Raw genomic sequence first — 255,023 nt, 5'->3', positions numbered from 1 at the left:
TGCTGCCTCAGTACTACCCCTCCAACACTGGAGTGCTGCCTCAGACCTACCCCTCCAACACTGGAGTGCTCCCTCAGTACTACACCAACACTGGAGTGCTGCCTCAGTACTACCCCTCCAACACTGGAGTGCTGCCTCAGTAATATCCCTCCAACACTGGAGTGCTGCCTCAGTAATATCCCTCCACACTGGAGTGCTGCCTCAGTACTACCTCTCCAACACTGGAGTGCTGCCTCAGTACTACACCTCCAACACTGGAGTGCTGCCTCAGACCTACCCTCCAACACTGGAGTGTTGCCTCAGTACTACACATCCAACACTGGAGTGCTGCCTCAGACCTACCCCTCCAACACTGGAGTGCTGCCTCAGACCTACCCCTCCAACACTGGAGTGCTGCCTCAGTACTACACATCCAACACTGGAGTCCTGCCTCAGACCTACCCCTCCAACACTGGAGTGCTGCCTCAGTACTACTCCAACATTGGAGTGCTGCCTCAGTCCTACCCACAACAACACTGCAGCACTCCCTCAGTCCTATCCCTCCAACAATGTAGTACTCCCTGAGTCCCACCCCCCTACACTGGAGTGCTGCCTCAGTCCTACCCCTCCCAACACTGAAGTGCTCCCTCAGTCCTACCCCCCAACACTGGAGTACTCCCCACAACACTGGAGTACTCCCTCAGTCCTAACCCCAACAACACTGCAGGACTCCCTCAGTCCTCCCCCCACAACACTGGAGTACTCCCTCAGTCCTAACCCCAACAACACTGCAGGACTCCCTCAGTCCTCCCCCCACAACACTGGAGTACTCCCTCAGCCCCCTCCCCACAACACTGGAGTACTCCCTCAGTCCTACCCCTCCAACACTGCAGTACTCCCTCAGTCCTACCCCCCCAACACTGGAGTACTCCCTCAGTCCTAACCCCAACAACACTGCAGGACTTCCTCAGTCCTTCCCCCACAACACTGGAGTACTCCCTCAGTCCTCCCCCCCCTACAACACTGGAGTACTCCCTCAGTCCTCCCCCCCACAACACTGGAGTACTCCCTCAGTCCTACCCCCCACAACACTGCAGTACTCCCTCAGTACTACCCCCCACAACACTGGAGTACTCCCTCAGTCCTACCCCTCCAACACTGGAGTGCTGCCTCAGTCCTACCCCTTAAACACTGGAGTACTCCCCACAACACTGGAGTACTCCATCAGTCCTACCCCTCAAACACTGGAGTACTCCCTCAGTCCTATCCCCCCAACACTGCAGTACTCCCTCAGTCCTACCCCCCCCCCCAACACTGGAGTGCTGCCTCAGTCCTACCCCTCCCAACACTGGAGTGCTCCCTCAGTCCTACGCCCCCAACACTGGAGTACTCCCCACAACACTGGAGTACTCCCTCAGTCCTAACCCCAACAACACTGCAGGACTCCCTCAGTCCTCCCCCCACAACACTGGAGTACTCCCTCAGTCCTAACCCCAACAACACTGCAGGACTCCCTCAGTCCTCCCCCCACAACACTGGAGTACTCCCTCAGCCCCCTCCCCACAACACTGGAGTACTCCCTCAGTCCTACCCCTCCAACACTGCAGTACTCCCTCAGTCCTACCTCCCCCAACACTGGAGTACTCCCTCAGTCCTAACCCCAACAACACTGCAGGACTTCCTCAGTCCTCCCCCAACAACACTGGAGTACTCCCTCAGTCCTCCCCCCCTACAACACTGGAGTGCTCCCTCAGTCCTATCCCTCCAACACTGGAGTGCTGCCTCAGTCCTACCCCTTAAACACTGGAGTACTCCCTCAGTCCTACCCCTCAAACACTGGAGTACTCCCTCAGTCCTATCCCCCCAACACTGCAGTACTCCCTCAGTCCTACCCCCCCAACACTGGAGCGCTGCCTCAGTCCTACCCCTCCAACACTGCAATACTGCTTTAGTACTTAGTAGAATGTGATTCTTCTTCAGTGCCAATCCTCCCACAGTGTGAATCTCCCTCGGTACTGCCCTTCCCACAGTGTGAGTCTCTCTCAGTACCGCCCCTCCCACAGTGTGAACCTCTCTCAGTACTGCCCCTCCCACAGTGTGAACCTCTCTCAGTACTGTCCCTCCCACAGTGTGAACCTTTCTCAGTACTGCTCTTCCCACAGTGTGACTCTTCCTCAGTACTGCCCCTCCCACAGTGTGAACCTCTCTCAGTACTGCACTTCTCACAGTGTGACTCTTCCTCAATACTGCCCCTCCCACAGTGTGAACCTCTCTCAGTACTGCACTTCCCACAGTGTGAACCTCTCTCAGTACTGTCCGTCCCACAGTGTGACCCTCCCTCAGTACTGCCCCTCCCACAGTGTGACCCTCCCTCAGTACTGTCACCCACAGTATAAGCCTCCCTCAGTACCACCCCCCCAGTGTGAACCTCTCTCAGTACTGCGCTTCCCACAGTGTGACTCTTCCTCAGTACTGCCCCTCCCACAGTGTGTACCTCTCTCAGTACTGCCCCTCCCACAGTATAAGCCTCCCTCAGTACTACCCCACCTCTTCGGCAGGTCATCCCGCAGCTTCCTTCACTCTGAGCTATTTTCAGATAGATAGACAGATAGGTAGATAAATACTTTATTGTTCACAATGAAAATTACAGTGTCACAGTAGCATTACAAGTGCACAGTTATACAAATATATAAATATTAGAAGAGATGTAAGAAAGTATAAAAAATAGTTACCTCAAACAGTCTAATAGGAGGGGTTCATCACTTTCCCCAGCTATAGATTGACTCATTATAGAGCCTTGTGGCCAAGACTAAGAATGACGTCATATAGCACTCTTTGGAGCAGCACATTCATCTTAGTCTATTACTAAAAGTGCTCCTCTGTTCAGCCAAGGTGGCATGCAGAGGGTGAGAAACATTGTCCAGAATTGCCAGGATTTTCTGTAGGGTCCTTTGTTCTACCACAGCCTCCAGTGTGTCCAGTTTGACTCCTATAACAGAGCCAGCCTTTCTAATCAGTTTATTGAGCCTGTTGGTGCCATTGCCCCAGTGCACCACGGCATAGAAGATTGTACTGGAGACAACAGACTGATAGAACATGTGAAGGAGAGCCCTGCATACTCCAAATGACCTCAGTCTCCTTAGGAAGTAGAGGAAACTATGACCATTCTTGTACAGGGTCTCTGAGTTAGTGCTCCACTCAAGTCTGTCATCCGGGTGCAACCCCCAGCACTTGTAGGTCCTCATCACATCCACATCCTCACCATCAATAGTAACAGAGAGCAGTGCAGGCTTAGTCTTCCTAAAGTCCATCACCATCTCCTTTGTCTGACTGATGTTGAGCTGCAGATGATTCACCTTGCACCATTCGACAACGTCCTCCACCAAGGCCCTGTATTCATCCTCCCATCCTCTCCTTATACACCCAACTATTGCTGAGTCACCAGAGAATTTCTGCAGATGACGTGACTCAGGACCTTGGGGTTCACACCATACACACCCAATGTTTTGCTGTGTCTGAGTTTCCCCAGCCCTTCTCAGCTACTCAGTAGTGAAGGTGAATCCATGATGACTGGTGAGTTGATGAAAGGCGGGGGGGTGGGGGAGGTGAAGATCGGGACGATAGCAGTACGTATGTGAAGGTGTGGATGGTAGGTGCAGGGCAAGGAGGGGATCTCGACAGTGATACCATGTGTTGAACTAGAGGAGGGGAGGTGTTGGTGCTGAGGGAGCATTGGATGCCTCTGCACCTGCACTGGTGTGCTGAGGGGGGTGTGAACAGGAGGGCGATTGTCAAACCTATTGAAGAATTGGTTTAACTCATTAGCCCATTCACAGCTGCATTCTGAGGCTCTACAACTAGGCTGATTGGAGCCAGTAATGTTCTTCGTGCCTCTCCTCACCTCCACTCCTCCCGTGTCCTAGTCTGTCCAAGCTTGTTCTCCAGCTCTCTTCCGTATTCCTCTTCAGCCACTTCGATGTTCTGCTTTAGCTTCCTCTGCACATGTTTCAATTCCTCCCTGTCTTCTGATCTAAAAGCTCTCTTTTTGTGGTTGAGAAGAGCCTTCAGATCTCTGGTGACCCATGGTTTGTTGTTAAGGAAGCAGCGAACCGTCATTGATTACCATCAATGTCCACACAGTGTCCACGCAGAAGTTGATGCAGCCAGTGATGCAATCAGCAAGTCTGTTATGTCCTCCCATATGATTCACAAAGCACGTTCCAGTCTGTAACCTCAAAGTTGCCCTTCAAGGCCTCAATGGCCTCTGGACACCATTTCTTTACTGTCTTGGTGGTAACTAGCTGTTGCTGTACTTTGGGCTTAAACAAGGGCATGAGGTGAACCAGGCTATGATCTGATCTTCCAAATGGAGGGAGAACTGTGGAGCTGTATGCATCTTTAACATTTGCATACAAGAGATCCAGTGTTTCATTTTCTCTTATATGACACATCAAACTGACCGAAGGTGTGTAGAGTTGTCGAGAGAGAAACATGGTTGAAGTCTCCTGATACTGCAGTGAACGCATTGGGGGGTTGAGTCTGGAGTCTCACAATTGTGGTTGTATGACATCACACCGCAACATTGGGACTGCATCGAGAAGACAACAAGCAATATGGTGTGGCTGAACTCACGCGGTAGATAATACGGCTGCAAACCCACAACCAGCAGTTCGATGTCCAGACTGCAGGTTCATTCTTTCACAGAAATGTGATAGGGTTGTGCACAATCAGCCGGTAAGTTATATAAATTATAAAAGCCGAGGCCCAGTTTTATGTAGCATTAATGGAACCATATCTGTAATCCTATATATGATAATAGTTTCCTTATTTTAAAATGTTCGTGCATATAAAGCAGTAATTAGAATAATACTTGCAGTGGATGGTATTGTCTTTGGAGGAAAGGTTGGACAGGCTAGATTTGTATCTGCTGGGGTTTGGAAGAATGATAGGGAATTCAATAGATCCTCAGGGATCTTGACTGGCTGGATGTTGAGAGGGTGGTGTTTATTCATAGGAGATTTAAATTCAAGTTCAAGCTTATTGTCATCTGACTGTACATGGATCCAACCAAACGATACAGCATTCCTCTGGATCACTGTGCACCCACAAAACATATATCACACACAGCACATAAACCAAGCTATAAAATGTTATACTATTAATAAAATATAATTCAAAATTCATGTAGTAAAGTGCAGCACGGGTAAACAGTAAACAGTACAATAAACAGCTCGTTGTCCAAGTGTCGAGACCTCCGTGATGACAGAGTATTCATTAGTCTAACAGCCTGAGGGAAGAAGCTGTTAACCAGTCTGTCAGTCCCAGTCCTGAGGCTTCTGTAACTCCTTCCTGTCAGTGGTGGGTCAAAGAGATTGTGGGATTGGAGGTAAGGATCCTCAACAATGTGTCAGGCCCTTCGTCTGCAACACTCCCAGTACTTGTCACAAATAGTGGTGGGGGGAGACCCTGAGGTTTCTCTCATTCTCTCAGCAGTCTTTACTCTCCTCTGTCCAGAACCTTGCAGCTTCCATACCACACAATGATGCAGCCAGAGAGGACACTCTCAATGACACTCCTGTAGAAAGTTGATAGAATGGTGGCAGGCAGCCCCTGCATGTCTCAATCTCCTCAGAAAGTGTAGTGAAGAGATGTTGTGAGTCCAGGTTAGATTTCCATTCTGTGCACATCAAGGAATTTTGTACTCCTCGCACTCTCTGTGGCAATGGAGGATGGTTGACCTGTGCCTTCCTGAAGTCCACAATTATCTCTTTGGTCTTGTCAATATTGAGACCCAGGTTGTTGTTCTTACATTATTTGACAAGCCTCTCTGTCTCCTCCTTGTATGCTGATTCATCATTGTTGCTGATGAGACCAACCACTGTAATATCATCAGCGAACTTGATGATATGGTTTGAGCTGGATCTGGCAGTGCGGTTGAACAGCAATGGACTAGGTATAGAGTACTGGTGGAGGCATCAATGCTCAGCAGGATGGTGCTGTCAACTGAGACCAACTGGGGTCTTTTTGTCAAGGAGTCCAAAATCCAGTTACAGAGAGGTGTGTTAAGTTCCAGAGAGGACAGTTTACCCACCAGCCTCTGAGGGATGCTGAGCTGAAGTCAATTAACAACTTACTGGTGAATGAGGCGTTGTTTTCCAGGAGGGACAGGATGGAGTGGAGGGCTGAGGCTACGGCATCATCATGGACTGCTTTGAGTGGTAGGTGAACTGGAACGGGTCCAATGTAACTGGAAGGTGGCATTTTATATGATCCATTACCAACCACTCAAAGTGTTGTTGAAGCCAGTGGGGCCGCAGACACAAAATACTGGAGGAACTCAGCAGGTCAGCCTGTTATTGTTGCTCTCTTGTGCGATGGAATGATGGTGGCTGCCTTGCAGCCTGTAGGGACTGAACTGTCTCAGAGACATATTAAAGGTGCCTGTTAAGACCTCTGTTAGCTGGGCTGCATGGTTCCTCAGCACCTGAACAGGTATGTTGTCCAGCCTTGCAGCTTTTCGTGGGTACCCTGGCTAGGGTCCAGAATCTGAAGAAAGATAAATGTAAAAAGCTTTAGAACTAAGAATCTCTGTTTCAGGATAAGGGCTCACTCGTTGGTGAGAGATATTTGTTGCTTTTTATTTCTCTCAGAGGGTTGCGGATCTTTAGAACTCTTTTCCTCAAAGGCCAAGGGAAACAAAGTCCTTGAACTTTGTTAACACAGAAGTAGGTTGCTGACTGATGAACAAAGGCCTGAACAAATACCAGAGGAGGCAGCAAACCTGATCTCAGTTTAGAGGCACATCATCCACAAAGAGAGATGGAGGTTTAGCATTACCTAACTTTAGATTTTATTATTGGGCTATTAATATTCGACATATGAAATTTTGGTTACTTGACCGGGACATACTATCTATTCCTAAATGGGTAGCATTGGAATTACAATCTGTTCAGGGTTATACACTTGGTTCTATTTTAGGTTCCTCTCTTCCTTTCGATTCGAAACGCCTTAAGCAGGTCTCTAACCCGATAGTTAAATATGCTTTGCGCATTTGGTTTCAATTCAGAAAATTTTTTGATCTTAATCAATTCGGGTTAGCGATTCCTATTTTAGGTAACATATTTTTTCCTCCCTCCTTTACGGATCGCGCTTTTCAAACTTGGAAGACTAAGGGTATTTTACGGTTTTTGGATTTATTTTTAGATGGTTCCCTTATGTCTTTTGAACAATTATCTAATAAATATAACTTATCAAGAATACATTTTTTTAGATATTTACAAGTTAGAAATTTCCTAAGTACTATACTTTCTTCTTTTCCAATGCTTCCTCCTATATATATTTTAGATTCGATAATTAACCTTAATCCATGTCAGAAAGGTGCATCGGTTATGATTTATAATATTATTATGAAACTTAGGAAAGCTCCATTTGATAAGATTAGGGTAGATTGGGGAACAGGAATTGGGGCTTACCATTTCTGTGGATGATTGGGGGCAAATTTTACAATTAGTTAATACTTCCTCTATTTGTGCTAAACATTCCCTAATTCAATTTAAAGTGGTTCATAGAGCACATATGTCCAAAGATAAGTTAGCGCGTTTTTACTCGCATATTAATCCTTTCTGTGATAGATGTTCGGGGCAGATAGCCTCTTTAACTCATATGTTTTGGTCTTGCCCTACTTTGGAAACTTTTTGGAGAGATATTTTCAATATTATTTCTAAGGTATTAAATATAGATATCTCTCCTCACCCTATTACTGCTATCTTTGGACTACCTAAAATTTCTAGTAATCTTTCCCCTTCAGCCCGTAGAATGATTGCATTTCTTACTTTAATGGCGAAAAGATGTATTTTACAACATTGGAAAGAGCTTAATGCTCCAACTACCTTTTTTTGGTTTTCTCAGACGATTTTATGTTTGAATTTGGAGAAAATTAGAAGTAACCTTTATGATTCTTCATTTAAATTTGAACAGATTTGGGGACCCTTTATTCGATATTTTCATTTAATGTAATATTTACCCTTCTTGTTTTTTTTTCACTGTTTTAATGGAGGTCGGGATGGAGGACGTGATTTTAAGTTTAACTCTGTTTGGTTTCAAGTTAGCCCATTGCTTTGCCTTGCTTTTAGTTAGCTGCACGGTGGGTTTTTTTTTGGGTTTTTTTTTTCTTTTTTTTCCATTGATATATATAAAATTTAGTATACTATTATGTTATCTTGGTTTCCTATGTTTAAATTACATTGTTTGTAGTATTTTCTTTTTGGTATTGTTATCTTTTGGAATTTTATTATACTTTAACATTGTATTAATGTTTATATGGCTTATCTTTTTTGTATACTTACTCAATAAAAAGATTTAAAAAGATATGGTTTGAGCTGGATCTGGCAGTGCGGTTGAACAGCAATGGACTAGGTATAGAGTACTGGTGGAGGCATCAATGCTCAGCAGGATGGTGCTGTCAACTGAGACCAACTGGGGTCTTTTTGTCAAGGAGTCCAAAATCCAGTTACAGAGAGGGGTGTTAAGTTCCAGAGAGGACAGTTTACCCACCAGCCTCTGAGGGATGCTGAGCTGAAGTCAATTAACAACTTACTGGTGAATGAGGCGTTGTTTTCCAGGAGGGACAGGATGGAGTGGAGGGCTGAGGCTACGGCATCATCATGGACTGCTTTGAGTGGTAGGTGAACTGGAACGGGTCCAATGTAACTGGAAGGTGGCATTTTATATGATCCATTACCAACCACTCAAAGTGTTGTTGAAGCCAGTGGGGCCGCAGACACAAAATACTGGAGGAACTCAGCAGGTCAGCCTGTTATTGTTGCTCTCTTGTGCGATGGAATGATGGTGGCTGCCTTGCAGCCTGTAGGGACTGAACTGTCTCAGAGACATATTAAAGGTGCCTGTTAAGACCTCTGTTAGCTGGGCTGCATGGTTCCTCAGCACCTGAACAGGTATGTTGTCCAGCCTTGCAGCTTTTCGTGGGTACCCTGGCTAGGGTCCAGAATCTGAAGAAAGATAAATGTAAAAAGCTTTAGAACTAAGAATCTCTGTTTCAGGATAAGGGCTCACTCGTTGGTGAGAGATATTTGTTGCTTTTTATTTCTCTCAGAGGGTTGCGGATCTTTAGAACTCTTTTCCTCAAAGGCCAAGGGAAACAAAGTCCTTGAACTTTGTTAACACAGAAGTAGGTTGCTGACTGATGAACAAAGGCCTGAACAAATACCAGAGGAGGCAGCAAACCTGATCTCAGTTTAGAGGCACATCATCCACAATTTTATTTTAAGCATAAAATAAGATGCTGGAATCTGAAATAAAAGCCAAATGAACTCAGTTAGTCACAGACACGTGAAAATCTGCAGGTGATGGTAGCATCCATGGTAAAAAGTAAACAATCAACATTTCGGGCCGAGACCCTTCATCAGGACTGGAAAAAAAGATGAGAAGTCAGAACAAGAAGGTGTGGGGAGGCAAGGAAGAAGTACAGGGTGATAGGTAAAACCGCAAGAGAGGGAATTGATGAAGTAAAGAGCTGGGAAGTTAATCGGTGAAAGAGATGCACAGCTGGAGAAGGGGGAATCTGATAGGAGAGGACAGAAGGACATGGAGGGAAAAAAAAGGAGGAAGAGCACCAGAGGGAGGTTGCTGGGCAGTTAAAGAGATAAGGTAGGAGAGAGGCAAAAGGGAATGGTGAAGGAGGGGCATTACCAGAAGTCTGAGAAATCAATGTTCATGCCATCAGTTTGGAGGCTATCCAGACGGAATACAAGGTGTTGCTCCTCCAAACTGAGTGTGGCATTGCAGTAGTAGAGGAGGCATGTCAGAATGGGAATAGGGAGTAGAATTAAATGGGTGGCCACTGGGAGATCCCACTTTTTGTGGCACTTGGAGCATAGGAGCTCCTTCTCCCAGTTTACGTCGGGTCTCACCGATGTATAGGAGGCCACGCCGAGAGCACTGACACAGCAGGTGACCCCAATGGACTCACAGGTGAAGTGTCGCCTCACCTGGAAGGACTGTTCGGGACCCCTGAATGGTAATGAGGGAGGAGTGTAGGGGCAGGTATGGCAGTTGTTCCACTCGCAAGGAAGAACTCAGTTAGTTATGAACAGCCACTTCACCTCAACTATTGGTACTACTAACTACTAACTAGCGAGATCCTAATCTTGCAACACTGTGATCTTTATGATTACTTTACATCAAAATGGACTTCTTGGTTCTAATTGTGCTCTTCCTTGTTTTATGTTTATGTTTTTCTTGTGAGTGTTGCTGCTACAAGTAAGTTTTTCATTGCACCTGTGCATACATTTACTTGTGCATATGACAACAAACTTGACTTGTCTTTCAGTGGAGTCTTAGACCCTTCGCTGGGACATATTAGGTTTCAGGGCAGGTTTGAGAGACGAGGTGAACTCTTCTTGCTCCTGTTTGTTTATGCTTGACATTAGTGACATTTTCTCTGAATCTTTATCGCACTCTTATGCAATCTTTTGACATCTCTGTGAAAAAAGGAGTGAAATACCCAACCACTCTTAAATTCAAATTTCACATCAGCCACACACCCAGGTTTCGTCAAAAGATGGAGAACGTTTTTTTTAAACAGACCGGTTGGTTTTCTGTGGTTTCAATGCGTTGCATTGCACATGAATTGTTGTAACTTAACAACATTGCTATTGTTCAGAAGATGGCAAGGTGAACTGAGATGTTGTGACTCTGGATGGGAAAAGGGATTAGAGAGCAATTTGCATCATTTGCAGTTCATTATGAAAGAGAACTGCTGCAAAATAGCAAAAGCTACCAACAACAACACCATCAGCAAAGTAAACAGACTCTTTTTAACCAGTCTTTTGGCCACGTGCTGTAATATTTCTATGTATGGCTAAGTTTACATATTGTCCAATAATAATTCTGTAAAACATCTTGGAGTGTTTTGTTTTGTTAAATTTGCAACATCAGTGGAAGTCGTTGCTGCAGGGCAGAGCATACATGTATGTTTCTACAGATTTACTGTGGAGAGCATTCTAACTGGTTGCATCACCATCTGGTGTGAGGGGCCACTGCACAGGAGCGGGAAAAGCTGCAGAACGTTGTAAGCTCAGCCAGCTCCATCACGAGCACTAGCTTCCCCAACATCGAAGACATCTTCAAATGGTAGTGCCTCAAAAAGGCAGCATTCATCATTGAGGACCCCCATCACCCAGGATGTGCTCTCTTCTCATTACTACCATCAGAGAGGAGGTACAGGAGCCCAAAGACACACACTCAACATTTTAGGAACAGCTTCTTCCCCAACACCATCAGATTTCTGAACGGAAAATGAACCAGCTCGTGAACACTACCTCGCTACTTTTACTCTCTTCTTACACTACTTAACTTAGTATTTTATATTTATTTTTATTGTAATTTATAGTATTTTTCGCAAAACAACAAATTTCATGACATATGTCAGTGATATTAAACCTGATTCACTTACATTTCATGCAATGCTGAAGCCTGCTTACATTGTATCTGAAAGTCCTGCTTATTCATTGACATTGGTCTGAAGTTTGATGGATGCCAGTCCACATACATCAGAGGACCAAGTTTGATTAGATGTTTTATTCAGGCAAATGTGTTGCCCAACCTTCCTCATTTCTCATTACACATTGAGTCCTATGACAAATGATTCCATTCTTAAGTTTAATAAGAGTTTATTTTATTTAGAGATACAGTGTGAAACAGGTCCATCCAGTCCTACGAGCCAGCCCACATATTTAAAATGTGCATAATCACAGGACAATTTACAATGACCAATTAACCTACTAATCAGTACGTCTTTGGACTGTGTGAGGAAACCGGAGCACCCGGACGAAACCCACATAGTCACAGGAAAAACGTACTAACTCCTCATAGACAGCACCAGAAATGAACTCCGAATTATGACGCCCCAAGCTGGCACCCCATTATATTGTATAGTAATTATATAATGACAGAACTGCAGCATATGGCATGAGGGGCCATTCTTTGTGCTGGCCTTTTGAAAGAGCCTCTCATTAGCTTTGCACATCTGCAACTTTTAAATTTTGAAATCTCTCTTGACACAGCACGCCTTCAGCACTGAGTTGAGTAAGGATGTTGCTTTTTTTTAATCACAGTGGTGGAGGAGGCAGGATCTGCCATTGTCTAGGCCAGTAGGCCAAAGGGACCTCTCTCCTCGTTCTGACTGGGAAGAGAGAAGATGACAGCAGAGTTGTGGGGAACAGGGGTAAGTCCAGTGGCTGATGGGAAATCACAATTCAGGATAAAAGAGATCTGAAGAAAAGAATCACCTTGAACAGGATTCCGACACCAGGCACATCATCCCCCGCCCTTTCATAGCTTGAGGGGAATTTTCCCTCGGCAAATCTCTGCTCCACTCTTCCATCCCCATCAAGCATTCCCCTTTACACACACTGTGGGAGGCACAGCAAATTCTCTTTTGTCTCTTCCTTTGACGTCATGCAGGAACTGAAGGAACCTTGCCAGGTGAAGCTATGGTTCACTGCCCCTTTCTCAGTGCTCCTGTTCTGGTCTCCTCTACTTTGGAGAAACCAAAGACAGATTGGGTGAACACCTTGCAAAGCATCTGTATTCAGACCACAAGGACAAACCCCACCCCCCCCCGACCTTCCATCCTCATTCCATTCCCTCACTGACCTCTCTGTCACCTCATCTCAGAATGGGAATGTTTCTCCCGCTTCTAAACTACACAGAGTAAGGACCAATTCTGGGTATGATTTGTAGAGAGCTATTTCAGGGGCGAAAAGATAATCTCGAACGAGGTTGGAGGACATCGGATACACGGCAACTCTGGCAAGGTTTGCAAGATATTACTTCCTACAAAGCGAAACCTAATAGCATGAATGGCAGCAATGCTTCATACCAGATAAACTCAATGCCTCCTATGCACGCTTTGAAAGGGAGAACACAACTACCCCTGCTGCACCTGATGACCCTGTGATCTCCATCTCAGAGGCTGATGTTAGGCTGTCTTTAAAGAGAGTGAACCCTCGCAAGGTGGAAGGTCCTAATGGAGTACCTGGTATGGCTCTGAAAACCTGTGCCAACCAACTAGCAGGACAATTCAAGGACACTTTCAACCTCTCACTGCTATGAGTGGAGGTTCCCACTTGCTTCAAAAAGGCAACAACTATATTAGTGCCTAAGAAGAATATTGTGAGCTGCCTTAATGACTATCGCCCAGTAGCACTCACAATGACAGTGGTGAAATGCTTTGAGAGGTTGGTCATGACTAGACTGAACTCCTGCCTCAGCAAGGACCTGGATCCATTTCAACTTGCCTATCGCCACAATAGGTTAATGGCAGACACAATCTCAATGGCTCTCCACATGGCTTTAGACCATCTGGATAACACAAACACCTACGTCAGGATGCTGTTCATCGACTATAGCTCAGCATTTAATACCATCATTCCCACAACCTGATTGAGAAGTTGCAGAACCTGGGCCTCTGTACCTCCCTCTGCAATTGGATCCTCAACTTCCTAACCAGAAGACCACAGTCTGTGTGGATTGGTGATAACATATTCTCCTCGCTGACAATCAACACTGGTGCACCTCAGGAGTGTGTGCTTAGCCCACTGCTCTACTCTTAATATACACATCACTGTGTGGCTAGGCATAGCTCAAATACCATCTATAAATTTGTTGACGATGCAACCATTGTTGGTAGAATCTCAGGTGGTGACGAGTGTGCATGCAGGAGTGAGATATGCCAACTAGTGGAATGGTGCCACAACAACAACCTGGCACTCAACGTCAGTAAGACAAAAGAGCTGATTGTGGACTCAGGAAGGGTAAGACGAAGGAGCACGTACCAATCTTCATAGAGGGATCAGAGGTGGAGAGAGAGTGAGCAGCTTCAAGTTCCTGGGTGTCAAGATCTCTGAGGATCCAACCTGGGCCCAACATATGGATGTAGTCATAAAGAAGGCAAGACAGCGGCTATACTTTATTAGGAGTTTGAAGAGATTTGGCATGTCAACAAATACACTCAAAAACTTATATAGTTGTACTGTGGAGAGCATTCTGACAGGCTGCATCACTGTCTGGTATGGAGGGACTACTGCACAGGGCCGAAAAAGAAACTGCAGAAGGTTGTAAATCTAGTCAGCTCCATCTTGGGCACTAGCCTACAAAGTACCCAGGACGTCTTTAGGGAGCGGTGTCTCAGAAAGTCAGTGTCCATTATTAAGGACCTCCAGCACCCAGGGTATGCCCTTTTCTCACTTTTACCATCAGGTAGGAGGTACAGAAGCCTGAAGGCACACACTTAGTGATTCAGGAACAGCTTCTTCCCCTCTGCCATCCGATTCCTAAACGGACATTGAGTCTTTGGGCACTACCTCACTTTTTTAAAAATATGCAGTATTTCTGTTTCTGCACATTAAAAAAAAATCTATTCAATATAAGTAATTGATTTATTTGTTTATTTTTTTCTCTCTCTCTGCTAGATTATGCATTGCATTGAACTGCTGTTGCTAAGTTAACAAATTTCACATCACATGCCGGTGATAATAAACCTGATTCTGATTCTGACCTGCCTCATCAGAGAAATGCACCATTCCTCCCTCTATCACATGTGTGATGGCAAGGTAACACAGCAGTTAGTACAATACTTCACAGAGCCAGCAATCACCGGTTGGGATTCGATTCCTGCCACTGCCTGTGAGGAATTTGTATGTTCTCCCTGTGACTGTGTGTGTTTCCTCCGGGTGCTCCAGCTTCCTCCCACATTCCAAAGTTGTGGTTAGTGAGTTGTGGGCATGCTATATTGCTGCCAGAAGCATTGGCGACACTCACGGGCTGCCAAACACAATCCTCACTGATTTGATTTAACGCAAAGCATTTCACTGTATATTTTCGCAAACACGAATTCTGCAGATGCTGGAAATTCAAGCAACACGCATCAAAGTTGATGGTGAATGCAGCAGGCCAGGCAGCATCTCTAGGAAGAGGTACAGTCGACGTTTCAGGCCGAGACCCTTCTTCAGGAGTCCTGACGAAGGGTCTCGGCCTGAAACGTCGACTGTACCTCTTCCTAGAGATGCTGCCTGGCCTGCTGTGTTCACCAGCAACTTTGATGTGTGTCACTGTATATTTTGATGTATATGTGGCAAACAAAGCTAGTTTTTAATGTATATCTTTCCTTAAGTAACAAGATCAGACTGCACATAATATTCCATCTTTAGTCGTACCAGGATCCTGTATAGTGCCTTTAAAGTGTACTCACCCACTTTGGAAGTTTTCATGTTTTATTGTTTTACAATATTGAATCAACAATGGATTTAATTTGGCTTTTTTTGACACTAATCAACAGAAAAAGACTTCCGTGTCAAAGTGAAAACAGATGTCTACAAAGTGATTGAATTAATTACAAATATAAAACACAAAATAATTGATTGCACAAGTATTCGTCTCCTTCAAATCAGTATTTAGTAGATGCACCTTTGATACCTCTAGCAGCTTTGCACATCTGGACACTGCAATTTTCCAGACCCAATCAGTCCCCTCTACCACCACTCTGCTCCGTCTAGCGGAATTAGTCCTTACTCTTAATAATTTCTCCTTTGGCTCCTCCCACTTCCTCCAAACTAAAGGTGTAGCTATGGGCACCCGTATGGGTCCTAGCTATGCCTGCCTTTTTGTTGGCTTTGTGGAACAATCTATGTTCCGTGCCTATTCTGGTATCTGTCCCCCACTTTTCCTTCGCTACATCGACGAATGCATTGGCGCTGCTTCCTGCACGCATGCTGAGCTCGTTGACTTTATTAACTTTGCCTCCAACTTTCACCCTGCCCTCAAGTTTACCTGGTCCATTTCCAACACGGCCCTCCCCTTTCTAGATCTTTCTGTCTCTGTCTCTGGAGACAGCTTATCCACTGATGTCTACTATAAGCCTCCTGACTCTCACAGCTATCTGGACTATTCCTCTTCTCACCCTGTCTCTTGCAAAAATGCCATCCCCTTCTCGCAATTCCTCCGTCTCCGCTGCATCTGCTCTCAGGATGAGGCTTTTCATTCTAGGACGAGGGAGATGTCCTCCTTTTTCAAAGAAAGGGGCTTCCCTTCCTCCACTATCAACTCTGCTCTCAAATGCATCTCCCCTGTTTCACGCACATCTGCTCTCACTCCATCCTCCCGCCACCCCACTAGGAATAGGGTTCCCCAGTCCTCACCTACCACCCCACCAGCCTCCGGGTCCAACATATTATTCTCCGTAACTTCCGCCACCTCCAACAGGATCCCACCACTAAGCACATCTTTCCCTCCCCCCCCCCCGCTTTCCGCAGGGATCGCTCCCTACGCGACTCTCTTGTCCATTCGTCCCCTCCATCCCTCCCCACTGATCTCCCTCCTGGCACTTATCCGTGTAAGCGGAACAAGTGCTACACATGCCCTTACACTTTCTCCCTCACCACCATTCAGGGCCCCAGACAGTCCTTCCAGGTGAGGTGACACTTCACCTGTGAGTCGGCTGGGGTGATATACTGCGTCCGGTGCTCCCGATGTGGCCTTCTATATATTGGCGCGATCCGACGCAGACTGGGAGACCGCTTTGCTGAACACCTACGCTCTGTCCGCCAGAGAAAGCAGGATCTCCCAGTGGCCACACATTTCAATTCCACATCCCATTCCCATTCTGACATGTCTATCCACGGCCTCCTCTACTGTAAAGATGAAGCCACACTCAGGTTGGAGGAACAACACCTTATATTCCGTCTGGGTAGCCTCCAACCAGATGGCATGAACATTGACTTCTCTAACTTCTGCTAATGCCCCACCTCCCCCTCGTACCCCAACCATTATTTATTTTTATACACACATTCTTTCTCTCACTCTCCTTTTTCTCCCTCTGACTATACCCCTTGCCCATCCTCTGGTTCCCCCCCCCCATCTTTCTCCCCGGACCTCCTGTCCCATGATCCTCTCATATCCCCTTTGCCAATCACCTGTACAGCTCTTGGCTCCATCCCTCCCCCTCCTGTCTTCTCCTATCATTTTGGATCTCCCCCTCCCCCTCCCACTCCCACATCTCTTACTAGATCTTCCTTCAGTTAGTCCTGACGAAGGGTCTCGGCCTGAAACGTCGACTGTACCTCTTCCTAGAGATGCTGCCTGGCCTGCTGCATTCACCAGCAACTTTGATGTGTGTTACTGCAATTTTTCCCCATTCTTCTTTACAAAACTGCTCAAACTCTGTCAGATTGTGTGGGGATCGTGAGTGAACAACCCTTTTCAGGTCTAGCCACAAATTCTCAATTGTATTGAGGTCTGGGCTCTGACTTGGCCACTCCAGGACATTAACTTTGTTGTTTTAAAGCCATTTCTGTGTAGTTTTGGCTTTATGCTTGAGGTTATTGTCTTGCTGGAAAACAAATCTCCCAAGTTGCAGTTCTTGTGCAGACTGCATCAGGAGGTCCCTGTATTTTGCTGCATTTATTTTACCCTCTACCTTCTCAAGACTTCCAGGGCCTGCTGCAGTGAAGAACCCCACAGCATGATGCAGCCACCATCATGCCTTATGGTAGGGATGGAGTGATTTTGGTGATGTGCATAGTGTTTAGTCTGATGGCCAAAAAGTTCAATTTTGGTTGCATCAGATCATAGAACCTTCTTCCAGCTGACATCAAAGTCTGCTATATGCCTTCTAGCAAACTCTAGCTGAGATTCCATGTGTGTTTTTTTTAAACAGTGGCTTTCTCTTTACCATTCTCCCATCAAACTGCAACTGGTGAAGCACCTGGGCAACAGTTGTTGTATGCACAGTCTCTCCCATCTCAGCCACTGCAGCTTGTAACTGCTCCAGAGTTGTCATCGGTCTCTCTCACTAGTCTCCTTCTTGCACGATCACTCAGTTTTTGAGGACGGCCTGCTCTAGACAGATTTACAGTTCTGCCATATTCTTTCCATTTCTTGATCATTGACTTAACTGTACTCCAAGGGATATTCAATGACTTGGAAACTTTCTTGTATCCATCTCCTGACTTGTGCTTTTCACTCAACTTTTTGCAAACTTGCCTGGAGTGTTCTTTTGTCTTTATGGTGTAGTTTGTGTCAGGATACTGACTCATCAGCAATTGGACCTTCCAGATACAGGTGTATTTTTACTACAGTCAATTGAAACCTTGACTGCATACAGGTGATCTCCATTTAACTAATTATGTGACTTCTAAAACCAATTGGCTGCACCAGTGATTATTTGGTGTGTTATATTAAAGGAAGGTGACTACTTATGCAATCAATTATTTTGTGTTTTATATTTGTAATTAATTTAAATCACTTTGTAGACATCTGTTTTCACTTTGCCATGAAAGAGCCTTGTCAAAAAAAGCCAAATTAAATCCACTGTGATCCTGTGTGTTAAAACAATAACACATGAAAACTTCCAAGGATGGGGTGAATACTTCTTTTAAAAACTTAATTTTTGTTGTTTTGACACTAACAGAACAAACAGGGTAAAAACCAACAGACAGGGTCATCATAGGTGAAGTAAAATCCATATCTTATAATAGAAAAAATTAATAGCGAAGTGGGTTACATTGCTGTATCAAGGTTAACCAAATTCTTATGTCCATAATTGCCCTTCAAAGCCTCAGGGGACCTTAAGACCCATAACTCTAAAGTCCATTCTGCAGGTTCCCTCATAAGAAGAAATAAAACGAAGTTCTTCAAACCAAATAAATGTACAGTGAAGTCATTTCAGGCTCAAATAAAATGTCCAATTTTCCCAGTATCTTTCAAATTTTTTAGTGGCATGTCTCAGCGAGAAAGTCAATCGTTCCATGACAAAAATTTCTTGAACTATTTCTATCCAATCCAGGATTGTAGGAGACTCTTTGCTTAGCCATTTCCTGGTAATCACTTTCTTACTGGCTGCTAGTAGTATTTGTAACAAATATCTTTCATGATTTTTGAGCCAAATAAATAATGTTAAAGTCAAAATTAATCTCTGGGCTGATTATTGACCTTATCTCTGTTACCACATCTAACCAATAAGACAAAATCTTTGGACACTCCCAGAAAATATGAAAATGATCAGCCAACATATTATCACACATTCTCCAACACTGACCTTGTTCAGGTCTGTTACTTTGTATCTTTATTTTTGGCGTTATGAAAAATCTTAAAGTATTCTTCCAAGTGAATTCCCTCCACAGACCTGAGCTTGAAGTAGTCGAATGTGCTCTGCTATGTTTAACCAATCATCTGTCAATTTTATGTTGGAGGGGTGAATACTTTTTATAGGCATTACATACCTGGAGCGAGATGTCTCTACTCTTACACTCAAATGCCAATGGAATAAAGTGCCAGTATACCGTTTACTTCTCTAATTGTTTCTGAAGCTACAAATTAATTGAACACCAGCGTCTTTGAAAGGAAAGAAACTGCAGGTGTTGAAAATCTGAATTGAAATCAGGCTGCATCTGGGAGAAATGGAACAACATTTCAGGTCAATGACCTTTCACCTGAATATTGTTCTAAGAATATAATCTCTGGTACAAATTAATTCTTAGATGCAACTGAATCTTGTACTGATCCTCTTCTCACTGTGTCCACTGAATTTATGCTCCTGGAAACTTATCTTTATTCGCTTTACCAAATCCCCTTTTGATTTTGAATGTTTCCATTAAATCTCCTCCGACTCTTCTCCCGTTTCCCCACACAACTGAAGCAGCTCATCCCTGGGTCAGCTTTCTGCACTCGTTTGATCAACTTAGAACATACAATATTGAATGGTACAGCACAGTACAGGCCCTTCAGCCCGCGATGTTTTTAATCGACTTGAAGATCAGTCAAATCCTCCCTCCAACATAATCCTCTTTCATCCACGTGTTAAGAGACTCTTGAAACTCCCCAATATATCTGCCTCTACCACAACCGCTGGCAGCACATTCCCAGCACCTACCACTCTGTGTTGAAAACCTACCTCTGACATCCCCCTATACTTTCCTTCCAACAGCTTGAAGTTATGCCCAGGGGTAAAAAATGCTGACTGTCCACTCGATCTGTGCCTCTTTATCATCTTGCACATTTCATCCTCCGCCTCTCTAAAGAGAAAAGAGCTAGCTCACTCAACCGAACCTCATAAAACATGTTTTCTAATCCAGACATCATCTTGGTAAATCTCCTCAGCTTGAGCTGTCTCATGTAACCGAACGTCAGCAAAAACCAAAGAGCTGATTATGGACTCCGGAGGAGACGCCGGAGGTCCTCGGGCCAGTCCTGATTAGGAGATCCGACGTAGTGAGGGTTGGTGAGTTTAAATTCCTTGCTGTAGCGGTTTCTTGAAACAAACCAAACCCGCGCAGAGACTAAACACGGCATTGACACTGTGACGCTTCTAACAACGAAGTTCCAAAGTCAAAAAAGGTACATTCCATCCTTTAAGAAACCAGCAAAGACGAACAATTCTGTAGCGATAAAAAAATACCAAGACTAAAATTAGCAATATAGCAAAATTAACAAAGTTATCAGTACTAAGGGGGAGCATATTTAAGTGATCCTAGCATAATAATAGCGATAAGCGGTAGCAGGCAACCAAAAAATCACCCCGGCTCTCCCTAAACTAAACTGATCTGAGATAAAATGTGAATACCTGTACATAACTCATTCGCATCAAACACACCCCAACCCACGTGACAAATTACCCATACTAATACAGATACAGAAATAGATACACGCTCCTACACTCGGTGTTATCATATCAGAGGATCTGTCCTGGTACTCTACCAGCATGGAAGTGCTATCTGAAAGAAGGCATGACAGCACCTCTACTTTCTTCGAAGTTTGCGTGGATTCGGCACGTCATCTAAAGCTTTAACAAACTTCTAAAGATATCCTAACTGCTCTCATTATGGCCTGCTATTCCTCTCAATAAATACTGCCCGACCTGTTGAGTTCTGCCCACGTTTTATTTCACTTATTTTGACGTTAATTTATTTAGGAATATAACACGGACAGGCCCTTCTGGTCCAACGAGCTGTACCGCCTAGCAATCCACCTAAAACACTTGCTGAATCACAGGGGAATTTACAATGATCAATTAACCCGTTCGTCTTTGGACGGTGGGAAGAAACCAACCCGGTTGAGGGTAAGAACATATTAACTACTTACAGATGGTGCTGAAATTAAACTCGGAAGTCCGGGAAGCCCTGAGCTTTAATAGCATCATGCTAACCGCTACGCTATAGTTCTAGCATTGGAGAATGTGCTTGAGTAGACTGGTTCTCTTTCCTCAAGATCAGAGGACTAAGAGGAGCTCCGCTGATTCAGACTTACACAGGGGTGGACAAGTCGGTGGGGGTGCTCCTTCGCTGAGCGATCTTGGATCACAGATCACTGTCTCACAACTTGGGGCAGGCATTAAGAGAGATCTTTGGAGATGTTTATCCAAGAGGGCTGCGGGCTCGATCATTCAGTAGATTCTTGGGCATTACAGGAATCTAAATTAATTAAGGCATCCGTTAGTCTTGCGAGACCATGGATCTGCTTAGTGTCTTCACTCGCAGAGCACTGTGTGATTAAGTGCCTTGCAACACGCTGCCTCGGCTGGGGCTCGAACTCACGACCTTCAGATCGCTTGTCGAATGCCTTAACCATTTGGCCACGGGCCCACACACACACACACACACACACACACACACACACACACACACACACACACAGGAATCAAGGTTGCGGGAAAGTGACAGGGCAGGCTGGGCAGGTTCAGCAGGCTCCCACACCACCGAGTTCAGGAACAGTTATTACCCTTCAACCATCAGGCTCGTTAACTTAGAAACAATAACTTCACACACCTCAACCCTGAACAGATTCCACAAACTATGGACAAATTTTCAAGGACTCCGCAACTCATGTTCACAGTTTTGTTTTTATTTATTTTTGTTTGTTTATTTATTTGTATCTTGTTTGCACAGTTTGTGTTTTACATATTGGTTGTTTGAGTATAGTTTTCATTGATTCTCTATTGTATCTCTTTGTTCTGCTGTAAGTGTCTGTGAGGCACTGAATCTCAAGGCGACATATACAGTATGTACTTTGGCAATAAATTTACTTTGAATTTTGGAGGAAGAGACAGAATCAGAGCTGCGGAGGGCGGAAAAGGTAGCGGTAAGGGTAGGGTAAGAGAGCAGGAGATAATTGCGCAGAGGGACGAGGAGGTCCAAAGGGCACAGGCTCTGGATACCCAGACTCAGCTCCTGAGCGTCAATGCCAGACCTGCTGTCTGGGCACTGGGTCTGGACACCACCAGGTCTGGGGCACCCTCCCGCTATCTCCCACCGGCAGCATCATATACACTGAGAGCAGTGTTTCAGATAAACTTCCTGGTGGATGTGATCAGGCCTTGTGCTATTCTCGTAGCTCAGCAGATTATGTACTATGTACTGTGTACAGTTCTGGTCACCCCATTATAGACAAGATGACACTAAGCTGGAAAAAGTGCATAGAAGAATTTTGCCTGGATACAATGGGACGAAGTTAGGCAGGCTAAGATTTTATACCTTGGAGTGCAGGAGTGTGAGGGATGTCTTTCTACATGAGGGACGTAGACAGGGAAAGGGACTCAGAAACTAGCAGGCATAGGTTTAAGGTGAGAGGGGAAAGATTGAAAAAAGGGAAGTGAGGGACAATTTATTCATGTCGGGGGTGGCACATTTCTGGATCAAGTAACTGAGGTAGGTACAATAACGACATTTAAGAGACATTTTGACAAGTAAATGGGTAGGAAAGATTTAGCGGGACACATGCCCAATGCAGCCAAATGGGACCAGCTTAGTTGGGCACCTTGTGTGGCCTGGATGGGTTCCTGAAGGGCCCGTTTCGCTGCTGTATGACTCTGACTCTGTAAACGGCCCCTAGTCGGTGAGTCGCATTCTGGGGAGCGCAGATGGGAATGTGGGGGTAAAAACTGGGATGAGGGTAAATCGGGACGTGGTCATCAGCAGAGACGCTCTGGGCTGAAGTGCCTGTCTCTGTACTGTGCAACTATCACATAACACAGATCTATCTGACCACTGACCCCTGCTAGCTCTCAGAGACATCCCACCCATTTAATTTGCCCGCTATTTCCTTCTCGCACGTTCATAACATTACATCGAATCAGAATCAGGTTTATTACCACTGACTTACAGTAAATGACATGAGATTTGTTGCTTTGCGGTAGTAGTAATGTACATAGATATAAAATTATTATAAATTATAAAATAAATAGTGCAAAATATTATCATGAGGTGGTGTTCATGGATTCATTGTCTGTTCGGAAATCTGATGGCGGAGGGGAAGAAGATGTTCCTGAACCGTTGAACGTGGATCTTCAGTCTTTTGTACCTCTTCCTTGATGGTGGGAACGAAAGGAAGGCATGTCCCGGATGGTGAGGATCCTTCGAGATGGATTCTCCCTTACCACCGCTCAGCTGCGCTACCGTTAGTTTCCATTGGCCTCGAACCTAACACGTTCCTCAAGGTTGTTGTAGCCGGGGGGGGGGGGTGATAATGGGGACAAGCCCGCACTACCTGTTAAATGCTCCCAATGGCATGCGACTCAAATAGCCTCTGACAACCAGGTCTAAGTCCTGGCCTTTACGTGTGGCTTAGCTGCTGCCGACTGGAGAACGGGCAAAGTCGGGTTGCTGGCGCCTTAAAAGCAGTCGCTTCGGGCAGGTGGGGCTCGTTAGCCGTGGTTGGCAGCTCATCTGGAAGAGGGAAAACTCTGACCTCAATCTCCGCTTTGGGAGTAAACCTAGAAGGTAAAATCCGGAGTTGGAGCCACTAAAGCAGACCTACGTTGAGTTCAACGCTGACCGGCAACTCCTACGACACAGCTGGTGCCAAACTCTGCCGTTCCTCTGGGTTCATTAGCTGTGTGGGGAGAGGGAGCTTGCTACATGGGCAACAGCTTGCCTCTCCATATTGTACTGCCCTGGCTTGTGTATCTAGACAGCTAGGACATAACATCCGTGGTCGACCCTGACCAACCAAGCCCTCAAGAACCCAATGACCAGCATGCCCGAGAGATGTGGGAGAAGCTCACGCCATCACAGGGTGGGGTGGGGGGGGGGGAGGCGTGCAAACTCCACGCAGACGGCACCCGCAACCGGTTGGAATCCTGAGGCAGTGATGGGTAAAGGGTGAAATCCGTGGGAAGAGAAGATGTGCGAGCCGTATGACTGCAGGAGGTTCCAGGGATACGGGACAAGCACTACAGGGCCTGAACGCAATGACAACATTCTGTCGATAAAAATACGAAGATTATTCACTGTCCCATTCAGAGATATCGGCGTCCCTTTATTTAAACAGCCCGATCTAAGGTAGGAAGAGCCCTTGGTCTGCTGAACACTGCAGGAACTGATTCCGTACAGACGGGGGAGTTTTCCACCTGACACAAGGCTGTAGATGTACATCCCAGGAAGGAGAAATACAGTCTGTGCAACTCGGGTGTGTGCGATTGTCTGATGCTGCCGGCGAGAGCAGAGTGCTGCGGGTTTTCTGCCGGGGAATCCTGTCTCGACCGCAGACAGCCCCCCAGCTTTCACACAGTCAGAAACACACAGCAGCTCCTCCGTTTCGGAACCTCCTGGCCCTTCCTTTACTCCTCACTATCTTCCTTCCTCTTCCTCTGCTTTCTCCTTTCCTTCATTCACCCTTTTCCTCTACTCCCTCGCCCTCATCATCCTTACACACTCTTTCCCTTCCTCCACATTTCTACCCTCCTCTTTATTCTATTTTTCTAGACATCCGCCTAATCCCTTCCTTCACATATTCTCCCCACATCCTTCTCACATCCCTCACTCCATCTTTTTTTCACTTTCCATCCTCACCTTCTCGTCTTTCCTCTCCCTTGATTACCCCTCTTCATTGGCCACGTTCTCCCTTCGCATTTCCTTTTCATTCCTGTTTCCCTCTTTATTTATTTTTGCACTGGCTCTTCCATCTCTCCACCTTCTCCTGTCTACATCCCATCCCTCCCCACTCCCCTCCTCTCCCTGTTCTGCCCTCCTCCCTCTGCCATCCCCACCCCCAGCCTCTGTCTCCGTTGCTGCCCTGCCCTGCCCCGCCCCGCCCCCTTTCCCCATTCACCGCTCTGCTCTCTTTCTCAAGCAGTCCGCTAAACACAGTGACATGTGCAGCTCCTGCAGAGCTTGTCCAATCATTTCCAAGAGGGGGCCGGCCTCCATGCATTATCCAATCACATCGCAATTCTGTTGCAGCGTTTAGCCATTGAGAAAGCGCTGAGCAGTAGCCCACCGATCGTTGGAGCGGGTGTCCAGCGGTGACCAATGGGAGATGGCGAGTCCGACGCTCAGCCAATGGGCGCATGGAGTGCTTATGCGGGGCGGGTCTAGCTGTTGAGCGGCCGGCGGGCGGGCGGGCAGCGGGATGTTATGAGGCGGATGGTCGCGGGGAGTTCGCTCGCTGCGGCTCGGGGGCAGCATGGCGGTGGAGGACGAGGGACTGCGGGTGCTGCAGAGCGTCAAAGTCAAGATCGGTGAGTGGGCCAGAGGGGAACTGTGAAGTGGGGCCGAGTCTGAAGACGGGGGTAGGGGGAGAAGTCTGACCCCCACCCTCACCCATCAGTCACCCTACCCATGTCTGACCCCCACCCTCACCCATCAGTCACCCTACCCATGTCTGACCCCCACCCTCACCCATCAGTACCCTACCCATGAATCTGAACCCCACCCTCACCCATCATTCACCCTACCCATGTCTGACCCCCACCCTCACCCATCATTCACCCTACCCATGTCTGACCCCCACCCTCACCCATCAGTCACCCTACCCATAAATCTGACCCCACCCTCACCCATCAGTCACCCTACCCATGAATCTGACCCCACCCTCACCCATCATTCACCCTACCCATGTCTGATCCCCACCCTCACCCATCATTCACCCTACCCATGTCTGACCCCCACCCTCACCCATCAGTCACCCTACCCATGTCTGACCCCCACCCTCACCCATCAGTACCCTACCCATGAATCTGAACCCCACCCTCACCCATCATTCACCCTACCCATGTCTGACCCCCACCCTCACCCATCATTCACCCTACCCATGTCTGACCCCCACCCTCACCCATCAGTCACCCTACCCAAGAATCTGATCCCCACCCTCACCCATCAGTCACCCTACCCATGTCTGACCCCCACCCTCACCCATCAGTCACCCTACCCATAAATCTGACCCCACCCTCACCCATCAGTCACCCTACCCATGAATCTGACCCCACCCTCACCCATCATTCACCCTACCCATGTCTGATCCCCACCCTCACCCATCATTCACCCTACCCATGTCTGACCCCCACCCTCACCCATCAGTGCCCTACCCATGAATCTGAACCCCACCCTCACCTATCATTCACCCTACCCATGTCTGACCCCCACCCTCACCCATCATTCACCCTACCCATGTCTGACCCCCACCCTCACCCATCAGTCACCCTACCCAAGAACCTGAACCCCACCCTCACCCATCAGTCACCCTACCCATGTTTGAACCCCACCCTCACCCATCATTCACCCTACCCATGAATCTGAACCCCACCCTCACCCATTATTCACCCTACTCATAACACTGACCCCCACCCTCACCCAGCAGTCACTCAACCCATAACACTGACCCCCACCCTCACCCATCAGTCACCCTACCCATGAATCTGACTCCACCCTCACCCATCAGTCACCCTACCCATAACACTGACCCCCACCCTCACCCATCAGACACCCTACCCATGAATCTGATCCCCACCCTCACCCATCAGTCACCCTACCCATGAATCTGAACCCCACCCTCACCCATCAGTCACCCTACCCATGAATCTGATCCCCACCCTCACCCATCAGTCACCCTACCCATGTCTGACCCCCACCCTCACCCATCATTCACCCTACCCATGAATCTGATTCCCACCCTCAGCCATCATTCACCCTACCCATAACACTGATCTCCACCCTCACCCATCCTTCACCCTACCCATGAATCTGATCCCCAACCTCACCTATCAGTCACCCTACCCATGTCTGACCCCCACCCTCACCCATCATTCACCCTACCCATGAATCTGATCCCCACCCTCAGCCATCATTCACCCTACCCATGAATCTGATCCCCACCCTCACCCATCCTTCACCCTACCCATGAATCTGATCCCCAGCCTCACCCATCATTCACCCTACCCATAACACTGACCCCCACCCTCACCCATCAGTCACCCTACCCATAACCCTCACTCATCCATCATTTAGCGTCACTCATGCATTAACCATCTCCACCCATTACCTTGATCCCCACTCCACCCTCACCCATCACCCATTATCCTGACCCCACCTCACTCCACCCCCACTTACCTGAGACCTTCCTCACCCATGATGCCAACACATCATCTTATCTATCACCCCAGTCCACAATTCACCTCCATTCCCACCCATAACATTGACCCATCATTCTACCTCACCACCCCCATTCATCACCATTATCATTCTCATCCATTATCCATCACTCCCCATCCATCAACCCTACCCAGCACTCATCAATGCCGCTCATCTCCCTCCTACCCTACCCATTGACCTCGCCCTTTGCTTACCCCATCATCTTCACCTCCACTTTCACCCTACCCCCACCCTATTACCCCTCCCTGTCACTCATCTCTAATCACTCACACCCTATCAGTCTGCACATCACTTCCATCTTTCACACCTGACCCTACACTCCTCCCATGATGCCCCACCCACATCGCTCTCAGCTATCACTGCTCATCTTCACTTACACTTCCATCCATCGCTCCACGCCCAACTCCCTCCAACCACATCTGCACCTATCACCCCACCAATCACACCCCCTCCATCTGTGGGATGGATGCAGAGGTTTTGGGGGATGTGAAGCAAGGTGAAGTGAGTGGACAAGACTTCAGAATCTAATGTAGGAAAGTATGAGGTCATTCACTCTGGTTAGAAATACAGGGTGTATTTTAAACGTAGATTGAGTTAAAGGTGTAGAGGTTAAGCTGTCTGAGCTGGAATCTCTTGGAGATGACCTTAACTAAACATACAGCTTTTTGTAGGGTTCAGCAGGGTAGATGTAATCTTTGATGCTTCCCCTTGCTGGAGTCCCTAGAACCAAGGATCACAACCTTGTGGCAAGGGCTTGGCCGTTCAGGACAGAGAAGAAAAGTCGGTCTCTGTGTGGTAAATCTTTGGAACTGTCCAGCCAGATGGACTATGGAGATTTGATTGTGAAGTATATTCAAATTGGAGATCAATAGTTTTTTTTTTATGTTTAAGGAGATGAAGTGATATGGGATTAGTGCAAGAAAGTGATTCAATTCTGACATTTATCTCATATCTGGTATTACCCAAATCTGCGTAATCCCCCCACCATTACCCCAACTCTCCAACACACACCCATACTCCCAACACTCACCTCCACCACCAAGTTGCCAATCCCCGCATCCATCTTTCATCCAGTCTCACCTCGACATGACAACTCCCATTTACCCTCGTCTTCTCACCGAACCAACCCACTAATACCAGTCCTCAGCCCACCATCCTGACCTGTTGACTACAGACAATCATGCGGCCTGATCCACCTCACTCACACCACAATATTCTCTTCCCAGCTCATTACCTGTCAGTCCCTCCCACCCATCATCCAAATATAAATTCACTGCCAACCACACATCCTAATGCTACACCATACCCTGCTTGAGACATCAGCTCACCCGAATACCATGAGTCCCACCGTCGTTCTCTTGCCCCAAAGATCTCTTCTCTTCCATTCTTATCCTGTGCCCTTTTTCCTTTCTACATGCGCTTTGCTCATACATCCCTTAGCTAACTTCTATAATCATATACTCCATTCTGTTTCTTCACAGTATCCATCATCTTCTGTCTCTCTCATTTCTTTATCTTTGGCCCCTCACTCCCTCCATCCCCCCCATCTGCACCGTTAGCTGACTTAAACTCTAGAACTACCTTCCTAAGCCCCTCTACCTCCCCTCCTTTAAAATGCTTCTGAAAACTCATCCCTTTGATTGAACTTGAGATCACAGCACTGGTCTTTTCCAACGTGGCTTGACTCCGTTAGCGTAGCTGTGAGTGCCTCTGGAGGTTTTGTTATTTATTTTTTTATAAATACAGTTACGTGGTCGGAGAGTCAGAGAGATCTGTCTGTACTCTTGCAGCTTTGGTGGGGCTGTCTGTATGATGAACAATGCAAGCTGCTGTTCAAAGGAGCTGACTAGTTTTTTTTAAAAAAACATAGCCGCAAGGAAGTATTTAGGAAGTGTACATTTTAGAGAGGGTTGGGAATCCATTCTCCAGGCTTGAATTGCTGTGCCTTGCTCAGCTGTGCCTCCAGTGCTGTTGTTGTGTCTGTCACTCTGCCATGTGTTTCCGAGATGTGAATGGGTACAGCTGCAGTTAACCTTGGCTTTTGCTGAATCTGACCCACGATGCCTGCACCTCCAGAGAGGAGAATTGTTCGTAACATCGGTTCCCGGAGCTTGTGGTGTAGGGGTGGGGAGTCTCAAAGGGCTGCACTGAGAGGGTGGTCTGCAATGCTGAGAGAATTTTTGAGAGCGGTACTATTGCATCAGTATTTATTTTGCAGTAAAATGGTTATGAAGGCTACTACTGGCAGGGAATATGAAATGAGAATTCCATCGTGATTCCTGTGGGGAATTGTGATCTCGCTGTGGTGGTAGCCCACACAGGCCAGTGTCACCACATTTGTTGGAATTGCTAATCATAGTTGGCCCTTGGTGAAATGCACCATTGTCTCCAGGGGGATGCACCAGGTTTCTCCTCTGCTCCACTCTCTGACTATTTAAGGGTTCTGAAGGCAAGCTTTCCAGTAACAACAAGCTTGTGAATCCATTGTATTCTTTTATTGAGTAAAATATCGGAATGCTTTGTATTTATACATGAAATATTTGCTTTTTTTTGAAAAAAAATGTCATCTTAACTGTTAAAACAATTTCCAGGTAATAATGTACTCTTTATCTTGCACTCTACACTGGAAAAACAGCCTTGTTGTTTCTTGATATTTTCATGTTGTTTTGAGTGTGAGGAAGTCGACAAATAAACATGAATACCTGCTTGAACATGGCATTTAAAACCACAACAAGAATGTGGTGAGCAATGAATAACGACTTTGTTGATTCCGAATTTCTCTCTCCTGACTTGCCGTTGCAAGTGTGCTTTGATGTTAGCCTGTTGAGTTACAAGTGTTGCCCTCTCTCCCCTGTCTTTCCTCTTGAATTTGGCTCAGGGTGTGAAGCACATTACCTGTTTCCCTGCTTCAGCTGACTCTTCTGGACAGCTGGGCAACTCTGCCACGTTCTGATGCTATTGACAAAATATAGAGCTCAACCATAACTATTGTATGCTTGATGAAATGTGTGAATGGCCAGATTCTTGGCAAATACCACACTGTTGTTGTGACCTAGCTGCTCTAAAAAGTTAATTGTTTCTTTCAGTCGTTCTGAAGGAAGATCAGCAGGTTTAGAATGAGGGGCAGATCATATTTGTTTGAGTGAGCCTATCACTTTTGTCTTTTTATTACTTTTTATTCCACTCCATAGATGCTGTCTGACCTGCTGAGTTCCCCCAGTATTTTGTATGTGTTGCTCTGGATTTCCAACACCTGCAAAATCTCTCGTGTTTACTTTAGGCTCATTCCTGGCTTCCACTGTTCCAAAAGCAACAACTTGTATTTGCATACTTGGATTGAACTGAGTTGGAGGGCTTTAGTTATGGGGAGAGATTGGATAAACTCGGTTAGCTGTCTCCGGAGGATAAGGGGTGACCTGACAGGTATGCAGAATTATTAGAAGCATAGATAGGATAGATCTAGAATCTTTTTCCTGGGCAAAAGTATCAAAAATGAGAGGGCACAAGTTTAAGATGAGAAGAAAGAGTTTTAAATGGAATCTGAGGGCTATGTTCTTCACACTGGCCAACATTTAAAAGGTGTTTGGACAAATGTTTAAAAGAGGCAAAGTATAGAACTATAAATGTCCCAATACAGGCAAGTGAGAGCACTGTAGACGGGCAAAAAGTACAGCTGGAATTGTCCTGAGATGCTTCCCAGGATTTTTATTGAGAGCAGTATATAGCAATGGGTTACCTCAGAGTTGGTCAGTGTAGTCTCTTGAAGACTGAGAGAGACAGAGCAATTCAAGGAGGGAATCCCTGAATTTAGGGGCTTGGCATCTGAAAGCAAAGCTACTATTGATATTGTGAGTAAGTTTTCCATGTTTGGGTTGTTGAGGTTCAGAGAATGCAGAGACCTCCAAGTATTCTGGGGCTGGAGAAGAACACAGTTGCAGCAGTAGGAATTTTAACATCGAAGGCACTGCTCTACTTGAGGTCAGTGAAGTTCAGATATGGTGGGGGGGGGGGTCAGATGGAGAATTGAATAGGGAGGTGTGTTGGAAAAGTAGAGTCAAGAGGAACAAAGAATTTGAGCAGTTAATGGGCTAGGAAAGGGTGGGAATGAGTGGCTGAGATTCATCCCCAATCATATGACACCCAAGGCAAACCACTTGGTTCAGCCTTCAAGTCTCTGACTTCCATTCCCCAGACGTGAAGTACTCTCCTTCCCAGTCAGTCTTCCTCCATTGCCCGAATGCCCCTGGAGAAATGAAGTCTGATATTGTGAGTTTACTGCTGGAGTTTGAATTGTCACTGAACACCTTTAATTAAAATAACCACTAGCGTCCAAGGGAGGGAGCTCAGATTGATGTTGCTGATGTGATTAGAATTTCAGGATTTGATTTGATCATTGAATACAGTAATCCTAAGTTAAAATTTATCTTTTATAAAATTTGGGGTTTCCCTACAGACCTTGTAGAACTATTAGACCAACAGTAATAGGTACACAGTAAGTATTGTAGGGTGCAGGCACTTGACCCCAGGGTGCATGCAAGTGTATGTTACAGAAGGCTCCTGCCACCTCTCTGCATTTCACCTAACCACAGGCCCTTTCTCTCTGTGTTTAGTCAACTTCCTCTTAAATATTTCTCTGCCATTCACCACAGTCCACTCCCAGAGTGACTTCCTCATTCTTACTGTTCTTTTGGTATTGAAATTTCCTGTGAAATCAATTTTGCATTCCTTGGTGACCATCTAATATGGCTTGTAGTTTTTAAATTCTTCCATGCAGGTGGAAGTATCTCTTCCACACTTAACCAGTGAAAACAAATCATGTCGGAGCCTGTACTCAATGGATTTTAGGAGAATGGTGGGGGTGGATGCTGTGGAGGAAATCTCATGAAACCTATTGAATATTGAAAGGCTTAAATTGAGTGGATGTGGAGAGGATGTTTCCAGTAGTGGGAGGGTCTAGGACCAGACGACACAGCCTCAGAATACATGTCCTCTGGTCCTAGACCCTCCCACTAATAGAAACATCCTCTCCACATCCACTCAATTTAAGCCTTTACAATAGATGTCCATCCCTTTGGCTACAGAAGTTTCTCCTCAACTCTGTTCCAGAGGGTGGGTAATCTGTGGAACTCATCACACAGACATCTGTGGAGGTCAAGTCACAGGGTATATTTAAAGTGGAGGCTGGTAGCTTTTTGATTAGTAAGGGCATCAATGGTTATGGAGAGAAGGCAAGAGAATAGGGTTGAGAGGGATAATAAATCAGCCATTATCGGATGGTGGAGCAGATTCGATGGGCTGAATGGGCTAATTAAACATCTATGTCTCATGATCTTCTAATTTTCAAGGCCTTTATTAGATATCCCCCCACACCACCACCACCTTCTTGAGTATGGAATATATCCGTTCAGTCCTTGCTGACTGTCATTGTAAGGGATTCTGCACTACTGGACATGTTTTCTTATAAACACAAAACAAGCCTCTGCCTACTCTCTCAGGATGTACAGATCAAATGGGAATATATTGATGAGCTGGAGAGTTCTGTGAACAGCTTTCAACCTCATCCTAAAGGGGGCTGGCTGTCTTATCATCACTTTGCTGTCGGGAACTCTCTCTGAGAAAATTGGCCATCATGTTTCCTACATAGAACAGTGTTGATACTTCAAGAATGTCTCCAGCAGTAAAGTGGTTTGGGAACTTCTGAGGTTGTGGAGGATACTTCAACAATTCAAGAATTTGTATGTGCATGGCATGCAAATAACTAAAGGATATTTGTTCATTGTAATCCCAAGTGTAGTAAGACACTCTGTTGTGGAATTGAACTGTAACCTCTCTTTGCACTTTCGATCTGTTGCTTACATCTCCTGATATTGACATGTACTTGAAAGGAAACCCATTGTGGTTAAAGAGATCTTTATGAAACACCCAATACATCCGGTTATAACATCTTCTTTTTAATTACACACACAGAGACACGCACACACACTCGCATACTGTGGTCTAATTGGTGAGGGGGCAGAAAAGAGAGAAGGAAACATTGTGCTGTGAGAGCTTTGGTATTTACCTAAGAGGGCAAAAATGGATCTGTGTTTAATATCTGATTCCAAATGTGGCCTCTTCCACTGCCTCCATTGCATCTTGCAGGTAATTTTCCTTGGCAGAATGTGGCCTCTGTTATTTAGAGGTACACGCAGCAGTCAGTTAAGGCCTCATCCATGGAAATGATGCAATGACCAATTAGGAGTAACACAATGTTGGAGGAACTCAGCAGGTCAGGCAGCATCTATGGGGAGGAATAAACAGCCAACGTTTGGGCTGAGACCATTTAAAAGGGAAGAGGTAGAAGCCAGAATAAGAAGATGCAGAGAGGGGAAGGGGAGGTGATGGGTGAGAAAAGGTAAAGGACTGAAGAAGGAATCTGATAGGAGAGGAGAGTGGACCATGGGAGAAAGGGAGGTAGAGGGGCACCAGGGGAGGTGATGGGCAGGTGAGGGGAAGAGGTAAGAGGCAAGCCAAGGTAGTAAATTGAAGAAGAGGGAAGGGGGGAAAAAATCACTGGAAGTTAGAAAAATTGATGTTCATGCCATCAGATTGGAGGCTTACCAGATGAAAATGAGATGTTGCTCCTCCAACCTGAGAGTGGCCTCATCGTGATAGTAGAGAAAGCCATGGACTGGCATGTCAGAATGGGAATGTGGAATAACCAATTAATCTGTTTTAGTGATGCTTGAAGGATATGACTTGGGACACCAGGGAGAATTTCCTGCTTGTCTTTGAGTAGTACAATGCAATGTTGTATCTTTAACTTGGGAAGCACGGGAGTCTTCAGTTTAATGTTTCATCCAATTTGGGCATCATCCCTGACTGTGCAACACCCACCTCATTACCACACCTGGAAGTGTCAGTCTGAATATCAGGCTAAAGGCTTCCAAGACTGTACTATGTCCCAAATGGACAACATCAATTTTAGATGGACATCAATGCACACAATGGGGGCATTCTGATGAAACCTTTAGATAGGGCTTTGTGGGAGGGAAGGGTTAGATTGACCTTAGAGTGGGTTAAGAGGATTGGCACAACATCATGGGCCAAGTGGCCTGTACTGTGTTGTTCTGTGCGACGCTCAATGTCAGAGCTGTGAAGTTGATGTCAGGGCATTTGCAGAGAACTGAAATCAATAGGAAAATGTTGGAAGTGTCCAGCAGAACAGGCACAGAGATAAACAGTATTACAGATAAATAGGCTGACAGCAGAGCTGTCATGAAGTTGTAAACTCTGGCTTTATTTTCATAAATGTACTTTTATACAACAGATGGTTGCCATTTGACCCATCTGTCTCACATCTGAGTGATACCATCAGTCCCATTTCCCAATTACTTCCCACGAACTCCTTTTTCGCTTGTTTACCACCTCCTCCCCAATTTAACCACCACTCAGGAGTAATTTATGGTTATCAACAAACTTACCAGTACGTCTTTGGGATGGGAGAAGAGACTGGAGCAGTGCCTCAAAAAGGCAGCATCCATCATTAAACACCCCCGTCACCCGTCACCCATCACCCAGGACAAGCCCTCCTCTCATCGTTACCATTAGGAAGAAGGAGATCCAGAAGCCTGATGGCACACACTCAGTGATTCAGGAACCACTTCTTCCCCTCTGCCATCCGATTTCTGAATGGACATTGAACCCATGAACATTACCTCATACTTTTTATTTATTTTTTCACTTCTTATTTAATTTAACTATTTTATATAGTAATTCAAAGTTTCTTTTTCATTTTATCATTTATTACATTGTACTGCTGCTGCGAAGTTAACAAATTTCATGACATATGCTGGTGATATTAAACCTGGTTCTGGTTCTGGAGCACCCAGGGGAACCCAGATGGTCACACAGAGGATCCAACCTGGGTCACTGAGTCTGAGTCAGCTGCATTACCACTGCCCTGGCAGGTACTGTTCCTCCGGCGCACATTGGACAACCTTGAGGAACAGGCCACAATGGGGTAGGGAATTAAAGTGACAGGCTGCGGGAGACTTGGATCACCCCTCTCTACTCACTGAACAAAGCTTCTCTGTAAAGCAGCCTCCCAGTTTTGTATTTGTTTTTTTTTATAGAGGAGGCCACATCCCGAGCATCAAATCACATACACTCGGGGCACCTTTACCACGTGGAATGCAGAAGTAGGCCCTCCCTATCGGGTGGGGGGGATGGGACAGTAGTGTAACAGTTTGCAGCACCAGTAAACCACATTCAGTTCCTGCTGCGGTCTGTAAGGAGTTTGCATCTTCTCCCCATGACCATGTGGGTTTCCTCTGGATGCACTGCTTTCCTCCCACATTCCAAAATCGTACGGGGCAGTGGGTTAATCGGTCACTTGGGTGTAACTGGGATGCACAGGCTCGTTGGCCCAGGAGGACTTGTTATTGTGCTGTATCTCTAAATTTAAAAGAAAATGAAAAGGATCTCTTTGCATTGAAGGCAGTTCAGGAAGGTTCACTGGAGTGGTTCTTGGGGCAAAGAATTTTGTTAAGTATAGAGCTGGTCTTATTAACATTTAGCAGAATTATATAAAATGTAACAAAAGTGTGCAAAATTCCACAGAGGATTGACAAGGAGGATGCTGAGGCAATGGTTTCCAAGTTGGGAAAATCTAGATTTGGAAGACTTTGTTTAGGAATGAGACAACATCGGAGTTTTTCCTCAGAGAGTCAAGAATCTTTGCCCAGAGATGTGTATAGGCTTAGACACTAAACATGAAACCCAGGATTGTGGATACAACCAGGGTTCTAGGACAAGCTAGAAAACCTGCATTCCAGAACTAGATAGGTCTCTAGACAGGGTTCTGTTGTGTCCAGTGCTGCTGATGCAGCCTCCTCTACGGTGAGACCCGCCATAAATTGGGGGGACACATCGTTGAGCATCTCCGTTCTGTCTGCCACAAATGGGAATTCCCAGTGGCCAGTTACTTCAATTCTGATTCCCATTCCTGTTCTGACATGTTGGTCCATGGCCTTCTCTTGTGCCAATATGAGGCCACTCTCAGGGTGAAGGAGCAACACCTTGTATTCTGTCTGGGTAGCCTCCAGCCTGATGGCATGAATATCGATTTTTCCTTCCAGTAAACAAATTCCACCCCCCCTTCTCTATTCCCCACTCGAATCTTTTACCTCTTCTCACCGACCTATTACTTCCCCCGGGTGCTGTCCTTCTTCCCTCTCTCCTATGGTCCACTCTCCCCTCCTATCAGATTCCTTCCTCTCCTACTCCTTCTCCTCCCCCCACCTTTTTATTCTGGCACCTTCCCCCTTCCTTCTCAATCCTGAAGAAGAGTCTTGGTCTGAAACATCTGAAAAATAGTTATCCCCTCAACTGCAATCACTTAGTTTGTGTCCATAGAGGAACTTCTTTACAATTTAAATTATTTTCTTTTAAACCTTCTTAGGATGTGCACATTGCTTAAGAGGTCAGTCAGTTGCCTATCATTAGCTTGAGTGGTCCTGGTAAGAATATAACAGAGTGTATCATTTACAAACTGCCCTGCCAATACTCACCCAGGTGACTCCGACAATACTTCCGCTGCCAAGGAGGAGAGCAGGAGGTTCACCGCCTGTATGTTCCCTTCCAATTCACAAATCATCCTGACTCGTAAAGGTACACAATCCTGGAACTTCCTCCCCAATAGCTCCTTCACCAGACATGGTTCAAGGTGCTGCACACTATCTCTTTCTCAGGGATAACTATTAATGGGCAGTAGCTACTGGCCTTGCCACTGAAACCCAAGTCCTGCAAGTCCAATACATGGCAGGAAAGTGGAGCTGAGGCCAAGATCAGATGAACTATGACCTTACTAAGTGTAGGGGCAGGTTCAAAGGATTGTGTCGCTGACTCAGACGCTTGTTATATTCTTACCAGGACCACTCAGGCTAATGATAGACAACTGGCCGATCTTTTAATCTGTGTGCACCTCCTAAGAAGGTTTAGAAGAAAATAATTTAAATTGTAAAGAAATTCTTCCGTAGACACAAACTTCCGGGAATATTAGGGATTTTGAGTTGGCAGCTTGCAGACCAGGGTCTTGAGAAATGTACAAGCAGGGTGAAATACTGCTTCCACTTCACTGCCACAGAGGTCATTTGCAACAGTTTTGACTGGGAGGGAGTGTTTCGTGTTAAATTATTTTTGGCATGGTAATAAGTGGCAGAGGTTTAGTTCAGTGAGTGAGAGGATCATTAGCCTAACCTCCTCACCAGCAGTTAGAAGTAACTTTCACATTTGTTTTGTATCGTACTGTGTAGGATTTTCAGATCTTTAGTTTGCCAGTCTTGTTACAGGCTGGGTGATATGGTACATCTGGAATCTTAGTAAAATTCTTTTCCTTAATCATCATTTCCTGTGGAGCTGCAATGTTGCTTTTGATAAAAGACCTTTCCAGTGTGTTTGCGCTCTCCTCCTTTCTCCTTCTTTGCTCCTTGCGCCCACTCCCTTCTCTCCTTTCGCCCACTGCTTCTCTTCCCCACCCCACTTCCCCTCCCCTTGTCTCCTCCACACCTCCACTCACTTCTCCGGACTACCTCCCCTCCTCTCCCCCACTCTACCCATTTTTCTTCCACTTCCTTGATTTCCTGCACTCAGTTCCCTTTGGCTACTTCTACCTCTATTTCTGCCCTCCTGCCCCACCCATTCCACTTTGCTGTTACTTTCCTTCATGACCTGGGATTGTGTCTTTTTTTTGGGTGGGGGAGGTGGGAGGGGGAGTTACTGCCCTGCACATAAGAGCTGCTTTTAATTTGGAACTGGTACCCTGCCAGGGGGAGGTTGGTGATAATAGACTGCAGTGGGAGGGAGGCGAGTGAACACTGGCCTATTGATGCATTCTGTGCTGAGCACTCTACAAGGTTTCTTGTTTACTTGCAGGGCACTTGGTGACCCACAAAAAGTGTCAGTAGAACAGAATGGTGGGGAAGTACAGCCTCTTGCTGTGATGTATTTAGCAGAGACTGTGGAACATTGAAATGCAACCCTGGGAGTCTGTGACTGCACCAGTTGACCGTGGAATTCCTTTGGGGTTTGGATAAAGGATACTGGGTTGACACAGATTCCCCGCACAGTATTAGAGGGTGTAAGCAAATCAACTAGTTCCTGAAATGTCCTTCCAAAGATTTTGGCTGTAACCTCACAAAATGATCTCATTCGGTTTGACCAAGCAGCAGATAGTGTCAGCTCTGGTTCCACAAGCTTGTGGTGCCATTCAATGAGGTCACGGCACCGCTTCATCCTCGATGTTTAAAGGAAAAGCTGCGGTGCTTATTCTGGGAGCTTGCTTTGTGCAAATTGACCGCTGTGTTTCCTACAATAACTTCAACCGTAATTCACTTGGTTAAAAGGTGCTCTTGGCTGGCCCAAGGCCATAAAAGACACCATATAAGTACGTCTTTGTTTTAATGCAGAATAAATATGCAAATTGAAACTGCTTCCTTGAATTAAATCCATGACTGTGGATTAGTTAGTCAGAATTTGAGGTTTGAGAAGATTTGTTGACTCCTTCCTGCTGCTATTTCTTCTGTTTGTCTTGGTTTAAGTGTACAGACTTCCATATCCAGCCTGACAATACTTCATGATGTCCTGCTTGCTGTAAGCTTCACATCCAGTGTTCCAAGTTCTGTGTACTCTGTGTACATCAACACTGTCCACACCAGTGCTTCTACTGTGTCATGCTTTTATTTCCTTTTGCCACTGTCATTTTCCGCTGTTGCCGAGCCTGCTTTGTCTTTTCCCACATTTTCACCTCTCCTCCCAGCAAGAGTCACAGAACTTTACAACACAGAAACAGGTCCTTTGGTCCCCTACCACCCAGGACATGCTTTCTTCTCGCTGCTGCCATCATAAAGAAGGTACAGCAACCTCAGAACCCACACTACCAGGTTCAGGGAGAGTTATTACCCCTCAACCATCAGGCTCTTGAACCAAAGGGGAATAACTTCACTCAAATAAAGCCAATAAACTTCACCAACACAGAACTTTTCCCACAACCTGTGGGCTCACATTCAAGGACTGTTCATTCTCATGTTCTGATATTTACTGGTTATTTATTATTATTATTATTATTATTTTTATTATTAGTTTCTTTTTGTATTTGCAGTTTGTTGTCTTACCATTGATATATTTGTCAGCTCTGTGGGTGCGGTCCTTCACTGATTCTATTGTGTTTCTTGTATTTACTGTGAATGCCTGTTTTTTAAAAAAAATCTCAGAGTTGTATATGATATATACTATATGTACTGGGATAATAAATTTACTTTGAAGTTTATTGGCTTTATTTGTCACACATACATCGAAGCATGCAGTGAAATGCGCTGTTCTGCGTTGGCAATCAACATTGTCCAAGGATGTGTTCGGGACGGTCAACAAGTGTTGCCGAGCTTTCGCGTCGGATTAGTAGGCCACAACTCACTAATCCTAACCGTATGTCTTTGAAATGTGAGAGGAAACCGGAGTACCTGGAGGAAACCCACGCGGTCACAGGGAGAATGTAAACTCTTTACAGACTGTTGTGGGAATTGAACCTCGGTCAATGATCACTGGTGCTATAAGGTGATTGCACTAACTATTACACCAGCCTGTCACCCTGTTTAGTATATTGCAGTCAGTTTCACAATCTGCATGTCTGTAAATCGGGAAGACTGTATTCAGATTGTTGACCACTCAGCAGAACTCCTGCATTCACTCTAAAAGGGAAAGCCTTCATCTCCAGTTGCCCAAGGCTTAATGCTTCATCCCAATTCCACTTGACCTATAACATTCCAAAGAAATCTCAGTACTAGCTTGTTAAACAGCACTTTATCTTCTGACTTGAAACATTACATCCTTCCACATTCAACATTGAATTCAATAATTATGATTATGATCTGTTATGTCGCATCTCACATATCCAACGTCCAGCTCATTTTCTGATATTTGAGATTTCATTTGTCAATTACACGTCTTCCAGATTCACTTTTGTCACTGCCCTCTCTGAGCTGACACCATCATCAGTTGTGTCATCCAGTCTCCACCTGATCACAGACTTCCCTTTCCTTTCACTTCCTCATGTACAACATTTCAGAATAAAAGATGGGAAGCATGGCTGTTCCCTGTAACCCACTCGTCATGCTCAGCATTTTTAAAACTCACTGCGTAGATGTTGTCCTGTGCCATGCTCTTCACCCCATCCACAGATGTACCTCTCCCTATATATGTTATCACAGCCAATCGCATGATCTTGGTAAACTCCCTGGCTTGATTCTGGCTTAATAGCAAAGCTCTTTATTCATCTATTTCCCAGCTCCTCGGGCCAAACCTGACTTGTAGGTTGATTAGGGTTTCAGCGCAAGAGGAAATAAAGGGTGTAGAAATTGGGAAGTCGGTGGAATGATTGGAAATTAGGGTATGTAAGACAGTGTGGATCACAATCTACTTCCTCATGAAGCGAAAGAAATTTGGCATGTTGTCTTTGACCCTCATCAGCTTTTATAGAGGCACCATAGAAAGCATCCTATCGGAATGCACCATGGCTTGGTGTGCAGTTGCTCTGTTCAGGACTGCAAGGAACTGCAGAGAGTTGTGGACACAACTCAGCACATCGTGGAAACCAGCCTTCCCTCCGTGGACTCTGTCTACACTTCTCGCAGCCTCAGTAAAGCAGTCAGCATAATGAAAGACCTCACCCGCTCCAGATATTCTCTCCTCTTCCCTCCCTTTTGTATCAGGCAAAAGATACAAAAGCCTTAAAAGTTGTGCCAGTAGCATTATACTGTCAATCTTGAATGTATTTTATTGATTTATTTGTGGCAATATTACTTTATGTGTTGTGTGTGCGTTATACGTACTGTGTTATGCACCTTGATCCAGAAGAACATTGTTTCATTTGGCAGTAGACATGTATATGGTTGAGGGACAATAAACTTGAAGCTGAAGAATAGCTTCTATCCTGCTGTTAACCAAGTTTTGAGCAGTTCACCAGTACAATAAGATGAACTCTTGACTTGACACTGTTTTGTCTACCTGCACTGCACTTTCTCTGTTACTGTGGCACTTTCTTCTGCATTCTGTTATTGTTTTACCGTGTACTTCTCAATGCACTTTGTGATGAAATGATCTGTAGGAATGGCGTGTAAAACAAAGTTTTTCACTGTACTTCAGTACAAGTGACAGTAGTAAACACATTTCTCAATCAGGGTGCCCAGTTACAAAATTTGTGTGTTAAAAGGTGAACCTTGTCTCCTTTATCCAGCAGATCTTATCACTCCTCAGTTGTTAGATTTCTTGAGGTCTTGGAAATATGCCCAGCCAGACGCATGCAAAGATGAGATAGAACTGAAGGCTGAGCAGTGCTTCAAATTATAATTTTTACTGACCAGTAGGCAAGTTTGGGGGAGAGGACTGAATTTAGCCTTTGAGGTTTTTGAGATTTTAACATTCTACTAATTTGCTGGAGTTGGCCTCCTTTGACCTCTGCCTCTGTGCACCCACACACTTTCCTGTTGTCTGTGCATTGAGCCCCCAGGCCCATGCTCTGCATTTTATTACCTAAACCTCCACTAGCTTTCAGTCCTCTTTAAAGGTCCCTTTAAAGCTTTCCTCTTTGATCAAGGTTTTAGTCACTTCTGTACCTTGGCATCCACTGTGGTCCTGAGCATTGCCTTGAAGTATTTTTCAACACTGAATGCTGGCCTCTGTTTCTGCATTTCGATAACCCGATGCTCTCTCGCTTGAGCTGTGGCCTTCCATTGTGCACTCTCACATCTGTGAGCTGGGGGGAGCAGGCATTAAATGTTGGCCTTGCTGGCCATGTTCAGGGAGTGAACTGCGCATTTCTCTGGTGGCCAGCATTGGTAAATTAGTTTATTTGCGTCACATGTACCGAGATACAGTAAAATGTTTGTTTTGCATAAACCATCCATACAGATCAATTCAATACAACAAAGATATATGGAGGGTAGATGGTGTTGAGGAAGCAGGGAGTCTGCAGAAGGACTTGGACAGATTAGGAGAATGGGCAAAGTGGCAGATGGAATATAACGTAGGGAATTGCATGGTCATGCACTTTAGTAGAAGGAATAAAGGGATAAACTATTTTCTAAGTGGCGAGCAAATTCAGAAATCAGATGTGTAAAGCAACTCAGGAGGCCTCGTGCAGGATTCTCGAAAGGTTAACTTGCAGGCTGAGTCAGTGGTAAGGAAGGCAAATGTAATGTTAGCATTCATTTCGAGGGACTAGAATGTAAAAGCAAGAATGTAATGCTGAGGCTTCATCAGGCATTATCAGATCACACTTTGAGTATTGCGGGCAGTTTTGGGTCCCTAGCCTTAGAAAGGATGTGCTGGCATTGGAGAGGGTCCATAGGAGGTTCATGAAAATTATTCTGGGAATGAAAGGGTTAATGTATAAAGATGTTTGATAGCTCTAGACCTGTGCTTGCTGGAGTTTAGAAGCGTTGGTGGTGGGGGGTGGAGATCTCATTGAAACCAGACACCTCACCTCTCCCGGAAGTTCCGGGAGTCTCCTGCATATTAATAGTGGCTCCCTGATGCCCGCAAATTATATACAATGTTCTGGAAATCAATTTTTTTGAGAGCGACTGAGCGAGAGAGAGAGAGAGAGAGAAAGAGCGAGTGCGCACCATGGCAGAGTGTTCCAAAAAAAGAAAATATAAAACGTACGTCACCCCAGACTACACTAAAGTGTACCCCTGCCTAATAGGGGTCAAAAATAATGACAGTGTTGCTCGCTGCACTGTTTGCAACAGTGACTTTTCTATTGCCCATGGTGGGTCAAGACTGTAAATGACGTGTTGAGGTGAGTTTAACGGGTGTCATTCGTTCATTAGCATAGCTAACGTTACTTAAACTAGCTGGCTAGCTGCTAAAGAGCTACTCTATTGCAGACATCCCACCTCTCCTGGAAGTTCCGGGAGTCTCCCGCAAATTGATGGTGCTACCTCCCTGAAATGAGTTTTTGCAGGGTGGGATGTCTGTGAAACCTATCGAATATTGATAGGACTAGATAGAGTGGATATGGAGAGGATGTTTCCTATAGTGGGGGAGTTCAGGACCAAAGGGCACAGCTTCAGATTACAATGATGTCCCTTTGGAGATGAGAAGGATGGTGAATTTGTGGAATTCACTGCCTTAGATGGCTATGGAGGCCAAGACATTGGGTATAATTAAAGTAGAGGTTGATAGGTTCTTGATTTGTCAGGGCGTCAAAGGTTACAGGGAGAAGGCAGGAAAATAGGGTTGAGAAGGATAATAAATCAGCCATGATGGAATGGTGAAGCAGACTTATTAGTCTAATTCTGCTCCTACATCTTATGGTCTATCACTACATTGAGGTGGTACCAGCTCAAACAATAATAGAGTCATGACTAAGTAGATTTTGAGGTAAGGAGTCCATCTTATTGTACTAGGCAACAGAAGCTGTCTTTCAGTCTGGTTAAGCAGCACACACAAAATGCTGGAGGAACTCAGCAGGCCAGGCAGCATCTACGGAAAAGAGTACAGTCGATGTTTCGGGCCGAGACCCTTCAGCAGGACCATTTCAAAGTTCAGTACATTTATTATCAAAGAGTGTATAGATTATACAGCCTTGAGATTTGTCTCCTTTCAGGCTTTGAATCTTCTTCCCTATTGTGGGGTGGGGGGTGGAAGAAGAGAGTATGTCTGGGATGCATGGGGTCTTTGATTATTTTTGGCTGTTTTGCCAAGGTATGGACAGAGTCCATGGAGGGGAGGCTGTGCAATTTACTGCTGGGAAAGGATAGTGAACTAAGGGGAGACTGCTGGATTCAACGTGAAGAAATCTGGGCCAGAAATTGGGAGACTGAAGAAAGCCTGAGATTGAGATTAGTGATATTAATGGGAAGAAATAGAGAAGAGGGGTTGTGTCTGGAGCCAAATCGCTCCAGCTGTTGGAGAAAAAGATCAAATGCAATTGTTAAGGGCAACTTAACATAAATACAACTGTTGTACAATACCTGTAAAATAGTAATATGTGATAAGGATCTTTATGGGTGATTTATCTGAGTAAAGATTATCACCAGCCCACATAATGGTTATTGTTCAGAGTGGGAGGAACTATAGAGTGCCTTAAAGGGTTAGAATGATGTGAAGAATTTCAGGAGGGAATTCCAGACTGTGTGCACATATTATTGTAAAGCCTATGGAATTTGTGCATGTTTGAAATAGTTAAGCTGTTCATGCAGGGAGGGTGATACTGGAGCTGGTATTTTTAGCCAGGCTTGAGGAAGTATTTTTTCCACAGAGGATGAACAACAGCTGGAAGAGATTGTTGGGTCAGATTGTTGAGACAGGAACACTGGACTCTTTGAGCTAAACATGGCAAAGGGAGGGATGCTGGGATTGTTTTTTTTCCCAATAGCTGAAATTGAACAGGACTGAGGCCCTCTACAAGTCCAGTCTTTTGCTTTTGGGAATAGTTACATCAAACTGTACACTATAGAGGCAGGACAAAGTTTCTTTGCTTCATACCAGAACTACAGTAAATGTACCCCTATGCATGGAATTGGGGTTGATTTGATGCTGTAATAAAATAGTGACCTTTTTTTAAAGGAGGCCTATTCAGACAGGCCCCAAGCTCCACACTGGCACAGTAAAACATATGTTGAGTCAAATAGCAACATGTTTAATTAACTTGTTTCCAGATTCACTGAGTTGTCTGGACTCGTATTGGATAGCAGAGTCTAACCTAAATGAAATAAGTTGTCAGAGCTAATACGAGGGGACATAATTTTAAGGTGATTAAAGAAAGTTATAGTGGCAATGTCAGAGGTAAGTTTTTTTACACGGAGTGGTGGGTGGGTGGAATGCCCTGCCGGGGGGGTGGCAGAGGCAGATGCATAATAGACTCATTTCAAGAACTCTATAGCTGATGTTCTCAGTTTTATCTAACTATCGTTTGTCTCCTTTTCACAATACTGGTTGCTTGTCAGTCTTTATGTGTAGCTTTTCATTGATTCCTTGTAGTACTTTGTTTTCCCATGAATGCTATGAAAATGAATCTCAAGTTAGTATATGGTGACATATACGAGAAAATCTGCAGATGCTGGAAATCCAAAGCAACACACGCAACATGCTGGAGGAACTCAGCAGGCCAGGCAGCATCTATGGAAAGGAGTAAACAGTCAACATTTTGCACAGAGATCCTTCATCAGGACTCAGTTTCTCAGTCCTGATGAAGGGTCTCAGCCTAAAACGTTAATGGTTTACTGTTTTCCATTGATGTTGCCCGGCCTGCTGAGTTCCTCTAGCATTTTGTATATGGTGACATATACATACTTCAATGATAAATTTACTTTGAACTTTTGAGCTACATTAGGGGCATTTAAGATACTGGAACATGGGTGATAGAAAAATGGAGGGCTATGTAGGAGGGAAGGGTTAGAGTGGGTTGAAGGGTTAGCACAACATTGTGGGCCAAAGGGCCAGTACTGCGCTGTAATTTTCTATGTTCTCATGTGTTCGCTGTTAAAGTTTTTTTCACCCTATCATAACTTGTGTAGCATTTGCTTAAAAAAAATCTAGGCTGTTATTGCAGTGTAACTGGAGGGAACTCCGCACTGTTGTACATTAACGATGTGTTAGACTGAGGCCATGCACTCTTTACAAGAGTGAAGCCTCCGTCGGTCAGCGTCGACCATGGATGTTGCGTCCTAGCTGTCTAGACATGCAAGCTTGAGCAGTACGATATAGAGAGCAAGCTATTGTGCATGTAGCAAGCTCCCTTCTCCATGCATCTGATGAACCCAAAGGAACGGCGGAGACCGATACAGTTTGGTACCAGCAGCGTTGCAGGAGTTGACAGTCAATGTTGAACTCAACATAAGACTGCCTTAGGGTCTCCATCTCTGGATTCTTTCCTCGGGGTTTACCACTGATGCCTCCCCCATGAGTGAGTATAGCCGCAAGGCAGGAGACATTTGAGATCAGAGTTTCCCCCTCTCCTAGATGAGCCCCATCTGCCCAAAGTGACTGGTTTTAAGACACCAGTAACTCGCCTTTGCCCATTCTCCTGTCAGTAAAAACGGTCTCGCCAGGCTTACTAACTAAGCTACATATGAATGCCAGGAGCTGGATTCGATTGTCAGAGGCAATTTGAGGTGCTCATCATTGAGAACATTTAATAGGTAATGGGAGCTTGTCCACATTACCAGCCCTGCCTATAACAACCTTAAGGACACTCTCTATAAGAAAGCATATGAAAACATCATGTCACTTTTTAAAGAGCAAGGGTGGTCCAAGCTAATATTAATCTCTCAATCATTTGCACAAAAAACTGAATATCTATACATCATATCAATATCACAAAAACTGTTAATCTGTGTATCACCAGAAAACTGCTATTGAGTGACCCTCTTAAATGCTTCTCATGTATTTGCCTGTATCTCTACCCCTGGCAGGGTGTTCCATGCACCCAAAGTGGACTGCAAATCACTTTGGGCTCTCCTCAGATTGTGGAAGGTCTACATTATTTTCAAAGTTTATGCATGACCTATGTTATCAGTAATATTTGTGCTTTGAACTGAAGTTAATTGCTCTGTGGAGCCCAGAAGTTTGCTTCCTCTGCATTAGTCTTCCTTACCCACTGGCAGTGAAGGTGAGGGGTGAAAGAGTCAGACTGAGGCCATTTACATCAGTCAGCCTCTGCTCTGCCTGAGATTGAAATAAATTGTGGTGAAAACTGAAATGTCTTTGGTTTGATTAGTTCTGTAGGTCTGTGCAGTCATACTAGGCTGCTCAGGGAATTATAGTACGGTTTCTAGATTCTTCATCAAAATTCTAATGTAGCCAATTAGTAATAAGGTTATGAATTCATATCAAACCTTTCTGAAGTTGTAGAAAGTTTTAATCAAAGTGGGCTGCAGAGACTGAGGTTTAAGGAGGGAATTTGTGCTCTAGAATCAGAATCAGGTTTAATATCACTTCACAGAATCAGCTTTAACGTGTTGTGAAATTTGTCGTTTAATGGCAGTTGAACAGCACATAAAAACAAACTATAAATTACAATAAATATATATATTACAAGAAAAATATATAATTAAATAAAATAAGTGGTAGAAAAACGGGAGCAAAAATAACGAGGTAGTATTTAAGTGGTCAAAGGTTCATTTTATTATCAGAGTATACAACTCCAAGATTTGTCTTCACCAGAGAGCTGTAAAATACAGAAAAGCCAAGGAAGTTGTTGAGGAATCCCTGCTGCACGAAAAAGAAAAAGAACAAAATTCACAAACTCCAAACCGTATCCCCCACCCCCATCACTCCCTTGCACAAAAGTTAATAGATTGCCCACCCAGACACTGCAGCTAAAATATTAAACCCCTCACCCACAAGCTCTTCCCATACAAAAAAACAGCGACAATAACATCAAGCACCCAACTCCTCCCTCACCCAAAAAAATAACCTATCACCTACCTGTCAATCAACAGCAAGAAAGAAAACACAGAAAAGCTGAAGGAGACCAATATAAACTACATCGATAATTACATATGTCTCAGAATTTTGAAAACATCCTTCGTCAGCATCGAGGAAAGCAACAGCTAGAACTCCATCTTTCCATGGTCTCTATCAGGGTCCTTGTCATCCGCCGAAAAGTGGTTTCCTGAACTCTGGCCTGGCACGACCTCCCATGGGGAGCGACCTCCGGCCTGAGGCGGCCTCCCGTGAGGAGCAACCTTCAACCCGACGTGGCCTCTTGACCCCCAGCCTGACCTGTTAAGAACGACCGCCGCCCCTGCCTCCTCCGCATTCACCTCGATGTTTCCATCCTCGACAAGAAATGCACCCCTACTCTGGTCTCCTGTTTGGGACAGCTTGTGCCCGTGGTCCTCTCCTGGAATTTTCTTCCAGGAGCGCTAGGTCTTGAATGCCAAACAGGGTCCAACAGTTTCCGAAACACGATTAAGATGGAAAGAATAAGTAAGAGGCGGACAAAAGGTGATATAATTGACTACTGGAAGGTGTCACTGAAGGAATCGTTGCTGGCACTCTCTTGACTGGTAGATGGCAGGTTGCTTCATTATCGATTTAGAATCAGATTTATTACCACTGACTTGCAGCAAACGACATGAAATTTGTTTTGCAGTAGTAGTACAGTGCATTGATATAAAATTACTACTAATTACAAAAATAACGAAAACCAATTTCCCCCGGGATCAATAAAGTATGACTATGACTATGACTATGATAAATAGAGCAAAAAAGAATAAGATAAGATATAGGAACAGAAGTAGGCCATTCGGCCCATCGAGCCGGCTCCACCATTCAATCATGGGCTGATCCAATTATTCCAGTCATCCCCACTCCCCTACCTTCTCCTCATACCCTTTGATGCCCTGGCTAATCAAGAACCTATGTTCTTTAAAGCACCCAATGACTTGGCCTCTAGAGCCACACATGGCAACAAATTCCACAGATTTACCACCCTCTGACTAAAGTAATTTCTTCACATCTCTGTTCTAAATGGACATCCTTCAATCCTGAAGTCATGCCTCCCTGTCTTAGATTCACCCCCCCCCCCCCCGCCATGGGAAATTGAATTGAATTGACTGTATTTCTTATATCCTTCACATACATACACACATGAGGCGTAAAAATCTATACGTTATGTCTCCATCTGAATGTGCAATCATAGTAATAAATGGAACAGCTAATGTAATATAGAGTACACTCAAATTAGCATGAGTGCATCAGTCTGATGGCCTGGTGGAAGAAGCTGTCCTGGAGCCTGTTGTTCCTGGCTTTTACGCTGCAGTACTGCTTCCCAGATGGTAGCAGCTGGAATAGATTGTGGTTGGGATGGCTTGGGTCCCCAATGGTCCTACAGGCCCTTTTTACACACCTGCCCTTGTAAATGTCCTGAATTGTGGGAAGTTCACATCTACAGATGTGCTAGGCTGTCCACACCACTCTTTACAGAGTCCTGTGATTGAGGGAGGTACAGTTCCCATACCAGGCAGTGATGCAGCCAGTCAGGATGCTCTCAGTTGTGCCCCTGTAGAAAGTTATTAGGATTTGGGGGCCCATATCAAACTTCCTCAACCATCTAAGGTGAAAGAGGAGCTGTTGTGCCTTTTTCACCACACACCTGGTGTGCACAGATCACGTGAAGTCCTCAGTGATGTGGATGCCGAGGAACTTGAAACTGTTTACCCTCTCAACCCCAGATCCGTTGATGTCAATAGGGGTTAGCCCATCTCCATTCGTCCTGTGATCCACAACCAGCTCCTTTGTTTTTGTGACATTGAGGGAGAGGTTGTTTTCTTGACACCACTGTGTCAGAGTGATGGCTTCTTCCCTGTAAGTCACCTCATTTTTGGGTGTTCAGGCCTCTTAACGTTCGGATAATGAGGTGGTGTTCATGGATTCATTGTCCTTTCAGAAATCTGATGGCAGAGGGGAAGAAGCTGTTCCTAAAATGTTGAGTGTGTGTCTTCAGGCTCTTGTACCGCCTCTCTGTTAATAGTAATGAGAAGAGAGCGTGGCCTGGATAATGGGGGTCTTTAATTCATGGATACTGCCTTTTTGAGGCTGAAGGTGCGGTGATTAAACATGATCAAGGCACCATTGATGGCGGAGTTCAAAGCTATCCAGGGATCAGAGAAGCGTAGAAAATCTTTGACTCAAGAAGGAGGCAGTTTTGCGTGCTGTGTCTCTCCACCCTGTGTTCTCTGCTCCCATATCTTTCCATCCCTTCTGAGTGAATAAAACCAGTGAATATTTGAAATGCACAGCACATTAGACCCATGTGTAGAGAGAGAGAGAGAGAGAGAGAGAGAGAGAAACTGTTAATGCTTCATGATTAAATTCTTATTAAAGGTATTAACCTGAAGCATTATTTCTCTCCGCACAAATGCCACCTGAGTGTTTCCTGTGTGTTCTGCTTTTATTTTTTCTCCCTGCCTTCTTCTAGTATAGGCCCTTGTCTGGTGAAATGCTAAACTTCTCCAATCTATTCTCAAATGTGGATGCATTTTCTGCGTCAACCACTCTAATTCTGGAAGTGAATCCTGCAACCTCGCGACTTTCTGTGTTGAGAAGTTTCCCCTGCATTCTGTGATAATTTTGCCTATGCAGGGAATTCCGAGGGTCACTGCTCTTCCCACTGGCCCCCAAGCTGAAGCAGCTTGCCTTCATTTTGTGCGTCTGATGTACTAGCCTCCGTGGCCCTGTCTGCGGAGCCCTGAAGTCTTTTACTGTGCATTCCTTGGTTTGGGATCACAGATCAGTGTGTCCTCTGAGACCAGTGTGTGCAGTGACAAATAGGCTGTCTTCCTATGAGTATTCTACCCCCTCACCTCTCAAGAGCAGCAAGTTGGAATTCCTTTCAAAGGAGGGAGGGAGGTAGGGTCAGATGGGAGTGAATTGGATCAGCTGCTCTGGCTTAAAGTCACCTCACCACTTTTGGTTTCTGCCAGGATGACAGGCTCTAGTTTCTCAATATACAGTAATCTGAGATATACCAGAAAACACCCTCAAATTAAAACTATTTTAAAACTCTGGGATTGTGATCCTGAACCAGAAAATGCTGCAACCATGAATTTATTCAAATTAATAGTGATGTTGTCGTCTACATGTTCTGCCCAGGACTCTGGGAGCATCTCTAGGCACCACACCCCTGGATGGATGGATCACCCAAAGAAAGAATTCATTATGGATTCATAATGAATGATAGCCGAACTCCAAGGGAGACTAGGAATGTATTCCTCGTTTATAGGGTGTTTTGACTGACGGTTTCAGGGTGAAGCTGATGATTGCTGTCTTCTATCCCTATGTCCATAGGTGCAGAATCTGACTTCAGGTTGTCTACAGGTTAGAGCCTGGGTTGGGTTTCAGGAGTGGACACAGAACACTACAGCACAGTGCCACCCGTCAGCCCACAATGTTGTGCCAACCTTTTAACCTACTCTAAGATCACTCTAACCCTTCCCTCCCACATAGCTCATCCATTTGCCTACCTGAGTCTTCTAAATGTTCTGATTTATCTGCCTCCACCGTCACCTGGAGAGTGAGTTCCATGCACTTACCACTCTCTGCATTTATATAAAAAAAATTCACCTTTCTCTGACATTCCCCCCCAATACTTTCATCCAATCACCTAAGAATTATCCTCCCTGATATTAGCCATTGCTGCTGTGGGAGAAAGGTGCGGGCTGTCTATCATAAATATCCCTCTTATCATCTTAGACGCCCCAATCAAGGCACCTCTCATTCTCCTTCACTCTAAAGAGTAAAACACTGACTTGCTCACCCTTCTTCGTAAGACATGCAGGATCCTGGTAAATCTTCTTTCTGCCCTCTCTAAAGCTTCTACGTCCTTCCTATAATAAGAGGACCAGAACTGAGCACAAATTTCCAGGTGTGGTCTGACCAGAGTGAAGTTGCAAAAATCTGCGAGATTCAGAAGATTGGGGAGCTTTGGTGCTTTCTTTCACAAATAGCAGTTGTTACTTTTATTAATAGATTTCTTTTGCAACTAAAGGTATTAAGGGTTGTAAGGAAAAGCGGGTATATGGAATTAGATCACAAAGTAGTCAGTACTTGATGGGAATACAGACTTAAAGGACTGAATGACCTCCTGTGTGTGTATGTATGTATATGTTTTGAAGGTGTCCTTGATGGTGGGGAGGCTGGAGCCCATGATACATCTTTGTTATAGATATTGAAATACCAAATATCCCCTGTACCAGGATATGGGGATCAATATTCTTCAATCTATTATAACAGAGTGACTTCAGAAACATGAATATGAATATGATTACCTGGGACCATAAAAGTTAACCTCCTCCATCCAACGTTGTGACAACCTTCCAGAATTGAACAAGTACCTCATCTGGGTTCTAGCAGTGTGGGTGATACAGATAATATTGGGGTTTTAATTGGGTATGAAAGTGTTAATATATGAGGAGCATTTGATGGCACTGGGCCTGTGCACACTGCTGTGTAAAAGAACTAGTGAAGCGGGGGGGGGGAATCTCATTGAAACCTATGGAATATTGAAAGCCTTAGATAAAGTGCACATGTAGAGGATATTTTCTATAATGGGGAGTCTGGGACCGGAGTGTACAGCCTCGGAATAGAGGGATGCCCCTTTAGAACAGAGATGAGAAGGAATTTCTTTAGCCAGTGGGTGATGAATCTGTGGAAGTAATTGCCACAAACTGCTGTAGAGATCAGTCATTGGATATAGTTTAAATCGAGGTTGATAGGTTCTTGATTAGTAAGGGCATCAGAGGTTAGGGGGAGAAGGCAGAAGAACAGGGGTTGTGAGTGAAAGTAAATCAGCCATGTTGGAATGATAGAATAGACTCAATGGGCCGAATGGCATGTTTCTGCTCCTATGCCATATGCTCTTATCAAGGATTCAATTCTGCCTCCTCTGCACAAATCACAAAAGGGTTAATAATAATGCCAGGAAGTTGGTCTGGTAAATGTTTGTCTTGTTAATGTGGTTTTGTGTGACAAGCAAAACTATATCTGTCACTCTCGACTGGTGTTTTTCCAGCTGTGGTAATTCTTATCAGAATCTGTCATTACTCAGTCAGTTTTGCCATCTTTGTCATTCAAATCTACTCTTGTTATGACATTAAGTTTATCTTAAAGTACTACTGTAATCGGGCCCAAGCTACTTGTTTTTAGTTGATTGTATGTTCAAGCGGAAAACTGCTTTCCTTCCCAGAAATTAAAGCTGGCCTTTAGGTTTCCTTGAGGTTTGCCAATTTCAGGTGAGTGGAGCATAAAATGATCATGTTCCAGTCCTGACATTCCTGCCTCACTCAAGAGTATTATGTGTATTGTAGCTAGCAATCTCTCAGTTGTGCCGAGGATGGTTGGGTTGGAGTCAGGTCAGAGGTTAAAATATTAAAAACTTATGAAGCTGCTTCTAACACACCTCTCCGACGCCCACTCCCTTCCTGAATTTGGCACAATGGTACTGAATGAAGAGTAAAGCAAATAATTTCCAGAAAAATGGCAATTTAATTAGAGTACTGTGTAACCTGATGGAATCCATTGTAGGTCAGAGGGAGCAGGGGAGTCTTTTATCTGGCCTGCCATTAGTTTATTTACCTCTTGCTCAATTACCTTTGAACTTACTGTGACTTAAACTCCTAAACACAAAAGCTTAGTTCAGTCTGGTCAAATAATTTAACACCCAAGCTCTGAATCTGTTCTCTATTTTTAGCTGTGTATTTTTATAATGAATGTGAATCCTTGGCTCAACCCAGTGCGACATTCCCTCAGTTTTGCCCTTCTCACAGTGTGACCCTATCAATACAGTCCCCTTTACAGTGTGACTCTCCCTCATTGTTGCCTCTCCCATTGTAGAACTCTTCCTCGGTGCTGCCCCTTCCATATTGTGACTCCTTTTCCCCCCCATAGTGTGACCCTCCCTCAGTGCTCCCCCCATCGTATGACCCTCCCTCAGTGCTCCCCCCATCGTGTGTCCCTCCCCCAGTGCTCCCCCCATCGTGTGTCCCTCCCCCAGTGCTCCCCCTATCGTTTGTGTCCCTCCCCCAGTGCTCCCCTATCGTGTGTCCCTCCCCCAGTGCTCCCCCTATAGTGTGTCTCTCCCCCAGTGCTCCCCCATCGTGTGTCTCTCCCCCAGTGCTCCCCCATCGTGTGTCCCTCCCTCAGTGCTCCCCCATTGTGTAACCCTCCCTGTGCTCCCCCCATCGTGTGTCCCTCCCCCAGTGCTCCCCCTATCGTGTGTCCCTCCCTCAGTGCTCCCCCCCATCGTGTGTCCCTCCCTCAGTGCTCCCCCCATCATGTGACCCTCCCTCAGTGCTCCCCCTATCGTGTGTCCCTCCCTCAGTGCTCCCCCCCATCGTGTGTCCCTCCCTCAGTGCTCCCCCCCATCGTGTGTCCCTCCCTCAGTGCTCCCCCCGTCGTGTGACCCTCCCTCAGTGCTCCCCCCGTCGTGTGACCCTCCCTCAGTGCTCCCTCCTATCGTGTGTGCCTCCCTCAGTGCTCCCCCCGTTGTGTGACCCTCGCTCAGTGCTCCCCCTGTCGTGTGACCCTGCCTCAGTGCTCCCTCCTATCGTGTGTCCCTCCCTCAGTGCTCTCCCCCATCGTGTGTCCCTCCCTCAGTGCTCCCCCGTCGTGTGACCCTCCCTCAGTGCTCCCTCCTATCGTGTGTCCCTCCCTCAGTGCTCCCCCTGTCGTGTGACCCTCCCTCAGTGCTCCCTCCTGTCGTGTGTCCCTCCCTCAGTGCTCCCCCCATCGTGTGTCCCTCCCTCAGTGCTCCCCCCGTCGTGTGACCCTCCCTCAGTGCTCCCCCCCGTCGTGTGACCCTCCCTCAGTGCTCCCCCGTCGTGTGACCCTCCCCCAGTGCTCCCCCTATCGTTTGTGTCCCTCCCCCAGTGCTCCCCCTATCGTGTGTCCCTCCCTCAGTGCTCCCCCATCGTGTGACCCTCCCTCAGTGCTCCCCCCTATCGTGTGTCCCTCCCCCAGTGCTCCCCCTATCCTGTGTCCCTCCCTCAGTGCTCCCCCCATCGTGTGTCCCTCCCTCAGTGCTCCCCCCATCGTGTGACCCTCCCTCAGTGCTCCCCCCCATCGTGTGTCCCTCCCTCAGTGCTCCCCCCATCGTGTGTCCCTCCCTCAGTGCTCCCCCCGTCGTGTGACCCTCCCTCAGTGCTCCCCCTATCCTGTGTCCCTCCCTCAGTGCTCCCCCCCATCGTGTGTCCCTCCCTCAGTGCTCCCCCCATCTTGTGACCCTCCCTCAGTGCTCCCCCTATCGTGTGTCCCTCCCTCAGTGCTCCCCCCGTCGTGTGTCCCTCCCTCAGTGCTCCCCCCATCGTGTGACCCTCCCTCAGTGCTCCCCCCTATCGTGTGTCCCTCCCTCAGTGCTCTCCCCCATCGTGTGTCCCTCCCTCAGTGCTCTCCCCCATCGTGTGTCCCTCCCTCAGTGCTCCCCCGTCGTGTGACCCTCCCTCAGTGCTCCCCCGTCATGTAACCCTCCCTCAGTGCTCCCCCCGTCGTGTGACCCTCCCTCAGTGCTCCCCCCGTCGTGTGACCCTCCCTCAGTGCTCCCTCCTGTCGTGTGTCCCTCCCTCAGTGCTCCCCCCCATCATGTGTCCCTCCCTCAGTGCTCCCCCCGTCGTGTGACCCTCCCTCAGTGCTCCCCCTGTCGTGTGTAGTGCTCCCTCCTGTCGTGTGACCCTCCCTCAGTGCTCCCTCCTGTCGTGTGTCCCTCTCCCCCCGTCGTGTGTCTCCCCCCATCGTGTGACCCTCCCTCAGTGCTCCCCCCATCGTGTGTCCCTCCCTCAGTGCTCCCCCCATCGTGTGTCCCTCCCTCAGTGCTCCCCCCGTCGTGTGACCCTCCCTCAGTGCTCCCCCTATCCTGTGTCCCTCCCTCAGTGCTCCCCCCCATCGTGTGTCCCTCCCTCAGTGCTCCCCCCATCGTGTGACCCTCCCTCAGTGCTCCCCCCGTCGTGTGTCCCTCCCTCAGTGCTCCCCCCGTCGTGTGTCCCTCCCTCAGTGCTCCCCCCATCGTGTGACCCTCCCTCAGTGCTCCCCCCTATCGTGTGTCCCTCCCTCAGTGCTCTCCCCCATCGTGTGTCCCTCCCTCAGTGCTCTCCCCCATCGTGTGTCCCTCCCTCAGTGCTCCCCCGTCGTGTGACCCTCCCTCAGTGCTCCCCCGTCATGTAACCCTCCCTCAGTGCTCCCCCCGTCGTGTGACCCTCCCTCAGTGCTCCCTCCTGTCGTGTGTCCCTCCCTCAGTGCTCCCCCCCATCATGTGTCCCTCCCTCAGTGCTCCCCCCGTCGTGTGACCCTCCCTCAGTGCTCCCCCTGTCGTGTGTCCCTCCCTCAGTGCTCCCCCCCATCGTGTGTCCCTCCCTCAGTGCTCCCCCCGTCGTGTGACCCTCCCTCAGTGCTCCCCCCATCGTGTGACCCTCCCTCAGTGCTCCCTCCTGTCGTGTGTCCCTCCCTCAGTGCTCCCCCCATCATGTGTCCCTCCCTCAGTGCTCCCCCCGTCGTGTGACCCTCCCTCAGTGCTCCCCCTGTCGTGTGTCCCTCCCTCAGTGCTCCCCCCCATCGTGTGTCCCTCCCTCAGTGCTCCCCCCATCGTGTGTCCCTCCCTCAGTGCTCCCCCTGTCGTGTGACCCTCCCTCAGTGCTCCCCCCGTCGTGTGACCCTCCCTCAGTGCTCCCCCCGTCGTGTGACCCTCCCTCAGTGCTCCCTCCTGTCGTGTGTCCCTCCCTCAGTGCTCCCCCCATCATGTGTCCCTCCCTCAGTGCTCCCCCCGTCGTGTGACCCTCCCTCAGTGCTCCCCCTGTCGTGTGACCCTCCCTCAGTGCTCCCCCTGTCGTGTGACCCTCCCTCAGTGCTCCCCCCGTTGTGTGACCCTCCCTCAGTGCTCCCCCGTTGTGTGACCCTCCCTCAGTGCTCCCTCCTATCGTGTGACCCTCCCTCAGTGCTCCCCCCGTTGTGTGACCCTCCCTCAGTGCTCCCCCTGTCGTGTGACCCTCCCTCAGTGCTCCCCCCTTCGTGTGACCCTCCCTCAGTGCTCCCTCCTATCGTGTGTCCCTCCCTCAGTGCTCCCCCTGTCGTGTGACCCTCCCTCAGTGCTCCCCCTGTCGTGTGACCCTGCCTCAGTGCTGCTCCTCCCACAGTACTGCCCCTTGCAGAGTATGATGCTCCCTCAGTAACATCCCTCCCACAATGAGATGCCATCCCACAGTATCACACTCCCTCAGTGCTGGCCCTTCCTCCTACAGCAGTGCTTCTCCGCTAGTGACGGGCTGCTCAGCACTGCCCCTGTGGCGTTTGGCTCCCCCAGTGCTGGCCCTCTTTCTTGGTGCTCCACTGGGATCCTTGGTTTTGGTCTTGTGGTCTAGTCTGCAGCCAGACATGAACTGCAGTACTCCGAATTGGAGATTCACGTTGGCTACCACAGGGGCATGCTGACACAGGCTGACTGGAAGCATTGCCTGTCACGTTATGGTGACTGTGCCTTACAATGCAGTTCAGTACAGAGAGTTTGTTGTCTCTGCAGTGCAGTGAGGTAATGCAGTCATCTCTTCAGCCAAGTAACTAGTTCTCAGCTCTAGTTTCAGACAATGGTGTTCGGCTGGTTTGCAACTATGACGAACAATTTCAGGGCCTTTTCAGTCAAACTGTCAATCCTTACACAGTTGGTCCAAAGATTGGTAACCTTTACTCATCCTGTATTACTTGCCACAGGCTGGGCATTGAAGGGCCCAACACTCTGTAACCCTTTTAAGTGTGTGTTTTATCTTTCTTGTCTTTAAGTAAAAGTTCTGCCAGGAAAGATGGAAAAGGCTGGGGCTCCTCTCTCCAGGGTTGGGAAGCTGAGGTGTGACCCAGTGCGGATTGAGGAAGAGTTCCATGACTGGGAAGCATAAACATGAGCCTGCATTTTGCCAATATTTCTGCAGACATTTCCGGTGCAACTAATGGACTTGCCTCCCATTAGTACTGACAGATTTGGGACTGCTGCATGAATGCCTGTGTCCATCCTGATCTTGCAGATAGAGTGGGGAGTGAGTTCCTGGCTGTGTTTCATCCTGGGCTCCTCATGGAGTTGAAAGGAGAGCAGGAGCTTAATGAGGTGTCTCAGCATTTACTCTCAGGGCTCTGTTTTGTTGGTCAACGTACAGGGTCTGCAAGACCATGGGTTTTGGCCACCTTTTGTACTGGCTCTAAAGAAAGGGAGGGATGCTGTGTGCTATGTTTCAAATTATTCGCTTTAATGTTTTGTGATTACTTAAGTATTTTACTTCACCTTTGAAAGTAATTAATACTTTTAAAAGATTTTTTAAATTGTTTCATGTTAAATTTAAAAAATTGTGTTGGAATGTCAGCAACATAGAAAACCTAACAGTTTTGACAGGTGGAAGGTGGGGTTTTGCTATCTGTCAAAGATTCTCAGGTTCATGGGCAGGGCTTGTCCTAACCTGACCCCGGTCCCTGACCCACTGGGGGGCCTGGCTGTTCACTCTAGGATTGTCTTGGCTAATCTGATCTATTCTGTAGGGTCAGAGCAGACATTTGGGACAATGGGAAACGAGGCAGTGAGTTCAAGTGCCGGGCTTCACAGCCAAATCTTGACCAGGTGCTGATCACTAAAAATCCAACTGGGACTTGAGAGAAATATCTTCCCTGGAGAGTGGGGAGAATGGAGCTTGCTTCCCCAGGGAGGGAGTTGGTAAAGCAGCAGAATTTTAAGAGGCAGCTGGATATGTGGGAGGAAGGAATGGAGAGAGATTACAAGGCCAATATTTAACAGAAACAGTAGCATACAGCATTTGGGCCTTCTTCCACGCTTTAAGTTCTGTTTCACTGTACCCTTAACCGTATGAAGCAGCATAAAACTTTAGTTCTCTTCTTAATTCAACTCTCTCTAGTTTCCCCATAAATGCATCCATGCTGTTTGCTTCCACTGCTTGGGTGTAACATGAATATTCCCTCCACTCCTTGGTAAAGAGATTTGTATGTGACTGTGCTTAGACCACGTTTGGAGTTCTGGTCACAACATCGTAGGGAGGATCTGCAGGCTTTGGAGAGGGTGCAGAGGAGGTTCACCAGGATGTTGCCTGGATGAGGGACTATTAACCATAAGCAGAGGTCAGGCAAACTTGCATTGCTCTCTCTGGAGTATTGGGGGGCGGGTGGGGTGGGGTGGGGTGGGGCAACCTGATCAAAGTTTATAAGCTTATGAGAGGCATTGATAGAGTACTCTACTCGGGATGGAAATATCAGCTTCTGGAAGGCGTAGTTTTAAAGTGAGAGGAGAGGATTTAAAGAAGGTATGAGGCAGGATTATATTTTACACAGCTAGTGGTAAGTATCTGGAACGTGTTGCCAGGTGTGGTGGTGGAGTAAATATAATAACAAAGCTTAAGAGGAACTAGGACAGGTACATGAACAGGTGGGGAAAGTAGGGATATGGATCTGGATCACACGTAAGCAAATGGGATTAGCATCTTAGTTGGCACAGATGTGATGGGCTGAAGAGCCTGTTCTTGTGCTGTACCATTCTGCGTTCTATGAAGGGTAGAGCCACATTCATGGAGAGGGGAGGAAAGTTCAGTATTAGACTGTAAGAGATAGGAGCAGAATTAGGCCATTCGGCCCATCGAGTCTGCTCCACCATCTCATCATGACGGATCTACGTTCCCCATCAGCCCCACTCAACTGCTTTCTCCCCGTAACCTTTCATGCCCTGGTAAATCAAGAACCTATCAGACTCTGCCTTAAATACCCCCAGTGACCTAGCCTCCACAGTCAGCTGTGACAATGAATTCCACAGATTCACCACTCTGGCTAGAGAAATTTCTCCTCATCCCCATTCTAAGTGGATATCCCTCTATTCTCAGGCAGTGCCCACTGGTTCAAGACTCCCCCACTATAGGAAATACCCTCTCCACATTCACACTACTTAGGCTTTTCAAAATTCAATAGATTTCAATGAGATTCCCCCCCCACCTCCATTCTTCTAAATTCCAGTGAGTACAGGCCCAGAGTCATCAGACAATAACCCTTTCATTCTTGGAATCATTCTTGTGAACCTTCTTTGAACCTTCTCTAATACCAACACATCATCTCTTAGTTAGGGGCTGAAAACTACTCTCAGTACTCCAAGTGAGGCCTCACCAGTGTCTAAAGCCTCAGCATTACATCCTTATTTTTATATTCTAGTCCTCTCAAAATGAATTCTAACATTGCTTTTCCCTTCCTCATCACTGACTCCACCTGAAAGTTAATCTTTCGGGAGTCCTGCACGAGGACGCCCAAGCCCCTTTGCACAGCCAATTTTGGAATTTTCTGCCCATTTAGAAAATAGTCTAACCTTTTATTCCTTCTACCAAAGTGCATGACTATACACTTCCCAACACTGTTTTCCATTTGCCACTTCTTTTCTCATTTTCCTAATCTGTATAAACTGTTCTGCAGCCTCCCTGCTTTCCAATCACCACCTATCCTCCATCATAATTCGTATTGTCTGCAAACCTAGCCACGAAGCCATCCCATTCCATCATCCAGGTCATTGATATGTAAGGTAAAAAGAAGTGGTCCCAACACTGACCCCATTGGAATGCCATTAACCACCAGCCAAAGGCTCCCTTTATACCCATTTTTTGCCTCTTGCTGATCAGCCAATCCTCTATCCATGCTAGTAACTTTCCTGTAATACTGTGGGATCTGATGTTGTTAAGCAGCCTCATATGCAGCAACATGTGAAAGGCTTTTTGAAAGTACACAACGTCCATCAATTCTCCTTTGTCTATCCTACTTGTTCTTTCCTCAAATGAATTCCAACAGATTTGTCAGGCCCGATTTTCCGTTGAGGAAACCATACTGACTTTGGCCACTTTTATCACGTGCCTTCAAGTACCCAGAAACCTCATCTTTAATAATAGACTCCAACATCTTTTCAACCACCAAGGTCAGGCTAGCTGACCTATAATTTCCTTTCTACTGCCTCTCTCCCTTCTTGAAGAGTGGAGTGACATTTATAATTATTTTATTTATCTAGAACCGTACCAGAAACTGGTGATTCTTGAAAGATGATTACCAATGCTTCTACAATCTTCCTAGTCACCTCTTTCAAAACCCTGGAGTGTAGTTCATCTGGTTCAGGTGACTTATCCACCATCAGACTTTTCAGCTTTTCTCTAGTAATAGCAATTGTGCTTACTTCTAACCCCTGACACTCTTGTACTTCTGGCAGACTGCTAGTGTCTTCCATAGTGAAGATGGATATAAAATACTTATTTAGTTCATCTGCTATTTTCTTGTCCCTGATTACTGCTTTTCCATTGATCCAATATTTACTCTCTCCTCTCTTTTACACTTTATATATCTGGAAAAAATCTTTTAGTATCCTCTTTGATAATATTGGTTAACATACCTTCGCATTTCATCTTTTCCCTGCTTATGGCATTTTTAGTTGCCTTTTGTTGGTTTTTAAAAGTTTCCCAATCTTCTAACTTTCCAGTAAATTTTTGCTCTGTTATATGGCCCTCTCTTTTGTTTGTATGTGTTTTTGACTTTCCTTGTCACCCACGGTTGTATTCCTGCCTTCAGAATACTACTGCTTCTTCAGGATGTATCTATCCTGCACCATCCAAATTGCTCCCAGAAACTCAAGCCGTTGCTGTTTTACCATCATCCCTGTGAGTATCTTCTTTTGATTAACTTTGGCTAACTCCTCCCTCATGCCTCTATAATTCATTTTACTCCACTGTGTTACTGAAGTTGTAGGCAGGTCTATCGTATTTTGATCACTTTTTCCTAAGGGTTCCCTTACCTTAAGCTTCCTAATCAAATCTAGTGCATTGCACAATACCCAATCCAGAATAGCCTTTCCCCTAGTGGACTCAACCAAAAGCTGCTCTGAAAAGCCATCTGGTAGGCATTCTATAAATTTCTTCTCTTGTGATCCAGCACTAACCTGATTTTCTTAATCTACCTGCAAATTGAAATCCTCCATGATTATCATAACATCACCCTTTTTGCATGCTCTTTCTATCTCCCGTTGTAATTTATATTCCACATCCTGGCTACTGTTTGCTGGCTGCTGTGTATAACTCCCGTCAGGGTCTTTTATCCCTGCAGTTTCTTAACTCTTCACAAGGATTCTACACCTACTGCTCAATCCTATGTTCCCTCTTTGTGAGGATTTGATTTCATTTTTTACCAACAGAGCCACCCCACCCCCTCTACCGATTTGCATGTCCGTTGATACACTGTGTATCCTTGGATGTTCAGCTCCCATGACTCAGTGATGCCCACAATGTTGAATGTTTCAATTGATAGAACTTTTTTGGGGAGGGGGGTGGGAGGCAAGAATTGCAGATTCAGACTGACATGAGCAGGAAGGAATTTCTTGACATCAGCCCTAAGTAGCCCATCTTGAATTTTAAGCCACCTTCTCTTCTCCAGTTGTTTTGGCCCTCAGCTCTTTAATTCCCTTTCTACATCTCTCTACCTCATCACCTCCCCTTGGCAAGGACATATTGTTCAGTGTCTAGCATGAGTGCTGAGAGGGAATTTAGGGTGATTTTCTCTATTAGTGACAATGGCATCGCCAGATGTTAATGACAAGGATAACAGAAAATAGTTACTGTTACTTGCCTCTTTCACTTGCATAAAAGGCAATGATCCAAGTACTGAAAGATGGGATTAATATGGATTAATACTGGTTCGCGTGGATGTGATCAGCCAAATGGCCCGTTTCCATGCTGTTATGTCTCTATGAGCATGATTCAAACACTTTAGAGATGAGCAGACTTAGTAACAGGACTGAATGGTGCTTTCTGCTAAGCTAATGTGCAGTAAACATGCTGTCATAGCTGCAGCATATGGTTAGTTGACAGTTTGTGGTGACAAATACAACTCTGCAGAATGCCCATGAGCAATTATTTCACAGCTATTGCTTATCCTGCCAGTTTGTAGAAATGTCAGTTAGAACCATGGGGCATCTGGGCAGGTTATCCTGGGATACAGAATTTAGTGGTGGTGCATAATTGTGGACTAGAAATGAGAAGGGGCAAAACAGAAATGCTGAGAGTGAGAGAGAGAAAAGGGTACAGGTATATTTACTGCACTTGAGTTGGATTAGAGGTCACCAGCACAATGAACGTCCTCTGCACAAAGCAATAACAATGTACAATTTAGACTGGATTATGAAAGATAAATGTTCAAAGTAAATTTATTAAAAGTACAAATTTATTTACAATTTTATTACCATGTAGTACCCTGAGATCCATTTTCTTACAGCCATTCACAGTAGAACAAAGAAATAAAACAGAATCAATGAAAAACTACACACAAAGGCTAATAAATAACCAATGTGCAAAGGAAGATAAACTGCAAATATTAGATTATTATTAGATTATGAGGACACGCAGTCCTCTTTTATTGTCATTTAGTAATGCATATATTAAGAAATGATACAATATTCCTCCGAAACAAAAAGAAACAAGTGATGATAATAATAAGTAAATAATATTGGGTGTGTGAATTGTAGAGTCCTTGAAAGTGAGTTCATAGGTTGTGGAATCAGTTCAGTGTTGAGATGAGTGAAGTTATCCACGCTGGTTCAGGAACCTGATGGTTGAAGGATAATAATTGTTCCTGAGTTTGGTAGTGTGGGGTATAGTTCTTGTACCTCCTTCCCTATGGCAGCAGCAAGAAGAGAACATAGCCTGGATGGCAGGGGTCCTTGATGATGGATGCTGCTTTCTTGTAGCAGCACTGTTGTAGATGTGTTCAGTGGTGGAGAAAGCTGTGGTGGACTGGTCTGTGTCCACTAGGCTTTACCAGTCTTGGACATTGATGTTTCCATACCAGACGATGATACAATCAGTCAGGATACTCTTCAATGTTGTCATTGCTAAGCTTGTTGCCTCAGTTTGGTTTTAGTCTCATTTATGAATTCTACGTTATGCTTTGTGCTAGTTCCTCTGCAGTGTGGAACATTCCCAGTCTCATCATTAAATGCTGCACCCTGAATTCAGCATTAATGAGAAATTGAGCAGATAAGCTAATGATAACTTATACAACAGGAATTCTGCAGATGCTGGAAATTCAAGCAACACACATCAAAGTTGCTGGTGAACGCAGCAGGCCAGGCAGCATCTCTAGGAGGAGGTACAGTCGACGTTTCAGGCCGAGACCCTTCGTCAGGACTAACTGAAGGAAGAGTGAGTAAGAGATTTTGCTCACTCAAAATCTCTTACTCACTCTTCCTTCAGTTAGTCCTGACGAAGGGTCTCGGCCTGAAACGTCGACTGCACCTCTTCCTAATGATAACTTATCCTGGGCTGATATTTATCTCACAGTGGAAATCACTAGAACGGATGATCTGGTCATTGTCATATACTTTGGGAACTTGCTGTGTACAAGTGGTGATTATGTTGACTCTACTACATTTTGACATCTTGAAAACATGCAAAGTGCTGGAGAAGATTAAATCTTTGAAAATGCGGACCAAATCTTCCATTTCAGATTAAAAGAACAGAAAGTATATTCATTTCCACAGATGCTGCATGACCTGCTGAGTTCCTGGAGCATTTTGTATGTGTGTGACTGCACGTTGCCGTATTGTCTTGAGGCAAGATGCTCACCATCTGTCCATCTGGATGTCCTTAGTAAATTTCTGATCATCCCGACTGCCAACAGAAGAGACCAAGAACTCAAATCACTTTTTAAAAATCATTTCTTGTGATGTGACCATCATAAAGACAAAGATTAACTTTATTTGTCAAAGTTCAAAGTAAATTTATTGTCAAAGTACATATATCTCACCATATACTACCCTGAGATTAATTTTCTTGTGGGCATTCACAGTAAATAGACAGAAACCCGTAGAATCAATGGAAAAATGCACACAACAGAGATGGACAAACAACCAATGTGTCAAAGACAATAAACTGTGCAAATACAAAATAAAGAAAAACTATAATAAACAAATAAGCAATAAATATCAAGAACACAAGTTGTAGAGGCCTTAAAGTTGAGTCCATAGGTTGTGGAATCCATTTAGTGTTGGGATGATTGAATTATTCCCTCTGGTCCCAAGAGTCTGATGGTTGTGGGGCAATAACTGTTCCTGAACCAGGTGGTGTGGGACTTGAGACTCCTATATCTCCTTCTTGATGGTGGCAATAAGAAGAGAGCATGGTCTGGATGGTGGGGGTTCTTTGATGGATGCTGCTTTCCCTCAGCAGTGCTCCTGTAAATGTGCTCAATGGTGTGGAAGGCTCTACCCATGATGGACTGGAATTTATCCACTGTTTTATTTATTTATTTTTCCCAGTTCAAGGTCATTGATGATTCCATACCAGTCAGTATACTCTCCACTGTACATCTATAGAAGTTAGTCAGAGTTTTAGATGACATGTGGAATCTGTGCAAACTTCTAGAGAAGTACAGGCACTGCTGTGCCTTCTTTGTAATGGCTGTTACATGCTGGGCCCAGGACAGATCCTGTGAAATGATAACACCGAAGAATTTAAAGTTGCTGACTCTCCACCTCTGATCCCCTGATGAGGACTGGCTCATGGACCTCTAGTTTCCTCCACTTGTTGTTAGTAATCAGCTCTTTGGTTTTGTTGACATTGAGCAAGAGGTTGTTGTGGCACCATTCAGCCAGATTCTCAATCTCCCTCTTGTATCTGATTTGTTACCATCTTTAATTTGGCCTCCAACAGTGGTATCGTCAGCAAATTTAAATATGGCGTTGGAGCTGTACTTGGCCTCACAGTTATAAATATGAAGTGAGTAGAGCAGCGGGCTAAGCACACAGCCTTGTGGTGCACCTGCGCTGATGGTGATTGTGAAGATCTTGTTGCCAATCTGAACTGACCGGAATCTACAAATGAGGGAATTGAAGATCCATTTGCACAAGGAGGTATTGGAGCTTCTTGATTAGTTTTGAGAGGATGATAGTGTTGAATGCAGAGCTGTAGTCAATGATAAACATCCTGATGTATGCATTTTCACAGTCCAGATGTTCCAGAGCTGAGCGGAGAACTAATGAAATGGCATCTGATGTTGACCTGTTGTGACAATAGGCGAATAGGAGAGGTTTCAAGTTGCTCCTCAGGCAAGAACTGATATACTTCATCACCAATATTTCAAAGTACTTCATCACAGTGGTTTGACAAGACCAGTATTTATTTCCCTTCTTACAGCAGCTTTGCTTGGTTCAGCCGAATGACATGCCAATTGTTCCAAAGGGTAATTTGGTGTCAGTGAAGGAGTCAATAGTTCTGCAATCCAGATTTTGGTCATTAGCTATGGCATTAATCAATTAGTTGGGATAATAACAGCTTCCTGGTCCATTGCTAATTTGAATTCTGGACTTTCATCTCAGCAATAACAATCAGCATATTTGAAAATGAAAATAACTGCAGATGACAAAAATCTTAAAGTTAAAACAGAAAATGCTGGAAATACTCGGTGCGTCAGGTAGCATTCATGGGAAGAGAAACAAGGTTTGCATTTCAGGCTGCTTGTTTCTTTTTTAGAGAATTTAACATAACCAAATGAACCTCAGGTATTTTGAGCAGTATCATTAGGTAATATGTCATAAGGAGCTAGTGGGGCAGGTCACCAGAAGTATGAGAGAGACAAAGATTTGGGGAAGTAATTCTTAAGATAGTAATATTTCTGAAAGTCTTTTCATGTTCTCCAGATTTCATAAAGGAGGCACATTGAATAGATTCCTTTCAATAGAGGGATATTATGCAGGAGAGCTCAAATCGCAGGAGATAATTATTACTTTCTTTATTTTGCTGTGTGGTGGATAATTCAGAATCCAGTGAGGAGTTCTCCACCTGAGCCTTCGACAGTTGTTCTCTTGTCTGCATTCGTTTGGTTTGGTGTGGAAAGGAGAGAGGTTCTCTGTGTGTTTCCTGTGTACTTGAGTTGTGGGAAGCACAGTTATTCTCATAAACACTTGCAATTATATAATGTCTGTCAATTGAGTCTACTTTCGCTGAAGCACTTCTCATGCTGGATTCTTTTTGGAGTGCTGTCACTGTACTGTTCTAATAGCTAGGAATCTGAGCCAAGTTCTGCCTATACTTGTTAGCAACATTAAAGCCAGTGGGATTAAGGAGACAGTGGCTGCATGGTTCCAGAATTGGCAGGAGAACAGAAATCAGAAAGCAACAGTGAACATTAATTTTTCAGAATGGAAGGAAGATTTAGTATAGGTGGACAGGGCAGTAGATGAGATGAAACCCCTCACTGAGTCGGTAGGTTTAGAATGGGGAAGATTACATTCGGGTGAGTGAGCCCATTACTTTTATCTCTGTGCTAGTTCCCTCCATCTCAAAATCAGTGACTTGTATTTGCATAATTGGATTGTACTTGATTGGTGGATTTTTGGTATGAAGAGAGACTGGATAGGCTGGGTTGCTTTCCCAGGAGGCTGAGGAGTTACCTGATAGAAATTTATTAAATTATAAGAGGCATAGATAGGGTAGATAGTCAGAATGTTTTCCCATAGTAGTGGTATCAAAAACAAAAGGAATTAGGTTATGGTGACAGAAGGAGTTTTAAAGGGGATCTGAGGACTAAGTTTTTCCAAACAAAGCATGGTTAATATTTGGAAAGTACTACCAGAGGACACGGTTGCTACATTTAAGATGCATGTTAACAGACACTAAATAGGCAGGATGTAGAACGATATGGTTCTAATGCAGGTAGAAGTGAAGGGCCTGGAGCAGTTGTGCCAAAGGGCCCATTTCTTGCTGTACAACCTGACAACTCTATGAAGTAAACATTACAGCTTGGAGAAATGGGCAGACAGAGCATATAGGAACTTGTTGCAGAGAATGGGAAGTATACCTTTTGTTCGCAAGTGTGAGGGGAAGCAGGATGAAACTAAATGGAGAGCTGCTGGGGGACTGGGGGTCTAAATGTAACTCCGTCATGAAAGAAGAACCAGAATGTATTCCTGTAGCAACTTTCTCAACCCTGGGTCTTTTAAAAACAGTTTAAAACCAGTGAAGTATATTTGCTGTGCTGCTGAATTGCAGGAAACGTGGCAGGCAATTTGCATGCAACAAACAAGCCCGATAATTTATTTTGGTGTTGTGAGCAGAAATGTAAATATTGACTAAGACTTTCGGGGCTGGGTCCTTGGCTTTATGTTCCAAACTGAAATTTGGCATTCTGATAGCGTGGCATTTGCTCGATATTGCACTGAGAGTGTCAGTCTCAGTATTTGAGCAAGTCTCTGAATTGAGTCTTGAGCCTACAGCTTTCTGACTGAGATGATTGTGTTACCAGTTGAGATTGACATTTGTAAGTATGTCTGAAGATTGATCTGCAATATGTGTCCATGCTTTGTGTTGGGCCAACAGAATTCAGCATCAGGGCACTGGTGAACTCAACATACCCAAAAATCAACAGTACCTGGAGATCCCACGTGGCTATCCCCACCGTGCACTGATGATGTGGTCCTTCGAGGTAAATCATCTGGAAACATAGAACATAGTTGCTGCTCTTGAACTCACTCCCTGACTAATGAAGGCTAAAGGCTGATTTATACTTCTGCGTCAAATGGACGCCGTAACCTACGCAAGTGGCCTACGCGCGTTGTGAGCATTTATACTTGCGCGTTTGTGTGTCGGCGTCACTCTGTAATTTGGGCACGTCGCGCATGTGCACACACCTGCCCGTGCAAAGCTTCATGGTCACGGTAGTCTTTCTCAGGGTAAATAAGTTTAAAGCGAGTGTCCTTTTTCCGTAAAAGCGAAATGTGTCCTCCATAATTTCAGAGGTCTGTAAAGCTTTATGCAAAGCATTGCAGCCAGAGTTCCTTCCCTGCCCTTCAGTCGCCCAATGGCGAGCTATTGCAGCGTACGAGGAAATGCGATGCTACCAAGCGGATCAATCACAGTTGTTGCGGTCTGCGTTGCCACGATATGTAGTTACATTTTGGGAGAGGTGCGCGTCAGGCTACGGTGTGGGGATCCGTGAGGGATCTGCGTAGGGTTCGCGGCTACGCCGTACCTATGGCATCGATTTGATGCAGAAGTATAAATCAGCCTTAACACACCATACACCTTATCAACCTGGGCGACAGCTTTGAGGGATCTATGATCATGGGCTCCAAGATCCCATTCTTTCTTCACACTGCTAAGAATCCTGCCATTAACCTTGTACTCCGTCTTCCAAGTTGGATCTTTCAAAGTGAATCACTTGACACCATCACATTCACTGCTCTACCTTCATCAGTTTGTTTTGTCTTCTCCTTGAAAAATTTAATCAGGCTTGTGAAGCACAATCTGCGCCTCACAAAGCCATGATGACTATCTCTAATAAGACTTATGTTTCTCCAAATGCTCATTAATCCTGTCCCTAAGATTCTTCTCCATTAGTTTGCCTAATGCTGATGTAAGACTCATTGGTCTATAATTCCCAGGATTATCTGTTACCTTTCTTGAACAATGAACAACACTTGCCATCCTCCAATCCTCTGGTACTGTTTCTTTGGTAAAGATCATTGTCATCACCCCAGCAGTCTCTTCCCTCACTCCCTGTAGTAACCTGGAGTTGGAACACTGCCTCTTTCTCAAGTTCAGCAGACTCAGGTACATTAACCTGTTGTAATCTGACCTCGCATTTGTCAATGTCCGTTTCCCTGGTGGACACTGAAGCAACGTATTCATTAAGGACCTTTTTTACTTCCTCTGCCTCTAGGATATGTATCCCTCTTTATCCCTGAGTGGTCCTTCCCCCACTCTAGTCATCATCCTGTTATTCACGTACATGTAGAACATGTTGGTGTTTTCCTTAATTCTACTTGCCAAGGCCTTTTCATGGCTTCTTCTAGCTCAGGAGACATTCCTCAGTTGTATCCAGTGGTCTCAGAACCGTTTTTCCCTTTCTAAGTAACAGCACAGCTGAGAAACCTCAAAAGCTTTGAATATCAACCTCTAAATAGAAAGGGTATACTTACTTGCAGAAGGAAAATAAGAAGGTCATTAGGAAGGAAAAGATGAATTATGAAAGGAAGCTGGTGGCTAATATCAAAGAAGATACTGAAAGCTTTTTTTTAAGTATATAAAGGGTAAAAGAGAGTTGAGGGTAGATATAGGACCAATACAAAATGACGCTGGAGATATTGTAATGAGAGATTCAGAGATGGCAGAGGAACTGAATGCGTATTTTGCATCAGTCTTCACAGTGGAAGACATCTGCAGTGTACCGGACATTCAAGAGTATCAGGGAAGTGAAGTTTGTGCAGTGAAAATTATGACTGAGAATTTGCTCAGGAAGCTTAATGGTCTGAGGGTGGATAAATCTCCTGGACCTGATGGAATGCACCCTCGGATTCTGAAGGAAGTAGCTGAAGAGATTGCGGAGGCATTAACAATGATCTTTCAAGAATCAATAGATTCCGTCATTGTACCGGATGACTGGAAAACTGCAAATGTTACTCTGCTATTTAAGAAGGGTGGGAGGCAGCAGAAAGGAAACTGTAGACCTGTTAGCTGACATCAGTGGTTGGGAAGTTGTTGGAATCGATTATTAGGCATGAGATTACGGAGTACCTGGAGGCACATGACAAAATAGACCAAACCAGCATAGTTTCCTGAAAGGATAATCCTGTTTGACAAACCTACTGCAATTGTTTGAGGAAATTACAAGCAGGTTAGACAAAGGAGATGCAGTGGGTGTGGTGTACCTGGATTTTCAGAAGGCCTTTGACAAGGTGCCGCACATGAGAGGCTGTTTAGCAAGATAAGAGCCCATGGAATTACACGGAAGTTATTAGCATGGGTGGAGCATTGGCTGGTTGGCAGAAAACAGGGAGCTGGAATAAAGGGATCCTATTCTGGCTCGCTGCCGGTTACCAGTGGAGTTCCACAGGGGTCAGTGATGGGACCGCTGTTTTTTACGATGTATGTCAATGATTTGGACTACGGCATTAATGGATTTGTGGCTAAATTTGCTGATGATACAAAGATAGGTGGAAGAGCAGGTAGTGTTGAGGAAGCAGAGAGCCTGCAGAGAGACTTGGATAGTTTAAGGAATGGGCAAAGGAGTGACAAATGAAATACAATGTTAGAAAGTGTATGGTCATGCACTTTGGTGGAAGAAATAAACAGGCAGACTATTATTTAGATGGGGAGAGAATTCAAAATGCAGAGATGCAAAGGGTCTTGGGTGTCCTTGTGCAAGATACCCTAAAGGTTAACCTCCAGGTTGAGCTGGTTGTGAAGAAGGCAAATGCAATGTTGGCATTCATTTCTAGAGGTATAGAGTATAAGAGCAGGGATGTGATGTTGAGGCTCTATAAGGCACTCGTGAGACCACACTTGGACTATTGTGTGCAGTTTTGGGCTCCTTATTTTAGAACGGATATACTGACATTGGAGAGGGTTCAGAGAAGATTCACAAGAATGATTCCAGGAATGAAAGGGTTACCGTATGAAGAACGTCTGGCAGCTCTTGGGCTGTATTCCCTAGAGTTCAGGAGAATGAGGGGGGATCTGATAGCAACATTCTGAATGTTGAAAGGCCTGAACAGATTAGAAATAGCAAAGTTATTTCCCACGGTAGGAGATTATAGGACAAGAGGGCACAACTTCAGGATTGAAGGATGTCCATTAAGAACTGGGATGTGGAGAAATTACCCTAGTCAGAGGGTGGTAAATCTGTGGAATTTGTTGCCACGAGTGGCTGTGAAGGCCAAGTCATTGGGTGCATTTAAAGCAGAGATAGATAGGTTCTTGATTAGCCAGGGCATCAAAGGATATGGGGTGAAGGCAGGGAAGTGGGAATGACTGGAAGAATTGGATCAGCCCATGATTGAATGGCAAAGCAGACTCGATGGGCTGAATGGCCTACTTCTGCTCCTATATCTTATGGTCTTATGGCCTTTTTTTTAAAAAAAAACCTGCCTTTTTCAAAAAGTGTCAACACATCTCCCACCATGAGGTAAAGCTGTAGTTATCAATTTATATCTACAGGGCAGTGAGCTTTACGTCAGTGGCAGGGGAGTAATTGAAAAGAATTCTAAGAGTTGGGAATTATCTATGTTTGGAAAAGTAGAGGCTGATTAAGGGTAGTCAGCATGGTTTCGTGGAGAGGAAGTTCTATCTCGCGTATTTGATTGAGTTTTTTTGAGAAGGTACCTAAAATATTGATTAAAGAAGAGGGGTCGACATGGTCCAAATGGACTTTGGTAAGGCATTTGACGTGGTTGGCCCAGAAAGTGAAGATATAAGACATAGGAGCAGAATGAGGCCACTCAGCCTATCAAGTCTGTTCTGACATTGATCACGGCTGATTTATTTTCCCTCTCCTATTATCCCGCCTTCTCTTTGCAGCCTTTGACGTCCTTCCCAATCAAGAACCTATCAACCTCCACTTTAAATGTACTTAATGACTTGGCCTCCATAGCCACTATCCTCTGGCTAAAGGACTTCCTCCCCATCTCTGTTCTAAAGGGTCGTCCTTCTATTCTTAGGCTGTGGCCTCTGGTCCTAGACTCTCCCACTAATAAAAAAAAATCGCTCCACATAGACTGTATCTAGGACTTTCAATATTCAATAGGTTTCAGTGAGATCCCCCTCATTCTTTTAAGCACCAGTGAGTATAGGCCCAAAGCCATTAAATAGTCCTCATATATTAACCCTTTTATTCTTGTAAATGTCCTCTGGATCTCTCCAATGCTAGTACATCCGTTCTTAGAAATGGGACCAAAAACTACTCTCAATACTGGCCTGACCAATGCCTGATAAAACCTTAGCATTACTGTACCTCCTTGCTTTTATATTCTAGTCCTCCCGAATTGAATTCCAACATTACATTTATCTTCCATACTACCGATTTGACCTGCAACTTTTAGGGAATCTTGCACGAGGACTCTTAAGTCCCTTTGTGCCATTAATTTCTGAATTTGCTCCCTGTTTAGAAAATACTCTACGCCTTTATTCCTTCTACCAAAGCGCATGACCATACCCTTTCCAATGCTGTGTTCCATTTGTCACTTCTTTGCCCATTCTCCTAATCTGTCAAGTCCCACTGCAGACACCCTGCTGCCTGAACACTACCTGCCCTTCCACTTATCTTTGTGTCATCTGCAAACTTGGCCACAAAGCCATCAATTCCATTACTGAAGTCTTTAACAAATATGGTGACGTATATGTGCTTTGATAATAAATTTACTTTGAACTTTGAAAATAATGTAATAGTAGCAGACCCAATACCGACCCCTGCGGGACACCGCAGGACACTGACAGCCAGCCAGAGAAGATCGTCCTTATCCCCATTCTTTGCCTTCTGCAAGTCAGCTAATCTTCCAACCATACTATTAATTTTCCTGTAATATCATGGGTTCCTATCTTGTTTGGAAGCCTCATGTTTGGTGCCTTGTCAGAGGCCTTCTGAAAATACAAGTAAACACCATCCGCCAACTCTCCTTTATCTATCCTGCCTGTTATTTCCAGTCTGAGGCCTCCGTCGGTCAGAGTTGACCATGGATGTGGCATCCTAGCTGTCTAGATATGCAAGCCTGGACAGTACAATATGGAGAGCAAGCTTTTGCCCATGTAGCAAGCTCCCCTTCTTCACGCAGCTGATGAATTCCAAAGGAACGGCAGAGCTTGCTACAGTGTGGTACCAGGAGCATTGCAGCAGTTGCCATTCAGCATTGAACTTGATATAGGACTGCCTTCAGGTCTCCAGCTCCGGACTTTTCCCTCAGGGTTTACTCCTGAAGCCTTCCCCACGAGTGGGTATAGCTGCAAGGCAGCAAAGGTTTGAGATCAGAGTTTTCCTTCTCCTAGATGAGTTGCCAACCATGGCTGATGAGCCCTATTTGCCCTAAGCAACTGGTTTTGAGGCGCCAGTAATCCGTTGTTGCCTGTTTTCCTGTCAGTGGAAACTGCTCCGCCGAGTTTAGTAGCTAATCCACACATGAAGGTCAGGGCCTGGACTTGGTTGTCAGAGACTGTTTGAGTCGCATGCTATTGGGAGCATTTAATAGGTAGTGGGAGCTTGTCGCCATTACCACCCCCGGCGATAACAACCTTAAGGAACCATCCCTTTTTGCAGTAAGGATAGTGTTATCTGGCTGATGTGCAGTATTAGATTTATGCCACATGTACCACTAAAAAATGCATATCCTTGCTCGAAAAGACTTTGCAAATTGTCATTTAGGAGGTTCTGTAATTGTGGAAGAAGGTTTTACGGTTGGATGAGACTGAAGTGGAACTTTTTGGCCTCAACACCAAGCGGTACGTGTGGTGTAAATCTAATACTGCACATCAGCCGGGTAACACCATCAGTACTGTAAAGTATGGTGGAGGTACAGGTAGCATCATGCTATGGGGATGCTTCTCAGCAGCACGGACTGGAAATCTGGTCAAGATTAATGGGAAGATGAGTGCTGCTAAATACAGGGAGATCCTGGATAAAAACTGCTAGCCTCTCCCAGAAAGCTTAAACTGGGCACGAAGTTCGTCTTTCAGCAGAACAGCGACTCAAAGCACACTGCCAGAGCAACCATGGAGTGGCTTCAAATGAAGAAAATTGATGTTCTTGAGTGGCTCAGTCAGAATCCTGACCTTAGCCTGATCGAACATCTCTGGCAAGGTCTCAAGGTTGCTATCCTCTGCTGCTCCCCAACTAAACTAGCACAGCTTGAGCAATATAGCAAGAAGGAATGGGCAAATCTTGCTTCATCACATTGTGCAAAGCTAATAGAGACTTATCCAAAAACACTACTGGCTGTGGTAGCTGCGAGAGGTGATTCAGCTAAGCACTGAGCCAAGGGGGATGAATACTTTTGAACTGGTGACATTTCAGTGTTTGAACTTCTTAGTTTTTCGTGCTTTACAATTTTCCTTTTTCTTTGGGCTCTACTGTGAAAAAAGGAGCATGTGATTCACAAATAAAAATTCTCAGTTAAATTGATCAGAACTCTGGTTGTAATACTCACTGATGTGAACAAAGGGTTGGGGGCTGAATACTTTTTCAAGACACTGTACAGGGCATGTATGGATAGTGGGAGCGATCTCAGGAATGGTGATGAATCGAGCAGCCTGATGATGACTAGAGAATTGTGATGAACAGGGGTGACACGTTACACTGGGGGTTCGAGTAACCAGCAAATGGAAGACTGAGGTTCAATTCCCACCACTGTCTGTAAGGAGTTTGTACATTCTTCGCATGACCACGAGGGATTCCTTCGGGTGCTCCGATTTCCTCCCACATTCCAAAAATGTACAGGTTAGTAAAGATCAGTAATTGTGGATGGGCTATGTTGGCACCGGAAGTATGGTGCCACTTGCGGGCTGCCCCAGCACATCCTCAGAGTGTGTTAATCACTGGAGGCAAAATGACACATTTCACTGTATGTTTCAATGTGCATGCAACAAATAAAACTAATCTATTTATTTTTAAAACCCTGGGGTTCTTCCCTAGTTCCCTGAAAGTGGCAACACAGCTAGATAAGGTGCTGAAGAAGGCAAATGGCACGCTGGCCTTCACAGGTCAGGCAAAGAATATAAAAGTTAAGATCTTATGTTGCAACCTTACAAAACACTGGTTAGGCTGCACTAAGAGTCCCGTGTGCAGATCTGATCACCACACTTTAGGAAGGATGTGGTTGTTCCAGAGAGAGAGAGTGTAGAGATGATCTACCAAGATGTTGCATGACTGGAGGACTTTAGTTAGAGGGAGATATTAGAAAGGCTTGGTTTGTTTTCCCTGGAGCAAAGGTTGCCATGGAGTGATCTGAAAGAGGTGTATAAAATTATAACAAATGCAGACTGGGTGGATGGAATCTTTTTCCTTTGAAGGAGTATCCAAACCAAGAGGTTTAATGTAAGAAGGAGGCGTTTTAAATTCAAATTTGTTTATTATTGTGGGCGTAAATACCTGGGGCATATATGGTAATGGGGACAAGCTCCCACTGCCAATCAAATGCGCCCAGTGCTGTGTGTCTCAAATAGCCTCTGACAATCAGTTCCAGCTGCTGTCTTTCAGGTGGCTTAACTACTAAGCCTGGTGGAACCATTTCTACTGATGGGACAGGGGGCAAAGGTGGGTTACTGGCACCTTAAAACCAGTCACTCTGGGCAGATGGGGCTCATGACTTTTGGTTGGCAACTTATCTAGGAGTAGGAAAACATCTCAAACCTCCACGACCTTGCAGCTATACTCACTTACGGCAAAGGCTTTGGGAGTAAACCCCGAGGAAAAATCCAGAGCTGGAGTCCTTAAGACATACTACGTTGAGTTCAACGCTGACTGGCAACTCCTGCAATGCCGCAGGTACCAAACTGTAGAGGTCTGTGCCGTTCCTCTGCATTCATCAGCTGCAGGGAGAGGAGGAGCCTGCTACATGGACGACAGCTTGCTCTCTATATCATACTGCCCCGGCTTGTGTATCACGTAGATGGCTGGTACACAACATCTGTGGTCGACCACAGCCTATGGAGGGCCTCAACATAAATGCCATGAAAAAATATATTTTTAGTGTCATAGAGTCACCGAGCAATTCAGCATGGACACAGTCCCTTTAGCCCAATGAATCAATGCCGGGTGTCCACCCAGCAGGTCTCAATTTCCTCCATTTGTTCCATATCCTTCGAAGCCCCACACCTACATGTGCCTATCCAAGTTCTTAAATTTTACTATTGTACCTGCCTCAAACACTTCCTTTGACAGCTCATTCCATAGGTTCATCACCCTCCAGTTGAAGAAGTTGCCCCTTAACTCCCCTTTACACTTTCCCCTCTCATCCTAATGCTATCTCCCCCACTCAGGGTAAAAGACCGTTACTGTCCACCTTTACAGCAGCAGCACAGTGCAGTATAAACATGACAAACATAAATCTAAGTTGACATTAATCAGTACTTAAATGACAAATTAAACAAAAGTGAACATGACTCTTGTGCAAGTTGAAGAAAATATTGTTTGAGGTAGAATTGGGGTTTTTGAGTCAGGAAATTTGTGGGCAGGGGAGGAGTTTTAAGCAGAGTGTTTGTCACCTGAAACTCGCTGCCAGAGGAGATGGTAGAGTCAGATACATGCATTTTAGAGACATTGACCAGCTGCTTGAAGAGTCAAGGCATAAAGGATACTGCTCTTTGTCACGCAAATGTAGATAGGCCACGCGGGTGGTAAAGATGTAGTGGGCTGAAGTTCCTGTTTCTGTGCGGTTATGATTCTATGACGATCACCTCACTGGGCCCTCCCCTCTTCTCTCCCATTTCAGAGCTTGAGTCCTGCAGAGTTGGACACCCCTTTCCTTCCTGGGCTCTCTCTCTCAGTGAGCTCCCATCACTCTATGATCCAGGTGCAGCAGAAACCTTGAGGGATTATGTATCAAGTTTCCTAAAGCAGATTTCAGTGCTATAAGGGAATGTTTTAAATTTCTTTGATCACTTTTGTTTGTTGATTTAAAAAAAACTAATTTGGTAAAAGGATTTAAATGTTTTCCAATTGCAAATAAGGTGGTTGGAGAGGGATCTGCTGAGGAACGTCTGCCAAAGCTGCAAGTGAATCCAAACAGATATTCTGACTTTTTCTCAGTGTTTAATATTGTACTAAAGGGCCAGAGACAGTTGATAATTTTTCTCCTATTAACTGCACTGGCAGGTGCTTACACGTTGCTCTTGACTGATTGATGTTGTGAAGAGGTTGTTGCTGTGGTGTTCTGAGAAGTCTCTCAGAACAGGAGCAGTTATGGTGACCATGCACACACTGATTGTAATCTGAGTTAAACTATTGTAAGCAAGGGATTTGCTTCCATTGTATATGGGAGAGACAAGTCTGACCAGGTGGCATTCCAATGTTGAAAATGATCAAGGGGAGAGAAAAACATCACTGTACAAATGGGCTCAGTAGTTCTACTGTCAATCAAGGCCCAGTCAGTTTTATAAACTGTTACTTCTCAAACCATTCAGCAGCTCTACTCTTAACAGACCCACACATTAATGTTTCAAGGAAAATCCATACACCCACGAGAAAGCAGCATCCATCATCAACGACCCCGATCATCAAGAAGGAGGTACGATGTCTACCAGACGTCAGGGCGTATAAATTATCCTCTGAAATGACCAAGTTAGCTAAACATTGGGACAGGGCTGATGTTGATTTAGATTGGGTAATTGTAGAATGGAGCCTGGCTGCACCACATTCTCCCCTTAACATCCTCTCACAACATGTGGAAAACAAGACTAGTCTAAATCCTATACTATCTCACTCAAGGAGTGTGTGGAGTACAATTCATAAAGCTTGTAGAATGTCACATTTAAAGCAGTTATACTCCTCGCTCTGGAATAACCCTGAGATACGCATTGGGAAAAGACTGGTGTACTGGAAAGAATGGAAGATTAAAGGTGTAAGTACAGTAGGTGATCGCTATGAGAATGGGATTTTTATGTCGTATGTGGATTTGCAGAGGAAATATAACTTTGTAGATAAAGGGAATTTTTGGAAGTATTTGCAAATAAGACTGCGTTAGTAGCATATTCAAGAATGATGACCCACAAAGTAACCCTTTAACTGAATACTTTACATTACCACAGGAAGTTCATAAAGCATCAGTGTTTTATAAAATGTTCAAGCATTCTTTGAGTGAATCGTGTAACAATCTCAAAGCAGTATGGCAGAAGGATCTTGGAAGCGATGTTGAAGATAATGAGTGGTCAAATATTTTATCAAATGTGGGTAGACATATTAGGGAAGTGAGAGGGAAGTGTTTTCAATATAAGATAGTACACAGATATTATTGGACACCAACTAGACTCCACAAAATGGGGATTGTTGATAATTTATGCTGGAAATGTAAACATGAGGTAGGCACATCTTTTCACATGATTTGGGAGTGTTCCACGGTTCGTCCATTTTGGTGTAAAGTTCTTGATCTGTTGGGGAATTGGTCGGGTTCCACACTGCCCTTGTGCCCACGGCTTTGTCTCCTGGGTGATAGGACAATGATACCTAATGTAAACAATGACAAGTTCACTGTTTTAAAGGTGGGTCTCATCACAGCTGCAAGAATTATATTGCAGAACTGGAAAAAACCCAGATGTCGCACTGTGAAGGAATGGAATGGACTGAGGAAATGATTAAGAATTCATCATATGAACGAACACATGTTGGGAAGAATTAACAGTGAGGGAAAAGTGCAAGATGCGTGGGATAAATTTTGGTTGTATGTTAATTTAAATTTAAATTAGAACTTCTTTCTGTTTCTAAGTGTTACTTGTTTTCCTGTCATGGGATGGCTGTATAAATATGCTATACTCTATCTGCTCTATGACATGTTGTGCTACTTTGTAAAATAAGAATAAATAATAATAAAAATTTGAATTACAAAAGAAGGAGGTACGGGAGTTTTAGGTCTCCCACAGCAAGGTTCAGGAATAGTTATTACCCTTTAGTCATCAGGCTCCTGAACCAGAGGGGGGATGACTTCACTCAAAGTATGATTATTAAAGTAGATATATGTTACCATATACTGTGCTATCCTGAGATTCATTTTCTTGTGGGCATACACAGTAAATGCAGGAAACACAACGGAATCGATGAAAGACCATGTGCAACAGGGCGAACAAACAACCAATGTATGAAAGACAACGAACTGTGCAAATACAAAAAGAATAAATAATTCAGCAATAAATGTCAAGAACGTGAGATGAAGAGTTCTTGAAAATGACTCCATAGGTTATGGGAACAGTCCAGTGATGGAGCGAGTAAAGTTGAATGAAATTATTGGCTTTGGTTCAAGAGCCTGATGTTTGAGGGGTAATAGCTGTTCCTGAACCTGGTGGTGTGGGTTCTGATGCTCCCTTACCTTCTGCCTGGTGGCAGCAACAAGAAGAGAGCATGGCCTGGATAGTGGGGCCCTTGATGCTGGATGCTGCTTTCCTGTGACAGCGCGCCCGCTTAAATCACTCGCCATATCTCTGAACTGAGTCCACAATCCGTGGACTCGCTCTCAAGGACTGTACAACTTGTGTTCTCAGTATTATTTATTTGCTTTTATATTTGCACAGTTTGTCTTCTTTTGCACTTTGGTTGCTTATCAGTCTTTGTAACATTTCATTGCTTCTATTGTATTTCTTTGTTCTACTGTAAATGCCTGCGAGGAAATGAATGCCAGGTAGTATATGGTGACATATACTTTGGTAGTAAATTAACTTTGAACTTTGAATCCATGAATTGCCTGAGGACAGGAGAGATAGCCACCTAGACCATTCCCACTCTTCACATGAAGCTGTGAATGGACTGGTAACATTAGGAACATACACTCCCCATTAACCCTCAGTGATAAGTTGCTGTTACCCCACTGATTGTTAGAAGAGCCTTTATGCAATGAAGAAGCCTCTGCTGATTATGTGAATTTTTTTTGTGTAGACTGGTTCAAAGTGTTGCTTTGCTAAACATTTTTGTGGATATATGCCATTCACTGAGTCAGCAGTAGGTTTTACCATGGTCTTTGGCTGTGTTATTCAAAGCCCCATCTTGTTCTATTTTCTAATGTAATTCTTATGATTGTTGCCTGCTGCTAGCAGCCCAAAACAATGCTTGTGGTGGTGGGCACTAACCTAATTCTAACATTTCCTCTTGCATTCTATTGAATCATCCACAGGCCACACCCTTCCAACCCACACACAAAGATTCAGAAACAGCTTCTTCCCCTCCGCCGTCAGATTTCTGAACACTCCCTGAGCTCGTAAACACTACCTCATCAGTTATCTTTTGCACTATGTTTTAATTCATAGTAATTTTTAAAAATGTCTCGAATGTTCTGCTGCCGCAAAGCACCAAATTTCATGACACTTGTCAGCGATTCTGACCTTCCTTATTAATGTAACATCTTCAACCCTTGAGAAGCCTGCACCCTCCACTTCCATCCCCTCATAATCCCATTGGTGGTGATGGTGCTTCCTGTGTGGAACTTACTCCCTATACCTCTCCACCGATCTGTTTAACCGCTTCTGATCACTCGAAGGCCTTTGACTTTCTTCCATAAACTGATGTCAGGTTTTGCCTGAGGGTTCTCCCGAGGAGAATGTTTTAAATATATTTCAGAGTTGAGGAATGTTGTCGTTAAGCAGCAAAGATCTGCTGTTTAGGAAATGGTAGTGATATTTGTATCGACATTGTCCAGCCTCAACACTCCAAACCCTATAGCATATGTGTATTTTATGCCCGGTTCCTCTGCTTCTTTCTCAGCCAACTGAAGCAGCGCCTTCCCCCAACAGCCTCATTTCCAGTGTCATCAGGTGCTGTAAAGCTACCAGAACCACTGCAAATCCCTAGCTACTAGCAATCTCCAATCCCTTTGGAGCAAATTAAGTAACAGCTTTGCAATAAAAAAAAAATCACCCAAATAAAACAGCCTTCTCTTTCTGTTTCAGCTTTATTCAATGCTTCAATTCTATTGTTAGTGTAAAAATCTTTAAGGATAATATATACAAATTGCAAACAAAAACAATTAAACAGAAGTGGAAACTTGATACATAAAACTGATATCCGGTACAGTATCCGGTAATGTTTGCAGTGTTCCCTGCTGACTTGCCAGAGCCTTGGATGCCACACACCCTTCTGAATTTCTGGGAACCTGGTTACTGTGGCTCTTTTAAGCTTACGGAATCCTCTGTGGAAGTTTAGTAGAATACTCTGCAGCGTCTGAACGGAGTGAATTAAAAACTGTGTTGGGTTCTTAAAGCCCCAAAATTCTGCTAGTCCAGCACCACCAGAATCCTGATTTTCAGACCTTTACCAAACTAAGAAGAGGCTGAATTTATCCAGTGTTGATTTAAGAGAATGTGTGTGGATATTTTTTAAAATTGGGGAAATGTTGCTCTGGTGGGATTCTGTTGTAGGGCATACCATTTAATGAATGGATTGTGATGAATTCCATCCCCATTCAACTAGCACATATTTCCAGATACTGCTCATTCCTGTTTAACCACAGTTGTGGTGCTACAGAGGAGGCCAGCATCTATTGCCCATTAATGATTACTTTTGAGAAGGTGCAGGTAAACCACAGGAGAAAGGCAGAAGCTGGGAATCCTGTGGTAAGTAACTCACATTCTGATTCTCCAAAGCCTTTCCTGCAATGTCAGGATTGACTGGAATACTCACATACGCTTAGACAAGTGCACAGCCACTGCAGTCCTCCTGGTAAAGGTGCTCCCTCAGTGCTGTTGGGGAGGGAGTTCCCGAATTTAGACACAGTGACAATGAAGGACTAGAGAGTAGGATTATACCGTACCCTATGACTGCTGCCCTTTCCCTTCAGAGAGGGGCAGGTCATGGGTTTTACAGGTGCTTGGAGTAGCCTTGGTGAGTCACTATATACACAGAGTCACTGTGCACACACTAACATGAATGTTTAGGATGACCAAATTTGTGGTTTATCCTGGATAGCTGCATGCCTCATTATTGTTTTTAAGGTAGCACTTGTCTGAGTGTATGAGAATTTCCCAGTCAAATCATGACATTGCAGAAAAGGCTTTGAAGAGTCAGAAGGTGAATCACTTGCCACAGGGTTCCTGGCTTCTGCCTTTCTCTTATGGCTTCGGTATTTATGTGGCAGCTCTAAATGTCAAGAATACCATGAGTAATAAAGTTTTATCTTGCTAGTTGTGATCATTGCCATGTCTTCTAAATGTTACTTGTCTGCTCAATCCTAAATGTTACCCAGGTCTTTCTGTGTGCAGCTTAATTTTCTGGACTATGAACAAGGGTGCATACTCTGCACTAATCAGTAATTATCCTGACTTCAGGTCTTACAATCGTAAGGCCATTATAAATGAAAATCCCCAAAGTGTCTGTCCTGAGAAACTTTTATAGTGATGTTCTGAGGTTGGGATGACTAACCTCCATAATCTCAGCCATCTTTCTTTGCGTGAGATATGACTCCAACCATTGAATGTTTTACCAGGATTCCTTGATCGAACACTTGACCAAACGCTGCCTTGGTGACAGCTTTCGTCATGCTCACCTCACTTCTAGAATTTAGGTTTTGGGGTCTTAGACCAAGCCTGGCATGGGGTCTGATGAGTAAACATTCCTGGTGAGGAATGGATGTTCTTCGGGATGGGCTTTTTATCTCACTTCATGGCAGGGATAGCAACGTAATTAGTTCATGTAGTAGGCGCAGGCTTCAAAACTTCTGAGTTCTAAAATTACATAGATTGTATAACACTTCCCACAGACTGAAAATGTAATACCACTATTTAAGAAGAGCGAGACAGAAAATGGGGAACAACAGATCAATTAACTGGATGTTAGCAGGAAGGAAATTTCTGGAATCCATTATTAAGGAAGTGATAACAGGACAGTTGGAAAACAGTAATTGGGCTTGGTCTTGATGGATTTTGAAAGGGAAATATGTGTCTGACTAACCACAATTTGACTAATTAATTTTGCATCTAGGGAAGTAAAAAAACATATGGTATACTTCCTGACATAGGCCAATACATTGAGTATTAGAATTGAGATGTCATATTGCAATTGTACAATATATTGGTTGGAATATTGTGTACAGTTCTGGTCACCACACTGCAGAGGTGGGGGTGTGGTTTGTGTGTGTGTGTGTATATATATATATATATATATATGTGTGTTAAAAATATGTGTGTGTGTGTGTATGTATAATGATATACTGCAATGAAGGAGGCTGTAGGGTTATGTTATAGAGATTTATAAAATTATGTAGCTTTAATTAGCACAGATGGTCAAAATCATTTCTCCATGTCAGAGGCGTCTAGAACTAGAAGGCGCAGTTTTAATGTGATGGGAGAAAGTTAAAGGATCCAAAGGGAAAGAGTTTCACACAGGCTGATAGGTTTCTGAAATGAGCTTCCAGAGGAAGTGGTGGAAGCAGATACAGTGGTTAAAGCCTTGTGGACAGGTACCTGGATAGGACAAGAAAGCAGCATACGTCATCGAGGACCCCCATCATCCAGGCCATGTCCTCTTCTCACTACTGCTATCAGGCAGTAGGTATAGGAGGCTTGGGTCCCATGCCTCCAGGTTCAGGAACAGTTATTACCCTTTCAACCATCTGGCTTCTGAATCAGTGTGGATTACCATTACTCTAAACTGATCCCACAATCTACAAGCAACACACATAAAAATTGCTGGTGAACGCAGCAGGCCAGGCAGTATCTATAGGAAGAGGTCCAATTGACGTTTCGGGCCGAGACCCTTCGTCAGGACTAACTGAAAGAAGAGCTAGTAAGAGATTTGAAAATGGGAGGGGGAGGGGGAGATCCAAAATGATAGGAGAAGACAGGAGGGGGAGGGATGGAGCCAAGAGCTGGACACGTGATTGGCAAAAGGGATATGAGAGGATCATGGGACAGGAGGTCCGGGAAGAAAGACGGAGGGGGGGGGACCCAGAGGATGGTCAAGGGGGACGGAGGGAGAAAAAGGAGAGAGAGAAAAAGAATGTGTGTATAGAAATAAATATCTGATGGGGTACGAAGGGGAGGTGGGGCATTAGTGGATGTTTGAGAAGTCAATGTTCATGCCGTCAAGTTGGAGGCTACCCAGACGGAATATAAGGTGTTGTTCCTCCAACCTGAGTGTGACTTCATCTTTACAGTAGAGGAGGCCATGGATAGACATATCAGAATGGGAATGGGACGTGGAATTAAAACGTGTGGCCACTGGGAGATCCTGCTTTCTCTGGCGGACAATCCACCGCCGCCAATCCACAATCTACAAATCATGTTCTCAGTATTGTTTATTTATTTGCATAATCTGTCTACTTTTACACATTGGAGATAACTACACTCAAATGCCCATCCATTGAGACGTTCCCACAACCAGTGACCTCACTGTAAGACCTCTTTTATGTTGTTATCTCATGTTCTTGTTATTTACTTCTATTTGCATGTGCACAATTTGTGCATTCTTCTTTCATTGTTGTTCTTTCATTGATCCTGTTGTAGTTGCTATTCTGAGTATGCCTGTAGGAAAATGAATCTCAGGGAAATGGTGACATATATGTACTTTGATAATAAATTTACTTAGAACTTTAAACAAATCCACCTGGCAGGATAAATGATCCAACATTTTCCTAGGCTAATATCCCAACTTTGAGGCACTAATTACACTTGGACAGCATTGCTGAGCAAGACATGATGTCCACGTTTTCAACAACAGACTCTCAAAACAAATGTTGAGCTCCATTATTGTAAGCTATTACTAGGCAAGCAGAGGAAAACATGAGAAACAATCCATAGACTAAAGGAGGTTCTCAAACCCTTTGTGAAAAGATGTTACATCTGAAGACCCTGACACAACCTTTCCAAGTGGAGAAGGAGTTTCCAAGGTGGGCCCTCTGATCTCTGCTTTGGGAGCACACAGAAGCCCATTGTAAGTGGCAGAAGAAATGCACCACTTCCAAAGCTACCTATGTATATGTCCTATGAAACATTTTCTGCCCCACGAATGGCAGAGTTTGTGGGTTTCACAGCCACTTCAGAACCTATGTACTAGAGTCAATGCAAGCCACCTTTACTCCCGAGGGGCTGCTTTAGAAGGAAATCTCAGGTTCACAATGCTGGTCATTCCCTGTAACTATTGATTCCTTCCCCCCCCTCCCCCTGCCCCGTCTAAACATCCTCTTCATAAATAGAGGCAAAGTGTGTGAATTTATTAAAGTTTGCTGAACATTTGTAAACCTAGGGTACTGTCTCAGCTGCAGTACTGTGGTTACTACAGGATCAACACCAGAAAGGGTGTCAAAGCCTTGGAGAGGATGTAAACATTTACTTGAGAGGGCTCATGGTGGAGTCCATTCATGGGAGATTCTGATCATTTGAGACTTGCTTTTAATTCTCCCCAACAACAGACACAAAAATGCTGGAGGAACTCAGCAGGTTGGCAACATCTACGGAGGGAAATAAACTGATGCAGTTTTAGTCCAAGACCTTTTATCAGGACTGGAAAGAAGTGGGGAGGAGTGCAATCTAGCAGGTGAGGAGGAAGTTGGGTAGGTGGGGTGGGGGGGTGGAATAGAAGTTGTTGCACCTCCAACCTGAGTTTGGCCTTATCGTGACAGTAGAGGAGGCCATTAACACATTAACAGACGTGATTATGGGAATGGGAAGTTGAATTGAAGTGGATAGACACTGGAAGATCCTGCCTTTTGTTGTGGATAGAGTTAAAGTGCACATGAAGCAGCAAGTCTCTCTGTTGTCCTGCGCTTCTTATCTTTACACTCTCTTTTGGCCAGGAACACCCAGGAACACTTTACACTTCTAAGTCTGGCTCCTTGCCTTTCCCCAGTTTCTATTGCACCACCATCATCAGCTGTGCCTTCAGCTGCTGGAGACCTGTGTCCTATGACGCCCCCCCCCACCCCACAAATATCTTTCACACTATCCTCATTTAAAGTGCTCCTTCAGTGAAGGCGGGGGGAGAATTTGGAGCAGGGATAGTTGATCCTGCTGTAACTGAAGTAATTTCTGTAACGTACCTGTTTGCACAGTTTAATGTGGTTGCTGTCGCTGAAGTGATTTTTTCCCCCCCTGCCTTCCAGTAGAGTACTGCACTGTAGGACTCCCTGGGTCAGAGAGAGTACCATGGCCCTGAGCCTCCACATCCTAACCTAGCTCGCGCTGCCTGAGGCCCCAATACATCGCCGTCAGCTGCATTTTCACACATTTGACAGGGAATTTGTGTGTGACCACCATTTTGTGGCTAATAAATCTGTCATTTGACAAGCAGACAGTGTGTACATTAAACTGTGGCAGAAAGTAGTGACTGGGAGCAGGGGTGACTGCCTAGCTGCCCTAAAGCAAGGGGAATGGGGCAGTCTTTCTACTGCGCCCGGTGAAGAGTTAAGGATGTAACACAGACTGCAGCGTAACTGGGAACGGGCACTAAGCCATCATGGTCAGGAAGATGAACTCATATCAATGTGACCACTTTGGATGCTTTGCAGACTTTGCCATTTCCTGCTTTCAAAATGTTTGCACAGCAGGCCACGCTGCTCCTGTAGCGATGTGGAATCTATCTTGGCCTCTTTGTAAGCTAAACTGCTGTCAGAAGCACAGAGCCATCGGCCAGGGAAGGTGGGGGCGGAGGGTGCGGGGTGGTGCAGTGTGAGAGAGAGGAGAGAGAGGGAGGAAGGGGAAGGGAATTTTTAGATGCAGCTCTGTGTTTCAGGTCTCCATTCCTCTTGTGTGATCCTGGTGAAGCACAAGCTCTTAAAGATTAGCTTTATTTGTCACGTGTGCATCGAACTATACAGTGAAACGCTTTGTTTTTGCGTCAAATCAAATCAGCGAGGATTGTGCTAAGGACAGCCCGCAAGTGTTGCCACAGTGTTGACGTAGCACGATCACAATTTACTAACCCTGACCCATACGCTTTTGGAGTGCAGGAGGAAAAGGGAGCACCCGGAGGTAATACATGCAGTCATGGGGAAAGCATACAAACTCCTTACAGGGTGGTGGGAACCAAACCCTTCCTGGTGTCGCTGGCGCTAGCTGCTATGCTATCGTGCTGTCTTGACTTTGATACAGCCTGCAACAGTGGGCAATAGTTCATCCTCACACTCCACATAATTTGAACTAGTTTACAATCTGTAGTAACAACAACAACAACAACTTTCATTTGTGTAGTATCTTTAACATGGTAAAGCATTCCAAGGCTCTTCACAGGAACACTGAGTCACCGATCAGGGTGCATGATTAAACGTCTGGTTACAGGGAGAGGTTTTAAGCAAGTCTTAAGAAAGGAAAAGTGTGTGAAAGGTTTAACGGGGAATTCTGGAACTGAGGCCCACAGCAGCTGAAAGCACAGTTGCCAGTGGTGGAGATCTTAAAACTTCCCTGCGATTGGCCACGATTCCCTGCAATGTACATTTCCACATTGTCGTCATCCAACAGAACTGAAGGAAAGTGACAATTCAAGATTCAAGATTGTTTATGGTCATTGGCAAGTGTAAAGGAGAACAAAATGAATGTTACTCTGGATCTAATGCAGCGTTAAATAAATGCAATAAGCATAAAAACACTGTAAATATAAAAACAATCCTATGTACAAGTAACTGTTGAGTGTGGTTGTATATACATAAGATTTGCTTATGTACATATGATAGACTGATTGGACCATGAGACGTAGGAGCAGAATTAGGCCATTCAGCCCATCAAGTTTGCATCATGGTCAATCCATTTCCCTCTCAACCCCATTCTCCTGCCTTCTCCCCGTAACCTTTCACACCTTGACTAATCAAGAACCTATCGACCTCCGGCTTAAATATACCCAATGACCTGGCCTCCACACCCACCTGTATGTACACAGAGTGACGCTAGGTGCAGGAGTACCTGTGTATAAGGTGACATTTGGCAAGAGGAATGCTTCTAGGTAGCAGCAGGGCATATGAAAACACAGTGGACAGCGACTGTGTCAGTGTAAGTATGAGGTGTGGAGTGTAAGCGTAAAGTGGCAGTGCATCAGGGGGAATGAAGGGCTCTGAGGGGATGTGGAGAGGAGTGGTAGTGGGGTGGCTTAATGGTCTGATCAGTCTGATGGCTTGGGGGAAGTAACTGACTCTGTCAAGAGTGACTCAAATACGAGGCAGAGTGAGAGTAGGGACTAAATCCAGGTGTGGATAGATTTATGGGAACACGGCTCTGACTGCAGTTCAGGGAAGTGGCTGCAGAAAATGCTGTGTTTTGTAGATTTAATTTCAGTGATAGTAAGTAAGGAATCTCTTAAATCAAACATGCCACATCTGACATAGGGACAAGAAATCTCTTAAATCAAGCAAGCCATACTGACATACCAAACAGATCTTTAAAGGTTTACCTGCCTATATCTGCTGACCACTGCATTAAACTTGGAAAAAATCAGCTGAGAACTCCTTTTGGTTTCTATGGATTTTTAAAAGTTGAATTTCAGAAACACAAAAAGCACATGAAACACAAGAGTTAACTCCTCATTTTCAAAAGTTTGGAATGGATATTTAGCTTGACACTAAATAGCAGGCTATTAAACCTATCTCAACATCAAGGCTCTTAAAGTGCTTTGACATGTTTCCAAATCTCTATTGGACTTGCTGTTCTATCTTGGCATCTGGTGCTTGCTGAGACACATGGTGTGTATGGTGCAGTAGAAGACTATATGAACCAGTAGCTCTGTGTTCGAATCTTTGCTGGACAAGGGACTCCTCTATGTAATTGCTTGTCCTTCTACTCTTTTCTCCTCAAAGTAGATGGGTTCCTTTGGCTTATGGAAGAAGACCTGATGGGGAAAACTGACTTTAGGCAAATTCTCCTATAAATTTAATATATTTTTAAAATTACAGTATTAGGCATAGATTTGCTTAGGGAACCTGGGTAAACGAATCCTTGGGAAGCAGTGATTCAGTTGTTGTGGTCCATGTGGGTACCAACAAAAGAGGAAGAACAAGGAAAGAGGTTCTTCTGAGGGATTTGAGTAGCTAGGGTCTAAATTAAATTGCAGAACCTAAAAGATAATGATCTCTGGATCGTTACCTGAGCCATGTGCAGAATTTCACAGGTTAATAAAATTAGAGAGCCAAATATGTAGCTCAGAATTGGTGTGAGTGAAGTGGGTTTGAATTTGTGAGAAATTGGAAACCGTATTGGGGAAGGAGAGAGCTGTTAAGATAGGATGGGCTCCAGGGTCCTGGCAAATCACGTAACTAGGTACTGTGGATAGTGCTTTAAACTAAATATTAGAAGGGTGGGTTCAACAGCTTGGAAAAGTATAGATAAAGTACAAGGGAAGGAGAGTGCAGGAGACACTCCTGGACTTTCCTTCCCTTCTACTTTATCCAGAAAGTCTCCAGAATGAAGAATAAGACAAAAAGTTTACAAAGGGAAAGGAATTTAATTTCAGACAACTTGGAGACAAAATCAAAAAGGGTGGTAAATATAGGATTGAAGATGTTATATTTGAATACATGCAGATACATAATAAGATAGTTACTCTTGTAGGGCAGTTAGAAGTTGGAAGGCACAACGTGGACATCACTAAGTGATGGTTGAAAGAAGATCACAGTTAGGAGTTTAACATCCAAGAATACGCATCATACTGAACAGACGGGCAGGTACACAGATGGGGTGGGTTGGCTAAGAATTCACCCTGCAGTTTGAAAGGGAGAAGCTAAATTTGGATGTATTAGTATTAGAGTGGAGTAAAGGGAACTGCAGAGGCAAGAGAGAGGAGCTGGCCAAAGTTGACTGGAAGGGGACACTAGCAGAGATGATGGCAGAGCATCAATGGCTGGAGTTTGTGGGAGTAATTTGGAAGACATAGGATCAGTTCATGCTGAAGAAGAAGCATTCTAAAGGGAGGAAGAGGCAACCATGGGTAACAAGGGAAGTCAAAGACTTCCCATAAAAGCAAAAGGTATACAATACTATATAGTAGAAGTTAGTGGGAAGCTTCTAAAAACCATCAGAAGGTGATTTTTTAAAAAAAGCAATAAGAAAGAAAAGATGAAATACAAAGATAAGCTAGCCAATGTTTAAAAGAGTATACCAAAAGTTTTTTCCTGATATATAAAGAGTAAAAGAGAGACACGAGTGAGCATTACATTGCTCTGAAATGAACCTGGAGAGGTAGTAATGGGGGCAAAGAAATGGCAGACTTTGTGTCAGTGTTCACTTTGGTGAAAAATGTAGTAACAGCAGTGTGCCAGAAATTCGAGAGTGTCAGGGCCAGAAGTGAGTGCAGTTGCCTATTACTAAGGAGAAGGTGCTTAGAATGCTGAAAGGTCTAAAGGTAGATAAGTCTCAAGGACCAGATGGACTACACCCTAGGGTTCTAAAAGAGGTAGCTGAAGAGATTAGTAGTGATCTTTCAAGAATCACTAGATTCTAGAATGGGGTTCTGGAGGTCTGGACATTGCAAATGTCACTCCACTCTCTCCACTCTTTAAGAAGAAGGGAGGCAAAAAACAGGAAATTATTGCCTGGTTTCAGTAGTTAGCAAGATGTTAGCATCCATTATTAAGGATGAGGTTTCGGGGTACTTGGAGGCACATGATAAAATAAGCCAAAGTCAGCATGGTTTCACTAAGAGGAATCCCTGCCTGATAAATCTATTGGAATTCTTTGAGGAAATAACAGATAGGATAGACAAAGGAGAGTCAGTGGAAATTGTTTACTTGACTTTCAGAAGACCTTTGACAAGGTGCCGCACACAAGGCTGCTAAACAAGACAAGAGCTCATGTTTATACAAGAAAGTTACTAGCATGGGTAGAAGATTTGCTGACTGGCAGGAGGCAAAGTATTGGGGTGGGGGAGAAGGTGGTCTTTTCTGGTTGGCTGCTGGTGACTAGAGGTGTTTCACAGGGGTCTGTGTTGAGCCTGCTTCTTTTCACATTATATGTCAATAATATAGATGGTGGAATTGATGACTTCTGTGGGCTTGGTGGTGGGATCCCGTTGGAGGTGGCGGAAGTTACGGAGAATTATATGTTGGACCTGGAGGCTGGTGGGGTGGTAGGTAAGGACAAGGGGAACCCTATTCCTAGTGGGGTGGTGGGAGGATGGGGTGAGAGCAGATGTGCATGAAATGGGAGAGATGTGTTTGAGAGCAAAGTTGATGGTGGAGGAAGGGAAGCCTCTTTCTTTTAAAAAGGAAGATACCTCCTTCATCCTGGAATGAAAAGCCTCATCCTGAGAGCAGATGTGGCAGAGACAGGAATTGCGAGAAGGGGGTGGCATTTTTGCAAGACACAGGCCCTTTTGCCAATCAACTTTTGCCAATCTCCCTCTCCCCCTCCCCCTCCTACTTTCAAATCTCTTACTATCTCTACTTTCAGTTAGTCCTGACGAAGGGTCCCGGCCCGAAAAGTCGACTGTATCTCTTCCTATAGATGCTGCCTGGCCTTCTGCGTTCCACCAGCAGATTTTGTGTGTGTCCATTGATGCTGTGTTAGTTTTGATTTATGTTATTCAGAAAGGCACTGGCATTAGAGTTTCTGAGGAGTTGTCACTGTGCCTCTTTAGACTTGGTTTGTGAGTAGTTGGGGGGAAAAAGAAAATTAACTATGTTTGTAGATGCTACACCATTTGCTATTTTTCATTTAATCATGTTGCGGTTATCTGCTTTTGATCCGCCACCAAAATAGGAGGAAAATGTGATGCTGGGTAGGGGTGTACCAATTGCCTTCTAGACAGACATGTGCTTGGTACCCGTTGGATAACTTTACGGGCCACCTGTTAGTCTGCCTCCTTCCTTCATTGGTTCACAATGCTTAACTACAAGAGACCTGATGCAAAGTTTATGGACAGATATTGATTTCCAGTAAGGGTGATTAATTGATGTGGATACTGTGACTGGTTTCTCCTTCTCAGCAATCCAAGGGGCTGATGAAAGCTATGTTCCAGCAGCTGTTTTATTTTGCTTTCATCAAAGTTATTGGTTGCAGGTGAGGTTTGTGACATACCTGAACCCTTGGATATACTTGGCAATGTTTGCTTTGAAACGGCTTCCTTCCAACCAATCTTCCTGATGCAATAGTTCCTGTGTTCTGTTAGTTCTGCAAACTGTGATCATATATTTCCCTAACTGTGTGCCAGAGTTTAGTCTATTTTATCGAAGTATACTGTAGATATCCCTTGAGTTCAGGGCACAGGACCAGAGGACATTTGGTCCATCAAGTCTTCTCTGTCATTCCATCATGGCTGATTTATTATCCCTCTCAACTCCATTCTCCTGCCTTCTCCCGAGGACAAACCATATCTTCTCCCCATATGGTTCAGTCAACCCTGTTTACATGAAGACTTGGTGCTATGGGATACAAACATTCCAATTATTAACTGTTAACTCCCCAGGATATCCAGGCTATATATTTTGTGTTTGTCTGCGTGCACATCTTGAGTGAGCATTGGCTGTTCTACAGATGTGTGAGTTGGCAGCTGGATGCTTCATGCCAAGTTGCAACAGGGAATCTCATCTGTAGTTGATTGTTCACAGACTACTCAGTGTTTCTTTCTTGTTTTGGTTTTCAGGGCTGTGGCCTTTGGGATACTTGTGGAACTTTTAAACAGACTGACAGGAAAGTTGCATATAGAAGGAGTTCATTGGGCCTGTCAGCTCTTTATGTAAAAGCAATCCAGCCAGTCCCACCCCACCCTCTCCCTGCAGATTCTTTCCTTTCAAGGACTCGTTGAGCTTTGTCTTTTAATGCAACAACTGACTCTGCCCCCGCTCCTACCTCTGGCAGTGCATTCCACATCCTAACCGTTTGCTGTGTAATAATATTTCCTTGTCAGAAAAATGTTTAAAAATTAAGAGCAACAAATAAATTGCTAGGGGAACTCAGCAGGTCAGGCAGCATCTATGGGGGTGGACAGGGGGAATGTTTCCAGCTTCTCTAGTCTCTTCTGCCTCCCTTTTGTTCAAAAACTACACTACATCGTGTATTTCTTTCAGAAAAAGGAGCATTCTCACCCTGACTTCCCTTGCTTTCTCTCCTTATGTTGGTCCCATGGATCATGCTGAGCACAAAATGGCTTTGAAGGTGATCCAACTATTGAAGATTAAATTTTGTTTTGAAATTGCCTGAACTTGTGAATCTCCAAGTTCCAGTCGTTCTCTGTGTTTAATTGGGATTAATGTTCCCATTGACCCACATCTGTTTTCTTGTTTATAAAGTTCAATCTCTTAGTTGTAGAAATAAGAAACAGTTCTTTAGGTTTAAACGCTTGAGCTTATGATTTTCCTGTACAGATATTTCTGCATGATCCAGAAAGATTCTTTTTCTGATTATGTTTGTGTTAGGAAGAGTGAGATGTTGAATTAGACCACAAGACATACAGTATGAGCAGAAGTTAGACTTTTGTCATGGTATTTCCTGCAAAATGAAACCGGCACTTCTTGACACTTTCCTTGTTGTCTTCAACGTAGACAGACCACAAGTGCCTAATCCAAAGGCAGTGCTCCAGATTCCGTGGGGAATCTAAGGAATTTGGAATCTTGCTCTGTCGTTTCACTGATGCCAAGTACCCTTCTGCCATTGCTGAGCTGTACACATTCACTCATGCTTCACTGTTTTCAATTTATCCCACTTCTTCCAGGCCCTTTGTTAAACAATATCCAACACAAAGCTGGGATGTTGTTGACTTCTTCCCTGAGCACTATCCAAATCTGTCCCTGTTCCCAATTTCCTTTATTTTCCTGTTATCAACCACCTATTTAACTTGCTATTAATGACTGCTTTAATTTTTCACCACAACACTGCGATGCACACTTACAGCTAAGTGTAAATAAAAGCTTCTACTCACTGTCCTGCATCTGGTATAGTATCTGTAACGTTCCCAGACCCATCAAAAATGTTGGCTTCTGTCAATTATGTCACATCCTTCCGTGACTTTTGACACTGCTGTCTGATTTCCTCTTCATCTCTGATAGAAACAGCTCTTCATAGGAAGGTGCAGCTTGGGAGTTTTCTGCTGTGTCACTTTCCACCTTTATAATCAGGTTTTAATTTGGTGATTGAGTTTAACACATTATTAATATTTTCTGTTAGATATTATTTTAAGGATTTTCTTAGGTCAAGGACCATCCAAGTAAAACTATGTTCATCAAGCCATGTTTCCTGTAGCAGGGGAAATCTATGATCAGAGGGCACAGCCTCAGAATAGAAGAATGTCCCTTTAGAACAGAGATGAGAAGGAATTTGTTTAGCCGGAGATAGTGAATCTGTGGAATTCATTGCCACAGACTACCGTGAAGGCTAAGTCATTGGGTATATTTAAAACAAAGGTTGATAGGTCCTTGAGAAGATAGGTTCAGAGGTCACAGGTTACAGGGAGAAGGCAGGAGAATGGGATTGAGTGGGGTAATAAATTGGCCATAATGGAATGGCGGAGCAGACTCGATGGGCCAACTTTACGCTGATGGAAACGGAGTTAATATTTCAGGTCTGTGGTCTATTGCCTTTGTACTATTGCTTTATACTTTCATGATTTATCCATGGTGGACTAGTGTCTTTCATACTTGACTGAATGGTTTATCTGTGATCCTTACTGGTTTAGTTCAAAGCTTCATTGGTTATCAAAGCATGTATCCATATACAACTCTGAAACTTGTCTTCTCCAGATAGCCATGAAACAAAGAACATGAAAGTCATTCAGAGAGAAACATCAACCCCACCCCACCCCACAATGCACCATAAAAGAATGGCATCCCGATCATCAACCCCCTGCACAAAACGGAGCAAGAATATCAGCCCCCAAAAATCAACCCCCCCACACAAAAAAAACTAATGGAAACCAACAGAACATCAACCCCCAAACACCCTCCCCTCGCACAGCAAAATGGAAAAGGAACGAGTGATAAAAAACACAGAATATAAAAACCATAATTCCATAAATGCAATAGTCCAATCCACAAACACAAAACTACAATACCATCCTCCGATATCACTAACATTCATCGAAAGAGAGGGATGCCACACGAGGCAGAGAGACCTACCCGCTTGCCACAGTGAACCACACAGCGATAGGCCGCTCACAGGCTCCTCCTCTGCAGTGATCAAAAGGAGAGCAGGCTGCACTGAACTCTCGCCCACCTTCCACATTCACCTAAATGTCTCAATCTTCATCGATGCGTTAATTGGCGAAATAGAGTTGAACATTAGCTTGCACCTGTCTCAGTGCTTCTTCGCATCAAGGCCATCTGAGTACGTGTGTGCTTCCAGGAATTTTCTCAGAGTGCTATGTCACTCAGACAATCTTCAAACTGTCAATCGTGGGCTCTAACAGTCCCAGAAACACATTTAAGGTGAAAAACAGATGAAAAAGAAGTAAACAAGAAATTTTTGTGAGCTATCTGGAAATGTTGACCAAGGGAGCATTGTATGCTATCTTGACTGGAAGTCAAATGTTCTGTGCACCCCTATCCATCATCTTTACATTGTGGAGCCTGTATCTGACATTCACTGTTTCAATGTGCTGTTGGATTCTTCCAAATAATGGTTAGTGTCAACTTTTTGGACAGGAAACCCATCCTCAGCTAAAATATTCTCTGGAATCAGTCTTCCTGCATTATATATGAGATCCAGCCATGCATTTCATTGGTATAAATCTTAATAGCAAGACATAATACCCAGTGGCCACTTTATTAGATGTCTCCTGTACTTGATAGAGTGGCCACTGAGTGTTCATGATCTTCTGTTATTGTGGTTTACCCATTTCAAGGTTCAATGTTTTGTGCATTCAGAAATGCTCTTCTGCACACCACTGTTATAACACGAGGCTATTTGAGTTACTCTCACCTTCCTGTCAGCTTGAACCAGTCTGGCCACTTTCCTCTGACATCTGTCACTTACATTGGATGTGTTTTGTTTCTTACACCAACTTCTGTAGACTCTAGTGACTGTTGTGTGTAAAAATCTCAGGACATCAGCAGTTTCTAAGACACTTAAACTACTCTCTCTGGCATCAACAATCGTTCCGTGGTCAAAATCACTTAGATCACATTTCTTCCCCTTTCTGATGTTTGATCTGAACAACAACTGAACATCTTAACCATGTCTGCATGCTTTTATGCATTATGTTGCTGCTGTATGATTTGCTGATGAGGTATACATGTATCTAATAAAGTGGCCACTGAATGTATGTATTTTGAGTCGGAGAGGGAATAGCTGAGCAAGGGGTGCCTATTGAAGATAGTGCAGAGACCATGTACGTTGTGGCTGCACCTTTGCACGATAACATTGGACTATGATACGCTGTCAAACCGCTCTTTGTTCCATGCTGCTGAGGATTCTGTCTCTCGTTCTTGTTTACTTCCAAGCCATGGGGTTGAATTGTGGCTTGTTTTCTATAAAATTAATTTTGTTGTCTGTATGTTTTGTAACTCCAAAACATAAAGCTAATTGAAAGGAAAAACATGGAGCATGTCTTGTTTTTACTTCAAGCAAGACGCATGCCTTTGATGTACTTTTACATATAATCTTTATTGGAATTATTTAAACAACAAAGCATGCTTAATCAGACAATCTAAGTACCATATTACTCAAATATTACTGAAATATTAAATATACAATACTCCCCCCGTTTAGTTGTAAACTCCAACTCAATATAGAATGACAGGTTTGGACACCTTTCTTCTGGATGTGTTGCTATCCCGAGCAGTGGATCGCAAGCTTCACTGGACGATGTGGATCATAACGTGCAAGAACAGTGTCTGATGCCACAATTTCCGTTAGCTTTTTGGAAAGTCACCTCACACTGCTTTGTCTATTGCCATTTCTTCCAGATCTGTAGTAATGACTTCAAGGGATGGAGCACAGTGGTCAAGTTTGGCAATAACCTGTTACAGTAGTTAACAAATCCTAAAAAGGACTACAACTGTAACACATTCTTTGGCCTTGGGGCATCCACCACTGCGTTATTTTTCTGAGCACACTTGTATAATGCTTGTGTGTCAGTTCTTTAAACCAAGCATTATTTACTGACCACAGTAAGTAATGCTTGGCGTAAAGTATTCATACTCGTTGCATCATGCTCTGAGCCCATAATCTTCTAATCTTTTTAACATTGTCCTGAGATTTTAGAGCTGGTCCTTGTTATCCTTACCATTAACATGATGTCATCCAGATAACAGTGAGTCCTGGGCAGCCTTGCCCCTTGTGAGTGCTTATGGTGAGAAACACTTTGGATTCTTCCTCTCTGTCTATCTGTAGGTAGGCCTCAGCTAAGTCCACTTTGCTGAAGTCTTTACCTGCAGAAAGATTTGCAACAATACCCTCTACCCTGGGCAGAGGGTATTGATCTACTTTTAGTGCTTTGTTGATGGTGACCTTAAAATCACCACAGATCGAGACAGACCCATTCTTCTTGATTACTGACACCACTGGTGTTGCCCATGGGCTCCACTCAACCTTGGAAAGAATTCCTTAGGTCTCCATGTGATCTAGCTCACTAGCTACTTTATCATGGCTTTGTAAAACTTGGGTAAGGTATTTTCATTAAACACTTTTTTATCCTTGATATGTTTGAGTTTTCCAGTGCCATCCTTGAACACTGCTGTGGCATCATTCACTTTGTTCGTTCACCGTTTATTACGTGCCATGTCATATGACATAGGTGATCATGGTCTTTCTATGACCATGATTGTTTGTGGCAAATTTTTCTGCAGTTATGGTTTACCATTGCCTTCTGGGTAGTGTCTTTACGAGATGGGTGACCCCAGCCATTATCAATACTCTTCAGGGATGGTCTCACTGGCATCAGTGGTTGCATAACCAAGACCTGTGATGTACACCATTTGTTCATTGACTATCCACCACCTGCTCCCATGGCTTCACGTGACCCTGATCAGGGGAATAAGCAGGTACCACAGCTTGCCAAGGGTGACCTCTAGGCCAGTGGAGAGAAGGTGCGCCTTACACTTCCTTTGGTAGAGTTGTATCTCCACCCTGTCACTCAGAATCTTTCTTAATTCGCTTTCAGTTGACTATTGTAGGGGATATGGCATGCAAATTGTGGGTGAATCTCCAGTCAAGTTGTAGTTGTCTCAGCCACTTGCATCCCCACAATGCTGACAGTCCTGTTTTTACCACATACAAGCCCAATGTGGCTTGTTGGTAGTTGTATTTCCCACAGGAGTTATCTTTTCTGCAGTGTAAGTTCCTAGTTGGATATCAGCAGGCTTCAGTTCAGTATCTATGAAATGCTGTTCAAGCTCGTGTTGTGGAGTGACTGAAACAGCCAAGCCAGTGTCCAATTCCATTTTAGTTAATTTGCCATTCACTTTTGAAGAAGCAGTCAAGATTGCGCCAGCAAGCAACATGACCAACGACAACATCCTACAGTCACAAAACTACTTCTTTTACTACTTCTTTCAAATGTGATTCTACTGCTAAGCTGCATGAGATTGGATCCTGTGGTTTACAGTTTTAGGGTATATTTTTGGGCCGATTGAGTGGATCTGGTGCTTTGCTGTCTCTGAGGAAGTTCGATGAGGTTTGGAGTGGAGTGTGCAACCTGGAGACCTGATGACCTGCAGAGGGGGCAAAAGTCCATAAACAACTCCATTGCTTCTCCCTGATTGAGGCGTCAAGCAAGGTTGAAGTCAGTGAGGATAAGAGCAGTGGACGGGCAGGTGTTCAGTGGCGTCTGCCTCTCCTTCTCAGTAGCTGTAGTCAGTGGAAAGTGCAGGAGTCTTGGGATCTACGGTGCAAGGATTGATCGGTGAGGTTTTGGGGGACTTTGAGGTTCATGCTGCTTGTGTTCCTGGAATCTGGTCACGCGTTTTTTTGCTGTTTCTGAGTGGTTTGATGTGGACTGGGGCGCTTTGGCCTGTGTTGGCTAATGGCACAGCCAGGTTTGTTTCTGTTTAGAAATTACAATTTTGTCCATGTTCACTTTCATTCCTCACTGCAACTCTGTTGTGTCCCTTTCTGATGTGTCCATTGATACAGTAATTTCAACTGCTCTTTTAAGTGTAAGTTGTGATTCAGTTAGGAGCTGTTTTTGAATGCTTCCTTGTAAGAAAAACTAAACAGTCTCTCCTTGCATCATTGTGCTCATTACCAAATTGAGAATGCTTAGACAAGCTCTTCAATTTAGCTATGTACGCTGAAATGGACTCCTCTTCCTTTTGATTCTGCTTACAAAACCTGAAGCATTCAGTCAACAATGGTTTCAGTTCTAAATGTTCATGCATTACTTTCACAATATCAGCAAAGCAAACAGTATGCCTTTAAACCCAATGCACTCAGAAAAACCAGCACACGCTTCTCATTGGGTATTTCATTTGCTTTAAGATACTGTTCATTACACTCAGTATACAATATCTGTTTATCTCTTATGCAATCGAATATGTCTATATTTCTGATGTAGCCAGCCATTTCTGCTTTTTTTTAATTTATAACTATTATCACTTGGTATTCACTGTTTATGAACCCATGAATTTAGTCCATTTTCTGCCTCTTTTTTTAACTCGACTGTCTCTGTCTTTTCTGAAGAAGCACGTGCTGTGCTACTTTTGTTTTTACTCGAACGTTTCTTGCTGTGCTTGAACAGGTAGGTAGTCATCTCAGGTTTGTTTAAAACTTCCTCATCGCCACCGGTATGTTTTGTATCTCCAAAACATAAAATTAAATGAAAGCAAAAGCCTGGAGCCAGGAATGTGTGTCTTAGTTTCATTTTTACTTCAGATGAGACACATACATATGATGTGGTGGTGTAATGATGTATGTCATTCACGTACTTTTACATATAACCAGTAATGAATTATTTGAACAACAAAGAATGCTTAATCAAACAATATATTTTCAATATTACTGCTATATTAAATACACAACATCCTCAGCTGATCCAAACCTCTACTTTTGAATCTGCTTTGCCTGATGTTGATTTCTGATGTTGTAAATTGGTTTGCATGAAGCAAGGGGAATGACAAATGCTTAGTCTTCATTGTGCAACACAGCTCATTTACTGGAAATGAGAATTCTTCAGAGAGTTGGATAGAATTTTCTAACAAGTAGTGCTGCTGTCTCTTAAAGTGAAACCATAATGACTCAAGGTTTGCCTATGTCTGTCGAAAATCGGTCTTCAGCCCGGCATATCCATAGACTCTTTTATCCTAATAGCTGCTCAGATAGTAACTTTGCTAGGCTGGTAAAATAAACTAGAATTTGTTTCAATTCATTTTGTGCTGAATTTTGGAACTTTTGCTGAAGTATTATCCTAGCTTTGAAGCTTTAATCTCTTTTCTTCTTATCCCTCTTGTCTGTTGCTCTCCCTCTGTCTCGGTCTCTCTTCTTTCCTCATTTTTTTTTCTGTGTCCATTTCTCTTTGTTTATCCTTTTGTGTCCGTTGTACTTTCTATCGCAGGGAGTTTTCCCAAGTGGTCCTGAATCTAGAGACCCGAGTCTGGGAGGCAAAGGTCCACGACACTGTGGAATCTCTGTAAAGTTTGCTAGTTCCTGCATGTGACATACTGTACGTATTTCCCGTGTGCAGTGTAGATTTCCGTTCACGGTCAAAAACTGGGTATCTGAAAGCAGGTGTTGAAAATTGAGCAGCCTTAGGCTTTTCTCCTGGGGGGCATTGAGAAATAGATGGCAGTGTCTGTACTGAATATCAGGTTGGTTCCCTGGCAACATCTTATTTTTGAGGGAGTGACACTCATTTACACAAACATCAAAATTCTATGAACAGCCAACTCACTTGACTCAGTTTGTGAGGTCAGTGGAATGGGAGCGATGATCAGAGATGCTCTTAACAGAACTGGAAAAATATTTAAGTAGTTAAACTAATTTTAAAGTACTTCTGAAACATTTAATATACAGTTGAAGTCGGAAGTTTTTCACCTTTCCTGCCTATCACCTCCCTGCTTCCCCTCCCCCACCCCTTTATCTTTCCCCTTACTGGTTTTTCACCTGGAACCTACCAGCCTTCTCCCTCCCACCCCCCACCTTCTTTATAGGGCCTCTGCCCCTTCCCCCTACAGTCCTGACGAAGGGTTCTGGCCGGAAACGTTGACTGATTGTTTCCATGGATACTGCCGTCTCCGCTGCCCGACCTGCTGGGTTCCTCCAGCGTGTTGTCAGAAGTTTACATACACCTTAGCCAAATACATTTAAACTCTGTTTTTCACAATTCCTGACATTTAATCATAGAAAACATTCCCTGTCAGTTAGAATCACTACTTTATTTTAAGAATGTGAAATGTCAGAATAATAGTAGAGAGAATGATTTACTTCAACTTTTATTTCTTTCATCACTTTCCCAGTGGGTCAGAAGGTGTATGTGGGTCAGAGTTTGGCTAAGGTGTATGTAAGCTTCTGACTTCAACTGTATGCAAAATAATGTCAGAGAATAACTGAAATAAAGTTTAAGAAAAAGAGATTACTCTATAAATGAAATTGCACTTAAATGCTAGATGCCCATTATGACTGCGGGAAAGGTGAGGGGTCAGATATGAACTGTGTCTGGTCTTTCAGTTCCATGTCCAGCGGAGTAGGTAATGGGGTCTAGTTTAATGTCCTGTTTGTAAGAAGGAAACCCAGAGAATGCAGCACTCTCCCAATATTGCTCCTTCAAAAGTGCAATCTTGCCTCAGTATTGCCCCTCCCACAGCGTGACCCTCCCTCAGTACCACCACTCCTACAGCGTGACACTCCCTCAGTACTGTCCCTCCCACAGCGTGACACTCCCTCAGTACCACCACTCCTACAGCGTGACACTCCCTCAGTACCACCACTCTTACAGCGTGACACTCCCTCAGTACTGTCCCTCCCACAGTGTGACCCTCCCTCAGTACCACCACTCCTACAGCGTGACACTCCCTCAGTACTGTCCCTCCCACAGCGTGACACTCCCTCAGTACCACCACTCTTACAGCGTGACACTCCCTCAGTACTGTCCCTCCCACAGTGTGACCCTCCCTCAGTACCACCACTGCTACAGCGTGACACTCCCTCAGTACCACCACTCCTACAGCGTGACACTCCCTCAGTACCACCACTCCTACAGCGTGACACTCCCTCAGTACCACCACTCTTACAGCGTGACACTCCCTCAGTACTGTCCCTCCCACAGTGTGACCCTCCCTCAGTACCACCACTGCTACAGCGTGACACTCCCTCAGTACCACCACTCCTACAGCGTGACACTCCCTCAGTACTGTCCCTCCCACACTGTGACCCTCCCTCAGTACCACCACTCCTACAGCGTGACACTCCCTCAGTACCACCACTCCTACAGCGTGACACTCCCTCAGTACTGTCCCTCCCGCAGCGTGACACTCCCTCAGTACCACCACTCCTACAGCGTGACACTCCCTCAGTACCACCACTCCTACAGCGTGACACTCCCTCAGTACTGTCCCTCCCACACTGTGACCCTCCCTCAGTACCACCACTCCTACAGCGTGACACTCCCTCAGTACTACCATCTGTCCATGTGACCCTCTCTCACTGCTGCCCCTCCCACATTGTGACACTTCCTCAGTACTGCCTCTCCAACAGTGTGACACTCCCTCAGTACTACCCATCTCACAGTGCAATGCTCCGTCACTACTTCCCCTCACACAATGTCATTATCTCAGCATTCAAAATTGACCATCCCTCAGTACCACCCCTCTCATAGTGTGACTCTTCTTCAGTACTACTCCTCCCTCAGCACTGCCCGTTATGGCCTCCTCAATGTTGTATAGAGGTCCATCTTGGTTCCTTGCTCTAAGAGTCTATATGCTTTTAACTTCCTTCTCAACTTACTCTGCCACTTTCAACAAACTGTTCACATACACCCTAGAGCTCTGTTATCACACTTTTAGAATGTAACAGTTCGTATTTCTCTGCCACCTGTCTGCCCATTTCACCAGACTGTCTATATCTCTGAATTTAACTATCAAACAGTTCATTATGTTTCTTAAGTTTTACCATGCAGCTTTGAAAATTGTGACTTTACACTCAAGTCCAAGTCATTAATTTAATGTTAAGGTGAGCAGTCTCTGTTCTAGAGGAACTCAACTGTAAAATTCCTTCCAGTCAGAAAAAAAGAAGCCTTCATTATTGTTCACTTTCCCATTACTTAGCCAGTTTTCTACCCATGCTGCTACGCCCATAATATGCCATGGTCTATAATTTTAATGACACTTTTAATTTGTTTCACTTCAACAAATGCATTTTTAGAAGTCCAATATACCTCATCAGCTGTATTTCTCTCATTGTCCCTCTAGTAACTTCACCAAAAACTCGTACCAAGTAAGTTAGTTAGACATGGGTTATCTTTAATAACTCCATGTTATTTCTAATACTCCATCTCTAATCAATCCACATTGATCCAACAATAATGGTATATGTGCCAATTACCTTACTATTATTTCCAAAAGTTTTCCCACTACTAATGTTGAACTGAGTGTCTGTGATTACTGGGTTTATCCGTACAGCTGCTTTGCAGTTTTGCGGTCTTCAGAATCCACCTCTGGATCTTCTATGTGTTTGGAAGTTTATGGTCAGCACCTCCCCTACTTGTCTCAGTGACCCTAGGATGCACTTCATCCGGACCATTCACCTACATTGTTGGCAATTGTATGCAGTTCTGGCACCCCATTATAGCAAAGTTGTGGAGACTGGAGAGGATGAAGGAGATGTCTGCTAGGATTCTGCTCGGATTAGTGATTATCAACTGTTAACCCAACCCTGTTAACCTTAGTTCGATTTTCCTTTCCTGAAGCGCACTACGGCTTTTATTCTGGTGACAACAGATTCAGTTGGCATTGCAGTCATGCCCTGTGCCTCACTGAGTGAAATGAAGTTGTTGCTTGATGTTTCCACTCAAGCTCATTTGGCGGAATTGCAAGGCTGAACTCTTTCACGGACAGCAGAAGCAAGGAGTGCCATGCTTCATCATTGTTTCTTTCCCATGCTGTCAAAGATTTTTTGAACTGTATTTAAGAGCTCAAGCTTCTTGCATTTTGAGGACCAGTTTGGGAATCAGGTAGAATTAATCGTTATTAGGGTATGTTGTAGTCGTACGAGACTTCAGTGAGACCACACTTGGAGTACTCTGTACAGTTTTAGTTTCACTGCTGCCATTAAGAAGGTGACTCATGTGAGCAGCTCAGATGGAAATCTTTAAATATTCCTGTTTTAGACTACTGCAGCTGAAATCCATAGCTACAGCTATGCCCAATACAGTAAGCAACATCATTTTATGGCACTTAAAAATCTATTGCTACTCAAGATCGACAAATCTCGGATGGTATTCTTTGGTCGCTAGTGTGGAAGAGAGTAATCACTTCCATCACATCAGATGGTAAACACACTGGATTAATAGAGAAGAGTGTTCTGACTTCCCCTACCGACTATTCCGCGGGCAAACGTATAGTCTCTAGTAAATAACATCAAAGACTTCAGAGCATGATTACTGTACTAGAGAGACATCAGGGACTGTTGTGAGTTTTGTTTCACAGAGACTTGGATGTCCCCTTTCATTCCGAACACAGCGATAGAGCTCATTGGCTTCACGATTCATTGCCAAGATAAGACTTAATTCTTTGTGATGCACAAACATGGCAGTTCTATCCCAGTCCTGCTCACCAGACTTGGAACATCTCACAATTAAGTATTAATTTATCTGCTGAGAGTTTTCAGCCATTATCTTGATTGTGGTGTATATCCACCTCAAGCCCATATCAAGCAGACTCTAGACAAACTGAGTGATAGAATCAACAGGTATGATGCCTTCCCCCTGATTTTGGAGGTTTCTAAATAATTAACACCAACATGTCACTTTTGAAACCAGAGGAGCCAACACTGCTACACCACCATGAAGAATGCTGACTGTGCCATTCCCACGTCTACACTTTGGAAAGTCTGATCATCTGGCTGTACATCTACTCCCTGAGTACAGGCAGAGACTGAAGAAAGCAGGACCAGAAGAGAGGAACACACACTAGATGCTGGTGGAATGCAGCAGGCCAGACAGCATCTGTAGGAACAGGTACAGTCGACATTTTGGGCCGAGACCCTTCGTCAGGACCAGTAGAGAGGACCAAGAAAGTATGAACAAGGGAGATGGAGGAAGCCTTGCAGGACTATTTTGAGATGGTGGATTGGACACTATTCAGGCATTCCTCTTCGAGTTTGAATATGCTACAGTTGTCAATGACTTCATTAACACCTGTGTGGATGTGTGTGTGCCTACGAAAATACGCTGTACATACCTGATCCAAAATCCATGGATGAATCAAAAGATTTGTAGTCTGCTCAGGGCTAGATCTGTGGCATTCAAGCCCAGTGACCCAGGCCATGCAGGAAGACCAGCTGCAACTTACAGAGGGCTATCTCAGGAGCAAAAGAACAATTCCGAATGAGGCTGGAGGTGGAATCGATGGACATCAACTTTGGCAAGGCTTGCAGGCCATTACTGCCTACAAAGCAAAACCTAACAGTGATGTTTTACTCCCAGATGAGCTCAATGCCTTTTTATGCACGCTTTGAATGGGAGGGGAGAAAAGAAACTACAGCTGTGAGGATCCTGCAGCACCTGGTGACTCAGATCTCTGTCTCGGAGGCCAATGTCAGAACGTCTTTCAGGAATGGTGAACCCTTGCAAGGCGACAGGCCCAGATGGGGTACCTTGTACCTGGCAGGGCTTTGAAAACCTGTGCCAACTAGCTGGCGTGTGCATTCAAAGACATTTTCAATCTCTTATTGCTACAGTTGGAATTTCTCACCTGCTTCAAAAGGGCAATAATCATACCAGTGCCCATGAGGGACAGGGTGAGCTGCCTTGATAACTACCGTCCAGTAGCGCTCACATCTATGGTGATGAAGTGCTTTGAGAGGTTGGTTATGGCTAGAATCAACTCCTGTCAAAGCAAGGACCTGGACCCATTGCCTATTGCCACAATAGGTCTACAGCGGATGTAATCTCATTGGTTCTTCACAGGGCCTTGGATCACCTATATAATACTCATACTTATGTCAGACTGCTGTTTATTGACTACAGCTCAGCGTTTAACACAATCATTCCTACAGTTCTGATCAGAAAGCTCCAAAACTTGGGTCACTGTACCTCCCTCTGCAACTGGATCCTCGACTTCCTTACTGGAAGACCACAGTGGTTGCAGCACAGTCTAGTATGGAAACACCTAATGCCCAGGAGCGGTGCGCTAGAAATGAGCATAATTAGTGAGGACTGTTAATAATGATTCATCTGATCTGGGCCAGCAAAGCCAGTTTTGTGGATGCAGCCTGCTGCTGGCATGATATTTTATCAGACAACCACAAAGGACTGCAGATGCTTGATTTATATTGGAAGTCATCTACTCTCAAGGCTCTGTGATCACGTTGGCTTGTTTGACCCATTTAAGCCTCATTGCAAGAGGATACTGTCAGCCGCTTCTGCATTCTAGGGAGTGGGGTTGGGAAGGTATCTGTCCACCTACCATCCATTGTGCCACTGGCTGTGTTGCTATTTTGTGACAGGTTTAAAAATACATGGAAGTTCCATTTCCATGAGTAAATGGATTCAATTTCTTCCCCTACCCAATGTGTCCTACTGGCATACACCCCTGGAAAACTGGTGTTTCCTCTCTTGAAGACAATCTAGGCTGTCGCTTCAGTGCAGTAATGAGGGATCTCTTCACCCAGAGCATGGTGAATCTCAGAACTTCTCCACAGAAGACAATGAGGTGCTGGATCTATTCAGCCTCGAGCAGTGCCTTGCCTAAGGTGACATAATGAAACGCAGCCCCGTCTGCCCTCATAGATCAATGTGGAAGATCCCTTGTACCATTTACAGAAAGCGGGGGGGGGGGAATTCTCATCTGTTAATTACCCATATCTAGCTGTGCGTGGGAGCTTGGTGTGTGTAAACTGTCTCAGTTATCTCCTGCTTTACAGCAGTGCTTGCACATATAAACTACTGCACCAGCTGTGAAACGTATTCAGATATTCAGGGATTTTATGCCTTCTTGACCTTGCCCCTCCATTTGTCTGCAGTCTGTGCTATCCTACATAATCCCGCACACCTCCAGTTCCAGCCTGGGGGTGGGGGTTCTCTGATTTTTACCTGCATTGCCATTGACAGCTGAGGCCCCAGTTCCAATTCCCCCCCCATCTCAATTCTTTCTCCTTTTGAGACCTGAGGGAATGACCCCCTTGATCAAGCTTTCATCCAATTGTAGTGCTTAAACTTCTTTGTCAGCCTAGAGATGTTTGACATACTAACTATACAGTAATGGTAGAAGTTGTTAAATGTAATCCTGAAGAGCTGAGAAAGGCCATCTCCAGAGTAACTGAAGGCAGCTTGTGTTACGAGACAGACAGAGAACAATAACGGTGACTTGTGTATCTGAGCTGGGAGGTGGGGGAGGATTTCCTTGCAGATTTCTTCAGAGAATGAGCTGCTTTAGTTATTAAGCTTTCACTGTCAGTCACCTATCCTTTATTCTTGCCTTGCAGGAGAAGCGAAAAACATGCCTCCCTATCCAGGGCCAAATAAGATGAGGGACTGCTACTGTACAGTCAATCTGGATCAAGAGGAGGTATTTCGGACCAAAATAGTGGAGAAATCGTTATGGTACGTGTTTTTATGTATCTGAGCTGTAATTTTATCTCAATAGTTTGGCTATTCTGGAGAAATGAAAATATTTTAATATTTATGTGATCCCTGACCCACTACAATGGAGCTGACAATTAAGAACACAGAAAGTAAGAGCTGGTCCCACAAGCCTGCCCCATGTCTCAATTTATGCAGGTCTCATCTCCTTTTGTGTATAGTTTTTCATTGATTCTATTGTGTTTCTTTGTATCTACTGTAAATGCCCACAAGAAAATGAATCTCAGGGTAGTGTATGGAGACAAGTATAGGTATGGATGTTGATAATAAATTTACTTTGAGCTTTGAACGTCTCTATGCCAGTTCCCTGTTAGCGGGTGAAGCTGTTTGTGAAGTGCAGGTCTTTGGTCACACAGCTGCAATATCATCTGTTTCTGTAGTGTGGACAGAGCACACACTGTCAGAGGAGTACACAAGGACACCAAGCCCTTCGAGCTTTCCCCATCATTTAATATAATCAAGGCTGGTCTGTGCTGGGTTCAGAACCTTTTCTGTGCCATTTTTCCGTACCCCTCTGTTTTTCGATTTATCCACCTCCACGTTAAATATTTGTAATGATACACTTCCACTACCCTCCAAGACAGAGAATTCCAGAGGCTCAAAAGAAATTCCTGCATACCTCAGATTTAAATTATCAGCCCCTTACCTTGAAATTACATTGCCTTGTTTAACACTCCCCCATGGAAACACAAATATCTACCAGGTAGATTCTACCTTCTTCACACATTACAAAAGATTACTCCTCTTCCTTCTAAATTCAAAATTCACATGCCCAGATAGTCCAGGCCCTCTTGATAGGTTCACCCAGTCATCCCAGGAATTAGCCCAGTGAATCTCCTTTGCTACCCCCAATGCTACTATACCCTTTTTATGGTAAGGGGACCTAGTGTGTGTGTGGCTTCATCAACCCTCTGTACAAGTATAACAAAACCTCAGAATTCTTAAACTCCACATCCTGTGCAATTTAAAGATCAAACAGTTCTTTGCATTATTGGACCTGCCTACTAACTTTTAGTGATTCTTATAACAGAACACCTAAATCTATCTGAACGACACTCATTTGCAGTTTCTGTTTATTTAGATAGTCTGTCTTTTGATTCTTCCTTACCGAAGTGCCTGACCTCACACTTCCTCCTCTTTAAATCCCATTTATAGATTTTCACCCAATCATGCAATCTGTTTCTATCCCACTGGAGGATCATTGTTTCCTCATCACATGCCCTTTCACCTATTTTCTATCATCAACAAACTTGGCAATCTTGATGTAAATAGTAAGCAATTGAGGGCCAAGAACTGATCACTAAGGTTCTCCACCAGTTACATTCTACTAGCCTGAAAAGCTCCCATTTATTCCATCTCTGTTTTCTGTGATGCTATCGCCCATCCACCGAGCTCAAGAGCAATTGGAGATGGACAACTAATGCAGATCTTGGCAAGGTGAAACAAATGGGTAAATGAATTTTCAGCACATTGTGGAATAGAACATAGAACATGAAACAGTACAGCACAGAACAGGCCTTTCGGCCCACAATGTTGTGCCGACCCTCAAACCCAGCCTCCCATATAACCCCCCACCTTAAATTCCTCCATATACCTGTCTAGTAGTCTCTTAAATTTCACTAATGTATCTGCCTCCACCACTGACTCAGGCAGTGCATTCCACGCACCAACCACTCTCTGAGTAAAAAACCTTCCTCTAATATCCCCCTTGAACTTCCCACCCCTTACCTTAAAGCCATGTTCTCTTGTATTGAGCAGTGGTGCCCTGGGGAAGAGGCGCTGGCTATCCACTCTATCTATTCCTCTTAATATCTTGTACACCTCTATCATGTCTCCTCTCATCCTCCTTCTCTCCAGAGAGTAAAGCCCTAGCTCCCTTAATCTCTGATCATAATCCGTACTCTCTAAACCAGGCAGCATCCTCATACATCTCCTCTGTACCCTTTCTAATGTTTCCACATCCTTCCTATGGTGAGGTGACCAGAACTGGACACAGTACTCCAAGTGTGGCCTAACCAGAGTTTTATAGAGCTGCATCACTACCTCACGACTCTTAAACTCTATCCCTCAATTTATGAAAGCTAACACCCCTTAATATAGCAAACAACAGGAATTCTGCAGATGCTGGAAATTCAAGCAACATACATCAAAGTTGCTGGTGAACGCAGCAGGCCAAGCAGCATCTATAGGAAGAGGTGCAGTCGACGTTTCAGGCCGAGACCCTTCGTCAGGACTAACTGAAGGAAGAGTGAGTAAGGGATTTGAAAGCTGGAGGGGGAGGGGGAGATGCAAAATGATAGGAGAAGACAGGAGGGGAAGGGATAGAGCCGAGAGCTGGACAGGTGATAGGCAAAAGGGGATACGAGAGGATCATGGGACAGGAGGTCCGGGAAGAAAGACAAGGGGGGGGGGTGACCCAGAGGATGGGCAAGAGGTATATTCAGAGGGACAGAGGGAGAAAAAGGAGAGTGAGAGAAAGAATGTGTGCATAAAAATGAGTAACAGATGGGGTACGAGGGGGAGGTGGGGCATTAGCGGAAGTTAGAGAAGTCGATGTTCATGCCATCAGGTTGGAGGCTACCCAGACGGAATATAAGGTGTTGTTCCTCCAACCTGAGTGTGGCTTCATCTTGACAGTAGAGGAGGCCGTGGATAGACATGTCAGAATGGGAATGGGATGTGGAATTAAAATGTGTGGCCCTCCCACTAAGCACATCTTTCCCTCCCCCCCTCTCTCTGCATTCCGCAGGGATCGCTCCCTACACAACTCCCTTGTCCATTCGTCCCCCCCATCCCTCCCCACTGATCTCCCTCCTGGCACTTATCCGTGTAAGCGGAACAAATGCTACACATGCCCTTACACTTCCTCCCTTACCACCATTCAGGGCCCCAAACAGTCCTTCCAGGTGAGGCATCACTTCACCTGTGAGTCGATTGGGGTGATATACTGCGTCCGGTGCTCCCGATGTGGCCTTTTATATATTGGTGAGACCTGACGCAGACTGGGAGACCGCTTTGCTGAACATCTACACTCTGTCCGCCAGAGAAAGCAGGATCTCCCAGTGGCCACACATTTTAATTCCACATCCCATTCCCATTCTGACATGTCTATCCACGGCCTCCTCTACTGTAAAGATGAAGTCACACTCAGGTTGGAGGAACAACACCTTATATTCCGTCTGGGTAGCCTCCAACCTGATGGCATGAACATCGACTTCTCTAACTTCCGCTAAGGCCCCACCTCCCCCTCGTACCCCATCTGTTACTCATTTTTATGCACACATTCTTTCTCTCACTCTCCTTTTTCTCCCTCTGTCCCTCTGAATATACCTCTTGCCCATCCTCTGGGTCACCCCCCCCTTGTCTTTCTTCCCGGACCTCCTGTCCCATGATCCTCTTGTATCCCCTTTTGCCTATCACCTGTCCAGCTCTCGGCTCTATCCCTCCCCCTCCTGTCTTCTCCTATCATTTTGCATCTCCCCCTCCCCCTCCAGCTTTCAAATCCCTTACTCACTCTTCCTTCAGTTAGTCCTGACGAAGGGTCTCGGCCTGAAACGTCGACTGCACCTCTTCCTATAGATGCTGCTTGGCCTGCTGCGTTCACCAGCAACTTTGATGTATGTTACCCCTTAATATAGTATAGGTATCCGTTAGTCTTGCGAGACCATGGATCTGCGCCTGGAAGGTCTTCACTCTCCAGGGTGCAGGCCTGGGCAAGGTTGTATGGAAGACCAGCAGTTGCCCATTTGCAAGTCTCCCCTCTCCATGACACCAACGTTGTCCAAGGGAAGGGCATTAGGACCCATACGGCTTGGCACCAGTGTCATCGCAGAGCAATGTGTGATTAAGTGCCTTGCTCAAGGACACAACATGTTGCCTCGGCTGGGGCTTGAACTCACAGCCTTCAGGTCGCTAGTCTAATGCCTTAACCACTTGGCCATGTGCCCACACAACACCCCTCAAGCTTTCTTAACTACCCTATCTATCTGTGAGGCAACTTTCAGGAATCTGTGGACATGTACCCCCAGATCCCTCTGCTCCTCCACCCTACCAAGTATCCAGCCATTTACTTTGTACTCTGCCTTGGGGTTTGTCCTTCCAAAGTGTACCACCTCACACTTCTCCGGGTTGAAATCCATCTGCCACTTCTCAGCCCATTTCTGCATCCTATCAATGTCTCTCTGCAATCTTCGACAATCCTCTACACTATCTACAATACCACCAACTTTTGTGTCGTCTGCAAACTTGCCAACCCATCCTTCTACCCCCACATCCAGGTCGTTAATAAAAATCATGAAAAGTAGACGTCCCAGAACCGATCCTTGTGGGACACCACTAGTCACAACCCTCCAATCCGAATGTACTCCCTCCACCACGACCCTCTGCCTTCTGCAGGCAAGCCAATTCTGAATCCACCTGGCCAAACTTCCCTGGATCCCATGCCTTCTGACTTTCTGAATAAGCCCACCGTGTGGAACCTAGTCAAATGCCTTACTAAAATCCATATAGATCACATCCACTGCACTACCCTCATCTATATGCCTGGTCACCTCCTCAAAGAACTCTATCAGGCTTGTTAGACGCGACCTGCCCTTCACAAAGCCATGCTGACTGTCCCTGATCAGACCATGATTCTCTAAATGCCCATAGATCCTATCTCTAAGAATCTTTTCCAACAGCTTTCCCACCACAGACGTAAGGCTCACTGGTCTATAATTACCCGGGTTATCCCTACTACCTTTTTTGAACAAGGGGACAATATTTACCTCCCTCCAATCCTCCAGTACCATTCTCGTAGACGACGAGGACTTAAAGATCCTAGCCAGAGGCTCGGCAATCTCTTCCCTCACCTCGTGAAGCAGCCTGGGGAATATTCCGTCAGGTCCCGGGGACTTACCCTTCCTAATGTATTTTAACAACTCCAACACCTCCTCTCCCTTAATATCAACATGCTCCAGAACATCAACCTCACTCATATTGTCCTCACCGTCATCAAGTTCCCTCTCATTGGTGAATACCGAAAAAAACTATTCATTGAGGGCCTTGCTTACTTCCACAGCCTCCAGGCACATATTCCCACCTTCATCTTTAATCGGTCCTACCTTCACTCCTGTCATCTTTTTGTTCTTCACATAATTGAAGAATGCCTTGGGGTTTTCCTTTACCTTACTCGCCAAGGCCTTCTCATGCCCCCTTCTTGCTCTTCTCAGCCCCTTCTTAAGCTCCTTTCTTGCTACCCTATATTCCTCAATAGACCCATCTGATCCTTACTTCCTAAACCTCATGTATGCTGCCTTCTTCCACCTGACTAGATTTTCCACCTCACTTGTCACCCATGGTTCCTTCACCCTACCATTCTTTATCTTCCTCACCGGGACAAATTTATCCCTAACATCCTGCAAGAGATCCCTAAACATCGACCACATGTCCATAGTACATTTCCCTGCAAAAACATCATCCCAATTTACACCCGCAAGTTCTAGCCTTATAGCCTCATAATTTGCCCTTCCCCAATTAAAAATTTTCCTGTCCTCTCTGATTCTACGATAATGCTAGAGTCCAGGGAGCGGTGGTCACTGTCCCCCAGATGCTCACCCACTGAGAGATCTGTGACCTGACCCGGTTCATTACTTAGTACTAGATCTAGTATGGCATTCCCCCAGTCGGCCTGTCTACATACTGTGACAGGAATCCGTCCTGGACACACTTAACAAACTCTGCCCCATCTAAACCCTTGGAACTAATCAGGTGCCAATCAATATTAGGGAAGTTAGAGTCACCCATGATAACAACCCTGTTGTTTTTGCACCTTTCCAAAATCTGCCTCCCAATCTGCTCCTCGGTATCTCTGCTGCTACCTGGGGGCCTGTAGAATACTCCCAATAGAGTAACTGCTCCCTTCCTGTTCCTGACTTCCACCCATACTGACTTAAAAGAGGATCCTGCTACATTTCCCACCCTTTCTGTAGCTGTAATAGTATCCCTGACCAGTAATGCCACCTCTCCTCCCCTCCCCCCCCCATCCCTTTTAAAGCACTGAAATCCAGGAATATTGAGAATCCATTCCTGCACTGGTGCCAGCCAAGTCTCTGTAATGACCACTACATCATAATTCCATGTATGTATCCAAGCTCTCAGTTCATCACCTTTGTTCCTGATGCTTCTTGCATTGAAGTACATGCACTTTAGCCCTTTTACCTTCCTACCTTTACACCGTTTATTCTGCTTCTCTTTCCTCAAAGCCTCTCTATATGTTAGATCTGGCTTTACTCCATGCACTTCTTTCACTGCTGTATCGCTCCGGGTCTATCCCCCTTGCAAATTAGTTTAAACCCTCCCGAACCATGCTAGCAAACCTACCTGCAAACCTACCAGTACTGCACCACCTTGATTGAAGGGATTAAACTCATGACTATTGTGTCTGATCCTCCTGAATGTGAACGTGAACTCCTATATGTAGTCGAAGTGATACTTGGAATTCGATTCGTGGCTAAGCCCCTGTGCACCACTCAATTGGAATGAGTCAGAAATGATATTTCTTTGAGTATTTACATTGGTTCATAAAGGAACAAGCGAAGTATTGCATTTCTGTAGCACCTAAACAATCTCCCAGCACATCTTCTAGACCATGAGATGTAGTGGAAACCAATTTTCACACAGCAAGATTCCACAGAGAAATGCAACAATGAATAAATAATTGCTTTATGACAGAGGAAGAGATAATCATTTGCATAATATGGTTTCTCATAGTAATGCATCTTTTCACATCCAGCTGAGAGGAAAGATGAGGCCTCTGCTTAATGTCTTAAATGGAAAGTTATATCCATAACAGTGGAGCATTATCTCGATATTGCATTGGATATGAACTTAGATTTTCTTTCTTCAGATCTCTTGAGCTCGATGCAAAGCCACAACCTTTTGATTCAGAGGTGCTGGTGCAGCCCTCTGAGTCATGACTTGTCCTGTTCACCACATTCCTGTCAGTTAACTAATGTCTATTCAAATAACTTGATTGAATGGAATTATCTTTTAATTAAGCAACTCTGCTTTCTAAAGAATGAGCCAATTTTATCTAAATTTGATCTTTCTGTAAATTACTTTGGCGATTCTATCGTCATGCTTACTGGTTTGGAATGCTGGCCGTGTTTGACCTGTGATTAATATCCTTCACGGATTATACAGATAGGTTGCTGATAGAATATTTGATGTTAGCACAGTGTCACAGGGCTGCCGAGACTCATATTTGGAAGGACTGATGAAGGAAAAGATGGACTTTCTACATGGTGAGGTGGCACAGGAGAACGGTTGGTGGTTTGTGAGGTTTTGTAGGCAATTTATAGGCACTCAGACAGAGGTGCAGTTGTGGAAGTTGTGGATGCGAGTTTTAATTTCAACACTTCAGAGAAGTTTGGGTAAGCTTATGAACAGGACAGGTATGGAGGACTGTGGACCTAGTGTGGGTTGATGGGATTAAGCAGGGCAAACAGTTTGGCATGGGATGGCCTCTTTCTGTGCTGTTGTGCTCTATGACTGTATGACTCTAATTGCATGTCTTTTTATGCACCCAGGAAGCATATAAGAAATGTGAATGTGACTTGCATTTCTAAAGCACCTTTTACAGTCTCAGGATATCCAGAGCTCTTCATAGAAAACAAAATAATTTGAAAGTGTGGTCATTCTTGAATTGTAGGAAAGATGGCTGCCACAAAAAGCCATGATAAGGCAATTAATTTTACTGGTGTTGAGTGAGGGACAAATATTAGTGAAAACACCAGGAAGAAATCCCTTACAGTTGTGCCATGGGATCTTTGGTGATCACCTGAATGGGCTTCAGTAATGCATAGATTATAGCAGGGATTACTAACCTTTTTTGTGTCATCGACCCTACCATTAGCTGAGGTGTCTGTGGACCCCAGGTTGGGAACCCCTGGATTATAGGCTTTTATTTGGATTTGGGCCCCCAGCTTACTGACGTAGAGGTGCCAATGGGCCATTGTGCATGGGTGACCATGTGCTTGTTAGGGAGCATATTTACTAGCCATGAAACACACTGCCGCAGAAAAGGGACATTCCCATCCAAAGCTTCAAAAACACAGGAAATAAATTGGGAGTGGGTCCTTTTTCCATCTCCCATTTCCAAACCTAACACAGAGCCTCAGGCAATGGTGACCCCAGCATCTGCAGACTATTTTGTGTTTGGGAGTGTATATAGGTGCTTGGTTTGTACTCTACAGACTGTCCATCATGAAAGACGAGTACCTGTAAAATCAACCTTGGTGTGAATCTGACAGACACACTGGCTATGTGTTGGAGTTCCCAACTGCTTTCAATTCCCAATCTTAGCTGCAAGAGATTTAGTTTTAAGTATTAGCATCCCAAAGTATTCAACTGCTGTTCCATCAAACTTGCACCCATAGTAAAAACTAGAGGCTTCCCACCCATTCTCCAGACAGGCACAAAAAAAGAGAAAAGAATCAACAATTTGTCTCTGCACAATATCAGCTTAAAAGATCTCACAGACCAACTGTGTCATCAAAGAGACAGATACTGGATCATTGCCTTTAGATATCTGATGTCCATGACTGGAATTATCTTCCCAAACTCTCTACTTCCTACTCAAAAATTAACTTCTGACTAAGAACTTGATTATATGCTCCAACGGCATTTTATATCAATTCAGGTCGAATTTATTGTCGTGTCAGGTGATGTGCAGGTACAATGGAAACCTCACTTGCAGCAGCATCACAGCACGTAGGTTTAGATAATGCTAAACATAAAATATACATAAATTGTACAAGACAGTGGGGGGGGGGTGGAATCTGCACAAAGCAAAACTTCAGTGCAAAAGAACCACCATCCGAGGAGTGGTCCGTAGTATTTTATTGCTGAGGTAAGGTTAGGACTATGTAGGTCTGCTCCAGAGCCTAATGTTTGTAGGGAAGTAGCTGTTTCTGAACCTGGTGGTGTAGATTTCAAGCTTCTGTAACTTCTGCCTGATGGTAGCAGTCAGAAGAGGGCATGACTTGGATGGTAGGGTTCATTGATGATTAGTTGCTACCGTCTTGAGGCAGTGCCTCCTGTAGATGCTGTCTGCCATGGGGAGGTGACTTAGTATCAGATTTTGTTGCCATGATGTGAAGCACTTTGGGGAAGTTTGCCACGTTAAGGATCTAGACAGCTATAGCAGGTGACTTTCACTTTCATATCATGCAATTTCAGCTCCAGAAAGGAAGAAGATCTCTTGAAAGCAAAGAGATGGCCTCCACCTTACCTGTTGGGAACTCATGCTAGAGCAGGGGTTCCCAACTTTTTTATGCCATGGACCCCTACCATTAACCAAGGGGTCTGTGGATCCCCGGTTGGGAAGTCTTTGTTCGAGAGCCTCTCTTCTTTTTGGAATCAAAGAGCTTCTTAAAATCTAGGCTGTTGGTCCACTCCTGAATCTGATTGTTAATTTGGCTGTTAGATGAATAGTCTGCTGCTTCAACAGGTAGGCAGGCAGAGTGAGACATTAGAGTTGAAAGACACAAACAAGTTTGTTAATCTTCTGACAAAGGCGGGATCTATCCTATCACCTGTCATCCTCGGAGCATTAGGGGGAGATTTGGAAAGTGTCCCACCATTCAGCTTTAAATGGTCACATTGAGCCAACTTCATGCATTAAGCAGCTCAGCCCAAGCCCCTGCATTTTTAATTTCCTTGATCACCCATTTGTTGTTCAGCTTCAGATCTTTGTACAGTAGTTGAGCATTAGAGGCTTTAGTGAATGAAACTAGGGATTTTGCCTGTCACTCTTCCTTCCGAGAAGATATTTCAGAGCCAACATTTAAACAAGAGTTTCCCTTGACGAACACATAAAGAGGCATTACATCTTCAGCTCTGCCAGTTAAATATTCGAGGTTCTCTTTTGTTTGTTTTCTATTGGGAAACCAAAGTAAGTTTGTCTCACATTTTTTATCATGCACATAGAACTGGAATCTGTGTGAAGAGCTGCTGAGAGCAGTTTTTGTGTGTTTTTCGGGAGGACTGCTGTGAGCTGAACAGTGGTGGAGCAGCAGCTGGCTGTGAGCCACAACTCCCAGTCACCAGAATATTCCTTCCAAGCAGGTCTCAGAACTTCGATCTACTTTATTTCCCTCCGGCCCCAGGTTTACAGGGTTATTCGCAGGCTCTAACTGTACAGATTGGGCCCGTATTCCCTTCAAAGTAGAAGATTAAGGGTGATCGAACCCAGGAGATTAAGGTGACTGAAAGATTTGTTTGGGTTGAGAGAGGGAACAGTTTACTCTGCAGATATTAGGGCCCAAAACACAGGGCAGAAGCTTGAAACTAGAACCAAACGCTCAGGGGGGATATCAGGAATCTCTTCTTTGGGGCAATGGGAATCTTGAATTTCTTCTGTAAAAATAATGATACAGTATTCATATAAAATGTCAAGACAGACTAATGGATTTACACTGGATAATAAATTAAAAGTTACAAATCCAAGATGAGGAAATAGGATACAGTAATGTGGAGCGTACTCAAGGTGCTGAATGGTCTTTTTCCATCTTGGTGTTGAGTTTGGTCAGTATCTGAGGGACAAGGGGTGAATGTGCGATATGGGGGTGTTGCTCAGGCAAACATGTTACATTTGTGTAGCTCCTTCACTACAAGATAGTGTTGAGTGGAAGGGAGATTTAGTCGACCTATCTTTTAGTTGAGGAAAGACTTGCTGTGTTAGTGTTCCTGTAGTACTGGCGGTGTGGGGAGGGGGCAGAAGCAGTGTACGCACACAGCACATTGTCATAATAGATTATCATATCATGCACAAAATGCTGGGGGAACTCAGCAGGCCAGGCAACATCTATGGAAAAGAGTCCTGATAAAGGGCCTCGGCTTGAAACGTCAACTATACTCTTTTCCATAGATGCTGCCTGGCCTGCTAAGTTTCTCCAGCATTTTGTATGTGTTGCTTGGATTTCCAGCATCCAGATTTTCTCTTGTATATCATTTCATAGTATGGTTTGAAGCGAGGTCCCAAGCAACAGCCAAGGAGGTGCATGTCCGTCTGGTCTGCTTTGATGGGTCAAATTAGGGAATGCATTGGGAGAACTCTACATTCTTCGAAGGGCTGAAAGGACTAATTCTACTCCTATGTCTTGGGATCTATTCTCGCTGTGGCTGAGAAGATCTCAGTGATAACCAGACTGATCAAAAGGGATGAATGGAAAATGGGAGGATCAAGGATAAAGGACACTCTGAGAGGAGAGGCACAGAGAAGATTGCAATGCAGGGGTCAAAGTCGAGTTCACTGTCATATGTACTAGAACACGTGTGCTCAAATATAATGAAAAACTAACTTGCAGCAGAATCACTGGCACATAACATCATATAAGGAGCTTTCATAGAGGGTTAGGATATGTTGGGAGGTGGTGGGAAGAGGAGGTACTGGAGAGGAGAAGGAAATGTGGGTTGAGAGATGATAGTGGGGTGTAGAGTGGCAGGAGAGGATACAGAGTTGCTGCAGTTGTATGAAGATTTTTCACAATTCTGAAGCAACGTAGGACCTGGGATTTGTTGAATCACTCACTCAGCCTGGACTTCGTGATGAATGCTAATTAATTGGTGTCATATGACATCAAATCAATGCCAGATGGTGAACTGCACAAAAGCCTCATTCTAATGATCAACCATGGAACAAAAACGTTCATCTCCTGTACCCACTCCCTCCTGAGGTATTCTACGTACATGCAGAACATGGGGCTGGTCGAAATGGCAGAGAGAGAAAAATTATGGTTTTGGATTTTTCATGGATTCTTCTGAAATATCTGTGGGCCTGAGTCTTGAGCAAAGTCAAGGAGCCTGACTCCTTTTATTTGAAGGTTGACCCTTTGTTCAATTAAAGTTACGCTGAAGCTGAGGTAGAGTGGTGCTGGGTCCAATAAATTTAGTCAGAACTATTATTTCATGTAATTTTATATACAGTGGATTCTGGTTAATTGGTCCATCGATTAATCAGGGCAGATGCTTATTTAGGACAACTCTTAAAAAACAAAAATTAATCAAAAATAGCTGGGATTTCCTTCATTTATTTGGGACACTATGAAGCTTAATTGGAGCAGGAGACTGTTGCTGAACAATTTCTAAATAGCATCTGTTGTGTGCACTTGTGTGTCTGTTAGCATTCTCAGAGCACACAGTTTATTCAGAGTGTCATTTGTGTGCTCTGTGTTATCCACTTGGGCCGATGGATACCAATTCAAAAAGCAGTGATTTTTGATAATTAGGAAGATGAGGAAAGTGATGAAGATGACACATCTGAACTTGAGGAAGTGACGAAACAGGATACCAGGAAATTTATTGTTGGATTATGACATTACTTCATGCAGGAAGGCAATGGAGGCAGCTCATTAACTGCACTAGGTGTCTGCACTGATTTTGTTCAATTACTGTCATTTAAAAGAATATGGCAGGGTACACTGGAGGAATTCCTACATCAATAACTATTAGGAACTAATCAACAGTTTTGTAGTACTGTGGTAGTATTGGTAGTGTTTTAATTTGTTTTGTATTTCATTAAAGCACATAATTTGTTACTCAGTTAAATGGTAGTTTGTCTTTTTTATGCCTTTTTATCTATTATAAATATTAACAGTTTAAACTTAGGTTAATTGGGGCAGCTGCTTAATTAGTCAATTTAATTTATACACCCGTGTGCGCACACACACGCTCACTCATTCAATTAGTAACTCCTCCTCACTAACCCTCCTCTCTACACCTCCCTTCCCCCTCTCCCCTCCCTCTCCCCTCCCTCCCCCCTCCCCTCCCCCTCCCCTCCCCCTCCCCTCCCCCTCCCCTCCCCCTCCCCTCCCCCTCCCCTCCCCCCCCTCTCCCCCCTCTCCCCCCTCCCCCTCTCTCCCCTCTCTCCCCTCTCTCCCCTCTCTCCCCCTCTCCCCTCTCTCCCCTCTCCCCCCTCTCCCTCTCTCCCCCTCTCCCCCCTTTCCCTCTCTCCCCCTCTCCCCCTCTTCCCCTCTCTCCCCCTCTCCCCCCTACCCTCTCCCCTCTCCCCTCTCTCCCCCTCTCCCCTCTCTCCCCCTCTCCCCCTCTCCCTCTCCCTCTCTCCCCTTCTTCCCCTCTCTCTCCCCCTCTTCCCCCTCTCTCCCCCTCTCCCCCCCTCTCCCCTCTCCCCTCTCTCTCCCTCTCCCCTCTCCTCCTCTCTCTCCTCTCTCCCCTCTTTCCCCCCTCCCCCTCTCTCCCCTCTCTCCCCTCTCTCCCCCTCTCTCCCCCTCTCCCCCTCTCCCCCTCTCTCTCCCCCTCTCCCCTCTCTCCCCCTCTCTCTCCCCCTCTCCCCTCTCTCCCCCTCTCCCCTCTCTCCCCCTCTCCCCTCTCTCTCCCTCTCCCCTCCCCTCTCCCCCTCTCCTCTCCCCTCTCTCCCCCTCTCCTCTCCCCCTCTCCTCTCTCCCCTCTCTTCTCTCCCCTCTTTCCCCCCTCCCCCTCTCTCCCCTCTCTCCCCCTCTCCTCTCCCCCTCTCCTCTCTCCCCTCTCTCCCCCTCTCCTCTCTCCCCTCTTTCCCCCCTCCCCCTCTCTCCCCTCTCTCCCCTCTCTCCCCCTCTCCTCTCTCCCCTCCTTTCCCCCCTCCCCCTCTCTCCCCCTCTCTCCCCCTCTCTCTCCCCTCTCTCCCCTCTCTCCCCCCTCCTCTCCCCCTCTCCCCCTCCCCCCTCTCCCCCTCTCCCCCTCTCCCCCTCTCCCCCTCTCTCCCCCTCTCCCCCTCTCTCCCCCTCTCCCCCCTCTCCCCCTCTCTCCCCCTCTCTCCCGATCTCTCCCGATCTCTCCCAATCTCTCCCCATCTCTCCCCATCTCTCCCCCTCTCTCCCCCTCTCTCCCCCTCTCTCCCCCTCTCCCCCTCTCTCTCCCTCTCCCCTCTCTCCCCATCTCTCTCTCCCCCCCCCCACGCTGTATTGTTCCATGACTATGACAGTAGAAAGATATTTTTCATGACATTTATTTTGAGGCCCACCGTGGATGTTGTCTACGTGATACACAAGCCAGAGCAGTACAGTATGAAGAGCAAGCTGTTGCCTATGTAGCAGGCTCCCTTTCTTCATGTTGTTGACGAATCCAAAGGAACAGCAAAGGGCGATACAGTTTGAAAGCAGCAGTATCGCAACAGTGGCCGGTCAATGTTGAACTCAATGTAAGACTGCCTTAGGGATTCCAGCTCCATATTTTCCTCAGGGTCTACTCCCAAAACCTCTTCCATGAGTGGGTATAATGCAAGGCAGCAGAGGCTTGAGATCAGAGTTTTCCTTCTAGATGAGCTGTGATCTCCATCTGCTTGAAGCGACTGGTTTTAATGCCCTTTCTGTCAGTCAAAACTGATCCTCTGGGCTTAGTAGTAAGCCACATGAGGGCTAGGAGCTGGACTTCATTGTCAGAGGCTGTTTGATTCGCATGCCATTTGGTTCCAATAACATCTTGGTAGATCATCTCTACACTCTCTCTCTCTCTAGAACAACCACATCCTTCCTAAAGTGTGGTGATCAGATCTGCACATGGGACTCTTAGTGTAGCCTAACCCAGTGTTTTGTAAGGTTGCAACATAAGATTTTAACTTTTATATTCTTTGCCTGACCTGTGAAGGCCAGCGTGCCATTTGCCTTCTTCAGCACCTTATCTGGCTGTGTTGCCACTTTCAGGGAACTACAGAGGAACCCTGGGGTTTTAAAGATAAAGATTAAAGATTAACTTTATTTATCGCATATACATTGAAACATACAGTGAAATGCCTCTACAACTGGGGCAGCCCGCAAGTGGCACCATACTTCCGGTGCCAACATAGCCCATCCACAATTACTGATCTTTACTAACCTGTACATTTTTGGAATGTGGGAGGAAATCGGAGCACCCGAAGGAATCCCTCGTGGTCATGTGAAGAATGTACAAACTCCTTACAGACAGTGGTGGGAATTGAACCTCAGTCTTCCATTTGCTGGTGTAGCAAGGAGTTACTCGAACCCCCAGTGTAACTGTGTCACCCCTGTTCATCACAATTCTCTATTCATCATCAGGCTGCTCGATTCATCTACATTCCTGAGTTCCCTTCCACCATCCATATATGCCCTGTACAGTGTCTTGAAAAAGTATTCAGCCCCCAACCCTTTGTTCACGTCAGTGTGTATTACAACCAGGGTTTTGATCAATTTAACTGAGAATTTTTATTTGTGAATCACATCCACCTTTTTTCACAGTAGAGCCCAAAGAACAGAGAAAATTTCTCTGGTATACACAGTATATATTTTTGTTACCAAATTTCTGCCACTCACCCCTCTGAGAACATGCTAATTAAAACCGAGCCCTTTGGTCTTCTAATCTAATGTTATGTGGTGACCATTACATTAAGAGGGGAAGTCAGCAGTCTGTATCTGGCCTGGCTACAGGCACATGAGAATTTGGTTAAATATTCCAGCCTGGGCACAGAAGCCCCTCAGTTTAGAAGCAATAGAGGGTGGGAATAAATGGTGGCATTGTCAGTGAGGCAGTTTCACAGAACTGAATAATCACGCTATTGTTGTGCAAAGGAGGAAATCATTCTGCTCATCAGGTCTACTCAGCTCTTTAAAAGAGCAATCAAGGTCAAAGTAAATTTATGATCCCACTATGTATATATTACCATATACAGCCTTGAAATTCATTTTATTACAGACATTTACAGGAAAAAATGAAAGAAATACAATAGAATTTTATGAAAAACTGTACATAAACGAAGACTGACAATGTACAGAAGAAGACAAATTGTGCAAATAAAAGAAATAAATAATACTAAGAACAGGAGTTGTAGAGTTCTTGAAAATGGGTCTGGAGGCTGTGGAATCAAGTCAGAGTTGTGGTGAGTGAAGTTACCCATGCTGAGTCAGGAACACACAAAATGCTAGAGGAACTCAGCAGGTCAGGCAGCATCTATGGAGGGGAATAAACAGTCTATGTTTTTGGCTGAGACTTTTCATCAGGTTGTAGGGTAATTACTGTTCCTGAACCTGGTGGTGGGTGTCCTTGATAAAGGATGCTGCTTTCTTGTGGCAGTGCTCCGAGTAAAGGTGGGGAGGGTTTTGCCTGTGATGAACTGGGCTGTATCCACCAATTTCTGTGGACTTTAACATGGGCAGATTATTTCATTAGAATCTGGTGACCTGTGCTATTGATCTGCAGGTGTAAGTTTCAGTTCAATCTGGATATTTAGGGAAAGTAATGAATGGCTGGTATTTCAGGACATATGCTGGTGATATTAAACTTGATTCTGATGGTAAACCTAGTATCAGTACTGAAGGTGCCAGATTATAATAAAAACCAACCCAGAGTAGCTTTTCCCTTTAGGTTGGGAAGTCTGCTCTCCTTATCTGATCATGCCTTTAATTCTGATTTTCATCTACAGTAGAAGTCTTTTGCTGCTGAACTTTGTTTCTGATCCTCCTGCTTCTGGAAAGAGTATATTTTTCCACATTAGGTAAATCCTTCATAATTTTAAACACCACTGTGAAAGTATCTCATGTCAAGTAACACCATCAGCTTTGTTGAGGTATTCCCTCAGCCTTGGACCTTACCAGTCATTTTCTTTGGCAGTACAGTACTGTTCTGTTGTTTGAGAAAAGCTCTAAAGATAAGCCAAGAAATTATAGGCCAGTGATCCTGACATCATTCGTGGGTAAGTTACTGGAAGATGTTCTAAGGGACTGGATATATACGGTAAATACTTGGATGGACAGGGACTGATCAGGGATAGTTGAAATGGCTTTGGTAAGTCATGTCTAACCAGTCTTAGAGAGCTTTTTGAGGATATTGCCAGGAAAGTTGATGAAGGTAAGGCAATAGCTATAGTCAGCATGGACTTTAGCAAGGCCTTTGACAAGGTCCTGCATGGGAAGTTGGTCAAGAAGATTTTAACACTTAGCATTCAAGATGAGGTAGTAAACCAGATTAGACATTGGCTTCATGAGAAAAGCTTGAGAATGGGAGTAGATGGTTGCTTGTCTAACTGGAGGCCTGTGACTGTTGGTGTGCTGCAGGGATCGGTGCTGTGTCTGTTGTTGTTTGACATCTCTATCAACGATCTGCATGATAATGTGGTAAACTGGATCAGCAAATTTGTGGATGACACCAAGATTAGGAATGTGGAATGGCGAAGAAGACTATCAAAGCTTGCAGCATGATATTGACCAGCTGGAAAAAAATGACTGAAAAATGGAAGATGGGATTTAATGCAGACAAGTGTGAGGTCTCGCACTTGGGTAGGACCAACTAGGGTAGGTCTTACAGAGTGAATGGTACGGCACTGAAGAGTGTGGTAGAACAAAGGAATTTAGGAATGTAGGTCCATAATTCAATGAAAATAGCCACATAGGTAGATAGGATCATAAAGAAATTTTTTGCCCTTCATAAATCAGTGTACTGTATTGAATACAGAAGATAGGATCACACATAAGGTGCTTGAGTAACTCAGCAAGCCTGGCAGCATCTATGGAAAAGAGTACAGTCAACGTTTAAGCCAAGATGCTTCAGTAGGGCTGGAGAAAAACAGCTGAGGAGTCAGGGTTAGAAGGTGGGGGGAGGGCAGGAAGAAACACAAGGTGATACGTGAAACGGGGAGGGGGGAAGTAAAGAGCTGGGAAGTTGATTGGTGAAAGAGATACAGGGCTGGAAAAGAGGGACTCTAATTTAGAGGACAGAAGGCCATGGAAGAAAGAAAAAGGGGAAGGAGCAATGGGCAGGCAAGGAGATAAGTTGAGAAAGGGAAAGGGGGATGGGGAATAAAGAAGGGGTGGGGGAAGTTCGAGAGATTGACGTTTATGGATGGACATCCATGGTTTGTTGGGGTTATCTATTATATCTGGTACTCCCGGTGTAGGCTCTTGTATATCGATGAGATCCAACTTAGATTGGGAGACCATTTCGCCAAGCACCTATGCCCTGTCCACCAGAGAAAGCAGGATCCCCCAGTGGCCACCCATTTTAATTCCACTTTTCCAATTCCAACGCGTCCATCCATGGCCTCCTGTACTGTCGCAATGAGGCCACACTCAAGCTGGAGGAGCAACAGCTTATTTTCTGTCTGGGTAGCCTCCAACCTAATGGCATGAATATTGATTTCTCAAGCTTCTGGTAATGCCCCCCTTCTCTATTCCCCATCCCTTTTTCCCTCTCTCACAAAGAAGGTTGGAGGAGCAACACCTCATATTTTGTCAGGGTAGCTTTCAACCTGATAGCGTGAACATCGATTTTTCGAACATCTGGTAATTGTACCCCTCCCCACTGCCTTCTCACTTTTTCAATTCCATTTTGGTTACCCTCTCACCTCATTACCTGCACCTAGCACCCCTCCTTTACTCCTTTCTTCAATGGTCCACTGTCCTCCCCTATTAGATTTCTTCTTCTCCAGCCCTTTACCTCTTCCACCTATAACCTCCTAGTTTCTTACTTCATATCCCTCACCTACCACCTGCCATCTTGTACTCCTTTTCCCCCACATTCTTATTTTGGCCTCTGCAAACTTCCTTTCCATAATGAAGTGTCTCAGCACAAAACAGTGACTGTTTATTCCTCTTCATAAATACCACTTGATTTGCTGAGTTCCTGCAGCATTTGTGTGCTGGTCATTGCAGTATTTGGGAGCTTACTTGAGCAAGTTGGCTGCTGTACATTGCATAAAGCTGCACTGCAATGTACGGTACTGACTGGGGTTGGCTGAGGAGATGATAGAGTTGGTAGAAATGTATGACTAATTCCTCTTGAGTGCATTAGAGGGAGGTAATGTAGGGCTGAATGGCCTTTTCTGTTCTCTCACCACCCATATGTTGCCAATTCCACTGTACGTCCTGAAATGTACAGCATGTTAGTTCAGGGAGAAAGGCACCGAGCAAGCAGTGGACATCTGGGAGTAATTCTGGAAATTTGAAGCATCAAACGCACTGCATTTCCTGCAGACCCTTGAAACTAAGATTAATTGCCTTGCAGCTGTTTCCAGCTGTTATCCATTCAAACCAAAAATGTTCCAGCAAGTGGCCATTTCAAACTTGATTCCATATCATTTGCAGCCTTATCATTCTGTTCTGGTTACCATTTGCAGAACTGACCATTCCATACAGATTATCCTTTCTAATCCCATCACTTTGGGTAGATGCAATCGATTCTGCTGATGCTTAAAACCCAGAGCAACACACACAAGATGCTGGAGGAACTCAGCAGATCAGGCAGCATCTGTAGAGAGAAATAAACAGTCAACAGTTTGCATGAAGGGTCTCAACCCAAAATGTTGGCTATTTATTCCCCTCCAGAGATGCTACCTGACCTGCTGAGTTCCTCCAGCATTTTTTTGTATGATACTCTAGTTAGATTATCCTTGTAATCCTATCACTCTAGATAGATTATGCTTTGTAATCCTATCACTCTGGGCAGATCATCTTTTATTATTCCATCACTCCAGACAGATTATCATAATCTTTTCACTCTAGACTGGGTATCCTTTGTAATTCGATCACTCCGGACAGATTACTTTTTACATTCCCATTGTTCCACACAGAGTTATCTTCCTGCTCTTTATCTTTCCATGTATTCTCAATCAGTGGAATGAATGCCACTTTTTGTCCAAAGGCTGCCCTAATTTTGATGCAGCTGGCACTTTTGGTGGGTGGTTAATAGTTAATGGCATTGTTGTGTGATTCATGTCACAGATTGGCCCAGACTCGATAAGGCTGGCAGGGTTTCTGCCCAGTAGGATTTAGTGGATCAGCCGGATTTCTACAGCCATCCACAGCCTGGTCACTTTCACCAACCCCTGTTTTAATTTTTAAACTGAATTCTAATCCTGCAATTTGCTGTGGAATTTGAGCATGTGCTCTTTGAGATATCAGTGAGGATCTTCACAGCACCACCTTACTAAACCGTTGGCAGTATATAATCTGAAGGTTTGCTAATGCTGTCTATTTATAACTGAGAACTAAGTGTTTTTTAAATTCCCTAGTTGAAAGTAAATAAACTAACAAAGGCCAATATTTCATTTCAGCCCTTTTTATGGTGAAGATTTCTATTGTGAAATTCCAAGAACCTTCCGTCACCTGTCGTTTTATATTTTTGATAGAGATGTCTTTCGGAGGGATTCAATTATTGGTAAGTGGAAACTTTGCTGAATAAATATTTTGCTTTTGGTCTTCTGTTTGTGATAAATGCCTGGCATTTCCTCAAATTAACTTTGCATTTCTTATACTCATTTAAGGTTGAAGGCAGCATGCTCTTTTGATTGACAAAACCATAGGACAGGGTGATGGTCATAGGAACAGCACTAATGAATCATTATGCCTAGAATGATTCCATGCCAATTATCAAAAGCATAGTAAGAGTTCATCTTGGGTGTGATTTACAGGTTGGATGATATATTCCAGACTAGTAGAGTTAAATCTGCGTAGCCACGGGAATGAGAGGAGTTTCAACCATCTACAACAGAGAAGAAAGGGGTATGAAGCCCTCTCACTGGGCTGGTATGGAAACTTGGCTCGTTGCTGGTCCCACTAACAGCCACGGGACTCAGCAGTGAGAAGGCCCTCTTCCATAAACCATCAGCTTCATTGGAATATCATGATGATCCAATGAAAGGAACCTCGATTTGAGCGAATGCTGCGTAAATACTGCCCATGCACAGTTGTTGGTTGACACGAAATACCAAATCGTACACTGCATAAAATTACAAAGACAGTATATTTACATATTTCAGCTTTATCGAACAGTTAGTAGGAAAAAGAAAAGGGCCCATTACAGTTGAATCAGTCTAAATGTGCACATCGTTGGAGCTCATCGTGAAATTGTCTCTTTACTCACGTTCTGGAGCCACGGTCTGCGTAAAAGCACACACAACACATTCCAAACTTCACTGGAGATCCATCTCGAACAAATAGGCTCTCTCTCGGGAGTATGTGCCCTTCCTCCTTGGAGCTGCTCATCTGCACAAAGCACTTCATACAACAGGGATGCTCCTTCCCAAGGTATCCTCAGCCATCTTCCCTCCTGTACTCTCTGCAGCTCCCGCCAAAAAAAACATGAACCATACTGTCACAAATCTCTCTCTGCCCCACTCTCTCAAACTTTCCCCCAATTCTGCCATTCTGATTGGCTGACAAAACATTCCGAAGCTGAGCATCATAGTCCCTTACCTTTTAGCTGAAACCAAAATATTTTAAAAGCAGAATGCACTGTTCTTACAGAACTGCTAAAATGAAATACCTACAGCATAGCAGTAAAAGTCTTAACCAGGGCATTACAGGTAGAAAAGTGGACAGTTTGCACTTCTCTGAATGCAGGAGAGAGTATAGAAGTGAGTGGTGTTGGTCCAGTCAGAAACCAGGCAGGATGCTCATTTAACTGGCAGCCTCACTCTCAAATGTTCGTTTTATTATCAAAGTATGTATGCAGAATACAACTCTGAGATCCGTCTTCTCCAGATAGCCATGAAATACATTAAAATCATGGAAGTCATTGGAAAAAAAAGACATCAACCACTCCCCCTGCACAAGAAAGAAGAAGAAAAAAACTGACAAACCCCAAACCCCTCAATCCCACCCTCATACAAAAACTAACAGATTGCCTACCTGGAAAATGGCAGATAGAACATTAAACCCTAAACCCCCAACCCACTCCCTTGCAAAAAATAAAGTCAGCGACTCTGCAACGTACAGCACCTTTGAACATAATAAAGGTGACTCAGGCTTCAATGCTATGACGTGTAGTTTTTGATCTCCTTCTGTAACATGCATTGGTTGGAAGCTTGTGTTATACAATCATAAGCAGAAGCAGACTTGAATTTTGGTAACTGCTGACCCTCCTCAGAGGTGTGGGCTTCATTTCTTCTGTTAGAAAGTGGCAAGTTTAAACCCTTCCTAGAAACTTCAGTGCTAGAGACTCTACTTTTGTGGCACAGCACTGCGGGAGGGGCAATACTGAAGTGATAAGTTACACTGTGGGAGAGGTGGTACTGAGGGAGGGGCACACTATGGGAATGGTAGTACTGAGGAATTGTCACACTAGGAGGGCTGGTACTGAGAGTGTGTCACACTGTGGAAGGGTGGTATTTGAGGGAGCAACACACCTTGAGCAGGTCACACTGTGACAGGGATGGTACTGAGGATGTTCTGTGCTATCAAAAGGGCAGCTCAGAGGGCGTGCTACACTGTGGGAGGACGACACCAAGGGAACTACTTTTGTTATTTTGGGGAGATACGGGCTTTATTTGCATTTATTGCCCACCCCTAACTGCCCTTGAGTTTCCGTCTTGAGCAACCGTAGCCCTTTGCTTATGCTTCTCCATTATTCCTCTTGGAGAGACATTTGCAGGCTTTGGACCCAGCGTTATTAAAGGTAATTTATTTCCAGATCAGGATAGTGTGGGGACACTGGAGTGGCGATGTTACCATGCTCCTGCTTGTCCTCCCCAATGGCAGAGGGTGAGGGTTTGGGAGGTGCCTTTCGATGAGTAACTGCAGTGCACTCTGCAGCCATTGCACTGGTGGTGGGGAAGAAATGCATGTCAGCGTGGTGTCGGGGTGGCGGTTGAGTGTGTGTTTTCTTCTGGATGGTGCTGAGCTTCTTGAGAGTTGTTGGAACTGCACTCATCTAGGCAATGGGAGATTATCCATCACATTATCCTGTTCTGTGTCTTGTGGATGAAGGAAAGGCTCTGGGGTGTTAGCAGGTGAGTAACTGATCACAGGAGATCCTGTTCTTGTATACAAGTATTTACATGACCAGGCCAGCCGAGTTTCTGGTCGTAGTGAATCTCAGAATGTTGATAGGAACTCAGCCATTAAATGCCAGGGTAACTGGTTAGACCTTCTCTTGTTAGAAATGGGCAGTTTCCAGCAATCCTGAAGAGGATGTTATCAGTCCATACCTGATGATCATGGCTGAACAATGCTGGCCTTAGCTCCTCTTTTCTGCCATTTCTCCATACCCCTCTATTCCTCAATGTATAAAATATTTATCCACCTCCATGTTAAATACTTAGAATGACTCAGTTTCTACTATCCTTGGGCAGAGAATTCCAGAGATTTATCACTCTCCTGCCAGAAGACATTTCTACACACTTCAGTTTTAAATGATTGACCCCTTAATTTTAGTTGTATTCCCTTGTTCAAGACATTCCCCATTAGCGGAAACATTCCCTGTCTACCCTGTCAAACTGCTTTAGGATCTTACATTTGAATCAAATCACTCCTCATTCCTCTAAACTCCAAAATACACAGACCCAAGCTATTAGTCTGCTTGGTAGGACAACCCTCTCATCCAAAGGGTGAATGTCCTTTGGGGACTGCGGCCAATGATACGTTTATTTTTTATGTAAGGAGATCAAAGCAGTGCAGAATATTGTAGATGAGGCCTCACCAGCATCCTGTTCAATTTCAACAAAACCTCCTAATTGTTAAACTCCAAATCCTTTGCAACAAAGGCCAAAATATCACTTGCCATGTTGGACTTGCCAGCTAACTGTGTCTGAATTGTGCTCTAGAGCATGTTGATCCCTCTGAATGTCACTCATCTGCAGACTCTTTCCATTTACAAACGTAGATAGTAATCTGCCTTTTGATTCCTCTTTCGAAAGTACATGACCTCATACTTCCCCACATTAAACTCTACTTGCTGGTCTTTTGCCCACTCACTCAGTCTATCTATATGCTGTTGTAGAATCACAGAATCCTTATAACAATATGCCCTTCCACCTACGGTATTTCATCATTGAAAATTTCAAAACCCTACACGCTGTTCCTTTCTCTGGATCATTAAATAAAATTAATGAACAACTGTGGGGTAAAAACTGCGGTTCAGAGGGTACTCCACTAGTTACTTCCTTCATCTGAAAAGAGCACATTTATTCCAACATTTGTTTACTCTGAGACAGTCAGTATTCCATCCACTTCCCTCAATACCATGTGCACTAAATTTATTCACCAGCTTCTTGTGTTGCACCTTATCCAATGCATTTTGGAAATCTAAACACTGTACAATGTCCTTACTATCACCTCCAGCAGTTATATCCACAAAGGATTTGAGCAAATTTATCAAACATTTCCTTTTATAAACTGGGTTTAATAATACTCAGTTTTCTGAAATGACTTGCTATTTCCTCTTTGATTATTGACTCCAGCATTTTGCCAAAAATAGCTGTTAAACTAACTGGGCTGTAATTCCCGCCTTTCTGCCTCTCTCCTGTTTTGAACATGGGAATCACATTGGCTGTTTTCCAATCTTCTGCTGCCCTCCTGGAGTTTTAGTGTGTTATGAAAAGTTTCAGCCAATGTGTTTGCTATCTCTGCAGTTCTGAGATACACTGTGAGAGAGGAGGTACTGAAAGAGCCTCACGCAGTGGGAGGGGTGGTACTGAGGGAGCCTCACGCAGTGGGAGGGGCGGTACTGAGGGAGCCTCAGGGGCGGTACTGAAAGAGCCTCACACAGTGGGAGGGGAGGTACTCAAAGAGCCTCACACGGTGGGAGGGGCAGTACTGAAAGAGCCTCACACAGTGGGAGGGGCGGTACTGAAAGAGCCTCACACAGTGGGAGGGGCGGTACTGAGGGAGCCTCACACTGTGGGATGGGCGGTACTGAGGGAGCCTCACACTGTGGGAGGGGCGGTACCGAAGGAGCCTCACACGGTGGGAGGGGCGGTACTGAGGGAGCCTCACACAGTGGGAGGGGCGGTACCGAAGGAGCCTCACACTGTGGGAGGGGCGGTACTGAGGGAGCCTCACACTGTGGGAGGGGCGGTACCGAAGGAGCCTCACACTGTGGGAGGGGCGGTACTGAAGGAGCCTCACACTGTGGGAGGGGCGGTACCGAAGGAGCCTCACACTGTGGGAGGGGCGGTACTGAGGGAGCCTCACACTGTGGGAGGGGCGGTACCGAGGGAGCCTCACACGGTGGGAGGGGCGGTACCGAGGGAGCCTCACACTGTGGGAGGGGCGGTACCGAAGGAGCCTCACACTGTGGGAGGGGCAGTACTGAGGGCACCTCACACTACAGGGTGGGCAGTACTGAAAGCTGGGAGGCAGATACTGGAAAGGAAACTACTTTGCAGCATGTGTCTTGTGAAAGACTGAAGATCACCTCTTTGCAGCCCTGTCTTTCTAGTTGCCTTATTCAGTGTTTCTCATTTGCCAGTTTAGTAATTCATAATGGTATAATCTGTCAATGGTCTGAATTACAGATCAAACAGCAATCTGGAATGCAGAAAACCACAATATATTTACAGCATTGAAAGGTAATGGAGCTGACTGTACTTGGAACCCACACCTGACAAATGGTGTGTATTCAATCTCCTATGACATCAGAGAGCACAAATGATGTCCTAAACCTACACCTACACATTTTAGAACACCTTCACAGACGGTAATTTTCACCATTTTCTAAAACAATTTATAGAATGTTTAAAGTTGGCTTTATTGCTGACTTGAAAAGCTGGAGTAGGATTTAAAGCACAAAAATACACAGGTCTGAACAGACCCAACACACACGAGGACTGATTGCATGGTTACCCCATGAAGTCAGCTCCCTGCACTTCTACCATTAAACAACACCTACTGCTTTCACAGTTGCCCTGTGAGTCACGGGCAGGCCACTCAGCTTCCCTCAGACAGTATTTTTTAAAAAGTTAGCTTTATTTGTCCCATGTACAGTACATCCAATCATTCCGTGAAATGTGTTGTTGCATTAATAAATAACACAGTGCGCGATGTGCTGGGGGCAGCCCACAAGTGTCTATGTCTACATACCATGCCCGCAACTTACTAACCTCTTCCTTTTGGAATGTGGGAGGAAATTGGAGCTCCTGGAGGAAACATGCGTATCCACGAGGAGAACGTATCAATTCCTTAAAGACAGTGGTGGGAGTTGAACCCCCCCCCCCCACCCTTCTGATCTTGTAGCTGGGACTGTAAATTGTTATGCTAACCGCTACACCATTGTGCCACCCACAACTGTCAATTATAAATGTCCATTTAGTTCAATTGATCACAAGAAGTGTGAGTAGAAATTCATCTGTACAGGCTTACTCATTTCAGCAACTCTTCTTGGAGAGATTATCCATTGGTTCCAGGTGACTACAGGTCAATTCTAGAGATTTGTTTAGCTTGTAACACCCACACTGTTGCAGTGTTAAAACCCAGCATGTGAATCTGGTACTGGATCACAAAACTGAGTCAAGGCAACTTTGAGCAGGTTGCATTTGACTTCTTTCATTGGTTCTCCAGTTTCCGCCTACATTCCAAAGACATTCCGGCTGTTAATTACATTGGTGATCGGAGAATCAGGGAGCAGTTAACTAGCACGTGAGTATGTGAAAGTAGGTTGCAGGAAATAAGTGGAAGAATGGTACCAATGTGGGAGTCAGCATTGACTCAATGGGCCAAAGGGCCTGGTATGCAAGTTTGCTAAAGGTGGTAAACAGCAACTCCAGAGGCGAGCAAAACCTTTTACATACTGAACGCAGTGCCAGGCATCTTGGTAAGTTATTGCAGCTTTGCAGCTCAAATCAATCAGAGTGAGAAGCAAACCTGTCAATCATAGAGTTCAACACTGATTGAAGGGCAAAGATTGGCAGAAGATGGAAATCTGAAATAAAAACGTAAAATGCCAGAACTATTCAGCAGGTAATGGAACATAAGAGAAAGAAATATGAAGCAGTAACTTTCCCCATAGATGCTACCGGACCGCTGACTATTTCCTGTGGATTTATTTTAAATTCCTGGAGTTATTTTAACTACTGACAGCAGCCTACCTCATTGCTTTCAATTTACAGTCCCAGCTATTCTCCAGGAATTAGCATTTTTAGCCCAAATATGTGAAGCTTTGGCACCTGCACTGAGCTGCTGCTGCAAGAACAACACATTTTATGTCATATAAGAGAGTGATAATAAACCTGATTCTTTTGAGTTCAAAGCCCCTCCTTAAGGTGCCTATTTCAGAGTGTTGCCCGGTCTATTCAGCCCATTGAGCTTGTACCAACTCTTTTGAAGGAATCAAGCATTATCCCTCCAACAGAATGGCACACCCCCGCGAGTGCCCCTTGACAATGTAGTGCTCTCTCATTACTGCCTATCTGACAGTGAGACATTTCCTCAATCCTGGCCTTTCTGCTTCTCTTGTCTTAGTGGCATTTGAACACATGGTGTCCTGACTTAGGAGCAACAAAACTCTGACCGAGTCTTGGACAATTAACCTCAACGTGGTGTAATGTCTCATGATGTTTCACGGAAGTGTTCTTTGATAAGTGCTCACTTGAGGAGATGTTAGATTTCTGGTCACAGAACTAGACTTTAAGGACTATCTTGAACAGTTGAGTCTGGATGAGGTGAGGATGTTGTCAAATACCATCTATAAATTTGCTGATGATACAACCATTGTTGCTGGATTCTCAGATGGAGATGAGAGCGAGATAAGCCAGTTAGTTGAGTGGTGGTCGCAGCAACAACCTTGCACACAATGTCAGTAAGATGAAAGAGCTGATTGTGGACTTCAGGAAGGGTAAGCCGAGGAAACATGACCCAATTCTCATAAAGGGATCAAAAGTGGAAACAGTGAGCAATTTCAAGTTCCTGTGTGTCAATATCTCTGAGGATCTAACCTGATCCCAACATATCAATGCACCAATAAAGAAGGCAAAACTGTGGCTAAAATTCATTGGGAATTTGAAGAGATTTAGTTTGTCAACAAATACCCTCAAACTTCTTTAGATGTACTGTGGAAAGCATTCTGACAGGCTGCATCACTGTCCGGTGAGGGGGCGGGATGGTGGTACTGTACAGGGCTGAAAGAAGCTACAGGAAGTCCTAAAATTAGTCATCTCCAACTTGGACCTCCATAGTACCCAAGCCATCTTCAAGGAGCAATGCCTCAGAAAGGCGGCGTCCGTTATTAAGGACCCCCATCACTCAGGACATTCCCTCTTCTCATTGTTACTATCAAGAAGGAGGTAAAGTAGCCTGACGGTACACACTCAGTGATTCAGGAACAGCTTCTTCCCCTCTGCCATATGATTCCTAAATGGACATTGAACCCATGAACACTACCTCACTTTTGTAATATATATTATTTCTGTTTTTGCACTATTTTTAATCTATTCAATATTTACTGTAATTGATATACTTTTGTTACTATATTATCATGTTATGCATTGAACCTGATTGAAACGTATAAGATCCTAAAGGGATTGGACAGGCTAGATGCAGGAAGATTGTTCCCGATGTTGGGGAAGTTCAGAACGAGGGGTCACAGTTTGAGGATAGAGGGGAAGCCTTTTAGGACCGAGATTAGGAAAAACTTCTTCACACAGAGAGTGGTGAATCTGTGGAATTCTCTGCCACAGGAAACTGTTGAGGCCAGTTCATTGGCTATGTTTAAGAGGGAGTTAGATATGGCCCTTGTGGCTACAGGGCTCGGGGGTATGGAGGGAAGGCTGGGGCGGGGTTCTGAGTTGGATGATCAGCCATGATCATAATAAATGGCAGTGCAGGCTCGAAGGGCCGAATGGCCTACTCCTGCACCTATTTTCTATGTTTCTATGAACTGCTGCTGCTAAGTTAACAAATTTCGTGACACTTGCTGGTGATTCATAAACCTGATTCTGATTAACTAGATTCTGAAAACGCACACTCGTTGCTCAGTTACACTTTTTCACTTGTGCACAGGGAGAACAGCATGGCCCTTGTCACCAAACAATTCTGAAGTTTGAACGGAGAAGTGCCTTTTTTTATATATAGAATTGACTAGTAGTTACGGATTTGACCATTTATCTGTGAATGTTCAAATTTGCAAGATCGATCACCATTCACGATAGAGGTGTTAAAAGTCGATAGAAACTACAAGATTACAATCGGTGATACTTTGAAGTTAGTAAAATAATTGACCCTTAGTTGCTGTGTGTGACTTGCATCCTTCCATTACATCCTTGCCTTGTCTCTATATGCCAAAGAGTTCTGGTCCCCTGCTGCGCAAAGGGAAGCTAGGCTGCTCAAAGACTTTACTGGCCTGGGCTGGCTGCACAATATCTGTTGCTATCCTTGCCTAGACATTATCTTAACCCTTACTTTGTTGCAATTTCCATAAGGGATGGTTTAGGGAGGGAATTCTGGAGCCCAGGTACCTGAAGACATGGCTTCCAGTGTTGGACCAATTAAAATCAAACTTAACAAGAGGTCAGCATTAAAGCAACACCAGTATCTCAGAGGAAATGTGATCACTTGAAGGCTGCAGACTGATATTTTCTTCAAGGCCCCGAGGCTACTGCCCCAGTGATTTGGAAACTTGTCAAAATTTGTTCTTATTTTAATTCTGATGCAGACTGTTCCAGCATTATTCACCGTGCTAAGTGTTTCCTCACCACCAGAGTTTCCAGAATGCATCATCAGACTGTACATTCTGATAAACAGATTGCATAATCTGTGATGCTGGGGCTTCAATCAGAGGAGGTGGATGTCGTCAACAGGATTGCCCTTAAATGTGCACACCCAGAGTCCTCAACTGGGAGCCTTGAAATGCTCCATTGTTCACCTAAACATGAGCTAAGGGAGTTGAGCATAGGTACACTGGCCTAGTTGTGGACTTGGTGAGGATTTATAAATTTTAAGAATGCCACATTCTTATTATTGTTTGATATTCCTTACCTTCATAAGTTATCGTGTGTTACGTGTGCTTTACAGCCTGGTTTGGAGAAAAGTTGATTCATACTTAAAGCACATGACAGTGAAGTGATTTCATCATCGAAAGAAAGCACATTCCACAAACTAAAAGTGGTGTGTTTGGTGGGAATCTGAGTGACTGATTAATTTGAACATCCATCAGACAGGAAGGGAGCATGAAAGAAATTTGCTGTGTATCTGAGGGAAGGTGATTGGGCCTCACTGAATGAGCTCATCAGAATCTACTGAATGAAGGCTTGAAGAGAAGCTTGATCAAAAGCCTATGTAATGGTTATAGTGAATTATTTATTCACATAAAGTGACTCAGTATTAGATTATTCATCAGATTAAGACTCATAAGGATGAATTGTAAATTAAATAAGCTCATAAACTCCAGCTGCACTGTGCCATTTAACCATTGAAACCAATGGATCTCTGATTCAAAAGAAGATTGCTAATAGATGGAAAACCAACCTTTTCCAATCTTTGACAAGTATATATCCTTTCAGTGTCCTAAAGATCAAGGCACAATTCTGGCACATTCATAAAGAAAGATATGTTTTTGGAAGGCACCTACCACAACCTCCAGGCATCACCAAGAGCTTCACAGCCATTTTGCAAGAATTCTTTCCAAGCTCCAGCTCCATGTGGCATCATGAACTCAGGAAAGAAAATGGAAAAAGTGGTTCGCAGTGGCAGAATGTAGCAGTGCTTGCTCTATTGTAAAGAGATATGGATCTGACCAATAGGATGACTTCCAATTGTATAAGAGAAGAAGTAGGAGCTTCAATCCCACTCTGCCATTCATCAAATTCATGACTGATCTTCCTACCCTATCACCGTATCCCCTGATTACCTTAATATCCGCAAAATCTATCAACTCCTGTTTTAAATAAACAGGATGACTGGCTGAGCTTTCTCAGGTGTCTTGGATAGAGAATTCCAAATATTCACCTTCTGCAGTGAGAAGTTTCTCCTCATCAGTCCTAAACAGCAAACCCTTTATCCTCGTGATGGATGCTGCCTTCCTGAGGTACCACCTCTTGAAGATGTCCTCAGTAGTGGCAAGGATCATGCTCGTGATGGAGGTAGCTGAATTGGCAACCTTCTGGAACCTCTTTTGATCCTGTGCACTGGAGTCTCCAACCAGTCAGAATGCTCTCCACCATATATTTGTTTTTGCTAGAGTCTTTGCTGACGTAACAAAATTCCTCAAACTTCCAATGAGGGTAGCTGTTGGTGTGTTTTTCATAATTGCATCAATATGTTGGGCCAGGGTAGATCCTCTGAGAACTTGAAGCTGTGCAGCCTTTCCGCCATTGACCCCTCCATGAGGACTGGTGTGTGTTCTCCCGACTTTCCCTTCCTGAAATCCGCAATCAATTTCTCGGTCTTGCTGACGTTGAATGCAAGGTAGTTGTTGCTACACTACACAACCAATTGATTTATCTGCTGTACAGCTTCTTGCTGTCATCTGAGATTCTGCATTGAGGATTGTCAACAGATCATTTATAGGTGGCTTTTGAAGAAGATTTTAAGAGGCAAAGAAGTTTAGTGGGACAACTCTAGAGCTGGAGTATACGACAGCTGAAGACAGGATCACCAATGGTGGGAGATTAAATTCAGGGATGTTCACGATATATTGTGGAGAAAGAGAAGGGTGTTCTGTATCATGGAAACCAAAGGAAAATCTGGAGTTCAAATGTGAGTTCCTCAATAGTGTAAGAGTGGTGCTGCATTTACTAGTGAAGTGTGACAAAGGGTAGATGTGGGTTGCATATTCATGGGGCACTGCTCACAGTGCGAGAGTTGACAGATATACTGCGCTGTAATGTTCTATGTATAAGCCCTTTGGCTCATTATGTCGTGCCAACCCTAACCTACTCTAAGATCGATCTAACCTTTCCCTTCTACATGTACCTATCTAAAGAGTTTCTGAGATGTCTTTAATGTATCTGTCTCTACCACCACCCCCAGCAGTGCATTCCACATACCCAGAACTCTGTGTGGTGGGGGGGAACTTGCCACAAATATCCCCCCCTATACTTTCTTCCAATCGCTTTAAAATTATGCCCCCTCGTATTAGTTATTTCTGCCCTGGGGAAAAAGTCTCTGGCTACTTATGCCTCCTATCATATATTTAAATATTCTTCATGGCTTCTGTGCTTCTTGATCAGCAAATGACTCAAACTGAGCAGACTCTACTTTCTGTGGTGTGTACCTCAGCAAAAATTTTCAACCACAGAGTAAGTGTGAACAACAACTAGTGGTGAACTTGGAAGCAAGCAGTGTTTGAGTAGGTTTGCCCTGTGCAGAATCCACAGAATTTTCAACAGAGTAGTTGTACGACTGCTTCAAGCTGGTAGTTTTGGGCCTCCCATTTTCAGCCTCCCCACTGTCTGTCTCACCTCCTTCCATTCCTTTGTGGGTGTCTCTAACTTTCCAATAAATACATCTCTGCTGTTCACCTCATCTACTCCTGATGGATGCAGGTTCTTTACTCTACCTCCTCTGTTAGAGAAAGAATTCCTTCTGAAGTCCCAATGGGGCTGTTAATGACTTTTTCTAATATATCTCTCTCTGTCTCTGTCTCTATCGCTCTCTGTCTCTATCTCTCTCTGTCTCTCTATCATCTCTCTCTCTATCTAACTCTATCTCTCTCTATCATCTCTCTCTTTAAACTCAGTGAATGCAGAAACAGACTGTTGGTTTTGTCACATGTGGAGGTGCTCCATTGCTCTCTGTTGTACCACTCACTGCTAACAAGTTACAAAACAAAATAATATTTGAGCTCAGAAGGAATGGACGAAGTTAGACCATGAAAGAAACCATTCTGAAAATACATAAATCCAGTTTTAATGCAGTCACATTGTGAGGAGAAACAGTAATACGTTCAAAGGAAATTTACTATCAATGTATGTATATAGTATGTCACCATCTGCTACCCTCAGATTCATTTTCTTGCGGACATTCACAGTAGAGCAAGGAAATACAATAGAATCAATGAAAAACTACACACAAAGACTGATAGTCTGCAAAAGAAGTCAAACTGCAAATACAAAAAAAAGTAAGTAAATAATAATGAGAACATAACTTGTAGAATCCCTGAAAGTGAGACCATACATTGTGGAATTAGTGAAGTTATCCACGCTGGTTCAGGAGCCTGATGGTTGGAGACTAATAACTGTTGCTGACCTGGTGGTACTTTTGGAAAGACAAGACAATGAGTTGTGTATGCTGTGATCTGTTTGCAGGAAAGGTCGCTATCAAGAAAGATGAGCTTCAGAATTATCACAATCGGGATACCTGGTTCCCACTGCAGCCGGTCGATGCTGATTCAGAAGTTCAGGTGAGTTTAGAAGGACTTCAGTTTTGGTAGTGTCTTTTGCAACTCAGGATGTACCAGCCAATCAAGTATGACCATGTCAGAAATGCGCCAGCCAACTGGCACTTAGCAAGATCCCACAATCAGAAGTGAGATAATGATCCGTATGATTACTTAGTTGAAGTTGTTGTTCATCTTAGTTAAAAATATTGCCTTAGGGCACTAGGTGACGCTACGCTTGAACACTGGGATGTGTGTTGAGATGTAAGATCATTAACGTGACATAATAATTTTGATTCTTTCTCTGTGGATGCTGCCTGGTCTGTTGATTATTTCTAGAAATGTTTGTTTTTATTTGAGCATCTGCACCTTTTTGCTTTTCTGTTTGATAGTCATACTGTCTTATATTAAGTCTGCCATACCTGCTGACCTTGATAAATACCAGTTTGCGTATCGTGCAAACAGATCGACAGAGGATGCAGTCATCACAGCTCTCCACACAGCCCTTACAAACCTGGATCAGGATAACACCTATGTAAGAATGCTGTTTGTGGACTACAGCTCAGCTTTTAATACAGTCATCCCCTACAAACTGGTGCAGAAATTGAGCAACCTGGGCCTTGGCAGTTCACTGTGCTCATGGATACTGGATTTTCTGAGTAACAGACCCCAAAGTGTCAGGATGGGAGAACACACATCATCTACTCTCATCCTGAACACTGGTACACCACAGGGGTGTGTTCTCAGCCCCATCCTCTATTCTCTTTTCACCCATGACTGCTCTACCATTCACTCCATCAACACCATTGTCAAATTTGCTGACGATACCACCCTAATAGGTGTCATATCAGACTGTGATGAGACAGCCTACAGGGAGGAGGTACAGCATTTGACAGAATGGTGTTGTCGTAATAACCTGGACTTGAGCATCACAAAAACCAAGGAGCTGATAGTAGACTTTAGGAAATCAAAGCGCGTCAAGCACTCTGCTCTGCACATATACAGGAAAGAGGTGGAGAGAGTAGAGAGTTTCAAGTTCCTCGGCGTCTACATTCGGCTGACCTCACCTGGACTGCCCATATCTCTTATCAGGTGGGGAAGGCCCAACAGAGGCTCTACTTCCTAAGGAAGCTAAAGCACGCTCTCCTCCCTCATCACCTGCAGATCAACTTCTATCGGACAACTATAAAGAGCCTCCTGACGTATTGCTGTGCAGTGTGGTTTGCCAGCTGTACAGAACAGAACAGGAAGGACTTGCAGCGGGTGGTGAGGGTAGCAGAGCGGGTTATTGGCACAACATTACCCTCCCTCAGAGACATTTATACTGGCGGACTTCAAAAGAAGGCTACTTGTATTTCAAAGGATCCCACTCATCCTGGACATCACCTGTTTTCCCCTCTACCTTCTGGGAAGAGATACAGAGCATTAAGGACGAAAACAAAGAGACTCCTTAACAGCTTCTACCCACAAGCAGTGAAATGTATAACACCCCCTTCCCTTCTCCTGCCTCCCTCCTAAGACAGCGGCAGCTAAATGCATTACACTTCCAGGAATGGCAGGTGTGCAATAGTCCTACCCCCCCATCCATATATTATTAATTTTGGACTGCACTCCTGAGGTTTTAGAGTTTATTTTAAGTATATATTCTTGTCGTGCTGCAAAACGTTGAGCTGCTAAACTGTGTTTCATTGCTCCACAACAATGACAATAAAGATATTCTTAATCTTATAGTCATAGTCATACTTTATTGATCCCGGGGGAAATTGGTTTTCGTTACAGTTGCACCATAATAATTAAATAGTAAAAACCATAAATAGTTAAATAGTAATATGTAAATTATGCTAGTAAATTATGAAATAAATCCAGGACCAGCCTATTGGCTCAGGGTGTCTGACCCTCCAAGGGAGGAGTTGTAAAGTTTGATGGCCACAGGCAGGAATGACTTCCTATGACGCTCTGTGTTGCATCTGGGTGGAATGAGAATAATATTGACTTTTCCTGCTGATACCTGAAGAACTCTCCTCCTCTCTCTGACATTGTGCCACAAGACCTTTTGTGATTATTGGGAGAATGGCGAGAATCTGAGATGGGTTAGGGTTGAAGTGGGTTTAGGACGGGCCTGACTACTTCACTAGATCACACATTCCATTGAAGTGCTCCCCCCTTGTTGCCAAGCCAATTCCAGTGCTGATTTCTAAGAATTCACAGGTTACCTCAGGGTAAGCTGGTTTTGGAGCAGAGACCTAAGCCCACTTGTTAGCCCCCCCCCATTGACTTTAGAGTTTAGGAGTTTTATTTATTCCCTGGAGCATAGAAGATTGAGGGGAAATTTGATAGAGGTGTGCAAAATTATCAGGGGAATAGATAGGGTAAATGCAAGCTGGCTTTTTCCACTGAGATTGGGTGAGACTAAAACTAGAGGTCATGGGTTAAAGGTAAACAATGAAGTGTTTTAAGAGGAACCTGAGGGAGAACTTGTTCACTCAGGGGTGAGAGTGTGGAACGAGCTGCCAGTGGAAGTGGTGGATGTTTCTGTGCTGAGGTACTCTGTAACTCTATGAATTCTACCTATTAACAAAGGACAGATAAGAGGCTATCAAGCTATTTCAGTTAGATTAATCGAACCATACTCCAGGATGTTGTATGTTAACAGTGAAAAATATTTTAAAGTTTTATAACCAATGCATCACTCCTCCTTCTTGAGTGTAATGGCCATGGATGGAAATGAGTAAGCTTTGTTACTGATTGAGGTGGGGTTGTACCGATCTTTCAGGATGACATTCCCACCCAATGAGCTAACACACTCGGATGGGAGGGGGAGAGAGACCATAAACAGCACGAAGGTAGTTAATCTAGTCTGTGATGGTGATTATGCTTGACACTGAACTCCTCTCATCCTTTCTGATCTAACCCCGGCAACGTTGTCAGCAGAAAATCAGCCGTACTCTGCTTGCAGAAGTGAGTTTATGACGTCTTTAGATTGTCGACTTGTTGGTAACAGCAGTCAGGTGAGCTGGCCCTTAGCTGCAGGGTTTGTATCCTGCACCATGGCCAGCAGGTCATGATTCAGATCCCACCTTTGTCCAGCCTTTACTGTGGGACCACTTCCAAATGACAGACAGGCAGCTGCAGCTTGGTGCTGAGTCACCTGAGATCACAATCGATATCATGGAAGTATTTCACAGTTTATTTTGAGAGCAACTCACTGCACAGTCAATTTACTGATTGATTTTGACAAATGTGAAGGGGAAATCTGTAATCCTCTGCTGCTTCTCACACATTCCTTCCAGCAACAAGCATGTTTGGGGCTGAGATGGTGTGCAGACACATAGTGTTTCTTCCTCCTCGGTCAGGGTTTAGAGGAAGCGGTCCTTGTGAAGGAAGTCTCTGCCATGCCCCAGCCAGTCGCCAACCGCACAATTCATACATAACTTGCTTATCTCTCCTCCACTTGTATCTCTCTATTTTCCTTCCTTCCTAACTTTCTCTCCCCCACGTTCTCCCCCCCCCACATTCTCCCCTTGCTGTCTCTCATTATTTCCCTCCAACTCTCCTTCATGCCATCAATAAAGTATCTATCTATCTATCTAATCTGTGCCTGTTTCTCCCTCTCCTCCCCTTCTCTTCCCCTGATCCTTCCCCTCACCTACCACCCCTCCCCTCCTCCTCTCATTTTTTCTCCCTCTCTTCCCTCTCTCTCTCTTCGCCTCCCCCGCTCTCTGCACCTCCCTCCCTCTCCCTCACTCTCCGCGACCCCCTCCCTCTTCCTCTCCGCGACCCCCCCTTCCTTCTCCGCGCCCCCTCCCTCCCCCTCTGCACCTCCCCCTCTGCGCCTCCCTCCCTCTCCCTCTCTCTCCGCTCCCCCTCTGCACCTACCCCCTCCATGCCAAAACCCACCGCTCTTATCCCCTGCCCCCTCACTCTTCCCCACCCCCCATATTCAGTTAGTAAGCTATCATTGAGTGAGAGTTTGTTGTTGTGGCACCACTCAACCAGATTTTGAATCTTCCTCCTATATGTGGAAAGATATCGGATTTCTCTGTGTTTTGCCAATCTTTATCGTAGATCTTTACACAAATTCAAATTACCTTTGAGCCTAGAGGTTGCTGTGTTCTTTATGATGTTGATTTGGATTTGTTCTCAGGTTCCGAGATGATATATGTAAATACAAATGCTCAGTTTTTTTTCATTACATTATAATTTTAAAAGCGATGATAATATCTTGACAGTTATAATGACCATTTCAGGGCAAAGTTCACCTGGAGCTAAGACTCAGTGAAGTGATCACTGACAGTGGGAGCATTTGCCATAAGCTGGCCACACGGTAAGAAGAGTTTTACTTGTTCCCTTGATATTATTTTTGAGGAGACCTTCCAGTGAGATTTGTTATGTGAACTTAACGTTCACTGTGCCACAAGAAGAATAGAAATTTTCATGAGAGAGCCATTAGGGTGAGATCCCCTGTACTTTCTGGCTTTAGAACAATGACAAGCCTCTTCGCCATCCAAACTAATCCACATACTCTACTCTGCACATTGCAATACAAACATTCCTTATCCCATTTGAAGCCAATAAAAATACAGGCTAAGTATGGGAATACAGGCTAATTTAGGCAGAGATGGAATACCACAACACCAGTACTGAGGACCAAGATGGTTTGTAAAGGGAGGTGGAGAAGAAATTATAGGACTGCTTTGAGTTGGTGGACTCGGCAATATTCAGGGATTCATCATCAAATCTGAATGAATATGCCACAGTTGTCACCAGCTTCAAGACCTGTATGGGTGAGTGAATGGGATGGGATAGAGTGGAGGGCCAAGGCTCTGGCAACATCAGTGGATGGGTTTGAGCAGTAGGCGCCTGGAAAGGGCCCAGTGTTTTTGGAAGATGGGATTTATATGATCTATTACCAGCCACTCAAAGCACTTCATGATTGTTGAAGTCAGCGTCACTGGACAGTAATCATTTAGGTGTTACTGTTGCTCTCTTGGGCACCAGAATGATGGTGGCTGGCTTGAAGCCTTTAAGGACAGTGGACTATTTCAGACCAATATTAAAGATGTCCCTTAAGACCTCTGTAAGCTGGGCCGCACAATCCCTCAGCACCTGACTAGGTATGTTGTCTGGCTCTGCAGCTTTGTGCGGGTTCACCCTGGCTAGGTTCCTCCTCACTTCGGCTGCAGCCAGACAGGATGCCTGTTCTTCAAGAAGAGAAGGGGCTCTCCTCGATGTCACATCATTCAATTGGTTAAATTGTGCATAGAAAGCATTCAGCCTATCAGGAAGAGAGTCATCACAAAAGATTAACTCAATTCTGTCCCTCACTCATAAGACTGATTTCATAAATTTCATAGAATTTAAGTTGAACTGATAATTTCTTTGCTTCAGGTTTGAAAGGCGTTTCTAGTTGTGTCCCTGTTGTCAATGCTTATCATTGATGACACTGTCATCATGTTGTCCATGGGAGCTTGCTGTGTACATGTTACCCATCGAGTCTCCTACACCACAGCAGGCAGTGCTCTTGAAAGTTACTTCACCAGCTGAAGCACTCGATGTTCTGAGGTCGGGAAAGACTGGCGGCTGTGTGAATGCTAACGTTCTTTTCTTTAACGTGTGAGAGCAGTGTGTGTGCTTGACACTGAACATAATGGGCTCTCACAATAAGCAGTTTCAAAATGTCAAACATAGCTTTAATCTGTTGATTTCTCTGGAGTGTCAGTGGCTGAGGGGGACCCTGATAAAAGTATGTAAAATTGAGGTGTAGACGATCGGAGTCTTTTTCCCAGTTACTAGAGAGCATAGGTTTAAGGTGAGAGGGGGAAAGTTTAAAGCAGTTTTTTTTTACATAGAGACTAGCAGGTGCCTGGAAAGCACTGGTAGGGGAAGTGGTGAATGCAGGTACAGTAGCAGCATTTAACAGGCAACTAGACATCACTCGTACAACTTGTACCACTGGACAGGGACTTCTGAGATCAACAGAGCGGAACTGTCCCGGTGCATCAGCTTTTCCACTTTAAAAACTCCCCTGCACAAGTTTCTACCTGTTGTCCTCAGTTACAACGGACAACCAATCAATCAAGACAGACAAATGAACAAGTAAGGAATGTAAGGATATAGACTATGTGCAGGCAGAAGTACAGTTCAAATTGGCATCACGTTAGCACAGAAATTGTGGGCCAAAGGCCTGTTTCTCTGTGCTGTACTGTTCTATGTTCTGTGTACTATAAAGAAAAGGGGCCATCATGTCATTGCATTGTGATTCCCTCTGCAATGATAATCCAATCCTTTTCCATCCCAGTGCCTGGCATTATTAGAGTGGTGTGGAATTCTGGCAGAAGACCCAGAGGAAATGAACACTGTGTTACACATGCAAGATATGAAACTTGTTAACTTGTTCATAAAGGCTATGTGAAACTCTTGCTTTTGTGAGAGGACGGTGTTCATTTGTTCCTGCTGAAAAGACACAGGAAATTATAAAAGAAATTCCTGCTCAGATTAAGTTTGAAATCACAGCTTCAAGCTCCTGTTCAGAGTTGGTACAGCAGGCTTTCAACAGGCTTCATGTCTCTGTTGTGCCACTGGGCCCATGTACACAAGTATCGATTAAAGCACACCGTGTGCTTTCAGAAGAGAAAGGAAAGAGTGAGACCATAAGACATTGGAGAAGAATGAGGCCATTCAGCCCTTTGAGTTTGCTCTGCCATGCAACGATGAGACAGTAGAGGGAATCCAGTTTTTTACAGCTGAGATGTCACTTAACTGAGAGTCAGTAGAGATTGTGGGTTAAACCTAAGAAGCAGGCATCCAGTTTACAGGGAAAGCTGAGAGAAGGGTCCAAGAGTTTAAGGGGACCAATGGTGAAGTCATAAAACAAAGAAAGGAACAAAGTAATGATTTGTATATTGAAAGATGGAGAAATCCTTAGCATGAAGCATATAAGCAGTCAAGAGTTAGGTTTGTTGTCATGTGCACAAGAGTAAAGAAAAACTTACTTGCAGCAGTATTGCAGGAACAAAGCATCGTATAGACAACATTCACAAGATAAACAAGTTATACACAATTTTAACGGGAAACACTATTAGAGCAAAAGAAAACAAAGTCAGGATTTCTCAGTGTTTGGTGGACTGATTCAGTCTCTAATCTACACAGACATGTTATGTTGCAAGAAGAACAGAAAAAAAATGATATTTGAATAATCAATTTTTATCTTTCAGTGTTTTAGAGTGCCAGGATTTGCCAATAGTAAATGGACAATGCGATCCTTATGCAACAGTTACCTTGTCGAGCCCATCCAGGTATCAGTTAACTTACAGTTACTTATCACTGGTCTGGCATCTGCAGGATCATCCAGCCCAGGTTTACATGTGATAAACTTTACTGTGCACTCCGAGTCCATGGCCTTGCTATTAATTCTTTTGGCACATCCTTTGTATGGCATGGTCCATGAGGAAAGACTATCTATATCAGCTGAATAAAAAGTTGAATTTTCCTTCAAACCGCCTTAGTTTTGCCATGTTAGCAGTTATGATGTGGCTGCACTGTTTGGCAACCCAGACCACTCTTTTGCCCACAGCTGGTTGTGTCCAGAAACAGAAAACTGTAAATGTTGGAAGTAATGCAGGAAATAGTTATCAGGGTGTGCAGCATCTGTGGAGAGAAACAGTGAACATTTCATATCTACCATCTTTCATTAGAGAAGTTTAATATCAAACATTAAGCTACACAGAAAGGTGGGTGGAAAGAACAAAGGGGATGTCTCTGATAGGGTGGAAAGCAGGAGAGAAGGAATGATGCAGGAGGTGATGGTACCATTTGAGAGGAGTGGTGAAGGGCTGTTGATCATTAGTGATCTGTGTGGACAAGAAGTAAGTAGATCAGATGAATCAGAGCAGGAGAGATGAAAAATTTCAGTGCCAGATTTGTGAGATACAAAACACATCAGTTTATGGAAATTTGATTCAAAGCCCATTACGCTGAAAATACCCATCAGGTCAGGCAGTATCTGTGGTGACAGAAAAAGAGAAAAAGCATATCAGCTTGATGACCTTTCATCGGAACTAAACTGGAAAGGCTGGTTATCTGAAATCCAGTGTTAAAGTCCTGAGGGTTTGTATCTCACAGTTACAGCATTGCCACGTTTCTTGCCTCTGTCTTTATCTCCCTTTTGTTACACCTCGAGATTAATCCCCTGTGATTAACGATTGGCACTTTTCCCAATGACAGAGCTCCACTGATGCCATTTCTTCTCTTTGTCTACAACCCTATCACACACATCTCTGTTTTCTCTATCCTCTCCCATTCTCTGCAAATTGAAGCATGTTTGACTCCTAACTTTAGCAGTTCTGATATCTCTCTCTCTACGGATGCTGTCTGATCTGCCTTTATTACATTTGGTTATGTTTCTTAGCTTGTAACCAGACTGAAGGATGTAATTCTAGCCTGTTCCTCCAGAATGCGATGGAATCGGTGGAATGCTGGTTTTCAGTCCTGGTAAGCACGGACCAGTGGAGAGTAAAATGTGATGCCTGATCCAGTAATATGGGCGGTACGGGTTGAAATAGATCCCCATACATTCATCTTTTTGAGAATCACTACCAAAGAAAATGTTGTAATCCTGGACCATTAACTCAATCCTCCTCTCTCCAAAGATGCTGCCTGACCTAAGTTTGTTGTATTGTTGATTTTATCTTGGGTCTTTAGCATGTGCAGGGTTCTGCCATTTTCTTTTGTTTCCTATTGGATAAATCTTCAACCTGCACATGGACCAGAGGTCTGACTGTTTTTGTTTTGATGTTAGGTCAGAGGTGAAGAAAACAAAAGTAAAACGAAAAACGAATAATCCACAGTTTGATGAAATGTTCTATTTTGAGGTAAGTTTTTCCTCAGTGCATTATCTGAAGGGCATTTCTTTGATCCACATGTCCAAATGGTGGGGTTCGTTATTCTGTTCCAATCTGCTCCTGACTGACAAGTAAACCATTGTCACGCTTGGGTTCATCTGTCTTGTTCCATGCACTGTATATGCTAGAATGCTGTAGACCCTGGTACAGATATCCTGGATGGATTACATGAGGAGAATTGCACTCCAGTCTGTGGTTCTCCTCCTCAGTCCTCCTTGCAGAGACCCCAGTGCGGACTCAAGTGCAGACTCCCATGTGCAGATACAGGAAAGGACTTTCAGTACAGATTCCTCTGGATCTGCTGTGCAATTCTCTGTGGTGGACTCTCTGTTCACAAGATTGACTCCCAATGCAAATCCACTGCATGGATCTCCCAATGTTCATCGCCTATGCAGACCCCTGATATACACTCTTGCCTTCTTCCCATGACCTTTGACGCCCTTACTAATCAAAAATCTATCAACCTCCACTATAAGTATACCCAATGATTTGACTTCTACAGGCATCTATGGCAATGAATTTTACAGATTGACTACTCTCTAGTTAAAGAAATTCCTCCTCATCTCTCTCACTCCCGACACTTGTCGCTAATTCCTTCTCTTCTATTTTCTCTTTTCCATCCCTCCCTCTACATCACTCTCCCTGCCCACCATTCACTTTCCATCATGCCCCTTCCTCCTCACTCTGTAGTTCTCAGAGCTGCCTTGCTGTACATACAGGGAGTTGTAGAAAGGCGAGTTCTACTCATGGAATCAGCACCAAACAAGGCCATTCAACCTGTTGTGCCTATGCTGTGTATACCAGATTATTCAGGTTGCTGTTGTACCATCTAAACCACACCTGTGCAGCCATTTTGGTTGGTGCTGAGCTTCCTTCTACTTACACCATGTGTCTGGTCAGGTGTGGTTTTACCCCCGCCCCTGGGTGTCTTGGGCAGCCGTTGATCATTTTGACCAATGTCACATCTTACACTGGGCCTCCCCTGTGCTCAGAGAGATCTGTAACTCATTGGCTCCTTGCCATGCAGGTGACAAAGCCTTGCAGCTACAGTCGAAAGTCGAACTTCGACGTTGAAGAGGAGCATGTGGAGAAGATGGAGATCAGGTGAGAATGCCGGCTGGAGGCTGCTTCAGGGCCTCTTGCTTGGGAACAAAATGTGGGTTCTGCCCATGCCACTGAACAAAGGACTAGATTATAAAAGCAAAGGGGCAACGCGGGGGCTTTACAAGCCACTTTAACTATTGTGAACATTTTGGGCCCCTTATCAAAGAAAAGATCTGCTGACATTGGTGGGGGTCCAGAGGAGGTTCACAAGAATGATTCTGGGAATGAAAAGATTAACATTTGATGGCCCTGGGTCTGTATTCGTTGGAAGATTGGGCGGGGGGAATCTCATTAAAACTGAATGAATGGCCTAGATAGAGTGGATGTGGAGAGGATGTTTCCTACAGTGGGTGAGTCAAACCAGAGGGCACAGCCTCAGACGAGAGGGACTTCCCTTTTAGAACAGAAAGGGGGAATCTATGGAATTAATTGCTACAGCCAGCTGTGGAGGCCAAGTCTTTGGGTCCACCTAGGGGACCTTTGAATTGTCTCACAACAATGGGATAGAAGATGGCCTTGAGCCTGCTGGTAATTGCTTTCAGGCTTTTTTATCTTCTGCCCAATTTGAGGGGAGAAGAGAGAATGTCCGGGGTGTGTGGGTCTTTGATTACGTTGCTTCCTTTACCGAAGAAGCAGAAGGTGTAGACAGAGCCCATGGAGGAGTAGCTGGTTTTTGTGATGTGCTGAGCTGGGCCCACAATTCTCTACAGTTTCTTGTGGTCTCAGGCAGAGCAGTTGTCGTACCATGCCATGATTCATTCAGATAAAATGTTTTCTTTTCATTTAGTGCCAATGTACATTTTTGCTTTTTGATGTACCAGGAATATTCCTCGGCTCTGAGCCATTAGTCCTTGTAACAAACACTAACAACAAAAGATTTTTTTTTAACTTTACACAGGAGGAATTTGGTTGCTGTGTCACCCATGCCCATAGATCTTCCATTAACTGCAAAACATTTCCTGATGCCCCTCTCTGCAAAGTTTCACGTAGTATTGTGCAATTCCATCCTGTTTTTCTGTCCTTCCATAGTTTCCTTTCAGCATTGCTGAGGGTTTAACCTGGTACATCCTCTCACAGTGACGTGAAGTAAACATAACATTTGCAAACCACTGTACTGACAAGAAATGTGTTTTTTTTTTAAATTGGACGCATATCACTAACCACAAGAATGCTTTTTTTTAGATTTGGGTAATGACAAACATGTCTTGAAATGTGTCCTTCTTGCTCTTGGGTATTGGCTTCATTCTGCCAAGTAACTGTTTAAATATCAATTGTATGCTTTTAAAATATGGAAATATTGATTGGTAAAGTATGCTACTCTCTCATTTCTCAGCAGGGCCACAGTGCAGATTCAAAGTCCAAAGTAAATTTATTATGAAAGTATGTATGTGTCACCATATACTACTGTGACATTCGTTTTCTTGCAAACATTCACAGTAGAACAAAGATATACAATAGAATGAATGAAAAACTGCACACAAAGACTGACAGATAATCAGTGTGCAAAAGAAGACAAACTGTGCAAATACAAAAAAACCCACAATTAATTAATTAATTAATTAATAATACCGAGAACATGAGTTGTAGAGTCCTTGAAAGTGAAGTTATCCACACAGTTTCAGGAGCCTGATGTTTGAAGGATAATAAGTGTTCCTGAATGTGGTGGTGTGGTACTTAAGGCTCCCTTACCTCCTTCCCGATGGCAGCTACAAGAAGAGAGCATGGCCTGAACGATGGGGATATCTACAGAAGTTTGCTGATGGAAATTCTGCAATCTTTTCTCCGTCTATAGATGGCAAATGGATTGCAGAAATACGATGAGTCAAACAGTTGCATCTCTGAACTGTGTTCTTCCCAGCTGGGCTGTTTGCCACAAGCACAGATTAATTTACTTAGGAATTGGTTCAACAAGGCCTTGTTTGTGAGTGATCACAGAGACTGGAAACGTCAACGTTGCACCATGAAATAAGTCAGCCTTGACTTTTGAGTTTGCACCAGGGATTGTTTGTTTTTCTTTTATTTCCCAGAATGTGGCACTATTGAGGAGTCTGCCTTCTCGTACCTTCTCTGAATGTACTGCTGGCCACTGTTCTAGGTTATCCACGTTGGTGTGGGACTGGAGTAACATACAGGTCCAGGCTAAACAACCATGACAGGTATCCTTCCCTGAAGGACATCATTGAGCCCACTGGGATTTATGATAACCTGGCAGCTTCCTGGTCATTAATATTACTCAATAAATAACTAATTCTCACACCACCATACCATATAAAAGGCACGCTGGACTTGCACTTACATTGAGATGCTGATGTATTACAGGTATAATATGCTCTCTGATGCCTTGTGTCATGTTGCATTGCTGCTGACATAGTGAATCTTATTTTTCTAGGATTGGGCTTTGGAACGCCAGTAACTTAAAGTTTGGTGATGAATTTCTAGGAGAACTCCGACTTCCACTGAAGATCCTGAAGCAGACTTCTTCCCATCAAGCATGGTAATTGAGAGCAGAGGGAGCCACAGATCACAGGTTTTGTTTAGTCATTGCGTCTAGGTGTTGGTTACTGGTGACCGGGTGGAGAAAATGTAACTGTACAGGGTACAAATAAATGGAGGCTTCGGGTGGGGAAGCGAGAAGCTGAAGGATGCTGGAAATCTGAAATAGGAACGGAAACTGCTGGGATATTCAACAAGTCTGGCAGTGTCTGGAGAGGGAAATAGTTCAGGGTGATGATATTTAATCAGACCTGGGGAAAGTCAACCTTTCTCTTTTTCTATTTGAGTATTGAAATCAAAATCGCATCTACCATTTCCGCTGGCAGTTCATTCCACACTCGCACCACAATCTGAGTGAAAATGTTTCCCTCATGTTCCCTCTAAATATTTCACCTTTCACCCTTAGCCCATGACGCCTAGTTCTAGTCTCATCCAACCCTCAGCGGGAGGAGGGGAGGGGGGAAGCCCTGCTTACATTTACCCTATCTCTGCCTCTCATAATGTTGTTTTCTGTTGCATGCCAAGCCCTGACCAACGCACCACAGCAATTAATAGATGTAAATGATTCTCGACGGGAGCCAAAACATCTGCAAACATTTTGCTAAGCCTGGTGATCAACCATACTTCCGAATAGCCAAGCCGAGCTACCAATATTCCGCAATACTTCGAACATGTTAAATGTATATGGCGAATAAAGTTGATCCTTGGTCCTATAACCTCAGTCTTCCTGAGTAACGTAACCCCAGTAAAGCCGGTGACAATTTAGTTTCCAGGAGCTTTTATGTAGTGGCTTGTTGCTGGTGGAGTTTAGAAAGAGCATCAGCATCTACTGCAGGGGTGTCTCCTACTTTGTGAGCAGGAAAAAGCAAATGTGCAACTCCTTATCCAAGTAGACTGTTGAATTGTTAATGAACAGTAGAGATACGGAACCAGGAAGTGCATTGGATCATGATGTGACGGAATAGTTTTTTTTCCATTCATGCCATTTTGGTTTGCAAATTTCACAGGTACTTCCTGAATCCCAGAGATAATGGGAAGCCCGTTAAACCAGTCGACCTGGGTTCCCTACGGCTAAACATTGTTTACACCGAAGACCACGTATTTCCATCTCATTATTACGATCCACTGAGGGACCTTGTAATAAAATCAGCAGATGTTGAGGTACGAGTGATGTGTGCTGCCCGCAATCCTCATCCTGATCCTGACCCAATGAGTCCCTCAATATGTGAGAACAATCCTGGCGCTCACTCATTCATAACCCTCACATCAGACCGAGGGTAACGCTGGCTTATGCAGAGTAGGAAGCATAGAAAACACGAGACTGATGTCAGCAGCTGTGAAACAAAGAACTTGGGAAATAAGAAGCTGGAGAAAGGAATATGAGGTGTTGGGCAGAGGATGCTCCGTAGCAGCGCATTTGTACAAGAGCCACAGCCTCAAAGCTCCAATAACTCTAGTTTAATCCCGATACGGTGCTATCTATGGAGTCTGCATGTTCTCCCTGTGCTCCAGTTCCTCCCGCATTGCGTGATGCATCAGTCGCTGTGCTAAATTACCACTGCAAATGGCCCGAATGTGATGGGGAATGGTAGACTCGGGGTGATTTGATGAGAATATTGAGGGAGTTAGTAATTGATTTATTATTGTCATTTATTCTGAGAGGCACTGAAAAGTTATTACTTCCATGCTGTCCAAACAGATTACAGCATTCCAAACGTAAGTATTGAGGTAGTACAAAAGGAAAGTAATAGCAGAATTGAGAATATTTTGTTACAGTTACAGAGAAAGTGCAGTGCAGGCAGTCAGTAAAGTGCAAGGCACGCTGGAGGAACTCAGCAGGTTGGGCAGCATCCGCGGAAACGATCAGTCAACGTTTCAGGCCGGAACTCTTCGTCAGGACTGAAGAGGGAAGAGGGCAGGGGCCCTGTAAAGAAGGTGGGGCGGGGGGGGGTGGGAAGCCCACCGAACTTGTATCTGCCTACCTGGACTCCATTTTGTCAAAATGCAGGGCCATGACAAGGTAAACTGAGAGATCAAGAGTCCAACTTTACTCTATAACAGGCCCACTCTAGAGTTAATAAAATGGGATGTTTGTTAATGGGCGCTCGCTGGTCAGCGTGAACTAAATGGGCTGAAGGGCCACCTCTCTATGCTGTATCTCACTATGACTGTAACAGGCATGCCCGTGGTGGGATGGAGCACACGTAAAGGCTCTTTGGCCCAATGAGTCTGTGCTAACCATCAACCACCCATTTACACTGATCCAACATTAAACCCATATTCTCATTAGCTCCCCGTAAGTGCTACCACCTACAATCCTGGGTTAATTTACAGCAGCCAGTTACCCCACCAATGCTGCACATCTTTGGGACGTGGGAGAAAGCGAGAGTACCTGGAAGAAGCCCTCACAGTCACAGGGAGTATGTGTAAACCCCAAAATCAGGATCAAACTAGGGTCTCTGGCACCATGAGGTACAGCTCCTTTATCTGCCAGCCTTCATGAGTCTATGAATCTGATGGGCTGAATAGCTGGAGACTCTATAGCGCTTAGGCACAGGTCATTGTTGGGAATTTAAAGTGGCCCCAACTTCACACTGAAAGAGTAGCTCCCAACTTCTGTTTATCGTTTCATCATTTATGTGCTTGAAGCACTCCTGAAGATTTAGTTTGTTACAGCGCTCCCTGTCAGCTGGGTTACCCCACAGTGTATTGCTGCCCTCTCCTGTTGACACCTGGTAGTAGCGAGCGATGCATTTTGCAAGTGGAGCACTGAAAGGGGACTGAAGCAGAGTTTGAGTGGGAAATCCTTGGGGAAAGGAGAGGGAGGTGGTATTAGAGAACCGGCTTATACAGAGGAAGGAGGTCAATACGCCTCCTGTTCCACCGCTGTTGGCCTTCCTCCACAGCATGATGAGTGATGTTATGGTTTATTTTGTCCCCAAATGTAATCTGACCATGTTTTCTCTGGCTTCATTTCTCTCCTCCTTCCTGGACATCTCTCCTCGATATTCCCTCTGCACACTCACCACCCTCCCAACCTCTCTCTTCTCTCACTTCACATCCTCATCATTTTGCCCTCCCCAACCTTCTTGCTCCTCTCTCCCTCTTGCTTCCTACATTGATTGCCTCTCCTGTTACTCCATCTCACTCCACACTGTGCTCACCCTTCGCTGCTGTCCCAATCTCCTCTCCCCTTCCTCAACACTTTTCCCCTCTCTGTTTCCTCATTCCTCCATTTTTCCACCCCTGTCCACCGCTTCCCCTCTCTGCACACTCATCTTTCTGCTAACACCACCTCCCTCCTCACAACCCCTTCCTCTGCTGCTCCCTCCATCTCCCCCCCCCAACACCACAGCCAGTCTCTGCGTCTGCTGCCCATGTGCTGGGGGAGGTGTGCCGAGAGAAGCAGCAAGCTGCCGTGCCGTTGGTCCGGCTCTTCCTGCACTACGGGAAGATTGTTCCTTTCATCAGTGCCATCGCCAATGCTGAAATAAACAGGACCCTGTAAGTAAAAAGGGTGAAATTCTCAGCTGCCTGATTCCAAGTGGCGTGTGCATAGGATAACTCCACAACCTGGCTTCCGTTCTCTCCCTTCACCCCACCCACGTGCTGCACTCCTTCCCTTCCACAAACAGCTCCATTGTATAGTTCTCTTCGTTCTGCTCACATCCCTCCTCCAAATGTGGTCATTAGAGGTAGGAAAGGACAAAATGCTTAACGTGTTGTATGTGTGCTGAGTTACTGGTTACTTCAGCATAGAGAGCATCCTCACATCAGCCATGACTGTCTGGTTTGGTGCAGCATCCTTCTCACAGTGTACAAAAACGACAACAAACCGTCAGGTCAGCTGAAAAGATCATTAGCTGCAGCCTGCCATCACTGTTGGACTTGTACGTATCCAGGACAAAAAAGCATGCAGGAAAAAAATCATTGTGGACACGACCCATCCAGGAAACTGCCTTTTCCAAAATCTCCCATCTGGGAAGCGTTATAGGGCTAGAACTTCACGCCATCTTAAAAGTTTCTTCCCACAGACAGTTAATCTGATCAACCATGCTAGTTAGCTACCCCACCCCACAATCTAATATCTCAGTCGCTGCACAGCACTGTAAACACTTTGAACTACTTTTTATAATGCTGTTTACATTGTAAATACATGCTGATACAGTATGCACATTTTATTCCATATCTGTACTTTAACCTCCAAGTTTATTGATGTAAAATTTTATTGTCATAATTGTTGAATATCATTTTTTGTTGCATGTCGTGCCCTGACCAACACACCACAGCAAATCCCTAATGCACGTAATGAATATGACTAATAAAGTTGGAAAGGCTTTGGGAGATTTTAGTGCATTGAAGGCCCTATATAAATTGAGCTGTTTTTTTCTCATTGTTTGGATTGAAAGCTGCTGGTCTGGCCCCTGTGCCATTACTCTGTGTTTTGTGGGGCTATAAAAGCAGTTATAAGATTAGTTTTAATTGTCACACCGAAACAGAGTGAAGTGCGTCGTTTGCGAGGATTGTGCTGGGCAGCCTGCAAGCGACACCACACTTCTGGCACCAACATATATTGCCCTCCACTCACTAACCCTAACTGTGCGTCTTTGGAATTGGGGAGGAAATTGAAGCACCTGGAGGAAACAGCGCGGTCATGGGGAAAATGTATAAATTCCTTCCAGGCAGTGGCGGGGTCGGTGATTGCTAGTGCTATGAAGCGATTACACTACTGTGCTAGCCAGGAGATAAGAGGTGAGGGTAAGGGAGCTACGATACTGCATGGAATTGCATGGATACAAAGGGCCAAATGGCAGGAGAGATTAATGCTTTGTTGGTGAGCAAGGAGCTGAGATCAGCTGATCGTACTAGTGTATGGAAGTGGGCAGTGGGGGTGGGGAGTATTGGTGTGCCTGCCAGACACCATGAGCGATACAGTTCAAAGGTGGGAAGAACTTCAGATTCCTATCCAGTATCTCCTTCAGCAAAGAACTTCCAAAGTGGTCATGATGCAAATCTCTTCCTTTCCAGAGATCCAAACACCATCTTTCGAGGCAACTCCCTGACCTCCAAGTGCATTGATGAGACGATGAAACTGGCAGGGAGGCACTATCTACAGGTCACACTGAAGCCTGTTGTCGATGAGGTAACCAGGAACTGTGTGCAGGGCTGATTAGGTCGATCACTGACGCAAAATACTTGCATGTGCACACCAGTTTTCAGCTTGCACACACTCATTCCCTCTCATACATGTTCTGTTTCACACAGAGTTGCTCACCTTTGCAAATTCACCCATACACACACCTACATTCCCTCTTAGATACATCAATGCGCACACACACACGTGTTCCCTGTTAGACACAACTGCACATTGATTCTCACATACATACCTACACACAAACACTTGCACACACTTGAATGAACTCACACACAGTCTCACACTCATCCACTCATTTGCGTATCTCTCACACACATGTACATTTTCTCACAAATGCACACTATTGGGTACATATAGGGAAATCAATTGGGAGAAACGGAGTTCAAAATTAGAAAACTTCACTCTCAGACACCTAACACATAGAACCATGTACCTTCCCTAACAAAGCAGATTTTGACCTGTTCATTCACTGCCAGGGAGCTAAGGTCAGACTTAAAACAAGAATTGAATACAGTGCAATTATGCTGCAACTTTGTTGGCCCTGAGGGAGGGAATTAGTGTCCTTCAGCATTCATAAATTTTGATATAATCTCTGTGAAGATTGAAAGGAACGATACAGAGGTTGTTAGGACTTTTGAAGATTCATCATTTGCGGAATAATTTTATCTTCATTTAGAGTGAGGCTACGTCCACACTACGCTGGATAATTTTGGAAATGAAGCTTTTTCTCTTCATTTTGACCCTCCGTCCACACTGAAACGGCGTTTTCCTCTCCCATAAAAGGAGCTTTTCTAAAACATTCTCCGGAGTGTTTAGATCTGAAAACGATTGTTGCGCATTGTAGTGTGGACGGGGTAAACGGAGAGATTTAAAAACACTGTCATGACAACACCACAACAACAATGCTTTTTCTACTTCTGCTTGGTACTGTGCAAGCACTGCTGGACGGCTGTTATAACGCGCAGTCGGTGTGAACGGCGTGAGAGTTAAATTGCAAAGTGAGCTTTTTTGACTAGATGCCCTAAATTGATTTGATTGAGTCTACCTTTAAAAATATTAATGTCAGAAATACTACGCAGGTCTGGCGGCAGAAGATTCCAATCTCTTGTTGATCTTGGGTAGAGAACGGCTTCATGCATGTGTTGTTTACTTTATTGTCTACATTAATAGCTTGTTTGGAGTTCACCATTTCCACGTTCTCCACTGCTTTGCTGACTTTGTAGTTATTTGTAACTCGCAGAAACAGTTCGACTTCATTGTCTGTCTAAACGAAGGGGTCTGGTCTGCTTTTTCCAGCAGAGGTTTTCTTTGTATTCCTCGAAGACATTGTTGAAAACTTTCTTTTGCTGTTGTTGTTGGTACTCTAGTTTTTGACCAATGGAAATAGCACAATGCCGCCGCGGAAATGTAAATATTATACTGTTTCCTCTTCGCTTGTTTTCTGTAGATGTGTCTGCGCATGCCCAGTAGGAGTAGATTCGCCCAAATATCCGTTTTAATGCGGATAGAGATATTTTGAAAAACACCTAGTGTGGATGCCTGTTGTTTTTACTAAAAACTGGCATTTTCAAAATTATCCGGTCTAGTGTGGACGTAGCCTGAGTTTACAGAGGGAGAGACTTTGGTTGAAGGAGGGACCACAAAGCTCAGATCATTTGTATTATTTAAACTAGCAGCTCTTGGTACAGATGTTGATTAAATCGTAATTTCACTTTTGTTTCCCAGATATGTGAAGTACATAAGTCCTGTGAGATTGACCCAGTTAAGCTGAAGGATGGTGAGAACCTGGAGTCGAACATGGTGAGAGCCTTTGAGGTTGACTATGGATCAGTGAATATTACATTTGGGAAGAATTGAGTTCCAACTTGTGCACATTTAACTGTTTATTTATAGTGAGCCCTTTTTGTTTATTTTCTTTCTTTTCTTTACTAACCCTTTAGTTAAGTTATGATTCATAAATATAATTTCTTTAATTGTTGGCAGTGTACTGTCTGTTATTTCTTGGCACTGAATTGTAGCAGGATCACAAATTACACAGCATCCTCACAAACCGGGGTTTGGGATGGGAGGGCCGTGTTGATCTCACAGGTTTGGAGGGACCTAGACCTACGCAGCCAAGGAAACTGGGACCGGGGGGTGGGGTGGGATTCAAAACACAATGATCATACATAATAAAAAAAACATAAAACACAGTAAATATAACTGTAATAGCAATCCAATCAAACACAATGCACAAGTAACTGTTACATGCATAGACTGTGTATATAGTGGTAGGGTGGGTTAATGGCTGGATCAGCCTTACTGCTTGGGGAAGTAACTGCTTTCGGGTCTAGTGGTCCTGGTGTGGATGGTATGTAGCCTCTTCCCTGATGGGAGTGGGAGTGGGACAAGCAGTCTATGAGCAAGGTGGGTAAGGTGGACTGCGTGGACATGTTGGGTCTATTTCTGTGCTTTATGACTTTGATTATGATGTGCAAAAGAGACTAGTTATAGGAAAATGAGGTAAGTGGGTTTGCTAGGATTGGTTTGACTGTTGGTATAGACTTGATGGTCCAAGTGACCTCCATTGTCATACGGAATTGACCCAGGAAAAGATCAGTTAAAGTGTGAATCTGCCGTGTTACCAGTTGGTTCATTGTTGCTTTTTTGGGAAGGAGATCGTCCTTCCTTGTCCAGTCTGGGCCCACGTGTGACTCCAGTCTCATGCCCACCTGACTAATATTAAACTTTGTCATGGCTGACTGCAGCGGGATTCCCTTGCCACTGTACATCTGCGGTGCTCCTCGTGGCTGAGGTGATTATGAATGCTGGGCTTGTCAGCTGTTGATGTGACCTGTGAGTGAGTAAACTGGTGACCATTGTGGTGAGGGTGCCCTCATGCTGAGGGCAAGTCCAGGGTAGTTGAGTCTCAGAAACTGTATCTCGTGTTCCAGTGGAACCCAGTGCAGGAATTCAAAGCACTATTGTCACTGTTCCATTGTATTTCAGGATAACCTCAGACAGTACGTGGAAAAAATTTTCAATGTCATCACAACGTCGGGTATGAGCTGTCCCACAGTTATGTGTGACATTTTCTTCTCGCTGAGGGAGTCTGCTGCCAAGAGATTCCAAGGTAGAGTGTGGCGTCGTACATAACCACTAACTTTGTGCTGATCTTCATCCATGTGACGAGTTCTGCTTTCTGTTCATCATTGTTGGCTCGCACTCACAGTCGTGTGCACTTGTCTCCACGTTGTCAATGGGATACTAAGGCACTGGGAAGCAGCAGCAATGTTTACAAGCAAACTGGTAGGTTGGGAGGTTGCTGTGATGGGGAACTTCTGAAGTGGCTGGGGCAGGACTGTGAACTGGCCCAAACTCTGTTAAATGATGAAACCGTTTAACAGGGTAAATGTAGAGAAGATATTTAGACACTTTTGATGAAGACAGAGGCTATCTGTAAGAGATGGTCACTAAAAAATCTAATCAGAAATTCAGGAGAAACTTCTTTCCCAAGAGAGTGTGAAACTCACTTTTATGGGGAGGGGTTAAGCCAGGGAGCAGAGATGAGTTTGAGGAAGCTGGAGAAACATAAGTGAGAGAGGGATAGGAGGAGATTATAGGAGAAGGCTGTTCTGGAGTCAAGGGGCTGAATGGCCTGTGATTTCTATGTACTTCAATGTAACAATACAGATAAAGGGATGTTTTCCAAACTCTTATGCATGGACATAAACTTGTCTGGCCCAGGCAGATGTTGGGTATTGTACCCAACATACATCGCTCACCTACCACCTGCTGGGAGCCCTCTAGCTCTTTGTTTGGTGCATGTCTCGAGGCAGCCAAACTCCAAAGGGGACATGAGAAAGCCGAGCAAAAGGCTGCTGAAAGAGGAAAGTTTCAGGCACATCTTGAACATGGCAGAGAGGTGAGGAATCTTGGGGAGGGATTTCCATCAATTCCAGTAGGTGGAGATTATGAAAGACGGGGATACAGAGAGGCCCAGGATCAAAGGAATAGTTTTAGAATGGCTTGAGAGAGACAGTGCTGCTGTGTTGTTAGGATGACACTTAGTAATGTATGTGTCTATGGTTCTACATCAGCAGAGGTCCTAATGCTGCATTAATATATACCTGAAAGTATCTATTTAAGTCCAAGCTTAGATATCCAGTGGTAATGTGGAACTTCTTTCCCTAGATGATCCTGATGTGCGGTACACAGCTGTAAGCAGTTTCATCTTCCTGCGATTCTTTGCTCCAGCCATTCTGTCACCTAACCTATTCCAGCTGCATCTTCACCATCCAGTAAGTTCACACTGCAGACTTTGCCCAGAGCAAACAGTGCTAGGCACTAGTCTTGTCGCAATGCTCAGGATGCTTTTAGAAGCCCGGTGAGGTAGAGTCCAAAAGGGCAAGCAAATACAGCTGTAAGTGTGGACACCAGAATGGGAACTGCGGGACACCAGAATGGGAAGTGTGAGAGACCAGAATGGGAAGTGTGGACACCAGAATGGGAAGTGTGGACACCAAAATGGGAAGTGTGGACACCAGAATGAGAAGTGTGGGACACCAGGATGGGAAGTGTGGGACACCAGGATGGGAAGTGTGGACACCAGGATGGGAAGTGTGGGACACCAGGATGGGAAGTGTGGACACCAGGATGGGAAGTGTGGGACACCAGGATGGGAAGTGTGAGAGACCAGAATGGGAAGTGTGGGACACCAGAATGAGAAGTGTGGGACACCAGGATGGGAAGTGTGGGACAACAGGATGGGAAGTGTGGACACCAGGATGGGAAGTGTGGGACAACAGGATGGGAAATGTGGACACCAGGATGGGAAGTGTGGGACACCAGGATGGGAAGTGTAGGACACCAGGATGGGAAGTGTGAAACACCAGAATGGGAAGTGTGGGACAACAGAATGGGAAGTGTGGGACACCAGAATGGGAAGTGTGGGACACCAGAATGGAAGCCGGATGAAATTCCTTCTCTGCCTACAATGTGGGTCCTTCACTATCACTTCCCAAGTGATTGACGTCCTGATTGACTCTGTTCTACATGCCTTTTTATGTAACTCATTAACTATCCAAGACTTTTCTAGTTTAATAATTTAATGTCAATGCTACTTGGAGATAAAAGAGCTTAGGTCTGACACTACCAAGTTCTAGGGCAATTATTACCCTTCAACATTCAGGGTCCTCAACCAGCGTAGATCACTTCACTGAACTGATTCCACAACCTACGAACTCACTCTCAAATACTCACCAACTCATGTTCTCAGTGTTATCTATCTATCTAACTGTCTAATCTTCTTTTACACATTGGTTTTTTGTCAGTCTTTGTGTGTCGTTCTTTGGTTCTATTGTATTTCTTTGTTCTTCTGAGAATGCCTGCAAGAAAATGAATCTCAGGGTAGTTTCTGATGACATATACATACTTTGATAATAAATTTACGTTGATCTTTGATGCTTTCCTGAGCCCAAAGCCAGATAAACTCTCCCTTTGCTGTACTGAAGGAGCACTGCAGTGACAGGGAGGCTGTTTCTCACATCAGACATTAAGCCGATAGAATAGATATTCTGGCACTGCTTAACATGGAGGCTTTCCCCAGTATTCTGATTAATATTTATCTCTCAACCTCCATCACCAAAACAGGATAATTTTATATATCCTGTTGTACTGGGATCTTGCTGTGTACACAGTGACAGCCAGGATTTTTGACAATTTGTCTGATTTGTTGGGCGTTGCTGTCAGTGCTGTACAGAGACCAGTATTTCTCTGCCTTCTGTGGTTTTAATAGTGTCTAAGTGAGACAATCAAAACATTCGAAGAATTTGAAATAAAACAGAGTTTGGAAACACTCAGCAGGTCAATGCAGAGTTAAACTTTCAGGTCAAATGGCCAAGAGATTCAGCAGACAGCAAAGCCTACACAGGGTTTTGACCTGTCATTGGTTGGGCTTGCTCTGCCTACCCTATGTAAGGTACTGTTGTCACTCTGTACTGGCACGGTGCTGACTGTCCGAGTTGGCTTCCAGATCTAATAAGCTAGGTTTGGGTAAATGGGGGGGGGGGGCGGGTGGTGGAGACGGGAAGAGGTAGAGGTAGGTGCTGAGCCACTCTAGAAACTCCAGGCTGCTGATTGGAATCATATAGAATATTGCACAGTAGAGCGCAGGAACAGGCCCTACTCTTTGTGCTGACTGTGATGGCAATTTAAACTTCTCTGCCTGTTCATAGGCCTATCTGAATGCCTCTTAACTGTTGCTTACATCACTTCCCTAGAAGTGCACTACCACTCTCACTGTAAAAAAAAACACTTGCCTCGCAAACTTTCCCCTCCCACCTTAAACGCTGCATCCCCTAGCACTTGACATTTCCACGCTGGGGGGAAAAAGATTCTGATCGTTGACCCTATATGTGTGTCTCATAATGTTATATACTTCTCCCTCAGCCTCTAAAACTCTAGGGCAAACAACCAAGATTATCCAAACTCTCCTTATAGCTCATACTTTCTAACGTAGGCAGCATCCTGGTGAACCTCTTCTGCATTCTCTCCAAAGTCGCATCCCCCACGTCCTTCCTGTAATGCAACAGCACACGATACTCCAAATAGTCATAGTCATAGTCATAGTCATAGTCATACTTTATTGATCCCGGGGGAAATTGGTTTTCATTACAGTTGCTCCATAAATAATAAATAGTAATAGAACCATAAATAGTTAAATAGTAATATGTAAATTATGCCAGTAAATTATGAAATAAGTCTAGGACCAGCCTATAGGCTCAGGGTGTCTGACCCTCCAAGGGAGGAGTTGTAAAGTTTGATGGCCACAGGCAGGAATGACTTCCTATGACGCTCAGTACTGCATCTCGGTGGGATGAGTCTCTGGCTGAATATACTCCTGTGCCCACCCAGTACATTATGTAGTGGATGGGAGACATTGTCCAAGATGGCATGCAACTTAGACAGCATCCTCTTTTCAGACACCACCGTCAGAGAGTCCAGTTCCATCCCCACAACATCACTGGCCTTACGAATGAGTTTGTTGTTTCTGTTGGTGTCTGCTACCCTCAGCCTGCTGCCCCAGCACACAACAGCAAACATGATAGCACTGGCCACCACAGACTCATAGAACATCCTCAGCATCGTCCGGCAGATGTTAAAGGACCTCAGTCTCCTCAGGAAATAGGGACGGCTCTAACCCTTCTTGTAGACAGCCTCAGTGTTCTTTGACCAGTCCAGTTTATTGTCAATTCGTATCCCCAGGTATTTGTAATCCTCCACCATGTCCACACTGACTCCCTGGATGGAAACAGGGGTCACCGGTACCTTAGCTCTCCTCAGGTCTATACAACTGCAAAGTGACTTCAGCTGCAATCAATGACTGAAGTGCTGGTGAACTCAGTTATCAAGGACTCCCATCATCCAGGCCATGCTGTCTTCTCACTTTTACCATGGGGCAGAAGGTACAGGAGCCTTAGGTCCTGCAGCACCCGGTTCAGGAACAGTTATTACCCTACAACCTTCAGACTCCTGAACCAGTGTAAATAACTTCACTACCCTCAACCCTGAACCCTGAACTGGTTCCGCAACTTGTGGTCTCACTTTCACTTATGTCCTTGGTACCATTCATTCATGCATTTAGTTAATTATGCACAATTTGGCATCTTATGCACATTGGTGGTTTGTCAGTCTCTTTATGTATAGTTTTTCATAAATTGTATTGCATTTCTTTACTTTTTCTGTAAATGTGTTCAGGGAAATGAATCACGTGGTGGTTTATGGTGACATATACACACATTGACTTAGCTCATTCCATTAGGCAAGGTAAAAAAAAAATTATGGCTGCTTGCAAAGAGGGAACCATGTTTCAGACGACCAATCTGATTTGCTGATACAACAAATTTCCTTGCCTGACGTTAGTGTTATTTACAAATGTTAGAAGGAAAATACCAAAAGTCTCCCCCATCTTCCCTGGCCTTTCCTCACAAGATGTGTATTTTTTTTTATTCTTTCTTACTTCTCTTCTAATATTTGTATATCTGTGCACTTGTAATGCTCCTTTGGGGTAAATAAAGTATCTATCTATCTTATAGAAGCCAAGTAGTTGCTCCAGCTTTCTGTCATTCGGAAGTGTTGATCAGGATCTGGTGACCATTTCTTTCTTTCAGGACCCAGTAACAGCGCGGACCCTGACTCTCGTGTCCAAGACCATCCAGACCTTGGGTAGCTTATCGAAGTCCAAATCTGTAAGTGTTCCTTCACTTATTCTGCACTGTAATGAGAGAATGTGATGTTTTAACAGTGTAGGAACCTCAATCACACCGTCTCAGTTTTCCCATATTTGCTTTAACTGTGCTCGCTGGGAATATGGATCATAGGCAGGATTAGGCTGTTTGGACCATCAAGTCTGCTCTACCATTCAACCAAGTCTCCCTGCAACCCTTAATCCCTTTACCAATCAAGAACATGCCAATCTCTACCTTACAATACTGAGCAAAAGTCTTGGGCACATATGAAAAGCTAGGGTGCCTAAGATTTTGCACAGTACTGTAGTAATTTTGTGTATTGCACTGTACTTCTGCAAAACAAAAACAAATTTCATGAGATATGTGAGTGATGATAAATGTGATTCTGATATAGGTCTCTGCTGTGGACTGAGAGTGTGAAAAAGGAATCATGAACATTACAGCACAGAAACAGGCCTTTTGGCCCTTCTTGGCTGCGCCGAACCATTTTTCTGCCTAGTCCCACTGACCTGCACCTGGACCATATCCCTCCATACACCTCTCATCCATGTACCTGTCCAAGTTTTTCTTAAATATTAAAAGTGAGCCCGCATTTACCACTTCATCTGGCAGCTCATTCCACACTCCCACCACTCTCTGTGTGAAGAAGCCCCTCCTAATGTTCCCTTTAAACTTTTCCCCCTCCACCCTTAACCCATGTCCTCTGAGTTTTTTTCTCCCCTAGCCTCAGTGGAAAAAGCCTGCTTGCATTCACTCTATCTATACCCATCATAATTTTATATACCTCTATCAAATCTCCCTTCATTCTTCTACGCTCCAGGGAAAAGGGCAAGGGAGAGGGGAGGGAGCAAGAACCTCCAGAGAGACATACTGTAATGATCAATATTCCAATTTCTTGGAATCAAATGACCTTGCCTGATGTCTCAGGGCTGTGTAAGTCTGCACCCACAGATTTGCCACCCTTTGGCTGAAGAAATTCCTCCTCGTCTTAGTCTTAAAGAGGCATCTCTTTACTTTGAGGCTGTGCCCTCAGATCTTACCCTCTCCGACTAATGGAAACATCCTTTCCATGTCCACTCGGGCTTTTCAGTATCCAGTATGTTTCAATGAGATCCTTCTGAACGCTATCAATTACAGGACCAAATACCGTTAAATTTCTGTACAGCGTATTTCTAGAGTTGACTAGTTGGAACTCTCCATAGCTACTGAGAACTTAAATGGTAATTTCAGGAAAAAATTCTGAAAGTAAAAAGCCATTCTCTCTGAAAATTATTTTCACAATCGGGATGTTGGATTATTGTTTAAGTAAACTGTGTCACCAAAATTCCTCGGGGAAGGAGATCTCTCATCCTTGGAGGATGATCTGAAGTTCCTGCCGCAAATAGCAGAATATCTTGTGGGAGCATCTGCCTCACATAGAAGGCAGCAGTTCAGAAAGAAAGTGGTTCAGCATCACCTTACCAGCAGTGGAAATTAAATCCCAGTTTCACTAGCGACAGCTGCAGCCCTGAGAGTGAACTAGTGAAAGGCCGAGCTACCAAGCTCTTGATTCATTTCTGCCCTGATGGGGGCTCGCAGAATTTACTCTGATGTTATTCACAATTAGTTGTGATCATTTTATATGTCCTTAAGTACCCTCTGAATAGATTAAGGAATACTGTATTCCTTTTGCCAACATCTGCTCATGGTTTTATGCAAAGGCCCTGTGATGATCAGACTCTCTATATTAATGTAGCTCAGACTTGCCTGCCAGGTGCCTCAGGTCAATGATAAAAGGGCTCTTGACCTTTTTAAAAAGATCCTTAGTAAATGAATTATAAAAACTGGCTGGTGTTCTCAGGTTTAAAATTCTGCAACGATATTATGTGTAAAGTATACATTATTTTGGACCATCTACAACAGATAAACAGGACAGTCCAGTGTCATAATGAGTTCATTACTGGACTGGTAGTTCTGAACCCTGGACCAGTGTCCCAGAGGTTAAACCTCCAGAGCTTAAATTTAAGTTACTGAATTGAGATTAAAAAGCCATTAGCGGTAATGCTCATCATGAAACTTAATGGCTTGATGTGAAAATCCAGCTATTCACTGATGTCCTTCGGGGAGGGAAGTAAGCTGTCCTCACCTAGTCCAGTCCATATGTGACTTCAGAGCCCCAATGCCATGGTGGTTCTTTACCATCCTATGGAATGAACAAATCATTCAGTTAAAGGACAGATAGCAATGGGGTTTGAATGTCACCCAGGACAGCAACTCCCACTTGCAAAGAGTGAATAAAAATCTTCCATAACACCATAAAGACATTGGAGCAGAATTAGGCCATTCACCCATCGAGTCTGCTCTTCTATTCCATTGTGGCTGATTTATTGCCTTTCTTAACCCCGTTCTCCAGCCTTCTCCCCGTAAGCTTTGACACCCTTACTAATCAAGAACCTGTCAACCTCTGTTCTAAATATACTCAATGACTTGGCCTCTACAGCTGCCTGTGGCAAAGAATTCCACAGATTCACCACCCTCAGGCTAAAGAAATTCCTCCTCATCTCTGTTCTAAATGGATGTCCCTCTATTCTGAGGCTGTGCCCTCTGGTCCTAGACTCTCCCAACTCTAAGAAACATCCCCTCCACATGCACACTAAGTAAGCCTTTCAATATTCAATAAGATCCCCCCCCCCCAGTCTTCTAAACTCCAGTGAGTACAGACCCAGAGCCATCAAATGCTTCTCGTATGTTAACCCTCTCATTCCTGGATTAATTTTTGTGAACCTCCTCTGGACCCTCTCCAATTCTGTTGCTGTATAATAGTCAATGAATTAATTTGTATTATAGAATATTATGGTGTCTCTGTCTAGTAATTAACAGTAGAATGCTAATAAATATTTCACTGATACCCCCTTGTTTCTGCAGGCAAGTTTCAAGGAATCCTACATGGCCACGTTCTATGAGCACTTTAATGAGCAGAAGTACACAGATGCTGTAAGAAATGTAAGTTCCTTTTTATTGATGTACATGCCTTGGTCACTATTGCTCTGTACAATGTACAGCTTGCAGATTCCCAGGGGCTCACGTTCCGAGACACTCATGAATCCTCTGTGTCCAGCCGATCTACGTTCAGTGGGCACTTTTATTAGCTGCCTCCCATACCTAATAAAGTGGCCTCTGAGTGTATGTTCGTGGCCTTCTGCTGCTGTAGCCCACCCACTTCAAGATTCAACATTCTGTGCATTCAGAGATGCTCTTCCGCACACCGCTGTTGAAACGCGTGGTTATTTGAGTTACTGTTACCTTCCTTTCAGTTTGAACCAGTCTGGCCATTCTCCACTTACCTCTCTCATTAACTAAGTGTTTTCGCTCACAGAACTGCCACTCACTGGCTGTCTTTTTGTTCCTTGCACCATTCTCTGTCAGAGAATAGTGTGGGTGAAAATCCCAGGAGATCAGCAGTATCTGATATACTCAAACCACCCCATCTGGCACCAACAATCATTCCATGATCAAAATCACTTGGGTCATATTTCTTCCCTATTCTGATGTTTGGTCTGAACAACAACTGAACCTCTTGACCATGTCTGCGTACTTTTATGCATCGAGTTGCTGCCATATGGTTGGCTGATTAGATATTTGCATTACCAAGCAGGTGTACAGGTGTACCTGATAAAGTGTATATCCTTCAGTTAATGGAGACAAAGTTGTATTTATCATACTGTGTGGAAATGGAACCATTGTAGCAATGACAGCACTTCAGAGCATTTCATTTGCAGTAAAGGTACTCTGATCTCCTGAAACTGTGTAAAGAAGTCTAGAGACCCAGTCATCTGGTCACATCCGTGTGACCTTCCACTGAATCAATGGCAGCAACCTTTCATTACATTTGTAGTCATTTTTGGCTTTCGTGGGGTTTTCTGCTAATAGGAATAGGTTCAGTTGAGGTGGTAGTTAAATTGGCATTCTGCTGAGGTTGCTTTTTGGTTGGAGGTTCCACTGGAGTGAGGGTTGGTTTGGAGACCTGTTGACATGGAGTTGGGTTCCGACAAACTTTCTTTTACGAGTAAGCAGTACCATGCACAGCGGGGTCGGGGTCCTAATGGGTTGGTTTTCTAGTGTCCTGAGGCTAAGGTCATGATGAGATTAGGGATCTGTAATGTAGTAGAGTTTGGGTTGATGTTCTTTTGTGGATGGGAGTTGGATAATGTATTGTTTTGCAGCTGGGTTGGAGTAATTTTGGGAATGGGATGGAGTTGAGTTGGATTAGGGTTCTGTAGAGATTAGGATGGGAGGACTCTTGAGGTTCCTTTACCACTATTCTTTATCTAGAATCCTACCACACTCCCTTTGAGAGGTTGCAAATGAAAAAAAATTGCCCAGTCAGTGAAAGCATTGCTTCTCACTGCTACACCAGCCACATCAGGAAACTTAGAGTAACACACACAAAACGCTTGAGAAACTCAGCAGGTCAGATAGCATCTATGGAAAGGATGATAAAGAGTCCCAATCCAAAACATGGACTCTTTATGCCTTTCCATTGATGCTGCCTGACCTGTGAAATTCCTTCAGCATTTTGTGTGTGTTACTCTGGGTTTCCAGCAACTGCAGAATCTCTTGCGTTTGTGATCAGCAAACTTAGCCTAAACCTGGCTCAGTGGATAGAGTAACATATTGATATTTTATAAGCTTTCTGACAGTAGCACTTCTTAAACAGAGGAAATATCAAATTACTTATGATGTGTGGAGACAGATCTTTGTGAAACAGCTGCTCTGTTGTATTTGTTGGGAAGTTAAATAACCAGCTGAGCTCCCTTTAACATGCTATTCTGATCTGTGCGAAGTTCCTAGATTTAATCTCCTCCTCTGGAAGAAAGGACCACAAGAGTATTGAGCAGCCCATCGTGTTAAAGGAAGGGTGAGTTCTAAATATTCGCTCTGTTCTGTATGGCAAATAAAATTTTACTAGACAAAATGAAACTATTGACATGTAACCTTCACAGAGGAAAAACATGACTTTCCTTCAGGATGTATTCTTCCCTGTGACGCTGGTGCTAACCTCTTTTCTTGATAAATTAGGGACTTGCTCTGTTGATTCATAGGGCAAGAGTTAACCACGTTACTCTAGGACAGGAGTCAAATCCTGGCATAGACTGAGCAGAACATCAAGGAACTAGGTGGATTTTTACAACAATCCAACTACTTCTGTCACTTTTATGAGACCAACATGTTACTGCGAGATTATTTCAGATGGATTATAATTCTCTGTTAATGCAGTGTAGAATAGTAATTTGGAATAGAGTCTTTGGATCACAAAAGCATCAGGCTCCAACAGTGTCCATGAGGGAAGAATGTCTATCTGTTAGCTTGTGGCAGCTGGGATCAAATGAGTCTTGCATTGTTGAGGGAGGCCATTTGATCCATCGTGTTTGAGCTGGCTCTGTGAAAGAAATCTTTGATTTGTTTTGCGGCTGCCTGCACTTTCTCTACACAGGCCTATGAATTTTCCCCTGCAAGTATTCAGAAACTTTGAGAATTCCTTCTCTCTCCCCTCAGACAGCGCATTTCCGATCACAACAACCAACCACTCCCTTTTCACAAGCTCTATTGTTGGTCACCTTCACGCGTAAAGCTTCCCCACCACTGAGCACATCTACTCAGAGCACTGTTGCAGGAAAGCAACATCCATCATCAAGGAGCCCCATTATCCAGGCCATGTTCCCTTCTCGCTGCTATCATCAGGAAAAAGGTACAGGAGCCTCAGGGCACACACCACCATGTTCAGGAACAGTTATTACCTCTCAGCCATCGGGCTGTTGATGTCCAGAGGGGATAATTTCACTCAACTTCACTCAAACTATCACTGAACTCTTCCCACAACCTATGGACTCGCTTTCAAGGATTCTTCATTTCATGTTCTCGATATTTATTGTTTGTTTGTTTATTTACTTATTATTACTATTTCTTTCTTTTCTTTTTGTATTTGCACAGTTTGCTGTCCTTTGCACGTTGGTTGTTTGTCCGCCCTGTTGAGTATGGTCTTCCATTAATTCCATTATGTTTCTTGTATTTACTGTGAATGCCTGCAAGAAGATGAATATGAGGGTTGTATATGGTGATGTATATGTACTTTGACAAATAAATTTAATTTGAACCTTAACTCTGTATCCCTTCGTCACACAGACTCCTGACTCTGGAAACAGCCTCTTATTTACTCTGTCTAAGCCCTTTATAACTTTGAATTTGTATTCTTCCATAATCCACTCGCTCTGTCAGATGGTGTTCTGAGACTGACCCTCTTCACTACCCATTCTCATCCCACTGACGCTCCATTCCATCCCTGTGCACACTGAGCAAGCTCTCAAACCTTTTACAAACATACGTTCGTATCTTTGGCCATGATAAAACATCTCAGGAAACAGTTAATGTTTAACAAGGGTCAGATGGAAAGCCGTGCCCAGCGTTAGAGGTTAGCTGGCATGCTTTGTCAGTCCGTGATTTGCTGTAATTCTTGGCAAAGTCAAAAAGAGTTTAGAGGACAAATTATTCCAAGTTCTGAATGTTTCAATAGAGAAATTAAATAAACGGAAATACCAAGGTCATGTGTGGTGCAACAGTTTATTACCACTGAACCACAACATAGATTCAGGAATAGTTATTCCCCTTCAACCATCAGGCTCCTGACCAAAGTGGATAACTTCGCTCACCTCAACACTGAAGTGATTCCACACCTGTCGACTCATTTTCAAGGACTCTACAACTCATGTTCTCGGTGTTATTTACTTACTTGTTTGTTTATAATCGTGTTTTTATATTTGTACAGTTTGTCTTCTTTTGAACATTGGTTGCTTGTCAGTGTTTGTGTATATTTTTTCATTGATTCTATTGTATTTCTTCGTTCTACTGCTAATGTCTGCAAGAAAATGAATCTCAGGGTAGTATATGGGGACATAGTCATAGTCATACTTTATTGATCCCGGGGGAAATTGGTTTTCGTTACAGTTGCACCATAAATAATAAGTAGTAATAAAACCATAAATAGTTAAATAGTAATATGTAAATTATGCCAGTAAATTATGAAATAAGTCCAGGACCAGCCTATTGGCTCGGGGTGTCTGACCCTCCAAGGGAGGAGTTGTAAAGTTTGATGGCCACAGGCAGGAATGACTTCCTATGACGCTCTGTGTTGCATCTCGCATATACATACTTTGATAATAATCTTACTTTGAACTTAAGCCTAACAAGTCCATACTCACCATCAAACAACCATTTACATTAATCCTATTTTTTTTCTAAATTTTTCCCACATTCCCATCAATTTCCCCCAATTCTACCACTCACCCATACATTGGGGGGAACTTACAGTGGCCAGTTAATCCACAGTAGTGTAGCAGAAGAAACCCATCTGGCTACACAGACTGCACCGAAGGTCAGAATTGAACCTGATTATCTGGAGCTGTGAGCTGTTGACTCTGCTAGTTACACCAATGTGCTGCCCACAATGGGTCTGTAAATAACCTGCTTTTACACATTGTGGAAAGTCTGTTTCATCTGTGCGGGTTCCCCAGTAATGGGTTCATACTGGTACCTGGACCATTGAGCTGGGGGGGCACCAAGTATGGAGATGGTGCTCAGGCAGAGGACCTCCTGCAGGAATCATCAGAATCAGAATCAGGTGTATTATCACCAGCATTAGGTGAAATTTGTTAACTTAGCAGCAGCAGTTCAATGGAATACATGATACAGAAGAATAAATAAATAACAGTATATGTATATTGGAGATTAAAAATCATGCAAAAACAGAAATAATATATATTAAAAAAAAGTGAGGTAGTGTTCATGGGTTCAATGTACATTTAGGAATTGGATGGCAGAGGGGAAAAAGCTGTTCCTGAAATGCTGAGTGTGTGCCTTCAGGCTTCTGTACCTCCTATCATGTTTCTCCACAACCTTGAAATCCTTCACAACTTCCCATTCTCTTGGACTACTCAACTTCCTTAGAGATATTCGTAAAGATTTAATTTGCTAATCTTTCCAAACGCTGCTTTTGAATTTCCGTTTAGGTTTATGATCAAGAGGGCACAAGGAAGAAATCGCTTTGGCATCAAGAATTTTAAGAAGCGGTGGTTTCGCCTGAGCAACCATGAGTTCACCTATCACAAGCACAAAGGTGATGTATCACACACAGTCCTTTCTCCCTAATATTTGGAATACGTGAAGAGTGTCCATTTGGGGACTGGACCCCCTCTGATCATTCTTCCCACTCCAGAATTTCAGTTGGATCTTGGACTGTTTCCTTCCTGAGGGCAGCAGACATGTGTTGGGAACACGATCTTCTCATGGTATCAGTGGAGTTTTGAACATCACAGAAGGGAGGTCATGGAACCAGGAGCATTAACAAAGCCTAGTTTGAGTGATGACTTTCCACTCAGCTGCAATAACTCTTCGTGCTCAGTCAGATAGCTTCCCATTTGATGAAGGGTTCCACCTCACCAGCAACATCAATTCCCCTGCATTGTCCCTACCTCACCACATCTTGCTGACTTCATCTGTATGCCATCTTACCGACTTTGAGAATGGAGAGGTTCAGTACAGTTCCACTTGTCAACAGACGCCAATAGATTTTGTCAGGAATTCAGGAGAACCCTCTTTCGCTAGAGAGTGGGACTCCTCCCACAGACAATGGGTGAGGTGATGAGTGGAGATGGGTTTAAGGGGAAGCTGGATAAATGGATGAAGGAGAGCAGGATAGAGAAGATAGTTATAGTGGAGGTGGAGGGGGGTGTGGGAGGAGACTGAAATGAGGCAGACAGATCAGCCTAGGGCATAAGGAATAGAAGCAAAAGGAGGCCATTCAGCCCTTCAGGTCTGCTTCACCATTCAGTAAGACCATGGCTCATCCTTTTCGTTAGTGTCATTTTCCCACATTAACCCTGGGATTTGCAAGTTCTTTTAATATTTAAAACTAACTATTGATCTTTACCTTGAATATTCTCAGTAAGTGAAGCTCCACGTCCCTTTTGGGAGAGAATTCCAGCAAGTCACCACTCTGCTGGTGAAGTAGTTTTTTTTCATCTCTATCCTGAGTGGCCAACCCGGTATTCTAAGACTGATCACTGGTTCAGGACACCCCAGCCAGGATAAACAACCGAGCTGTCAAGCCTTGTAAGAATTTTGTAGTTTCAGTGAGATCACCTCCACTCTGCTTCATCTCCACATATGGCGGACCTGAAGTCCATAATTCCATAAGATGTAGGAGCAGAATTAGGCTATTTGACCCATCAAGTCTGCTCCACCATTTCATCATGGTTGATCCCTTTTCCCCCACTTCAGCCCCACTCCCCAGCCTTCTCCCCATAACCTTTGATACCGTGTCAAATCAAGAACCTATCAAGCTCTGCCTTAAATACACCCAATGACCTGACCTCCACAGCTGCCTGTGGTAATAAATTCCACAAATTCACCACCCTCTAGCTAAAGAAATTTCTCCACGTCTTTGTTTTAAATGGATGCTCCTCTATCCCTCTCTTGTCATAGACTCTGCCACCATGGGAATGGGAAACACGCTTTCCACGTCAACAATGTCTGGGCTTTTCAACATTCAAAAGGTTTCAATGAGATCCCTCTCATCCTTCTACATTCCAATGAGTACAGACCCAGAGCTATCAAATGTTCCTCATATGATAACCCTTTCATTCCCAGTAGTCAGTCTGCTCAAGGCCAACTGCACTTTCTCTAGAATCAGAACCAGAACCAAGTTTTGTCACTGGCGTAAATTGTGAACTCTTTTGCTTTGTGGACACAGTACAGTGCAGGCATAACAAATTACTATAAATTACAATAAAATAAATAGATACTGCAAAAAGAGAGTGAAATAGTGAAGTAGTGTTCGTGGACCATTCAGAAACCTGACGGTGGAGGGAAAGAAGCTTTTGCTAAAATGTTGAGTGTTTGTCTTCAGGCTCCTGTACCTCCTCTCTGATGTTGGTAATGAAAAGAAGGCATGCCATGGGTGGGGAGGGTCCTTGATGATTGAAGCTGCCTTCTTGCGGCACTGCCTTTTGAAGGTTTCCTCAATGGTAGGGTAGGTGGTCCCCATTTTGGAGCTGGATGACTCTACAAAGCATTGAAAGCACAATCTCCCCAGGGCCTTGTATAGTTGTACTCAGATACAGTCAAAGAGCCATACTGCATGAAAACAAGTCTTGGACCCATCTAGTCGGTGCCAACTAAGGAGCCTTTCTGAACTAGTCTCATTGGCTTGTATCCCTCCAGACCTTTCTTGGCCATGTACCTGTCCATTCTAATTGTACCCACTTCCTTTGGCACCTCATTCCACATACCCACCACCTTCTGGAAAAATTTGCCCCTCGGGTCCCGTTTTTAACCTTTCGCCTCTCACCTTAAACCAAGATTCCTGACCTTGAGAAAGACAGTGACCATCTTCCTTATCCATGCCCCTGATGTTTTTTATCTACAAGGTCAGACAGATGTATTTTGTATTCCAGTGCTGTTGCATGAATGGCCTGTTTCTGTGTTTGTTCTGTGTGCGATTGTTCAATTAGTCGATGATTTAGATAATGAGCTTGGCCAGAAAGCTTCAGACAAGTTTCCACTCTGGAGGAAGCGGGTTTTTAATGAGCTCCTTTCCTGATGTTTTAGGTGACCATCCACTGTACAATATTCCAATTGAAAATATTCTCGCTGTTGAGAAACTAGAGGAAGAATCGTTCAAAATGAAGAACGTGAGTATCAGCTTGTTAGCGTAAGAGATGGAAGGTTCTGGAAATTGTCACTGAAGTGTTTAATGATGGGGCCCAGACTGGGTAGAAACAGAGTACAGTTAATGAGTTAAGAGTGAGTATAGTCGTGTGTGTAGCGTCTGTAATGTCCAGTAGACTAAGTCTGAGCTGTAGAAAAAGGAAACAGAGCTGGTGACTAGAAACTTGGTCAAAGAAGTAGGTTTTAAGAAGGGCCAAAGAGGAGAGAGAACACAACATTTAGTGAGGGATCCAGGCATCTGAGGGCACAAAGCGAGGGTGCTTTAAAATCCAGGATGATCAGGGTGCTGCAAGTGGAAATCTGGTGGGATGGGGGTGGGTTATGGAGGGGTTGGGACAAGAAGTGGTGGGTGTAGGGAGGGGTGAGGGACATGGAGGGGATGGGTTATGGAGTGGTGGGGGCTGGGGGGAGGTTGTAGAGGGATGGAGAGATGGGCTACAGAAGAATTTGAAAGCGAAGTCAATCTGCAGGCTCCCTTCCAAGCTGCAGAGAACAGAAGAATTTATAATACTTCCCCCCCCCGCCAAGTGAATACAGAATCTGAACTCATTCTGTCCTGTGCTCTCTCTCCAATGCAGATGTTTCAGGTCATTCAGCCTGAGAGGGCACTGTACATCCAGGCCAACAACTGTGTCGAGGCAAAGGACTGGATTGACATCCTGACCAAAGTTAGCCAGTGCAACCAGAAGCGACTCAGCACGTACCACCCGTCCGCCTATCTCAACGGCCACTGGCTGTGCTGCAAGGCCAGTTTGGACTGTGCACCTGGCTGTACCCCCTGCACTGGGTAAGATGAGAAGACTTCCCACCTCTGCGCAAGCTGTACCGCTGTAAAAATCACTGAGATGGAGCACGGGAAGACGCTGCTCCCAGTGCTGAGGGATGAGGTCCCTCCAGTGCTCCCTTGGTTGTCATTTCCAAGGATTCAGGAAATCCTGTAGCACAGAGGAATCCTTTCTTTTCCATAAATACTCTAAAAGAGCCAGCACTGTGTTCCTCTCCATCCCACTGATTAATGTTACCCTCTTCCCAAATATATTCTCAGTTCTTCCCTCAATAGTTCTATCTAAATATTCATATTCCAGACCCTCCTCAAATAAATAAGTAAATCAGTTCTCCTGACCTGGCCCTTTGCATTTTATAGGTGACCTCAAATTTACAGCTTACTGTCATAGTCACCCTGGTTTTACCCTGCCAGATATATCCCACCCACAGCTTAACAAGCTTCTGTTGTCTCTCTGCCAGTCCTGACAAAGTGTCTTTGATCTGAAACGTTAACTATTTCCCTTCCCACAGATGCAGCCTGATTATATCCAGCATTTTCTGTTTTTATTTCAGGTTTGTACACCCCTGTTACTGCCGCACTAATACACGGTCCACCCCTTGCTCAGATCTCAGACCACTTACCGCTTTGATTGAAAATCTCTGCAGGTTCTCCAGTCTGAAGCTATCAGGAGCAGGGGAGCCTGTTGAGCCTTTGACCGTGGCCCCTGTTCAATAAGACCACAGATGATCCATTCTCTGGTCAGCCTGCCAACCCTCATTCTCCTCACTGCCTGACAGCTGATTGAAGTCAGCCTTGGGGGAAAAAAGACTCACTGACCACCCACTGCTTCTGGGTGGGGCAGCAAGCTGTGTTCAGTCCTGATCTCTGATACTGTCCATGTGGAGTCTTCACACTCTCCCCATGACCGTGGGGGTTTCTGCTGCGTGCACCGCTTTCCTCCCATGTCCCAAAGGTATGCAGGATGGTGGGTTAATTAGTGGCTGGAAAATTAACCCCAGTGTGGATGATCGGTAGGAGGTAGGATGTTGATAGGCATGTAAGAGAGACTGGGTTTAGAGTGTAATGTGGAGGAATGGGAGCACTCACCAGATTAGGCACTGGAGATGGTCCAGAGAAAGTTCACGAAATGATCCCACGAATGAAACAGCTAATGTATGAGGAGCATTTGATGGTTCTGGGCCTGTACTCACTGGAATTTACAAAATTTACAAGGACGGGGGCGGGGTTGGAATCTCATTGAAACCTAGCGAATATTGAAAGGTCTAGATTAGAGTAGATGTGGAGAAAATGTTTCCGATAGTGGGGGAGTCTTGGACCAGAGGGCACAGCCTCAGAGTACAAGGACATACTCCTCTGTTGTAAGGAAAATTTGAGATAGCAAAAGTTTGCAGTTTTCTCAGTGCAGAAGTTGCAGCTCATCAGTACCAAAAGGCCAGGGTTGTTATCCCTGAGGCCCTGCGCCTCTTTCTGAACCAGTGGAAGCACTTTTCAGCATCAACTCTTGCTGTCAAAGACTCTGCTGTCATCTCAGTGAATTCCTCACCTGCTATCTCCCTCAGCTCCTGAGATAGAGAAGCAACATAGATTAAGGAAAGAGTGCCTTTGTGTCCTGAAGTTTAAACTGAACCTTCACCCAAAGCCGTTTCCCCAAGCAAGGAGGTCTGTGTGTGCTCAGCTGAGTGAGACCATGAAGTTTCACACTTTGTGCTAATTCCACCAGGTGACCCTGAAAATCAAGTGACCCTCCCCCCCCAGCTCCACCAGGGTCAACTGTTTTCCTATGCATACAGAGGAGGGTCTGAGAATTCAATAGGAAAGACGGGTTTGTAACCCTGCCAATTATCCAGCACATGCAGTCAAATAGCAGAAGTGTAGGCAGGGCTGAGATTTGGATAAGGCCTCTGAAATGGTGGGCTGAGCTGTTTTCTTCAACTGCTACAGACCTTCCAGCGAAGCCTTTGGGGAGGAATTTCTGCAGTTTAGATTCAGAACCAATGAATGAACGGCAATACATCTCCAAATCAGACTGGCGTGTAACTTGCAGGGGAACCTGTGTTTGGTGGGGTTCCCCTGCACCTGCTACCCTTGACAGCAGAGATCATGGTTTGGAAGGTGCTGGAGGAGTAGCCGAGGCATGTTACTGTAACTGTATTTTGGAGATGGTGCACACTGCAAGAAAATAGAAGCAGGGATATCCAACAGGCCCCTCAACCAAGCCCCAGCTTTCGATACGATCCGGGCTGACCCATAAGAAGCAGGATCAAGCCATTTGGCCCATTGAGTCTGCTCTGCCATTCCATCGTGATTGATTTATTATCCCTCTCAACCCCATCCTTCTGCCCTCTCCGTGTAACCTTTGGTGCCCTTACTAATCAAGAACCTATTAACCTCTGCTTTAAATATACCCAATGACTTGGCTTCCACAGCTGTCTGTTACAATGAGTTCCACAGATTCCACCCTCTAGCTAAAGAAATTCCTCCTCATCTCCGTTCTAAAGGGACAAAATGTTTGTCCTTTTGTCCTAAAGACCCATGCTGGCCTTACTCCTCTTCTGTGCCATTTCTCCGTAACTCTCTATTCCTCGATCTATCGAATATTTATCCACCTCCACGTTAAATACTTAGAATGATCCAGTTTACACCACCTACGTGGCCAGAGAATTCCAACCACTTGGGGCCACAGTGTGCTTTAGTAATCTGCCTTTGGTAGAGCTGGCCTCCTGTGTCCCTAAGCAGTTTATGTGTCCCTTCCTGGGTGGCTGGCTGGCTGAGTAATGTGGTCTGTCTGCCCCGTACAGTGGCCTTCCTGCGGACATTCAGCTGGATGTGGACAGCGACCGTGAGACTGAGCACATTTACTCGCTCTTCAATGCCCACAGGACCAAGCTGGAGAAGATGCAAGGTAAGGACACAATTACTAAACAGCTGCTGGAAATCCGGAGAAACACACACAAAGTGCTGGAGGAACTCAGCAGGTCAGGCAGAAACTATGGAGGGGAATAAACCGTCAAAGTTTCAGGCTGTCTGACCCGAGGTTAGAGACCAGCTCTAGTTGTCACATCTACGTCAAAACATCAAAACATCCAGTGAAATGCATGGTGTACATCAACGACAGTACAGTCCCAAGGATGTGTGGGGCAGCACCAACGTAGCATACCCACAGTTTACTAATCCGAACCTGTATGTCTTTGGAATGTGGGAGAAAACTGGGGCACCCAAAGGAAATCCACAGGGTCACGGGCGAACATTCAAACCCCTTAGAGACAGTGGCAGGAATTGAACCTTGATTGCTGGCACTGTAAAGCGTTACACTAACGACCAAGTTACCGTGCCGCCTGGCTGCATTCTCCAGAATTTTGTGTGTGTTGCTAACGACACAAATAGTCATAGTTTACAGCTGCGGCCTCCGTCATTCATGCAGGGGAGACAGAGGTTGGTGAGTGGGAAGTGAGGGGAGTGGAAACACTCTGTAGTTTCAGGAGGCATCGGTTTTGCATGTACACTTGGTAGGTTGCTAAAGGGCACCAATCTGAGAGTCAGTTTGAGGGTGAGCCACTTTGGTGTGAGATGGGGCTGTTACAGGCCAAATAAGGGCATCAGTTTTTCTTCCTCAGTGGCCTGCTGTGTCTGTGCAAGAATCCATCGGCTCATTCTTCCTCTGACTGAGACTCCATTTCCTGCTTTCTAAAGCCGAGACTTCCCTGGATTAGACTTAACCTTGAGATTACTAATCAATGGACCAGACAGACCAGCCATCAGACGTTGAAACTTTGAGTCCACACAGAAAATGATTAGACATTGAACTGACATCGAGGTGTCCCGTGGTAAATCCTTGAGATGTCCCACAGTAAATCACAACCACTGAGGGTAAAGATTAATACATTACTAATTTGAAACTATTGAACAGTTTGAATAAAACCTTGGCCAACCACACAGAGTACTACAAGCAGTTCAGATAGTTGAGTTATGAACAGATTTGCAAAGACAACACCAGAATGGAGAGGTTAGATCTGTGTGCAGTTGGACATACTCTGGAGCATAGAAGGACGGGAGATCTCCTGAACAGGAGCCCCACTCTTCCATGGACAGGTCAGTGCATTCAGTTAACAGAGGGTGATTTCCGCTTGTGGGGCTGGGGTCTGTTACTACACCAACAGATCCAGTCAGGAATTCAGAGAGTGGGGAAATGGGGAACTCACTCCCATGGGGAGTGGCCGAAGGAAAGCTGATGGGTTTAAGAGGACGGAGGGATGGAGGAGGAGAGTGGGAGGAGTGGAGTAGATGGGCTGAAGGGTCTGCTTCTGTGCTCAATATTCAATGTAATGTTACGCCAAAAAGAGAGTTCAGCTTGAGTCGAAGATCCTGTGCAGTGTCACTGATAGCTGGGCAACACTCTGTGTGTAAATCTCTACCATCGTGGTACATCTTCTCTTCTCCCTCTTATGGCCATGCCCCAATTATTGCTCATCCACTCAACCCAAACCAGAAGCTGAGCCTCAGCCTTACTTGTCTGTGTTGCTCTGTACCTGGGCAGGAGCTCATTTAGTAAGAGCTTGTTGTTTATCTCTGCCCTCCTCCAGATCTGACCAGCCATCATCTCCCTTTCCAGCGTTCATCTTACCCAGTGACTTTGTAGTGTTAGACCTATCATCATGAAGTGCTTCACGACTTTCTCTCGAGGATCAGTGTGGACCCCTCTCTAGCCTTCTCCCAACTCCCTGCCCCCTAAATCTCTCACTTTAAAAAAAAGATTAGCTTTCAAAGCTACTTCAAAGCATCAGAACATATGGTGAAATGCATCGTTTGCGTCGACGACCAACGCAGCCCGAGGATATGCTGGGGGCAGCCTGCAAGTGTTGCCGTGTTTCCAGTGCCAACGTAGCAGACCCACAACTGACCGACCCTTATGTTTTTGGAATGTGGAGGAAACCCACACGGTCACAGGGAGAACGTACAAACTCCTTATAGACAGTGGTGGGAATTGAACCCTGATCACCCGTACTGTGAAGCATTATGCTAACTGCTGCACTACTGTCGCACAATTGTATCATACTGTGGGACATCTTATTATGCTAAAGCCTATGTAAACATAGGTTGTAACAGTTCATAAAGTGATCAGATCCATTTCACCTTTATTTCCAGAGGCTTGTGGCAGCAAGTCTGTGTACGATGGCCCAGAGCAGGAGGAGTATTCGACATTTATCATCGATGACCCTCAGGAGACGTATAAAGTCCTTAAACAAATCATAGCTGCTGTCCAAACCCTGGAGATGGAGCACGCTCAGTACAAGAGGAACAAGTTCAAGAGGACCAAGTATGGTAGCCAGTAAGTACCATACTTTATTAATGTCTTCTGTCTTTCCACAATATCCATCCTCTCAAAGTATCCTGAGTCATACAGGTTGCAGGACTGACATCTTGATGATGAGAGGATGCCAGGAGGAAACTTGTGTTGGGCATGAACGCTAGCACCAGAGTGATAAGTTCAACTGTCTCTTGTACGTTGTGAATTGTGTAACGTTGCAGCCCACTGATTGGCCTGTGAATCATTCAGAGCACGCTGTAAAACATCAGACCGTCAGGGACAGTGCAGATTTAGACCACTGATTGGCCTGTGAATCATTCAGAGCACGCTGTAAAACATCAGACCGTCAGGGATAGTGCAGATTTAGACCACTGATTGGCCTGTGAATCATTCAGAGCACGCTGTAAAACATCAGACCGTCAGGGATAGTGCAGATTTAGACCACTGATTGGCCTGTGAATCATTCAGAGCACGCTGTAAAACATCAGACCGTCAGGGACAGTGCAGACTTAGACCACTGATTGGCCTGTGAATCATTCAGAGCACGCTGTAAAACATCAGACCGTCAGGGACAGTGCAGATTTAGGCCACTGATTGGCCTGTGAATCATTCAGAGCACGCTGTAAAACATCAGACCGTCAGGGATAGTGCAGATTTAGACCACTGATTGGCCTGTGAATCATTCAGAGCACGCTGTAAAACATCAGACCGTCAGGGACAGTGCAGATTTAGACCACTGATTGGCCTGTGAATCATTCAGAGCACGCTATAAAACATCAGACCGTCAGGGACAGTGCAGATTTAGACCACTGATTGGCCCATCGTGCTTCCTTTGCCGTTCCATCATGGGTTTTTTTTTTAATTTAACCACATTTTCTCAGTTTCTCTCCATAGTCCTTAGCCCTGTTACCAGTCAAGAAGCTGTTAATCTCTGCCTACAGGTTCACCAACCTCAGGATGAAGAAATTCCTTCTCATTTCAGTTTTCAAGGGACAAACCTTTATTCTGAGGCTATGCCCTCAGATCCTGGACGTCCTCTCCATGTCCACCCTATAGACCTGTTTAAACTCTCTTCGTGTGAGGATGGAGAAGGCAGACTTTGAATTACATTAAGGCAGAGCTGGGCGTTTCCTCATGAGACTGGGGACTGAGGGGTGGGGATGACGGGTTAGTGTCGATTGGTCGGGATGTGTTGCTGAGAGATTGCAATCACATCGGCTGTGATCATCTTCAATGGCAGAGCAATCTCGGGACTCGTTTATCCAAGAGAGGGGATGGAGTGGCTCAAACTCAATCTCAACTCCTACCTGTACGAAACCTACATCCCTACACACAGTGGTCAGGGTAATTGTAGGTCATATTGTGCATGCAGAGGCCATACAGCCCTTCTATCTGTGCCAGCTCTTTCAAAAAGAGTCTCCATTCAAATTCCCCTTCCCTTCACTTCTTTCCCAGCGGATACTGTATGTATTTTGATAACATTTATTTTGAACTTTGAACTAGTAGAAGCACCTTCCAAGCAACTCGTCCCAGATCACAACAACTTGCCACCAAAACATTCTCCCACCCCTCCCCTCCCCTCTGATCCTACTAGTTCAAAGTTCAAAATAAATGTTATTATCAAAATACATACAATATGTGTCACCATATACAATCCTGAGATTCATTTTCCTATGGGCATCCTCAGCAAATCTATAGAATAGCAGTTCAACTAGAGTGCGGAAGACAACAAACTGTGCAAATGCAAATATAAATAAGTAGCAATAACTAACAAGAACATGAGATAAAGAGTCTTTGAAGTGAGATCATTGGTTGTTGGAACATTTGGATGATGGGGCAAGAGGTGTAGTTATCCCCTTTTGTTCAAGAGCCTGATGGTTGAGGGTAGTAACTGTTCTTGAACCTGTTGGTACCAGTCCTGAGGTACTTGTACCTTCTACCTGGTGGCAGCAGATAAAAGAGAACATGATGGTGCGGATCTCTGATGATAGATGCTGCTTTCCTACAACAGCGTTTCATTCCCGAGCCGCTCCATGAGGCTAGGGAAAAGATTGCTGAGCCTCTGGCTAGGATCTTTATGTCCTCGTTGTCCACGGGAATGGTACCGGAAGATTAGAGGGAGGCGAATGTTGTCCCCTTGTTCAAAAAAGGTAGTAGGGATAGTCTGGGTAATTATAGACCAGTGAGCCTTACGTCTGTTGTGGGAAGGCTGTTGGAAAACATTCTTAGAGGTAGGATCTGTGGGCATTTTGAGAATCATGGTCTGATCAGGGACAGTCAGCATGGCTTTGTGAAGGGCAGATCGTGTCTAACAAGCCTGATAGAGTTCTTTTGAGGAGGTAACCAGGCATATAGATGAGGGTAGTGCTGTGGATGTGATCTACATGGATTTTAGTAAGGCATTTGTCAAGGTTCCACACGATAGGCTTATTCAGAAAGTCAGAAGGCATGGGATCCAGGGAAATTTGGCCAGGTGGATTCAGAATTGGCTTGCCTGCAGAAAGCAGAGGGTCGTGGTGGAGGGAGTACATTCGGATTGGAGGGTTGTGACTAGTGGTGTCCCACAAGGATCGGTTCTGGAACCTCTACTTTTCGTAATTTTTATTAGTGACCTGGATGTGGGGGTAGAAGGTTGGGTTGGCAAGTATGCAGATAACACAAAGGTTGGTGGTGGAATGCACTGCCTGAGTCAGTGGTGGAGGCAGATACACTAGTGAAAATTAAAAGAGACTACTAGACAGGTATATAGAGGAATTTAAGATGGGGAGTTATATGGGAGGCAGGGTTTAAGGGTCGGCACAACATTGTGGGCCGAATGGCTTGTACTGTCATGTACTATTCTGTGTTCTATGTAGATGTGCTTAATGGTTGAGGGGGTTTTACATGTAATGTACTAGGCCGATCCACTCCCCTCCTCTTTTCCGTTCCCCTTCACTGGAGCCACAGACATGGGGCCATCTATTCTCCGACCATTGCACCCAACTACGTGCCCCAGCACCAGCTGCCTGCATCAGGTCTGTTGTCTTCTATCCCTGAGTGTTTCAACTACTTGTCTAGATCTGGATGCTTCTTAACTATTGTGTGGGTACCTGCTTTTACCTGCTTTAGGCAGTGTTATAGATTCTGGCCTCTCTCTATGCCCACTGAGCAGCAGCCTTCCTGCCTTGGAAACAGCAGCTTCCCACATTTACTCCATGAACAGTAGTGTGCCTCTCTTACTCTCCCCTGTTGTGAGTGGAATGTCCCCAGATTCTCCAGTCCTTCCACATGAACTGAAGTCCCTTCATCCTGGGGATAGCCAGTGAATTGCCTCTGTATCCTCCCAGAGGGTGGTCCGTAAATAGAACGAGCTGCCAGAGGAAATGGCCGAGGCAAGTAAATTAATAACATTTAGAAGGTACTTTGACATGTACATGAACAGGGAAGGTTTAGAGCTGGCATTCCTGACCTGGAGTCCATGGATCCCCTCAGTTAATGGTAGGGGTCCGTGGCTTAACAAAGAATGGGAATCCCTGGTTTAGAGGGATACAGACCGAGTACCGGCATGTGGAACTATCTCAGATATGCATCTTGGTTGGCATGGACCATTTTAGCCAAAGGGCCTGTTTCCATGCTCTACGACTCCCTGAGGGAAGTATCAACTTTCAGCCATCTCCCAGGACTTGTGAACAAACACCTTTTTTATTTTCCATGTGAAGCAAACATGAAAATAACATCTGTATTTTGATTTATTCTAGGGAACATCCAATTGGTGATAAGTCACTTCAGTGCTATGTTTCCGAGACCTCAGGATCTCCAGCCAATTCTGTGTGACCAGCATACTTGAGAAGGAGCTGGGAAGCCAAGAGTATTACTTTATATCTGCAGGTGCTGGATATTTAGTGTCTGGTCCGAGCCTGAAACTAAATTTGAAATGCAGAGGATAATTTGTGTAAAGTGTACAGATTTGCAGTGTTCAGCTTAATTGACTCTTCCATACCATTTTAACCAAGTCTCCACAAACTGTTACAGTATGCACTTTAGTTATCTGTAGGTGACAGATGACTAACTATTTGCCTTTAAGGCAGTTATTTTATATCTTCTGAGCAGCGATCAGTTCAATGATCATTGAAAGTGAACCGGTTGGCTAGAGATTTTACAACCACTGAGTGGACACGTGGGAGATGGCGGATGCTGGAATCTGGAGCAAAAGAACAAACAGCTGGAGAAACTCAGCGGGTCAGGCAGCATCTGTGGAAGGAAGTGGACTTCAGATGAAGGGTCTCGGCCTGAAATGTCAGCTGTCAATTCCCTTCCTCAGATGTTCCTCCAGCAGTTTGCTTTGAGTATTGGACTGAGGCGAAAAACTAACCCCAAGGTGCACTCTGGGGTAACGTTAGTAGCGGGCGTTGGAGAGCAGTGCTTTGTCCCGGATATGTGCTAACTGCCAAGCCTCGCCTACTTACAATTAAACATTCAAACATCTCTGGTCTTTGCTCCACTCTTCCCTCTCTGTGAGGTTCCAGCTCCATATCACTCACCTGCTGTGCTAGGTTCCAGGGAGACAGATGCTGTGGAGTCACTACTGGGTCTGGTTCATCGGGACCCACTGGCACCACTGCTGCCTGGGGTTGAATGCTCTTCCACAGGGCCTGGGCTTTAGTCTTTGCCACTGTGAATCCTATTTCACCTGCCGAGTTGTGCTGCTCCTGTCTGCAACTGGAGAGGGAGCCCCACATTTATACTCCTTCCCGTTTGGTGTGCGCAGTGTTGAGAAAGCCCCGTGCTTGTGTATAATCTACTGAGAGTCCACAGTGATGTCTAGTTTTGACGCTCTGTGGACGTAGTCACCCTCTATGTGCCGTCCAGCAGACAGTGCGGTCATTCTGTCCGTGTGTGTCACGTGACCCTGTCAAGGCTCTCAGTAAAGCTCCCCTCCCTCCCTGCACAGCCACCCCGGGAATCAGCATTAACTAACAGCAGTCAGTGAGTTCGGACCCAGGCACTCTGCTGTGAAATACTTTCTACTGACCCTGCTGCCTGCTTCACTTTTAACCAATTTAAAACTCCATTTGCAATTGCACATTTTTATCTAAAGAGATAAGAAATACAACCTCAATTTTAGCTAGTTAGAATTCCTCTGCACTGCTGGGAGTTGTATATTAGTGTACTTGTTTTTAAAGAACCATTGTCATAGAGGTAGAATTGATTTACCATGTTTTAGACAAGTGCTGAACTGAATATGTTGTATATACTACAGAACTCTGTAACTTTAAAGGGAAATGTTCATTTCATGTGAGTGTCCAGTTCAATACATCAGTCAACAGGATGGATTCCTTGTAACATAAACCCTGAAACATTAAAAGCTTGGTTCATCAGCAGTTCATCAACAGGCAAGTGCTGCTAACCTTCAGAGGGGTGCCCATGCTGAGGCTGGGGCAGTGTTGAGGGACTATGTGGGTTATATTTTGGGGCGGTGTTAAGAAAACAGCTGGGCTGATACTGGGCCAGTGTTGACCAGAACAAAGACGGTTAACTTGGGCTGATGTTGCGGGGGTATTGGATAGTGTTGGGATGTTGCCAGAGGTTGCAATGGCATTGAGAAAAAATGCCCGGGCTAATGCATTGTTGAGGAAACCCTAAGGCTGAGATGAGGGAGAACAAGGCTGAGATCAGGAAGTGCTCAGGGAATATCTGGACGATGTTTGGCCAGTGATGAGGGAGTCTCCGGTCTGAATGGGTCAACACTGAGGCAGCATCTGAGCAATTTTTGAGCAGCATTGAGGGAGAGCCTAGGAAAACAATGGGTTAGCCACATATTTGACTGATTGGCACCTGTCAGGTCAGGCACCAGCAGAATAACCAAGCTTTTACTGTACAGGAAGCATTAATGGGACACAGTGTATTTTTAACTGCCAAATAAAACCACAAGTTTTTAACAGTTTTGAGTTCTTGTTTCAAACACTGGGGAGTAAATGGGAATGTAAAAGGGGCAGTTTGGTGACAAATTCCACTGGTGTGAGTGAAGTTGTCCCACTGTCTCCTACCTTCAACCGCACGTTGCATGAGTAGAGCGAACTGAAACAAAACAAAGTCTTCGTGTGACTTCAGCTGCAGTTCGCCTCTGTTCAGAAACTTCCACCAGCAGCAGGGACGCAGATGGCCAGATAACGTTTGAAAATAAAGCGGAGAATGCTGGGGATGTTCTGTGGAGAGAAGCTGTTCACATTTCAGGGTGACAAGCCCTCCTCAGAGGCAGAGATGATTAGAAATTAGATTATGTACATCACAATAAATATATTTGTGCTGGTGTTTGATAGGCGAAAATTATTCATGGCACTGGAGTTAATTCCCCCACTCTCCTTCATATTCACCAGAGAGTGCTCTAGGTCAACACCTGTCATTCCTCATCCAGAATTCGTCAATATCCTTCCGAACTCGTCGATTCCTTCCAGAACCTGGCAATCCCCTCCTGAACCCACCAGTGTCCTCATGAAAACTGTTCATACTTCCCAGCACTTTCACCCCCTCCAGAACCCTTTACTATCCCCCTGTAATCTCCACCTTAGCTTTTAGATTGCACATGGACTCTTGAATCATATCCTGAATCTTCATACCCCTCCAAATTCTTCATTTGCTCCCCGCTGAACTGTTCACTCCTCACGAGCAACTTTCACCCCTCTTTCGAGTTCTTGAATGCATCATATATTGAACTTTTCAGTCTACAGTCTACTCCTGTACCGATCACCAGACACTGCTGGAAACAATCAGCAGGTCAGACAGTCTTCATGGAAGGAGAAATACGTAATGTCTTGGGTCAATATAAGAAAAAGACATGAAACTCATCAAACAGGAAAGGTTTTCATTATTTTCTTTTATATTCTCTTGTTTTTTTGGCATGTCCTTCAGACTCAGCATTTACAACATTACATTGACAAAGAATCAGAATCAGGTTTATTACCACTGCCTTGTATTGTGAAATTTGTTGTTTTGTGGCAACTTCAGTGCAAGGACATAAAATTACTATAACTCACAAAAATAAATAAATATACAAAGAACGAAATAACATGGTTAATGTGGACCATTTAGAAATCTGATGGCAGAGGGGGAACTCTTTCTGAATCAGTGAGTGTGGGTCTTCAGGTTCTCGTACCTCCTTCCATATGGTAGTAACAACAAGAGGGCATGTCAAGTTCAGGTTTATTGTTATCTGACTGTACGAATATACAACCAAACAGAACAGTGTACCTCCAGACCACGGTGCAGCCACACAATATGTATGGCACACAGCACATAAACCAAAAATAATACATACTATAAGTTATAGAGTCCTAGAAAAGTACAGCACAGCATCAGGCCCTTCACCCCATTGAGTCCATGCTGAACTAAAATTGCCTACTCTCGTTGACTTGCACTGGAGCTATAGTCCTCCATATCCCTACCATTCATGTACTTGCATCCAAACTTGTCTTAAGTGTTGAAATCAAGCTTGCATGCACCACTTGCGCCAGCTTACTAAAATATAATTATGAATGCATGTAGTGTGCAGCGCAGGAAACAGCTCACTGTCCTAGTGACGAGACCTCGGTGATGGCAGGGTATTCACTAGTCTCACAGCCTGAGGGAAGAAGCTGTTACCAGTCTGGTAGTCTTAATCCTGATGCTCCTATACCTCTTTCCTGACAGTGGTGGGTCACAGAGATGTGTGTTGAGATCCTCAACCAGGCTTTGGGCCCTTCATCTGCAACACTCCCAGTAAATGTCACAAATAGTGGGGAGGGAGACCCCAATGATCCTCTCAGCAGTTTTTACTATCCGGCAGTGCGATGCTTCACAGCTTCCGTACCAGCGAATGACACAGCCAGACAAGACACTCTGTACAGGATGGTGAGGGTCCTTCCTGAGGCACCAGCTCTTGAAGATGTTCTCAGTGGTGAGGAGGGCTGTACCTGTGATGGAGTTGACTGAGTCTACAGCCCTCTGCAGCCCCTTGTGATCCTGAGCATTACCAGGGGTAATGCAACAAGTCAGAATGCTCTCCGCAGTACACTGGTGTAGAAATTTGTAAGTGTCTCATAAATCTCAAAAGTGTAATATCTTGGGCACATAGCCAAGCGGTTAAGGCGTCGGTCTAGTGATCTGAAGATCGTGAGTTCGAGCCTCAGCTGAGGCAGCGTGTTGTATCCTTGAGCAAGGCACTTAACCACACATTGCTCTGCAACGACACCGGTGCCAAGCTGTATCAGCCCTAATGCCCTTCCTTTAGACAACATCGGTGGTGTGGAGAGGGGAGACTTGCAGCATGGGCAACTGCCGGTCTTCCATACAACCTTGCCCAGGCCTGCGCCCTGGAAGAGTGAAGACTTTCCAGACGCAGATCCACGGTCTTGCAAGACTAACGGATGCCTTAATATCTTGGTAATTTCCCTGATCAACTTGTTTGGTCACACCTTATCAGAAAAAAAAAATTCTTAATTCTGCACAGCCCTCCCGCACTTTCTCTGCTACTGAAAATGGACTTAGTTTCCTCTCAAAGGCAACACACACAAAATGCTGGAGGAACTCAGCAGGTCAGACAGCATCTATGGAAATGAATAAACCAGTCAATGTTTGGGGCCCAAGAACCTTCATCAGGACTGGAAAAAAATAAGATGAGAAGTCAGTGCAAGAAGGTGGGGGGGAGGGAGGAAGAACCTCAAGGTGCCAGGTGATAGGTGAAATGGGAGGGAGGGGAAAGAGCTGGGAAGCTGAAAGATGAAAGACACAAAGGGTTGGAGCAGGGGGAATCTGATAGGAGAGGGTAGAGAATGATGAAAGAAAGGGAAGGAGGTGGAGCACCAGAGGGAGGTGATGGGCAGGTAAGGAGATAGGAGAGGGAAACAGGAATGGGGAATGGTGAAGGGCGGGGGCAATTGCCGGAAGTTCAAGAAATTGATCAGGTTGGAGTCTACCCAGATAGAATATAAAGTTTTGCTCCTATAACCTGAGTGTGGTCTCATCGCGGGAGTAGGGGAGGCTATGGATCGACATGTTGAAATGGGAATGAGAAGTGGAATTGAAATGGGTGGCTATTTTTTCCTTCGTCCATCTTCAATGCTGCCCTCACCTGCATCTCTTCCATTTCGTACATGTCTGCTCTCAACTCGCCACACCAAAGGATAGGGTTCCTCTTGTCCTCATTACCAACCACCTGCATCCGCATCCAGCACCCAATTCTCTGTAACTTCCGTCATCTCCAACGGGATCCCACCAGCAAAGATATATTCCACCTCCCACACTCTTTCTGCTTTCCGCAGGGATCGCTCCCTACGTGACTCACTTGTCCATTCATCCCTCCCCACTGATCTCCCTCTGGCACTCATCCTTGCAAGCAGAACAAATGCCACACCTGCCCCTACACCTCCACCCTCACTACCAGTCAGGGCCCCAAAGAGTCCATCCAGGTGAGGCGACACTTCACATGTGAGCCTGCTGGAGTCATGTACTGTGTCCAGTGCTCCCGGTGTGGCCCCCTGTATATCGGTGAGTCCCGATGTAGGTTGGGAGAACACTTGGTTGAGCGTCCGCCAGAAAAAGTGGGATCTCCTGGTAGCCCATTCCCATTCAGACATGTCAGGTCCATGGCCTCCTCTACTTCTGCAATGACGCCACACTCAGACTGGAGGAACAACTCCTTTTATTCCGTCTGGGTATCCTCCAACCTGATGGTATGATTATCGATTTCTCGAATTTCCAGTAATGCCCCCCCTTCACCATTGACCATTCCTGTTTCCCTCTCTCTCCTATCGCCTTACCTGCCCATCACCTCCCCCAAGTGCTCTTCCTCCTTCCCTTTCTTCCATGATCTTGTACCCTCTCTTATCAGGTTCCCCCTTCTCCAGCCCCTTATCTCTTTCACATCAATTTCCCAGCTCTTCACCCTCCCCTCCCCTCCCCCCTTCGCAGTTCACCTATCAACTGCCACTTTGTGCTTCTTCCGCCCGTCCTTGCTACTCCGACTTCTCATCTTTTGTTTCTAGTCCTGAGCAAGGGTCTCGGCCAGAAACATCAACTGTTTATTCATTTCCATAGATGCTGCCTGTTTTGCTGAAAACCTCCACTCTGTCCGCCAGAGAAAGCAGGATCTCCCAGTGGCCACACATTTTAATTCCACATCCCATTCCCATTCTGATATGTCTATCCACGGCCTCCTCTACTGTCAAGATGAAGCCACACTCAGGTTGGAGGAACAACACCTTATATTCCGTCTGGGTAGCCTCCAACCTGATGGCATGAACATTGACTTCTCTAACTTCCGCTAATGCCCCACCTCCCCCTCGCACCCTATCCGTTATTTATATACACACATTCTTTCTCTCTCTCTCCTCTTTCTCCCTCTGTCCCTCTGACTATACCCCTTGCCTATCCTCTGGGCTTTTCCCCCTCCTCCCCCTTTTCCTTCTCCCTAGGCCTCCTGTCCCATGATCCTCTCATACCCCTTTTGCCAATCACCTGTCCAGCTCTTGGCTCCATCCCTCCACCTCCTGTCTTCTCCTATCATTTTGGATCTCCCCCTCCCACTTTCAAATCTCTTAGTAGCTCTTCCTTCATTTAGTCCTGACGAAGGGTCTCGGCCTGAAACGTCGACTGCACCTCTTCCTATAGATGCTGCCTGGCCTGCTGCGTTCACCAGCAACTTTGATGTGTGTTGCTGCCTGACTTGCTGAGTTCCTCCAGCATTTTGTGTATTTTGCCTCGGATTTCTTGAACATCTGCAGATTTTCTGGTGTTTTTGGTTTCCTCTCCCAGATCTGACGAAAAGACCTTGGCCCAAAATATTAACAGTTTCCTCCAGAGCAATTTTTGTTCCAAATATCTGCTGCAACCTTTTGACCTCCCCTCCCGGCGACCTTCAGCAGCTGAGCCAGCAGCTCCCTGCCTCCCAGAGGTCTTAAAGACCACATCTCCCCTGGATTGGGGTGATAAGCAGAATATCCGAACGGACAAGAGGATCAGATGAAGAGGAGCCATGGCGGAGGGGTGAGGAAACTTTGGGAGGATCTCTCTTTCATGGATGCCACCTGAATGCATGGCTTCCTGTGGAAGACACAGGAAAATGTGACTCATATCAGGAGAGCATGGAGGAGGAGGGAGGGAGAAGTGAGGTACCACTGAACTGGGACCCACTGGGCTCTGGGAGAAACCCGCCAGTCTTTTTTTCAAACCGACTCAGTGACAGTCTCCGCAACTCTCCCAGCTGAAGAACTCCAATCCCCCCCCCCAACCCTCCCCCTTTCATTCTGGGATTCCCCAGCCAAGGGAAACATACTCTGTCATCTGGCCCTGACCCTGCAGCGGGTCCTCAGCCACCGAGTGCCTCCCCTCCTGACCCCCGGCGGAGACTGCCAGGCACGGTGAGGATGGAGCCAGCAAGTGGAATTCTGACGAAGGGTCTCGGCCTGAAATGTCGACTGCGCCTCTTCCTAGAGATGCTGCTTGGCCTGCTGCGTTCACCAGCAACTTTGATGTATGTTGCTTGAATTTCCAGCATCTGAAGAATTCCTGTTGAAGTGGAATTCTGCCAAGGTTAGATCAGCCACGGCTGGAAATGGTCTGCTCCTGCCTGGGGTGGCGTGGTGTGAGGGATATTGGAGGAAACGATCTCTTTTCCCTCATGTCTAACCAGGACTGGGAGCAGGTGGGATCATCCGCAGTCCCAGCCTGACAGCAAACCTCCTCCCGCCCTCCGCACACACACACGCACGCCGCTCTGTGTTGCACCACCGTGTGGTGCAGAGACCGACCCTCCCTTCCTCTCCTTTGCCCCGCCTCTCCGTTCCTCCCATCGCCGCATTAACAACGCGTAGCCTTGGTGCAGTCGGGAGGCACTGTCCCTCTCGCCATGGCCGGGGGGTTGCTCGCGGGGCTTGCCTGCCTGCTCGTTTTGCCCGGGGCCGCGTCCTGTGAGTACCTGGCGCGGGCACCGGGACCACGGCCGCCGCTGACCGTTCCACCCCCGCCCCGCTGACCATCTCCACTCGCCCCCAGTCTCACCTCCCTCGTCCCTCCCATCCGCCCGCTCCCCTCGGCTCCCCTCCCCACAAGTTGTTCCCCGGAGATCCTTCGGCCCGTCAGCCTCCTGCTGGGGGTATGAACTTGACAAATTTGTTGATATATCTGATCTCTGGTTTTAAAACGCATTGATGTTAGTTTAATGTCAGTTACCCAGAATCTGCCGGCACGTCAAAGTCAGTCCTCACAGTGCCGACCCGCGCTCCAAAAGTCTAGACGTCTGTCTGTCGTCCCCAGCCCTCTCCCTCTGGGACTGCCCTGTCCGTCATTGATCCTTGCGCTCCTTTGGCCTTCTGTTCCTGTCGTCTGCTCCGGTGGGTCCTGTTCCCGCTGAGTTTTGTGACCGACCCGTCCCTGTCCCACAGGCCGGCCCTCACCTTGGTCCCTGGAGTGATCTTTGACCAAGGCCGCCTGTCTCCACCCCTCCATTTTCCCCCCGCCTCATCCCCGTCCACCGATAGTCACGGAATCTCTGTCGCTGGATCCCGTTCACCAATGACCCTGTGGTGGCAAAGGCCCATGGAAACTGGCTCTCGCTTCCAATCTCTCGGTGACCCACACCTCTTCCTAGCCGGGCTTTAGTCGGTGGTTCTTGAATGACCATGGGTCCTTGAAACATAGCAGGACGTTGGCGAGGCTGCGCTTCCAAAATTGGGTTCCCTGCCAAGTGAAAGATGCCATTGAATTGAAAAGGTTGCAGAAGAGATTTACGAGGGATGTTCCGGGGATCTGGGATTGAGTTATGGAGAAAGTTTGAGCAGATTTTCACTTCAGCACCGAAGTTTGAGGGGCGATCTTATAAAATCGTGAGGCAGATGGATAGAGTGAATGGTCTTTTTCCCAGGGTTGGGGAATCGAGAACTAGAGGGCATAGGTTTAATGAGAGAGTGGGGAGATTTAAAAGGAACCTGAGCGGCAACTTTTTCACCCAGAGACTGATCAGTAAATGGAACCAACTGCCGGAGGAAGCAGTTGAGGCAGGTACATTAACACGGGTCTTGGACAGGTACATGGATTGGAAAGGCTGCCTTAGATGGATACCGGCCAAGGGCTTAGATTGGAACTGCTGTCAGCATGGGCCACTATGTCTGACCTGCAAGGGTCAGATTTAGGCAGAGAGTTGGTGGGACGAGAGTCACTAAGATCAGGACAGGAGAGACGCCTGCGGTGGTGAACACGACTACTGGAGAAATTCAATCACAAAGCAAGAGAAAATCTGCAGATGCTGGAAATCCAAGTAACACACACAATGCCGGAGGAGCTCAGGAGGCCAGGCAGCATCTATGGAAAGGTACAGTCGAGTTCCTCCAGCATGCTGTGTGTGTTACTGGAGAAATTCAGCAGGCCGGGCAGTCCGTGTGGTGAGAGAAACGGGAATCCCACCGATGCAGCCCCTGGAGTCCCCAAATCCGGAGGGTCCCGGCCGGAAACGTCGACTCTTTATTCCTCTCCATAGATGCTGCCTGACCTGCTGCGTTCCTCCAGAGCTTTGTGTGTGTTAGTCTGGATTTCCAACATCCCCGGAATCTTTTGTGTTTATAATCTCACTGCGGTTCACCATAAAACGTAGGAGTAGAAGAGAGGGGCTAGGACGCCCGTGGTGAGTGTGGGTACGCAGGTGATGGTGCAGTGGGTGGCGTGGTCGGTGGGACGTGACAGCTGGGTGGCTCGGTGGAACTCCTAACCCAAATGCTGACCGCGGGGCTCCCGTGTCCGCTCAGTCCTGACACAGAGACGGGCCGCGCAGTTCCTCAGCAGACCGAGACGCGCCAATACTATCTTCGAGGAGCACAAGCAGGGTAGCCTGGAGCGCGAGTGCGTGGAGGAATTCTGCAACAAGGAGGAAGCGAGGGAAGTGTTTGAGAACAACTTCGAAACGGTGAGCACGGCTGGTGTTACTCCCGGCTCGGACACGCGGCTGGTGGAGGGAGCTCCGCGCGGCGGGAGGGACTGGCGAGGGAGCTCCGCGCGGCGGGACGGGGTGCCGAGGGAGCTCCGCGCGGCGGGACGGGGTGCCGAGGGAGCTCCGCGCGGCGGGACGGGTGGTGAGGGAGCTCCGCGCGGCGGGAGGGGGTGGCGAGGGAGCTCTGCGCGACGGGACGGGTGGTGAGGGAGCTCTGCGCGACGGGAAGGGGTGCCGAGGGAGCTCCGTGCAGCGAGAGCGCCGTGTAGGAGCGCGGCTGTGGTGTGCCTGGTGCTGACGTTTCTCTCCTCTCTTGGCAGGAGTACTTTTACCCCAAGTACCTGGGTGAGTTGTATGTGAACCTGCTGTGTTTGGAAACCCATGTGTGTGTGTGTGGGGGGGGAGCTATGACGAGGTTAGGTGTGGTCAGCCCCTCTGCCTTGTTCCCAGCACCGCAGAACACCCCCTCACTCTCCTCTCCACCTGCACCTGCAGCTTGGGTTTGCGGTGTCTAATTTGATCAGAAACCACAGTTTTTTTGGGGGGGGCGGGGTGTATTTTCCGTTACCCCACACAATTCCCGTGAAGAGGATCAACATTGATACCCCACCCCTGGGAACATCGGTCCTATCCCGTCTGCCCTATTGGTGGAATAAACCCACCAGTCATGAAAAGCACCTCGTCCAAGTTCCACACAGCAAACGCTCCCTGGTATCACCAACCCCAGAGTCTGCCCCCTCCTCCTTGGTTAATCCTACACACGCCCTCTAAGTTTGCCCCCCCCGACCTCCCGCCTCCCACAGGTTGCCCCTGAATTTCCCCTCCCCTGGTTTGCTATGCCTCTGATCAACGTGACAGTTTTGAGGTAAATCTCCCCAGTATGGGGTGGGTGCTGTTAAATCTCAGTGCATGCACTGAAGGTAACTCCTCCCAGCGTATTTTGTGGGAAGGTTAACTAGCCCCCTTGTGGTAGGAAGTGTAAATCCTGGACTATGGGGATAAATCCCAGGCATATGAGCGTATCTCAGGGGGAAAATCCCAGGGTTATGGGATAAATTACAGGGGTATGGGGATAATTCCCAGGGGTATGTGGTAAATCAGAGGGTTATGAGGGAAAATCCCCCTGTGTGTGCTGTGTTGGATTACCTGTCCTCTCCTGCATTGCACAGACTGCCTCAGCCGTCACCAGTCTCGCCCGTCCCAACTGCCCACTGGAAACCTAAAGAGCTGCATCAGAGGTATGGGAATGTGCGGGATGTCCACTAGATTCTGGAATGGTTCCAGAGAACTGGAAAATTGCAAATGTCACTCCGCTCTTTAGAAGGGGAGGGAGGCAGAAGAAAGGAAACTACAGGCCAGTTAGACTGGCCTCAGTGGTTGGGAAGATGTTTGAGTCTATTAATGATGAGGTTACGGAATTCTTGGAGGCACATGATAAAACAGGCCAAAGTCAGCATGGTTTCCTTAAGGGGAAATCGTGCCTGACATACCTGTTGGAATTCTTTGAGGAATTAACAGGCGGGATAGACAGAGGAGAGTCAGTTTATTTGGATTTTTAGAAGGCCTTTGACAAGGTGTCACACATGAGGCTGTTTAGCAAGGTGAGAGCCCATGGTGTTACGAGAAAGGTACTAGCATGGATGGAGAATTGGCTGATTGGCAGAAGACAAAGAGTGGGAATAAAGGGGGCCTTTTCTGGTTGGTTGCCAGTGAGTAGTGGTGTGCTGCGGAGATCAGTGTTGGGACCGTTTCTCTTCATGTTGTATTTCAATGATTTGGATGAAGGTATTGATGACTGTGTGCCACATTTGTGGATGATGCAAGGGTAGGTTTAGGGACAGGTGGTGCTGAGGAAGCAGTGTGTCAGCAGAAGGACTTAGAAGGAATGGGCAAAGAAGTGGCAGATGGAGTATAGTGTAGGGAAGTGCATGGTTATGCACCTGGCAGAAGGAATAAAGGAGTGGACTATTTTCTGTGTGGAGAAAATTCAAAAATGTCAGACATGCAAAGGGACTTGGGAGTCCTCATGCAGGATTCCCTAAAGGTTAACTTGCAGCCTTGTCTTGTCTCTTGTGGTCTTATTGTCCTATGAAAATCTGGGAATGTCTGGGAACATCTAGAAATGTTTTAAAACCTCTGGTAATGTTGCTGTAGGATATAAGATATAGGAATAGAATTAGGCCGTTTGGCCTATCGAGTTGCTCTGCCATTTCATCATGGCAGATCCCAGCCCCAAGCTTCTGCCATCTCCCCTTAATCCTTCATGCCCTGACTAATCAATGATCTATCACCTCTGCCTTACATACACCCAATGACTTGGCCTTCACAGCCTCCTGTAGCAACAAATTCCACAGATTTACTACCCTCTGGCTATAGAAGTTTCTCCTCATCTCTGTTCTAAATGGATGTCCTCTATTCTGAGGCTGTGTCCTCTGGTCCTGGACTCGCCCACCATCCTCTCCATATTCACTCTACTGGGTCCTTTTAACATTCAAAAGATTTCAGTGAGATCCCCCCTCATTCTTCTGAATTCCACAGAGTACAGGCCCAAGATCATCAAACATTTCTCATATAATAAGCCTTTCAATCCCAGAAATATTTTCGTGAACTTCCTTTGAACCCTTTCTAACGTCAGCACATCCTTTCTGAGATAAGGGGCCCAAAACTGCTCACAATGCTCCACGTTGGGCCTCATCAGTGCCTTATAAAGCTGCAGCATTAAAGCCTTGCTTTTACATTTTAGTCCTTTTGAAATGAATGCTAACATTACACTTAGCTTCCTCGCAATCGACTCAGCCTCCAAAGTAACCTTTAGGGAATCCTGCCCAAGGACTCCCAAGTCCCTTTGCCTTTCAGAGTTTTTGAATTTTCTCTCCATTTAGAAAATAGTCTACACTTTTATTTCTTCTACCAGAGTGCATGACCATAAACTTCCCGACACTGTATTCCATCTGCCATTCTTTTCTTTGCTTCCTCAACACTACCTGCCCCTCCACCTATCCTTGTATCATCCACAAATTTGGCCACAAAGCTATAAATTCCGTCATCCAAATCTTTGACATATAACGTAAGAAGATTTGGTACTAACACAGACTCCTGTGAAACAACACTAGTCACTGACAACCAACCAGAAAAGGCTCCCTTTATTTCCACTTTTGTCTCCTGCCAATCATCCACTATCCATGCTCTATGCATGCTAGTATCTTTCCTGCAACACCATAGGCTCGTAACTTGTTAAGCAGCCTCATGTGTGGTACCTTGTCAAAGGCCTTCTAAAAATCCATACACACATCTACCCATTTTCCTTTGTCTATCCTGCTTCTTATATCTTCAAAATATTTTAACAGATTTATTAGGCAAGGTTTTCCCTTAAGGAAACCATTCTGACTTCAGAACTATTTTATCACGTTCCTCAAAGTACCCCGAAACCACACCCTTAACAATCGACTCCAACATCTTCCCAGTCACTGAGGTCAGACTAACTGGCCTTTCTTCTGCCTCTCTCTTCTTGAAGAATGGAGTGACATTTGCAATTTTCAAGTCCTCTGGAACAGTGCCATAATTTATTGATTATCGAAAGATCATTACTAATGTCTCCACACTCTCTTCAGCTACCTCCTTCAGAACCCTGGGGTGTAGACCATCTGGTTCTGATCCTGGTGATTTATCTACCTTCAGACCTTTCAGTTTCCAAAGCACCTTCTCCTTAGTAATGGCAGCTTCACTGGCTTCTGCCCCTAATGCTCTTGAACTTCCAGCATACTGCTAGTGTCTTATGCAAAATACTTATTCGGTTTGCCTACCTTTTACTTGTCCCCCATTACTACCTCTACAGCACTAATTCTAAGCAGCCCAATATTTACTCTCATCTCCCTTTTACCCTTTATATGTCTAGAAAAACTTTTGGTATCCTCTTTAACATTATTGGCTAGTTTACCTTCATATTCCATCTTTTCCCCTTTATGGACTATTTATTATGTGCTCTCTCTTTTGGCTTTTATGTTGGCTTTGACTTCCCTTGCCATCCACAGTTGCGTCATCCTGCCTATAAAATACTTGTTCTTTGGGATGTATCTATCCTGTGTGTTCCGAATTGCGCTCAGAAGTTCCAGCCATTTCTGCTCTACTGTCATCCTGCTAGTGTCCTCTTCCAATCAACTTTGGCCAGCTCTTCTCTCACGCCTCTGTAATTCACATTACTCCACAGCAATACTGGTACATCTGACTTTACCTTCACCCTCCCAAGTTACAAGGTGAATTCTATCATATTATGATCACTGTCCTCTAAGGGTTCCTTTACCTTAAGCTCCCTGATCAGTTCTGGTTCATTGCACAAGAACCAATCCCGAATAGTTGATCCCCTAGAGGCCTCAACCATGAGCTGCTCTAAAAAGCCATCTCGTAGGCATTTTACAAAATCCCTCTCTTGGGATCCAGCACTAACCTGATTTTCCCAATCTACCTGTTTATTGAAATACACCATGTCTATCGTAACATTGCCCTTTTGACATGCATCATCTATCTCCCGCTGTAATATGAAACCCACATCTTTGCTACTGTTCGGAGGTCTGTACATAACTCCCATCAGAGTCTTTTTACCCTTGCAGTTCTTTAACTCTACCCACAATGATGCTACATCTTCAGGTCCTATGTCACCCCTTTCTACTGATCTGATTTCAGATCCACTCCACCACTTCTGTCTACCTGCCTGTCCTTTTGATACAAAAGACGTTAAGCTCCCAGCTATAATCTTCTTTCACCCTCGGTTCAGTGATGCCCGTAACATCATAAACGTGTTACATCATCTGTCTTATTCCATATACTGCATGCATTCAGTTATAACACCTTCAGTTCTTTATTCATCACCCTTTCTGATTTTGTCCCCCTTTTGCATTGCAACTCATCCCATTGACTGCAATTTTGCCCGATCATCAGCCTGACCTTGCTAGCAGTCCCACTGCACACTGTCTCTGTTTGTAAACCAATTGCACTATCCTCAACCCTCAGCTCCCATCCCCCTGCCAAATTAGTTAAAAAACCTCCTGACAGCTCTAACGAAATTGCCTGCAAGGATATTGGTGCCCCTCAGGTTCAGGTGTAACCCATCCCATCTGTAGAGGTCGTATCTTCCCCAGAAGAGATCCCAGTTACCCAGAAATATGAACCCCTGCCCCTTACACCAGTCACTCAGCCACACATTTATCTGCCAAGTGCTCCTATTCTTACCCTGCACAGACAGCAATACGGAGATTACTGTCTTGGAGTTCCTGCTTTTCAGCTTTCTATCCAGCTCCCTAAAATCTCTCTTCAGGACCTCCTCACCTCTGTCATTGGTGCCATATGTACCAAGAGGAATGTTTCCATGTTGCCTGTAGGAGAGGAGTGGGGAAGATTTACCTTCTGCCCCCCGACAGTGGTTTAGAGAAGGTGCCCATCATTGCATACAACAGAATTTGCAATGGGCCATCTTTTTTTATATTCTATCTCACTATGGAAAGAGTCCATTCTGCCCTTTGAGTCTATGACAATTCCAAGTATTCCCATCCATCACTCCTTCCCCCCCCACCCACTAGTTTCTATGGAGCCTATTCTCCCCATGTTCCCGTTATCTCCCCCGACATCCCACCACTCACCACACCAGAGGTAATTTACAGTGGCGAATTACCCCACCAACCCAGACTGTGAGAAACCCAGGTCGACTCTTCATTTGGACAGGCTGCATCACTGTCTGGTATGGGGAGGGTGGGGTGGGGTTGTGCTGCACAGGATCGAAAGAAACTACAGAACGTTGTGAAGTTATTCTGCTCCATCTTGGGTACAAGCCTCTGTAGTATCCAGGACATCTTCAAGGAGCGGTGCCTCAGAAAGGCTGCGTCCATTATTCAGGACCCCCGTCACCCAGAACACGTTGTCTTTTCACTGTTACCGTCAGGTAGGAGGTACAGAAGCCTGAAGGCACACACTCAGTGATTCAGGAACAGCTTCTTCCCCTCTGCCATCTGATTCCTAAATGGACATAAGCACCACCTCACCTTTTTAAAAATTATTTCTGTTTTTGTACTATTTTTAATTTAGCTATTCAATATACATACAATTATATATTTATTTTTCTATATTTATCATTGTACTGCTGCTGCTAAGTTAACGAATTTCACAACATATGCCGGTGATAATAGACCTGTCTCTGACTCTGAAAGGTTCAATGTGTGCTCCTGAGTTGCTTCCACAAATCCCACCCCCCCCCACTGAGTTTCTCCCTCACCTCAGGGTCAGAGGTTGTGGAGTTCAGGCCCGACTAGAGACTTGAGCACAAGGCCGAGGCTGATGTGCTCTGTATGGGACTGACGGGATACAGCGACACCCCCAGCACTGCCCTCTCCACAGTGCGGATCCCCCTGGGTCGTGTTCATCGTCCATTCAGAACTCTGACAGCCGAGGGGACAAAGTTGTTCCTAAGCTGTTGAGTGAGCGTCTTCAGGCTCGTCTCTGACGGGAAGCCATGTGAAAAGGTCTTTCAGAACGTGGGGTTTTGGCAGCATATGGAGCTGTGGGTAGAGTCGAGTGCAGGGTGAGGGTTGGTGCGTGGGGGGGGGTGAGGGGTGGTCATCCAGGGAGCAGGGGTGCAGTTAACTGGAGTAATGCTCCTCCCTCCTATTATACAGATAGGGGCTTTCAGTGGCAAACCCCTGCCCCCTCCTTCACCCCACCCACCTTTAATCTTGCCTGTTTCCGCAGAGATCCCAGACCAGTGCTCGCCCTCGCAGTGTAACCACGAGGGCTCTCTGCGCTGCGTGGACGGGGAGGCTACCTTCGAGTGCATCTGCAGGCAAGGATGGGAGGGCAAATGGTGTGAGAGAGGTGAGTCCCAGCCCAGAGGCTGTTCCCTACGCCCGGCTGCTGACCCAGACTGACTGGCTGCAAGAGCCCATCGGTCCGTCCGGGAGGGCGGGGGGCAGTGGTTGGTCAGTGGGAGGGAGGGTAGGGCAATCTCGCTGGACCACTGTGCCAGCCATGCTAACTGTCCATCTTCCTGAACCTATTCTGATAGCCTGCCCAGTGCTCTGGTACACTGTGTAGACCTTCAGCAGGTCAATAGCACAAGAGAGTCTGCAGATGCTGGAAATCCAAAGTAACACACACAAAATGCTGGAGGAACTCAGCAGGCCAGGGCAGCATCTACGGAGGGGAACGTACGGTCGATGTTTCGGGCTGAGACCCTTCACCACTCCTGATGAAGCCCCCTGACACTCCCTTAAGGTTTAATTCTGCTGTCTCTTTCTTGTTACCACCCTCCCTCCCCCCCCACCCCTGTGTGATCTGTGCTCTCCCCACCCCGTCCCCCAGCCCCTTCGCTTCCCGCAGCCGGAGAAAGGCCGTGTCAGGTTTTACACCTTCCAACTAGGGGAATGCTTTCCAGAACTGGCTCCCTTTATCTCTTCCCCTGTTTCACCTTCTTCCAGCTCAGGTCCTTCAGCCCATCCAGCTGTGCTGGCTCCACAAGCAGAGTCTCTTCTCTTCTGTCCCACATTCTTCCATGTTTTCCCCCTTCTCACCTGTCACCTGCTCTTGCCCCACTGCTCTCTTCTTTCAGTCCAGGCGAAGGGTCTCAACCCGAAATATTGTTCATCCTCTTCCCTCCACAGATGCTGGCTGACCTGTTGAGTTCTTCCAGCTCACTTTTTGCTCCAGGTTGCAGCATCTGCAGTCCCTCATGTTTCTGTTCATTGGCTTTGAAATTTCTCCAGCACGGGCACAAGGAGCCGAACGGCGATCGCGGTGCTGTAACCTGCAATCGATGGTTTAGGGATGGCTGTGTGAAACATTTTGCCTTAACTCTGACCTCTTGCCTACCTGAACACTGTACTGGAAGTTCTCCAAAACCCACCATTAGAATCCTCATCTCCCCCACATTGTCACATCCCGAGGCTGCCTTTCATTGGCTCTGCGTTAACCCCCTCCCCGGAGAGAGCATATTATCACCTCCGGGTCCCGAGACGGAGAGAGTGAGTGGTCAACTATCTCGTCACCATCAGAAGCACCACGGAACATGCCCTGAGACACTACCTCCCCACCAGCAGCGACGTTAATCCATCCACCTCATGAGGTGGATTTGTGTGTGTTGCCATTTTCACTGTGGCCATCTTCTGTCACAGACTGTGCAACGATAGGCCAGTCTTTCTCCTTCCATCTCACTGGGGCCGGAACCACTGCTCCTGAGCTCAGAGTGAGACCCAGACAGTCCCATGTGGTTTAGTGGGTTTATCAGCCTTAGACGGTAGTTAGAGGCTGACCGTTTGATTTCATTGTTATTTGGTTGTTGTGTTAACCAGATATTGATGAATGCCTGTTGGAGGACAGAGTGTGTTCACACTCCTGCTACAACCTGCCTGGCAGCTACCGCTGTTTCTGCCAGAAAGGTTTCTTCATGAGCTCAGACAAAAAGAACTGCATAGGTAAGTGGTTCTGTGTTTAAATCAGCACTTTATATGTCTGTGTCTGTCTGTGTGTGTGTGTATGTGTGTGTGTGTGTGTGTGTGTGTGTGTGTGTGTGTGTGTGTGTATAATTTTGAGTATGTCTCCGTGGGCCTGTTCATATCCAGTTAAATTTGTTTCAAACTTTCTTGCTCACTGCCCACTGTAATGCCCTAATTCCTTCCACTGTCTCCTCCCTGTTCCCTGTTTCTGTCTTTTCTTCCTCTCTCTCCTCCCCCGCCCTCCTCTCCTCCCCGAACCCCTCTTCTCCCCTTTTCTCCCCATTCTCACTCCTCTTATTCCCCCCTTCCCCCTCCCCTCCCCTTCCCCATTCTCCCCTTCTCCCCTTCTTTTCTTATCCCCCTTCTCTTCTTATCCCCCCTCCCTCTCCCCCCTCCCACTCCCCCTCCCTCTCCCTCTCCTCCCCTCCCTTCCTTCTCTCCTCCTCTCCCTCTCCCCCTCTTCTCTCCCTCTCCTTCTCCCCCTCCCCCCCATCCCCATTCCTTCCTTTCCTCCTCCCCCCGTCAGAGTTCACCTGCTGACCCTCACTTAGAGGGGTTTGGGGCATTCTGTGACCATTGGTGAGACCGTGAGTATTCTGCTGCCTGAGTAACAAGACTTTGGCAGAGTGACTGCAGGGACTGGAACTAACCACTGCTCTGCAAGCAGGTGATTTAAGGGTGTCGCTGGGGAGGGGGAGGTTTGATCGAGGGGCTGTGGAACTGTTTCCACGGGGGGGGGGAGGATGAGGAAGAACTGTTCCCAGAAGAGCGTGATTAAGCAGTGGGTAGTTGCAGCTGCCTGTCAGCACCAATGTCTCAGGTTCACTGTCTGCGTGGAGTTTGCACGTTCTCCCTGTGACCACACTGACTACACCAAAATGTACATTTTGATCTTAAATTCTGATGTTTCTTTCCCCAAACACTTCAGATCGCAATGAGTGCTTCAAAAACCCAAAAATCTGTGGGAAGGCCACCTGCAAGAATTTGCCGGGAAGCTACGAGTGTACGTGTAAGGAGGGCTACAGGTTCAATGCCACCAAGATGGAGTGTGAGGGTGAGAGCTTCCACACCTCATTTGGACAGTGCAAACTGCAAAGGGCCACATCTGTGCTGAAACCTGAGCCAGAGAGAGCTGGGCTGAGGGGTGCAGGGCCTAATCTGTGCCCCGACTGGAAGCACGTGGTGGTGGGTTGTGTTCTAGTGATGGGATCGCTCTGTGCAGTGTTTGGGCGTGTCTGCGATCACACGGCGCTCTGGCCTTGGGAGCAAAGTGGCTCGGACATGGTGAGAGATCATCGTATGCAGATACAGTAAGCTATCAGGAATGGTGCCAGAAAATTGTTTGCAAAGAGATTATTTTTAATCTTATTTCAACATTTATATACAGTATAGGTAAAACATATGGATAAAGTAATCAGTAGTCGCTATCTTGTGTTTCAATGATGTGGGATACCGTAGAATTCATGTTCTCAGTATTATTTACTTATTTATATTTTTATCTTCTTTTGCACATTTGTCAATGGTTAGTCTTTGTGCCCTGAAAAAGGGTCTCGGGCCAAAATGTCAACTGTTTATTCATTTCTGGTTTGCGGGGTCCCTCCAGCATTTTGTGTGTGTTGCTGCAGTCTTTGTGTGCAGCTTTTCTTTGATTCCAATGTACTTTGCTGTCCTACTGTGAATGCCTGCAAGAAAATGAACCTCAAGGTAGTATCTGGTGACTTAAGGGTCCAGTCAGTGTCGGGAGCAGATCACTGCAAATTAAATAAAAGTACAGAAGGGGCAAGCAGGGTGGCCAGTGGTGAGAGTAGGAGTGCCAGGCTTTGATGAGAGGAGGCTGAGGCCAAAGAAACAGGTTAGAAGATTTGGTCTTGGTTGCCCTTTGTACAGTGCAGGCAGAATGGCAGATATGGCAGTGGAATGTTTCTCCAGTAGGATGTGGGAATTCATGGAACCTGAAGGTCTCCCCGCTGACTACACCTGTGGGAAGTGCAGCCAACTCCAACTCATGAAGGACCGCATTAAGGAGCTGGAGCTGGAGCTGGTTGATAGATATAACTTTTGAGCAGGTGGTTACACCCAGAGTGCAAAATTCAGGGAGCAGATGGGTGAACACCGAGAGGTAGCGGGAGAAGGAAGTCAGTGCAGGGTCCCCCTGTGGCCATTCCCCTCAGCAACTGGTATACCCCCTTTGATACTGCTGTGGGGATGACCTATCTGGGCAAGGCAGCAGCAGCCAGACCAATAACACTGTACCAGCTCTAAGCCTCAGAAGGGAAGGGTGAAGTCAGGTGGAGTAATAGTCATAGGGGACTCGATCGTTAGGGGGAGAGATAGGAGATTCTGTGGCAGCAAAAATGACACCGGGATAGTGGGTTGCCTCCCGGGAGCTCGGGTCCCTGATGTCTCTGAGTGGTTGCAGAATATTCTTGAAGGGGAGGGTGAGCAGCCGGAGGTCGTGGTACATGTTGGTACCAATGACATTGTCAGGAGGTCCTGCACAGTAAGTTGAGGGAGTTAGGAAGGAGGCGGAAGAGCAGGGCCTCCAAGGTAGTAATCTCCGGACTACTCCCGGTGACACAAGCTAGTGAAGGTCAGAACAGGAAGATAGTGCAGATGAATGAGCAGCTGAGGAGATGGTGCAGGGGGCAGGGTTTCAAGTTCCTGGATCATTGGAACCTTTTCTGGGGAAGGGTGACCTGTACAAGTGGGACGGGTTGCACCTGAACTGGAGGGGAACCAATATCCTGGGAGGGAGGTTTGCTCATGCTATTGGGAGGGTTTAAACTAGGTTTGCAGGGAGGTGGGAGCCGAAGTGAAGAGGCAGAGGATGGGGTGGTTGGCACACAAGTAGAGACAGCTTGTAAGGAGTTCATGAGGAAAGATAGGCAGATGATACAGCAAAGAAGCACTCAGCAAGATGGTTTGAGATCTGTCTATTTTAATGCAAGGAGTATCATAAGCAAGGCAGATGAACTTAGATTAATACATGGAACTATGATGTTGTGGCCATTACAGAGACTTGGTTGTCTCAGGGCCAGGAATGGCTGCTGTGTGCACCAGGCTTTAGGTGTTTCAAAAAGGACAGGGAAGACGACAAAAGAGGTGGAGGAGTGGCTGATCAGGGATCGTATCATGGCTGCAGAAAAGGAGGAAGTCATGGAGGGATTTTCTACTGAGTCATTGTGGGTGGAAGTCAGAAATGGGAAGGGGGCAATAACTCTACTTGATATTTTTATAGACCCCCCCCAATAGTAACAGAGACATTGAGGAGCAGATAGGGAGGCAGATTCTGGAATGGTGCAATAATAATAGGGTTGTAGTGACGAGCGATTTTAACTTTCCTAATATTGATTGGCATCTCCTTAGAGCGAGGGGTTTAGATGGGGTGGAGTTTATTAGGTGTGTTCAGGTAGGTTTCCTGACGCAATATGTAGATAAACCAACTAGAGGAGAGGCTGTACTTGATCTGGTATTGGGAAATGAACCTGGTCAGGTGTCAGATCTCTCGGTGGGAGAGCATTTTGGAGGGAGTGATCACAACTCTACCTCCTTTACCATAGTGCTGGAGAGAGATAGGAGCAGAAAATTTGGAAAAGCATTTAATTGGGGTAGGGGGAAATATGACGCTATTAGGCAGAAATTTGGGAACATAAATTGGGAGCAGATGTTCTCAGGGAAGTGCATGGCTGAAATGTGGCAAATGTTCAGGGATGTACAAAGGATGCAGGAAATCTAGTTAAGTAAAGGTTCAAGAAACTAGGAACTGTTAGAGCTCTAGGAAATTACAAGGATGCAGGAAGGAACTCAAGAATGAAATTAGGAGAGCTAGGAGGGGACATGAAAAGGCCTTGGCAAGCAGGATTAAGGAAAACCCCAAGGCATTCTACAAGCATGTGAAGAGCAAGACGATGAACCATGTGAGAATAGGACTGATCAGGAGTGAGAGTGGAAATGTGCACAGAGCTGGAGGTACTTAATGAATACTTTGCTTCAGTATTCACCATTGAAAAGGACCTTGGCAATTGTGGGGATGACATTAAGCTTGTGTGTATAGACATTAAGAAAGAGGATGTGCTGGAGCTTTTGAAAGGTATTAAGTTAGATAAGTTGCCTGGACCAGATGAGATATACCCCAGGCTACTGTGGGAAGCGAGGGAGGAGATTGCTGAGCCTCTGGTGACGATCTTTGCATCATCAACAGGGATGGGAGAAATACCAGAGGATTGGAAGGTTGCAATATTGTTCACTTGTTCAAGAAAGGGAGTAGAGATAATTCAGGAAATTATAGACCAGTGAGTCTTACTTCAGTGGTGGGCAAGTTGTTGGAGAAGATCCTGAGAGGCAGGATTTATGAGCATTTGGAGACACATAATCTGATTAGGGATAGTCAGCATGGTTTCGTCAAGGGTAGGTTGTGTCTTACGAGCCTGATTAAAGTCTTTGAGGATGTAACAAAACACATTCATGAAGGTAGAACAGTGGATGTAGTGTATATGGATTTCAGTAAGGCCTTTGAAAACGTTCCCCATGCGAGGATCATTCAGAGAGTAATGAGGCATGGGCTCCAAGGAGACCTTGATTTGTGGATCCAGAATTGGTTTGACTACAGAAGGCAAAGGATGGATGTGGATGGTTCGTATTCTGCATGGAGGTCGGTGACCAGTGGTGTTCCGCAGGGATCTGTTCTGGGACCCCTCCTCTTTGTGATTTTTATAAGTGACCTAGATGAAGAAGGAGAAGTAAGTTTGCTGATGATACAAAAGTTGGAGGTGTTGTGGATAGTCTGGAGGCTTTTCAAAGGTTACAGTGGGACATCAATAGGATGTAGAACTGGGCTGAGAATTGGTAGATGGAGTTCAACCCAGCTAAGTGTGAAGTGGCTCATTTTGGTAGGTCAAATTTGAAGACAGAATATAATATTAATCGGTAAGACTCTTGGTAGTGTGGAGGATCAGCGAAATCTTGGGATCCAAGGACATTCAAAGCTGATGTGTTGGCCTTCATCAACCGTGGGATTGAGTTCGAGATCCATAAGGTAGTGTTACAGCTATATAAGACCCTACTTGGAGTACTGGTTTCAGTTCTGTTCACCTCATTACAGAAAGGATGTGGATACTATAGGGAGAGTGCAAAGGAGACTTACAAGGATGTTGACTGGATTGGAGAGCATGCCTTAGAAGACCAGATTAAGTGAACTTGGCATTTTCTCATTGGAGCGACGGAGGATCAGAGGTGATCTGATACAGATGAATAAGATGAGAGGCATTGATCAGGTGGATAGCCAGAGGCTTTTTCCAGGGCTGAAATGGCTACATGAGGGTGCTTGGAAGTACGTACAAGGGAAATGTCAGAGGTAAGTTTCTCACACAGAGAGTGGTGGGTGCATGGAATGCACTGCCATTGAAGGTGGTAGAAGCAGATACAATAGGGTCTTAGATAGGTACATACCAGGGGTGATTGATAAGTTCGTGGCCTAAGGTAGGAAGAAGTCAATTTTAGAAAACCTAGCACATTTATTTTTCAACATAGTCCCCTCCTACATTTACACACTTAGTCCAGCAGTCGTGGAGCATATGGATCCCTGCTTTGTAGAAGTTGGCATCTTGGACCTCCAGAAAGTGGTCCACAGCGGGGGGTGATTGATAAGTTTGTGGCGTTGGGTAGAAGGAGATGAGTTATACAGCTCTCGTTACATGCACGTGCAGTTCAACTCTTTGAGTGATTATGTAGAAAGTTTGAAGTTAATAAATTATCTCCTTCTACCTAAGACCACGAACTTATCAATCACCCCTGCTGTGGTCCACTTTCTGGAGGTCCAAGACACCAACTTCTACAAAGAAGGGATCCGTATGCTCCACGACCGCTGGACTAAGTGTGTAAATGTAGGAGGGGACTATGTTGAAAAATAAATATTTTCTAAATTGACTCCTTCTACCTTAGGCCACAAACTTATCAATCACCCCTTGTAGAGCTTAGAAAAATAGAGGACTATGCAGTAGGGGAATTCTAGGCAGTTTCTAGAGTAGGTTACATGGTCGGCACAACATTGTGGGCCGAAGGGCCTGTAATGTGCTGTAGATTTCCATGTTTCTATGTTTCTATAAAAGTATTTTGATAATAAAATTTTGAACTTAGTATATATGATACTCGTGAGCTCACGTCTGGAGTACTATTCATAGTACCAGTCTCTGTATTGACATGAGGATTAAATTCAAGATCAAGCTTATTGTCAGCCACTTACGTGACAATGAGAATTAGCTTAATTGTCACTGACATACGTCCTAAACTTTGTGTGGCGGCAGCACAGTACAAGTTGCAAAATCAGATAGTGCGGAGGAGGAACGGTGAAGTAGTGTAACGCACACAAAACGCTCAGCGGGCCAGGCAGCATCTATGGAAAAGAGTAAACAGTCGGCAGGTTGCGGATGATACAAAGACAGGTGGAGGGGTAGGTAGTGCTGAGGAAGCAATGCGATTGGCAATGAGAACTTAGACAAGTTGGAAGAATGGCTGAGAAAGTGGCAGATGGAATAGATGTTGGGAAATGTATGAGAATGCATTTTGGTGAAAGGAACAATAGTGCGGACCATTATCTAAATGGGAAGAGCAGTCAAAACATCAGAGGTGCAGAGGGACTTAGGAGTCCTCATGCATGACTCCCAGAAGGTTAATTTACAGGTTGAGTATGTGGTAAAGAAGGCAAATGCAATGTTCATAGCATCGTAGAGATCTACAACACATCACAGGCCCTTCGGCCCACAATGTTGTACCAACCATGTAACCTACTCTAGAAACTGCCTAGAATTTCCCTACCACAGAGCCCTCTATTTTTCTAAACTCCATGTACCTATCTAAAAGTCTCTTAAAAGACCCCATTGTATCTGCCTCTACCACCATCTCTGGCAATGCATTCCACACACCCACCAGTCTGTGTAAAAAAAATTACCTCTGACATCCCCCCTGTACCCACCTCCAAGCACCTTAAAACTATGGCCCTCTCATGCTAGCCATTTCAGCCCTGGGAAAAAGCCTCTGGCTATCCACACGATCGATGCCTCTCATCATCTTATGCACCTCTATCAGGTCACCTCTCATCCTCTGTCGCTCCAAGGAGAAAAGGCCAATAAGATCAATGTTGGCATTTATTTCAAGGGGAATAGAATATAAAAGCAAGGAGATAATGCTATTGTCATTGGAGAGTCCAGAGGAGGTTCACGAGGATTACTCTGGGAATGAAGGGGTTAACATATGAGGAGCATTTGCAGCTTTGGGCCTGTACTCACTGGAATTGAGAAAAATGTGGGAGGATCTCATTGAAATATACCGAATGTTGAAAGGACTAGATAGGGTGGATGTGGAGAGGATGTTTCCTATGGTAGGGGTATCCAGGACTAGAGAGCACAGCCTCAAGATTGAGGGGTGACCTTTTCGAACAATGGGAAAGAGGATGTCTTTCAGCCAGAGAGTAGTGAACCTGAGGAACGCTGTGCTGCAGACTGTGGTGGACGCCAGGTCCGTGGGTATACTTAAGGCGGAGGTTGATAGTTTCCTGTTTGGTCAGGGCATCACGAAATATGGCGAGAAGGCAGGTGAATGGGGTTGAGTGAGATCCTGGATCAGCCATGATGGGATGGGGGAGCAGACTCGATGGGCTGAATGGCCTAATTCTGCTCCCATGTCTTATGATCTAACTCAGGTAGTCCCTCACTCTAGGACCCAGGCCCTGTCACCTCAATTCGGCCCGTACCCGACCTTTCCGATTCAGCCCGGTGCTTAAATAGGTTAAACCTTGGGTCTTTCCTCATTCCTGGTCCGCGGCCCAGGCCCCGTCTCCTCGCTCTGTTTCTGCCTACATTGAATTGCCACCAAGTCCACTCCAGCAATGGCCAAACATTGGCTCGTGCCTAATGCCTCAATTTGGCCCACACATGCCGTGCCACAGCTGTCCTGCACCATCAAGACCTCAGTTCACATCAAAAAAAAATGCCAGGCTGTTCAGGCAGTTCAAAAGCACGACTCTGAAAGAGGAGTTACAGGCTATTGATTGCAGTGATCGTATCCAAGAAAAAGTGTGGTTAATACAGTAACTTATAGTTTTGCTTGTTTTCTTTGCTACCGGCAAGTCACCAGTGCCATCTTAAACCGGAGGCTTGCCACGGGCTCTGTGAACTTCTCTGCCTACCAGCACATTATTTCCACAGAAAGACTTCCCTGAGACAAAGTTTGATCCTCTCCCCACAGATATCGATGAGTGTGCTGAGGGCAACTGCACCTACGAGTGTCTGAACTACCCGGGAGGCTTCAGCTGCTTCTGCGATGGGAAGAAAGGGGAGAAGTTGTCGGTGGACAGACAGGGCTGTGAGGTAAAGAAGGACCTGGTGCCATTCCCATAGCAGGGTGCCCCAAAAGGTGTTGTGTACTCATTCCCATCACGTAGGAAGCAGGATTGTCATTTTGAATGTACCACATCCCTGTTAACAGAACTGGTTTGGGATCAGCATGGACTGACATTCCTGTGAGAACTTCCTCTGACTCTTTACAGTTTGGTGTGGAGCACGCTGGTGCAAAGTAGAATTCCTGTCAGTCTTGATGCAGGCTTTTGACCCCAAAACCTTAACAGTTCCTTCCCCCGACCCTCCCCCCGCCCCCCATGGATGCAGCACGTGTGTTGGTGTAGTTCCCGTCCATCTTACCAGCCCAGAAAAGAAACAATTCAAATGCTGGAGGTTGGAGGCTCACTTCATCAGCTGGTCAATTGTGAAAGATTTAAAATACTGCCAGGAGTTGATTATTTGTTTACTTTGGATTCCCCCATCTCCCCCAACTGCAGCTTACCTTCTAATACAATCCTTTTTACACATACTCATTTGTCAGTCTTTGTTTACATATAAATTTTCCATAAATTCTATTGTATTTCTTTACTTCCCTTGTAAATGCCTTCGAGAAAACGAATCTCAAGGTAGTAACGTATATGTACCTCAATAATAGATTGGCTTTGAACCTTTTCTTTCCTGCCTCTTGCAATTATCAAATTTCATTGTTATAGAAGAGACAGACGACTAGTCTCTAAGCTTGCCAGGGGTCAGAAGGCCATTTTAGACCATCAGACCACAAGACATAGGAGCAGAGTTAGGCCATCAAGTCTGCTCCGCCATTCAATCATGGCTGATCCTTTTTTCCTCTCCTCAGCTCCATTCTCCAGCCTTCTCCCCACAACCTTTGATGCTGTGTCTAATCAATCTCTGCCTTAAATACACCCAGTGACCTGGCCCTCACAGCTGCCTGTGGTAATAAATTCCACAAATTCACCACCCTTTGGCTAAAGATATTTCTCTGCATCTCTGTTTGAAATGGACACCCCTCTACCCTGAGGCTGTGCCCTCTTGTCCTAGACTCCCCCACCATGGGAAACATCCTTTCCACATCTACTCCGTCTAGGCCTTTCAATATTCGAAAGGTTTCAATGAGATCCCCACCTCATCCTTCTGAATTCCAGTGAGTACAGACCCAGAGCCATCAAATGTTCCTCGTATGATAACCCTTTCATTCCTGGAATCATCCTTGTGAACCTCCTTTGAAACCTCTCCAATGCCAGCACATCTTTTCTTAGATAAGGAGCCCAAAACTGTTTATAATACTCAAGGTGAGGCCTCACCAGTGCCTTATAAAGCCTCAGCATCACATCCGTTCTCTTGTATTCTAGACCTCTTGAAAAGAATGCATTGCATTTGCCTTTCTCACCACTGACTCGACCTGCAAGTTAACCTTTAGGCTGTTTTCCACAAGAACACCCAAGTCCCTTTGCATCTCAGATTTTTGGATTTTCTCTCCATTTAGAAAATAGTCAGCAAATTTATTTCTTCTACCAAAGTGCATGATCATGCATTTTCCAACATTATATTTCATTTGCCACTCTCTTGCCCATTCTCCTAATCTGTCTAAGTCCTTCTGCAGCCTACCTGTTTCCTTAACACTATCTGTCCCTCCACCAATCTTCATATCATCTGCAAACTTGGCAACAAAGCCATCTATTCTATCATCTATATTATTCATATACAGCATAAAAAGAAGTGGTTCCAACACTGACCCCTGTGGAACACCACTAGTCACTGGCAGCCAACCAGAAAAGGATCCTTTTATTCCCACTCACTGCCTCCTACCAATCAGCCAATGTTGTAACCATGTTAGTAACTTTCCTGTAATACCATGGACTCTTAACTCAGTAAGGTAACACCTCATGTGTGGCACCTTGTCAAAGACCTTCTGAAAGTCCAAATATACAACATCCACTGCATCCCCTTTATCTATCCTACTTGTAATCTCCTCAAAGAATTCCAACAGGTCAGGCAAGATTTTCTTTTAAGGAAACCATGCTGATTTTGTCCTACCTTGTCCTGTGTCCTCAAGAACTCCATAACCTCATCCTTAACAATTGACTCCAACATCTTTCCTACCACTGAGGTCAGGCTAACTGGTCTATAATTTCCTTTCTGCTGCCTTCCTCCTTTCTTAAAGAGAGAAGTTACATTTGCAATTTTCCAGTCCTCTGACACCATGCCAGAGCCCAATGATATTTGAAAGATCATTATTAATGCCTCCACAATCTCTTCCGCTACCTCTTTCAGAACCCTAGGGTGCAGTTCACCTGGTTCGGGTGACTTATGTACCCTTAGGTCTTTCAGCTTTTTGAGCACCTTCTCCCCTAAAACAGTAATTGCACTCACTTCTCTTCCCTCACACCCTTCAACATCTGGCACACTGCTAGTGTCTTCCATAATGAAGACTGATGCAAAATACTCATTTAGTTCATCTGCCATCTCTTTGGCCCTTGCTATTATTTCTCCGGCCTCATTTTCTAGCGGTTCTATATCCACTCTCATCTCTCTCTTATTCTTTACATACTTGAAGAAGCTTTTGCTTTGTTGTCTGCCCTCTCTTTTGCTTTTACATTAGCTTCGTCTTCCATTGTCAGCCAGGGTTGTACTATTTTGCCATTTGAGTATTTCTTTGTTTTTGGAATACATCTATCCTGCACTTTCTTCATTTTTTCCGAAACTCACACCATTGCTGCTCTTCTGTCATCCCTGCCAGCATCTCCTTCCAGTTTCCTTTGGCCAACTCCTCACTGTAGTTTCCTTTACTCCACTGAAATACTGTTACTTCGGACTTTACTTTCTTCCTATCAAATTTCAAGGTGAAGTCAATCATATTGTGATCACTGTCTCCTAAGGGTTCTTTTATCTTAAGCTCCCTAATCACCTCCAGTTCATTTCATAACACCCAACCCAGAATGGTATAGCTGATCCTCTAGTAGGCTCAACGACAAACTGCTCTGAAAGCCATCTCAAAGACATTCAACAAGCTTACTCTCTTGAGATCCATTTCCAGCCTGATTTTCCCAAATGCCCTGCATGTTGAAATCTCCCATGACTACCATAACATTGCCCCTTTGACTTGCCTTTTCTATTTCCTGTTGTAATCTATGGTCCACATCCCAGATTCTGTTGGGGGGCCTGTATATATAACTGCCATCAGGGTCCTTTTACCCTTGCAGTTTCTTAACTCAACCCACAAGGATTCATCCTCTTCCGATCCTATGTCACATCTTTCTACTGATTTGATGCCATTCTTTATCAGCAGAGCTATACTAACCCCTCGGCCTTCTTTGCTATCCCTCCGATACAATGTGTAACCTTGGACATTCAGCTCCCCACTACAACCATCCTTCATCCATGATTCAGTGATGGCCATAACATCATACCTGACAATCTGTAATAAGATCATCTACTTAACTTCTTATACACTGTGCATTGAGATATAACACTTTGAGTACTGTATTTGCTACCCTTTTTGATCCTGCATCCCTAATGCGCTGATACTCACCCTGCTGGCTGCAATTATGTCCTATCATCTTCCTGCCCTTCCTGACAGTCTGACTGCATGCTATCTTTACATTTTTACCATCTGTCCTATCCTGAGTCCCTTCACTCCGGTTCCCACCCCCCTGCCAAATTAGTTTAAACCCTCCGCAACAGCTCTAACAAGCCTGGCCACGAGAATATTGGTCCCCCTCGGGTTCAGGTGCGACCTGTCACTTTTGAACAGGTCATACCTCCCCCAGAAGAGATCCCAATGATCCAAGAACCTGAAGCCCTGCCCCCTGCACCAGCTTCTCAACTACAGATTAATCAACCAAGTCAACAGACACAAAATACTGGAGGAACTCAATAGGCCAGGCAGCATCTATGGAAAAGAATACAGTCAACATCTTGGGCCGTAGATGCTGGTGGCCTGCCGCATTCCTCCAGCATTTCGTGTGTGTTGCTCGGGTTTCCAGCATCCGCAGACTTTCTCTTGATTGAATCTGCCAAATCATCTTGTTTCTACCCTCACTGGCGCGTGGCACAGACAGCAATGTAGAAATTACTATCCGGGAGGTCCTGCTTCTCAGCTTTCTAACTAACTCTCTAAATTCTCTTTTCAGGACCCCTTTGTTTTCCCTTCCTATGTCATTGGTACCAATATGTACCAAGACATCTGGCTGCTCTCCCTTCTCCTCCAAAATGTTGTGGACACCTGGGTGTCCCGTTCACATCCACAGAATCTCCTGTCTGTTCCCCTGACTATCACTACCGCTCCCCTCTCCTCCCTCTTTTCCTTCTGCACCACGGACCCTTGCTCAGTGCCAGTAACCCAGTCTTCGAGACATTCCCCTGGGAGGTCATCTCCACAATAGTGTCCAAAGCGGTGTATTATTATTGAGAGGAATGGCCAAAGGGTTCTCTGTGCTAACTGCCCATTCATATTTCTATTTCTCCTGACAGTCACCCAGCTACACGCTTCTTGCAACTTCGGGGTGACTACCTCTCTGTAACTGATCAATTTTTCTTCTCACTCTCCCGTACAAACCAAAGGTCATCTAGCTGCTCCTCCAGATCCTTAATTTTGGCCAATCTCCACCCTGAATGCATGTAATCGCTCCATCTCCACATCTCCCTGGGATTGACAATTCACCAGGTCCCAAGAGTAACTCCTCTTTACCCCCATGATGGTGTGCGGTTCCAACAGGAGGCACATCCTCTCGGTATATCTGGAGCTCCCTCATCACCAGAATAAAATCATCTCACCACCTTCCAACTCCCAGTGAGGATTGGCCAACATGCTCAACCTGTCTTAGCAGAACAACCCCCACATAGAACATAGAACCTAGAAATCTACAGCATATTACAGGCCCACCGGCCCACAATGTTTTGTCGACCATGTAGCCTACTCTAGAAACTGCCTGGAATTTCCCTCCCGCATAGCCCTCTATTTTTCTAAGCTCCATGTACCTATCTAAGAGTCTCTTAAAAGACCCTACTGTATCCACCTTCACTACCATCAATGGCAGTTCATTCCACACACCCACCACTCTCTGTGTAAAAAAAACTTAACTCTTGACATCTCCCTTGTATCTACTTCTAAACACCGTAAAACTACGCCTCCTCGTAATAGCCATTTCAGCCCTGGGAAAAAGCCTCTGACTAGCCACACGATCAATGCCTCTCATCATCTGATACACCTCTGTCAGGTCACCTCTCATCCTCTGTCGCTCCAAGGAGAAAAGGCCAAGTTCACTCAACCTATTCTCATTTGGCATGCTCCCCAATGCAGGTAACATCCTTGTAAATCTCCTCTGCAGTCTCTATATAGTATCCACATCCTTCCTGAAGTGAGGTGACCAGAACTGAACACAGTACTCCAAGTGGAGTCTAACTACAGTCTTATACAGCTGTGATATTACCTCGCAACTCAGAAATCAACCCTAGTGAACCTTCTCTGATCTGGCTCCAGTAAATGTTTAGCCACCCTTAAATAATGTGCAATAAAGACCAACATCCCCTTTGCCTTCCTGATGGCTGCATGCTCTTTGTTCATATGCTGTTTAAGACCATAAGTCCATAAGATATAGGAACAGAAATAAGCCATTCAGCCCATCGAGTCTGCTCCACCATTCAATCATGGGCTGATCTAATTCTTCCAGTCATCCCCACTCCTCTGCCTTCACCCCATACCCTTTGATGCCCTGGCTAATCAAGAACCTATCTATCCCTGCCTTAAATACTCCCAATGACTTGCCCTCCACAGCCGCTTGTGGCAACAAATTTCACAGATTTACCACCCTCTGTAATTTCTCCGCATCTCAGTTCTAAAAGGATGTCCTTCAATCCTGAAGTCAGGCTCTCTTGTCCTAGAATCCCATACCATGGGAAGTAACTTTGCCATATCTAATCTGTTCAGGCCTTTTAACATTCTGAATGTTTCTATGAGATTCCCCCTCATTCTCCTGAACTCCAGGGAATACAGCCCAAGAGTTGCCAGATGTTCCTCATACAGTAACCCTTTCATTCCTGGAATCGTTCTCGTGAATCTTCTCTGAACCTGATCCAATGTCAGTATATCCTTTCTAAAATAAAGAGCCCAAAACTACACACAATAGTCCAATTGTCGTCTCATGAGTGCCTTATAGAGCCTCAACATCACCTCCCTAAAGGAGCTGCTGTCCAACTCTCTCCATTTAAACAATGCTTCGCTTTCCCGAATGTGAGGCCCACAAGGGGAGGCAACCTTACATTTACCCACATTCTACCCCTCTTGTCCGGTCACTGAACTGTGGAAATTCCCATGCAGGATCTGAGTCCTCCTCAGAAGGGGCTGCTCTACCTGTCTCTCATTCCTCAGTGGATTCCCCACCCACGGCAGTCTGTGACCATTGGGATTTATAAGGTCTGTGTTGGGGACTTGCCTCTAACGTGTAAAACAGTGTTCCCTGGGGAACTTACTGCAGCCTCTAACAGTCGGGTTTGTCACCTGCCAGCCGATCCCCACCTGTGTGGCCCTGCAGACGGTGAGGAGGCCAAACATTCTGAACATGGGAGAGCTTTTCGCTGGGATCCCGGTGGTCTACCTGCGGTTCAAGATTCCCACAGACAGCAGGTGAGCCAGTGCCGTGCTCTTGTCCAGGTGAGGAGAAGCTGAACGTGGCTGGGGGGAGGCACCGTGTCTCACAGGGGCCACCTTGTCTTCCTGCACATCCGGCACCGCCCCCCCCGCGTTTAGCACAGGGAATTCAAGGAAATGTTGGTTGTGTAGTCAATCGCAAGCTGTAAATTGGTTTTATTTTACAAGGGAACATGCTGCCTTCTTGAGGGACTGCCTCTTGAAGATGTCCTCAGTGCTGAGGAGGGTTGTGCCTGTGAGAGAGCTGACTGAGTCTTCAACCTCTGCAGCCTCTTGCGATCTTGGGATTGGGGCCTCCTTACCAGGCTCTGATAGAACCAGTCAGAATGCTTTCCGCTGTATATCCACAGAGATTTGTAAGAGGCTTTGGTAACACGTCAAATCTCCTCAAACTCCTCATGAAATAGAAGCACGGGTGCACCTTCTTCGTGATTGCATCAATGCGTTGGGCCCAGGATGGATCTTTAGAGATGCTGGCACCCAGGAAGTTGGAGGGAGTCATCCTTTCCACCACTGACCCCCTCACCGAGGACCGGATTTTCCCCTTCCTGATGTCCACAAACACTTCCCTGGTCTTGCTGATAAAACAGAGAACAATACTGCACAGTACAGGCTCTTCGGCCCATGATGTTGTGCTAGCCCTTTACCCTGCTCCAGGACCAATGCAAGGTGTTGAGTGTGAGGTTGTTACGACAGGGGTCGGCACGGTAGCATAGTGGTTAGTGTAATGCTTTACATCGCCCGCGACCTGGGTTCAATTCCCACCACTGCCTGTAAGGAGTTTGTACGCTCTCCCCCCCCCCCCCACCCACCCCGTGGAAACAGTGTGGGATTTCTCCGCGTGCACTGACTTCCTTCCACATCGCAGAGATATACGGGTTAGTAGGTTAATGGCATAATTGGGTGGCATGGTCCCTTTGGGCTGGAAGGGCCTGTTATCTGGAAATAAAATCAAATAGCACTCCCCTCTCTCACTCCTCCATGTCTCCTCGTCACTTCCTAATTTTCTGCCGACGACAACCTATCTCCAGCGGAGCCCTGCCTCTTGCCCATCTGCTTTGCTTCACAGGTTTACAGCAGAATTTGACCTCAGGACCTTCGACTCTGAGGGGCTCATATTCTACGCCGAGACACAGGAGAACGCTGCCTGGTTGATGCTCTCCGTTCAAAATGGGAAGCTGGACGTTCAGTTCAAGAATGATCACATCCACCTGGTGAAGATTAGTGGGGGGCCCGAGATTAACAATGGCATCTGGCACACGGTGAGCTCTTTCCCTTTACCGTGGAGTCTTTGCGTACAGGAGGAGGCCACGAGGCCCATCAAGTGTGTGCTAGCTCTCCAAAAGATCTTAGGCAAGCCCCACTCTAGGGACTGTGCTGATATTGATAACCTCCCCAGTTCCCTTTTCAAAACCAAGAAGTTGATTCTAGTTCCCTTGCAGACCACTCCTTCTCGCACAAATGACTGTGTAGGACTTTATTTTCACTATTTTACTGGTTTTCCCCAGTAACCCGTGGGCCTTATTTATCCACCATGAATTATCTGGCTGTTCCTACACTCCTGTGAACTGGCTGAATTTAAAATGGCTGTTCCATCTCCCTCACTGAGGCCTCACTCTGACAGGAACCTCACCGGCTCCACGCGGCGTGGTGATACCTGGGACCGCAGGCTGCCTTTAAAAAGAGCAAGTTGTCCAATGTCTGGTTACACACACCCCTCTTCTCTCCGGGCTCTGTAATTCACCAGGCGGAGCCCACCGACCGAACCCTGAATCAGACACGGGTTTATTATCAGCAGGGTGAAATTCGGCGTTTTGCAGGCAGCAGTAGAGTGCAAAGGCATAAACTTCTAGAAATTACAAGAAATGTATAGTGCAAAAGAAAGGAATAATGAGGGTTTGGTGTTATTAATAATAATAATGAATAATTAGTGCGGAAAGAAAAGAACTAACGAGGTAGTGTTCATGGACCATCAGAAATCCGATGGCTGGCCGGGGGAGGGTGGTGGTGCGGGGATATGGTGGAAGAAGCTAAAATGCTGACTGTGGTTTTTCAGGCTCCTGCACCCTCCTCCCTGATGGTAGTAATGAGAAGAGGGCAAATCTCGGATGGGGGTGAGGGTCTTTAGTGATGTATGCCACCTTGCCGATGCAGGAAAGCAGAAACTGCTGGAGACACTCGGCAGGTCAGGCAGCATCCGTGGGGAGAGGCAGAGGTTAATGTCATGGGTCTGGGTCCCTTTACCAGAGTAGGTGCTCTCTCCCCTGGGGTGCCCCCCACCCCCGGGTTAGCAGGCTGCTGTGGGACAGATGGCCATACAACAATTTCTACCCCCAGATCTCGGTGGAGGAAGATGAGACCAGCGTGGTGGTGAAGGTCGCCCGCGAGGCAGTGATCAAGATCAACAGCCCCGGCCGCATCTTCGCAGGCAACGCCACGACAGAGATGAAGATATCGATCGCTGGTTTGCCCAGACAAGTCCACCCCATCACTCCATATGTAATGTCCTTCTCCAGATCTGTTCACAGTTTCTAAACAGCGGTAGGAACGGGGTGGGCAAGGAAGCTCCGAGGAGCCCGTTGCTTTGTCGATGCCTCTCACTGTATGGGCCAGGGTTGCAGCTCCCGTTTGCAGTGGGCAAACCCAGAGGAGCGTTAGATCTCAGCCTGCTGCCTTCTGGTAACTCCGGTAGAGCCACTGCCACACAACAAGGTTCAATTCCGACCTCCGGTGCTGTCTGCGTGGAGTTTGCATGTTCTCCCTGTGACCACATGGACTCCCCCCGTCCCGTCCTGGGCTGCTCCGGTTTCCTCCCACATTGGGTCGGTGGCTTAAGTGGCCCCCAGCCCTCTGTGTGGGTGTGCTGTGGAGTCTGGGAGGAGTTAAAAACATAGAAACACAGAAAACCTACAGCACAATACAGGCCCTTGGGCCCACAAAGCTGTGCCGAACATGTCCTTACCTTAGAAATTACCTCAGGTTACCCATAGCCCTCTATTTTTCTAAGCTCCATGTTCCTATCCAGGAGTCTCTTAAAAGACCCTATTGTATCTGCCTCCATCACCGTCGCCGGCAGCCCATTCCACACACTCACCACTCTCTGCATAAAAAACTTACCCCTGACATCTCCTCTGTATCTACTTCCAAGCACCTTAAAACTGTGCCCTCTCGTGCTAGTCATTTCAGCCCTGGGAAAAAGCCTCTGACTATCCACACGACCAATGCCTGTCATCATCTTACACACCTCTATCAGGTCACCTCTCATCCTCCTTCGCTCCAAGGAGAAAAGGCCAAGTTCGCTCAACCTATTCTCATAAGGCAAGCTCCCCAATCCAGGCAACATCCTTGTAAATCTATAGAATCATAATGCAGTACAGCACAGAAACATGCCCTTCAGCCCATCTAGCCTATTATTCTACCTCGTACCATTAACCAACACCTTGACCATAGCCCTCCATACCATCCATGTTCCTATCCAAACCTCTTAAATGTTGAAATCAAACCCACATGTAACACTTCTACTGTCAGCTCAATCCACACTCTCACTACCCTCTGAGTGAACAAGCTCCCCCTCAGGTTCTCCTTAAGTATTTCCCCTTTCACCCTTAACCTATAACCTCTAGTTCTGGTCTCACTGACTTCAGTGGAAAAAGCCTGTTTGTATTTATCCTCTCTATACCCCTCATAATTTTATACGTCTCTATCAAATCTCCCCTCATCCTCTTAAACTCCAGGGAGTAAAGACCTAGGCTATTCAACATCTCCCGATAACTCATATCCTCGAGTCTGGAATTTCTCTTTCAGTCTTATTGATATCTTTCCTGTTGGTAGGTGACCAGAGCTACACGCAGCGCTCCAAATTAGGCCTCACGAATATGTTACACAACTTCAGCATAACATCCCAACTTCTCTACTCAGTACTTCAATCTAAGGCCAATGTACCAAAAGCTTTCTCTGTGACTCTATCTACCGGATAGACTTAAAACTGAGGTTGGTGCAACTGGGTGGTTGTTGGTCCGTCTGAATTAAATGGGCCAAAGGCACTGGATTTCTGTGTGTTAGTGCCCTGTGTGATCCTTTCCCCGTCACTAGATTTAACCCCACGGTGCAGGGGAATGGAGATGGCAATGGGTCTTCATCAGTGAGACCTTGCTCCACACAGAGGACCTCCCAGTGTTTCACTGGGCTTTACCTCCCTCTGCTCACCGCTGGGTTAGGAGTGCATCCTGGTATTTTGGTCAAGGTTGACATTGCCCATGTGTGAGGGACAGGGTGGAATGCGTAGTATGTGATCAGTGCAATTTCCACATTATGTAATGTGAGACCCGCACCTTCTTAATAACTATGATGAATTTCCCAGAGAGTTGGGTACTTTTAAAGGAATTACAGGAAATGGTAAGGAGAAGGAATGGGAAAGTGTTCCATAGAAAGTGAGAGGGGGAGAGAGTGGGGATAGGGACCCTGGTGAGTGAGGGGGGAGTGGGGATAGGGACCGTGGTGTGTGAGAGGGAGACCCTGGGGATAGGGACCCTGGTGTGTGAGAGGGAGAGAGTGGGGATAGGGACCCTGGTGTGTGAGGGGGAGGGGAGTGGGGATAGGGACCGTGGTGTGTGAGGGGGAGGGGAGTGGGGATAGGGACCCTGGTGTGTGAGAGGGAGAGACTGGGGATAGGGACCCTGGTGTGTGAGAGGGAGGGGAGTAGGGATAGGGCCCCTGGTTTGTGAGGGAGAGTGGGGATAGGGACCCTGGTGAGTGAGGGGGGAGTGGGGGTAGGGACCCTGGTGAGTGAGGGAGGAGTGGAGATAGGGACCCTGGTGTGTGAGAGGGAGAGAGTGGGGATAGGGACCCTGGTGTGTGAGAGGGAGAGACTGGGGATAGGGACCCTGGTGTGTGAGAGGGAGAGTGGGGATAGGGCCCCTGGTGTGTGAGGGGGAGGGGAGTGGGGATAGGGACCCTGGTGTGTGAGGGGGAGGGGAGTGGGGATAGGGACCCTGGTGTGTGAGAGGGAGAGACTGGGGATAGGGACCCTGGTGTGTGAGAGGGAGGGGAGTAGGGATAGGGCCCCTGGTTTGTGAGGGAGAGTGGGGATAGGGACCCTGGTGAGTGAGGGGGGAGTGGGGGTAGGGACCCTGGTGAGTGAGGGAGGAGTGGAGATAGGGACCCTGGTGTGTGAGAGGGAGAGAGTGGGGATAGGGACCCTGGTGTGTGAGAGGGGAGAGTGGGGATAGGGACCCTGGTGTGTGTGAGAGGGAGAGCGGGGATAGGGACCCTGGTGAGTGAGGGGGGAGTGGGGATAGGGACCCTGGTGAGTGAGGAAGGAGTAGGGGTAGGGACCCTGGTAAGTTAGAGAGAGACAGTGGGGATAGAGACCCTGCTGTGAGAGGATGGAGTGGGGATAGGGAGCCTAGTGAGTGAGAGGGAGAGAGTGGGGATAGGGAGCCTAGTGTGTGAGGGAGGAGAGTGGGGATAGGGACTCTGGTTTGAGAGGGGGAGAGAGTGGGGATAGGGACTCTGGTGTGTGAGGGAGGACAGTGGGGATAGGGACCCTGGTGTGAGAGGATGGAATGGGGATAGGGACCCTGGTATGTGAGGGGGGGAGAGAGTGGGGATAGGGACCCTGGTGTGTGAGGGGGAGAGAGTCGGGACAGGGACCCTGGTGTGTGAGGGAGGAGAGTGGGGATAGGGACCCTGGTGTGAGAGTGAGGGAGGAGAATGGGGATAGGGACCCTGGTGAGTGAGGGGAGAGTGGGGATAGGGACCCTGGTGTGAGAGGGGGAGAGTGGAGATAGGGAGCGTGGTGTGAGAGTGAGGGAGGAGAGTGGGGATAGGGACCCTGACGTGTTAGAGGGAGAGTGGAGATAGGGACCCTGGTGTGAGACGGGGAGATAGGGACCCTGGTGTGTGAGGGGGAGAGAGTGGGGATAGGGACCCTGGTGTGAGAGGGGGAGAGAGTGGAGATAGGGACCCTGGTGTGTGAGGGGGAGAGAGTGGGGATAGGGACCCTGGTGTGAGAGGGGGAGGGTGGAGATAGGGAGCGTGGTGTGAGAGTGAGGGAGGAGAGTGGGGATAGGGACCCTGACGTGTTAGAGGGAGAGTGGAGATAGGGACCCTGGTGTGAGACGGGGAGATAGTGCAGATAGGGACCCTGGTGTGAGAGGGGGAGAGAGTGGAGATAGGGACCCTGGTGTGTGAGGGGGAGAGAGTGGGGATAGGGACCCTGGTGTGAGAGGGGGAGAGAGTGGAGATAGGGACCCTGGTGTGTGAGGGGGAGAGAGTGGGGATAGGGACCCTGGTGTGAGAGGGGGAGGGTGGAGATAGGGAGCGTGGTGTGAGAGTGAGGGAGGAGAGTGGGGATAGGGACCCTGACGTGTTAGAGGGAGAGTGGAGATAGGGACCCTGGTGTGAAACGGGGAGATAGTGGAGATAGGGACCCTGGTGTGAGAGGGGGAGAGAGTGGAGATAGGGACCCTGGTATGTGAGGGGGAGAGAGTGGGGATAGGGACCCTGGTGTGAGAGGGGGAGAGAGTGGAGATAGGGACCCTGGTGAGTGAGGGGATGATGGAAATGGTGTTGTTAGTGAGGCCGAGGAGAGTGACAATGGGCTGCCTGCTGAGTGAGGGGGAAGATCAACATACATTGCCCGGTCGGTCAGGAAACCAAGCCATCTTCAGGTAGTGGATTACCAGAACTTTCAGTAATGGAGGTTTCAGTGGAAGGCCAGCTAGTTAAAAGGTGGATCAGCCCAAGCTGTCAGGTCTGAGAGTGGCCTTCCACAAGAACCATGCAAGGTGATAGAGCTACAGGAACCAACATGTCCGAGCTTTCCAAATAACCTCAGGATGAATGGAGTTGTCGATGTTTTCCTCTTGGAGCCGTTGATGAGTCATGGGATGTGTTTACAAAGCTGTTGATGTCAGGGCCATTTCCCAAGGTCACAGTCCCCGACTCCCACTCAATCAGTATTTTTGTGGAGTGCATTCCCAGCCTGCCGAGCACTATAAGATCCCCTCTGAAGTATCTCTGCTTCCAGCCTAAACTGGTGGGGTTTGAAGGAATGCTTGTTCTGCAGAGGTTAAGACACAGTCTGATCGATAATTGCACCTCACCGGAGGGCAGCGCTCTCTCAGCCAGGCCTCCCCCGTAGACATCACCCGCACGACTGGTCTAACCGGTGTCTGTCCCCAGGTGAACCCTCGGCTGGACGGCTGCATGCGGAGCTGGAACTGGATGGACCAGGGATCTGCAGGAATCCTGGACGTCATTCAGAACATCGAGACCAAGCAGTGTTATCGGAGTGTGGAGAGGAATTCCTACTTCCCCGGACGGGGATATGCACTCCTTCCACTGAACTACAGTAAGTATAAGGCATTTAGGGGAGCCGGGGAGAGGTTAAAGATTAGCTGTGTCTGTCACACGTACATGGACATATACAGTGAAATGCATCCTTTACGTTAATGAATGTGAGGGGGTCAGCCTGCAGGTGTCTTCCAAGTTCAACTTGGGCATTCAGCCAGTGTGTAAAAAATAACAAATTGTGCAAATACAAAAAGAAAAAAAAGATAATCATAAATAAGTAAATAAGCAATAAATATCGAGAACATGAGATGAAGAATCTCTTGAAAGTGAGTCCATAGGTTGCGGGAACATTTCAATGATGGGGCAAATGAAGCTGAGTGAAGTTAACAACAGGAATTCTGCAGATGCTGTAAATTCAAGCAAAACACATCAAAGTTGCTGGTGAACGCAGCAGGCCAGGCAGCATCTCTAGGAAGAGGTGCAGTCGACGTTTCAGGCCAAGACCCTTCATCAGGACTTCGCCTGACGAAGGGTCTCGGCCTGAAACATCGACTGCACCTCTTTCTAGAGATATTGAATGAAGTTACCCCCTTTGGCTCAAGAGTCTGAGGGGTAGTAACTGTTCCTGAATCTAGTGGTGTGAGTCCTGAGGCTCCTGTACCTTCTTCCTGGCGGCAGCAATGAGAAGACATCACGTCCTGGGTAGTGGGGGACCCTGATGATGGATGCTGCTTTCCTGCAACAGTGTTTCATGTGGATGTGCTCAATGGTGGGAAGGGCTTTACCCGTGATGGACTGGGCCGTATCCACCAAGTTTTGTAGGATTTTCCATTCAAGGGCTTTGGTGTTTCCATACCAGGCTGTGATGTAGCCAGTCAATACATTCTCCTCCACACACCTACAGAAGTTATTTTTTCTGGTGTCAGTATAACATACCCACAACTTACTCGCCCTAACCTGTACACCTTTGGAATGTGGGAGGAAACCCAACCTACACAGTGACTTTAAACGCAAACAACAGGAATTCTGCAGATGCTGGAAATTCAAGCAACATACATCAAAGTTGCTGGTGAACGCAGCAGGCCAGGCAGCATCTGTCGGAAGAGGTGCAGTCGACGTTTCAGGCCGAGACCCTTCGTCAGGACTAACAGAGTCTCGGCCTGAAACGTCGACTGCACCTCTTCCTACAGATGCTGCTTGGCCTGCTGTGTTCACCAGCAACTTTGATGTATGTTGCTACACAGTGACTGGGAGGATATACAAGCTTGTCACAGACAGTGATAGAACTGAACCCGCCTCGCTGGTACCAATACAGCATTATGCTAACCACTACGCTACTGTTCCCACCCTTTACAGCAAAGGGCTTCACAAAAGGAAATTGTGAGTTCTTTGCTTCCAGAACTGAAGGTCTGTTGGCTCAGCAATTGGTATTGTTCGAGGGACATCCAACTGGTTCAGCAAAAGGAACGAAGGGATGTGGAGTATTTGGATCTCAAAAGGGAATGCGTTACGATAGGTGGGACACTGGTTCACCACTCGGGATGAATGGGTCAGCTTCAGTGGTAGCGAGAGGCAGTGGAATCAATGGCAGGTGAGGGGGATGCGGTGTGACAGGCTGCTGTTAGATACAGGGAGAAGCAGGAGAGGATTAGCCGCTTCATCAGAGACACGTATACTATGGAGGTTACTAGGCTGTTCAAATAAATCTACCAAACCAACCTGTGCTGGCTGTGAATAATACTGATGTATCCTCTTCTTCTTCTTGAATACGACTGAAGATGCTTCTTGCCTATTCCATTATCAGCTGGCTTAGGGGCATGTTCCGTTGTGTTTGGTTATCCACCCGTATATTTAGTCTATTTTCCATTTTTTCAAGTGAATGGCTCCTTGAACTAGCCACCTTCGTTGATGATAACTTTGAGGTTGTCTTTGCTAAGCTTTTATCTTGTCCACATTTTTAAAATAATCGTCCTGATCATTGATGTAGCCAATTCCAAAGAGGTGCCAACATCAATCTGACACTCACCAGCTTCCAAACACCGTATCACTTGCAGTTTCACATCCGTGATAATGCTTTTCCTAGATATCTGAGATGTACTATCCTCATTGAGAGTTGCAGGCCGTTTTCCAGACATTGTGGGTGGGGAAAAAAAAGAAGAAATTGGCGACGGAGCAAGGACGTTTACACACACGGGGGAGGCAGAGTGTGAACTAATACATGATTGGCTGCGGGAGGCTCAGAGTGTCTGTAAAGCTCTCTCATTGGCTGATTGAGTGTTTACTGTAATGGCAGCCACTGTTGAGAAGTTTTAAATGTTGCTTAGAGTGAATTTTTGTCATTTTAAAAATATTTCAATAAAGAATTGAATAACTGGGTTGTAACGAATCAGCGCTATGCAGGGTGTGAGTGTACATTAAAAAATACAAACTGCAAATAGGGCAAAAAGAGAGCAAAATACCAAGGTGGTGTTCATGGGTTCAGACGATTCAGAAACCTGATGGCAGAGGGGAAGAAGCTGTTCCTAAAATGTTGAGTGTGGGTCTTCAGATTCCTGTACCTCTTCCTTGATGGTCGTAATAAGAAGAGGGCATGTCCTGTCCTGGGTGGTCCTCCAACAGGACCACAACCTGGTGGTGGTTCGGAAGCTGGAGTGTCTCAGTGACCCAGAGAGCTATGAAGGCTGGAGTCAGGGCTTCATGCTTTGTCTCTTTGTAGGGTCACCCATGCCAAACAGGTCAAAGGGTAGAGGGCAGACAAGGAGGCCACTGGTGCTCCAGCTTCAGGGGTTCAGCTCAGGGCTAATGACCCGAGTCAAAAAAAAAATTGTTATGGAGACAGTAATGAAGAATCCTTCTATAGCTGTGTGTGACGGAGATGGAGGGCGTTCATTGCTGTCCTAAATGCCAGAGGCATAATGGGCAGTAATAACAAAAAATTAAAAAATGAGGGCCCTTAGTGATAGATGCTGCCTTCTTAAGGCATTGCCTTTTAAAGATGTCCTCAATGGTGGAAAGACAGGGATTTTGAGGGAGTGAAGGGGTTGGTTAAAACAAAACCAAGGAGAGGTGGTAGGGGAAGGTTATTGTTGTTCTGACTGGTAACCATGATGGAAACAGATACCAAAAGGTTTAGTCATGTGAGAAATTGAGAGCCCTCTGGTCTTTTTCTTTCAGGTACAGTGGAAATGGGTTTGGAAGGTTGGAAGGTTGACGTGAAGCTACAGATGCGGCCATCAAAGGACACCGGTGTGGTGTTCGCTTTAGTTAGCGGGAACACGGTGCCTCTGGCACTCTCGGTAACTGACGCCTACAGCCCAGAGAAAAAGCAGGTAATATGTCACCCACTGATACTGCGGAGGACATGACTTGGGTCCCACTGAAACTGGCTGACATTACTGTTTGGAGGCTGGAAATAAAAATCTGACTTTGAATGAGAATCAGGTTTATTCTCACTGACATAGATCATGAAATGTGTTTTGCAGTAGCAGTACAATGCAAGAAATAGAAAATTACTATAAGTTACAATAAGTAGTAAATATATATATATGTAAAAATTAAATTAAGTAAGTGCAGCAGAAAGTGAGCCACAATAGTGTAGTGTTCATGGGTTGGTTCACTGTTCATCCAGAAATCTGATGACAGAGAGGAAGAAGCTTTTCCTAAAACAGTGAGTGTGTGTCTTTAGGCTCCTATACCTCTTCCCTGATGGTAGCAATGAGAAGAGGGCATGTACTGGTTGATGGTGGTCCCTAAAATGGTGGATAATTAAATGGCTAATGGAAGGAGGAGGTGACGGTGTGGCCCAGGGACTAACAAGGCTAAATCAGCCAAAGATATTGATGGTGACCCACCTCAGTTCCCGCCCGAGATTCCCACTGCCAGGGACCAGTCGACAGCTCGGTGACAGAAGCAGCTGAGGCCCCAAACGACAGCCCAGCTGAGGTACTGGAGAAATGGGCTCCAGAAAGAGTTGTGTCTCTGTCCAAGCTGTTCCAACCCAGTTACAACACTGACAATTGGCCGACAATGGGAAGAATGACCCAGGTACATCCTGTTCGCCAGAAGTAGGATAATTCTGATCAGTCTGAATTGCATCATTAACAGTAATGGAGCAGTCTTTATTAGGGGCATCAGTTGCCACTTACCCAACAATGACCAGTCTGGTTCTCACCTGGTGCTCTCAGCTCAGGACCACATCATAGCTTGGGTCAGTCTGAAGACCATACGACATAAGCTATTTTGCCCATCAAGTCCGCTTCTCCATTCAATCATGGCTGATTTATTATCCCTCTCAACCCCAGTCTGCTGTCTTCTCCCCCTAACCTTTGATGGCCTTACTAATCATGAACCTATCAACGTCCACTTCAAAAATACCCAATGACTTTGCCTCCATAGCTGTCGATGGCAATGAATTCTAAAGATACAGACGCCACTCTCTCTAAAGTAATTCCTCCTCATCTCTGTTCTAAAGGGACATCCTTCCATTCTGATCTCAGACTCTCCCACTAAAGGAAACGTCCTCTCCACATCCAAAGCGACACACAGAAAACGCTGGAGGAACTCAGCAGGTCAGGCAGCTGCCACTCTGTGTAGGCCTTTCACTGAGATCCTCCCTCATTCTTCTAAACTCCAAAGAGTTCAGGCCCAGGGCCATCAAAAACCCCATGTACTATACATTAACCCTTTAAATCCCAGGATCATTCTGGTGAACCTCCTCTGGACCCTCTCAAATGCCAGCACATGCTTCCTTTGATAAGGGGCCCAAAACTGTCCAAAATACTCCAAGTTCAGTTTGTCTCATGCCAGGGACCAAGAACTGAGCTCCAGGGGTGAGTGAAGGGTGACTGCCCTCGACCGGCGTAACGGATAAACATGAAGTCATTGACATTGGACAAACACTCCAATGGCTGGTGTCAGATCTCACCCAGAGGGTGGGGAGTGGAGATGTTGGAGATCAATCATCCCAGTCCCAGGACACCACTACAGGAGACCCCTAAGGTGTGTCGTGGGCCCAAACACCATCATCATGACCTTTCTTCCAACAGGGGGTCCGTAGGTGGGGGTGAGGGGATGCTTTTAATGGTCACTGATCCTCAACAACGCTGTGCTAGGTATCCCAGCATTTCCTCAACAATTTCACCGGCAGCTCACCCACACCTTCTCAAGGGTAATTACACCTGACCAACAAAACACCAGTGATGCACATAGTGTGGAGGGAATTTTAACCAGTGACACTGAGAAAGATTGGCAGTTCATTTTGACTTTGGTACTGAGGGAGCATCCCACTATGGGAGAGGTAATATTGAGGGAGTGTCACTGTGAGAGCGGCTCTACTGAGGGATGGTCACACTGAGGGAGTGTCACACTGTGGGAGTGTCACACTGTGGGTAGGACAGTACTGTGGGAGTGTCACACTGTGGGAGGGACAGTACTGAGGGAGTGTCACACTGTGGGAAGGGACAGTACTGAGAGAGTGTCACTGTGGGAAGGGACAATACTGAGGGAGTGTCACACTGTGGGAGGGACAGTACTGTGGGAGTGTCACACTGTGGGAGGGACAGTACTGTGGGAGTGTCACACTGTGGGAGGGACAGTACTGAGGGAGTGTCACACTGTGGGAAGGGACAGTACTGAGAGAGTGTCACTGTGGGAAGGGACAATACTGAGGGAGTGTCACACTGTGGGAGGGGACGGTACTGAGGGAGTGTCACACTGTGAGGAGGGGACAGTACTGAGGGAGTGTCACACTGTGGGAGGGGACAGTATTGAGGGCGGGTCACACTGTGGGTAGGGCTGAACTGATGGAGGATCACACTGTGGGTAGGGCAGTACTGAGGGAGGGTCACACTGTGGGTAGGGCAGTACTGAGGGAGGGTCAGTACTGAGGGAGTACATCTCTTGCTCTCCATACTCTACCCATTCCCATCCATTGTCTAGCACTGAATTCTTTCACTGAACTTATTTCTCTGCTTCTTTCCACATTAGCAACTACTGCTGGCCATAGACAACCAGATTGTGTCCAGATCTGCGAACCTGTATCTTTGCAATGGAGAGCATCATTCAATCCACCTCACTGTCACAGCCCAGCGAATCCTGTTGGAAGTCGATCGGATTCCTTACGGCAGCCAGTTAAGCAGCTCAGCACGGAGGAAGCAACTGGGTATCCTGGATCAGGCCATGAGGGACGCAGTCAACACCACACTGGGGGGATTACCAGGTACTTAACTCAGCCTAGCGTTTGTCACCGTGTCCGGCACACACTGCAACATTCCCTTCAGATCAGGGGCAGGGGCAGGGGCAGGGGCAGGGGCTCAGGATCAGGAGCCGTCTCTGCACCAGAGGGTCGTGTGTCTCTGGACCTCTCCCTCCCAAAGATTGTGGGTAAGGTGACAATTGAGATATAACACGGAATAGGCCCTTCTGCCCTTTGAACCACACCGCCCAGCAATTCTCTGACTTAACCCTCGCCTAATCACAGGATAATTTACAATGACCATTTCACCTACCAACTAGTAACACCATATAACATAGGAGTAGAATTAGGCCATTTGGCCCATCAAGTCTGCTCCTCCATTCCATCATGGCTGAATCCCTTTTTCCCCTCCTAGGCTTTCTCCCCGTAACCTTTGATGCTGTGGCCAATCGAGAACCTATCAATCTCTGCCGTAAATACATCCAACAACCTGGCCTCCACAGCTGCCTGTGGTAACAAATTCCGCAAAATCACTGCCTTCTGCCGCAAGAAATTTCTCCACATCTCTGTTACAAATGGACACCCCTATGTCCTGAGGCTGTGCCTTCTTGTCCTAGACTCCCCCACCATGGGAAACATCCTTTCCACATCTACTCTGTCTAGGCCTTTCAACATTCGAAAGGTTTCAATGAGATCCCCCCCACCATTCCTTCTGAATTCCAGCGAGTACAGACCCAGAGCTATCAAACGTTTCTCATATGATAACCCTTTCATTCCTGGCATCAACCTTGTGAACCTCCTCTGGACCCTCTCCAATGCCAGCACATCTTTTCCTAGATGAGGAGCCAAAAACCATTCACAATACTCAAGGTGAGGCCTCACCAGTGCCTTATAAAGCCTCAGCATCACATCCTTGCTCTTGTATTCTAGACCTCTTAAAATGAATGCTAATATTGCATTTGACTTCCTTACCACCGACTCTACCTGCAAGTTAACCTTCAGGGTGTTCTGCACAAGGGCTCCCAAGTCCCTTTGCATCCCAGATTTTTGGATTTTCTCACCATTTAGAAAATAGTCTGCACATTTATTTCTACTACCAAAGTACAAGATCATGCATTTTGAATATTGTATTTCATTTGCCACTTTCTTGCCCATTCACCTAATTGATCCAAGTCCTTTTGCATCCTACCTGTTTCCTCAACACTACCTGGCCCTCCACCAATCTTCATATCATCTTCAAACTTGGCAACAAAGCCATTTATTCCATCATCTAAATCATTTATATATAGCATAAAAAGAAGTGGTCCCAACACCAACCCTGCGGAACACGACTAGTCACTGGCAGCCAACCAGAAAAGGATCATTTTATTCCCACTCACTGCCTCCTACCAATCAACCAATGCCTTCTGAAAGTACAAATATACAACATCCACTGCATCCCCTTTATCTATCCTACTTGTAATCTCCTCAAAGAATTCCAACAGGTTCGTCAGACAAGATTTTCCCTTAAGGAAACCATACTGACTCTGTCCTATCTTGTCCTGTATGACAAAGTACTCTATAACCTCTTCTTTAACAATTGAATCTAACATCTTTCCTACCACTGAGGTCAGGCTAACTGGTCTATAATTTCCTTTCTGCTGCCTTCCTCCTTTCTTAAAGAGAGAAGTGACATTTGCAATTTTCCAGTCCTCTGGCGCCATGCCAGGGTCCAATGATTTTTGATAGATCATTACCAATGCATCCACAATCTCTACTGCTACCTCCTTCAGAACCCTAGGGTGCAGTTTATCTGGCCCGGGTGACTTATGTACACTCAGATCTTTCAGCTTTTTGAGCACCTTCTCCCTTCTCTTCCCTCACACTCTTCAACATCTGACACACTGCTACTGTCTTTTCACAGTGAAGACTAATACAAAATACTCATTTAGTTCATCTGCCATCTCCTTGTCCCCCATTATTATTTCTCCGGCCTCACCTTCTTGCAGTCCTATATCCACTCTCATCTCTTTTATATTTTTTACATACTTGAAGAAACTTTTACTATTCTTCCTAACAATTCTTTTAGTTGCTCTCCGTAGGTTTTTAAAAGCTTCCCAATCCTCTGTCTTCCTGCTAATTTTTGCCTTGTTGTATGTCCTCATTTTTGCTTTTACATTGGCTTTGAATTCCCTTGTCAGCCACAGTTTGAGTATTTTGCCATTTGAGTATTTCTTTGTTTTTGGAATACATCTATCCTGCACCTTCCTCATTTTTCCCAGAAACTCACACCATTGCTGCTCTTCTGTCATCCCTGCCAGCATCTCCTTCCAGTTTCCTTTGGCCAACTCCTCACTGTAGTTTCCTTTACTCCACTGAAATACTGTTACTTCGGACTTTACTTTCTTCCTATCAAATTTCAAGGTGAAGTCAATCATATTGTGATCACTGTCTCCTAAGGGTTCTTTTATCTTAAGCTCCCTAATCACCTCCAGTTCATTTCATAACACCCAACCCAGAATGGTATAGCTGATCCTCTAGTAGGCTCAACGACAAACTGCTCTGAAAGCCATCTCAAAGACATTCAACAAGCTTACTCTCTTGAGATCCATTTCCAGCCTGATTTTCCCAAATGCCCTGCATGTTGAAATCTCCCATGACTACCATAACATTGCCCCTTTGACTTGCCTTTTCTATTTCCTGTTGTAATCTATGGTCCACATCCCAGATTCTGTTGGGGGGCCTGTATATATAACTGCCATCAGGGTCCTTTTACCCTTGCAGTTTCTTAACTCAACCCACAAGGATTCATCCTCTTCCGATCCTATGTCACATCTTTCTACTGATTTGATGCCATTCTTTATCAGCAGAGCTATACTAACCCCTCGGCCTTCTTTGCTATCCCTCCGATACAATGTGTAACCTTGGACATTCAGCTCCCCACTACAACCATCCTTCATCCATGATTCAGTGATGGCCATAACATCATACCTGACAATCTGTAATAAGATCATCTACTTAACTTCTTATACACTGTGCATTGAGATATAACACTTTGAGTACTGTATTTGCTACCCTTTTTGATCCTGCATCCCTAATGCGCTGATACTCACCCTGCTGGCTGCAATTATGTCCTATCATCTTCCTGCCCTTCCTGACAGTCTGACTGCATGCTATCTTTACATTTTTACCATCTGTCCTATCCTGAGTCCCTTCACTCCGGTTCCCACCCCCCTGCCAAATTAGTTTAAACCCTCCGCAACAGCTCTAACAAGCCTGGCCACGAGAATATTGGTCCCCCTCGGGTTCAGGTGCGACCTGTCACTTTTGAACAGGTCATACCTCCCCCAGAAGAGATCCCAATGATCCAAGAACCTGAAGCCCTGCCCCCTGCACCAGCTTCTCAACTACAGATTAATCAACCAAGTCAACAGACACAAAATACTGGAGGAACTCAATAGGCCAGGCAGCATCTATGGAAAAGAATACAGTCAACATCTTGGGCCGTAGATGCTGGTGGCCTGCCGCATTCCTCCAGCATTTCGTGTGTGTTGCTCGGGTTTCCAGCATCCGCAGACTTTCTCTTGATTGAATCTGCCAAATCATCTTGTTTCTACCCTCACTGGCGCGTGGCACAGACAGCAATGTAGAAATTACTATCCGGGAGGTCCTGCTTCTCAGCTTTCTAACTAACTCTCTAAATTCTCTTTTCAGGACCCCTTTGTTTTCCCTTCCTATGTCATTGGTACCAATATGTACCAAGACATCTGGCTGCTCTCCCTTCTCCTCCAAAATGTTGTGGACACCTGGGTGTCCCGTTCACATCCACAGAATCTCCTGTCTGTTCCCCTGACTATCACTACCGCTCCCCTCTCCTCCCTCTTTTCCTTCTGCACCACGGACCCTTGCTCAGTGCCAGTAACCCAGTCTTCGTGACATTCCCCTGGGAGGTCATCCCCACAATAGTGTCCAAAGCGGTGTATTATTATTGAGAGGAATGGCCAAAGGGTTCTCTGTGCTAACTGCCCATTCATATTTCTATTTCTCCTGACAGTCACCCAGCTACACGCTTCTTGCAACTTCGGGGTGACTACCTCTCTGTAACTGATCAATTTTTCTTCTCACTCTCCCGTACAAACCAAAGGTCATCTAGCTGCTCCTCCAGATCCTTAATTTTGGCCAATCTCCACCCTGAATGCATGTAATCGCTCCATCTCTACATCTCCCTGGGATTGACAATTCACCAGGTCCCAAGAGTAACTCCTCTTTACCCCCATAATGGTGTGCGGTTCCAACAGGAGGCACATCCTCTCGGTATATCTGGAGCTCCCTCATCACCGGAATAAGATCATCTCACCACCTTCCAACTCCCAGTGAGGATCGGCCAACATGCTCAACCTGTCTTAGCAGAACAACCCCCACATAGAACATAGAACCTAGAAATCTACAGCATATTACAGGCCCACCGGCCCACAATGTTTTGTCGACCATGTAGCCTACTCTAGAAACTGCCTGGAATTTCCCTCCCGCATAGTTATTGACATATAGAAAACTGACTTATCATTAATGACAAATCATTAAATGAATCTTAATTAATGAAAAACACACTTTATTGTCTCAACGCAAATATTTGGGCCAACAATTTACATCCTGAATGCTTTTGTTCCCTTTGTACAACATTCACTCAGACCATGAACCCTTCAAAAAGCCAGGCTCAATAAACTGATTAGAAAGGCTGGCTCTGTTATGGGAGTCAAACTGGACACAATGGATGCTGTGGTAGAACAAAGGACCCGACGGAAAATCCCGGCAATTCTGGACAATACTCTCTGCCCGCCACCTTGCCTGATCAGAGAAGCACTTTCAGTAATAGACTAAGACCACTGTGCTGCTCCAAAGAGCGCTGTATCAGGTCATTCTTACCCTCGGCCATTACGCTCTACAATGAGTCAACCTATAGACGGGGAAGTGATGACCCCTCCCCTCCTGTTAGACTGTGTGTGGTAACTTATTCTTTCTTGTTTCTCCTCTAATTGTACATCAGTGCACTTGTAATGCTACTGTGACACAGTAATTTCCTTTGAAATCAATAAAGTATCTACCTATCTATTGTTCCCTTTGTACAATACTCAGACCATAAACCCCTCACAAGGCCATGCTGACTATCCATAATCAGACAGTGCTTGTAAGGCCTTTCTCTGAGAATCTTTTCAAATTATTTGCCTACCACTGAAGTACGACTCACTGGTCTATAATTTACAGGGTTTTCCCTACTCCCCTTCTTGAACAAAGGAGTAACACTTGCCACCCACCAATCACCTAGTAATATTCCTGTGGCTATTGAGGATGCAAAGATCTTCACCAAAGGCACAGCAAATCTCTTCCCTCACTTTTGTAGTATCCTAGGGTATATTCCATCTGGCCCCAGGGACCTATCTTATCCTAAAGTTTTTCAAAAGTTCCATCATATTCTCTTTCTTATCATTGGTATGTTTAGACCACAACTCATGGGAGCAGAATTAGACCATCTGGCCCATCGATTCTGCTCCACCATTCAATCATGGCTGATCCTCTTTATTTCACCTCCTTTACCCCAGTTCCCAGCCTTCTCCCCATAACCTTTGATGAAATGTCCGGTTATGAACCTGTCAATCTCTACCTTAAATACACCCAACGACCTGGCCTCCACAGCTGTGTGTGGCAACAAATTTCACAAATTCGCCACCCTTCGGCTAAAGAAAATACCCCATATCTCTGTTTTGAAAGGGCGCCCCTCTATCCTGAGGCTGTGCCCTCTTGTCCTAGACTCTCTCACGATGGGAAACATCCTTTCCACAACCATTCTATCTAGGCCTTTCTACATTCGAAAAGTTTCAGTGAGATCCCCCTCATCCTTCCGAATTCCAGCAAGTACAGACCAGGAGCTATCAAATGTTCCTCATATGATAACCCTTCCATTCCTGCAATCATCCTTGTGAACCTCCTCTGGGCCCTCTCCAATGCCAGCACATTTTCTTAGATAAGGAGGCCAAAACTGTTCACAACACTCAAGGTGAGGCCTCACCATTGCCTTATAAAGCCTCAGCATCACATCCCTGCTCTCGAATTTTAGACCTCTTGAAATGAATGCTAACATGGCATTTGCCTTCCTCACCACTGACTCTACCTGCAAGTTAACCTTCAGGGTGTTCTGCACAAGGACTCCCAAGTCCCTTTGCATCTCAGATTTTTGGATTTTCTCCCTGTTTAGAAAATAGTCTACACATTTATTTCTACTATCAAAGTGCATGACCGTGCATTTTCCAACATTGTATTTCTTCTGCCTCTTGCCAATTCACCTGATCTTTCTAAGTCCTTCTCCATCCAACCTGTTCCCTCAACACTACCTGCCCCTCCACCAATCTTTGTATCTGCAAACTTGGCAACAAAACCATCTATCCCATCATCTAAATCATTGATATACAGCATAAAAAGAAGTGGTCCCAACACCAACCCCTGCGGAACACCACCAGTCACAGGCAGCCAACCAGACAAGGAACCTTTTATCCCCACTCACTGTCTCCCACCAATCAGCCACTGCTCTAACTGTGTTAGTAACTTTCCTGTAATACCATGGGCTCTTAACTTGGTAAGCAGCCTCATGTGTGGCACCTTGTCAAAGGCCTTCTGAAAGTCCAAATATACAATATCCACTGCAAGCCCTTTATCTGTCGTACTTGTAATCTCTTCAAAGAATTCCAATAGGTTCATCAGGCAGGATTTTCCCTGAAGGAAATCATGCTGACTTTGTATTATCTTGTCCTGTGTCACCAAGTACTCCATCACCTCCTCCTTAACAATTGGCTCTAACATCTTCCCAACCGCTGAGGTCAGGCTAACTGGTCTATAATTTCCTTTCTGCTGCCTTCCTCCTTTCTTAAAGAGTGGAGTCACAATTGCAATTTTCCAGTCCTCTGGCATCATGCCAGATCCAATGATTTTTGAAAGATCATTTCTAATGCCACCACAATCTCTAACGCTACCTCTCTCAGAACCCTAGGGTGCAGTTCATCTGGTCCGGGTGACTTATGTACATTTAGGTCCTTCAGCTTTTTGAGCACCTTCTCCCTTATGACAGTAACTGCACCCATGTCTCTTCCTTCATGCACTACAATATCAGGCACACTGCTAGTGTCTTCCACAGTGAAGACTGATACAAAAATACTCATTTAGTCCATCTACCATCTCCTTGTCCCCTGTTATTATTTTTCCTGCCTCATTTTCTAGTGGTCCTATATCCACTCTCATTTCTCTTTTATTTTTTACTTACTTGAAAAAAACTTCTACTATCCACTTTAACATTATTTGCTTGCTTGCTTTCATATTTCATCTTTTTCCTTCTAATGATTGTTTTTAGTTGGTCTCTGTAGGTTTTTTAAAATGTCCCAATCCTCTATCTTCCCATTAATTTTTGCATTGTTGTATGCTCTTTCTTTTGATTTTACAATAGCTTTGACTTCCCTTTTCAGTCATGGTTGTACTATTTTACCATTTGAGTATTTCTTCATTTTTGGAATACATATGTCCTGCACCTTCTTCATTTTTCCCTGAAACACACACCATTGCTGTTCTGCTGTCATCCCTGCCAGCAACTCCTTCCAATTTACTTTGGCCAACTCCTCTCTCATACCACTGTAAATTCCTTTGCTCTACTGAAATACTGCTATGTCAGACTTTACTTTCTCCCGACCGAATTTCAAGTTGAATTCGATCATATTGTGATCACCGTTTCCTAAGGGTTCTTTTACCTTAAGCTTCCTAATCACAGCCAGTTCATTACATAACACACAATCCAGTATAGATGACCCCTGCCCCCAGTAGGCTCAATGACAAACTGCTCTGAAAAGCCATCTCAGCAAACTCACGCTCTTGACATCCATAACCAGCCTGATTTTCCCTGTCGACCTGCATGCTGTAATTTCCCATGACTTTCATAACATTGCCCTTTTGACACACCTTTTCTATTTCCCGTTGTAATCTGCGGTCCGCCTCCCAGCTACTGTTGAGAGGCCTGCATGTAACTTCCATCAGGGTTCCTTTACCCTTGCAGTTTCTTAACTCAACCCACTGTCTTTGGGGTGTGGGAGGAAACCAGAGCACCCAGAGGAAACCCACGCGGCCACGGGGAGCACGTACAGATTCCTTACGGGCAGTGGTGGGAATTGAACCCGGGTTATTGGTACTGTAAAGCACTGTGCTAACCACTCCACCGTTGTCCTACCATGAAGGGGAGCTTGAGGAGGAACTTCCTCACTCAGAGGGTGGTGCGAGTTTGGAACGAGCTCCCTGTAGAAGAGGTGGATGTGCGTTTGAAGGGAACGTTGGATGGAGGGTTATGCTTTAGGTGCAGGCCGGTGGGATCGGACAGAATAATAGTTCAACATGAACTAAGTGGGCTGAAGGGCCAGTGTCTATTCTGTAATGCTCTATGACATGGCCTGGGATCCTGGCAGCCCCCCTAAAGGGTTAACCTTGCGCAAATTAACATTTCACCTTTCATCTGCTAATGTTTTTGCCTTTGCAGAGGTTCCAGTCAGCACAACCCCCATCACAGCCTCCTTCACAGGATGTCTGCGGACTGAGATAAACCAGGAACTGATTGACCTGGATGAAGCCACCGAGAAGCACAATGATATTCAGTCCCACTCCTGCCCACTGGTGCAGAGGGACTGGCTGACTGAGTCACCCTCCCTGTAGTAAATAATGTTATTATCACTGCCCATGCAGGCGTAATTTCAAACCTCACAGCAAGTGCACATCATTAAAACATTCCACAACTTGTAGATTTCAACTTAAGTGCAACAGCTACTAAAATATGATTAGAGAGGAAGGAGCTGTATATTCTGAGACTTTATAAGAACTATGCCACTATTTCTATTTCATTAAACTAACGGTTTATTGAATTATGCTGTTGTTGAATATTAAAGATTAAAAGTAACACACACAAAATGCTCGAGGAACTCAGCAGGTCAAGCAACATCTATGGAGAGGGATAAAGAGTCGACATTTCAGGCCAAGACTCTTTATCCAGCATTTTGTGTGTGTTACTCTGGATTTCCAGCTTCTGCAGAATTTCTTGTGTTAAAGAAAAGATTGGCATTAATTGTCACGTGTACATCAAAAGGTGCTGTGAAATGTGTCGTTTGTGTCAAATGAAATCAGCCAGTGTTGCTATGCCTCTACTCACTACTCACTGACACTAACCCTAACCATACGCCTTTGGAATGTGGAAGGAAACCCACGCAGTCACGAGGAGGAGGTACACACTCCGTACGGACAGCAGTGCGAATCAAACACTCGTCTTCCAGCTGGCACTGTAAAGCATTCTGCTATCTGTGAAGCTACCAGGCTGGCCACCCATCACTTCTTCAATATTAGTTGAATGTTCTCCACAATAACTTACCTCCGTGCTGAGCCTGTGGCTTGGTATCAGTATTCTCAGAGGGTCGTTGGTTGAAAAACTCCAACAATCTCCAAGACAACGTTCCAAGTCTGGTGGTGAGGGAGGGTCACATTGTGGGAGGGGTGGTACTTAGGGAGGGTCACACTGTGGGAGGGGTGGTACCGAGGGAGGGTCACACTGTGGGAGGGTGGTACCGAGAGAGGGTCACACTGTGGGAGGGTGGTACTGAGAGAGCTTCACACTGTGGGAGGGGTGGTACTGAGGGAGGGTCACACTGTGGGAGGGGTGGTACCGAGGGAGGGTCACACTGTGGGAGGGGTGGTACCGAGGGAGGGTCACACTGTGGGAGGGGTGGTACCGAGGGAGGGTCACTCTGTGGGAGGGGTGGTACTGAGAGAGCTTCACACTGTGGGAGGGGTGGTACCAAGGGAGGGTCACACTGTGGGAGGGTGGTACTGAGGGAATGTCACACTGTGGGAGGGGTGGTACTGAGGGAGGGTCACACTGTGTGAGGGTGGTACTGAGGGAGGGTCACTCTGTGGGAGGGGTGGTACTGAGGGAGGGTCACACTGTGGGAGGGTGGTACTGAGAGAGCTTCACACTGTGGGAGGGTGGTACTGAGAGAGCTTCACACTGTGGGAGGGGTGGTACTAGGGGAGTGTCACATTGTGGGAGGGGTGGTACCGAGGGAGGGTCACACTGTGGGAGGGGTGTTACTGAGGGAGGGTCACACTGTGGGAGGGGTGGTACTGAGGGAGTGTCACACTGTGTGAGGGTGGTACCGAGGGAGGGTCACACTGTGGGAGGGGTGGCACCGAGGGAGGGTCACACTGTGGGAGGGTGGTACTGAGGGAGGGTCACACTGTGTGAGGGTGGTACTGAGAGAGGGTCACACTGTGGGAGGGGTGGTACTGAGGGAGGGTCACACTGTGGGAGGGGTGGTACCGAGGGAGGGTCACACTGTGGGAGGGTGGTACTGAGAGAGCTTCACACTGTGGGAGGGTGGTACTGAGGGAGGGTCACTCTGTGGGAGGGTGGTACTGAGGGAGGGTCACACTGTGGGAGGGGTGGTACTGAGGGAGGGTCACACTGTGGGAGGGTGGTACTGAGGGAGGGTCACTCTGTGGGAGGGTGGTACTGAGGGAGGGTCACACTGTGGGAGGGGTGGTACTGAGGGAGGGTCACTGTGTGAGGGTGGTACTAAGGGAGGGTCACACTGTGGGAGGGGTGGTACTGAGGGAGGGTCACACTGTGGGAGGGTGGTACTGAGGGAGGGTCACACTGTGTGAGGGTGGTACTGAGAGAGCTTCACACTGTGGGAGGGGTGGTACTAGGGGAGTGTCACATTGTGGGAGGGTCACACTGTGGGAGGGACAGTAATGGGGGAGTGTCACACTGTGGGAGTAAACTCCACACAGACAGACAGTGCCTGAGGTCAAGGTTGAATTGGGTAACTATGCCACCAAGGAATTTCGGGATTTAGACCCAGTGAAGATGAGAGACCAGTGATACATCTCCAAATCAGTATGGTGTGTGACTGCGAGGGGAACCTGCAGGAGAGGTGTCCCCCATACCTGTTGCCCTTACCCATCTGGGGAGTGGAGTAACAAACACAAAGTGCTGGAGGAACTCAGCAGGCCAGGCAGCATCCATGAGAAAGAGTAAAGAGTCGATGAAGGGCTGAGACCCTTCTGCATGATTGAAAAAAAAGATGAGAAGTCAGAGTAAGAAGGTGGGGGGTGAGGGGAGGAAGAATTACAAGGTTGTAGGTGATAGGTGAAACTGGGAAGGGGTGAAGTAAAGAGTTGAGAAGTTGATTGGTGAAAGAGATGAAGGGCCCGAGAAAGGGGAATCTGATAGGAGAGGATAGAAGACAATGGACGAAAGGGATGGAGGAGGTGGTAATGGGCAGGTAGGGAGATAAGGTGAGAGAGGGAAACAGGACGGGTGGGGGCAATTACTGGAAGTTTGAGAAATCAATGTTGGTGGAGGTTGAGTGTTTGGGGGGTGCTGCCTGCGGAGTGGTGGCCTATGAAAGAGCTAAGTATACTGGGTGACCACATTGTTTAATCACTGCCTGTCGTTCACAGTCCCTGCCGCTAGAACCAGTCATCTTTTGGTATCAGGGTACAGGAAGCCCATCCACACAGCAGTTCAAAGCTGGAAGAATGGGAATTCATTCATTCCTGCCATTCCTGGAAGTTAAAAAAGTTAAAGTCTGTCCCGAGCCTATAACATCAGGCCGGTGCTTATGCCGATTTCTGTGGCATGAAGTGACTGAGAGTACGAGACTCAACACGGATAGGACGCCAGTCTATCGCCAGGTTAACCACCAGCATTTTGCCGGTACCCATTTTTCAGCTGGGTGGACTGGAGCACTGTGTGGTTAAGTGCCTTGCTTAAGGACACAACACGCTGCCTCAGCTGGGGCTCGAACTCACGACCTTCAGATCGCTAGCCCAACACCCTAACCACTTGGCCACGGGCCACACAATAAGGGGAGGGGAAGCAGTTAAATGGTACAAGTGTAGTCACTTGCTGGAAATCTGGAAACACAGCAAACAGTTCTCACTCACCAAGATCTCTGAAGGGAAGAAAGGTACATCACTCTTAATGTTGACTGAAAACACAGTACAATAGAGACAGAAACAGGCCTTTCAGCCCATTGTGTCTGTGCTGAGGATGGTGCCAAAGTAAACTAATGCTGTCCACCTGAATCTGGTCCATATTCCTTCACCCTGCATATTCATGTATTAACCCAAAAGCCTATTGAATGCCTCTACTGGATCTGCTTCCACCACCAGCCCTAGTAGGCACCCACCATGCTCTCCGCAGAATCTCTTGTGTCTAAATGACTGGAGGCTCCCTGACCACAGCTTCGTTGGTTGTTCTACTGTGTAAAAGTCTTGGGTACATATATATAGCTAGGCTGCCCAAGACTTTTGCACAGTACTGCATTTGTTAACATGGAGTGGAGGGCAAGTTTGTAAATCTGGTGGGAGCAAAGGATGTTGGGAATGGCGAGGGTGGAGCGTCACAGGAAGGGTGTGGAGCAGATGGTAGAGCAGGGTGCAGACACACCCAGCCCTGAGACACCAGGCAAGGTCATTTGATTCCAAAAAATTGGTTTACTGATCATTACAGAATGTCCCTCTGGTGCTTCCCACTACCTCCCCTCTCCCTTCCCCTTTTCCCAACCATGATTCCCCTCTCCTTGCCCCCTTCCCACTCTCAGTCCACAATGGGGACCCATATCAGAATCAGGTTTATCATCACTCACATATGTCATGAAATTAGTTTTTGTTTTATGACAGTAGTACTGTCCAATACATAAAATTACTACAGTACTGTACAGAAGTCTTAGGCACCCTAGCTATGTACATCTGCCTAAGACTTTTGCATATTACTATATAGATGTGTAGGCACCCACTGAACTTCATGAAAAGCTATAGATAAAGACAGTTAGGTACTTAATTTATCCCAAAGGAAATTACAGTTGCACAGTGGCATTACAAACGCACAGATATACAAATATTGGAGGAGAAGTAAGAAAGGAATAAAAAAGTTACCTCAAAAATAAAACAGAGCTTAAACAGAGGTTATTAACAGTCTTAACAGGAGGGGGTCATTACTTCCCCTGTTGACTAATTATAGAGCCTGATGGCCGAGGGTAAGAATGACCTCGTATAGCGTTCATTGGAGCAGTGTCGTTGTCTTCATCTATTACTAAAAGTGCTCCTCTGCTCAGCCAAGGTGGCATGAGAAACATTGTCCAGAATTGCCAGGATTTTCCATAGGGTCCTTTGTTCTACCACAGCCTCCAGTACGTCCAACTTCACTCCTATGACAGAGCCAGCCTTTCTAGTCAGTTTATTGAGCCTGATAGCATCACCTGTGTTGGTGCCATTGCCCCAGCACACCACCACAAAGAAGCTTGTACTGGTGACAACTGACTGGTAGAACATCTGAAGGAGAGGCCTGCATACTCCGAAAGACTTCTGTCTCCTCAGGAAGCAGAGGTGACTCTCTGGCCCTTTGTGTACACAGCCTCTGTGTTGGTGTTCAACTTGTCTGTCGTCCAGGTGCACCCCCAGGTACTTGTATGTCCTCACCATCAACAGTAACAGGGAGCAGTGCAGGAGTCCATCACCATCTCCTTTCTCTGACTGAGGTTGAGCTGCAGATGATTCAGCTTGCACCATTTGACAAAGTTCTCCACCAGGATCCTGTATTCATCCTCCCGTCCTCCCTTTATACACCCAACTATTCAAAATTTGTCTTATAGTACAAAGTCAGCATGGTTTCCTTCAGGGAAAATCCTGCCTGATGAACCTGTTGGAATTCTTTGAGGAGATTACAAGTAGGATAGATAAAGGGAATGCAGTGTATGTTTTATATTTGGACTTTCAGAAGGCCTTTGACAAGGTGGCACACATGAGGCTGCTTACCAACTTAAGAGCTCATGGTATTACAGGAAATTTACTAACATTGGCTGATTCGTAGGAGGCAGCGAATGGGAATAAAAGAATCCTTTTCTGGTTGGCTGCCGGTGAGTAGTGGAGCATGGGTCTGTGTTGGGGCCACTTCTTGTTATGCTGTATATCAATGATTTAGATGATGGAATAGATGGCTTTGTTGCCAAATTTGCAGATGATACAAAGATTGGTGAAGGGGCAGGCAGTGTTGAGGAAACAGGTAGGATGTAGAAGGACTTAGACAAATTAGGGGAATGGGCAAGAAATTGGCAAATGAAATGCAATGTTGGAAAATGCACGGTCATGCACTTTGGTAGTAGAAATAAATGTGTGGACTATTTTCTAAACGGGGAGAAAATCCTGGAATCTGAGATGCAGAGGGACTTGGAAGTCCTTGTGAAGAACACTTTAAAGGTTAACTTGCTGGTTGAGTCGGTGGTGAGGAAGCCAAATATCATGTTAGCATTCATTTCAAGAGGTCTAAGATACAAGAGCAGGGATGTGATGCTGAGGCTTTAGCATTGGTGAGGCCTCACCTTGAGTATTGTGAACAGTTTTGGGCCCTTCATCTTAGAAAAGATGTGCTGGCATTGGAGAGGGTCCAGAGGAGGTTCACCAGGATGATTCCAGGAATGAAAGGGCTATCATATGAGGAACGTTTAATGGCTCTGGGTCTGTACTCACTGGAATTCAGAAGGATGAGGGGAAATCTCATTGAAACCTTTCGAATGTTGAAAGGCCTAGACAGAGTAGGTGTGGAAAAGATGTTTCCCATGGTGGGAGAGTCTAGGACAAGAGGGCACAGCCTCAGGATAGAAGGGTGCCCTTTCAAAACAGAGATGCGGAGAAATTTTCTTAGCCAACAGGTGGTGAATTTGTGAAATTTGTTGTCACATGCAGCTGTGGAGGCCAGGTCTTTGGGTGTATTTAAGGCAGAGATTGATAGCTTCTTGATAGGACGTGGCGTCAAAGATTACGGGGAGAAGGCTGGGAACTGGGGTTGAGGAGGAGTTAGGAAAAAAAGGATCAGCCATGATTGAATGGTGGAGCAGACTCGATGGGCCAGATGGCCTAATTCTTCTCCTATGTCTTATGGTCTAACTAATGCTGAGTCATCAGAGACTTCAGCAGGTGACATGACTCAGTGTTGTATAAACAGACAAAGACTGACTAACATCAATTCTTTTGCACACTGATATTTGTCAGCCGTCGTAATTTATTACCAGAGTATATCATCATATACTACCATGAGATTCATGTTCTTGCAGGCATTTACAGGAAACACAAAGAAAAGCAATAGAATCTATGATAACCACACATAAACAAAGACTGACAAACCACCAATGTGCAGAAGAAGACTGACCTTGCAAATAAAAAATACTGAGAATGTGAGTTGAAGAGTTCTTGAAAGTGGGTCTGTAGGTCGTAGAATCAGTTCTGGGTTTTTGTGAATGAAGTTATTGGCTGGTTCAGGGGACTGATGGTTATATGGTAATAACTCCTCCTGAACATGGTGTTGTGTTCGTCTGTGGCTGCACTACCACGTGATAAGAAACTGCTGCGTGCTTGTCCTTATAGAAACATGGCTCCAGGACAACGTCTCATGCACCATCAATCTACAGGCTGTGACACTCATGGATTTGGGCTATATTTCTTTGGTTACTGTATGTTTTCCTGCTGTCATAATCATATGCACTGTGTGCTGTGTGTGACCGCAGGTACTGCAGACCCTGGATGAATACTGTTCTGTTTGGCTGTGTTCAGGTGTATGGTTGAATGATAAATAAACTTGAAATTAGTATGGGACCTAATGCTTCTGTAACTCCTACCATTGAAGAATTGAAGACCGAAGAGAGCATGGCCTGGATAGTGAGTGTCTTTGATGATGGATGTGGCTGTTTATCTTTTGTGGCTATGTATTGCTTTGAGTAAAATTCCACTGTATTTCCTTTTTTCCTGTAAATGCCTAAAAGAAAATTAATCTTAAGGTATTAAACAGAGTTCAATTCTCACCTGGGCGACTGAGGAATTGAGAGTCAGTTAATTCACTCAAGAATGATGATCACTGAAGAACACAGAAAATGCTGGAAATAATCATAAGGGCAGCAGCTTCTGTAAGAATTGAGATGTTTCAGGTTGAGGACCTATTGCCAGAACTTGAAAGGAGAGAACAGGTTTCTTTCGGTGGATTCCCTTACTCGCCGGAAAAAGAAATGCAGATTCATTTATTTATCACAGTTACATCGGAACCTGCAGTGAAATGTGTTCACAAACAAGAGAAAATCTGCAGGTGCTGGAAATCCATGAAATGTGTTATTTAACAACCAGCATAACCTAAGGTTGTGCAGGGTTAAGTGCCAAAGTGCTACACCTACCCATTCACCTTCTTCCTCAAGTCCATTCAGGGCCCCAGGCGAGGCAACACTTCACATGTGAATCTGTCGGGGTCATCTATTCTATCTGGTGCTCCTGATGTGGCCTCCTCCATATTAGTCTGACCCGACGTAGATCAAGGAACCACTTTGTCGAGCACCTCCGCTCCATCCGCAAAAAGCAGTATTTTCCAGTGGCCAAACATTTCATTTCCCACCACCATCCCTGTTTGGACGTGTCAATCTGTGGCTTCCTCTTCTGCCAGGATGAGGCCACTCTCAGGTTGGAGGAACAACACCTCATAAGTTGACTAGGTACCCTCCAACTTGATGGCATGAACATCGATTTCTCAAACTTCTGGTCATTTCTCCCCTCCCCCTTCCCTCTTCTTCATTTCCTCACTCTGGCCTCTTACTTCTCCTCACCTGTCTATCATCCCCCCGAGCCCCTCCTCCTTCGCTTTCTCCAATGGTTCACTCTCCTCTCTTATTAGATTCCTTCTTCAGCCCTTTACCTTTTCCACCTATCACCTCCAGTTTCTTACTTCATCCCCCCCCTCCCCCCACTCACCTGGGTTTATCTACCACTTTCCGGCTTGTCCTCCTCCCACCTTCTTAATCTGGTTTCTTTTCCGGTCGGAATGAAGGGTCTCAACCCAAGATGTCCACTGGCTTTTCACTTCCATGGATGCTGCCTGACCTGCTGAGTTCCGCCAGCATTTTGTGTGTGCTGCTCTGGGTTTCCAGCATCAGCAGAATCTCCTGTGTTTATGAGTTAAATTCCACCTGATAGTCCTTTGTTTGCTTTTCCAGTTGATCTTGATGCTGTTGTAATTTTAAATCACTTTCTTCATTGTGCCCTGCAGTGCCAGATTTGTGTCATCTACAAACTTACTAACCATGCTACCTATGCTCTTATTCAAATCACTAATACAGATGAACAGCTGGAGCCTCAGCACCAATCCCTCTATAAGACCATCAGACATAGGAGTAGGATTAAGCCACCACTCCATCATGGCTGGTTATTATCTTATCCCTCTCAAGCCCATTCTTCTGCCTTCTCTCCATAATCTTTGACATCCTGACTATCCATGAACCTATCAACCTCATTTTTAAATATACTCAATGATTTGTCCTCCACAGCCATCCATGGCAATGAATTCCACTGATTTCACTATCTTCTGCCTAAAGTAATTCCTAATCATCTCTGTTCTAAATGGCATCCGTTAGTCTTGCGAGACCATGGATCTGCGCCTGGAAAGTCTTCACTCTCCAGGGCGCAGGCCTGGGCAAGGTTGTATGGAAGACTGGCAGTTGCCCATCCTGCAAGTCTCCCCTCTCCACAACACCAATGTTGTCCAAGGGAAGGGCATTAGGGCCGATACAGCTTGGCACCAGTGTCATCGCAGAGCATTGTGTGGTTAAGTGCCTTGCTCAAGGGCCATCCCTCTATTCTGAGACAGGGCTGTCAGGTCCTAGACTCCCACAATATAGAAAATAACCTGTCCACACCCGCTTTACCTAGGCCCTTCAATATTCAATAGGCTTCAATGAGATCTCCCCTCATTCTTCTAAACTCCAGCCGGTACAGGCCCAGAGCCATCTAATGCACCTCAAATATTAATCCTTTCATTCCCGGAATCAATCTTGTGAACCTCCTCTGGACCCTCTCCAATGTCAGCACATTTTTTCCAGGAGGCCCAAACTGCTCACACTGGTCTAACCAAAGCCTTATAAAGCTCCAGCATTACATCCTTGCTTTGATGGTCTAGACCTCTTGAAATGAATGCTAACATTGCATGTGCCTTCCTCACCACCGACTCAACCTTCAGGGAAATCTGCACTGGGGCTCACAAATCCCTTTGTATCTTTGATTTTTGGATTTTCTCCCTGTTTAGAAAATAATCACAGGCCTCTGATCTGACAAAATCACCCTTCCTCCATTCTGCCTCCTACCCCTAAAACAATCTCTGCAGGCTGCCAATGTCATGTAGACAATCTCTATCACCAATCATCCTTGTCACCTCTTTAATAAATGTAAATTTGATGCACGTGATTTCCCAAGCACAGAGCCATCTGCAGATTTTCTCCTGTGACAGAGCTATGCTTACTGTGCACAATCAGTTCTTGTCTTTTCAAATGCAGATCGATCAGATCTTCCGGAATCCCCTCCAGTAATTTCCACACCACTGAGCTGTAGTTCCTGCCCTGTCCTCGCTACTTATCCAGCCCACTGAATCTGCAAACCTATCAACCTTGTTCTCCCACTCTCTCCCCAGAGTCCTTTGTACTTAAACTAGTTGCCCTTTGTAAACCCAGCTGTTCCCACCATCCCTACAAAGTGAATTCCAGACCGCACCCACTCTGTGGGAAAGGGTTTTGCCACCATCCCCCCCTCCCACCCTTGCTGGAGGTTATGTCCAGACGTGGGTGAAGTGTTACAGAACATGCTGGTTTCTGTGCAGTGTGCACTAACTCTGCCATAGTCTGCTGTTCACACCTGTTTAAAGTTTGTTAAAAATGCAAACACGAGGAAATCTGCAGATGTTGGAATTTCGAGCAACACACATAAAAGATGCTGGTGAACGCAGCAGGCCAGGCAGCATCTCTAGGAAGAGGTACAGTCGACGATTCGGGCCGAGACCCTTCGTCAGCAACCTTTATGTGTGTTGTCTAAAGTTTCTGTTGGGTTTTCCTGATGCAGCCCCCACTAATTATGAAAGTGTGCTAACTCAGCACTGTCAGGAGCACAATCCAGCACAGGAGCACAGCATGCAACATTGACCCATGGTTTATCACCCACTCACAATGAAACATCCCAAGGTACTTTGACTATCCTGTACTTCTCGCTGCCAAAGTAAAGTGGCCAGCATAATCAAAGACCCCTTCCAACTATGGACACGCCCTCTTTCCCCCTCTTCCATTGGGCAAAGATTCCAACAGCGAAAGGAGTGTATGACCAGGCTGCAGGACAATTCCTATACTGCTGGATGGCCCTCTATAGTATATGAGCTCTTGGTCTCACAAATTACCCAGTTGTGATCTTACACTTTACCGAGTACCTGCTCTGCACTTTTCCAAAAGCTTTTACACTTTATTGTACATCGTTATCATTTTACTCAATGCTCTGTGTAATGATTTGATCTGTATGAATACTATGTTCACTGTATCTTGGTACAGGTGACAATAAATAAATTCCAATAAACCACAACCCCACAGCCCATTTGAGGTAGGGGTGTTGACTTAAGGAGAGATAGATGGAGAAAAGGGGCATTGTTCAGTAAAAAGTGGAGAAGGGAGGAGGTAAGAGAAAGCTGGGTCATAATACGGGTGCGTAAGGGGTAATCGGGAACTGGAGAAGGTGGTGCAGGGAAGGAAAGTGGGTGTGTGGAAGATGGTGTGGAAAGAGGAGTTGTGGAGGCGGGACGTTGGGGAAAGGTGGTGGAGGGAGGGGAAAGGTGGTGGAGGGAGAGGGGGAGGGGGAGGGGAGGGAGGGGAATGTTGGCGGAGGGAGAGGGGGAGGGAGGGAGGGGAATGTTGGCGGAGGAGAGGGGGAGGGAGGGAGGGGAATGTTGGCGGAGGGGAGGGGGAGGGAGGAGGGGAATGTTGGCGGAGGGAGAGGGGGGCGGAGGGAGGGGAATGTTGGCGGAGGGAGAGGGGGGGGAGGGAGGGGAATGTTGGCGGAGGGAGAGGGGGAGGGAGGGAGGGGAATGTTGGCGGAGGGAGAGGGGGAGGGAGGGAGGGGAATGTTGGCGGAGGGAGAGGGGGAGGGAGGGAGGGGAATGTTGGCGGAGGGAGAGGGGGAGGGAGGGAGGGGAATGTTGGCGGAGGGAGAGGGGGAGGGAGGGAGGGGAATGTTGGCGGAGGGAGAGGGGGAGGGAGGGAGGGGAATGTTGGCGGAGGGAGAGGGGGAGGGAGGGAGGGGAATGTTGGCGGAGGGAGGGGGGGGGAGGGAGGGAGGGGAATGTTGGCGGAGGGAGGAGGGGGAGGGAGGGAGGGGAATGTTGGCGGAGGGAGAGGGGGAGGGAGGGAGGGGAATGTTGGCGGAGGGAGAGGGGGAGGGAGGGAGGGGAATGTTGGCGGAGGGA

At 45.6% G+C, this 255,023-nt stretch overlaps 2 protein-coding genes across 4 annotated transcripts; both read left to right on the top strand.

Moving 5' to 3' along the window:
• The first annotated feature begins 25,383 nt into the window (after positions 1–25,383).
• Positions 25,384–189,675, top strand: rasa3 (RAS p21 protein activator 3). Its single transcript, XM_063048342.1, has 24 exons — positions 25,384–25,507; positions 107,873–107,990; positions 128,065–128,168; positions 140,968–141,062; positions 145,286–145,362; positions 148,253–148,333; positions 149,836–149,908; positions 150,966–151,042; positions 153,432–153,536; positions 154,543–154,696; positions 156,891–157,039; positions 158,564–158,678; positions 160,416–160,490; positions 161,679–161,802; positions 162,864–162,970; positions 166,841–166,918; positions 169,823–169,900; positions 171,742–171,815; positions 174,961–175,067; positions 177,560–177,642; positions 178,258–178,466; positions 181,265–181,368; positions 183,609–183,792; positions 187,509–189,675. The coding sequence occupies exons 1-24, from the start codon at positions 25,453–25,455 to the stop codon at positions 187,582–187,584; spliced, it is 2,502 nt and encodes an 833-aa protein (XP_062904412.1). The 5' UTR covers positions 25,384–25,452; the 3' UTR covers positions 187,585–189,675.
• Positions 189,676–195,563: 5,888 nt separating this feature from the next.
• LOC134346748 (vitamin K-dependent protein S-like) lies at positions 195,564–243,588 on the top strand. Of its 3 annotated transcripts, XM_063048343.1 has the most exons (15): positions 195,564–195,692; positions 197,523–197,680; positions 198,025–198,049; positions 198,874–198,942; positions 204,440–204,562; positions 206,035–206,157; positions 207,107–207,232; positions 214,420–214,541; positions 221,036–221,154; positions 222,248–222,440; positions 223,516–223,677; positions 228,364–228,532; positions 231,649–231,803; positions 234,460–234,691; positions 243,210–243,588. In XM_063048343.1, exons 1-15 carry the CDS (start codon positions 195,632–195,634, stop codon positions 243,380–243,382), a joined length of 2,010 nt encoding a protein of 669 aa, XP_062904413.1. In that variant the 5' UTR covers positions 195,564–195,631; the 3' UTR covers positions 243,383–243,588. The 3 variants fall into 3 exon arrangements, with proteins under 3 accessions (XP_062904413.1, XP_062904414.1, XP_062904415.1); XM_063048344.1 differs by lacking the exon at positions 198,874–198,942; XM_063048345.1 differs by lacking the exon at positions 223,516–223,677.
• Positions 243,589–255,023: the final 11,435 nt, after the last annotated feature.

This window comes from Mobula hypostoma, chromosome 5 (assembly GCF_963921235.1).
Source record: "Mobula hypostoma chromosome 5, sMobHyp1.1, whole genome shotgun sequence".
NCBI classification, from domain to species: Eukaryota; Metazoa; Chordata; class Chondrichthyes; order Myliobatiformes; family Myliobatidae; genus Mobula; species Mobula hypostoma.
Note: the sequence above shows the minus strand (reverse complement) of the source record. Positions and strands in the feature narration are given on the sequence as shown.

What these genes read in the sequence shown, in the direction of transcription:
- rasa3 (XM_063048342.1), top strand. Translation starts at nt 25,453, where the DNA reads ATGGCGGTGGAGGACGAGGGACTGCGGGTGCTGCAGAGCGTCAAAGTC. An exon ending in TCGGAGGGATTCAATTATTG is followed by an intron (nt 128,169 to 140,967) that starts GTAAGTGGAAAC and finishes ATCTGTTTGCAG; the next exon opens with GAAAGGTCGCTATCAAGAAA. An exon ending in GTGGAGAAGATGGAGATCAG is followed by an intron (nt 151,043 to 153,431) that starts GTGAGAATGCCG and finishes TTATTTTTCTAG; the next exon opens with GATTGGGCTTTGGAACGCCA.
- LOC134346748 (XM_063048343.1), top strand. Translation starts at nt 195,632, where the DNA reads ATGGCCGGGGGGTTGCTCGCGGGGCTTGCCTGCCTGCTCGTTTTGCCC. An exon ending in TGGACAGACAGGGCTGTGAG is followed by an intron (nt 214,542 to 221,035) that starts GTAAAGAAGGAC and finishes GTCACCTGCCAG; the next exon opens with CCGATCCCCACCTGTGTGGC. An exon ending in AAGATTCCCACAGACAGCAG is followed by an intron (nt 221,155 to 222,247) that starts GTGAGCCAGTGC and finishes TTTGCTTCACAG; the next exon opens with GTTTACAGCAGAATTTGACC.